The 272,398-nt window shown below is 38.2% G+C and overlaps 23 protein-coding genes, 3 long non-coding RNA genes and 1 pseudogene across 34 annotated transcripts; 11 read left to right on the top strand and 16 right to left on the bottom strand.

The window, feature by feature from the left end:
* The first annotated feature begins 12,280 nt into the window (after positions 1–12,280).
* Positions 12,281–14,297, top strand: LOC134815880 (uncharacterized). The gene is made up of 3 exons (XM_063824470.1): positions 12,281–12,691; positions 12,821–13,194; positions 13,390–14,297. The coding sequence occupies exons 1-3, from the start codon at positions 12,291–12,293 to the stop codon at positions 13,926–13,928; spliced, it is 1,314 nt and encodes a 437-aa protein (XP_063680540.1). The 5' UTR covers positions 12,281–12,290; the 3' UTR covers positions 13,929–14,297.
* A 2,165-nt stretch (positions 14,298–16,462) lies between these two features.
* On the bottom strand, positions 16,463–16,922 carry LOC134814942 (histone H2A). Its single transcript, XM_063823308.1, has one exon. It carries the CDS (start codon positions 16,864–16,866, stop codon positions 16,489–16,491), a length of 378 nt encoding a protein of 125 aa, XP_063679378.1. The 5' UTR covers positions 16,867–16,922; the 3' UTR covers positions 16,463–16,488.
* Positions 16,923–17,128: 206 nt separating this feature from the next.
* Positions 17,129–17,540, top strand: LOC134814943 (late histone H2B.L4). Its single transcript, XM_063823309.1, has one exon. The coding sequence runs from the start codon at positions 17,143–17,145 to the stop codon at positions 17,518–17,520; it is 378 nt and encodes a 125-aa protein (XP_063679379.1). The 5' UTR covers positions 17,129–17,142; the 3' UTR covers positions 17,521–17,540.
* Positions 17,541–17,807: 267 nt separating this feature from the next.
* LOC134816187 (5S ribosomal RNA) lies at positions 17,808–17,931 on the top strand (annotated as a pseudogene).
* Positions 17,932–18,152: 221 nt separating this feature from the next.
* LOC134814946 (histone H1-delta-like) lies at positions 18,153–18,897 on the bottom strand. 2 transcript variants are annotated; one of them, XM_063823314.1, is made up of 2 exons: positions 18,534–18,897; positions 18,153–18,497 (listed from the first exon to the last, which is right to left on the bottom strand). In XM_063823314.1, exons 1-2 carry the CDS (start codon positions 18,843–18,845, stop codon positions 18,237–18,239), a joined length of 573 nt encoding a protein of 190 aa, XP_063679384.1. In that variant the 5' UTR covers positions 18,846–18,897; the 3' UTR covers positions 18,153–18,236. The 2 variants fall into 2 exon arrangements, with proteins under 2 accessions (XP_063679384.1, XP_063679383.1); XM_063823313.1 differs by having other exon boundaries at positions 18,153–18,897.
* A 1,185-nt stretch (positions 18,898–20,082) lies between these two features.
* On the top strand, positions 20,083–20,487 carry LOC134814948 (histone H4). Its single transcript, XM_063823316.1, has one exon. It carries the CDS (start codon positions 20,124–20,126, stop codon positions 20,433–20,435), a length of 312 nt encoding a protein of 103 aa, XP_063679386.1. The 5' UTR covers positions 20,083–20,123; the 3' UTR covers positions 20,436–20,487.
* Positions 20,488–21,671: 1,184 nt separating this feature from the next.
* On the top strand, positions 21,672–22,254 carry LOC134814947 (histone H2A-like). The gene has a single exon (XM_063823315.1). The coding sequence runs from the start codon at positions 21,768–21,770 to the stop codon at positions 22,179–22,181; it is 414 nt and encodes a 137-aa protein (XP_063679385.1). The 5' UTR covers positions 21,672–21,767; the 3' UTR covers positions 22,182–22,254.
* Positions 22,255–22,481: 227 nt separating this feature from the next.
* On the bottom strand, positions 22,482–30,977 carry LOC134814945 (V-type proton ATPase 116 kDa subunit a 1-like). The gene is made up of 18 exons (XM_063823311.1): positions 30,855–30,977; positions 30,692–30,712; positions 30,500–30,578; positions 30,142–30,242; positions 29,915–30,043; positions 29,687–29,810; positions 29,380–29,539; positions 28,188–28,359; positions 27,942–28,076; positions 25,877–26,027; positions 25,346–25,488; positions 25,087–25,232; positions 24,749–24,943; positions 24,401–24,614; positions 23,833–23,937; positions 23,529–23,712; positions 23,050–23,227; positions 22,482–22,701 (listed from the first exon to the last, which is right to left on the bottom strand). The coding sequence occupies exons 1-18, from the start codon at positions 30,960–30,962 to the stop codon at positions 22,590–22,592; spliced, it is 2,457 nt and encodes an 818-aa protein (XP_063679381.1). The 5' UTR covers positions 30,963–30,977; the 3' UTR covers positions 22,482–22,589.
* A 12,687-nt stretch (positions 30,978–43,664) lies between these two features.
* On the bottom strand, positions 43,665–45,030 carry LOC134816030 (uncharacterized). Its single transcript, XR_010160341.1, has 2 exons — positions 44,768–45,030; positions 43,665–43,894 (listed from the first exon to the last, which is right to left on the bottom strand). It is a non-coding gene; the product is annotated as an uncharacterized LOC134816030 (long non-coding RNA).
* Positions 45,031–60,161: 15,131 nt separating this feature from the next.
* On the bottom strand, positions 60,162–70,624 carry LOC134814602 (zinc finger protein 235-like). The gene is made up of 12 exons (XM_063822727.1): positions 70,287–70,624; positions 69,735–69,917; positions 69,403–69,537; positions 68,842–68,938; positions 68,511–68,681; positions 68,242–68,387; positions 68,006–68,102; positions 67,496–67,747; positions 66,900–67,009; positions 62,295–62,510; positions 61,999–62,145; positions 60,162–60,910 (listed from the first exon to the last, which is right to left on the bottom strand). Exons 2-12 carry the CDS (start codon positions 69,906–69,908, stop codon positions 60,884–60,886), a joined length of 1,572 nt encoding a protein of 523 aa, XP_063678797.1. The 5' UTR covers positions 69,909–69,917; positions 70,287–70,624; the 3' UTR covers positions 60,162–60,883.
* Positions 70,625–78,852: 8,228 nt separating this feature from the next.
* LOC134815910 (sperm-associated antigen 6-like) lies at positions 78,853–178,496 on the bottom strand. Of its 2 annotated transcripts, none has more exons than XM_063824516.1 (12): positions 178,493–178,496; positions 83,545–83,581; positions 83,300–83,395; positions 82,808–83,043; positions 82,130–82,370; positions 81,666–81,851; positions 81,257–81,324; positions 80,748–80,954; positions 80,454–80,591; positions 79,880–79,996; positions 79,627–79,772; positions 78,853–79,401 (listed from the first exon to the last, which is right to left on the bottom strand). In XM_063824516.1, the coding sequence occupies exons 2-12, from the start codon at positions 83,567–83,569 to the stop codon at positions 79,329–79,331; spliced, it is 1,533 nt and encodes a 510-aa protein (XP_063680586.1). In that variant the 5' UTR covers positions 83,570–83,581; positions 178,493–178,496; the 3' UTR covers positions 78,853–79,328. The 2 variants fall into 2 exon arrangements, with proteins under 2 accessions (XP_063680586.1, XP_063680584.1); XM_063824514.1 differs by lacking the exon at positions 178,493–178,496 and adding an exon at positions 99,132–99,157.
* On the bottom strand, positions 83,765–86,157 carry LOC134814728 (dynein regulatory complex protein 1-like). The gene is given in 2 exon segments (XM_063822917.1): positions 83,765–85,271; positions 85,273–86,157. Coding segments are annotated over 2 exon segments (2,088 nt in total). The 3' UTR covers positions 83,765–84,068.
* Positions 86,331–88,386, bottom strand: LOC134814729 (cilia- and flagella- associated protein 210-like). The gene has a single exon (XM_063822918.1). The coding sequence runs from the start codon at positions 88,384–88,386 to the stop codon at positions 86,770–86,772; it is 1,617 nt and encodes a 538-aa protein (XP_063678988.1). The 3' UTR covers positions 86,331–86,769.
* LOC134815911 (tubulin beta chain) lies at positions 96,270–98,730 on the bottom strand. Its single transcript, XM_063824517.1, has 4 exons — positions 98,560–98,730; positions 98,237–98,414; positions 97,506–97,706; positions 96,270–97,373 (listed from the first exon to the last, which is right to left on the bottom strand). The coding sequence occupies exons 1-4, from the start codon at positions 98,614–98,616 to the stop codon at positions 96,469–96,471; spliced, it is 1,341 nt and encodes a 446-aa protein (XP_063680587.1). The 5' UTR covers positions 98,617–98,730; the 3' UTR covers positions 96,270–96,468.
* Positions 101,785–103,305, bottom strand: LOC134814811 (uncharacterized). Its single transcript, XM_063823096.1, has one exon. It carries the CDS (start codon positions 103,303–103,305, stop codon positions 101,785–101,787), a length of 1,521 nt encoding a protein of 506 aa, XP_063679166.1.
* On the top strand, positions 105,520–126,511 carry LOC134814899 (centrosomal protein of 290 kDa-like). Of its 2 annotated transcripts, XR_010160200.1 has the most exons (32): positions 105,520–105,710; positions 105,853–106,004; positions 106,332–106,437; positions 106,546–106,657; positions 106,771–106,909; positions 107,038–107,432; positions 107,673–107,939; positions 108,148–108,313; positions 108,423–108,564; positions 108,672–108,768; positions 108,866–109,195; positions 109,326–109,586; positions 109,787–109,909; positions 110,032–110,343; positions 110,539–110,719; positions 111,400–111,550; positions 111,867–112,028; positions 112,214–112,397; positions 112,508–112,596; positions 112,742–112,969; positions 116,084–116,226; positions 116,379–116,623; positions 116,730–116,935; positions 117,067–117,243; positions 118,632–118,807; positions 121,929–122,361; positions 122,465–122,740; positions 122,888–123,094; positions 123,312–123,506; positions 123,677–123,833; positions 124,556–124,698; positions 125,105–125,173. XR_010160200.1 is itself a non-coding variant. In XM_063823234.1 (21 exons), the coding sequence occupies exons 3-21, from the start codon at positions 111,494–111,496 to the stop codon at positions 126,109–126,111; spliced, it is 3,768 nt and encodes a 1,255-aa protein (XP_063679304.1). In that variant the 5' UTR covers positions 110,053–110,343; positions 110,539–110,719; positions 111,400–111,493; the 3' UTR covers positions 126,112–126,511. The 2 variants fall into 2 exon arrangements, 1 of the variants encoding a protein (XP_063679304.1); XM_063823234.1 differs by lacking the exons at positions 105,520–105,710; positions 105,853–106,004; positions 106,332–106,437; ... (8 more) ...; positions 109,326–109,586; positions 109,787–109,909 and adding exons at positions 125,523–125,666; positions 125,821–126,511 and having other exon boundaries at positions 110,053–110,343; positions 125,105–125,359.
* Positions 113,291–115,294, bottom strand: LOC134814900 (uncharacterized). Its single transcript, XM_063823235.1, has 2 exons — positions 115,154–115,294; positions 113,291–113,841 (listed from the first exon to the last, which is right to left on the bottom strand). The coding sequence occupies exons 1-2, from the start codon at positions 115,196–115,198 to the stop codon at positions 113,365–113,367; spliced, it is 522 nt and encodes a 173-aa protein (XP_063679305.1). The 5' UTR covers positions 115,199–115,294; the 3' UTR covers positions 113,291–113,364.
* LOC134814806 (succinate receptor 1-like) lies at positions 133,281–135,511 on the bottom strand. Its single transcript, XM_063823081.1, has 2 exons — positions 134,136–135,511; positions 133,281–133,290 (listed from the first exon to the last, which is right to left on the bottom strand). The coding sequence occupies exons 1-2, from the start codon at positions 135,503–135,505 to the stop codon at positions 133,281–133,283; spliced, it is 1,380 nt and encodes a 459-aa protein (XP_063679151.1). The 5' UTR covers positions 135,506–135,511.
* Positions 152,293–154,005, bottom strand: LOC134814804 (uncharacterized). The gene has a single exon (XM_063823080.1). It carries the CDS (start codon positions 154,003–154,005, stop codon positions 152,293–152,295), a length of 1,713 nt encoding a protein of 570 aa, XP_063679150.1.
* On the bottom strand, positions 156,564–158,261 carry LOC134814803 (uncharacterized). The gene has a single exon (XM_063823079.1). It carries the CDS (start codon positions 158,259–158,261, stop codon positions 156,564–156,566), a length of 1,698 nt encoding a protein of 565 aa, XP_063679149.1.
* Positions 167,132–168,409, top strand: LOC134815969 (uncharacterized). Its single transcript, XR_010160331.1, has 3 exons — positions 167,132–167,241; positions 167,546–167,621; positions 167,746–168,409. It is a non-coding gene; the product is annotated as an uncharacterized LOC134815969 (long non-coding RNA).
* On the top strand, positions 168,642–174,977 carry LOC134816047 (LITAF domain-containing protein-like). Its single transcript, XM_063824763.1, has 5 exons — positions 168,642–168,682; positions 173,570–173,674; positions 173,861–173,932; positions 174,139–174,214; positions 174,609–174,977. The coding sequence occupies exons 1-5, from the start codon at positions 168,677–168,679 to the stop codon at positions 174,707–174,709; spliced, it is 360 nt and encodes a 119-aa protein (XP_063680833.1). The 5' UTR covers positions 168,642–168,676; the 3' UTR covers positions 174,710–174,977.
* Positions 178,497–179,989: 1,493 nt separating the features above from the next.
* Positions 179,990–184,948, top strand: LOC134814926 (lipopolysaccharide-induced tumor necrosis factor-alpha factor homolog). 2 transcript variants are annotated; one of them, XM_063823270.1, is made up of 5 exons: positions 179,990–180,093; positions 180,218–180,247; positions 182,783–182,860; positions 183,795–183,846; positions 184,035–184,948. In XM_063823270.1, exons 1-5 carry the CDS (start codon positions 179,992–179,994, stop codon positions 184,136–184,138), a joined length of 366 nt encoding a protein of 121 aa, XP_063679340.1. In that variant the 5' UTR covers positions 179,990–179,991; the 3' UTR covers positions 184,139–184,948. The 2 variants fall into 2 exon arrangements, with proteins under 2 accessions (XP_063679340.1, XP_063679341.1); XM_063823271.1 differs by lacking the exon at positions 180,218–180,247.
* Positions 184,949–188,095: 3,147 nt separating this feature from the next.
* On the top strand, positions 188,096–189,862 carry LOC134815837 (uncharacterized). Its single transcript, XR_010160311.1, has 3 exons — positions 188,096–188,401; positions 188,583–188,634; positions 189,499–189,862. It is a non-coding gene; the product is annotated as an uncharacterized LOC134815837 (long non-coding RNA).
* A 1,570-nt stretch (positions 189,863–191,432) lies between these two features.
* On the top strand, positions 191,433–200,538 carry LOC134815244 (uncharacterized). The gene is made up of 8 exons (XM_063823758.1): positions 191,433–191,583; positions 196,591–196,686; positions 196,890–197,015; positions 197,371–197,460; positions 197,834–197,955; positions 198,300–198,689; positions 199,599–199,721; positions 199,928–200,538. The coding sequence occupies exons 1-8, from the start codon at positions 191,508–191,510 to the stop codon at positions 200,060–200,062; spliced, it is 1,158 nt and encodes a 385-aa protein (XP_063679828.1). The 5' UTR covers positions 191,433–191,507; the 3' UTR covers positions 200,063–200,538.
* Positions 200,539–228,610: 28,072 nt separating this feature from the next.
* Positions 228,611–234,534, bottom strand: LOC134815784 (uncharacterized). Of its 2 annotated transcripts, XM_063824375.1 has the most exons (6): positions 234,394–234,534; positions 232,504–232,545; positions 230,972–230,998; positions 229,581–229,745; positions 229,297–229,444; positions 228,611–229,181 (listed from the first exon to the last, which is right to left on the bottom strand). In XM_063824375.1, the coding sequence occupies exons 1-5, from the start codon at positions 234,400–234,402 to the stop codon at positions 229,298–229,300; spliced, it is 390 nt and encodes a 129-aa protein (XP_063680445.1). In that variant the 5' UTR covers positions 234,403–234,534; the 3' UTR covers positions 228,611–229,181; position 229,297. The 2 variants fall into 2 exon arrangements, with proteins under 2 accessions (XP_063680445.1, XP_063680444.1); XM_063824374.1 differs by lacking the exons at positions 232,504–232,545; positions 234,394–234,534 and adding an exon at positions 231,342–231,390 and having other exon boundaries at positions 230,972–231,046.
* A 7,346-nt stretch (positions 234,535–241,880) lies between these two features.
* Positions 241,881–263,571, bottom strand: LOC134815583 (serine/threonine-protein kinase DCLK3-like). 4 transcript variants are annotated; one of them, XM_063824126.1, is made up of 16 exons: positions 263,449–263,571; positions 261,968–262,126; positions 254,284–254,386; positions 247,759–247,947; positions 247,394–247,495; positions 247,122–247,270; positions 246,848–246,960; positions 246,492–246,551; positions 245,933–246,102; positions 245,626–245,768; positions 244,628–245,014; positions 244,080–244,229; positions 243,515–243,838; positions 243,071–243,402; positions 242,722–242,896; positions 242,394–242,568 (listed from the first exon to the last, which is right to left on the bottom strand). In XM_063824126.1, exons 1-16 carry the CDS (start codon positions 263,491–263,493, stop codon positions 242,473–242,475), a joined length of 2,697 nt encoding a protein of 898 aa, XP_063680196.1. In that variant the 5' UTR covers positions 263,494–263,571; the 3' UTR covers positions 242,394–242,472. The 4 variants fall into 4 exon arrangements, with proteins under 4 accessions (XP_063680199.1, XP_063680196.1, XP_063680197.1 ...); XM_063824127.1 differs by having other exon boundaries at positions 247,394–247,483; XM_063824128.1 differs by lacking the exon at positions 247,759–247,947 and having other exon boundaries at positions 247,394–247,483.
* Positions 263,572–272,398: the final 8,827 nt, after the last annotated feature.

Below are 272,398 nucleotides of genomic sequence, written 5' to 3'. Positions count from 1 at the left end.
AATAGCATTGTTATGCTATTGTATGTCAACCAAACCCCCACTGGAAAGGACAGACATTTTTTATGAATGAATAAAACCGGTGTCAGTATGACTCACTAGCCTTTCAGCATTATTGTGTTCGCAATGCCACTTTATTTCTGTCAAAATATAGTTTTTCGATATCTTTTCATCAGTTCAGGTGGGATTAAAACCCACCACAAGAAAAGTTGAGCATACCTTATAGGGAGCCATCAATTGCTATTTCGTATCTGCAATTAGAACACCACATAACATATACAAAAACCATACTCTATCAACCAATCACAGTTTATGGATCGTACTGTGAATCTTTTTTATTTAGGAAGGTGGGATTCTTAATATAATGATGATGTTTTTGTCATTATTATTTGATTTGATAAGTAAGATGATAAAATTATTGGTTATGTCTCTAAAGAATTGAACTGGAACTCCCTCCCACATAAAAAAGAAGATTTAGGCATCAACACAAAGAACTTTCCTTAACTGATAATCATCGGCTCGCAATATTCCAATGAATAGCAATTTCTTTACTTGACATTAAAGTGATATGGATTTCTCGATGTAGGAGAATGTTAAGTTCTTAAACAAGTTCTTACACAGTTCAAATAAAAAATGAGAGCTCAAGTCAATTTAGTTATCACATCTTTAAATTCTGTTGACGGATGTTACTCGTCTAAATTTCTTCGAAGTAGCGCGGTCCATGCAGTTGTATACCATTTAAATGCAAAATTTCCCAATTCAATTTATACAGGAATTGTATGATTTATGAAGTTAAAAAACAGAAGCTCGAAAGCAAGAGCGTAGTCAGAGTAGAGGGGGGCCGGGGGCAAAGGGGTGTACACCCTCTGTCAACACAAAGCTTATAAATCTCATATAATTCTGAGTTCAAAAATATCTTGTCATACATCATATTTATTATAACTGTAAACATACTGAAACAATAAGTTTTGGCACAGCAAGTTTTATTTTTGATTTTACATTCCCTTTCACTCATTATCAGTGATCAGGACAAAAGTCATTCGATATAGCCGCGCACTCGTGCGCGGCGGGCCTACAACGTGAGGCAATGTTAATGGACTTAATTGTCGATGTCAATTCATCGCAGCTCGGCGAGGCACAGTAACGCATTTTGCCGATCTAGCTGTGAGAAGCCTCATTGAGTGCGTGGCGCGGCACAGTAACGCATCGCGCTACAATAATTATTGACGGATAATACTCGTTTATGGTTTAAATTTCTTCGAAGTAGTGCATACCATTTTCTCCTCGAAATATTACATATTAGTGCACGCCGAGTTGCTCTATCCAGAGCCCTTTCGCTTGCAGTAGCGCGCGCCCGCCCGCCTTTCTTGACTTGTGAAACAAGCGCGCCCGAAGTGGCGCGAAAGCACATGGTTAGGTGAACACGCCGAGTCAGTCCATTTATTACAATATGCAAAGCAATAATAACGTTTGTCTAAAACTTGAAACTGATCTTAATCTATTTAGTAATTTTATCCAAATTTCCGGTCTATTTTTAATGTTTAATGACTAAGCCACCATCAATGATATAAAAAATAAAACCAAATTACTTGTAGCGCGATGCACTACTGGGTCGCGCGCGCATCAAATAATGCTTCTCGCAACCACAACTTCGGTAGATCGGCGAGATGCACCACTGTGCCTCACCGAGCTGCGAAGGATTGACATCGTGAATCAAGTGACGTCATAGTCACGTGACCTCATAGGCTCATAATCACGTGACCTCAGACCCAATCAATTAGGTTCGGGCATGGTCAGAGTAGTGTAAGAGGATTTTTTCGAGCTCCGTTTACCCCTAAAATTGAGGCACATTTAGCTTTAGCACAGTTGACTAATCTGCCACATTTTAGCCAGAGGTTACAAGTTCGAATCCCAGTCGGAGTCGTTCTCCAATGTGATTATATTATTATGGTACACATTTTAACCTAGTTTAACCCATATTCAAGCAATCTAACCCTACATAATACATTCATCACACAGCAGAAGTCGTTAAATGTATAGTGTACACGTTCACGTACAATTACATCAGTTGTCTATCGACATTATTAACATCTGGCACGCGGCGACCTTTTATTTGTAAAGTGTGCTGATAAAGTGAGATAATGAATAATGTGCTTTCTAAATTTAACTAGGGACAGAGTGTACCGTTTCAGGACAACACCTGCAACTTTGCTTACACTATCATTCAGCGTTCAGCGGTGTGTTGCGTAAATTTTGACTCTGATTCAGCTTTAATTGTTATTATCTTTAACTTTAAGGTTAAGTTTTTAATTCTTTTACCGTAGTCGGTCACGTAACACTGACTGTTTGATATGAACTCTAATTTATAAAGAGCACTTTCAGGATGCAGATGGTTACTCTACAGCAGCTCAAGAATACTACGTCATTGTATAGCCATAAGCCTTGTACAGCATAGTTACAGTAACATCTGTGCAATGTATTTGACACAAATCTCTTGTCAAGAACTGCTGGTCTAGATATTTTCTACTTTCTAAAATTATATCATATGAATGAATACTGAATGATAATTATAATGTATTATTTAAATAAGTTATAATGTAGACAAGGAAACACACGTTTAGATTTTTGAAGATAACTTAAACAAAACTATATTCAATAACTCTATATCATATATATTATATATGTCCAAATACTTATCAATAGTTAACAACGTTTTGGTTATAAAGTTCATGAATCTTCCTAACGATATTTTTGTTCTCGTTCATTAGTTTGTTGACATCAGATAGACTAGTAGTCATGATAACTGCATCCAATAGAGCTCGCGCTTCAATACTTAAAATTGTGGTGATATCTTGTCCACAGTCAACGAGAAGCTGCTCCAATGTCTCAAAAATTTCAGTTTTCATTATGTAAGAGAATAAAAAGTCGAAACATGTGTCTTCCTCTTTACATAATTTTCTTTGTAACAGGACGTCTAGAGTTTTGAGTAATTTCGACATCTTCACCTTTTTATTTATTTGCTTGATTACTTCACCTTTTCGCTTGCCTTTGCGTTGTCGAACAATACTAGATTCTGTTTTTGACTCATCATCACCGCTTGTTTCCTCAGAGTTAGAACCGTCTTGATGAGATCTTTCAGATATTGTTGTATCAGTATCTGAATATGTGGCAGCAGGATAATCCATTTCAACATCAGACACATCCGAGTTAGCTTTTGACACGATAGAGCTTGTGTCTGACTGTACGTTCTCTCGATGAAACCGACTTTTGTGTGAGGACAGACTTCGCTTGTTAGCGAATTGTTTATCACAGAGCGGGCAGAACACTGACATCACTGATTGAAATGAACTGTTCCCGACAGTCTTCTCCTTATATAGGCGACTGCTCACAAATTTACGCAAATATCGCTTAATTTTACTTAAATGTTATTCAATGCTTCAATACTCAATGTTGTTAATTTTTTGGTCCTATATTATTCGATGTTGCCCAAATGTTGCTTAGTGTTGCTTAATGACCAATGTTGATTAATGTTGTTCGATGTTGCTAGATGTTTCTCAATATTGTTCATTTGGTCGTATATTATTCAATGTTGCTCAAATGTTGATCAAATGTTGCTAAAATGCTGCTTAAATGCTGCTTAAATGTTGCTTAAATGTTGCTCAAATTAAATGTTGTTTAAATGTTGCTTAAATTTTGCTTAAATGTTTCCTAATATTGTTAAATGTTGCCTAAATGTTGTTAAACATTGCTGAATATTGCTGAGTGTTGTTCAAATGTTGCCCAAATGTTGCTTAGTGTTGCTTAATGACCAATGTTGATTAATGTTGTTCGATGTTGCTAGATGTTTCTCAATATTGTTCATTTGGTCGTATATTATTCAATGTTGTTCAAATGTTGTTCAAATGTTGCTAAAATGCTGCTTAAATGCTGCTTAAATGTTGCTTAAATGTTGCTCAAATTAAATGTTGTTTAAATGTTGCTTAAATGTTGCTTAAATATTTCCTAATATTGTTAAATGTTGCCTAAATGTTGTGAAACATTGCTGAATATTGCTGAGTGTTGTTCAAATGTTGCCCAAATATTGCTTAGTGTTGCTTAATGACCAATGTTGATTAATGTTGTTCGATGTTGCTAGATGTTTCTCAATATTGTTCATTTGGTCGTATATTATTCAATGTTGCTCAAATGTTGATCAAATGTTGCTAAAATGCTGCTTAAATGCTGCTTAAATGTTGCTTAAATGTTGCTCAAATTAAATGTTGTTTAAATGTTGCTTAAATTTTGCTTAAATGTTTCCTAATATTGTTAAATGTTGCCTAAATGTTGTTAAACATTGCTGAATATTGCTGAGTGTTGTTCAAATGTTGCCCAAATGTTGCTTAGTGTTGCTTAATGACCAATGTTGATTAATGTTGTTCGATGTTGCTAGATGTTTCTCAATATTGTTCATTTGGTCGTATATTATTCAATGTTGTTCAAATGTTGTTCAAATGTTGCTAAAATGCTGCTTAAATGCTGCTTAAATGTTGCTTAAATGTTGCTCAAATTAAATGTTGTTTAAATGTTGCTTAAATGTTGCTTAAATATTTCCTAATATTGTTAAATGTTGCCTAAATGTTGTGAAACATTGCTGAATATTGCTGAGTGTTGTTCAAATGTTGCCCAAATATTGCTTAGTGTTGCTTAATGACCAATGTTGATTAATGCTGTTCGATGTTGCTAGATGTTTCTCAATATTGTTCATTTGGTCGTATATTATTCAATGTTGCTCAAAAGGCTAAAATTTTGACTCTATCCAGCGCAAATACACCCATTTTTCAGTGCTTTAATCTATTTTTAGTAACACTATTATAGATGTCTACTCAAGTTACGACATCAACTCAGTGCTTTAACACCTAATAACATCCGCGGTAATTTCTTAACTTACAGCACAAGAATTCTTAGTTGCAGACGTATTTGAAACAGGTGTGCAGTTTGCACTGAGTTGATGTCGTAACTTGAGTAGACATCTATAATAGTGTTACTAAAAATAGATTAAAGCACTGAAAAATGGGTGTATTTGCGCTGGATAGAGTCAAAATTTTAGCCTTTTGAGCAACATTGAATAATATACGACCAAATGAACAATATTGAGAAACATCTAGCAACATCGAACAGCATTAATCAACATTGGTCATTAAGCAACACTAAGCAATATTTGGGCAACATTTGAACAACACTCAGCAATATTCAGCAATGTTTCACAACATTTAGGCAACATTTAACAATATTAGGAAATATTTAAGCAACATTTAAGCAACATTTAAACAACATTTAATTTGAGCAACATTTAAGCAACATTTAAGCAGCATTTAAGCAGCATTTTAGCAACATTTGAACAACATTTGAACAACATTGAATAATATACGACCAAATGAACAATATTGAGAAACATCTAGCAACATCGAACAACATTAATCAACATTGGTCATTAAGCAACACTAAGCAACATTTGGGCAACATTTGAACAACACTCAGCAATATTCAGCAATGTTTAACAACATTTAGGCAACATTTAACAATATTAGGAAACATTTAAGCAAAATTTAAGCAACATTTAAACAACATTTAATTTGAGCAACATTTAAGCAACATTTAAGCAGCATTTAAGCAGCATTTTAGCAACATTTGATCAACATTTGAGCAACATTGAATAATATACGACCAAATGAACAATATTGAGAAACATCTAGCAACATCGAACAACATTAATCAACATTGGTCATTAAGCAACACTAAGCAACATTTGGGCAACATCGAATAATATAGGACCAAAAAAATTAACAACATTGAGTATTGAAGCATTGAATAACATTTAAGTAAAATTAAGCGATATTTGCGTAAATTTGTGAGCAGTCGCCTATATAAGGAGAAGACTGTCGGGAACAGTTCATTTCAATCAGTGATGTCAGTGTTCTGCCCGCTCTGTGATAAACAATTCGCTAACAAGCGAAGTCTGTCCTCACACAAAAGTCGGTTTCATCGAGAGAACGTACAGTCAGACACAAGCTCTATCGTGTCAAAAGCTAACTCGGATGTGTCTGATGTTGAAATGGATTATCCTGCTGCCACATATTCAGATACTGATACAACAATATCTGAAAGATCTCATCAAGACGGTTCTAACTCTGAGGAAACAAGCGGTGATGATGAGTCAAAAACAGAATCTAGTATTGTTCGACAACGCAAAGGCAAGCGAAAAGGTGAAGTAATCAAGCAAATAAATAAAAAGGTGAAGATGTCGAAATTACTCAAAACTCTAGACGTCCTGTTACAAAGAAAATTATGTAAAGAGGAAGACACATGTTTCGACTTTTTATTCTCTTACATAATGAAAACTGAAATTTTTGAGACATTGGAGCAGCTTCTCGTTGACTGTGGACAAGATATCACCACAATTTTAAGTATTGAAGCGCGAGCTCTATTGGATGCAGTTATCATGACTACTAGTCTATCTGATGTCAACAAACTAATGAACGAGAACAAAAATATCGTTAGGAAGATTCATGAACTTTATAACCAAAACGTTGTTAACTATTGATAAGTATTTGGACATATATAATATATATGATATAGAGTTATTGAATATAGTTTTGTTTAAGTTATCTTCAAAAATCTAAACGTGTGTTTCCTTGTCTACATTATAACTTATTTAAATAATACATTATAATTATCATTCAGTATTCATTCATATGATATAATTTTAGAAAGTAGAAAATATCTAGACCAGCAGTTCTTGACAAGAGATTTGTGTCAAATACATTGCACAGATGTTACTGTAACTATGCTGTACAAGGCTTATGGCTATACAATGACGTAGTATTCTTGAGCTGCTGTAGAGTAACCATCTGCATCCTGAAAGTGCTCTTTATAAATTAGAGTTCATATCAAACAGTCAGTGTTACGTGACCGACTACGGTAAAAGAATTAAAAACTTAACCTTAAAGTTAAAGATAATAACAATTAAAGCTGAATCAGAGTCAAAATTTACGCAACACACCGCTGAACGCTGAATGATAGTGTAAGCAAAGTTGCAGGTGTTGTCCTGAAACGGTACACTCTGTCCCTAGTTAAATTTAGAAAGCACATTATTCATTATCTCACTTTATCAGCACACTTTACAAATAAAAGGTCGCCGCGTGCCAGATGTTAATAATGTCGATAGACAACTGATGTAATTGTACGTGAACGTGTACACTATACATTTAACGACTTCTGCTGTGTGATGAATGTATTATGTAGGGTTAGATTGCTTGAATATGGGTTAAACTAGGTTAAAATGTGTACCATAATAATATAATCACATTGGAGAACGACTCCGACTGGGATTCGAACTTGTAACCTCTGGCTAAAATGTGGCAGATTAGTCAACTGTGCTAAAGCTAAATGTGCCTCAATTTTAGGGGTAAACGGAGCTCGAAAAAATCCTCTTACACTACTGGTCAGCTCCCCCTGTCACCCGATCTTGAGGTGGGTGCCGTGAGGCGGGCGCGCGCTACTGCGCGCTACTGCAAGCGCAAGGGCTCTGGATAGAGCAACCCATGCACTTACGTTGTGTGTTTCCAGCGTCGTATTCAAAAGCATTATATGTATTATTTAAGTATGAACACCGCGCGCGTTGTGAACTTTTGGTTCGTCATTCCACATTCGCGAACGTGACTGATCTTCGAATTTGTTTGATTAACTTTTCAGGCGTGCCTGTCTTTGGCTTTATTACTTATGCACGTTACCTGGGGACCTCAGGCTATTATGTAGAGATTCGGCGGAATGACAGGCTGAGCGCGGCCCAGTAATTACGCACGGCGCTCTTTTCGAGATCCTCCTGCATTATACGTGAGAGGAGCGAGCAATAGACTAGCAGCAAGCAAGGTAAACGCGCGCGGGATGGCCTTGCCTAGGAACCCCAAGCCTATTGTTTATACATTATAACAATTTGAAGGTTTATAACCTACTAAAACGCGCGCCGATTTGGACTCGTCGACTGTCGACACTCGACGGTCTGATACTGGAATGTGGAACAAATATTTTAGGAGTATCACACTATCACCCGTTAAATGACACCGAATGAACAATTTCAAGACTTAACGTGTATTTTTCCAACATCTTAGCGTAGCATTTTAGGGCATATAATAGTGTACGACATTTAGTACAGCAGGGTAGTGCAGAGAGTTCGTTTTAACACCTCCGTTTTGGGGAGCAGAGAGTTATCATTTTAACATTTCTGTTTTGATTATCAGAGGGTTTATTTTAACACCTTTATGGTGGCCGAGGAGGGCCATTTTTAAAAATAAAATAAAAAACCATACACCTCTGTTTTGGTTACAAGGATGATAGTTTAGGAATTGTTTAGAGATTGCTAGTGAGAGTGGGAGATTGTTTATACAGGGTGAGCCAAAAGTTAGTACCCATACGTTGGCCTTTATAGCTCAGTCACTGAGTGCCCAATTGAAATAATTCTTTCTGGTATGACTTAGTACCACCACTGGTTCGAGGAATTTGTCAACGCAAAAATATTCGTGTTAATTTTTTCAAATGAAGGTTTATTTTTTCACATGAAGGTTCATTTTCGCATTTATTTGATAGTTTGGATAGTCGGATCGAGCTAAATTTTATTGAATTGTGTTTGGCCATTCGAATTAAGGTTGTCCTGAAAAATTAGAGTTGTAGCTTCTCAGATGACCGAGATACGAAGCATAACGAGTTTATTCATTACGTGTGATCAGGTGATTGGCTTACCTAATCACGTGATAAGGTGACCCCGTTAACCACCCCGTTCAACATTATGGGAATCGTTAAGGCTGCCCAATTAAGGTGTCACATTAACACCCAATCAATTTTTCTAACGAGGTACACAAAATGCTTGATAATTTCGTCATTCCTAATCCGTTTCACATCATTTTTTCAGATCAGATGCAACATTAATAATCTACCGTCTCTGAAAAAAATTAGGCATCCAGCATGTTCAGAGAAAACAATATAGATGTTTTACTATTGAATGGGCGTGGTCTATAATATTCGAATTTTCAAATTTTGGCGACGGAATCTCGAACAAGTAGGTACAGTATGCCATCTGCAAAGCAACAACTCTCAAATATAAAACACTGCGGAGGTATAAGACCCAACGTATGCCCACTGACTTTTGGCCCACCCTGTACTATCTGGGGATACTTAAGAGTGGGCCTGTTGGTTACCTTTTTTGGTTTTAGTACAGTTGGAGTTTCTGTTTATAGTTGGAGAACTAGCAAATCTGAATTTATTGGAGATTATATTGAGGAACATTGAGACATTGTAATTGCAATTCTTAATCACGTATACAAATTAAAGCACTTTCACTAATCACCTTCCTGAACCAAATTGTAAGGAAAAAACCGTTTTATCAAGTAGGCTCGTTTAAATAATATTTATTTAGTACTAGTAGGCCCTAGTAGTAGTAATAAAGGCATAGTATTAGTTGGTTCGTGCGTACATTTTTCGGGAAAGGTGCGTAAAGTGCATCATGGTTTGTTAGTGCGTTAAAGTACGTTTGCCTTAGTTTTACATATTGCAGGCAATCCTAGGTTTGAATACACAATTAACACGAGCTTTATTATATAATATTTTTAAGACTTAACTTTAACGTGTCATCAGTCATGTACTACTATTACTTTATAACATACTATATAGTACTGTATCTTGGGCAAAATTTGTATTGATCCCGTTTGTTGCGACAAGGAAAAGGCTCTTATCAGGAAAGGAATTATTCGACGTATCAATGTAACAACATCTTATTCATGATCTCTAATTATTTGTTATATAGTTGAAAGTATTTAATACTATAACTCCACTTTTGACCTATTTGACGGCCACTTATTATTTTCATAATTGCACCGGTTTTTTCCAGGGAGTACGATTACAAAACTAATTGCACTGTTTTGGGAGCAACCGAAAACATTAATATCTTTCAGAGGTGATTTAATGGATGATACTTGGGTGGTCTGAAAATCCACAGCAGGCAAGCAAAACGTTCAATATTATTTAATATTTTCAAAATTTTCTCAGGTTGAATTATCAAACAGCGTAGTATATATTTATAACATTGCCTTACACGATTGTTTTTGTTCACACGACGCGCGACAATTATTATTAGGTAACTTGTTACCTACCTACCATAGATAGGTAGGTAACAAGGTGTCTTATGTAATGTCTTAAACTGAGTTTCATGATAATGCAAAATGTACAGGGGGGGGGGGCAAAAGTCAGTGTACATACGTTGGGTCTTATATTAACGCCGTGTTTCATATTTGAGACTTGCTGCTTTGCAGATGACATATAATACTGTACCTACTCATTCGAGGATTCTGTCGCCAAAATTTGAAAATTGGCGAAAATGTAACTTTTAATTTAAATTTTCTCCACAATTTGTAAAAGGCTATCTGCAGAAATGGGTAGCACGGTTAATGACCATGGTCCTTTCTCAAACTTTCAATCCTCAGTTAGGTACAATAACAAAGAATAATCTACACATTTTTTAATTACATACAAAGGGATGGAATCACTTTATTTATGAAAAATATCGTGTAACAACTTTTCCATAGTATTGGAGAATACTAAACACAAAATTCTTGAGCACATTTTGAGTCAGTAACAGAAACATGTCAATATGTTACAGACTGAAATGCGTTTAAACACATTTCAGTAATATATATCTTACTATATATAAAGCGAGACGATATATATATATATATCCGTGCCATTTTACTGACACCACGGCATTAAGTATAAATATAAATTAAATGAATAAATCCTTTTAGTTTTTATATCTTAATCAATATTTATACCGTATAACAGAGACTGAAAGTGGTGTCGGGGTAAGCAAAACACATAGTGTATAATACAATAGGTTATACTGTGTCCTGCGGTTACAACATACTACTGGTTAAAGCCACCCTTGGGTAACAGTTTGTGGTATGTGATTGGAACTTGCCATCGCACTAATTGAACCGGACCATTAACCGGCTCCAACATCAGATCACGTCAAACAGGGGTACAAAACAGTGACGATTAATCGAGGATTTCAGTTGACTTAGAAATGGTTTTAAAGAGTCAGGGTAGAGTTCACATGACAGAGGTCCTCGCAGATTATTTAGCAGTCCCTCGCTCGATCCACAGAGCTGCAACCTTCGGATCTGCACTATGACTTTGATGGCAAAGCTGCAAAATTTTACAGTTTTGTTGTTCCCCTTTGTTTGTGAATCTCAATCGATACTCTGTAGATTTATTGGCAACATCTTCTATTGTTTCAACTGGCACTTGTTAAATAGTTGCAGATCAGAGGAGACTTGAGGACAGCAGTCTCACACAAACATACGTGCTCAAAACGTACCAGCTAATGGACAAACAATGATATGACAAAACTAGTTTCGATAGGGTTCAGTTATCGGTCACCCCAAATTACTGAAATACCAACAGTTGTTAACATTAAGAACAATAGTCTTCCATAGACCGTACCTTCTTGATGATCAACCCCTTAGTGCTAGTTTGCTCTTCTTGATAATGTTTTTGATGTTATTTAATAATTATATTGTCCTTGCCGGAGATCATAGTATACACTTTGATAATAACCACAGGGTTGATACAATTCGATACAATCCAATACGAAACGATGCAATTCAATACAAATCGTTAGGGAACATAATATCACATTTATTCATTCACGGGCGCAATTACAGAAGAAACGTATTTTATTGGTTGATGTAACGGTCTAGCTCATAAATAAATCAAATTTACCAAGCTCCAGAAGGAGAGGAACGGGGTCTAAAATTACCAAAAAGGTTCGAGCAAAATGTCAACGGTCCATTACAGTAAAGAATTTCGGAGAGTATCATTAATAGTCAGCAATGTTAATCAAAGTTGCACATATCTGCCTCCATTTCATGACTTGCAATTGGAATAAAGGATTGTACTTCAACCAATAATTAATATAATACGAACCTCAAATTTATTTATAATTGATTTATCGACTGAATTTTACAAATACTGATAACTGATAAGCATGAGTCTAATCGGTGTAGAAAAGAGGCATCTAAATGTTATTTCCATAACTTTTTTGTCCATTTTTGTCCGCCCTATTTTTTGTCCGTCTTGGAAATATAGGGTACCGCACGGACAAAACGGACATTACATGAGCCCAAAACATAAGTTTGCCATGTACATATGATTCTAACTTTGAACTTTTACTTTGAATTCTCAAACCCACTTAATTCAGCAAAGAAAAAATGTCTCCGTCTGCAAAATACTATTTCCAACTTATACTTTGTTTTCTCGGAGGCCATGCTACTAGTGTCGTGTCTTTCTCATACGGCATCCTACAAGTGTACTTATACTCCTATCTGTACCAATACAACCCTGCTCTCACAATGAAACAGATGCACCTGCAACTCCCCGTTCTATATCTAGCATGCACTAGCTGTGGTTGGTTACAAGGGTACTTGTCCCGCTGGATCAGCACTAGGATCCTCCATTTAGTCAACATGTTGAGCATGTGCGGATGGTGCGTAGTATTGTTCTGGATCTGTCAGAATTTCGTTGCAGCGACGATAGCCTTGGCTGGAATTGGTCTGAGTAACGGGATGCTGCACGTATACTTCGTATCTACATCAGTTAACAAAGCTAAAAGGTAACGTTATTGATTAATTCCTCTATCAGCTCTCAAACCTTTATACTCACTGACACTAGAATTTAGAGAGAGGAGTGACATATTTTCGTCAATAACAAATAACAATTTTAATTACTATATACTATACAGGCACCCCTCGCTGGTGAGTGGGATTTACGGTATTTTCCAAGGTACCTCAGGAATCTGGGGAAATATCATCGGTAGCACATTCATGAACCCCTGGTCACTGGAAAAGCAGAACATAGAATCTAGTTCACGAGACTATATTTTCACCGATGAAAGAGTTCTTAGTCGAGTCCCGTACATGTGGTTGATATTGGCTGCAATACTATTCATCCTGCTCCTCCCTGGTTTGATATTCATTGATAATGATGTCACAGAGGACTATTTAGCAGTGGAACTACAAGTACAAGAAAATTCTCCTTTAAGGGAAACGAACAAAGAAAATTTGAGTACAGAAAATTGTTTGAATGAAAAAGACCGCGTTTCAAAGCCTATCCTAGGTAAACTAATTTTTTTTCGCTGTATTTGACTTTATTATTGTTAATGAGTAGATAACATGCCGTATATATACGGCATGCCGTATATATACGGCATGTTATTATGTTTTTATTTTATTTATTGTAAATTGAGTATATATACTAAATTCACAATAAATAAAGTAAAACTAATAAACTGACACGATCCTAATATTTCAGGAACTCTGATGTTCCTAACTGCTATCACGATAGGAATAAACCACCTATGCGTGTTTGACCTCTTCAAAGATTTCGCTCTAAAACTGAAACAGTACGACAACAGCGACATGTTCCTTAACAATTTCGGTGTTGCGCTAGTGATAGCAGGAGCAGCAGGAAGGTTGGTGTGGGGATTTGCAGGAGATCACGTTCCAACGTGGTTACTACTCGTAGTGGGAAACGGAGCTTCAGCAGTCCTCCAGATCCTGATGTACTACGGTCGGAGGGATAAGATCTGGTACCTGATTGTGTGCACCCTCCTCGCCACTACAACTGGAATGATGAGCATCATGCCTTCTATTATCAAGCGACACATTGGACAAGAGAACTTGGCACGGAATTTTGGGCTACTGTTGGTTGGAGAGACACTGGGTACTGTTTGGTACCTGGTGTTTGTGACCCTGGTAGGAAACATTCCGGACCTGACTATGGTTTGGGCTCTGTCAGTTCCCGCTCTGTTATCCCTGGTCGGTGATATCATCATGATAGGGAAATACTAGCCACTACCAAATTAGGCGCTATATTGGTATTAATATGGTACGAAAGTTCAAAGATATTTTACACGGTTTTCTCTGCCCAAAACAACTGCGTTTCAGGCAGGGTAAATCCCGAGCCACGATGTGAGATAAGATAACTGCGCTGAACAAATATCTGGGTTCTGTATCTGATCTGATTTGTTATACGTCATATGACAGGTGTTTGCAGCACAGATAATGTGCAAGGTTTTTCTAAATTTTTTAGCTGTTATACACCAGGCCTAGAGAAGAGTTTTTTATAGTCTTCTCTCCATTGTAATTGTATGACATGGTAATACATTTTCTTTTGTTGAATCTTCACAATTTCTGATATTTATGTTCTTGCAGTAACAGAAAACACTAGTATGAATGCGACTCATAAATAACGTTGCTATCCCGAAATCGCATATACTCATTGAACTTTAAAGACAAATGTCTTCATATCGTATCAAAACAATTTAAGTCAACATTTTCGATTTGCCTTGAGAATTTTACGTCAATATTGTAAAAACTGAATGTGTCGGATCAATATGATCAAGTTTCGTAAAAGATACAACAATTTAACAATAGATTTCGGTTCGGCCAACATGTAACAATAACGCCTAAAGTAAAATTTTAGATACATATACTGTTATTAATATTATGATATGCAGAAATGAGAAAGTTGAAGGTATTACTATTAGGACACACAAAAAATAGCGTTTTTGATATTAGTGGCATAATTTTGGTAAGTATTGGGAGATGAGGTTAATAATGTCATATTGGGGGGGGGGGGGGTGTCACGTCCGTCTATGTCCGCCTATGTCCTGTCCTTTTTGGATTCTATGAGACAACGGACGTGTTTTTTCATTTTTGGGACATTGGCGGACTCGGACGGACATTGGAGGACTCGGACGGACATTTGCGGACCCGGACGGACATTGGCGGACTCGGACGGACATTGGTGGACATCAGCGGACATTGGTGGACATTAGCGGACAAACATTTTGAGAATTTTTCGCAACTTCTATGTATTATAATTTTGTACAAAGCAAACGACTTATTAATCACGCTAAAGCTCGATTCCAAAATTGTATATCGAAGGGTAGGTGCGGACTTTGAAAAGCGAAAAAAATATTTTTGGCTCATAATATTAATGATCAGGGTAGCTTGAAACATGAACTGAAATAGTTTCCAGAAAAAGTTTGAAAATTTTTGACTTGGAAAATTTTCAGTCCGAGTCGATCTCGATACGAACCTTAGTGCTTAGAAGTTAGAAGGCAGAGCTCCCGCTTCCGAGCTCGTGTTACAAAGGGGAAGCTTGCCTTCCGAGATCGCATAACAAAGGGGAACCCTCGATTCCAAAATTGTATATCGAAGGGCCGGGTAGGTGCGGCCGGACTTTGAAAACCGAAAAAATATTTTTGGCTCATAATAATCAGGGTAGCTTAAAACATGAATAGAAATAGTTTCCAGAAAAAGTTTGAAAATTTTGGACTTGGAAAATTTTCAGTCCGAGTCGATCTCGATACGAACCTTGGAAGGCAAAGCTCCCGCTTGCGAGCTTGTGTTACAAAGGGGAGGCCTGCCTTTCGAGATTGCATAATAAAGGGGAACCCTCGAGTCCTAAATTATATTATCTAAATTATATATCGAACGGTAGGTGCGGACTAAAAACCGAAAAAATATTTTTGGCTCATAATGATCAGGGTAGCTTAAAACATGAATAGAAATAGTTTCCAGAAAAAGTTTGAAAATTTTTGACTTGGAAAATTTGAAACAGTTACACAGGGTACACAATAGGCACAGTACCTATTTAACGAAATATAGGGAATATAACAGCAAAAATTGAACATTTTATTTAGCAATTTAGGTGTCCATTTATGTCCGCTCATGTCCGCCAAAGTCCGTATATGTCCGTCTATGTCCGTCAATGTCCGTCTATTCTATGTCCGTCTATGTCCGTTTATGTCCGCCTATGTCCGCCTATGTCCTGTCCTGTCCTGTCCTGTCCAGTCCTTTTTGGATTCTATGAGACAAGCGGACATAGACGGACGTGACACCCCCCCCCCCCCCCCCCCCCCCCCATATTATATTGAATTTTGGGTGAATCTTCGACTGTTTACCTTTTTGTACTGTAAATTGAGGCAAATGAAAATGTCGTTTATGCTATTTGGTCAATTTCTACGAGTGTTGAAAAACATACTCGCGTGCCTGCTACATTTTATTCTCCCTAATTTCTACAAAATAAGAGAACGTACGTTCGTGCCTCAATCGTCCAATAAGTAAAAGTGACTTTAGAAGTAAAAGTGAGTTTAGAAGGAAAAGAATCATGTTGGAATATTGTTCAGTGACCCCAGCTGACAGTAAGTTGAACAAAATACATGGTCAGCAAAACCTACATCTGAGTAGGTGGATTGAAAAAATATGTTTGAATTGTACGAAGGTAGTTTTTCTTTTTGATATGTGAAGTGGCGCTGATAAACGCCGTTTGGGCCAAGCTGGGGCTTCCTGCGTGTTGCAGAGAGAGACAGCTGAGGGCAGGGTGAGAAGTTGCACACACAGCTTATTTCTTGCTGCTGGCGGACTTCTTGGGCAGAAGGACTGCCTGGATGTTGGGCAGAACACCACCTTGGGCGATGGTGACACCGGCGAGAAGCTTGTTGAGCTCCTCATCGTTCCTCACAGCAAGTTGAAGATGACGGGGGATAATCCTGGTTTTCTTGTTGTCACGGGCAGCGTTGCCGGCCAACTCGAGGATCTCAGCTGCGAGGTACTCCATGACGGCAGCCAGGTAGACTGGTGCTCCGGCACCGACTCGTTCGGCATAGTTTCCTTTGCGGAGGAGTCTGTGGACTCGACCGACGGGGAACTGAAGACCCGCACGGGATGAACGGGATTTAGGCTTGGATCGAGCTTTTCCTCCTTTGCCACGGCCAGACATGATTACTTGTTTTCGTAAAGTGAAAAAATAAACTTGGTCTTCTGAAGATTATCGTTGAGTTATTTTGAAAGTTCGTGAGGCCCCGTATGTATAGTAGGAACAGCCCGACTCATCGGATACTTCGCAGCCAATCAGCGGCCAGCAAGTTTGGCGCGTTCTTATTGGTCCACACGTTTTGTCTAAGATATCAGTTGTATATAAATAGCGAACTTTACATTATTATTTAATTCTCTCTCAAACAAAGTCTCTCTCTATTCCGACCAATCTTTATCGAAGATGCCTCCAGTTGCTGGAAAGAAAGCCGAAAAGAAGGCAGGCAAGAAAGCCGGACGTCCTGCCGGTGATGGTAAGAAACGCAGGAAGAAAAGGAAGGAATCTTACTCCATCTACATCTACAAGGTCCTGAAGCAGGTGCACCCCGACACCGGAATCAGCTCCAAGGGAATGTCTATCATGAACTCGTTCGTGAACGACATCTTCGAGAGGATCGCTGGAGAGGCTTCTCGCCTAGGACACTACAACAAGCGTAAGACCATCTCTTCCAGAGAGGTCCAGACCGCTGTCCGTCTCCTCCTCCCCGGTGAATTGGCCAAGCATGCTGTCTCCGAAGGCACCAAGGCCGTCACCAAATACACTTCATCTTCTACCAAGTAAGATGGATGTACTCCTTGGGAGAGTTGTCCGGCCTCTCGGTTGGTCGCGATCTCTCTAACTAAAAGGCTTTTCTTAAAGCCACACACACTTATCAATAAAGAAAACACTAACTAACTACCTACCTTGTACTGTGAGCATGTAAATTATCCCATTATGATTTCCATCAAAAACTCTGGAACATAAATCTAGATACCCAACTTACATAATTCTGCAGTGGTGGCGAACTTGTGGTGCATTTTGTGTGCCTCAATCAAATTGTTGATATACGTCCAAATTTCAGTGTGGTTGGATACGGCCATACTCTGTTGTATACACCCCATCTCGTTCTATCTGGAAAGTTAAACAATACAACTGCAGGCCGGTTTAGTACTTGGATGGGTGACCGCCTGGGAATTCCCGGTGCCATATTCTTTTGCTTTGCATACTATACTTCGAGAGCTAGTACTGATTCAATAGGCCCCTCTCCACCCACGATAAGCCCTGCTTCAAGAGTGGGATTTTGAATCTCAATTTCGGGGTACCGATAAATCAATTGAGCGGCTCGGTGACTAGATTCGTGCGCGGAGCCTAGAACTAACCAGTGTTGACTGAATGTATATACGAAGAGTTTTTTTTTGATAAATGGGGGCTTTTATGAAAGCCGTTAGGGGTAAAACCTCGTACCGGGACATCGGGTCCCCGAGGCCTTGGGAAAGCAAAAAAGCGGGGCGAGGCGCTTATTTGGCTTTCTTTGCTACCTTCTTGGCAGCAGGCTTCTTCTTCTTGGGGGCAGGCTTCTTCTTGGGGGTTACTTTGGCTTTCTTCTTTGGTGCAACCTTCTTCTTGGGAGTGGCAGCCTTCTTCTTTGGGGCTACCTTCTTCTTGGGGGCGACCTTCTTCTTGGGGGTGACGGGCTTCTTCTTCTTGGGGGCAGGATTCTTCTTGGGGGTTACTTTGGCTTTCTTCTTTGGTGCAACCTTCTTCTTTGGAGTGGCAGCCTTCTTTTTGGGAGTTGCAGCCTTCTTGGGGGCTACCTTCTTCTTGGGGGCTACCTTCTTCTTGGGGGCGACTTTCTTCTTTGGGGTGACGGGCTTCTTCTTCTTGGGTGCAGCCTTTTTGGGTGCAGTAACAGGTTTGGCCAGCTTGAATGAACCAGAACAGCCGAGTCCGGTCTTTTTGACCAGAGCTCCCGAAGCGAGCCCTCGGAGAAGGGCAGTCTTGAGGTGAGAATCAATCTTGTCACCGACGTTGTAGTTGCTGACGATGTACTTGGAGATGGCAAGCTTTGAGCTTCCTCCCTTGTTCTTGAGTTCCGAGATGGCAGAGGCAATCATGTCCTTGTACATTGGGTGGGCAGCGGGCTTCTTGGGTGCAGCTTTCTTATTGGGTGCGGCGGGCATCTTGTTTGATGGTTGATTTACAATAACGCTCGGGGTTGATTTGTAGATTCTAAAGAGTTAAATTTTTCAAAGGTAAAATAGGGGTATATCAAAACGTCTAATTTCGCTTCACCGGATCGACGTGTTTTACTGCCTCTTCCTCGCTCCATAACTCCTGGAGCTGACGGTTACGGTACCAAACTTTGAAATGCCCGTGTTTCCAAAAATATTATCTGTGGAGCGAGAAGCTTACGACACATGATACAAAATCTCTTCATCTTACCTATTGATCGTTCATCAGGTTAAACAGATGGTCCACCAGTACCTGGGAGCCAGTTCAATTCGAGATAACTGATTTCAGGGTCAAATTTTTTAAATGAGGACCTCCTCAGTAAGGCTTAAACAGTCCTTGTACACCCAGATTGTACCGCATGGATTAATTTAAACCTTTTCCCGTAACTCACGATGGTCGGTGGGTACAATGACCAATTCCTCCAAGTGTTGTGGGGCGGCAAAAAAATATGACCCAGACACATGGTGGCGCCCCGAGTTTGTTGTTGGGACTTGGTTGGTCGATGCTCACTTTGTGAACTGCCTCTTTTGCCAAACACTTGAGATCCAGTCAACCACGGCATCCTTTAAGGAAGGTCCCCTGAACATTTATATCGACCACATCACTTAAAAGAGTCGGCTAGAGCTCTCTGAGTTTGACGGCCCCCAACAAAAATCGCATAAAATTGGGAAGATTAATATGTGAGGTAGCATCGGAGCAAAAAGCTATCCGAATCGAACCAAAATTTAGGAGGTAAACGGATATTATGACTGCAGTGCCTTAGCTGGAGCTTTGATAGTGCTATAGAGGCAGGCTGCCACGAGAGGGGGAGGTTGATGAGGGTGGTATTTAATGTTGTGTGATAAAGTGAGTTGAGGTGTAGCCAGCGGGGAGAAGGTGGTGGAGGAGAGTGGAGTGGAGTGATGAGGTAAGATGAGATTGTAAAGTTATGTTTAGCCCGAATTGGGAACGGAGATCTAAAGCCTAATGAAGGTAGCAGTGGATTTAGTGAAGGGGGGCACCGTCGCCGAGAGAAAGGGCCGCAGGATTGGCAAAGTGATGTGCTCCGTCGCAAAGTTATATTTGAAGGCGCTGGTGGGGTATATATTACAACGCGCTTTTGTGGTAACATACTTTTCGAATTTCACAACACTTCGTACGAATCTCTCTCGTTAAATCTCTCTACATTCAACATGTCTGGACGCGGTAAAGGAGGAAAAGGATTGGGAAAGGGAGGTGCCAAGCGTCATCGAAAGATCTTACGTGATAACATCCAGGGTATCACCAAGCCCGCCATCAGACGTCTTGCACGACGAGGTGGAGTCAAGAGGATCAGTGGACTGATCTACGAAGAGACCAGGGGAGTCCTGAAGGTCTTCCTGGAGAACGTGATCCGTGATGCAGTTACCTACTGCGAGCACGCCAAGCGAAAGACCGTCACCGCCATGGACGTTGTCTACGCTCTGAAGCGACAAGGTCGTACCCTGTACGGTTTCGGAGGATAAGCAGCCTGCTGCTTTCCACCTACCTGATCTCGAGCCTGCTCGATTTCAAACAACGGCTTTTCTCAAAGCCCCACAAAAATCAAAAAAGAAAACTTGTCTAACTGTGTACTATGTTACAGTACAACAATATTATTCAAATTGTCCAAGTTTAGTATTTGTCTTTCCAACTTATTATTTGTAGGTCTGGTCAGCCAAGTTTTAGTATACTTTTTACTAAACTACAGAATTAAGTTCCAAAACACACATTTATGCTATGTGGCCAATTTCTACGAGTGTTGAAAAACGTACTCGCGTGCCTGCTACATTTTATTCTCCCTAATTTCTACAAAATAAGAGAACGTACGTTCGTGCCTCAATCGTCCACAGAGGACGGTATGATAACGGCCATTCTATATAATTATGAATTTGATTCAGAATTAAAGATATTTTTTGCATATAAAACTACTCCATTATATGTACAAACCTTCGAAAAGCTGTTATGTCCATGTATGACGATGAGATGTAGCCGTCTCGTTAATTTCTACACGTGTATTAATGAGTACTCTCGTGCCTAGGTAACTCGTATCTACAAATATCTACAATATTAGTAAATAAACGTTCGTGCCTCACACATCGGATTAATAGTATCGTTTAACTTCATTGCAAGAAATGCACTTTTAAATTTCTAAATAACGGTGCTTGACAAATTTCCAGTGAGTGAAGGATCAATTCAAACTATCATACGACTGTCTTTTGAAACTGTAACAGAGAATAGTAGCCGTTTGATACAGCCATAGTCTTAATTTGACAAGGAAATGTATGTGATGCCAAAAATCTAAATTTATCACCTCCAAAAAGGCATTGATCCTCAAGCATATCAGTCTTATTGAAGAGGGAGTGAGAAGTTTTATATTTTGATATGATTATGTCTCGCAAAAGACCTTATATCTTAAAATGAGGTACACAGGACGTCTCAAATTTAAAGGCACGACCGTTCATATTTAGAATTTGTAGAAATAAGGACGACCGGACAGTTTGTATACTACTATCCAATAATCCAGTGCACCTTTGCATGGATATATCAGCCAATTTTTAGAGACTACCTGGGTATATCTTAGGACAAAACAACTATATAATGATACAAAGGAAGTAATAAGGTTCAAATCACGTTAGATTATAACATTTCTTGCCTCCAAAATACTCGCGGCAGTGAAATTTTACTTATCCGCTAAAATAACACGTCGATCCAGGAAAGTGAAGAAGCACTTTTGTGTACTGGCCCTTAAAATCCTGCCCGACGTATTCTCTCGCTCATTCTACGATTTCAAAGACTCAAATACTCTAACTCTCATCATGACTGGACGTGGTAAAGGTGGACAAGCCAAAGCTAAATCTAGGACAAGGTCCTCAAGAGCTGGACTTCAGTTCCCCGTAGGTCGTGTCCACAGACTCCTCCGTAAGGGAAACTATGGTGAACGAATCGGTGCCGGAGCACCAGTTTACCTGGCTGCCGTCATGGAGTACCTCGCAGCTGAGATCCTCGAGTTGGCCGGCAACGCTGCCCGTGACAACAAGAAAACCAGGATTATCCCCCGTCATCTTCAACTTGCTGTGAGGAACGATGAGGAGCTCAACAAGCTTCTCGCCGGTGTAACCATTGCCCAAGGTGGTGTCCTGCCCAACATCCAGGCAGTCCTTCTGCCCAAGAAGTCCGGTAGCACCAAAGCCGGCAAGGGAAAATCCAGCTCACAGAGCCAGGAATTTTAAGCAGCTCCCACTGCAACATTAAACGGCCTTTATAAGGGCCCCAACCTTCAAAAAAGAAAACTTCTTATGTGACAATGTTGTGTGGTACATAACACTCTTTGACCCTTTGGATATCATGCCTCAAAGTCTAAGACTGATTTCCGTTCAAATGGGTATAGAATTGTGCACCCTGGTTAATTTCCAGATCAGGAGTAGCGGAAACGCTCGTGCCTCCTTTCCCGCGTAAACTAGTTTGAACTGTCCACTTACGTAATATGGTGTGTTTGACCTAGTATCGATAATGTCTATGAACAGGATTTTAATACCCCAAAGCATGATCATTGAAAATTAGTTAATTGCAGATCAATATATTTACAGAAAATAACGACTGTTGTTTCAATTACTGTCCTACTGTACGATCAGTCCAGTTTATATCGCTGATATCTCTTCCAGGTTTTCCTCATTTTCCAGGATAAGGGCAAATGAGAACGGTAGAAACTTGTAGCCGTTACCATCGTAAAACTTATTCTGGAATTCGACCCTGAAAATCGGGTTAATAGTCTTCGATATTCGTGTGTCGTGACCCGAATTTACTTTAGGTCGGGCTAAGAAAGCCACAGGGTGTAAACTGTTCACATTGGCTTCGTTCAATTAATTATGCTCTGAAATATTCAATCCAATTGTTCAGAATATCAGTTTGTAGTGAATCTTGGGAACAAGACTACTGTCTTGATTTCGAAACATAATCCCTATCTTCATTTCTTACTTACTAGCAGCAGAAGTGATTTAAAGTTTTAGAATCAAAAGTTTGGGTTGTGTCTCACAAATACTCTATTGTATCAATAACCATAATTCTCTTAAAGAAGCTATGTGACAACAGACAACCTACCAATGTAAACGGAGTGCATGAAGGAAGGCTGATAGTCCCTCCATACAAAGAAGAATGGACACAGTTAAAGCGGCCCATGCAGCAAAAATAAATATCAGTAAAACACAGCCCCCTTCATCCCAGTCCAGCCAGTAGAATGCATAGTACATTGTCATGTCCCAAAGTACCTCCGATAACTCTGAAATTCAGAACCAAGAACGATTATTCTTCCAACTATGGGATAATATGAAAGATTCACAAGCTCGATCGGCACAGCAGTGTATTTAGTAAAACAAAATTAATAAGCGCGCGATCATAAAATGTTAATGTCTCAGCGCACAATGAAGCATTTTATTATACAAATATATTCGCGCTCAACGTTTACACAGAAAAATAATGTGACAATTTTAAAGTAAAAGTCTCCATTTGATAGAAAACATCTGGATTGTTTCTAAAAACAGTCGATATCTCGCAACCTTCTCCGAGATAAGTAACTGTACCTGAGTGAGCTAGAGAAAGAGCCCAAAGTCGGAGATAAGAAGCTGTGTTAGAGATAACACCAAGACAGAACTCTATCGTGTGGATTCCTTGATTGACCCACATGTCGATTTCAGCCGCTTCCTCTGCTCTATCTCGCTCCTCCAAATCCTCGTCGTCACTGTCAGACGACAATGCTTCGTACTCCTGGTTTAAGATAGTTTATTATTAATATATGGCGTGTAAAACCGTGTGCCCACCCCTTTTAACGTATTCCAATATGGTTTTGTACCAATCTTATTTATCAAAGAGGTATTTTGTACTCACAGCAACATCTTTATGCCTCTGATACCTCTCAATTAAGGGTTTTGCTGCTAACATCGTAGGGACCATGCAAAGCGCCAGAATAACTAAACAAAGCTGCACCAGTTCCTGAAATACACCAAATTATTATCACTAATATCTGAAGAAATGTTAGTGTGGTAAAGGGAGACACTTTATTGCATATTTATTAGGTAGGTTTGAGAACAATCTGGTTAAGTAAAGGAGACAAAGACAGTAAGCTGTAAGAGTATCGAGTAACGAAGTTTAATGATAAGGTTTTTTGAGAGGATGCAATCGTATTTGAATCGAATTTTCCTTTATTTTTGTTTTGCAATATGTATTAAACCAAGTTTAATGTAACTGCAAGCGTTTTCTTGCGTTACTAGCTCACGTCAAACCCCGTGCAGCATTACGGAAATGAAACTGCTGAAACGAATAATGAGACAAGCAAATATGCTTCAGACTACGATGTGTATATCCCAATTTGTTTATTCAGTAGCCACACTGAAAACAGATTAGCAATTATATCGGATTAGGAATAGGATATCGGATTATGATTCCGAGAAATTACCTGGCCTTCATAAAACTTGTCGTCAGAATCGATTCCAGATCCAACAGATAAAAACATGTCAATCATTGTTATCAAGATAGAAGGGTTGGATTTTCCAGCATCCACAAAGAACCACTTATAGAAAATCAAGAAGCACATGTAACCAATGATACACATAAGAAATATGAGCCGTGGTATGAATGTAAACCAAATATCTAAAACTTTTCCAAAGTACCTGGGGAATGATTTCTTATTATTTTCAAGATATTTTTCTCATGAATATTTCACAAATGTACATGCAACGGTTATCTCATTTTTAAAATTTAATTTTTCTTTGAATTAACGGATAATTCTGATATTTTGAAATACCTATAGTTTAAAAGGCTGATAAAAAGTCCAAATGTCATTTGACTAAGTCCAAGGATAACTGATAGCTTCATTTTGTAAGAATTAAGGAAAGTCAGTTTATTTTCTGACATGATCCACATTGGATCAATTCCGTAGTAGTAGGGTGAACCATAGTCGTATTGAGGGTCGAGAGTTGCATCGTCACTCGATGTATACCTGATTTAAAGAATATTGTTAGTTTTACATTTTATGTCAGTGAAGTTTATATATTTAGCGAAATTTATATATTATTGAAAGTATTAATTTTGGGATCTTATTTATATTTTGACTTAGCCGCTTTAAGTAACAAATTTTCTCACGTTATGTCGTCGTTTGGCATTCTCCAGCTGGACCCGAAGATATCAAATCCTTTGGAGTATATCTCGTTGTAGAGAAAACCACTGTAAGAAGCGAATATCCCCATCATCATTATTATGTATCTCCCATAGTACAACATTGCAATGATCTGAGTATAAGGTGGTCATGAATATTATTTACGGAATTATTAGGTCATGAACGATTGAAGAAGTCTCCCATTATAATTATCGTAAAATTCATTACTTTAAAAACATTGCTTACTTCGTCCAATAAGTGTTTTCTTTTATCAAAATAAGATTCCTTATAGATAAACCAGGCGCCGAATAAAAAGAGGAAAAGTCCGTGTGCCATGTCTCCAAACATAATTCCAAACAGGAACGGGAATGTAATGACCGTGTAGACGGCTGAAACGTTTATTTGTTACTAATTTTAATAGTCAGAGAGAAAGTAACAAATCGTGATTTTGATCAGGTTATCTCAGAGGAAATGGGAAAGCACATCTTAGCACCATTTATAAATACATATTTGTTGGTGATTTTATGCACACTACTAGTCCCAAAACACTGCCGACACAGGAAACTATTATCGCAATCAGCGGTCCAACAGACCTAACATAAAAAGTCAGAATTGTGAGCCTGCCCTCGTTAAATGGCACCAACTTCCTCCTCTGGCAAATCTCAAAGTATTGCAACTGAAGTCGGGTAAAACAATATGAGGGGGCATCATTACAATTCAATTTAATGCCTCAAATAACTAAATACATTTAACGACTCCTCCGGAGAAAACACTGACCAGGGTTCATTTCTTGATAAGTAGCGACACCGTACGCGTCTATAATAACTTGGTAACCCTTAGTAAGTTTAATGGAGGGGTGGTAGGTAGGAGGTGTTAGATTGGTTCCAACTGTGTTCAGTATCGGCATAACCACACTACCTGCTGAAGTCTGAGGGAACCAGGGTTAGGTTATATAAATGTTCTTTGTACGGAACCAGGGTTAGGTTATATAAATGTTCTTTGTACGGAACCAGGGTTAGGTTATATAAATGTTCTTTTTACGGAACCAGGGTTAGGTTATATAAATGTTCTTTGTACGGAACCAGGGTTAGGTTATATAAATGTTCTTTGTACGGAACCAGGGTTAGGTTATATAAATGTTCTTTGTACGGAACCAGGGTTAGGTTATATAAATGTTCTTTGTACGGAACCAGGGTTAGGTTATATAAATGGTCTTTGTACGGAACCAGGGTTAGGTTATATAAATGTTCTTTGTACGGAACCAGGGTTAGGTTATATAAATGTTCTTTGTACGGAACCAGGGTTAGGTTATATAAATGTTCTTTGTACGGAACCAGGGTTAGGTTATATAAATGTTCTTTGTACGGAACCAGGGTTAGGTTATATAAATGTTCTTTGTACGGAACCAGGGTTAGGTTATATAAATAGTCTTTGTACGGAACCAGGGTTAGGTTATATAAATGTTCTTTGTACGGAACCAGGGTTAGGTTATATAAATGTTCTTTGTACGGAACCAGGGTTAGGTTATATAAATGTTCTTTGTACGGACCCAGGGTTAGGTTATATAATAAATGTTCTTTCTACTTATCTGGCCCACTGGATTTTTAATTGGAATTTTCCCCGATGTATGGTTGCTATGGTGGCCACTGGTTATGGCAACCTCTAAAACTTAGAATCCACCATTAACTTAAGAACTTATACACAACAATTTTTGTATTGATATAAATTATCTTTTTATCACTCTTTTAAATCACCCTGTAGAATACGATCGACTTAAATTAGTGAGGTGTTGTTTTGATACGTGTCAGATACGTGATACGATGGCTTCAAGGATCATATGACGGCATTCATGCTTTCCTTGCCGGATAAACCGCCTTTCCGGGGCTTCACATCACCGAACTCCAATTCTATACTGGACTGGCGTAACGATCGAGAGGCATCTGCCCTCTGGGGTGGTCAGCAACTCTGATGGCCTGTCGAGTTTCGACGAAGCAGATCAAAGGTATCAAAGGTAAAGGTAATAATGTGACATTTGTAATTGGAACGATCTTAACAAAAAATTCGTACCATGGAGTCTATTTATATTGCCAAGGCCAGCTTACACTTTTTATAATGTTACACTACAGTCTACACACAACAACCTGTATGTTTCCTGGTTCAGTGAAACCTCTCTATACCGGGCATTTCGGGGGAAACGAAAAGCGCACGGTATAGAAGAAAAAACTCAGTGTAGAGAGGTTCACATAATCCCAATCCCAGTATCTGCAGCCTCTAAAATAACCTATAATTTACCCCATTAGGGCCTTATATCGAGGTACCAGATATACAGAGGCACGGTATATAATAAAAGTTTGACTGTACCAATACAAAGATACATCTTATCATCTGTTATCACTGTACATGTCATTCCATCACACGATCACAATCACGTACTTGCTGTTTAGTGGATGTTTTAAGTTTATTGAATAGCAGATCGAGTAGTGGTGTATATATATAGATTTTGATTCTAATTTTAGTCGAGTATTTGAACAATTTGTTGTCGTTTAGCCATTTTTGATCAATAAATTTTATGAGACAGTTTTCTCACATATTTACCAATTTTGTCAGCATGAATAAGAAGTTGTTACTTTGAAACGTCGTTTATCCTAACAGTGCAATATCATTTGTCGCAAATCAGAATAATCAGAAACTATTTGGAAAACCCAAAAACTGTCTAATACAAAGATATAAAGGTGACGAAAAAAGAAATTGAACCTAACTGAAACATTATAGCACTAAAACTCTTCAATTATCACACCCAAAAATGAAAAAACTCAAAAGAAAATCAAGAACTAAAACTTACAGCCCCCTTTTTTAGAGCTTGTCTGACACTTTCAAGATCTGAAGTTTTGACCCAGCCCTCTGCAATGAAGCCTGTCCTCGTATCGTTAACATTAAACTTACTCATCGTGTAATATATTGACCTCCACTTCTTAACCTTGATATTGAGTAGCGTTAAACATGGTTTTGAGCGAACGAGTAGAGTATAATGAGTCAAAAAGGACGGAGAATACAATTAAGATAGAACGCATACAAATGTAGATTTAACCTTAACAATCCAGCTTCTAATGTCAACAGCAATGTCTCTGAGTTGCTGAGTTCTGTACTCTGTTGTCTGTAAGATCACGTCCTCCATCTCGTCCAGTCTAGTTGTTACTTGGTCTCTAACTTCGTGTCTTTTGGACGCTTTTTCGCTACACGGGTAAACTCTGCACAACATACTGCAGAAATTGTAATTTAATTCAGATTGAGCAGAAAGGATTTTGCTTGCCTAGTACAGGTGCAAAACTAGTGACCGACCATTAAGAACCCTCTGATCTAACTTTCACAGAGATCAGTTCACGTTTGATCCATGGATTTCGATAGATTTACGAAGAAATGTGCTTTAGAGTTTGAGTAGAGTTCACATATAACTCAGTACATTTGCTGGCAAAGCTACAAAATGTAATATTTTTGTTGCCCTCTTTTGTTTGAGAAGCTTATTAATCTGTGGACCATGAGTGAGGATTAATGGACTGCAGATTTACTGGTAAACGCTATTATTGTTATATTGTTTCTACTTGTTTCTACTATCGATTTTCTCCTTTTATAACTGGGTTTATTTAGAAGCATTCAATTCTGTATAATTATGTATTGTTTGAAAAGATTTAGATAAAAACTTGCCTTTGCTAAATAATTGCAGATATAGGAGACTTGAGGAATTGAGGGGAAGCAGTCTTACACAAATATACGTACTTTACACCAGGTCATAAAAAATTATCTAACTAATTCCTGAAATACCAACATTCCTGAAATACCAACAGCTATCAAGTTTTAGAACGATAGTCTTCTGTAGACCGTACGCTCTTGAACCCGCGTCCCGCACCCACTAAATTGCTCGGCCCATTAAAAAGAGCTCTGATGGTATGAATAGGTGCATTTTTGTACACTGATTACGAGTCAACTCATGACACACCTATGGAGTATGGAGGAGTTATGGACAATAATTGTTTTGTTCACGTGGCAGACTTATGAATCACAAATTTGATTATTTAAGGTTCCCAAGGTTATATTTGAGATTGTTGATAGGGTTATGCTAGTTTTGGGGCAAGGATTGGGGTTTGGCTTAATATTAGATATTATCGTTTCGTTCGGCTGCAAATAATGGTTATATTGGCGGGTTCTTAATGGTCTTAATTGGTAGCTGCGAATATATTATGATGACGGTGCAGTAACAACACTATTCCAGTAATCATACTGACCCGTCACAAATCTTTTTGACCCTTAGTTCGAGCTGTGATCCCTGAAAGAAGCAGATAAAAACATTCTTCTCAATTTGTTCATTAGTTTCTGGATCTGTCATCGTATCTTTTATCTCCACCGTCCTTACGAACACATTACCTCGACACGACCTCCAAATCACTGAAATTGTATGCCACATTAAGAACATTCTGATTCAGCCAGTGCTTATATTTTATAAGTGTTGCAATATCGTGAAAACGAGTCACTAACTGTTAAAATAATAAACATTTCAGTGATTTGAAAAGATAAAACCATTACAAGATAAACCTCTTTCAAAGATGGCTACTTTATTTCTATCAATAACACCAGTAATAAACTGAAGATGTCGTCCTTCTTCCCCTTCTTCCAACGAGTAATTGTTAGTTGGGCTGCTCCACAAAGATCCTGAACCCTGGAAATAAAGAGTCAGGAAACCAATCACATTCCGAGGTTTAAACACAATTGAAAGACGCTCGAAATTAATCAGTTTTCTGTACTTGATACCCAATAACTAACCTTCCGAAAGAAGGTATCTGCAGCTAGAAGGGTTTGTTTGAGCTCCATCAAATCAACAAAGCTACTTCTGAGAGACGTTAAATTCGTCTTCACCTCTTTTAACTCATCTTCGAAGTTGGCGACCACCGTCTGAATAGTAACGTCTCAATTAAAACATTTTATTATTTCTATGGGAAATGTTTTCTGAAGTATAAATAGCTTTTACGGAATGAAATCAAGTTTCTTACCTCCAAATCGTTTTCTGTAGCGGTGCTGTTTGGGGCGGGTGGTATTTCGTATTCTATTGGTACCTGGATACCTTCAGAGTTTATCTCGGCTGCTATGTATCCTGACAGAATACCAAAACATGTAACCAGAATATGGAGGGTACTGTAAAATATCAAATTTCTGATAAATATTTGATAGTCCTATGGAAGTATGGAGTACATGTGAGTGCTAAATATTTAGCAACTGAAACATCAAAATTATCCGTTCTCGTACAGTTTAGGGTAAGTGTAACAGGTTAGTGATAAGGACGGGATTGGTTTTAAAGAAAGTGATGAGTCCACATAATTCCAAAAAATAAAGAATAAGATGATAACTAACTGAGTCGGCGCTCCATTTCATCTGCTCTCTTCAGTTCGGGCACGAAACTTCTTTGAAACAAATTTGTCCCTTTCACCAACTAAATAGAATTCACTCGTTAAAAAAATCCTTCTATTAGATAATGCATTTACAGCCATTTTTTGGAAAGGCTCACAAAATTAAAAAATATATAATCTGAAAATTTCAACTCACGTCAACAAACTGCACAATTCCCTGTAATATTTTATGTTACACCCTCGCACATTGTATTGAGATAATCAACAGTGTTTTTATGTTATTTTCTTATAAGTAAAATATTCGTCAATTGCCTTTAAATCAAATTATTCAAAAATTTTGTTGGCATATAAAAACTGACCAGTTCACCCAGTTCCTTGACACACTCATATGCACATTCTTGACTCAGGAACATTTCAACCATTTTCATTTCCGTGGCACGAAAGAAGTAATTCTCCTTTTCCGCCATCGATCTCTATAGCCTGAATTGTAAATTCTTAAACAGAACATATCTTTATTGTCTCAAAAATTAGAGGATGATTACAAGTGTTGTTGAGTGTAGGGGAAATCTTGTTGAATTTCAAACATTATTGAAATGCTAAAGGATTGGAAGTTGTATACAATGCTACAAAAGTGGTATTTACATTATCGAATATATATAGTAGGAATCTTAAAATAATTTAAGTTAAACTCAATTCCAATTATTTACAGATATGTAGGAATAAACAACAAAAATCTTCAAAAATCTCTTCTTCTATTGTTATGATTTTCCGTTTATCAAAGCTTTCTTTTGGGAATAAAACTTTGAGTACCTCAATCGTGTCTTGTGCCATTTTCAGTGATCTTGTAAGATGGTCATTCAAGAAAAATTCAGTCAAAACAGTGAAATTTGGGTCGCGGAAAGCTGAAATTTGAATATGTCCTACCGCTAGGACATCCAGTACCTTGATGGCGACTTGTGTCACTTTCACTGACCTCACTGATTGGTTACTGGTCAAAATTTCAGTCAAAAGCATGAAATTTCGGTCAAGGGGACGGCAGAAAAGCTTCTTTTCAAAAAATCTTCCAAAACAGTATTTATAATTATTAATTTTGGTGGGAAAATATTTATATTTTTTGTATTAATAAGCCTTATATATAATAAGCCTATACTATTTATAATAGTGTGATGATACCCACATGATGTATAGATGTGGGCTCTTACTAATTTGCTTGCCTTAAAATTATCACGTGACTTGGTTTTTATGGTTTTGCAGCCAAACAAAACAGGTTTTACTATTTACATAAACCCTAATCACAACCCTAACCCTAACTCGAGCCCTAAACAATCGAATTAGTGTTTAACTAGCATGTCAAGTGACCAAACAGTTGTTTTCTCATAACTCTCCAGGGAAGCATTTTTACCCTACATCATGGGAGTGATTCGGTTTAAGGTTTTAGCATATGCTAGAGTAAGGGATTGATAAGGGTTTAAATTGGGGTCAGTGTAGAGGGTTTGGGTTTCGAATATTACTGGGCCGCGCTCAGCCTGTCATTCCGCCAAATCTATATATATTATATGTTAACGAACATAATAGCCTGGGGTCCTCAGGTAATTCGAATAGTGATTCAGGGTTATCTAGAGATGTAGAGAACGTGTTAAAAAGTCACGTGACAGTTGAGTGTAAAGTGATTAACATTATCCAATTTACTGTAGGACAGCATCGGTCACTTCGCCTTGGTTATTATATTATATAAATAATTAAACTTAATTGCTGATATTTTCAGGTAAATATTGTTTTGAGGAACTTCGTTAAATTTCTTGAAATTATTGTTTTCTTCTGTGCCGCGCTATCATGCAATGCTTGACATACGTTGCATGCCACTTTTCGCGCGCGAAGCGCGCGCCGCCGAAGGCGGAAAAAGGCCGCCGAAGGCGGAAAAAGCATATATATCTCTGATATTTGGGATACGTAACATGTATCAATGCAATGCCTGCTTCGATTTAAATAGTTGGTGGTACTATAACTTTGTAAATAATTTAATATCATAAACTCTCCGTTGTGAATATTTGACATTGTCCACCAAACAAAACAACAAAATTAATTTACTTTAACTGTAATAAAATTGAATGAATAATGAATTGTGAATCGAATCAACACTTGTGCAATAAATTATTAAATAGAATAAAGTAAAATTTGTTACATCACTGATCACATCATCACACATGTTTATAAAATATCATCGCACTATGTAAATATATAACAAATATTTCCCCACTATGCACTACGCACCAACATTAATTATGTATCAAATACAATATAAAAATTGTATCAAAACTATTATGTATTATTTTATTTCAAAAACCTAATTAAACTTCCCAGTGGAACAAAAATTTATAAAACGCTTCTTTGCCATCTGAGGATGAAACCATGTATTAAATATTTTTGTATCGTAAAACCCTGTTTTAAGTTTTTATTTTGCGCGCGCAAGGAAATTGCAAATCAAAAATGAAGTGACTGTAAAAGAAAAACTATTAGATACAACTCAAAATGAAACTCATGTTTCATTAATAGATAAAATTCATAAAACTTTGTTCTTTCAATAAAAAGTTAAGTTACTGAATCATGAACCAATATAAATGATAAACAATAAATGTGAGTATTTATACGGAGTGCGCGTCTTTAATAACAATATAAAATACAACTCGCAGGAGTCAAGCTTTCAAAATCGATAAATAGAATCGAGCGCTGAATCTCACTATATTGGTCGATCTCTTCATTATTTGTAGGCGATTCTTCTACGTGAGCGTAACTATGAGTAATGTTTGAGACTGCTTACCTGGTTGCGAACTGTTGTTCTAAATTTAAATGTGGATGGAATCCGACTATCACTTTTCGGGTTCGTTATCAAATCCATCATAACCCTTATCTTATAATTTAAGTTTGCCTCTGTACTCTGTGGTCTGTTATCTCTTGCCCCTCAATAACTTTGACCTCAATTTACTGTGAGAGGTATCTTGCTCCAAGTAGACGTTTGGTAATAGTTTCAACCATCTGATCTTAGCGAATCGGGAGGCATATTTTTGCCTATTATTAGGTCAAGACTCCAATTTCTACAGCCAATTCCTGTCAACCCGGTTAAGATGTTAGTATATTCGATACACCCTCCACTTCAATAAGATCGTTAGCTATCCTGAGAAATTAATGTCTTTCTACACTAAACTTCCAACACACAGCACTCATGATCTGCATTTGTTGTGTAAATCCATGTTTCAGTGGTGTAAGTGGTAGAGTTCGTATAATCTTGAGACTCGAGACTGCATGTGTCCTAGACAGACTTGAACTGTTTCGTGATCCCGTTTTGAGCTAGCTATTATACAACAAATTCTGTGAGGTATTGTAATTTTCTTGTTTGACAATTGACTATGAATGAGGGACTGAACGTGCTCCCTTTAAACCCTTTAAATTACCTGAACAACATGATGCGATGAGTGGCTACTTAGTTTGAATCTTGTGTTCCATTTGTTGGCTACACATTTACTAATACTTGATTATGTCAACTCTTCGCTGAATCAATTTTATTGCTTCTTCTCTACGCCTTTCAACGAGTACAAATAGACGTGAGTTTTAGGCAATGAAATCATATGCGTGGTCAGTTTCAATGGGCATTTATTGTTACATTTAGTAAAATACAGTGAAGTTTACACATTTTCATATTCTATTAAGTCTCACTTAGAGGGCGAACCACTGAAGACAATTCAACGAATCAGATGGATTCGTGGTGAAAGTTCGCAACCTGATTTCTTTGATTCCGTACCCGACATGTTTCAAGGGCTCTTGTTTCAGCTCTAAACTTTTAAACTATGGAAATATGCTCTCCGTATTCTTCTAATTAAGTTAAGAAACTCTTTGTTGTGTTAGGATACTTCAACTTTTCCGAATTCGAAGCAACCCTTAATTTAACATATTGTGTGTTCAGTAAGTTTAGGACCCACTTAATCCGATTTTTAAATTGTGTCCGAACAAATTTTATGTTCGGACACAATTTAACTACCTAATTAAACTTATTAATAAGTTTTATATTAATTAAATTATTTTCTTCTCGGTTGTGCCGAGTTGCACTTTTTGTTTTGTACGTATATTATATAGTTTGGACTTAAAACAACCTGAATTATATCAGGTTCCATCAACCCCAAGTTACTTGCTGACTTCATAACACCATCAATACTCATTATCACATGTCTAATCTTTTGTTGCACCATTCACTTATGACTTATCTCTTGCAAGTTCACTCAAACACGTTACAACCATTATCAGCAATCTTATCTCTCAGATCATATTTACATCAGCACATTAACAATGAACAGTATTGCTGATGTAGTGACTTCACCCCAAGCCATTTGGTATATTATAACATCCAAACTTGACTGGTACAGCAATTAAGATAGGTTACCGTTCGTCGGCACGTGCTTAACCATGACCTGCTTACTTTGATAATTAAATGAGGCTTACCCACAGTCTTGTATGAAATCAATCCCATAGCATGATATCAAATCATACGATAATTATCAAACCCTGCTGTAGCTACGTTCATAATATTCTATCATTCGTACCTCGTTCTACAGCCAAGATACGTTTTTGTTCTATATGGTTCAATTGATGATTTGAAAATATTAATCTAAACTTAGTTTATAATAATAACTCTTTATAATAATAGTTTGTAATAAACTTTATCATGATAAAGCTCCCTAAAAAATTCCAGATATATACTGTTCGGCCGGAACTTCACTTTCAATAGACAATCTTGCCACACTAATGCATTGTAATGAAGTAAAGTTCATTTCGCTGCAGATTTGGTGCTGCTGATGTAGTTAGATCTTAATAGAATTACAAGCGGAAAACCTCCATAACTTATAACTTTAATCTTAGATTTTTGCCCAAACCTTAAACCTACGGAATGTTTAAAACAGCCCACATTCAGATACAAAATCAGGTGGTGCCTCTGCGGGTCTTTTTTCAGATTTCTCTAGCTGGGGGTGACTAGATATTCTAAAAATATTCAGATACATCTACAGATTAACAGTAAAAAGCAAATATTATAATATCTAATTTCGTATTTCTTTAATCACTTTATCAGCTTCTCAGTTTATATGAGGTTTCTTATCTGTTATTAAGTATGAGATCACAGTTAATTATGGTATGCAGGTATGCGCTCATTGTATTTAATTCTTTGTTTGAATTTGATCACGTGACGTGACTCACGTCTCACATTTCACAACAATAATCAGGACTTTTTAATTGTATCAAGCATATGAACAGTTTTCGTCAACTGTTTTCCGGGCTTTCAATGATTCTCTTACTGGAACCGGAAATGAATTTGTATCTATATTTAAATCTTCAACATGTTCATAACGGCCCATCATATTTAGTATTACATCATTGCCTATTTTAATATGGTAGTGATTAATTTTAGAAATCATAATTTACAAAAAATTAGTTTACACAATTAAACCTAGTCATGTCAATATTGTCAAACTGTCACATCACTCGAAAGTGTCCTAACAATGCGAATATTCTGAATATTGCGAAAGAGGCATGACGCTCGTGATATTCTATACACGCACAACAACGCCCTTACACACTCTAATACGATAATCTAAATATCATTAGCGAGCCAGAGCCTCCTGGTAGCTAGAATTGTGATTAAAGAGGCCGCCCTATTGGCTTATTAGATCACGTGTGAGTGCGAGTTATTGGCTCACTCCGGTCACGTGACTGAGCACATGGCACGTGCTCTGAGTTATTAACTGCTCTGTCAGGTGACATCTCCACAACACCACGTGGTATCGCCACAGCACCACGTGCACTGAAAGCAGCGAGAGTATTGGCTGTCACGTGGTGTGGTGGGGAGTCACGTGCTAGCAATGACTTATTTCCTAGCAGCTGTATCACGAGCATGTGTATTGTGTAGTGTGGCTCTCATATTTTATAGTGGTTACATTCCTATGGAAGAGAGTTTTAGTTTTCCTTAACTTTTTTTGCTTAAGTAGCTCAAGCATATATACACTTAAAATATACACGGTTTCTTTTTACCTTATCAGAATTCAAAACCGTATCATGTAAGAGTTTTCCTTAGATTGCGAATTTTAATTAGACGTCAGATTTCTGTCCGTGTTGTGAATCATTGCTTTGTTCTCATTCCATGATTCTTCAATTCCTAAATACTGCCACTGCCACTAAAATATATAACCCCCTTACCTGGGATTCATCAGTAGCCATTAGACGGACCAACTCAAAGTCAGTAACGTGGCAAAATGACCACATGTAGCACACCTCGCGGTGCTTACAGCAGGCTTTAGTGTTGTCAATTGAAATTGGTCCATGGGAGTATTAGATGATGTTATTATCGTGACATCAGGGACATTAGACCACATTGTAAAGTACTGGTTCATAGATTCTGTGATGGTAAGATAAGTTTGTTAGCCAGATTGAGTTATTGACATTTAGTTAAACATGGTTCAATTAGTTTAATGAGGTTAGTTTGTGAGATATAGGGTATATATATAATAGGGTCTGTAATTAACAATATATCACAGTTATTTAATTGGGGAGCGGTTAACTTGTTCTTGAGACCCCAGGGCCCAGATGGTGAAACACTCCAGTCAGCGGATTACAATCTGGCTGGGTGTTTGTGTTAGTTCGTAAGTCAGGGTTAGTTCGTAAGCCAGGTTTAGTTCGTAAGCCAGGGTTAGTTCGTAAGTCAGGGATAGTTCGTGAGGTCTTCGCATTTTAATACTCGTAATAATATCACTCCAAATTACAACATGAACTGTTGATTATGACAGTACAGTACACTGTCACCATATAAATGAAATCCCCACTTCTAGCTAATCATACTAGCTAATCATACTAGCTAATCATACTAGCTAATCATACTAAGAACGTCGCCAAACTAAAGGGAGTGAGTGGGACGAGTTTATTGCAGACTGCCGTGTGTTCCTGCGTACAGTTTAAAATAATGGAAGATCTGTGTTCGAAATTTTGCACTTTTATTCCGAACAATCTCCACATTCGGAGATGACAACCCCCCGATTAATAAAAAAGGTAGACAACTGTGGCCTATAAATAATTAAAAACCGTAAACCCACTTAGTTTGTCTTCTTGTGCATATTGGCTCAGGCTGCGAGCTCTGTGGCACGGTCATATGCTTGAGTATTTCATTAGCTACTTCTCTACAGAGTGTATCCACTATCCAGTAGTGGAGCTCAAAACTTCAAAGAACTTTAAGCAAAGGCGTTTCAAAAAGAGTGACTTGCAACATTCATGCATTTAAGGTCTCTCAGAAATGTATCCTGATGTTTATATTGTTTGTTTATGGTTCTTCTTGTTGACTAGTTAAGTTATAACTAAATTTTGTTGACTAAGATAATATAGTTGCCATAAAACTATAAAATAATTCGAACCATCCGTTATGTCACTTTCAATGATATGAAATTGAGCTCTTTTTTACAATGTTCATTATTGTGCACTGAACAAGGATGTCTTAGATTATATGAGACCGCTACAGGAATGTGTCGTCACTACCGCTACAGGAATGTGTCGTCACTACCGTGTCGTCACTGCTGTCATATTTTAGCTTCACTGCCGTTACACTGTTCCGTCACTACTGCACGTCACTACTGCACGACACTACTGCACGTCACTACTGCACGTCACTACTGCACGTCACTGCTGCACGTCACTGCTTCGGAGCTGTGACGTCACTTCTGTAACGTTGATCCGTCTTAGTAAGGCTTACATATTACTATAAATATACAGGGTGGGCCAAAAGTCAGTACCCATACGTTAGCCTTAATAGCTCCGCCGTGTTTTATATTTGAGAGCTGTTGCTTTGCAGATGGCATACTGTACTTACTGGTTCGAGGATTCCGTCGTCAAAATTTGAAAATTCGAATATTTTAGACCACGCCCATGTACAAACAATATATCTCTATTCTCTATCTTTATTTCATAGCCCTGAGATACTTTTGATTGTTTATAATTGTCTAAGCAATACGAAACTTATTGGGAATTTTCGATACTTTTTTTCTTGCGAAACTCTCATCGGTTTTTGCGACTTTTTAATCTTATTATGTACCTCTTGATTCATCTGCATGTACCTCGAGCCTAGCTTACTTTGAGATTAACTTGGGTTTATTGTAACATGTATAAGGTTTACGCTATGAGGATTAAGCTACCGGTTTATTTTTACAACTCTTGTTGCACAATTCATTTCCTTGTCCTGCAATTGGGCCTTATCTTTTATTCTATTTTTGTGCAATAACGGCTTATGCTGTGTTCACCTGACACCTCTCGAATGCAACTGTAGATCGTTCTGTTGCTCTCAGACTCACTATGTGCTATCAGTTGATACTTGTATACCAGATTACGAGTCAGTCACACGAGTATCCAAATTATAATCGAATACTCGTGACTGGGAACTTCCTGAATCTGGTTCTTCAGAAAAGAGTTTGTCTTTGTTACCATCTCAGCGTACATGTAGTCCGCTAAATCTCCTGGACTACTAGCAGCCGAATTGGATTGATATGTGCGAACCCCTGAGTTTCTCTGCGCGCAAGATTCAATTACGCAGCATTCGTTTGCGCGTGTCCTAAATATAGAAACTCAGTTAACAGGGAGTTGCTGGTTTACGCCTTTGTCGTCACTGGCCCGCAGTAATCGTTTTGCCCGTATATAGTTCTTTTGGAGCTCCTCTTGGTTCATTTCTCGCATTAACTCTTTTATTGGACATTGCTTTCCCCTCGTACAACACATTTGACATCTAACTGCCGTTGGATGGAAGCTAGTTAACTTCTAATTTCCTCTAATTAGTCTCTTATGTTACACTTGCACAGAAAACCAGTTATTGATTGGTTGTAATTCTCACTAATGAGCCCCTAGAGGTCTGGCTTGTGCATCCGACTTATTAAGGCATGCCAATGAGGATTCGATGTCAAGTCATGTGACCAATCATACTAATTAGGTGTCATGACAGAAAATCGTTATATGAGATTGAAATTTTCTACACCTTACGAAAGATATATAAACTTGAGTATGTGACCACTCTCAGTTAAAGTTAGTTCGTTTGTGGCTCTATTTTTCGTTGACATGTCTTTTCCTCGTCTTGAAATACCGTTGCATAGTAACATTCCCCAGTTTATTAACCCTTCAAACGTTGTAACTTTTATCCGATATGCCTATTTGGAACATGATCTTCATGTCAATTTTCTGTAACTTAGAACTTATTTGTCTTCATAATTTGAACGTTTGAATGTTTAACTTTTACTTTATGAGTAAACTTGGTTCTTACAAATGAATGAAACTTTGCAATGATCTTTCAATTCCTATTCTAATCAAATTTATTCATTTAGCGTTACGCTCTCCGAAGATTACCCTTCCTACGATGAACCCTCGAAAAAAGTTCAAGCCCAGGAACTCTAACTCCAATTCCAACTCCGAAAATGAAGTTCCCTCTGTTTTGCAAGGACAATTAGTTTCAAACGATCGACATTTATCATCGGGCAAATCGAGCCCCGGTCGACAAAGTCCACCCAAGCAAAGACAGAACAATTGCACCAAAAATTCACCCAGTAAAAGCAATAATTCACAAAGAGGTTCACCCCAGAAAGAGCAGCCGTCCCCCCACACTGTGAAGCGACAGTTACATTACAACAGTAACCTCTTACCAGAATCCAAGGCAACCCCCTCAGAAAGGGGCAACAACAAGACGAAAAGATCGCCCCGCAAGAATACCCCCCCTGTGTGTCAAAAGCAAGCTCAAGATTTTGCCAGCCCCAAGTTATCATTCAGCAGTCCCAATGCTGCGGACGTGCCACTTCCCCCTACACACTGGTTCTCAGGGTGCGCTAGAGAAGTTCAGAATGAATATAACATCTCTAATCAGCTTAAATTCCTGTTGAACGTTATGTAGCCCGACACACACCAAGCCAGCTGACATGTTTTCGTACCGACAGCCACAGAGCAATGAGCTTGTGGCATCTCGGTTCCTGTTGTTGTAGTAGACACTACGACAACCAACTTTTAACACCACCGCAACGAACACTTGATATGACATTCACTCTGTTTAACTCCCGCTGTGTAAGAGATTTTAGTATGGACGTTTGAATATCACTCTCTTTCTCACGTTAATTGATTAATTAATTAATTAAGGCATTCTGTTTAGGATATGTTTTACGCCCAAGTGATCTGATTTTTATAATTTTAACGAAATAGCGTGTGCCATGCTCGGTATTGATGCTTCATCGCACAAGTGGAAGAAGTAATTGCTAAATGCTATTATTAAATTTAGGTAAGATTTGGGATGAATTGTACAGATGTGATCAGATTATTTTGTTTTAAACCTCGTTCGGATTCCGTATTTTTGTGGCACGAGGGTCACAATTTTGTGAATGGTGGAGGGTTTGACTAAATAGTTGCCGTGGTGGTCAGTAAAATGAAATATAACTGGCTGCTATGGCAACTGTGTCATTAAAATGCGGTTTCCACAGGTTTCAAGAAATATGTACATTCGTAGAATGTTAATTACTTTCTCGGTAATTAATGACTTTTCCGGACAAAGTTCTCTCAAATTCCGAAAAATAAATTTAACTTTTGCTTAAAAGTTATTTTTATGCCTTAATTTGTTTTAAAGAGAGAACTTTGTCTCATTTTTGTTTGTATGTATTAAATGAAGCCACTTTTTATTGTCTAATAAATGCTTGACAGTCTCCCTACTTATATAAAAGCCTCACCGATCTCGTTAAATCAGCTGAACTATGCTAAGACTTGATTTTTTTGTATAATGAAGTTTTTTATAGTTTAGTATTTATTATTTTGTGCTCTTTGTTGCTATGGTAACTTGTGCGATACTTTTTGACAAAAATTGCTCGACATTCTATTGATTTATGCCCTTATAAATATGCAAGTTACCAAAGCAACTGCAAGGAATATTTCCGTGAAACAATGTCGGATTCCAATTTTCATTCAGGCACTTAAACATTTCATAATAGATACTTAAAATGTCTTAGTTTCCAATATATTGGCGATGCGTAGGAACACGGTATTTATGATATATCATGTGTTCACATTTCTTTTTGTCGCTTTGTAATAGAAAATTGTTAATCATATTGCACCTCCTGTACCCATTGATTAATCCAAGTTGTACTTTTTACCATAGCAACACGGAGTTGCCATGGTAACTACCATACATGTATGGTATATATACAGGCCCTGATTTTTAAGCAATATATGTACACGTGCAAGTATTTGGATATCAGTGTGTATTGATATATCTGGTGCTCCCGGTGCGGGGAGTAGCACGAGTTGTGGTGTCACGTTTGATACTAGTGGCGTCACAACGTTATATCGTGTTTCCACCCTAAACGGCAGGCCAGGTCTTGTTCGCATGTATTATGATGTTTCCAGATACTGGGGTATCCTCGAACCGTCTTTGTTGATCAGATGACGGTTCTGTTTGCCCCTCTTAAAAGGTGCTCTCTCCTCGCATTCCACTGTAAACCGGCTGTTAATTCAGTTAGGCTGGTTCACTTCGTGGAATTGCTGCTTACATTTAGACGTCCGTACAAATTTTATTACTTCCCTTTATTTTAATGAGGAGCACCTTTGGAAGGGATGTGTAGATGTATTTGCTTTATATTAATTGGGTTATTTTATTGTTTTGTCTAGAAAGCGCTAAAGTGCTTTTTTGTTGCATGTTTTTATATTGCACGATCGTTGATCCCACGAGCTGAAGATTCAACAATTGATGATGGAATATTTTCAAATGTGAGCGTGAGAGTAAATTGACTGATGAACAGAAGTGATTATTTGAGATGTGGATTTTAATGTCCGTTTGTCGCAAAAGGGGAGAGCGATTATTTAATGCTATGTTATTATACATGACTAATTTCAGAAATTTGACTTAACTTTATTTTTAGGATTTCTGGGTTGTTGTGTATTTTGCATTTAACTACGTACCAAATTACTTGATGTATTGGAATTTAAGCCAAATCTGATGGAATTGACGACTAGATTTTGATATCGTTAGTTGTAAATATGTTTCTATGACGTCAGTAAATGTTGTCATGGTTTTCAGAATTGTGATATTACCATGACGACAAACAGATGACGATTTGTTTTAAAGACCATTTACGTTGAGAAAGAGTGAATGTCAAAACTATGACAGTGTTACGTTGCGTCCGAGATTTGCGGACAATTGTCAGCTTTATTTAACTTAACTTACTTGTTTCCTTTGTCCAATCGGGATCCAATTCTAAACAAAATTGCTTGTTGAATCGTGGCGAAATATCAAAATTGGCCAATATGAAGGAATACGTATTATGATAGATGATCATTGATCACAATGATATACTTGTAGGTTTATAACCTACGAGGACGCGCGCAGAGTTGGACTCGTCGACGGTCCAATGGAACAAATATTTTACGAGTATCACCCGTTAATGATATACGTTTTAGGGGTCGCGTCGTTCAAATGAAATGACGATGAGGATCACGACTAGTCGGCCGGGTGGTGTAGTCAGTAGTGGTATTGGTAACACGATCACCTCCCAAGCAGAAGACCCGGGTTCAAATCCGGTCGGATGCAAGTCGGCCAGTTACCAAGCTGTGATTTGGTACAGCTTCGGCTGGTGATACACACTCTCTGGCTCGTAGGACTAACCCCCTACAGCTAGTATAGTGCCTCGGCACAGAGTGGCTTAGGGTTACTGAAAAGGAGATAAGCACCTCAGGCCATCCCAACGTTCGGGAGAGACCTGCCCTTGTATCTTGCTGTGTGTTGGACCCAAATTGCATAATTTTGACAGAATTTCTGTCCAGTGACCAATAACCAGCTCATCATGAGCTAGTTATTACTTATTGGTCACTGGACAGAAAACATGAGCCTCTTGATAGTGATACGCCCACTTAAGACCCAGTCTCACATACTGTAACTGACTCCCTTACCATTCTTCCTAGTAGATCTCATATCTACTTATTTTAGGGTTGTAATGTGAATTAAAGGAGACAATGAAACACTATAAATTATTCGCCAAAATATGCTTCTAAAATCGATATCCAAAAATCTATTAAATTAACAAATGTAAAGCAACAATCTCGAAAAATCATCTAAAACTTTCTATAATTATATAATATTAATATTATAATTCTATCGCATATTCACAAGGGGTCCAAATCCAGGTCTAAAACCACTACACAATATGATTTTAGATCGTGCACAGACTACCTATTGCACAGTTGTTATTCCTGACTTTGTGACAATCTGAGTCCTTTGAGCAACTCTCCTTAAGACCGCGGTGTCCCGTCAAGTAACACCATTCCGCACTCCACGAGCAAGTATCCGTGGTGAAGTTTATAGCGATTCCTGAAAGTAAATTAAGCTAAAAATTACAAAAAACGTATGATTTTTTGAAGGTCAGTAATACTAGTTACATTTTTTAAAGGCCTAAATAACAAAAATTTCGCCGCGGTAACACCACGCACGATCAAATTTCCCTACTTTGTATGGTAATTGTTTTACTTTTATTGTATCCCAGAGTGGTGTTTGGCGCACGTGATAATCTGTAATCGTGCTTCACGTGTTTCACCAGAATAACACTTATATTGACGATTGATCCGCTCAGATGACTAATACTAATAGTATAAATACGCTATATTAATGAATTAGGGTAAATCATGTAACCCGATGGAAATCTGTGTAACAGTCGTCAAGCACAAATAACTGGTAGTGGTTGCTATGCCTGTAATTAATTAACAGTGTCAGTAACACATAACTGGCGTCGCGCGCGCAAAATAGACTCCTTTTATACACATAATTAATAATTATGGGGGAGTGGTATATTGCGATCAAGGAGCAGACTTTTGTCGTCAATGCAGGACCGCGTCGGGCCACCTCATATATCCAAACCCGATTACTTATTCCCTACGATGTTTTTGCCTTCGGCAAGTTAAGAGTAGGGAAAAAATTTAGATCAATAACATAATGCAATTATTGCTCAAATATTTACATATTAATATTATAATCGAGCTGTTAATCATAAAGAATATGTAGTTTAGATTTACGTTTCACTCAAAGTTTGGGCATCAGTACCACTAGACTATCCATCACAATTTCGGTCATGGGCTACTAGTTTGTTGGTCACTTGCACTTACTATCTCAAAGTCAAGTTTCGCAAAAATTCAGAATAAACCCCACCCTCCCAGTCCCTTGGAGAAACTGAAAAAATAAAAAACTTACCGTTACACGAGCTCCAGCATTGACCATGATAGCAGCCCCACGAACATCCGGATACAGTATTACACGGATAGTCAGCGCCCCAGTAGCAACTTCTTTTAGATTCCACTACCAGGCCAACTGCGAAAAGGAAAATAATGCTCCGAACGAACATCATGAAGTTGATTTGTTATTTGTAAAATTATTCAAATCAGAATGGTGCAGTGATATTTTAACAAGCTGTTTTATAGCGAACTTTGGTTTTTCACCAAACTGAGCCACCCTTGCCCTCCTGTAAACATGTCTGTTTATGTTTTCAATCGCTAAAGCTAGACTCCACCTGTTTTTAACTATATTTAGCTCCTGCGTTAGTCAACTTACCCATTACCATAATCCCAGCATCCTCAATATATGGAGCTGTATTTAAAACCTCATGTGATTTGTAATTAACACCCAACATTGCAGATAAAAATAAAGTCTGAATATTTCAGTACCCTCACAGACGCGTTTACAACTACAAGAGGGGAAGTAAACCTGACTGCTTCTGTTTCCAATTACTGGGCGGCGCTTAGCCTGTCATTCCGCCGAATCTTTATTCGGCGGAATCTTTATTCGGCATGTTTATGAACATGATAGCCTGTGGTCCCAGGTAAGTTTCCAATCGCTACTCGCTAGCTGGACTCCACCTGGTCTCTTTTGGTCTTGTTATTAGTCTATTTAGTATTTAACCATCACCATAATGCCAGCATCCCGAAGTTTTCACAGCCTCATGACTCACGAGAGATTTATGTGGAAAATTCGAACAGACTTTCTAAGTAATCATTAATCAATTGCACTTAAAAGTAATGTGATATCTTAAAAGTAATATATAATATAATGTGATATTTTCTCATTTTAAATGCTTTTTTACGAATTGGCAAATTTGAAATTCGATAGTTTACAAATTCGAGTTTAAAAATTCGCAGTGGTTATAGTTAGTATGATCATTAATCCTGACGTTACTATTCCGAGACAAATTTGTATAGCATACTCATAGCCTCATAGAAATAAAGCTGAAAAATATCGAACGGTTTTTGTTGGCACAACCTGCAAACATTTGTTAACAAAATTAATAATTTTACGATAACTGCCATTTTGTGGAAGGTCAAATGATGTGGATAGGTACAGGGTTATTCAAATAAAAAAAGGCCACAATTAAAAAAAAAACGCAAAAAACGCCGGTTCTCAAAAAAACGAAAAAAACTTTTTTCCCAACCCTGATTAAAATTTCATCCAATCTGTCAAATGTGTGTTCAGGAATTTTCACATCTGAAAATGGGACAGAGTTTTGAAAATACAACTTTTCGTTTTTTAAAGCTTTCTGCTGTGAGCTTCCTCCGACCCGAATCAAACTTCCAGCACCTCAATCGTGTCATTTGGCATCTATAGTTGACTGACTAATTGGTTGCAGGTCAGAAATTCGGCCAAAACTATAAAATTTAGGCCCTGGAAATTTTAACTTCAAAAACTGAAAATGGGACAGTATGATTTTCCAATTTTTTTCGAGATTTTGACTTCCAGTACCCTTATTTGGTTTCATACCATCATCAATTAACTGACTTATTTGTTTGTGGGCAAAAATTTCATCCAATCTGTCAAATGTGTGTTCAGAAATTTTCACATATGAAAATGGGACTGAGTTCTGAAAATACAACTTTTCGTTTTGTTAAGATTTCTGCTGTGAGCTTCCTCCGACCCGAATCAAACTTCCAGCACCTCAATCGTGTCATTTGGCATCTATAGTTGACAGAAATTCGGCCAAAACTATAAAATTTCGGCCCTGGAAATTTTAAGTTCAAAAACTGAAAATGGGACAGAGTATGGGACAGTATGATTTTCCAATTTATTTCGAGATTTTGACTTCCAGTACCCTTATTTGGTTTCATACTATCATCAATTAACTGACTAATTGGTTTGTGAGCAAAAATTTCATCCAATCTGTCAAATGTGTGTTCAGAAATTTTCACATCTGAAAATGGGACTGAGTTCTGAAAATACAACTTTTCGTTTTGTTAAGATTTTTGCTGTGAGCTTCTTCCGACCCGAATCAAACTTCCAGCACCTCAATCGTGTCATTTGGCATCTGTAGTTGACTGACTAATTGGTTGCAGGTCAGAAATTCGGCCAAAACTATAAAATTTCGGCCCTGGAAATTTTAAGTTCAAAAACTGAAAATGGGACAGAGTATGGGACAGTATGATTTTCCAATTTATTTCGAGATTTTGACTTCCAGTACCCTTATTTGGTTTCATACTATCATCAATTAACTGACTAATTGGTTTGTGAGCAAAAATTTCATCCAATCTGTCAAATGTGTGTTCAGAAATTTTCACATCTGAAAATGGGACTGAGTTCTGAAAATACAACTTTTCGTTTTGTTAAGATTTTTGCTGTGAGCTTCCTCCGACCCGAATCAAACTTCCAGCACCTCAATCGTGTCATTTGGCATCTGTAGTTGACTGACTAATTGGTTGCAGGTCAGAAATTCGGCCAAAACTATAAAATTTCGGCCCTGGAAATTTTAAGTTCAAAAACTGAAAATGGGACAGAGTATGGGACAGTATGATTTTCCAATTTTTTTCGAGATTTTGACTTCCAGTACCCTTATTTGGTTTCATACCATCATCAATTAACTGACTTATTGGTTTGTGGGCAAAAATTTCATCCAATCTGTCAAATGTGTGTTCAGAAATTTTCACATCTGAAAATGGGACTGAGTTCTGAAAATACAACTTTTCGTTTTGTTAAGATTTTTGCTGTGAGCTTCTTCCGACCCGAATCAAACTTCCAGCACCTCAATCGTGTCATTTGGCATCTGTAGTTGACTGACTAATTGGTTGCAGGTCAGAAATTCGGCCAAAACTATAAAATTTCGGCCCTGGAAATTTTAAGTTCAAAAACTGAAAATGGGACAGAGTATGGGACAGTATGATTTTCCAATTTATTTCGAGATTTTGACTTCCAGTACCCTTATTTGGTTTCATACTATCATCAATTAACTGACTAATTGGTTTGTGAGCAAAAATTTCATCCAATCTGTCAAATGTGTGTTCACATCTGAAAATGGGACTGAGTTCTGAAAATACAACTTTTCGTTTTGTTAAGATTTTTGCTGTGAGCTTCTTCCGACCCGAATCAAACTTCCAGCACCTCAATCGTGTCATTTGGCATCTGTAGTTGACTGACTAATTGGTTGCAGGTCAGAAATTCGGCCAAAACTATAAAATTTCGGCCCTGGAAATTTTAACTTCAAAAACTGAAAATGGGACAGAGTATGGGACAGTATGATTTTCCAATTTATTTCGAGATTTTGACTTCCAGTACCCTTATTTGGTTTCATACCATCATCAATTAACTGACTTATTGGTTTGTGGGCAAAAATTTCATCCAATCTGTCAAATGTGTGTTCAGAAATTTTCACATATGAAAATGGGACAGAGTTTTGAAAATACAACTTTTTGTTTTGTTAATATTTCTGCTGTGAGCTTCCTCCGACCCGAATCAAACTTCCAGCACCTCAATCGTGTCATTTGGCATCTATAGTTGACAGAAATTCGGCCAAAACTATAAAATTTCGGCCCAGGAAATTTTAAGTTCAAAAACTGAAAATGGGACAGAGTATGGGACAGTATGATTTTCCAATTTATTTCGAGATTTTGACTTCCAGTACCCTTATTTGGTTTCATACCATCATCAATTAACTGACTTATTGGTTTGTGGGCAAAAATTTCATCCAATCTGTCAAATGTGTGTTCAGAAATTTGCACATATGAAAATGGGACAAGGTTTTGAAAATACAACTTTTCGTTTTGTTAAGATTTTTGCTGTGAGCTTCCTCCGACTCGAATCAAACTTCCAGCACCTCAATCGTGTCATTTGGCATCTATAGTTGACTGACTAATTGGTTGCAGGTAAGAAATTTGGCCAAAACTGTAAAATGTCGGCCCTGGAAATTTCAACTTTAAAAACTGAAAATGGGACAGAGTATGGGACAGTATGATTTTCCAATTTTTTTCGAGATTTTGACTTCCAGTACCCCTATTTGGTTTCATACTATCATCAAATAACTGACTAATTGGTTTGTGGGCAAAAATTTCATCCAATCTGTCAAATGTTTGTTCAGAATTTTCACATCTGAAAATGGGACTGAGTTCTGAAAATACAACTTTTCGTTTTGTTAAGATTTTTGCTGTGAGCTTCTTCCGACCCGAATCAAACTTCCAGCACCTCAATCGTCTCATTTGGCATCTATAGTTGACAGAAATTCGGCCAAAACTATAAAATTTCGGCCCTGGAAATTTTAAGTTCAAAAACTGAAAATGGGACAGAGTATGGGACAGTATGATTTTCCAATTTTTTTCGAGATTTTGACTTCCAGTACCCTTATTCGGTTTCATACCATCATCAATTAACTGACTTATTGGTTTGTGGGCAAAAATTTCATCCAATCTGTCAAATGTGTGTTCAGAAATTTTCACATATGAAAATGGGACAGAGTTTTGAAAATACAACTTTTCGTTTTGTTAAGATTTTTGCTGTGAGCTTCCTCCGACTCGAATCAAACTTCCAGCACCTCAATCGTGTCATTTGGCATCTATAGTTGACAGAAATTCGGCCAAAACTATAAAATTTCGGCCCTGGAAATTTTAAGTTCAAAACTGAAAATGGGACAGAGTATGGGACAGTATGATTTTCCAATTTATTTCGAGATTTTGACTTCCAGTACCCTTATTTGGTTTCAAACCATCATCAATTAACTGACTAATTGGTTTGTGGGCAAAAATTTCATCCAATCTGTCAAATGTGTGTTCAGAAATAAGAAATTTTCACATATGAAAATGGGACTGAGTTTTGAAAATACAACTTTTCGTTTTGTTAAGATTTTTGCTGTGAGCTTCCTCCGACTAGAATCAAACATCCAGCACCTCAATCGTGTCATTTGGCATCTATAGTTGACTGACTAATTGGTTGCAGGTCAGAAATTCGGCCAAAACTGTAAAATTTCGGACCTGGAAATTTCAACTTTAAAAACTGAAAATGGGACAGAGTATGGGCAATGGGACAGTATGATTTTCCAATTTTTTTCGAGATTTTGACTTCCAGTACCCTTATTTGGTTTCATACTATTATCAATTAACTGACGTATTGGTTTGTGGGCAAAAATTTTATCCAATCTGTCAAATGTGTGTTCAGAAATTTTCACATCTGAAAATGGGACTGAGTTCTGAAAATACAACTTTTCGTTTTGTTAAGATTTTTGCTGTGAGCTTCCTCCGACCCGAATCAAACTTCCAGCACCTCAATCGTGTCATTTGGCATCTATAGTTGACTGACTAACAGAGTTACTCCATCCACACTGTCATCGATAAGAAGTGCATCCCTTTGGTGTTCGCTCTACTTTCTGACAAGACGGAGAAGACGTATATATACGTCTATATATACGTCTATATATACGGCTATATATACGTCTATATATACGTCTATATATACGTATATATACGTCTATATATATGTCTATATATAAAAAATATATATACGTCTATATATACAAAAATATATATATTTGTTGAATATTATAAAGAGTGCTGTTTTATAATATTGATGATGGTATCATAATGATTGATAAGTGCTTTGGACACGATGTTACTGCTTAAGCAGAAATATTATGATGACTTTGTGTGAGATTTTAAGTAACAATTATTATATATTTACAATTACCTATTAAATTATAAAATTAATGAAATATTGTCTCTGTTTTATCTCCGAAATTATAGCACTATAAACCAGGCAGCAGCTAATCTAGAGCGGTGTTTGGAAACCTGTTCAACTGTGATTTTTTGTGACGATTGGGTTCAGTTGTTGTTTCAAAGTTAATTAGGTAGACTGATTGGGTTTACAATTATTTTCCCAAGCTACCCTGTCTAGGAAAAGTCCAAATTGGGTTCAGTTGTCCGGTAGCCTGCCAACCCAATCTCCTGATCACACGTAAATATAATGAATAACCTCGTCGCGTTATGCTTCATATCTTGAAGCTGAAACTTTAAAAAAAAATTGGCTCGATCCGATTATCCAAACTATCAAATAAATACGAAAATGAACCTTCATTTGAAAAAAATGAACACGAATATCAAATTCCTCGAACTAGTGGTGGTAGTAAATCATACCATTAGGCATTACCAGAAAGAATTATTTCAATTGGGCACTCAAAGACTGAGATATTAAATTTAAGGTCAACGTATGGGTACTGACTTTTGCCCCCCCCCCCTCCTGACCCTGTCATGTATTTGGCCAATAATTCCAGAGGCAAGCTTGAGAGTGAGACAACTACAAACTGATGACAGTGGATGGTGGAGTTTACCTACCTTAGTCGGTAATATCATTTGGGGTCTAATTTGGTCCTTTTCGGGCCAAAGAACCATATTTATAACAGTCCATATTTTTACCCCCCATATGGACTGTTATAAATATGGTTCCCCCGAGTAAAATGTTGGTGTTCCTTTTGGTATATCAGTCATAATATTGATATGCTTAACCATTAATGTTTCTTTCATAAGTATGCTTACGATATTGTTTGCTGAATTGAAGCTACCAGAGATCTGAAACTTTCTACGATTTTATTTCTATTTTCGATCGCATTTTGTGATAAACATTGATTCAACTTTAACACCTGATAGGGATCGGATATCTAATGAAAAAATCAGTGGGAAACTTTGGGTAAGGAAACTGATTCGGCCCCCAAGAAGGGTCAGATCACGTCACGTATAATTAGTGATGTGATCCATGGATTGAATATAATTGACCTAGAAATGGGCTAGATCTGGGTTAGTGTTCATACGACAACTCTGTACATAGAAGCTATAAATTAAGAAGTGAACATGATCTCTCTGCTCGATTTACAGATCACATAAGGGACGGGAACCTTGCTAAAGACTAGGGGGTTCTCGTATCAAGGGATGTGAGACGTGCGTGTCAAAGGCATGCAAGGGGAGTACCGATCAGGTGTTAATACGTCGCTAGATCTTAGGTATAAATATTGGATGATAGAAGGTAGTAGTATCGCATTCTATCAACAGTCATGCCTACTGCGTTGCACGAAGATCAAATCTCTTAAATGTCCCTGCCACCTTCTACATCCAATTTAACTATCCTGAGTTAATGGTTGTAGTGAATTATTTCGAGAAACCCTACTTAGGGTCAGCCATTGTAGACAGCGAGATGAGGGTTCCTCCCACATATTCTCTAGAGTTCCCTCGGACCTTTAACATGGTCGAAGGGTTTCACAGAGGTTTCAAAACCCGAGTGAATCGCCCAAAACCCTCTTATCTGTTCAACTTCAAGAATATTTCGTTCTATAAAGGAACAACAAGTTATATAATAACAGACTATCATCTGGACCGTCTGACTGTTGGAAAGACTCCTTCCAAGAAGAAGAGGATTTCCAGCGGTTACTATTTCTCAGGTGGTTCTTACATAGGCTAATTGATTGGTTCCCCAATGTCAGCTTCTCTAATTTCCCACGGTGCTTCAAGCTTGCATGTTAATTATTTGGTGACGTATATGGTGGTCGTATCACTCTGGCAGCCGAAAAAATTATTAAATTTGGTGTGAAAGCGGCAATGTGGTTATAATTGCGAAAAAAATGTGATCAGTATAGTCGCAGTTAAAATTGTGGGGGGGGGGGGGGGGGGGGGGGGGTCAAATTTGGTTCTTTTCGGGCCAAAGAACCATATCTATAACAGTCCATATTTTTAACACCCATAATCCCCCCCCATAATATTACCGACTTTAGGTAACTTGCAAGTCTCGGGCTCGGTTGATGTAATAAAATTAAATATAATGTCTATAATGGGAAATTGGAATGCGCTTTATCATTTATTTCAGATAAGAAGTCTGTGGTCGTCATTATATTTATAACATTAAACATTAAAGGATTTTAAGTTTTTAAGCAAGGTCTCTACATTTTAAATTTAACTGCTCGTTTTCCGAGAAAATTTGAGTTCCGTTTCAGATGATATAAAAGAGAAACCTGACAGATATATTATTTTATTTTACTGTTTTCAATTTAATTTGACAGTACCGTTGTGACTTTTATTCTTCATAAAAGTTGAGAACTGATTGTGTAATTCTTTAATAATTAATATATACCACTTTAACGGCCAGGTAGCTCAGTTGGTTAGAACGCAGTTCTTAGAACGCCAGCAATCGTGAGGTTGCTAGTTCAATACCGGCTGTCTACCTAGTCGTGGGGTGAGCGTCGTCGACGTTCTGCTAAGGATCCCATAGGATTTATGCAGCCTCCCGGTCCACCCAGCCGAATGCTCGAGAAATCGTGTGTGAGGGTTAAATGGGGAGCTGTGCAATATAGTACAGCGAAAAAGCAAAAACTCAATGGATGGTTACCGTAATGGGTGCCACATGCCTAGCATGAAATATTTATCTACTTACTTGCACTTGTGTAGGTCTGTAGAAGCATTAGAATCGGGCGTTGCCTGCCACAGGCTATCCCGAATTTAGAAGCTTGCTTTCATCATATATACCACTTGACTGAGGGGTGTGGACAGATTGCGGCGCAAGATTGCAAATAACCATCCGTAATTTAACCTAAGCATCCACGAAGCAGTGATCGCGGATATTATATTTGTAAATCGGTTGTATAACGAATTATCACTTATCAGTTATCATGACGAGTGTTAATCCAATAATTAGAACACCGTGTATTGTTCGACACGTAACTGCGTTAGCCGTTATGATATTGGTATTTGATATTGAATTTCGCTCATCGTCAACTGCCGGGCAACTTCCTTTAGCTTCTTCTCAGTCTCTCCCTTCGTTAATTTGTATTACCAGCTCATGCTGTTACAGCTTCGTTTGCATTATTCTTCTTGTATTGTTTTAGCCTGTAGGTACACTGTACAGTGTACACTGTACATACAAAAACCTAAGTGCTTAATTGTAGAGTTGTATTTTGTACCTACAATGAATATGATTAGATTTTTCTGCCAGCTTTGTTTAAAACTTCTGAGTTTGAATTCTGAAAATTGTGCTGTTATCAAATTACAGTGCGTGGCCAATAATTAGAGTGGAAGTTCAAACATCCATACACCATAGAAATACTAAGACTAAAACTAGCAATAAGAAATAGTACAACTGTGAATCGTGTGAACAGTAAGCTATGAAAGCCGGAGGGAGGAGCCGAAATGAATATTTTACGTGCAGTATAATCAGATTGCATACGAAAATGTGTGCTGTCGAGACGCTCAATCAGGAAAGTCCTTCCTTCACAAATCTTGTTTTTACCGACTTACTTGTTATTTGTGTCGTATATTGAGGAAGTTATCAAGGTTCTTTTTGTCTGGAAAAGATATTTTCGCAGCTCATTGGTATGACTTGTTACACTACATAATATAACACTGCATAGCACAGTAATTTGTCATAATGATGGCATATTATGTAGTTACATAATCATGCAAATATGCTGATATGTAATTACACTGACACTAAGCTACACTTGGTGGCAATTTGTTTCGTTTTATCAGAGTTTCCTTATTTGTGGCATTTGTATAAAGTTAAAAGTATTTAGTTAATGACTCCTGGACAGCTATGAAGGTTTTAGTCGCATGTTGTTACTATTTACAACCAGGTGAAAACACGTTTGACCGTTGTGGCTATTTGAATTCGTCAGATATTTTCCGATGTACATTGTACATAATTCAAAGTATTACCTGGACCGTATATTTTACCCCTCGACATTGCCCCCTGTCAGTGCCATGTTGCACAAGATGTTTAGGATTAGAGTTTGGAATAGTGTGTGAGCTTTAGCCAGGCTCACGGTTGAGGATACATTAGGGTTATAGTAAACTACTCCTAGTACTACCACTGCCATTAATATTAAGTCGGAACTTCGCAAGATTTTTTTTCTCTATACACTCTTATCCCGCACCTAAGCTCACAGTTTCGTACAAGGGCATGTTTAAAGGCTTAGTATTCAGGGTCGGAGGTCCTGAGATGAAATGTAGGGGATCAAATTTCTAACTGAAAGCTAAGCTTTGGAAAATTAACGAGTCAATACTTCATTATGCATAGTAAATAGTTGTTATAGTCTCACGACTAGTTGCAGAAATTTTAAGTTAAATTTGTCTGAGTTCTTTTCTATATTTGGCACGAATAGAGAAATGGGTCCCGAGGTTCGAGAGAACGAACAAATTCTAAAATTAGATCATGCATAACGAACATTTGTTCAGTGACAGCAAGGCAGCGGCCTTAGTGAAGGAGACGACACCAACTATAATGCAGGTTCATGAATATTATGCGTAATATCAAAGACGGCCTGTGTTTGTTGATATTAGGATTGACAATAATATTTGGAAAAGACACAACTTTTACAGGTTATATTTTCTTATTATTTTCCTCGTCGAATCGGGCTGCCGTTTAACCGTTTCGTGTTTAAAATAAAGGTTCATAGATCCATCATCATTCATCATCCGTTAAGGTCGATAATGATTATATGTATATCCATGGCAACCATTAGATCAAATTGCAGCGAATATTTAAGATTATATTATGTATAATACTACTAAACATTTTAGGCCAATCTCAAAATAAAAGTTTTAATAAGTCTTGCCGGATTTTGTAACGGAAAATTATATTTCAGGTCCGTGCAAGGTGGATAAAAAGAACCTAAATATCACCTGTTATTTTACACCAGAGAAACGAACTAAAAACTCTATTACAGCGCACATTTCTCTCAAAAAATATAAACATAATCCTATCAGAGTTATTCAACAAATGATTTTTAATGTTGATTCAGAAACATCTGACTGCAATACTAATTTAACCTATAGTATAGGTTACGGCAGCACTATCACTGGAACATGCTCTAAAGACTATTCCAGACTACATCCTGGTCCGTGTTCGTGTTCCTTTTGGCCATTTTCTCGAAACAAGTGTATTTTTCTTGTGGACTGTTCTGATCTTATGAGGAATCTCTCTGTTTCTAACCTTTGGGAGGGTAGAACTGTGGAATCAATTCATTTAGAAGTGAGTCTATATGAGGGGAAATTGAAATATCTTCGTTATTTCCAAACAAACTTCAAATGCTCATATGAGCATGACAATAGCAAGATCTGTCAGAATCTAATAGCAGATACAACTCAAATGACTTGTGACAACTCACGAATTACCCTGTACGCTTGTAACTGCATTAACCCAATTCAACAGACTCGGCTAGTTCTGGACGATGAAGCATCTGATTCTAATCGAGATTTATCTTGGCTAACATCGCCAACCTTATTTGTGAGGCGTATTTATGAACGTCTAGCTTCAGAAAACCTTGGACACAGAAAAAGTTATCATTTCTTCATTTTAAACCCTTCTTTTCGCGAACCTATTTCTTATATAAAAACTGGAGATGTTATTTTTGACGCCACGCATGAGAAACAAGAGTTTAAAGACAGTATTATTAAATATGTTATGGGCGATGTTTGTCCTACTAATGATAAGAAGTTCGATTTCATTATCGCAAATCTATTCATGTTACCTTTCAATGCTTTAATTGATCCACATTAGCAAATCTATGCATGTTACCTTTCAATGCTTTAATTGATCCACATTAGCAAATCTATTCATGCCACCTTTCAATGCTTTATTTTTAATTTATCCACATTAGCAAAGCTACTCATGCTACCTTTCAATGCTTTAATTGATCCACATTAGCAAATCTATTCATGCCACCTTTCTATGCTTTAATTTATCCACATTAGCAAATCTATTCATGCTACCTTTCAATGCTTTAATTGATCCACATTAATATTAATATTATCAAAACCTCGGCAAATATATCAAGACTTTCAACCTATCGTCATTGGTGCCACTTATCCAATAAACACCCGGATAATCATTAAATGTATTGATAACCAATGCATTCTAACGGCTTATCTCATGGTCATGGTTCAGTATCGCCATTTACGAGAATCCATGGAGTCCAAATATGACACCAAAATTGGCATCATCATTGAACCCGGGCATCGCCAATAGTTATCAATTTTATTCATAAAATAGGGGCAGTGCATTCATTAAAGTTACATTCGTCATCACCAGTGGATTCATTGGCACCAATTTATCTCCATTGGCATAACTCATGTTCAAATTCATCAAAAAACCCTCATGGATGGTCAAAGATATAATTTCAAGAAAAAAAGATTTAATATTTTCGAGCCGTATAAAAGGCATTTCTAATATTTTTTGACTTATAAGGAATCTCGTTATCATTTTTTGTGATGGTTGATTTTCAATTTCTCTGATTTTTGATGATTTATAAGTTCACTTAAAGTTCCTGATAACCTGATTTTATACAATTATTTTAGACAAACAACACATCATTTATTAGGTATCTTAGATTTAGACCATAGAAGATATAAAAATATTTTATGCTTTTGTGCGTTTTTAGAGTTTAGATGTTTTACTACAATGTAGTTCTAAATCTACTCCTAGATTTGGTGAGGCTAATAAACACGTGACATTTCACCGAAAGTTTCTTCAATTTGATTGTAAATGGCTTCAAATTAGGCAGCGAATATGTGAAATCATTTTTATTTGATTTATTATCATTATCATGTAAGTTAATTTTTTATCAGTTGATATACATGATAATAATTCAATGAATATGTGTCAAGTGATTCATAATTTTTGATGTTTTTCAAGTGGAGACGTCTAAAATGAAATAGATAACATTTTTAACATTTTTAACCCTTATTTAATATTTATAACGCTGACTTGCTCTCAAATTGTTGCTTCAATTTTACATTCCTCATTTTAACTCAAATTGTTTATTTGTTCTAAAAGCGCAGTAAAAATCGATCTGAACAGTGTACAAATTTAGAAACCATTAAACAATGAATAAAATCGTCAAAAAAGTCCTCACAGATCAGCATAATTGTCCTTACGATAGGCATCATTAAATGACTTCATCTAATTAGCTAATTGAACCACGTCGTTTATTCAGTTATACTTTTTAAGGGCGCTGAGAGTGAGACCACATGGATATTATAAACCAAATATTCGCCATCATGGAGGTTCTGTAAAAAGGTAGTAAAGTGTTTATCTCAGAAGGTGTGGCGAGGATAATATAATGCGATATTGTTTTCATAAACAGATAAATAATCTTTATCCCTGGGCGTTGAATTTGAAACATTAATGATACGAAATTAGTAGTCAAGGAGGCACTGTGTCGTAAAAAAGGTTCGTGTTTTGTCAGAATTTATACAATTTTAAAATGTAAAAGTTTTGTTATAGGTTCTGTTCCTGTTTTGAGTGTACAGACGGCAGTTCTGATGACAATTTACATTAAACTAAAATAAAAACATAGCAATGTTCAAATTCATTACATATTAACCCATTAGGGACGATAGGGTCGTTTTTATGACCCAACTTTTCTAGACGAAAAACCAAATTACTAAACGCTATAACGAATCTATAGCATATATACTCAAAATTTATTGGGCTTCATTATATGTAGCCCAATAAATTTTGAGCATTTTTCGTCTAGAAAAGGTGGGTCATAAAAACGACCCTATCGTCCCTAATGGGTTAACCTCCTGCGGACATTATGTCTCCTGGCCCGGTGCTAGGGTGCTTGAGTGTGAAAACTATAGCAGTGTGATTATCATCATCCTTAATTGGACACTGGAGGCCCTTATAGCGTTCATTTTAATGTCCGTTCAAATAAAGTCCGACAAGGTAGTTAAATTAAATACATTAAATAAATGCCTTCAAGTGTTCATTTTAATGTCCGTTCAAAATGATGTCCGGTCAAATAACATCCGATATTCGGTAAAGAAACCATAAAAATCACCATAATTAGGTTCCCAAACAACCCGTGCTGTCCGCGTCCGTGCAGCCGGGCACCTAGTCCTAATCAGTTAATTACTCAGCTAATTAATCAGTTAATTAATCAGCTTTAACTTTTGTTTATAATCGTCAACCTACTTCAAATCGTGTAAATTATTTGTTAATAATTTTAGTTATTGCATCTTTTAATCAGCGATATCATAATCATATCGTGGTTATGCATCTTTTTCATTGCCAGTCATCACCAAGAATTCGTTGAGGTGGACATGGAACTACCTTATCGGACCTTAATTGACCGGACATTAAATGAACGGACATAATTATGAACGGACGTTAAAATGAACGCTCGAAGGCATTCAAAACCATCAAAATCCAAATTTGTCCATCTTTTTTTGGCGTTTAAAAAAATTTTAACTGCAGATTATTTGTAAATCAATTTTTACAGTCGTTAAGCAGTAAAAATGTCAAAATATCTATCATATATCAGTGTCTATGATTATGAAAGTTGTTTAAAAACAACAGGTACGAAATATGACCGGATTTGATGAGCATATCAAAGGTCATTTTCGTCAAATGGGTTAATGCTTAAAGCATCAGTGATACCCGCTTTTTGGAAACCATTTTTTTGTTAGACCACCTCGGTCCTGCATTTTAGTGTAAATTTAGTAATTCCGAAGAAGTGAACGAGGAAGCCGAAGATCAAGAAAGTGATCATGCCATAATGCGATACTAAGAATATTTAAATTTGATAATAACTTGTTTTTCATTGATCCAATGATATAATTTATTCCAATGACAGAAATTAAAATTGACTGATATTAAAAAGTTATATTTATAATATCCTAGATAAGACATGAGTTCGCAGTGGAATAATTTTGGAAAAAAATTCAACGGACTTTAACTTGGACGGACCTCAAACGGACGGACTTTATTTGAACGGACATTAAGATGAACGCAAGGACCCCCAGCGTTCAATTAATGTCCGTTGTTCAAATAAGGTCCGATAAAGTAAATAATAAAATACCTTATCGGACTTTATTTTAACGGACATTAATTGGACGCAAGAGGCCCTAGCGTTCATTTTAATGTCCGCTCGAACTCGAAGTTTGTACATTTACGCTTCGTCCAACTCCAAATTAAAGTCCGTTGAAATTTTTCCTCAAAAGTATTCCTCTACGAAATTATTGACTTTCAAATTCAATTTTTATCATCAGACTAAATCATATCAACATTTTTAATGTTTAACGACTGCATTTCTTGCTTACTATATAAAAAATCGATTTACAAATCTGCTGAAATTGTTTAAAAAATTCGAATTTTTAATGGTTTTGAATGCCCAAGACTTAAAAGCGTTTATTTTAAATTTCCGTTCAAAATTATGTCTGTTCAATCAATTTCCGGTCAAATAACGTCCAATAAGGTACTTTTATCCCCAGCATCAGTCTTACTTTGTCCCTTAAGCATTAAATTGTCTACGTTTCACAACTTGCATTAACACCAACCGATTAGAGGCTTTTAGTTTTAAATATATATATTATAGAAGTAAAACAATCTCATCAAATAAAGATTAAATAAAACTAAATCTGAAAATCATCTCAAGAGCTAAATCAGTAGGAATCTGAAAAACTCAATATCTAGAATGAAAGTTCTGTGTAACCATTTACTAATACTATTTTATTACTTATAGATTAAGCGGTCGCAATACGAAAATGATAGTATCTGAAATCCATGCTGCTATCACATTACATTATTGATTAGTTTTAAAATTATTTCTAATTGGCAAATATTCTTCCGTGGAAATATTTCAATAATGTTAGCAGAAAATAAAGTGTTTAATTAATTCGGCCTCTGTTGTCTGTCTGTGTGAAATATTATTATTTAAGAATAGTTTGGGATATAAATAATTCACTTAATGTGTCCATGTCAATGGTATCACATGGGTCAAATGATTATTTAACTAATGATAAAACAAACCACATCGAAACAATACACAAAATGGCTTTTTACATTTTATCAAACTTTACCATTCAAATTCAAATATTTAATTATTTTAGCTGACTTAATCTAGTTGAATTAGAAACTTGCTCCTAAAGAAAACAACTATCATTCATTTGCTCTGAAAAGTTTCTGCAGTTTAACTTAAACCGTACAGACTACGTCAAAATGGCTGTATTTATCATTGTGTCGCTAGATTCCAATTTGTCATCGTCTATGGATTTATTTCACGGTTGAATAACCTTCTGTGTCTGAGTAACCTTACTGGACAGTAGCAGTGCACATTGGCTGAAAAAGATTCATCAGTATTATAAATTATTCAAATTTACATGCAACTAGATACTACTACCTTATCGGACCTTATTTGGACGGACATTACTTGAACGCTGGAGGCCCTAGCGTTCATCTTAATGTCCGTTCAAATAAAGTCCGTTCAATTAATGTCCGTCCAAGTTAAAGTCCGTTGAAATTTTTTCAAAAATTTTTCCATTTCGAACTTTTTGTCCAGAATATGACAACTTTGAGAACTTTATTGTGCCGTAAGTTAACGACGGAAAGGTTCTCCTTGGTCTGCCGGAGGCACAGAAAACTCTACTACTACTACTACTAGTATATGATGTTTTCAAGGGTCACTTGGCGGAAAAAGTCAACGAAATTATGGCACTCAACAACATAGTTCATGAACTAGTCCCCGCCAACATGACAAACTTGTTCCAGCCTCTAGATATTACGGTAAATCGTGTTGCCAAGGACATTGTCCGACGTTTTTATAGTTCATATTACTCGGGGCGGTAATGAACAGTGCTAGGAAAGCTCCAGTGGAGCTCCACGTGATGTTAAGGTTAACCTTAAGTTGTCTAAGATAAAACCACTTCACGCTGAATGGCTTGTAAAAGTTAACACTGAAATGCAGGACCCGGGTAGTTTGATAAAAAAGGTTTCCATAAAGCTAGAAATCACTGATGCTTTAAGCATGGACTATTTCATGCACGAAAACCCATTTGATGAAGATGATATGTGATATTAGACACTAGACTGATCATGTACACATTTTTAAACATTTTTATTGCTTATATTAATGACTGCTTTTCTTACTTACTGTATAAAAAATGGATTTAAAAGTCATTTGCTGAAATTTAAAAAACGTAAAAAAAACGTTTAAAAAAATTCGGATTTTTGATGGTTTTGAATGCCTTCGAGCGTTCATATTAATGTCCGTTCATAATTATGTCCGTTCATGTAATGTCCGTCCAAATAAGGTCCGATAAGGTATACTAGATATGAGATGTAACTCATGTAGATCTAATAATTACAACTTACAGTACCACTTAATAGTTCAAACTACGTCTTAACGAAAAGAATCAGATATATCTCACCTTTGAGAAGGCTGAGGATGACTTCTGAGTCTCCTCAGGACTGAGAATAAAAGGAGCAAGAGGACTGAAAGCACTGACGGAGGAGCGGTGAAGACCTTGGTATTGCTGTAGGACTTTAATCATCGTCTCCATAGGATAATCTGGGGCCTGAAATTATGATCTGGGTTATAAATCGTATGCTATCCCTGAATTTTGGGTTTAGAACTAAATAATTGTATCCAATAAACAAGGTTCAGTTCAAATATCTATGCAACATTTAACACTGTTTAAACCCGAGAATTAGAAAACAAGCCGACCTCATGCGTGTTTGTGCTGGACACAAGCCGAGAGGTTCGCTGAGAATGTTGTTGGGCTGCAGTGTCGTATTTAGCATGTGTCCTCATGTGCTCCTTCAGAATACTACCCCGCGCAAAAGCTTTGCCACACTGCTTACAAGCGTGTGGTTTCTCGTTAGTGTGAGTCTGAATGTGGCGCCGTAAGTTGGATCCGTCCGCAAATCTCATACTGCAATGCTGAAAGAGAAGAGATGAAGTTAGTATGGATTATGGAACAAAGTAAAAATTGTCATTAATCTAAAATTTATTTAATACTGGTAATGGTTAGTTATTTGGAATAAAGTTTTTGACTTTGTGGTCATTGCTCTGAAATGGAGTTGGAGTAACAAGTGTACCACTGTCCACTATTCCCCGACAAATTAAAACGGGGGTTTTAATGAGGGTGTGCACACTGTGCCTCAATTTCCTTGAAACTATAAAAAAAATCATAGTCAATGAATCACTGACACGACAGATTGACGTTTTAAATATTTTACAATGAGTTGTGACAATGTTGTTAGAGCATTCAGAAAAATATGATGAAATAATCTGTCCGGGATCACGCAAGGGGTCGTTCACATATTACGTAATAATTTTTTGGAACATTTTTGATGAAATTGTGATAACTCGGTGCAGAATGAAGGGCTGAGAGAAATTGACGAATTTGATGTGATAGCCAGCTCATGAGTCATTGGTATATTTTATTAGAGTTGAAACCACCAAGTGGACACCATTAGATAACAGATGGTACATCTTCAAACTAGAACTTCAACGGCTGGTGAGTGGATTGGCGAAGATTGTTAGATGATATTTAATATTGAAGCTGCGAGTATACCGTACCAAAATCATTGGTTATTATCTATAATGGGCCGTAGTTCGACAATTGATAATGTTACGGTTATAATGAGCAAGTTAATGATTATAACGAAGAGCAGCATATGTTACAGTAATGAGCAAGATGTTGATGAGAAGCGGAAAGTGAGCCGCCGCCTCATGGAGCAACTATAATGGTAACCAGCGCGCTGTGATAATCAGTAAGTGTACACATATTTCCACATGACCTTTATATGTTTGTCTGATAGGGTATATATGTAGTAGTATTAAAATGTATTAAGTTTAGGTGTTTATTCATAGGAGGAGATATTATATTAGTCTTCAATTATATTAGTCTACAGTTATATCAGTCATCAGCATGTTTATAATTTTTGGATGATGTGCTGTAAAGTTTCCGAAATCGTTTGTTCAATTCTTTCGTTTTTAAATCTGTACCTCAATATTTTAGTGACTTTTTATAAATTTCGAAATGAGATGTAGAAGCAGTAGCAATTGTAAATTTTTAATCGTTGGAGTTGAAAATTAAAGCTGACAAGAGAAACTGACTCCTAGTTGTAACTAGATGGAATATAGAAATTTAAATAATATCTGTAAATACAGATACAAATTCTGCGTATAAATTTATCTGAAACGAAAGTAATATTTGATTCTAACCCAGGATGCTCCTCACTATACTCTTACTGAGGCCGTGTGAGGGTCCTATTAGAACAATTACAGACAATAAGCGTGTGGAATGTGCCGTCTAATTGATGTCTGGAAAGCATAAAAGAAGTTTGTTTTGTACACAATCCTGAGCATCATTGAGAAGAGTTTATCACCTGTATTAAGTATTTGCCCAAAACTATTTGTGTAGTTGTATTTCATAACATTTAACTGATGATGATCATCAGGCGAAACTTTTAATTTGCCGTAATACCAAAGTTATATTTGTAATAAAGCTCAATTTTGATTGCCAAATTTTAACTTACTGTGGACCATTATTCAATCGACGATTCTGTCTGTATAATTTCAGCATGTGTAAATTGGTGAAGAGAGCATGATATATAGCGATTTGATGGCAGAAGTTCAACAGAATTAGTCGAATTTCATCGGAAGGTTGATTGGTTGATCGAAAAAAATCATTTTGGTGACTTCATCAAAATTTTCCTTATGGTTTTTATAGTCTCAATCAGACTTGTAGTGCGAGGTTGTCTGACTGATCGATATTTTCTACTGAAAGTAATTAAATGTTGACAATATTCACAACCTCATCACTTCATATCAGTAAAACTGAGGCTACATCATGGAAAGTGGTTAAGTACAATTGTACTTTTAGTTTATTGTCTGTAAGTACGTAACTAATTACCTACAGTTTTAATCATTTAGAATCATCGTGCTATTTATTACCCGAGATGCTGAATATTGTACGAATTTGTATGAATATTGTGAAAAACCTCCACGATTTGATTTTTTTGCTTTGTACCGTATGTAGTTCAAAGATCAAACTGCCCACACGCAACACTTTAATAACTCACGTCATTCGTGTCAGAATTGCAACAAATTTTAGAAATTATAAAAATGGGTCAAACTTACAGTTTTTGAAATATCTCAGTATTCTAGTCCAAATCCCATCATTCTCATTTTCAAGATTATATTAATCATTCCGTACCTTTGATATTTTCATTTCACTTTTTGGCTGTCCAGCAGTTAACCGGTTATTATGCAAAAGCCCAAATAAGGGAAACGATTGATCTTTAAATGCCAATGAAGCTTTAAAGCTTGAATACAGCTCAAGCTCCTCCACTTTTCCATCCCTGCCCCCTGGCAACAGAGCACAGATGAGATTAGATATCTCTAGCCTTCAATTGATAAGCAGGTGGTATAAACTACCTTAAACATGTCACATGCTACCACATGATCATGGCAGAATAGACCAGTGAAAAAACGGCTGTCACGTGGTGCGATTCAATTGCTTAATGAAGTATACAGTTATGTTTCTTCCATGAGTTCTGTATAATTTCTAATTATCTGTTATGAACTTAGCTATTAACAAAATTGGCTTCCGGCGAGTTTGATGTAAAATGACAACTTCAAGATTTGACTGTTTGACAGGATCTAATAAATTGATCACCATATAGCTTTAGGAACATGTTCCACTACAATAGTGTGACTAGCCCGAGTTACCGATCCAAGAAAGTTCTTAATATCATTTTACTATTTTACTATTTTAGGGTAGTTGAACTCAAAGTTGGAGCTTGATCGCCATCATCCCAAGAGCTTATGATCAGCGACTTAGAACACGTCTGGTTATTTGCAGGACTGACTCCGAGCGCCAGTTATTGTACAGTTGTCATGACCTTCTGATATGATCCTTTCCTACTGTTTTCTGCTTCTTGCCTCATCCCCACTCGCCTTCTCTGATGGACTGGACCTTGAGAAAAGGTACGCCTCAGTTTCTCTGTTCCAATGCCGTGCTCCACTCTACTACAACTGCGGCCAGACTGTCAACTGTATTCACAGTCTGTACGTCTGTGATGGAGAGGTAGATTGCCCTTTGTTGGGTGATGATGAGAGGGATTGTATTGATTACCCCTGTCCGGAGAATACACTCAAGTGCAGTGACACAGGACAGTGTATTAGACACTCTCTCGTGTGTAACGGCTGTATGGATTGCCCTAACGGAGATGATGAGCGAGAATGTCCGAGTAGGGAGATGAAGTGTACCGGAAATCAGTTCCACTGCAGATCCCAAAACATGTGTATGCCTGTTGTGTGGGCTTGTGATGGCCTGAAGGGCCAATGTGACGGTGATGCTGACGAAAATTGCGACATTTCTGAGACAGAGGAAATATTTCTTTCCCCAGAATCTCCTGAAACATTTGTTACTTTCAATATGACAAAACCAGAAGGGACTACCACAGCGGATGAACTCCCGATATTGCTCAGATCATGGAAAGTGACAGCTTCAAAAGGCTTCTATCTCTACGCTAAACCCGTGTCAGTGGGCTTGGGGTCAGTTTGTGGACCCTCTATTGTAGAGATCTCCGAAGGAGGACAAAAAGCAGCTCATCTGTGCGGTGATTCCTTCCCTCCCTGGCGAACTGGACATATCGCAGCTCATGATCGTGAAAATGGCTCCTATCTCATCCAGCTCAAGTTGTTTAACGATTTTGGTGCTGAAGAATATAGAAGTCTTAGCCTACATCTTTGGCAAAGCCTTCTTTAGGCATGCTTCGAATGATTCTGAATTGCGCTAATGCTAAAAAGTTAGAATTAGAATTGAGTTGTATTTTGAAAATTTAAAACATCCTGAAATTTTGATCATTTATTGATTAAATGTTAAAAGGAATTGCTCTGATAAATTGGTTTTAGTGTATTCACTAAATTAATCTACCACACGAAAAGAAAATGTCCTCAAATTTAAGGACAAACTTACAGCCTAAAATCTCTACTTTTTTGAACCTTTGAATAGTTAAAATATAATTTGGAACATTACAATAATGTTATTCAAATCTCAAACAGAAAAAATATATTTCAAAGCTATCGACAGTAGTATTTTAATAAGCTTCTACTCGACTTTGGTTCACATAAAATTATCACATGCCTAATACCTATTAAATTATCAGTCACCAAGGCTAGATTAGGTTTATTTCGGTCGCTTTATACTTTTATATAATGTCTGTATTTTATTACTAGGCGTTGGCAAATGAGTTGCGGTAAAATACAGTGTTTCATGCAGTGTGGTCATTGTTCCTATAAATATTCAAAACTCACCTGGCATTTGAAAGGTTTCACTCCTGTGTGAGTACTGTTGATGTGAACTTTAAGAGAAGACATGTGAGCGAAGGCTTTCGGGCAATGCTTGCACTTGAAGGGCTTCTCCCCTGAAAAGAATATGTCAGAATATTCGGTTTAATTATATTTATATAATATTTGTACATGATTTGCAAAACAGTATGTTTCAGTGGAAAATTACGTCAACAATTTTTTGTGTGCCTAAACAGGAAACTAGATTAGGAAACCGCTCGAAACCGAAGCCATGAATAAATTTAAAATTTGTTATCGCTTATCAGATTGCATAAGTCTCAACTAGTTGAACTGCATCAGTTTGTGGAAACACGGGAAGTTCAGGTACCATATCACAGTTGATAAACGGATTATTCATGAATTAAACAGCTGACGAACTGGCGGTTTTCGTGGCAACACAGACCAGACAGAGACCTTGCAATACTTCCTAGAAAACAGAACAAACAGTCAAACAGTCAAACAGGATGAACTCTTATACAGACGCATGTCTATGTTTACATTAGGAGAATTTGTCTGTCTGTGTGTTGGCAACCTCCACCAGAATCACAGACACATCCGCTCACCTGTATGTATTCTCATGTGAGTCTGTAGAGCCTGGGCCACACCGAACCCTTTCCCACACTCCACACATTTGAAGGGTCTGTCGCTGTGTCCGGCGTGATTCCGGGCGTGGGCGACCAGCGAGTCAGGTCTGGCGAATGATCTGCCACATTTTCCACATGTGAAGGGCTTTGTGTGTGTTCTTACGTGGGCTTGTAGAGAGTCCCTCCTTGCAAATGTTTTGGAGCACGCGTCACATTTGAATGGCTTTTCTCCTGGGATTAGAAGTTTGTTGTTAGGTTTGTCTGCTTTTAGTCTGAGATCCACTGCTGATGATAAAGCGATCATTTAACAAGCACCTTAACTATGAGCAGATTGGGACTGACGAGATTCTTGTTAAAGACATGATGATCCGGTCAGAACTCCCACGATCCTAAATGATTTGACATGTTTATCTAACTAACTGCTTAGTTCCATTGAAAGGTTATTAGAAATAATAGAGGGCGTGCTCCCTCAACAAGCATGCTAGTTACCTGTGTGCATTCTCTGGTGAACTCTGAGAGAGCTATGGTGGGAGAAGGGCTTGTTGCAGTGGTCACACCGGAATGGCCATACTTGCTCTCCAAAAGCCTGAGGGAATAGTAAACAATAAAGGTCTAAGTTAAAAATTAGTTGTGGATTTTAAATCAAAGCAATTATAACAGTAACACTGCACGAATAGAACATGTTATCTGGCGTAAATTAGTGCTAAATCCTCCCTATATCGCACCTGTAGATTTTCTTTAAAGGTCTGAAAAGGTAGAAATCCAGGCAAGAAGTGAGAAGGAAACGATACTGGAGACAGTTTGATAGGACTTGGTGCCTCAACCTTCAATAAATTTTCAGCATCAAATGGTCTTGTAGTTGTCTTCCTCTCTGAAAGTAAAAATTGAAAAGTGTTGATCGATTATCCTCATCTATTTCAAGGATTGTAATTTTAGAAAGTTTAATTATTTGATTCAACTTTGTACGTGGCTGCAGATGATAATTGAATCAAACCTGCAATGTGTTCGAGTATGTGATTTCTAAGAGTTTCAACAAGTGCGAAAATTTGGCCACAGTCATCACACCACAGGAAACTTTCCGTTCCACAGTAATACAGCTTGTGAATACTCAGAGAGAGTGGATGGTTAAACAGTTTAGGACAGCAGCCACAGTCATAAACACTCCCTGAAATCACATTATATGTTTAAAACAATTTCCGAGAAATGTTATTTACAACTTGATAAGCGAAATAAGAAGTAAGAAAGCAGTTCTTGTAGATATTGATAATCGGAATACTAATTTATATGGGAAACGAAATTGTTTCGTCTTCAATTACATGACTGACCTATTGCAGCTATGTCATCGGGAACTCCCATGGCTGTCCTGTAAGACTCACTCAGTTTCATCAGCAGTTCTTGTTTGGAGTCCAAATCCTTCAAAACCTGTTTTCAGAATTATTAGGGCTAAATAAAAAAATAAAAATAAAAGCTAATGATCTGACCAAGTTCTTGAATCTTGTCTGTACGTGATAACTACATATGGGGCCTCAGAAGTTCTTATTCTTATTCAGTACTGTGCTGGAAAGTAATCAGACGGTGTACAAAGCCTGACTAGCTCATTGAAATTTGTCAAGCGAACCAATTAGAAAATCCTGCATAATATTGTTTTCATTGGTCTGAATAATCAAGCTAAATAGTTGCTTACAGATAATGGTTGTGGTATATTTAATGTCACTGTTAATGTCACTTCATGTACAAACAAACATAAAACAATAGCAAGCCTGAGAGTAAATGTGGAAAAATCACTTTGGGAGGTTGAATCATGTCTCCCCTCTCCTCCAGCCCCAAATAAATCAGTATAAAACGTAAACAAAATGTCCATAAAGTAAAATTGCACCATGACTTACAGTAAAACTCAGTCTGTTTTGTTGATCAAGTCCTATTTCAACTGAAGCTTCGGACTCATTTCGAGCAAATTGTACCAGGCGCAACCATGTACCTCGTGTGTCCACATAACCTTTAACCACTCCTCCTTCAAACAACTGGAAAATTTATTGTTGTTTTTTGGAAATCTATCATTTATCTAAGAAGAATAATCAACTCAAAACTAGATGTTAAACTTAAAGTGATGTTTTAATGAAAATTATAAAACTCAGGTTTTAAAGAGATTAAAGAAGTGGTGATTATGAAAATAATAAAAGTCAGATTAACTGTTACATAAATTACATGAATCAGTTACCTCCCAAATGTGAAGACCCCTTTTAGTGGTCTGAGTTACGATGTACTCAAATTCCAGGACGAGTCCTTGCTTCACGTTCTGCCGAGTCCATACTCCCATGCCGTAACCAGGGACTTGTGAAGGTCTCGACTCGAAGATTGCTGGCATATCCTTGGGCTCATTTAAAATTCCCATCCTGATTAACTGGAATATAAAGTGTAAGGACGACAAGAATTCAAATCAGGATTTTAAATCGTTCCTAACTGGATTTATATAAAATTAAACTTGGAAGTAAATGACCCGACTCAAATTATTAGGTATGCATCTACAATATATTATATGTTAGTACTTAAGTAAGAACCAAGTTACAGATTAGAAATGTCCAGTTAAATTATCCCTGAGAGATCCCTTAAAAATAGGTCTGCAACTATTGGCGGAAGCAAATTTCTCATTACTAATACCATATCTGATTAAAAATGGACAACGCATTAAATTGTTAAGGAAAGGACACTGATTCAGATCAAGGGAAGGATGGTTAGAGAGCCCGAATGAGCGTCGTCAACAGCATCATGCCTAGCTAGGTTCGACCAATCACGCGCAGCGTTGGAAGAGGCGCGTTAAAGATGAAGGCTATGTGGAAGAGGCGGTTTAGGATCCTGTGACCAATCAGATCGGTGCGTCAAAATATCAAAGATCGATGAGACTTTGTAAAATCTGAGAAGTATGCTAGAAGTTCGCAACCCTAAAACATAGAACTCCTTCAGTTCAGGGAGGTCCTGGGGAACAATGGCGTCTTACTAAAAGGGTTTTTGAAACATCCTGCTTTTCAATTGTTAACCGTGGGCAAATTTATAAACAACTGTGTAAGGACCAACGAGTAACAGGCAAATTGTATCAAAAAATAAAGGACTGTTCAATAAATTTATGGCTGTTTTCAGACAAAAGGACGCTAAAACAACATCCCCCCTGTTACTTCCGCCCCTCACTTTGTCACATTTGGTGGCTGAACAAATAATGTGTAGGGTGAACGGAAAGAGGTGAAGGTTCATCCGTAAACTAGTCTGAATTTAAAACAAACACAGACAATTGTTTTTTGAGATATTTAGCAGTTCCCATTCTAGACTTTCTTACTGGAGAGACTCATTAGCCTGGACGAACTCTAGTATTCCACCAATCATGAAAACTTAATTAATATCGGCTTTTGAGTGCCGATCCACGGAAGATTTCCACTAGTTACAGAGAAAGACTAAATTTGTCATTAATAAGTGTTATTCAATTTCAAGGCTTTAAGCAAGCATAAAACCTTCCTAGTTCAGACTATGAAGGTTCTGACGGTAAATAACAATTTTCCAACCAAAGATTTATCGGATTTTGAGTACTATTTACAGAACAGTCTTTTGTATGTTCTGTCAGACACATAATATAAGAATTAGGGCAATTTGTGGAAATCCCTGATCCCTAAATTGGAAGGAGTAACTTCACAAATCCTAACTTATATGTAGAGTTTCAACTTAAAATTATGAGCAGTCCATGATTTAGTATGGTAACAGTTACTCAGCTGTCCTTCGCAGAATTATGGACCGTTCAGTCAGACTAAAGGAGAGATAGTCGTGGTATCCAGGGCCTCAAATTCGCAGACTCTAACTGAAAAAAGTGCCACAAAATCACAAATCTAATCGATCTATAGGCGAATTAAGAGTCATGGTGGTCGAAGATTAGCTGTACCGTAACCGAAATAGCAATAAAACGTGAAACAGGTAGTATAGGTCAGACTATGTCATCGTACGCAATATCAAGTGAACGTGATATCAAGTGTAAATTGTAATAAACCAAAGACTAGACACTGACAATGAACGAAGTCTTCAAAAAATAAAACTATATCGGGATAATATTCAACTTTAAAATATGCTCAATTTTGAATGGATTAAAATTTATAACAGACATAACTTTTTCGAAAAAATGAATTTTATTTCCATTTGAAACTCTTAAAATTCTTCGATCATCAGTATGTATCATACCGGATGTTTTGAGTGCTGCTAACATAGGTCCCCGAGCACTGATAAACATTGACTCGGCAATCTGCATGATAATGAAGATAGGATAAAGATGGGCCCAAAGTGCTCCTTCCAAGTGGCTTCATTCCCAAGCTAGTTAGAATACTAAACGTCGGTAATAGAAAGTTACAAGTCCCTAATGGACCTGTAAATTGCCAGTTTAATGCCATTAGCAAAGGGTGGGACCGACTTTGCCTGAACAATGCAATTGTAAAGTTGAAGTGATCAAATTCACCTAGCCTTGATTTCTGAAGATGTAGGCGCTTAATTAGATCTGCTAGAAGAAGCAAGGATTATTCAGTATCCTGACGTGATATCTCTGAGAAAATGTTTCTTAGATGAACCCTTGCGTTGCTGATTGCTAATTTTAAATTTCATTACTAAATTAAATTGTAAAAATATCACTTTATCGCAATAGAAAAGAGGACTAAAGAGACTAGTCATGGATAATTATAATGAAGAAAGACGGATGATAAAACTACGGAGCATTCTATATAAGTGATTTCACCCGAACTTTGATGAATACATGAAAAGTCATGCGCAAACTTAAACCATCATAAAAATGACAATGAAATTTCACGTCTACTGCTTCAGAAGAGCCCAATCATGATTAGAAGTGATTCTTTAATTAACTAAGTATCAGCTAGTAAAATCGCAGATATGATGAAGTGTGATATCAGATGGTTTACGCCACCGATTGGGATCTAGCAGTTTTTATAGGTTACTGATATTGATAACTAGATTTAGCTTATCCTATAGATACCAATTGTAGAATTTTCAACAGAAAGCAGATCCAAAAGAGGGCCAATGAAAAGCCCCTCTATTCATAGAAAACCAATGGGCTTGCTCGGAGAAGGGCACATGTAAGAATGGTTCTCTACCAGTCTACCGAGGATTTCTAACTAGATTTGCACCCGGAACTTAGATTATCATTAACACTCAAGTTAAACAAGAACCAGAAGTGCAAGTACCGGTACAAGATATGAATTTTCAGGGTTCACGCCGAGTCTAGTAGTCTATGAGGTCAACATTGTTTTGAAAAAAAAAACATGTTCTATTGAGTTAAGAGGCTGAGCATGCCTTCATGCCAAGTTGCCAGGTATGGACAATGGTTCAAGGTTCAACGATAGTAAGTTTTATTTCCATTTAAAAATTAAATGAAGTCATTACTACTTGCCCTACTACTCGACTGATATGATGAATGGTATTACTCATTCTCAGCAAGATTATCACCCCACATATGATAACGATTTCTTATATCACTGGTGTCTGGTCGCTACAATTGGATATTTAATATTATTACAAAATACAAGCTTGCTATCAATAATGGACCCCTGGGAAATTTATCGACAGAGCTTTCTGCGGTATGTTATTTTTGTAAAATAAATGAAATTTATGTGATCAGTCATCGAGAGGTATTTTGACAGGAATCATTTATTTAATTTATAAAGATCTACTGAGGAATTTTGATGAGGATGATAGTCAAGAAGGCTGAAGCTCTGACACGTGGCTGCATGCGGGGCATACGCTGGCTATTATGCATATGGACCTAATGAACTACCCCTCAAAAGAGGGATTATGTTCAATTTAACCAACCATAAGGAGTGTCCGCACCACGTGACACAGCAAACTCCAGTAACTGTTGTGAATGCCAGAGGGTTGATGTTGTTATCCCCTTGAGGAGGGTTGACTGTAAGCTGTCCTCAAATCAGATTAAAAATGTCATAAGAGTTTAACAAGTTCATAAATTGAGTTATCCAACTTCAGAGGGCCACTTTAAACGTTGAGTGGTGGGGTTAGAACAGCTATTTACTGCTTACTGACTAGAGTTTGATGTGGCGAAGAAACGTTTCTGGGGTTCCTACATCAACTCTTCAAACAAACACGATAAATATTTACTCTGAATCACCGAGGAAGTCAGAATAGTACCACTGGATAAAAAAGTTTCGATTTATACGGAAATTATGTCTCAATCTTAACACAGCGTACTCTTCTTGGACAAGATTGCAAATTACATGAATTGTACAATGTATGATTCAACATACAAGCTTTTTAGCAGCCCCATGGACAGATAACTTTCATAGCTGGAGACTCAACGATTTGCTCGAACGTTTTGTAGTTATGTGGCTGCTGGCAAAATCAAGCAATTCTTGTAGATCCTTCGTTCAGTCTTAATTTGCACAAAGGATATGACCAACAATCCTTCCATGTATCATATGATTATATAAAGGCAAATTCTTTCAGATTGGATGAGTTTTATTCGGCTTCATCGACGCAAAGGAAACAACTTACTTAAAACTGACAGTAATTTGACAATATTTGAACTCATAGCTCTCATTTGTGCCTCAAATCATGTTTAATCGACGATTCTGTTAATAATTGACACTTCAAAGCTAAAGTAATGCATTTTAACTTTAAACGTTGTTTTAAGGCAGTCTAACTTTGTATCAATATTTCTCTATAATTTTGATAAGATGTGCTACATAAACTATTTGAATTTAAATTGACGTTTATTGTTTCAAATGAATTGCCCCCTAACTCTTTGAGAGATCGCTTACATTATAATTACGTGACTATTGTAAGTGGGAAGAGGTTTTACAATTATGATTTCACACTCATATTTTATTAAATTTGCTGTATTACCGTATACCAAAAGCACAAAACAGTCTGTTCGTGCTTTAAAAATACAATTTTGTTCGTGCGCAACATTGAAAAAATGTAAACTTCAATTGCGCTGCCACCTGAATTTATATGTTTATTCTACTTTTTAAAATCTATATTTCCTTTTCCCGGCGTGTTTACGGCAGCAAATTTGGCTTAATTGAGGTTTGCTGCTTGTAAAATGTAAATGTAACCGTTTCCATGAATTTGTAGATCTTAGATTATCAAACCAATAAATATAACCAATAAAAGACAAGTGCATAATTCAGATTTCTTGAGGATCGATTGAACATGACGATATGCACGATTCTGGGAATGATGGCCGAATATTCAAATAGTCTCACTTTAGTTTACTGTGGGAAACATTGCACTTTTTCGAAGTAATATGAGCAAGAGTATGAGAAATACCAAAATATAAAATCGATGTGGCAAGTTTTTCTCCGAAATGAGGATTGGATGTGGTCTGGAAAATGCTGATGTAATTACGGAGGGAGAGGTGCTGTTCACAACCAAGAAGGGGGAGGGGTCCGGGGGCTTAAACGGGCCAAAATTGATGACGTTCTCGTTATGACTGAACAGAACAGTCCCTAATAAAAATGGGTAATAAGTTTATTGTTGATCTTTTAGACACTCAATCGCAAAATTAATTATGTTGCTGAACATAATTGTTATTGGTTATGTCACCAGATTGTTATTACAACTAAGAACAATCTTTAATGGCCATTTTCTATCAGTGGGTCATTTTGAGGACTTATCATTAATCAAATCTTTATCTTTTAACTTTGCTCACAGTTGCCAATCAGCAACAATAACTTTTTGATTTTGGTCATACACATAGGATAGCGTTAACGGTAACACGACTACTGTCCGACAGCGACATCTGTCCGACAGCGAAATTTGTCCGACTCAGGGGTAATCGTACTGTAGTGCGACACGTACTCTAGTGCGACACGTACTCTAGTGCGACACGTACTCTAGTGCGAAGTCCGACAAAAACGCCTTCTGTCGCACTACAGTACGTGTCGCACTACGATCCAGGTAGCGTACTCTAGTGCGACAAAATATCCTGACTTATTTCCAAGTTCAGGTCACATCCTATCCTTCTTATGGACCATTAAGTAATTCGTCACTTATTTCGAAGTGATCTTGCGAATATGATTCGTCGGTTCACATCACGTGTTTCGAAGTAATCCACTGATCATAATTCCTTCGTTGTCAGATGATTCTACCGAAGCATCGAACAACATCAACAATCACCCTCATTCCTGGACGCACTACTGGTTCAAGAAACGTTATCCAGGACGGATACCGCTACTGCCTGGATAATAAGCGCGACGACAAGCCCTACTGGCGATGCACTGATCAGACCTGCTTCGGACGCCTCAGTCTGACGAACGACACTACTGTGACCAGTTTGAAGACCCATTCCCACCCTACCACTCCTGCAGCAAACTCTGTCTACACAGCAAAGCAGAGCATGAAACGGAAAGCTTCCGATACTGACCTCCCTACGAAACACCTAATTGGCAATTGCTGACGCTGTTGGCAATTGCCTGACGTCCTGAAGAAGGAGCAGGATCTAACAGTAACCCAATGGAAGATCAACCAGATAATGCTCAGACAACCACCTCCTCGCCGACTGAAGAAGTGGACCGATAACGACCGTCGCTTGAACGCTGTGATTGGTAGCTACGATGATTATGACAGAATGGATTATTTGAAGTGTGTCGGAATTACAATGATTTGAATTGAATCTTTGATTTTATATTTAACCCCATTACTCATACACGACTACACTCTTGTCATTACATTTAAAACTTAAAAATGGAAAGTCAAACTTTTATTCAATGTGTAAAGTGTTTTGTCGCACTTTAGTTCGTGTCGCACTACAGTCCAGGTAGTACGACTGTAGTGTGACAGTGTCGGCCTTGAAAATTCTCTGTCGCACTAGGGTATGTGTCGCACTACGATCCAGGTAGCGTACTTTAGTGTGACAGTGTCAATCTTGGAGGTTTCGCACTAGGGTACGTGTCGCACTACAGTACGTGAACCGACTCAGGGTACCAGAAAAAAACGACATCTGTCCGAAATTGTGATCTGATTTCAATACGACACATTTCCAATTAGAGAAATGATCTGAACTGTTACTTGCTATGTTGTATACGTAACATTTCCAATTTAAGATATGATCTGAGCCATAGTTTACTACCATAGCTTATTTTCATTTGATGTCGATAAATGAATGAATCACGTATCGATGGATCAGATCTCAATGGATCACATCAGCGATAGAACAATGGGAGCAATGTCACGAGATTACCAGTGAGCTTGTGAAATACGAATGTGAACCGAAATTACAATATGATCCGAAATTCGGACAGATGTCGCCAAAAACGACTCCTGTCCGACAGCGACATCTGTCCAAAATCCCTAATTCGGCTGTCGGACAGATGTCGCTGTCGGACAGATGTCGCCCAATCAGCGTTAACAGTTAAAAAAGTATATATTTTAAATATCTCTTCAATATAACTTATTTCCAGAGCACTGCTCAAATTTTTTCATTCTGTGAATCACGCAATTTGACTAAGATCGACTTCTAAAAGCAAAAAGACTCTAAGGCCATTTTATTGAACTGGAAGGTTTTAAAGCGACCCCTTCCCCAAAGTGCTCTTAATCGTTATCAATGAAACGGACGGGACTGCTTGTGATCATTTCATATAAAAAACGAGCCTTTCAGTCAGAAGATTGTGCTGGTCAGTTCAACCTTGTCAGTTTCAGCGTACGTGTAAGATAACAAGTTGTTTCGTTCTATCATGATTGTGATAGGCATGTTCATTGTTCAATTACCGATGAATCTTATACAGTTTCACAGGGTGCCTGGTTATTTAGTTGTACTAAAGGTAAATGAATATTAAAACCGGTCCCTTGGTGCAAAGTCTGTTCAATACCATTATTAAAGTGATAGTCGTGCTACTCGCGCTCATTGCTATCTCCTTCAGCCGACCTGCTGATTAACTTTCTATTTCGTCACATACTGGCATTATGGTACCCATGTAAAATTAGCAACTTGAGTCGTGGTGTTGATTTTTCAATTTTGACTTTTTTGTTATGCTTAATGTTTGTTGCTTAATATAGCTAAAGTGCTGCTAAATTATATGCTCATTATTCAAAAATCTACTTCAATGCCCAACGTAATTTATGTCTAAAACAGCTGCGCTTTGTTTCTTATTGCTATTGACTGAGACAATCCAAAACATATGAATAAGTCAATGATACAGAATTCACGTATAAGATAATGAGTTGGTATACTTTTATTACTAATTGATAACGAGAATGCAGACATTACACTATCACATGGTTCTAATATACACAATTAAGTCTCATTCTACTATATTTCATTGACAGCACGTTTCCTCTTTTCAACAAATGATTGTAATATATTTATAAACTTTTAATGCTTTTCAAACAGGATACATATGAGAGGAATGAACTCTCACCAAGACATGAACAAATATACAGGACTCGTTATTTTTACCATTTTTGGAATGATCACCCTAATAACGGCTCTGTTTTGCGTGTGCAGGAATCTAATGAACCAACAGTCAAATCTTGCTCAAGTGGGCATTAACTCCAGTTCTACATGTACTGGGAATAACAAGATCAGAAGTGGGGGTGTCATAAGTAGTGAGAGAGTTTAAAAAACAGACGGTACTGTTAGTACTCGAGACAAGAAACTTGAAGACATTTTTCATGCGGGATTGTTATAAACACTGCTTTCAAAGTCTACGATAATGCTTATTTATGAGCTCTGGTTTTTAAAAATGATAGAAATTGATCAAATAAGATTTTAGATTTCATAACAAGAGACGGTGGGGACAACTATGAACTAAAGATAAAAAAGTGAAGCTAAATTTAACCACATCTCGATCGTGGTTTAAGGAATGCTTGTTAAGTCTGGTAAATTGACAAAGACTAGAAACTTGCAACGAAGGCACCTTGTTAGGTCCTGTTATAATTTTGGTAGCACAATACAGTGCAGCATCCTTTTGAATTGGAACGTTTGGGGTACAAGGAATTTATACTACTTTCATTGTCATCGGCTGAAAGTAACAAGTTGTACCTATCTTTTAAGAGTAATTCTGAGAAAAAGCTTTCGCCTTTCCATGTATCGAGCAATAAAGGATATCTTGTGATGTCACCTCAGTAGCGGTTGATGCAATTATAAAATTGAACCAGAGGAATTATTTTTGTCTTAATTATATTTCTTAAACTTGTCGATGTAGGGAATTGCGATAACAGATAAACGTTTAAACTTTATGCGAAACTTGTAATTTAGATCTTGTACCATAATGATTATACCTCATTCGACTTAAAACTAGTGTTTTCGTGTTTTCTGGCATTTATACAATTACATCCGATTGCTCTCAACAAATCTAGATAAAATCGCAATTTATAAAAGAATATTTAAATAAAAATCTTTTAACATATTCTTTTACTCGTAAAGTTTTGTACTCCCTGATATCAAGAACCAGGCTAATCAAAATAATAAATTACATTATACTGATAGCCCAGACCATGTAAAGAGACCGATCAACAGAATAGATATAAACAAAAATTGAGCATTTTAAGTGCAACGTGCTCAAAAGTAAACAATACCGCACCCGGTCCACAGGCCCATTTTCCATCAGTTCAGTTCACTGAGATTTCATGATTTTGGCCTTGGGATGAAATGTAAACGTATAAACAGTGGTGTTTTTACAATCTGTTACATACATTGACTGTGAGTCAACAAATTTCATCCTATCTTAATGAGGCATAGCTCAACACAGTTTATAAGATAGTTGAACTCAACATATTTACAAATAAAAAATAAAGTCTGTTTATTGCTGGCTAAGACTAACTATTGCGTCATTATTGGCATATGGTTATCGATTCTTTCGAGGAGTCTCTCAGAGTAGCCGGGAGAGTAATACCTGTGGGGAATAGTTGTATTACAATGGGGTGTACTGTGTACTGTGTACTGTGTACTGTGTACTGTGTACTGTGTACTGTGTACTGTGTAATGTGTACTGTGTACTGTTTAAAAGAATATATACAAATTTTGACAGCATTCATTTTTAAATTCTGAACTACAGTTGAAATAATGAAATTCTAATGAAATACTCAAAAAATTACTTGGTAAATTTAAATGGACTAACCTGACGATTTCCTCTGGATAGCAGCCGTTAATAACGTTGATGTATTCCATAAGCGCTGATCCAGGCTCAGCCTTGATCTCTTGTACCTTTTTCAAACCACCAGATGTAACAAACAGTCGTCTTGCTTTGGGGTCGTGAGGTAACACCTGTTACAAACATTGAAGTTACATTTTAGTAAATACTGAAACTGATCAATGATCGTTGTCTCCAGTGAACACTTCATCCGAATTTCCATGTGGGGAAATTAACTTACTTTGGAGAATTGAGCTACAACGTGTTTCAGTATATTTGGAGGGGCATCATGAAGAAGTGGTTCCAGTGCTGGGAGGTGAACACATTTTTGAAGAATGTTCTTTAGAGCTTTCTTCGCCTGAATAAGAATTATATTTATGATGAAATAGTGCATTGTATGGCTGAATTGTTATTAAATACCACTTCTAACCTATTTGTCACGCAGTTGGGTCCTCACTAACTCAACATCGTTATTAAATAAAGGAGCATATGTTCATTTTTCTCCTTTGCGACACGGGAGCCTTAAGATATAGTTTTATCAGATTAAATTGGCCTCCAACTTGCCTCGTGCCTTTGTTTTCAATCAATCAGTGACCAATCAAATGCAGAAGCAGCTGTCACGTGTTAATGCACGATTTCACGTGTTAAGGCAGAGGTACAATGTTTCCGAAAAACTCAGGTTAGTAATGCCTCAACTTAAACTGACAATACTAAAACATCGTACCTAGGCCTACTCGCAACCAAACATGTAACCTGATCCATCATTATCCACTTTTAATACACGAAAAAAGAAACGGTTGAGAAAGTTCCAATACCTTAGTCTGAAGATCCTCTGAACTTCCAGCTCTCAAATAACATTGTAGCAAGGTAGGGAGAACGTTTGCTTGTGCTACAGCTTTAGCGTGCTCGGGAGTGTGTCTGCCAGCTTGGCCAAGTGCCCAGGCCGCTGCTGCCTGCAACAAAAACACTATTTGCCAGAAAATAGGAGAAAATATGGAATCATATTATTCATATATTATCCATCATACAAAACATAGGAATCAAATAGGAATTAAATTACAATCTACAATTTCTGTTGAATAACAGTTCTAAAGGAGCGTTCTATTCACCTGTATATGATCTTCTTGTTCTTCCTGTAGAGCAATTGCCAGCTGTACGACACCTTTAGACACAATAACTGCCATAGCCAAGTTCTCGGAGTGAGCAGCCACGTAACCCAACATCATAATACCTGGCAGTCTAACATTTCCGCAACTATCACCCACATAGTCTATAACTGCTGCAACACCTCCAGCATTCACTATCAACTGTGCGAGCTGGAAAGTAAGGTATTTTAGTGAAGTCCTTCAAATCGGTCACAAAATGTGACCAGAGTAAATAATCCGACTGCACTGTTTTGATTTTACAGCGTTGTCATGGAAACGGCCGTAATTGCGCTCGGCGCGCTAGAAAATTTGTGCTTTCAACAATTTTCAGAGTGACAAAATGCTGACAACCTACAGTAGACCTAGTATACTCGAGAGCCGCGCGTGTCCAGGCTACGAATTATGGACGGTAATATAGGAAATTACACTCAGATCATTTCGCTGGCCAAAAGTGAGTAGACTAAAGTCCTTACCTCTGGCGTATGTTTGGCGATTTCTCTAATCAGTGTGGCACAGTTCTTCTTGACGTACTCATCGGAATCTGATAAAAATTAGGTCATTCATGGCGTCAGTATATTATATACAATCATGTTGGTACTTGGGAACTTAAAATAGGATACTTAGGATAGAAAAAAATTGTTTTCAAATGAAACCGTTCAGAAACAGTATGATTTTATCACCATTTCTCACTCAGCAAGATGGCTTGTAAAAATCAGTTACAGTATAATGACTTGATGATAATAAATCTGATTATCTTACACAGAGAAAAGGTGAAAACAGAACACTCAAACATTTGTTAACCTGAATCCTTATTCTTAACTTGATATCATTAATCATTGCCTTCGAAAAGATTGAGCGGGAAAAAATATGAAGGATGTTTACCTTTGAGGCAGGTCAGAATATTAGGGAAGATTTCAGCCTCCACGACCATTTCAGCCAACTCAACCGAATGTTTACTGATCTGTGAAAGTGCAGAGAAGACTTGACGTTTCAGTTTAGCATCGGGATTTAGAGTCAACTGAGCGAGATGAGCAATAGCTCCTGCATCAACAACAGTCTGAGCCAACTCTGAAGGGATTTGGAGATCAAATTTTAAAAGTTTGAACAGAAAGTGTCCAAATTTAATTAGGATGATTAGATACAAAGACTTAAACTGTGTTTCTAGATCTATCCTAATTTGTCGCGTTTCTGAGAATGTAAGAATATTATATATATTGCGAATATGAGCATTTTTTAATCAAACCACTAATATGCCATGCATGCGTATGCTACTGACCAAGCATATTGCATGCTTGCACTACATAAAACTACGATTTCAGACCAAGACAGATCAATTAGATATTTACCAGGAGAATGTTTGGAAATATCAGAGAGAGCTGAAGCTGCGATGCGTTTCAAAGAAAGCTCAGGTTCCTGGATACAAAGCACAAGCAGAGGAACAGCACCAGAGTCCACTACAGATTGGGCCAACTCAGCGTTGTGACGAGCGATGTAACCAAGGGCCCAGGCAGCTCCTTCCTTTACACCGGGGTCGAATTCTTCAAGACAGATCGCCAGAGCGTCCAGTGCCCCAGAGTCAACAACAGCCTGAATATGCGTTTACAATTATAATACTGACGGTGGAAACAGAAGAGTTATGAATACAAGAACCTTAATATGATCCTCAGAAAAGTTCCCATCAAATTGTACTCCGCCCAAAAATGTATTTATACATATTTTAGCTCTTCATCAAGCAATACCATAATGAAGGGTTTTTCAGACAAATGAATTAGTAACAGTGTCTGAAAAGGAAGACATGTCAGGTCCTTGCAATGCTAAGGATGTTCCTCTGAGATTAGATTAACCGGATAGTCATGTCAAAGTAACTTCGGTGACATGGTCACACACGAAGAACTTGTCACTGGTACTTGTGGTACAGTGTACAGAGAGAAACCTGTGTCCTGTTTTGAAAATAAGACACTGCAAGACTGTAAATACAGCTAAATTTAAAATATTCCCTCTAGAGTGTATTATAGTATCCCAACCTGAGCCAGTGGTGGCGAATGTTTTGCAACAGCGCGCAGTACGAACGCAGCAGCTTTCTTGTAGAACCGGTTTTGTTCAGCGAGCGAGTAAACGAGTTGGGGTAGGATGTCTCCCTTTACCACTGCCTCAGCCAAGTCATCACTGTAGTTAGCTAAGCGCCCCAAAGCGAGGGCTGCTGTTTGTTGTACAGAGGGAACGATGTCAAGAAGTAGAGGACGCAACAACGACATGACGCCTGAGTGAAATGGCATTCATATCAAATGCGTGCGTGGGATAAAAAATATCTAAGATATTTTAGCTACTATCGCTTAAGGATACCTAAATTTGGGCAAAACAAATATCTATAGTTATACATTGACGGTACCAGAAGTTCATACGATTCTCATTAAGAACCACGTCATGAGATTCAGATAATTGACGTAAGCTCAAAAAAATAGGCATATCTAAAATCTAATTCCAAATTGCAATATAAATCGCAATATTAAAGCTACCTGCATTTTGAAGAGTTTCGATGTTCTGAGGACGTGTTGACAAATCGGCTACAGCTTGGACAAATGCTGTCCTTGCCTTTTGGTACTGCTCAAATACTGAAAAAAGCCTCATTTTAGCAAAAGCTTGATATCATGCTGTTCATTCAATAGCTAAATATTTATTAATAAAATCCCAGGTTTCAATCGCAGATCCTACAAATGGCTTTCTTGTAAATAAAAGTAACATAAGGAAATATGAAACTCACCATTCAATATCTGCCTTGTAGTCATCTTGACTTTCCTATAAAATGTTTACGTTTAGGATGATTATAACAACATGAACAATGCTTGGTTAAATCATATGTTTAATTGAAATAATGTTAAAAAAGGAATACTATTTGACTTATTTAAATCAAATTGAGAGCAAAAAGAGTTTTATAATGGATGGATGTCAGAAATATACAGATTTAAAATCACACACGTTGCTAATTATCAAATAAGAATAAAATTATTTTAGAATTTGTATAAAACATCAAATATACAAGCATTTTCGCTATGCAATTTCTACACAAATATTACACAGCAGCAGATGATCTAAAAAGTTCATTAGATGAAATGAGATAAAATGTCCGCAATGTGTTAGAGATCTTCAAAACTTGTTGGCGATTTTCCAACTCTCAATCATTTTCATTATTAAAGCATGTCTTCTCTTGCTATTTATATCATAAAGTTCTCAAACAACTCATTTAACTTAAGTTTCTAAAACCCAAAGTTTCGAAAGATCAGTAAGTTATGAATCGATCGCATAATCTCTGAGCATCTCAGTTGGGATTGTATGAGTGGGAGGAATCTGAAGGTCCTGATTAACACGTGACCCAATATATTGCTGTAACAACATTCTCAATTCAGAGTTCTGGTTCTGTAACTTATCTGTCTCCTCGATGAGCTTGGAACGATGAGTCAACACGTTGTGATACTTCTGAATTCCCGTTAGAAGAGCATCCCACTTTCTTTCGTGGGTCTTGGGCAGAATTTGTGCAAGACGCTGCCAATAGTTGGCATCATTACCACTGTCTCTTTCTGCTGCAGTTTCGTCAAATTCGACCGTTTGTTTCTGGGTCAATACTCTGTTGGGAGACGCCCCTTCGCTTACAAATAATCTAATCGCTTTCAGAACTTGATTTGGGTGAATTAGTGAGGTACTTTCATGAGCTTCATCCCCTTTTACAATGAAATATTCAGTCAGCCGATTGATGTCTTCTTCAGTATCTACACCGATAGCTTTGAAGATAGAGTCTAATTTCATCAAAAGCCGTTCGTCGTGTTCGAGTGGAGTCAGTAAATGGACAAGCTTCTTCTCGACCAAAAAATCAGCTTCGGCACAGAGTAATTCCAAAACAGACTTAATGAGGACAGGATTGTAGACATGTCCCTTATCAGTACCGAATGTTGATCTAGACTGTTCTAGGTTTCCGCTTCCTGCCTCAGAGGCAGCTCTGATAATATCGTCAGCTGCCGCTTTAGCTGATTTCAAAGATGAAGTAGAGGTCACTTTAGCAGGTTCCCCAGCAAGCAAAGGTCTCCCTTCTCCTTCCAAAACTTTGGAGGTTTCTGGCATTCCCCAATCTAATCCGATCTGCTGAGTGAATATAATTCGATCCTCATCAAGAACCTTGCGTGCTAGATCGGTAGCTTCCTCTTCATTCATAACCCACACATCTATGAACTTTTTGGTGTCTGTTGCTTGGAAATGTTTTGATTTCTTCTGGAGTTCTTTAAATTGGTCAGTGATGCGTTTATACACATCGGCAAGTTGCTGATTCTCTTCTCTGAAACTGGATTCCTGCTTTGCAAACTTACCTTTCAGATTGTTGAGGGTGTCCTGTAATCGGGTGATCTTTCGTTTTTGTTGTGACTTTGTGATCGTGTTTTCTTCGTCTCGCTTCTTCAGCACCTGGAAATTGTAGTCAAGTTTTTCAGAGTTGAGCTGGTAAGGTAGCTCGCATGGCTTGCAATTGCTGCTCGAGAACTTGAACATCAGTCTCCAACTTTATCTTGACCATGTTGTACTCTTCAGCGTCTTGCACTCGGAGATGTTGAAGTTGTGATGAGAAATCTTCAACACGCTGCTCAGCTTCCTTTAAATAATCGATCTCCTTGTTTGATCTCTGCTGCATATGATTTTCCCACTCTTGTCGTTGTTTGTCGAGAAGTTCTATTCTCTCACTTTCGAAAGCTTGATCTATTTTAGTCAACTCTTCTCTGTAAGCTTTCTGTAGATTCTTAATTTGTGCGTTCATACGCTCAATAATCAGATCAATATCTTCTGCCTGTTTTTTCAGATCCTTGACATACTGATCATCCTTTGCTTTGAGCTCTAACTGAAAAGTTTGTATTATCTTCTCTTTCTCCGCAATCATGCTGTTAATCAGTTCTCTCTGATTAGTCATCATGTCATCTAGTGCCTGAGGAACCTTCACTGCATGAGCACTATCCCAGCGCTTAGTAATCTCCTCAAATCGTTCCATGCTTGCTTTCACCTCTGCTTCCAACTTTTCCCTCCGTTCCTTGTTTGATTTCTCCTCATCAACCTTTCGTGCATCTTCCCGGGCCATCGCAGCAACTCCCACATTTGTCACAAGTTCGGATCCATCGTAACGTAACTTTTCTATCCGCTGGTTACTAACCGTTATCTGTTTCCTGCTCTTACCAGTTTTCTTGTCTTCACATGATTCGTCTTTAACCTGATTTACAGAAGAACCCTCATGTTTGGCATTTTTGTTCCGTTTGATGATACGTTCTCTGCGAGCTAAAACACGTTCATCCTTCTTCTTCGAGTCAACTGAGGGCCCTGTGCTTTCCTCTGGGGGTGAACTCATAGCCCTAAAATATAGTCAGTTGTTAGGAACAAAATACTGCACATCAAATATATATTGAAATTGCGGGCATTGAAAATGAGAAAATTTTGGAAGATATGAACGCTCAAATAGACACAAATAAGTCAGGAATGGAAACAAGCGGTCGACCAAACAAATACAATGAAACGATGAAATAAATAAATGAATTTCAATTTGGTATAAAATACAGACAAGTTCACACATCTTAGTCGAATGTTAACTAAGTAATAAGTATGTATCTGCAATTAACAAAAGACTTTATCAAATCTTGATACTATAAAATCAATGCGCTGAAATGGAAAAGATATTTTGACAAATCAAATACTCGATATCATTTGGATTCAATTTTTAGGATCGTTTCAGAAATAATTTAAGGGAAAAACACTCAAAATATGCCCAATATGAGTGTTTGTAAACGAAAAACAGCACATTCAATTACACTATTTACATTCAAAGCTCTACAGTTTAAAGCTATTCACATTTAAAAGGAAGGGATATATCTGTCTGTTCTTTCTTAGCAGTGTTCCAATTTCTTACCCCTGCTCATGCTCAATGCCATCACAAACTATCTGAAAATGTCAAGCTGCTCAAAATTTACCAGACGAAACCTAGTCTTTTACTGGTGTCTGAAGACTCATTGATTTTCTTAGCAGTACCAGTTGCAAATCGAGGCAGCTGGTTACCATGCGCATCATTCGCTTGATAACTGGGTCGTAGGTTGCTCTTTCCTTCAAATATAGGACCACTGCCACCTCCAGCACCGGCATTTTTGGCTTTGATAAGTGGTCCGACGGGTCGCCCACGTTGCTTGGCCAAATCGATAACAGCATCAGCGTACCTCTGAAACTCGTCCTCCTCTTCCTTAACCATCTGAGCAGAACGTTTGTCAGCTTCCAGTTCGTTATGTTTCTCAACCTGGAACTTGCTGGACCGCTCTACTCCTTGTTTTACAAGAATGCTCTGGACTTCGTCCTCTTCAACTTTCTTACTAGCCAGTCTCTGTTCTTGTTCTTGGAAGTAAGTCTGGTCCTCAGTGATTCTCCTTTGCAGATCAAGAGATTGGTCCTTCTTAGTTTCGTTTGACTTCTGATCGTTGAGAGTCATGGTCTCCAGGCGATGTTTGAGTATATCCTTTTGCATTGATATTCGCTTCTTTTTGCCATCTTCCTCTTCAGCTTGACGTTTGGAATCCCGCTCTGCAACTGCCTTTGCTATGCGACTATCTTCATCGTCCACTTGTTCCTTTATTAATGTAGCCAGATGGTCCACCATTGCTTGCTGATGATTTTGGAAAGATTGGAAAAGTTCACCTTCTCGTTTTTTCCTAAGACCAGCCATTTTCCTCTTTGCATTCGCATAGAGTCTGATTTCTTGATCATTCTGTTTGTCAGCAATCTTCTGTTGGTCAACAATCTTGGATTCCAGTTCAAGATGTTGGTCGTAATTTTTCTTTAGCATTATAGCCTTCTGTTCCCTTTCTTTCGCTTTCTTCGTGTTTTCTTGATGGAACAAATCAACATCTTTCTGTATGGACTTCCCCTCCTCAATATCTTGAACCTTCACGGCGATCGAAAGTTTTCTTTTCTCTCCAGCTTGCTCGAACTGTGTCTTTCTTAATAACGCAGCTTCCCGTTGACGAACTTCAGCTTTTTCTTTCTCTACACGAGCGGCTTCTTTGAGCTGATTCCTTTCCCATTGAAGAAGATGGTCATCAGCATTTTTCATTGCATTGTCGATTTCTTTCTTCAACTCGATCTGAGCTTCACGTTCCTTGATAACCTCCGATAACAACAACGCTCCGTGAAAGCCCTTCACACGATCAGTTTGATAGTATTGGAGTTTCTTGGCGTGTTCAATAGCAGCACGACGCTCGGCAGCTTTGATTTCTGCTTCTTCTATGTCCAGTTTCTGTCTTTCTATCTCTTCTTCTTCCTCGCGTATACGTCTAGCATTCAGACGTTTGTTGCGCTTACCAACAATGGTATTACCCCATGAACTGACTTGCTCAACTGATTGTTGATGTTTTTCTTGACGATCTTTCTGCATATCTAAAGACAACTGAATGGTAGCAGGGAGAGCTTTGTTTTTACGATCTTGGATGGCTTGCCACTCTTTCGAAGACAAAATGAGGAGCTTCTCTTTTGACTTTTCAGGACCAGGCGCCTCGGCTTTAGGCGTGCCCTTTCTTCGTCCATGTTGGACGGTGGCCATTTACAATACTATCGACTATCACACACAAATGGAAACAGTCAACTGCAGTGTAACACTAACGATAGAATCACAGATAAGCGGGACAACCATTACGCATGGTTGCTATGCTGTTGCTCCTTTATCAAATATTTTGCGGAGAGTAAGATACATAGTGAAAGAATCAATATGTAGTGCGCGGCGCACCTTCCTGGATCGAGCCTGCGTTTTTTTGCTTCCAAAAATAAAAATTGCTTGCCCAAATTATCAAATTTGCTTAAATTTATTTTTTTAAAACCTTGGCTCACACTTATTTCTAAAAATATTAATTGTGATTCAATTTTTAGCATTTAAATTGAATTGAAATTTGTTGGTGCCCCTCTTTCTGTCTTTGCATTTATTGTTGTCCCCAAGATATTTTGCCGGGTATAACTGTAACTTTGGTCATCGGTGATGTATGCAGATATAAGAGACTGTTGCACTTCTATAGCATATAGTATAGCGTTGTAATTGCGAAGATGAAACTTGAAAGATGCCCTTAACGGGTGATAGACTCGTAAAATATTTGTTCCAAATATTATTAGGACCGTCGACGAGTCCTAGGTTATAAACCTACAAAGATGCCCCAGCATTCAGCATGGGCTTATTGCAAGCGGTACACCGCGGTAAAATAATATACGTCAACAGTATACTTGTTATTTATAACCCAAAAATAAAATGCCAAACATTGCTGGTCAAATAATTAGATTCAACGATATAAATTTTCACATTACTATGTCATTTGTCAGCAATATATTATGTCATATGTACGATAACGATTACAGGTTAAATTACAGGTACAAATCGTACCGTACAGAATTGAAAATAGTACCGACTATGGACTACCGTACAGAAATTCATACAGAATGCTGAATACATTATACACATGCAAAATTATCATGAACAATGAAGTTGCAGAGATGAGAGAGTAAATATACGTTTTAAATTATCCCTGACACAGAACACCTGAACAGCGAGACCATTTAATTGCTGTTTGACGTCTTTTTATTTCCGTATAATTCTCAGTTTTTGAATGAACTACTTGGAAGTTGGGGGTACAAGTACATGGTGCTAAATGTATGTGGTGAATGATGCCTGTTACAAGTGTTTATTTTAGAGGATTTTGCTTGTTTTTACTGGGATGTGTCTGTATTCTGCAAATAATAATGAACGAAATAATTGCTTTTAACATTGAACATCGAATATAAAGCTTTAGTTGTGCGCGGCTAGATAAATGTGCGCTGCCTGCTCGACCGAGAGAAGAAAATGACGTTTGTATCAGAAAATATTTGAGCGCCGGCTGACAAGTTACGAATTTAATATTAGTGTGACCGAAAATGGCAATTCGGCGCGAAAAACTGTTTCGTCTGATGTTAGACTAATTATCCCTTTCTTAGAGGGTCCCGATCAATCATACCACCTTAACACATTCCTTCAAGGGTTTTAAATTTAGGCGGGATTCATCCTCATTAATCTTGAGACAATACTTGCGACTTTTTCAATGTGCATTTGTGGCATGATGCCAAGAATGTCAGATACATTGGTTAGATTCAGAAGCACAGTTGTAAGTCTAGTGAACAAATTTTCCCTTAATATGATGAGTCGAGTAAATATTCTACGGGTTTTTCACCGAGAGAGAATTAAATCAAAGATCAAGTAAGTTATCATAATCTCCTTCTTGCTACAACGTAATGTGTGATGAGTAAATACATTTTTATGATAAATGGACGTCCATGGAACAGGTTTGCCAAATTATAAACAATAAAACTGCCAATAGAGAGAGGCCCGTTTGAGTTGGAGAAATTTTACCTACCCAGTGGTTCCAGAAGATCTGTTGTACGTATCGAAGAGGCTGTCTGGATAGGAAACATTTAAAAATTATACTCAGATCGAATTGGATCCGATGGCAAATGCATTCGGTTTTATCTTTTTGCTATACTCCAACGTACATAAACTCGATCCCATATCTATTGAGCTCACACAGACAAAATCCCGCACGGATAATCGGGATAAAGCCCCACAAGATAGCTTACATACACGTATCATACGTGTATGTAAGATATATCTTGTATGGTTTGACTGTGTGGGGTTATCTCCGACGATCAAATCCCTTGTACCTAATATGGATGCTATAATTAAATTCACTGTTGTGGACCCATAGGATACAATCGATATAACCTGAAGCGTTATCCAATGTCTGAGTGCAGTATTTTATAAAACTTTCATGAAGTTCACTAAGCGGACTGCGATGACCTGACATTTTGAACCCCTACCATGTTAAATAAGTTGTTTGGGTTTCTGTTAAGGTTAGGTACCATTGCAAGCAGTGGGACTCGGTGAACAAAGTCACGTGAGATCAGATTTCGTAAACCGTTCCTCTGCAGATACTGTGCCACAATCTCGGCAGTATATGATGTGATCTACACTCTACATATACTGGATATAAAAATACCGACTTTGTCTCAGAATATATGGAAATGTGTGGCAACAACTCACACCCTTATTCCACCCTTATTCCACCTACATTCTCGTTTCTCGATTTTTGTTTGTGAGGAATTTGACTTTGCACGGAATCTTGGACTTTGTGCGCTTCAATAAGATATTATAGCTACAAGTTTGGGTTTGTCTTAGTATTGTAGAGGTACTCTAGTTCAAGGTTATAGCACTGTCGACTGTTCTACTATGGCATAGAGACCCTATTAAACTGTAATTTTGTGCACAGCTGTGCAATATAATGATCATTTTTGCCTATATAAGGAATAATACGCCTTCTGTTCAAAAAAATACAATCAACCTATTGGACATCCAATATTCTTACTCAGAATTGCAAGGTAATAGAGCTGAGTGGTGTTGTTAAGCAGAAAAATGCTCAACACATCCGCATTCTCAGTCAGGTAAACAGTATATTTTTAACGTGTCGTAATCTGGGCATGACTTCAACATTCTGTCAAAAGTTCAGGACAACAGTTGTCTGAGATGAGATGTCAATGACGCTGGCTTGATTGTTAATATATAAAAGTTTTGGTAGGTGGTGACAGGACCTTTAACTCATCCACACCCAGGTCATAAACAAGGAATAACAACTATAAGATCATAGTGTAATGATGAGTTTTATTAATAGATGAGTGTAGAATTCCAGAGTAGTGTTATTGGACCGCGAACCTCATCAATATAATTTGATGATGTGCGATTAGTTAAATTCCAGCAAAGTGGTAGTTTAAATTCCTTCCATTACACACATAACACAGAGTGTGGAGTACAAGTTAGGAGCACTGCATTCCTGGGGAAGTATGTGAACCTGTTTGCTAAGGTGCGGTGAATCAGTATTGACATTTTAGAAGAGACCTTAAAAACTTGACAGCCAGTCTTCAGATCAAACCATAATAAAACGACCGGATAAAATTGCGCAAAACAGGGACGATTTGGAGCCACATGTCAAATTTTGCTGCTTTATTGCTTCAAAATATTGCAGAAATTGGATAACGTATGGTATACCCTGGCCTGGTCAACTCTTAAAGCTTTGTTGTAGATTCAGAATGTGGTCTCAGAAACAAACATTTGTTTCTCTCGTCTCCTAGGTGACACAACATATTAATGATACAGTTAACGGTCCAGAGTTCTCTCCATCGCTTTAGTTCGGTGATCTGGCTACTTTTCTAATTGTTAATATGCCGTTGTCTTAACAACCCATCACAACTCCATTTACTCGGTGAGAATTTACCAGGGGTTGTCATGGTTACGCCACGGAAGATGGCCTGCAATTCAATAAAGGACCACATACCAGGACAGAAGATGGGCACTAAATTTGTCACGTGACACCACTAATGGCAGGGCTAATGGCTTCACTAGCTCGTTCCTATGGTTACCTCCACCATCAATACAAAATAAATCCCCTCTGTAAATCTTACACACACTGTATCATGCAGGCTTGGTCTGTTTAGCTCCTACATGCCAAAGTTACCGTTCATGAGAACTTACGTGTCAAATTTTAAACTTCTTTGTGAGGAAACAAGTTGCCAAACAAATGTTATTTCAAACACTTCTGAAGAAGTGTTTGATTTACCTCAATATGGACTGGAGGGAGTCAAGTTTAGTGACAAGTATTTATTATATTTTATCTGAATGTGATAGAATAGACGGCAAATTTAAGACCTTTAAGATCTAAACAACTCCACTTCTTTTATTTTAGAGATCTAGAAGACTAGTGACCTACTATAACATATAACTACATGAGAATACTCCACAATATTTTCGTTAGTCCGGTCCATGAAATGTACGTAATTTAGCTTCTTGACTCCTCTCAGTTTAGTCTCTAACGATATTTTCAGAGAGTAAAGATCTAACAAGACTGCCTCCACCACCTGCTCTCCTCTTTTCTCCTCATCACTAACAAGCAAGTTTAGCTAATGACTGTTCTCCATGCATATGCTCACAATCAGTCCATCTTGTACAGTTGTCAACGTGGCGGGACACTCACAAAATACTAACATCCCCTCTGAAACTAGAATAATGAACCTCACTATTTAACGGCAGAGTACCGGCCGGTCAATTACTCCTTGTCTTTGCTCGTTAAAGTGGACTGACAGTGAACAGTTTACTGCTATAGAAGAATGGTTAAATAATAACACCAGGCACAGGATGAATTAAACCGACCAATAGGAATATTCTGTATGTATTGAGCATCCTTTTAACCATCGACAATATCCTGGCTCGTGCCTCCGCTACCAATGTCCACAATAGCCTGGTTTACTGAGAATATTATACAGGCCAGTGCGAGCCTCCTAGCACACGTGTCCACATCCTGTCTGATCATCTTGAAAATCACGTGATCAGTGGTCTGAACGCAGATAGGTCGGGTTAATGTACCAATGAGAGGAGAGTTAGAATGTAACAACTTTCCGGGCGAGACCCACGTGTTTGGATACTCTAGAAGTTTCCCTTGAATAATACACGTCACCAACTCTCGCCTTATCTGTAGTTGTTAGGTTACTGTGCAGGCCACATGATGACAGATAACATGGGTTTGGGGCATCACGTGACATAAAGTTGACCCACACGTGACCTAAAGTTGACCCACACGTGACCTCACTGATGTATTATAGCCTGGCGGTCACCTCACCCCTTGTAATTGGATACAGCCTTGACTCGAGTTAATAAAGTCATGGGTTCTAACTTTTAACATTGTTTTTCTCTACTACGAGCAGATTTATTCAGGATTGTTAGCAGCAGTGCATAGGGTCACCGGATATTTTTAAACATAATACAGCCCTCGAGGCGGGTGAGCTAAATCACGCCCAGCTGTGTGTAATTAGATCTACTCATCTACAAGATTGGTAACACTATCAACCCACAACTCAGCGACTACTCTTTATCATAACAATATCCTGATATAGCCATACCATGTCACCACCTCCCCACCTACAGCCCAGCTGGGCAGGTGAACTGTGTAACTATATTATCATACTGAGAGAATCCACCAACTTTCATAAAAGTAACCACAAGACCACATTAGAATAGACCTACATCATTTACAGGGCATTGTTCGAGGAATACAGAGGGACTCTCTCTCGGGAGGACAAAGCAAGCCATTTTAATGTAGATATCGTGTCAGAGTACATTTATTCTAGAACAGTCCACGGTTATTCTAGACATGCAGCTAAACTGTGTTGTTATTGTACAGCCGGCACCAGGAGGTGGAGTCAGTGGGACAGCAGTTCGCAACTCTCGCCAGGAAATTATGTCTAATGAGTTGCTGGTTACTAGACTTAGCGGGAAATGGCCGCTTACTATCTGTGTAACAGTACATTATTACATTGCACTAGCTTTCATCTGTACAGCATAGAACTGTACATTGCTTTAAGAAACCTTAACATTAAAGCGTTCACTGTATAGCAAAGAACAGTGCCCTTCTTCAGAAAAACATTACGGAATTAATAATGTTAATATGTAGATAAGGTTCTCATAACGCAAGGCGTAACGCCATGTTAATTTCAAATTATGTAATTGCAGATAAGAACATATTATACCGTCAAATGCTAAATTTAGGGCTAATTCAATTCAGTTTACATTGGATACCGTGAATCTTCCGTTTTAATTTTATCTACAGTTTCAGGATTGTTCTTACAGAATAGTGTAAACCTTCTAGTGAGTAAGCAAATCAGTTGATACAGCTAGTATAAAAAGAGAGAATGGGTTTCCTAGATGTAACATTTTCCTGATCTTATTATAAGTATTACAACTATTATAACTATACTCCTGTAGAAATGAAATAGAATTACATCCTCATCCGAAAACTCATAGCTATGGATTAACTTACTTGGAGACATTAACTATATTTAAAGTTGTTTAGGTTCTGTTTAGACCAATGAAAACGACTATCAGGCCAATTACGAAATTATTGTGATCGATTAGCCATAAAGACGTATTTGTGTTGGTAGCGACAGCCTTTGTAATGGTTTGAACTATGAATCAATAGTGAGACACGGTTTGAAATGACCAACCAGCAACTTAGCCAAGTCATTATCCGCAACTCTGGTCATCCATTAGGAACAGAAAGAGCCAGATATTATACCTTTCTCAGGCCTTAATTAATGTACGCTAGTAATTACTTCCGGCACTATTTGTAACTGGGACCATTACCACACATGCAGAGGTAGACAGAAAATAAACTTAGCCACAGTTTACGTAGTTATCTAGCTGAAGAGAATGAAACACAACAAGATTCGGTTGGAATGATCTAAATTTGTGGTTGCTAGTACTAAAAGATGTCTTTGCGCGTCTGCGACAGATCACTAAAGTGGCAATAGTTGGATTTCTTTGAAATTTCCGCAGACCTCTAGATTGGCTCTTTTTAAAGTTATGATACCGCTAACCGTATCCTTGGATCCACTCCATTGAGTAGTTTTACAATTTCAGGTATTACTGGGATTTCATACTCTACAAGTTACTAAGAAGTCGCTCACTAAGAGACCATACAAAGAAACCGCATAATATTTAAAATGTTTTGTTTTTATATCCCATCACTAAACATAACTATCATCTGGGGCTTGATTACAGTGCTGTCCGCAAAATCTGCCTGTGAAAGCATGCACGATTGCAAGCATACTCACAACGACTCTTAAACATTGTTGGTAATTCTAGAGTTGCAGCATCAAGTAAATCGCTTCATCAAGTTTCAACTGATGTTTCAACTGAACATAATAGAAGAATTGTTTTTTCCAATGTGGAGGAGCATTAACTAATCAGTGGACTGGTTGTTTCAGAATGTACCATATAATTTCCTTATTAGTACTTCACTTCACAAGATTTAGGCTGGAGAGTACGACCCAACTAAAACTGCCTCATTTTAATCAAGCGGAACTAACGTAGTCCTACATTACTCCTCCGTCCATACAGATTACAGAGCTACCATCAACATTTCTAAAGTTGTTTGTTTACAGCTATTGATAATGCAGGTACCACCCGTATTCACATCAGTGTTGAGTTAGGTCATTTTCCAGTACGAGATCGGGGACGGGGTCTTCAAACAAACGTGCTTCGGCTCTGGTGATAATGATTCAACAAGAATGTACTTGGTTAGAGGTGTAGTTAGGTTATCACTTATCATGATGATTGATGAACATACGTTACATGGCGCCGGTATAGCAGTACTGTAACTAGTCACGGAGAATCAGGCCAGTGTACATGGTTCCAAGAACGTTCATAAATCATGGCGCTGATATTTTCTAGAGTTTGTTTACAAATTCAGGGATTTATTTACTTGGCAATATATTTCAGCTATTGATAGCAATTTTGACATGTGAGGAACCAAATAATACAACTTTATATTGGAAATGAGGAGTCAAATAGGATACAAAATGAACACGGAATTCTAAGAACGAGAATATTCGGGAACAAATCAATGTCAAAATTGTTAGCAATTCGCCTCACATATAACAATATATATACAAAATAAAAATTTCGCGGCTAAAATAGTATATTTACATCGACTGCTTCACAGAACCAGATCCAGCTAGATTTAGGGAAGTTAAAAGAAATAAATTAAAACGTGAATGTTCGTTTTCAAATTTAAGCCTCTTCTCCCTCTTCCTCCTCTTCGTCGAATTCTCCTTCCTCCTCGGCGGTGGCGTCCTGGTACTGTTGGTATTCGGATACGAGATCGTTCATGTTGCTCTCGGCTTCGGTGAACTCCATCTCGTCCATGCCTTCACCAGTGTACCAATGGAGGAAAGCCTTTCGCCTGAACATAGCGGTGAACTGCTCGCTGATCCTCTTGAAGAGCTCCTGGATGGCGGTGCTGTTTCCGATGAAGGTAGCAGACATCTTGAGTCCTCTGGGAGGAATGTCACAGACGGCGGTCTTGACGTTGTTGGGGATCCATTCGACGAAGTAGCTGCTGTTCTTGTTCTGTACGTTCAGCATCTGCTCGTCAACTTCCTTCATGGACATACGTCCTCTGAACATAGCGGCGACTGTGAGGTATCGGCCGTGTCGGGGATCGCAAGCGGCCATCATGTTCTTAGCGTCAAACATCTGTTGGGTGAGTTCTGGAACTGTGAGGGCTCTGTACTGCTGGGAACCTCTGCTTGTGAGTGGGGCGAATCCTGGCATGAAGAAGTGAAGTCTGGGGAAGGGAACCATGTTGACGGCGAGTTTCCTGAGATCAGCGTTGAGCTGTCCAGGGAATCTGAGGCAGGTGGTGACACCAGACATGGTGGCGGAGACGAGATGGTTGAGATCTCCGTATGTGGGGGTGGTGAGTTTGAGGGTTCTGAAGCAGATATCGTACAGGGCTTCGTTGTCGATAGCGAAGGTTTCATCTGTGTTCTCTACGAGCTGATGGACTGAGAGGGTGGCGTTGTAGGGCTCAACGACGGTGTCTGATACTTTTGGGGAGGGTACTACTGAGAAGGTGGTCATGATTCTGTCTGGGTATTCTTCACGGATTTTAGAGATAAGGAGTGTTCCCATTCCTGAAAGAGATTTTGGTTAGAAATTCTGATATTCAGATAAGTATGACAAAAGTATAACTCAAGACGAATAAACCATGAATAAGTCTAAATTTGTAATAATTAATAAAGTTTTGAGTCAGAAGACTAACTTACCAGATCCAGTTCCACCGCCAAGAGAGTGAGTCAGCTGGAATCCCTGAAGACAGTCACAGCTTTCAGCTTCCTTTCGTACTACGTCCAAAACAGAGTCTACAAGTTCAGCTCCCTCGGTGTAATGTCCCTTGGCCCAGTTGTTTCCGGCACCAGATTGTCCGAACACGAAGTTGTCAGGTCTGAAGATCTGACCGAAAGGTCCTGAAAAATACAGCACGTCAATATAATATAACTTAGAAAGAGGACGATATATTTAAGAAGCAACTTTAATGATGTCGAAGAATAAGCCGGCTCAATTCTACAATGCTCAGTGTTGCCTTCACTGTAAATTCTGTTGATATAGAGACTACGATCACAATTTCAGATGAAATCATGTCTCTAAACATTGTTTCGTAGTGGCCTATTGGTAAAATATTGCTAGAAGGATAGATCTTACGTGAAAGGACTTCGGTCAATTTCTTAGGGCAAGATTTCAATATATATGATGTTGTGCTCAATGAACTAGGACGCTGCTAGGATGGCACTGTACACAATAAGGCCGACCTAATGGGCAATGGGCAGTAATGCAAGATTTAAAGTTATAAGACATAATATGCCCGTCGGAATGACTTTAGGTTTTCTCTTTACAAATAAAAATTATTCTAGTTACTAGTTCAATCATGCAGACAGTTTATCCTAACGGTTCACACCACGAGAAATGAAAATGTTCAGAAGACTTTAGAGAAACTGACCTGATCGAACGGAGTCCATGGTTCCTGGTTCCAAGTCAACGAGTACAGCTCTGGGCACGTATTTGCCTCCTGTGGCCTCGTTGTAGTACACGTTGATCCTCTCCAATTGAAGGTCGGAATCTCCGTGGTAGGTTCCAGTTGGGTCAATGCCATGCTCGTCAGAGATGACTTCCCAGAACTGAAAGGGTTTTTCAGTTAAATTCCAGAGTTATTAACGATATGGCAAGAGACAAGAATTTAAAGATCACATCATTTCTTCTAATCGAGGAACTCTATTCAAGAAAGAAGAGCTATGTTTTAAAATGTGGGTGTGAAATTCTCACCTTGGCTCCAATCTGGTTGCCGCATTGGCCAGCTTGTAGATGAACAATTTCTCTCATGTTGACTAAAGTAAGATCGACTAAGTATGCAGACGAATTAAAGTTAAAGTGGTGATTCTGAATTTTTATACAGAGTGGTAGAACCTAACGCGGTGCCGTCATGGAGATTTAAACAAAATAAACAGATTTTGCGTGATTGGGTCAGCAATTCTTTATTTACAACATTTTAGTTCCCAAAAAGTTAATAATTCATTTGGAATATTTAAATGATTACCTCAAATAGTTCTATTTTAATAAAATAATTACTTAATTAGGTCATAATTAGCAATTGAAAAACGTTGCTATAGTATAGGGTACAAGATATTTTGTCAACTTTATCCAACGCGAATTTCAACAGATAAATTTCAGCTTTGACACGGTTGTTTTGTATTCGCGTCGCGCGCTCATTGTCATGCGTTACGTTCAGTATCAAGTATTATTGTCATATATGATACAAAGAAAATTCTATTTACGGAGGTGAGGAGAGTTAGTAATCCTCCATAACATCATTAAATACATTCATTCTGTAACGTTCTCAATAAATGTAATAGATTTGTAGTGTTGTAATTAGTTTAAAATAGTATATATGTATAGCGTATAGTAGCCGTTGGAATTATCATTTATTGAACAAAATTATTCATTCATATTTATATAAGATTTATTGTATTCAGATGACAAATTGCGAATAATTCTTTAAATCAGTGCATTTTAAATCGCTTTTTATTACCATATAAAACAAAAAAAACTTCATTTCCTATTTTATAGCATTTAGAACACAAAAATTTATATTGAAAATATTCTTTATTAAATTGATTCTTTATGTAACGTCCTCCAGCTACCAGCTCCCAGCTCCTATAATTTAATGTAATAAACGTTTGTCATACGTTGTATATGACGTTTGTCATACGTTGTATATGACCCGCCGCGCACGAGTGCGCGGCTCCCCTGTATCGTCGAAACTCTATATAGTGAAGCGACAGTGTGGCCGGGGTCACCACGTGATACAAACAACAAATAAACGTGTAATGTTATAATTAGTTTATAGATTGTTTATCTAACTAGACTTGCTAGTACAGCTTCTTTTGTATTGCTCGATTCTGAGCAAAACAAAAAAGTTAACGCAATAACAAGATCAGAAATTTGAATATTAAAAGGCGTGCTAGATAATTAATAATGTTAAATAACAACATTGAAATCATTTTAAATATTAATCAATAAAATTAGACAATTAAAATAATAATATAAAATAAGTACAACGTATTTTTATGTCAAAAAACTCGATCGATCAGCGCGGCGCTGTATTGGCAAAAATATTAGCCAAAACAAAACTTTTCCTTATATCAAAACAAATAGACATAATTAATTTCTATTGCAATCTTTTGCATTTAAAAAATCGTTGTCAACTTGAATATGTTTGGAAATCAATATTAAATATACTTATAATATAGTAGGACATAATATAATAGGATAATATAGTTGATAGTAAGACAATCTTGTCATGTAACTATGAACTAGCTAAGCGCTGTGCGAATGGTGATTCATGCAAAATCGAGCGTCAGTTAAGTCAACTTTGTGAATACAGAACACTTTTTTGATTGTCGAGGCCATAAGTTTTATTGGTTTCCTGCAATCGTTCTAGAATCATTTGACATAACATAACATAACATAACATAACATAACATTATAAATAATGCCTCTCTGGGCATCTCAAAAAGAAATTCATAGAAAATGAACACTTTACGTTTGAAACCATATAATTACAAACTTTAAAAAAAATTTAACTAAATACCTTTGATATTAACCTTCTTCCTCTTAGCTACCAATGGATTATCTTTCATATAACTTACATAACTATTCCTATTAGACACAGACACATCTATCCTATCAAAGATGTCATATGAAAGTTCCCAGTGATGACCAAGCTTATTAGCTCGATATCCATGAAGCCGAAAGGCATCTAATCCCCTCTTGAAACCAGTAACTGACTCACTAGCTTTCACAAGTGGTGGTAGACTGTTCCAATAGCGCAAGACCCTTTGGGCAAAGAAATCAGTCTCATTTGTGGTGAATCTATGAGTCTTTGATCTAGCAGCAACGGTCCTACCAGAACGACCAAATAAATCGGAACCATAACCCACAAAGCCTTCCTGGATCTTGAACATCTCAATGAGATCTCCACGAACCCTGCGTTCAAGCAGGGTTGTGAGGTTCAGCTTATCCAGTCTCTCTCTGTACGTCATGAGTCCCAATCCATCAATCATACGGGTGAACGATCTTTGAACACCTTCCAATTCAAGAATCAGTGACCAGTTTCCATGCCTAGCCATTGGAGCCCATGCCTGTGAACAATACTCTATATGAGGCTTTACTAAAGACTTATACAAGCCCAGCATAACGCTTTTCTCCCTCGATATAATATTTCTTGTAAGCCAGGCAATGGTACTATTAGCTTTAGCAATGCACTTTCTCACATGACCCTCAAAGTTGAAGCTGGTGTTAAAGACAACTCCAAGGTCCTTCTCGCTTTCAACACATCTCAAAGGCACACCACCAAACAAGTACTGATTCTTAGGATTACAAGAACCAATTTGCATGACCATACACTTATCTACATTAAAATTTAAACACCAACGAGACTCCCAAAGTTCAAGCAACTTCAAATCAGCTGTTAGATTAATAAAAGGATTAACAATCATTTTAACATCATCAGCAAAAAGTTTGATGATAGCTTTGATTCCTTCTGGAAGATCATTTACAAATAAAAGAAAGAGCAATGGTCCCAAAACACTGCCTTGGGGCACTCCTGAAAGTATATACTTAATCTCAGAAAATTCATCTCCTACTTTAACTTTCATAGACCTCCCTACTAAAAAGTTTTCTAAAATACCAATTATCTCCTCAGGAACACCAACATTTCTTAATTTAACTAATAAACGGTGGTGTGGTACGCTATCAAAGGCCTTAGAGAAATCAAAGTATAATATATCAGCACAGCCACCTTCAGCCAGCAAGTCATTGACAGCGTCAATAGACTCCAGTAGGTTAGATAAGCATGACCGACCCTTCATGAAGCCGTGCTGCGTGCTACTAAGCACCTGTTCAACACCATCGAGAATATACTCCCTAAGAAGCTTCTCATAGGCTTTGCATAGTATACAAGTCAGTGACACAGGCCTGTAATTATTAGGACTATGTACTGCCCCCCCTTTTGTGCAAGGCCACAACAGTGGCAGTTTTCCATACCTCAGGAATATACTGCTCAGAAGCACAAGCACTAAACAGCAACACAACCGCATCCACAAAGGAACTGTTCTCACTTAAATACCTCAGGAGTCTAGGATGAACACCATCAGGACCCATAGCTTTACTAATATCTAGTGATCCCAAAATCTTGGCAACACTTTCAGGGTGCACCATAAATTTACTCCAGAAGTAATCATTATTACATTCTGTATAACAATTTTGAGGCAGAGGGCCAAAAGGTTCAGGTTTAAAAACTGACTGGAAAAAATCAGCTAACACTTCTGCCGTTTCAGAAGGAGACTTGGTCTCAGAACCATCATCTATTTTAAGTCTTTCTACAGATTTTCTTAAAACACTTTTAGATTTAAGGTAATTAAAAAGAGGTTTACAATTTAACTTAAACAATTTAGTCACTTTATTCTCATATTTGATCTTTGCCTTAATCTCAGCGTTCTGGTACATCCGCTGCTCGTACTCGGCTGCGTTAAACATCACCATCGTAGGATCCTCGTCAAAATCCTTCCATGCCCGGTCCTTGCACTTTCTTTTCCTAACCAGACTAGAGCAATCCCAGGGTAACCTCTGTAAGATCTCCCCACCTTTAGTTGTTTTAAGGTGGGTGGTTGGAACACGATCTGAAATGACACTAAGTTTTAGGTGTAATTCTTCCCACATCTCTTCGACCTGAAGATCTTCTCTAGAGTACCCCCAGCTGATGTCTGATGACTGTGTGTTAACAAAGTCCTGATCCACCTTATACCAGCTTTTCTTCTTAGATGTAAGGAACTCGACATTGTTTTTGACTTTCAGCTCGACCAGTAGTGATACATGATCGCTTTTACCCAGAGGAGCAAGGATATCAACATTATTTACAAAACAATCATTATTGCAGAAGACCTGATCAAGCAAGGAGCATTGAGTTGTATCACCAACCTTCCTGACACGTGTCGAAGACCCAGTGACATACCACTTCAAACCTTTCCTGGTAAAGACATTCAAGAATTCTGATTCCATCAGCAACCTTCTGTCACATGAGTTTGGTGGGCGCTCGACTAAACTTTTGTCCCAGTTAACATGAGGTAGGTTCACATCGCCAACTATCACCAACTCTTCATCCGCATTAACTGGTAAACGTTCAAGAGCACCTAACAGGCCAGCATTGTCCTTCGTATCAACAAGTGAAGTAGACCGATACAGACAAACAACATTGAACCTAACAGAGTCGATTACAATATTTACCGCAAGTGATTCAAGACCAGTAAACCAATCCAATCGTTCTACCCTCAGTGCTTTGTGGACAAAGATAGCAGATCCCCCAAAACGTGTATCATTAGGTCTGTCTGCACGAAAGAGGTTGAAATTAGGAATAGACACTTCAGCGTCAACAATATCTGAATTTAGCCAGGACTCTGTCACACAAATGATCTGAACGTCGTGAGTCTCTGACAAAACCATGAGTTCCGTCATCTTATTGTACAGGGAATTAGCATTAGTGTACAGCATCCTGATACCCTGTGATTCCTTTACGCAACTCGCTACTCGTTTTTTGACTTCACAGCATTCTGGACAACATCTTCTTTATTATCCGCATGCTCTACATTTGTTACAGAAGCCACATCAGTTGGCAGTTCCTCTTTGGGTGGTTTGTCAGCAGTTACTTTGGTCCTCTTATCAGTTTCCAGTTTAGCATTGCGTGTGTTCCACCGGATATCTCGATCCGCCTTGATCAAGTCAGGATTTATCCATACATCATCACTTTTCTTTTTTCCATGATAAGCAAACCCGCGTCCATGGTTGTGTGTGTAAGTAGCTAACTCTTCACTCTTTAGCTTCGCAATGACCATTCTTCCCCTGTACTTTGTACGGTTGACGTTGCCAAATACACCTATTCTCTTTGCTGATACAATGTCACTCTGGTTAAGATCTGTTGCATGTCGACAGATGATAGCCTTTAGTTGTTCCTGACTCTCATTTTCCTTATCTTCATCAGGTAAGTTTGACAGAACAATGTTATTCTCCCGCTTTTTCCTTTCCTGCATGTTAGCATCAATCTGTTGTGAGATGGTGGTTATTGCAGGGCCTGCTGCGTGCTGACACACTTCAGCTATCAATTTCTTCTGCTGCCCACTGGCTATCTCAGCCCAACTCTTGTGTATCTTCTTATTGGCTTCTGAAACAACATCATTTACAAGAACCTTCTGGATAGATTGTTCCACACTGGCGCTGACAGCAGTCTGTATAACACTTGTCAGTTCTTTAGCAACGTCATCAGTAAGTTTTTCAAATTTGAGTTTCTCAGGCAAAACGAAACAAAAGTGGCAGTTCCACACTGTCAGCTTCTTGACATCTGTAACGGTTAGACCAGCCAAACCGGCACAACTACTATGCCACCAATTCTCACATGTTGAACAACCTAGCCAAACAATCTTCTTTCTCGCAAGTGGTTCATCATACTTCTGACAATAGAAGCATATCTCCTTTCTCTCGTTAGTTTCTGTACTGGCTGGGTCACTATCGATGTGCCCCGTTTGCCCGCCATTGTTAGCCATCCCTGAACTCAATAAATGTAATAGATTTGTAGTGTTGTAATTAGTTTAAAACTTGGATTAAAATGTTTAAAATTTGGATTAAAATGATTAAAGTTTAGAAACTTTTTTGAATATTCTCTTTTTAGGTACAGCCAACGGAAAATCTGCAGATCTGGTACATGTGACAAAACAATGACAAAACAACGTATCCTATTGCATTTTAATTTTCAATCTTAAACTGGTATTTTAAATTTGTTGTATTAGCATCTAGGATAAATCCCTATTTTTCCTTTTAGATGGTCTAACCCTGTGCAAATCAATGACTCAACACCAAGCTATAGTTGCTTTGGAGGAAGTATTTCAGAATATTTGGAAATCTAAGGAATTGTCGGACTTAAGCTTGAAGGTCATTATCAACATCTGTGGTGATTTAAGTGTATCTGCATTAGCGATTATAGACAATAAAGGTATCACGAGAGTCTCATCACCCTCTGGGCGTTCAGTTTTCCAAGTTACTGGCTCCAACAGTAATGTCTACACATGTCTCAAGGACGAACTTTACTGTAACTGCTTGAGTTTTGAGAACAGTGTCATATTGAAAAAGTCTCATGCATTCTGCAAACATTTGCTAGCTGTACACATTGCATCAGCTCTTGGAAAATCAGAGGAGGTTTCAGAAAGTGATGCTTATGTTAAAAAGCTTCTGATGTTTGAAACGGCTCATAAGCATGTTTAATGTTTAGCACTTTTAATATTAATGCTTTTTATTTTGATACCAATTTCGTATATCATCCTGGACGAAATTTCAATTTAGTTTATGGCAATTTTCCGTTTGAAAACAAAATTTGATATTTAAATTTAAACTTGCTATTGACTTATTACTGTTATAACTAATAAACAAGTTTTAAAACTAAAATATTATATAATTATAAGGTGAAAACATTTATATTCTGCACATGAAGGTTTTAAATCATAATCTATCGGAATCTTTAGCAGCTAAGTAATATCATATCTATTTAGTTAGAGCCAACTCCTAAATAAAAACTTTGTATGGATTCGAAACAAACTTGCATAACTTCCCAACCTGTAGTTAAGTTCTTACAGGAAACACTTCTGATACCTATTCAATAAATATCTAACCATGTACCATGACAGTATGTAGCAGAAAGGCTATGCCATGGGAATAGACTGGGAGTTTGTTAACAGTCTTACAGACGCCCAACTCCAGGCAGCAGATGAGGATGATCAGTTTCATCAGGAAATATGTGACATTTTGTTGGGTGATGTCAATGAGGGAGATCTTGCTGACTCAGCGAAAGTCAAACACCTTCTCCATGTTGCTGGGTATTATAAACTTCAGTTATTGTTTTTATTTTTACTTGATCATGTTTTTTTTCTTTCTTGGAAAGTTTTTCTCTCGTCAGGGTAAGTTGCTTGCTAAAACTTGTTCATGTAATATTTAGAAATCAATATTTTGAACCTTTAGGGTGGTGATTCAGCAGAAATCGAATGATTTAATAGAAGTAGAGAGTTACGGTACAGAACTAGTAAATAATGCTGAAGCCAAGATTGTGAAGCTCGAGAGTGAGCTCAAGGCTAAAGAAGCAATGATCAGTGATTTACAGAATGGAGGAACAGGTAACTAAATCTTTCATCTACTCTTTAAATTATCTGACCAACATGATTTGTGTTATTAGTGAATGTTATGGTATTGCTTACTGATCCAACAGTGGTGAGTTAGATAAGTTATACAATCTGTTTATTTTTACTTGGCAGTGGATCGTGATTTGTAATCTTCCCAAATCAAAAGCCTGACCATTGTACATTGAATAAGTCTTAGGCGCACATTTTATTAGTTCCATGATATCCTGATCGTAACCAACATTTATTAATTAAATTGTTAGTTTTCTATCCATTTGTGTTCCGTTCAATTCAGAACAATAACTATTTTAATATTATTTCTAGGTCGAGATGCCCGCTATCTGCGAGACGAGCTCAGGACAATGGAGGCTGAAAATGAAAGACTTAAAAAAGAAGTTAAGGATTTGGGCAAAGAATTTGGATCGTCACGGTATGAATTGGCATTGCCATAATCTTCTTCATTCTATCTTCATGAAAAATGAAAGTCGTAAATGAACTACCCTCCCACTTCTTAATTAATTAAGATCATATCATTCAGGGAAAATGTTGAGAAGATCACAAACGATTACATGGAATGTAAAGCGGTGAACCGTCGTCTTGAGAGCGATAATGATCAACTAAAGAAAGACATTCTTGATCTCAGAAACCAGGTTTTTAACGATTTCGCACCTGTGTTTCTTTAAACTTTTCTGCTGATTTATATATTATATATTCTTGTTAGCCAGTCTGAATATCACTTGATTTCAATGACAAATTATCTCAGATGGAAGCTCAAAGAGAAGCTCTGATGATAAAACGTGATGGTGACGAGGGAAGGATGATGAAGCGGCTCCAGAGTCAAGAACAGACTCGGTTCATGAGCGAGATCCACGAACTTACTGAGGCTAATGAATTCATGAAAGGTTAGATCGTAGATTGTATTCTATTGTTCTTGTTAGTCGAGTAAAAGAATGGTTAAAATCCTTTTCAAGTATACTAAAAGCTGAAAATTGAGCTCGATCAATAAAATCTAATTGTTTTATCGTTTCAGATGAAGTGGAGGAGGTGACCCAGAAGTTGAGCACAGCAACTGCCGAGTTAGTGAAGCTCACCGACGAGTATGCTTCAATGAAGACAGTGATAAACGAAACAGACAAAGCAAACGCAAGGCTCGAAGAAGAGAATAATGGTCTTAAACTCCAGGTACAGGATCTACAAGAACTGCTGATGGAACAGGGGTCTCTTGATAACAATGTCATGACTCATGTCAACTCTGAAGTGGACAAATGGAAAAAATTGTTGTCTGAAACGGAAGAAAAGCTTGTGGACGAGCGGAAGAGAAACCACATTATGGCCCAGCAGCTGGATGCAACCAAGCTGGATGGTGATAAGAAAGTTATGGCCGAGCTTGCTCAAGCTGTCGCTGATAAAGACAAACAGATCGAGGTAAGATTAGGATTAACAACATTCTGAGTTCTGATTGATTATTAATGGCATCATTTCGCAAGCCAGGCTATTATTCTCATTTTGTGTCAGTAAAAATATGATGCTGATCTTTGTTTCGTCAGAGTTCATCAGTAGAATTTGATCAGATCATTACTGTAGATCATGTTTTCAATGTTATTATATCTCACACTGAATCTCATCTTATCCTCTCGACATTTTTACCTAAAATATGTTGTTAAGGAGTTAAAGAAAGAGCTGGATGAAGGATACAAACAAATGCAGCTGATGGGGGAGTTTGCAGAAGAGCTGCAAGCTACCGAGGTGGTCCAGGAGACAAATCACCTAGAGAAACTGCTCCACGATTACAAGAATTCAGCAAAAGCAGAGCGAGAGCGGCTGAGGAAGCTTGAAGCAGACTCAGCTGAGAGAGATAAGCAGCTAGCAGAGGCTCTAACCAGGATAGGACAGTACGAGAACGGAACTTACGGACTGAGGGAGGCAGTGCAGGTTTGTTTATTATTGCTTGTGTTATTCGATATGAAACAGCCTATCATGATACAGAATACTTGTGCATTATCAACACTAGGATGTACAGTTTACAGTTTTCAGAGTAAATTGATCAGAATTGTAATTTCGAAACAATAAATTAGTACATAATGATATGTTCATATTTCGAACAAGTACAAGTAAGTAGTGACAATGGTGGTAATTTCAGGAAATCAAGGATCTAAAAAAACAGATGGGAATACGAGACGGAGAAATAACTGAAACAACAAAACAAATGAACAAGCTGGAAATGAACCTTTGTCAAGCTCTGGATGAAAACGAAGAAATGAGACGCAGGCTCGGTCTGGATCCCAGTGAAAATATCGATTTGTCAGGTTTGTTTCAAAACACATTTCATCACTGTTAAAATTTGCCATCACTCAAATTATTGAAATTACCAGAAGCTTATGAGTTATGGTAATAAAAACATTTTTCTGTTCTCAGAGCTGAAGTTTACGAAGGCTGCAGAGCAGGAACAGTTGCGTGCTATCAACAGACTGCTGTCAGCTGAAGTGGAACGTTTGGAGCGAGAACGAATTGAGATGAAGAAGGTCTTCCGAAAACAAGCTATGCATCGTGGTGTTAGGTAATGATAAGCAGGGAGGTTTCTGATAGTTATCATTATACACAAAATCTCTATGCTCTAAAATTAGAATCTAGTGTTTGACACAACTCAAGATAATTGTATCACAGAGCTGTCGAGTTGGGTTTGAAGACAGAAGATTTGGAAGCAATAGAGGAAGCGGCCGCTGAAGCAGGACTTTCTGCTAACGAATCTTCAATGATTCAGGCAAGGAAACTTACCAATACCGTACAATCCATGAATTTCCATATATTGCAAGATTTCAAGCAAAAAGATATGATCAATCTTACTGTCGTATTTTTAGGAACAAATGATCGCCAAGTTCCAAGAACTAAAGAGTGAAGAAAGAAACACGGCTGTCGAACTCAAGATAGAAGTCAAAGAACTGAAGATGCAGAATAGCAATCTTAATAAAACCGTCGATAATCTGACCCAGAAAAACGCTGAGATAACTGCAAAACATACCAAAGTGGAGAAGGAGAGGGAAAGGTTTGAAGCAGCACTAAAAGAAGCACTCAGAGGGAAAGGCGGTGGAAAGTTGGAGGATCAGCCGGAAATATACAGATTGTTGACACTGCTGGAGGACAGACTTAATCAATCTTATCCTGATCTTACTCAGCATCTGAAGGCTCAGGTGGGGTACAGTTGTGCTGGATCCACCAGATTTCACTTCCTTTTCAGTTATAATCCAACATTTGTATAAGACTAATATCTCTATCAATTGATCAATGATTGTAAAGGCTTTTAAACAGCAAAATATTTAGGTGGCACAATTGAATGGAAGAAATTTGGAACTACGTACGGAACTAGCTCGAACTAAGGAAGAAATGCGGCGATGTGAACGCGAGCGAGCCGGTGCCGTGGCAGATCTCGCCAGATTCGCTCCAAGCAGTGCTCAAGTTTTCCCAGGTCCAGTAATCCAAAGCTCGCAGCCCCTGGCGCATCAGCTGATAATAGCGCTTCAAGAAGTGGAGGAAAAAGAAGAATTGTGTAAGGAGATGGAGAGACAGCTACTTCATACTCAGGTATTAATACGGGTTAATACGTTCTTTGTGAACAGCAGAACTGAAGTTGTATCATAACACATCTTATTCTCTCTCTCTCTGTTTTGGTCAACGGTTTCTTGACCTCAGGTATTAACACATCTTATTCATAAGTTGCTGCTGTCTATGAGAGTTCAAACTATAATAAGAATGTTCTGATTCCTAAAATTCATTTCTCCCAGGACCAACTGTCTCGACTCACAGCACAACAGGGAATGTTGTACGAGGATCACTACAAGCTCAAAACAGATCTGAAAAGCAATGCCACAGCTGAACAAAACATCAATTCTGGGTCTGATCTCCAGGTTTGATACATGCCTTGTCAATCTAGACGGTGCAATTTTGTCTCGATTGACAATTGGTTCGTTGTCTTATCGTCGTCATAAACTTTAAACACCCCAGATAATTTGATGTTATTATATTTCAGGCTTACAAAGAAGAATTGGAAAGGTTGCAAAAAGTTCTGCAACAAAGTGGGAATGAGCAGAAAAAGTCTACTTCTGAGGCATCTCGCAAAATGGTTCTCCTGAAAGTTCACGAGCGCACGATGCGCCGGGAACTGAAATCTCTCTACGAACGTGAAGAAGCAAATGAGCGAGAAATAAAACGATTAAAGATCCTGGATGATTATAGAGTGAAGGAGACAAGACAGAGATTAGCTTGGTTAGAACAGTTCAAGGATTCAGCGTCCTATCACATCCAGCAACTCCGAGATCAGCTCATCAACTGTGTACCCCAGGTCATTACTACATTGTACTACTACAATACTACACTACTACACTGTACTACTCTGCAGTATTTTAGTTTCAGTTGGAGGATTGGTTTAACAGTGATAAATTCTGATAAATACTTTCGAAATTCACCGTATTTTGTTGTAAATCAGTTTTGAGACTCTAAAACTCAGATCGTAAAACAAATTCCCACATTCCTTCAGAAAGATGTAGAAAGATTTTCGACTCGTACACCAACATTACAAACAAGTACAGAAAACTTCTTGAGGAGGAATCTCTTGTCCAGCAATCGACACAAAAAGTACACGAGCTACGGGAAGAACTGACGAAGACACAGACTGAATTGGAGGATGCTCGGAAGAAACTTGCCGTTCAAACCCAACGGTTTGTGAACCAAAGTTTCCTGAAATTAATTAAGATTCTAGGTGCAATAATTATAATTAATTAGGTGCAATAATTATAAGTCACAATTTTAACTCAAAAATCATGCTCATTACTAAATGAGAATGATTTTTGAGTCACTAAAATAACGCTAAATCGCTACTAAATAAATCACTAAAATAACGCTCTCTTTACCACAAATTCCATCACAACTTCTACAACGTATTATATATGGGCTCGCTTAAATTGCCAATACTTTAGGATATTATACCAGGCACAGTGACGTATTTGGTCAAGCCTAATATTGTATTTTCATGGTCACGAACAGTACAAATGATGGTACATGTGCTTTCCCGAGTTGAATCAACTATTACTCGCCGAGTAATTACTCGGCGAATGTTTTATTAACATATCTCTGATCATTGCTGATCATTACATTGCTATCACCCGCATTCTGTCACGTTGATAAGATTAAGTTCTGAAAGCATTTCATCCAAAATGTCACGTTTTGTCGGGGACTACTACTGGACGCAAGATAATAAATTACATATCTTTTATGACGATTGCGTAACTTGATATACTGATTTAACACCCTTGCTGAAGCCATTTAATGTAAACTATAGATTATAGTACATTATATCTTGATAATAAAACTTAAAAGCATGATGAATGGTGCTTTTCAGTTGTGAGAGGTTTGAGGAAAGATTAGCTGCAGTAAACGAGCCTACTAGAGATGGGGAGACGGCTAACTTTGAGGATAAGATCTACAACCTGGAAATGCAGCTTATAAATGAGAAACAGAAAGCTAACCACGCCATTAACAAACATTCTAAGGTGTGTAGGATCAAAGACCCAAAAAAGCAGCTACTAGAATTTTCTTTGATTAGTACAATTTCTTGGGCCAATTCCCAAGGGCCAAGAAACACACGTTTTTATCGCTATCAAGATTAGGAAACGACCGAACCAAGAATATTCCACCGAACTTGTGGATGAATTAAAATTTTTTTAAAAGGCCGAACCCAAACCGGTCTCAAGCAGCCGAAATCGAACCAAACCGAAATTTCGGTCGCTTGCTAATCAAGGTAAACCTATTTTTACTTATTTTTAAAATAATCAATCACGAATCAGCAATAAAATTGAGGTATTTCAGTTATTATCTGTTACACATGAGTTAGAAGAGAGAAACAGTACAGTCGAGGAGAAGTTCACAGATCTAGTTCAGCGTAACAATTCTCTGCAAGAGCGGGAAAAAAGTCTGTCTCAGGACCTTGAGGCTGTCACTAAATACGGAGGCAAAGATTCTAGGACACAGGTCAGTTATAACTTATATTATTACCTCTTTTACAGTCAAACAGTTTCGACCCAAACATGGAGTTGTAGAGGGAGTTATGTGCCTCGCCGGGCTAAAGTATACCTTACAGTACTTAAATAACCCTCTGAATGTTATGGGTGAAGTGCTCTAAGTATTGTGGTGAGGCTAATAACCAACGTCACCAGATTCTAGAGAAGCAAGTAGTGGCTTTACAAGCGGAGGTAAAACGAGTACAGACGTCTGCTGACATCAGTGCGGATCAAACTCGGACACTTCTCGCAAGAAAAGATCAGAAACAGAAGGAAATTGAACAGTATAAGTTAGCTTTGGGGGAAATGGAGAAGCAAACAAATGATAAACTGACGATAGGTTAGTTAATGCTGGATTATATTTTGCTGCTTTAATCTGTTTTAAACGGTTTCTTGTTAAAATGAATTAATTTGTCTTTAACTCACAAGTTATCTATCGTAATTTTTCAGGATTGTTAACTCAGAGGTTGGTTGAGGTACAGAATCGAGACATTGAGTCCAATAAACTGGCGGAGGAATTCAAACTGAAACTGTCTCAGGTTTATATCTTTTATTTCTTTAATTTGAAGTGTTTCGCAACGATTGAAAAAATAGTATAAAACTACTAATTGATGTAAAAAGAGATGGCACTGTAATAGGCTTCGAAGAAGTTTTAATTATGATTTCTATCACCTACTTCTCCAGAATCAAAGCAAGTTGTTAGTGCTGGAGACAAAGCTGGCAGATCAGCTTAAACTGCAAGATTTACAGCACAAGAAGGTTGTGTCGCACGTGCAACTTCTCTCGCGCACGATCTGCTATCTCCGGGGGCAGTACTCGGGTGCAGTGCCGCTGCAGAGACAACAGAGACTAGGGGAGGCAGTAAGGGCTCTTATTCTCGAGAAACAGGATCTCAGCTCAAAACTTGTGCAGGTTTTTATTGCCACATTTTTGGTAAATTTATATCAGATTCTTAAGTTTCCATAATACATTTTCATCGTTAAATTTTCAACAACTTTACTTATTTACAATGGATGTTCTTAGTACCAAGATAAGAAAATTAAAACGCTTTAATAGTGACAAAGTATTGTAACGAATATAATCACGAAGACAGAAAACAAATCGGTCAGAAAAACCAGCGCAACAACTACAATCCCATAATGACAAGTTGAATAATCAATTATTGATAATCATCATGAAAAACACCTGATACGTATTAGCGTTCTGAATTTAACTGTGTTTTTCAAACAAATGAAGACACATATTTTGTACTTTACAAATAGTTCAGCTCAGCAAAAATAAAAGCAATTACTCTGAATTAACAACGTCTAAGATAAGTGAGTTTGAGTGTAGAGTCTGAGAAGTCCAGCGAAGATGAGATAACAGATTATAGCTCCAATCTGCTGTTTGATTCTCTGAATGCAATGTCTGAGTTGAGACTCCGACTTGAGACGCAGTTCTCGCATCCAGTACGACTTGTGCGACACGCGTGACAGGTACGAGAAAGCCATGCTGCCGTCGCACGATATCGCAATCACAGAGCCGTCCTTAGAGGTTCTGATACGCTGCACCTTGCTAAGGGAGGCGGTGCACTGCTGATCCATCTCTTTCTGTGCTAATCCCCAGAAGGGGTTGCTGTGATAAGGGTTGGTAATGTTGTAAACCAATTTATTGTAAGGTGTTTTAGGAATCTGTCTGGCGAGGAAGACGTCTGGTTGCTGAGTAGGCGGCAGGATGGTAGGTGTTGGGGGTGGTGTGAGGCGGTACGAGTTAAGTCGAGGAGTTTGGTAGCGGCGCTGCTGATCCTGAAACATGGTACAAATCAGACAAACAGAGCACTGTTACAATACTACCACTCAGACAAACAGAGCACTGTTACAATACTACCACTCAGACAAACAGAGCACTGTTACAATACTACCACTCAGACAAACAGAGCACTGTTACAATACTACCACTCAGACAAACAGAGCACTGTTACAATACTACCACTCAGACAAACAGAGCACTGTTACAATACTACCACTCAGACAAACAGAGCACTGTTACAATACTACCACTCAGACAAACAGAGCACTGTTACAATACTACCACTCAGACAAACAGAGCACTGTTACAATACTACCACTCAGACAAACAGAGCACTGTTACAATACTACCACTCAGACAAACAGAGCACTGTTACAATACTACCACTCAGACAAACAGAGCACTGTTACAATACTACCACTCAGACAAACAGAGCACTGTTACAATACTACCACTCAGACAAACAGAGCACTGTTACAATACTACCACTCAGACAAACAGAGCACTGTTACAATACTACCACTCAGACAAACAGAGCACTGTTACAATACTACCACTCAGACAAACAGAGCACTGTTACAATACTACCACTCAGACAAACAGAGCACTGTTACAATACTACCACTCAGACAAACAGAGCACTGTTACAATACTACCACTCAGACAAACAGAGCACTGTCACAATACTACCACTCAGACAAACAGAGCACTGTTACAATACTACCACTCAGACAAATAGAGTACTGTTACAATACTACCACTCAGACAAACAGAGCACTGTTACAAATTTACTACCATTATATATCATAATCAACGATAAACAGGGAACTGATAAAGTGTGTACGAGTATTACATGGACCTGGTATCTGTGTGGCTTTACTCGCTTATAATGTAGCATGCAAAACCCTCCGCACTAAATCCAACGATTTAGAGCCACTGAAGCAACCACTTTAATCTCCCCAAATATAAACGTCAAATATGGTCAAATTAAGAACTCTTTATTCACAGTTTATCGACGCAAATCATGGGTTAACCACAAGTCAAGTCAGTGACTCATTCTCAAGCGAGGAAGCTAATCATTATATTAGAGAACGTGGTAGGGTGAGGACTGACCAGCCAGTAGCAGGCCAGTATCTTGTCACGTGATAAGACTGCAATTAATCAGTTATTTTGTCCTTCTGACCCTCGTCAAGCCAATAATAAACTTTCAATCATTGAAGATTGAGTCATAACGTATGACGATTTTCTGTCCGATATGATTCGCTATTAAATAAACTGATGAAGAAGCGTTTTAATGAAACTACTAACCTTGCTACGAGGTAAAGGTGTCGGGGGTAAACTAGAAAATGACATGAGTTGAAGTTGGCAGAAAGCTGTGTTTAGCCGTTAAGTGACCTGAGGGAGGAGCTACAAATGCTCTCAACGATAGAACTGTTGTTGCTTACTCTCTCTCTCCCTTTTCTTGGATCACTGCACTTTTAGGGGATAATCGGCCGTAGCAATCCAATGTGTTTATAGGTGCACTGGGAAAGCAGTTTCTAAGTTACAAAGTTAACAAAGTAAGTGTATTGATTAAAAAAAACTGGAAGGTACCGAACTATGTTGTTACGCATCTGTCTAGCAGAAGTTTGGAACAATGTGGCTGCACCGCTGAATGTAAAGTAGACTCACAGCAAGATTTTGGGGTCCGAATTTCAGGGTCGGAGTATGAGCTGTACTCTCATTGTCTACAAAAGGGCTGCATACAGGTCGGAAATATATATTTCTATTTGACATGGGGCATCAGCTAAGATATACCAAAATCTTCGCTTGCGCCTCTGGGAGAGAATGTAATTATACCTTTGCCGGTTGATTGTCATTGGAAATCGCAACGCTCCAAGATAATATTATTATCAAGTCCTTAAAACGAAGCTAGATATTCAGCACTAAAATCTGCGAATTCAATTAAAATAACTGAGAAATAAATAAACAGTAACTACATCGTTTACACTGCAATGTCAAAAGACTTTGTTTGTCTTTGAACTACGATTTCCTTCTACAATGTGACTACTACAACTTTACACAAGTATTACTAAAATATAACAATGTTTACTCTAATGGTGTGAAATTATCTTATTTTAAAATGGGGTTGAAAATTTTTTATGCGCCTTAGTTAATTTATTAACAAGAGGTAAAATAGGAGGGACTCCTACTAATTAAGTTAAATTAATTATCAATCTTAAAACTTAGAATTCTTAGGCCGAGAAAGAGAAAGGAGAGCGAGAAGTTGAGCTGGAACATCTGAAGTCATCTGGAAGTAAATCTCTTACAAGTGTGAGCAAAGTTAGGCTCTCCGAGATGAGATTGAAACGTGAAGTTACTCAGCTAAAACAGCAGCTTACGTTAGTGATTCTGATCATTTATCTTAGTTATAATTGCGTTTCTGATTATACTAAGTTAAATTGGAAAAGGTCCATACTGTTTTCTAATGTTATCTAGAATCTTAGTGAGCATCATAAAACCAATTTTTAAACTACAAAGTTTATCATTCCAGATATCTAGAGAAACTAGTTAAAGATTACGAACAAACGATTCGGGAGTTAGAGGACGAAAATGCTGGAGTTTACGAACTATTGACAGAGCAGCGTGCTCTGGACACCAGCATTTCCACCGTTCAGCAAACGACTGTTACTGTTTCTAGCACTGCTAAACAGGAGAAACAGCGAGATAACTATGTTTTGTGTTCTAGGTGTAAGGATAAATTGGGGGCTAAAGAAGAGACCAAGCCGTCAAAATTAGGTTAGATTTATTTTATGTTTTAATCTGAATCTTGATCATTAGTTTTTCAATTTAGTTGGCATTTAAATTGTTATACATAATAGGTTAAATTTAATTTATTTTTCAGTTAGCCTCGAAATTGAATATTTGAACAAGCAATTGGCTAAGAAAGAAGAGAAGATAAAATCGCAGAAAGAGGAAGTAGATCTTCTGAAGGGCTCTTTAAGTAATTCTCACAGCAAGATATCGAAGTTAAACAAAGATATTGATAAGATTGAGGAACAGCTTGCTATGAAAAACGGCTCAAATCCAGAGGATTATTCAGCTTTCAAGGTTAGAGAAATTTTCTTGCTATAAGGATGGCTTTTATGTTTTTCGAATTTCCTACATTTAGAACGATTCGGCACTCGATGACTCGAAAGTCTAAAAATTCTTAGTTTCCGTAATTTTGCCAACAATTTCAGAAGTCCCAGGCGTCAGCTCAACAAGCTATTAGTGTTTTAAACGACAGAATCGAGCAAAAAGATGTCGCTATAAAGAAGTACCAAGAAATGCTGAGAGATTTGCGATCCGAAACGAAGTTAGCTCGTGAAAAGCATGAGCGTGAATTGAATAAACTTTCAAAGGAACACAGTTTTAAAGTAAGTCTCTTTCGTAATTATTGTTGTACAAATCTAGGAGCTGAATAGTTTACCCAAAAGTGTTTACTATGTTCAGAAGCTGAGATAAATATGTGTTATACTATACATGAATATAACACGGATGGGCGTAATATAATCAAAAGGATAATTTTCCCAGTCTTAATTTTTGGGCTCGGAATTTGTGTTGGTTCAAAAGACCTTGAAGATTTGGGGAGGCCCTCTACAACGAAATGCAGATCAATGTGCAATGTGCATTGTGCATAAATGACCCGATTAGAAACCAAACAGTTGTATGTATTCCCCCATCGTTTGTCTGAATCTAAGAGTGTGAACCCCCCCCCCCCCGGCCCCCCCCTTTTACTACCCTCTGAATAAACAGGGGAAAAGCTAGGAAAACGATGAAAACCAAGATGAAAAACATATTGTCAAAAATTCTTAAGCATACAAGTTTTTCCAGGAAAACGAAATACGTACTAATACGTGTCACAAAAATTAAACAACTCCGGCTAATCTTGAACCCGTGGAAATCTCAGAAATCGTTGTTTTATGAATCGAATCCAGTGTTTAAGAAGATGAATATTAATAGAACCGCTTGATCTTATAACAAACCCGTGTCTACTCGAATTAGTAACAAGATTAAGTTGAGTAAATAAATGAATAAATAAAATACAGCATAATTATTTTATGAATTCCTTGCCCCATATATTTGATATATTTATGAAAGACGATAGATATTATGAGAGAACTTCCAGTATGCTGTACAATTTACATGATCAAACAATTCAAACTCACGAAATGAGATGTTCACCTGCATTTCATAGAAGAGGGCTGAACATTTTTTGGGGCCTCTCCAAGGTCTTACTATAGAACCAAACAAATTCCGAGCATAAAAATTCAGACTTGGAAAATCAACCTTTTGGCCAAGCCCATTTGTGTACATTTCTATATAGTAATCTCAGCTTCGGGCATGGTAGAGACATTTGGGTCGGCTCAAAATAACCGGCTCAAAATATGACCAAAATTATACACGACTTATGAAGCAACATGTGCCCTAAAATATGCAGTATTTTTACTTATCCTGCATGTGATGTGCATAAATGACCAGACTACAAGTCATTTTCAAACTATTTGTGTTATGCAGATAGCATTTTGACAAGATTCTGGCAAGCGTGTTTTTATTGTTCGAATTCACAACGAACGCGTGCGCTGACAAAGATTGTCATGTAACGCGCGGGCGCCTATCCCCTTACATGTTATGTAAAAACTTCACTGAAAATGATGTGTGTAAAATTTGAACATCTTCAATATTGGTTTGATAATTTTGCTATAAAATAAAGTAAAGGAGGTTCTTTTTCTTATTATTTTGATTAAAGTAAGTTAATATCCAGGAACAAGAATGGTTATCCAAGTATCAGCATCTGTCAACAGAACTACAATCACTACAAGATGTTGGGGCGATGCCAACACCACACAGGCGCGCAGAACTTGAGGAACTTATCTTGGAACAAGACAAGGCCAATGCTATGTTGAGGGATAGTATCTTCAAGCTCAGACAAGAGATAAGGTTTGTGAAACCACATCCAGAGATACCAACCAGTTTCATATATTGATATTTCCCACTAACTGGTTACATCCTTTATTCATTGTACCGCTCATTCCCTTCCTCAATATGAATAAGTCTCCTTGAATCTCCACACTCAATCTATCTTCTTCTGGCCATTTTTTTCTCAAATCTATCATATTTAATCTTACCACCTTTTTTCTCGTAGAATTTTCCTAGCTGGGTGAGAACTTGAAGGATACTGTAAACTTAACCGTAATCCTAATCATTCCCTAGCCCCATTCCAAACCCTATTAGTTATTCGGTCCACCTACTCAGTCTCTGTCATCCTAAGGCACCATTACTGTTAAGACTAACGTAATTCCGTATTAGTCCCGGTCAAAATCAGCCTATATTTGGAATCCCGGTGTCGGACTGGAGATTGTAGTTCAAGATTTCAAGATAGTTCATTGTTCTCAAATTGTATTTAAGAATTATATTTATATCGTCTGTATCCGAATTCCGACTGTAGCCTCATCTTATTATCCCCACAACGTTTTTGGCTGTTGCACGATCACTCGTAACAGGGGAATCCAAGGATTGCGGTTCCTGGGGTTCCAGCTTGTGCTTCAAGTATTTGGTCATATGACCGAACATTTCAAGAACCCCTCTAATCTTGCTACTAAACAGATTATAGGTCACTGCTTTATTAGTGACGAGTAATCGATGATCAGATCAATGGATTTCAGTTGATCGAATTTGAAATTATGGAATCCTCCGCTCAAGAAATTCAGTGAAGCAGAGTCTCCCAAACAAAACTTGTTACAAATTTAATGGCTTTGTGATCTCCCTTCGTTCGAGAAGCTCAATCGATATACCGTCATACCGTGGACCATGAACATTAACAAACTGTAGATTTACTGGCAACCGCTATTGTTTCCTCTTGCCCTTGCTGAATTACTTCAGATCGGAGAAGACTTAAAGAATTTAGGGACAGCATTCTTACTCAAAAATAGGTGCTGAAAACGTACTTCACGTCAACTAATGGACAAACAATGATATGAAAAATTCCTGAAATACCAACAATTGTCAACTTTAAGAACAATAGACTATAGACTGTACCGCGAAGCCCGGTACAGAGATGTTTTACTGTACATGAGAATGTTCAATTAAAAGGCGCAATAGCGCAATATACAGGGGGGGGGGGGGGGGGGGGGGGCAAAAGTCAGTACCCATATGTTGGGTCTTATACCACAGCCATGTTTTATATTTGAGAGTTTTTGCTTTGCAGATGGCATGCTGTACGATACTGTTCGAGGATTCCGTCGCCAAAATTAAAAAATTCGGTTTTAAGGGGGCCACACCCAATCAACATTGTATTGCTTATACTCGTGTTTGCGAACATGCTACAAAATTCATTGTAACATATTGCAATAAGTAATTAAATCCGGAATTTGATCTGAAAATTCCCAGGCCTCCATGTTCTTTATTTCGGGTAATAATCTCACGTTTTACTTTATCGCGTCTGCAGCCCCAAAGAAAATGGAAAATAATCGTGTCAAAAATTCTGATAAAGGAAGCATCCGGTCGAGGGAGAGGATAAACAAGATATGTTAGGGAAAAGAGAAGAGTTTTAATGACTGTGCATTTACCCATGCGCGTCAAATCCCTCTTGTTCCATCGGTTTATCCAAGACCGAACCTTAATCAATTTGTCATTATAATTACTGTTGACAATATCCATCAGTGAGCCATCGTTCTTATAAATTATACCGAGAGCGGTAAAGTTAAGACAGGTTGAGTGTTGGTAAGATACCCGCTACGAGGCGAAGGACTTGCCATACCCAACTCCACGATATCTGTTCTTTCTAATCAACAAAAGTACTATAATATAAAGCTATGATATACAGACTACAGAGTTGACTTGTGAATTCTACCCTGTATCTGGCCCATTTCTAGGTCAGTTAAATTCTACTGATGGATCACATCACTAATTATACGTCACTAATTGGTGACATGATCTGATCTCCGTGGGACCCCTAATATGAGGGGGCCTGGCCGTCGTGCAGCCGAAAAGATGGCGCCAAACGGATTCAAAATGACGAAGTTATCAAGCAATTTGTTTATCTCGTTAGAAAAATTGATTGGGTAATCATGTGATTTCATGCTACGACACCGTAATTGGGGGCTCTCTGCACGATTCCCATAGTGCCAGCCCAATCACCTTATCACACGTTATGAATAACCTCGTTATGCTTCATATCTCGGTCATCTGAGAAGCTAGAACTCTCATTTTTTTCAGGTCAAACGTAATTTAAATGGCCAAACACAATTCAATAAAATTTGGCTCGATCTGACTATCCAAACTATCAAATAATTGCGAGAATGAACCTTCATTTGAAAAAAATGAACACAAATATTTTTCGATTTGACCAATTCCTCGAACCAGTGGTAGTAGTAAGTCATACCAGAAATAATTATTTCAATTGGGCACTCAGTGACTGAGCTATAAAGGCCAACGTATGGGAATTGACTTTGGCCCCCCCCTGTTATATTCTATGGCAAATTAAATCTTTTGAATTATAAATCGCTCCACGGATCATGAGCATAATAGTTCAGTCCCGGTCCCGGCCAAAAAGAGGTCCCAGTCGATCCTTTGACGAGAACATATTTAACCCGAAATTATTGCGAAAATTCAACGTGTTTGAAGATTAAACTTAGATCTAGATATATAAAATCAAACTATTCACCATCTCTCTCCCGACGTCTTTCCTTTTGAGGTACTTTCACTATAATTTGTGATTGGTTTAGAGCGATTTTGTTTTCCTCGCAGGTGAAGCCATTATAAAAACTGCACTTCACAGTTCACACCCCTCCCTCTCTTTCCCCAATTCCATCACAATCTTATGTGCGCATTCTCATATCTCGTTCCATTTCATACTGTATATGTGTATTGAGTTTAATATTAACTATAATTTTAGTATTTATATGTTAATGTAAATAAACATCTCAAAAACCACATAGTAGTAACAGACAGGCCCTAATACCGGCTTGGTAACCCTAATACTAATTAAATTCTGATTACTAAAGATGCTACTTCTCTTACTTGTTTATCTTAACAGTTAACTCACATAATTTAACTTCAGTGACCTAAAAACAGAAAGATTAGCCGTACAGCAGACGTATGAAAAGGAGAAGGAGAAAATTAAAGCTGAAGCCGACAGAAAGTTCAAAAAGCAAAACAACGAGATTGCCGAATTAAACAAGCAAAATGCTACTCTTCTCGGTGACAACAAAGATCTTGCAGATGCAAATAAAAACCTGAGAAAGGCAAAGTCTCCAAGAGGTAAATCAGAAACATCTAAACTCGCAGAAAAAGACGCAGAAATTGCCAAGTTGAAAGAAGCGTTGGTCCTATTGCGACAGGAGATGACCAGTTTGATTGAGGAGAGAATGAGGGAAAATGTGGTCCCTGCCGGGGCAAATGAAGGAGACGCAGTGAAGAAAGAACGGGATGTTGAAAATTTGAGATCAAAGGTTGCTAAACTTCAGAAGGATCGGGATGAAATCTTGAAAGAGGTACGTTGAGTTGAATTCTAAAATTCCTGTGACTCTTGAGTGTTCTTATTATTATGATCAATTTGTTAACAGTTTATTGTTTATTGAAAATATTAATTTCCAGAAGACGATGCTTGCAACGCAGCTTGCTACAAAACAGAACCCGAAGCAAACAGCGGAGATAGAGACTTTAAAGAAGCAGCTGACAATACAGCGAGAGAAGTTTAACAAAATGAAATCAAGTCAAGACACCAGGCCACCAGCGTTATTACAACCCAAAGATACACAGACTAGAATAAAGGAATTGGAGAGAGAACTGGAAGCGGCTAAGAAAGACTCTTCCAAACCTCCGAGTGCGGTGATCGATGCTTGGCTTGACAACAAGAAATGGAATAAAAAGGTTAGATGATATTAACAGTGACTTTGATAGTTTAAGGTGCAAAATGTGGCCTTAAAATGACGGACTAGAAATCTTGTTCACCTCTTCCCTTACAAAACCTGTTTTTTTCGGATCATGTAAATTGTAAATGATCTCGTGTGATTTCAGATCGAGAATCAGAAGAAAACGCTGGAAAAGAAAGACAAAGAAATAGAAACATTGTCAAAGCAAAACACTGGAATGAGAGAGACGATAGAAAGACTAGACAGGGAAAAGTTGCTTCTTAATAACAAACTAAAGAATTCTCTTAAGTTATACTCAAAAGCTAACAATAAGGATCCCAAAGGATATACAGACACGCAAATTTATACTCAGGTTTGAACATGGGACAAAAATGGGAGAATATGATTTTTCCATTTTGTAACGTTTTCTCTAGGATGCTTTCTCCGGTCGTAATCAAACTTCAAGCACCTTAATTGTGCCTATTTCAAAACTTGTGCCTATTTCAAACCTTAATTGTCCCTATTTCAAAACTTTATGTACATAATATAATGATTGAAGTTCTGTGGTGATATTAACCTTCTCACGTTAGGAACTGAAAAGAAGAATTTTTGATTTGGAAGAGGAAAACGCGACAATTAAACACGACATGACACGTGACATGAAAAACCCGATGGAGGAGCGAGATAGCACGATAGTAGTGTTGAGACACACTATATCAGGTCTGGAAAGACAAATTCAGGAGTCTGTCGGAGACAGTGATTCTAAACTAATCCCACTTCAAGAGGTGAGTCTGCTTCTTTTGAATAAATCAGAACATATACATTGAGATGTTTATCATATAAAACCTATTTGGGTTGAGTTGCTTTTAATATAAAATTCATACGCAGTACGCTTCCTTGAGAGGAAGCCTTGTTATTTCAAACTTATCATCTGATTATACATATGATTTTGCAGCTAAGGACTGAGCAAGAGAAGAAAATAATAGAACTAGAGCACGATCTCCTGTCAGCTAAGCTGAAGGCTGAGCACGCCCATCTGGAGCTGCCCAGACTTAGAACTCGTGTTAACGAACTCCAGGCTTACACTGACGTTCTGAAACCTGCCTCAACTGGTAATTCATTAACCACCCAATGAGTCAGTTATTTAACTAGATCACTGTTGATGCAAACTTGTCCGTTTAGTCTATTGTTTAGCTTACAGCAGCGATCAAACACTTGGAGATCCGGAGAGGTTTTCGTGAATACACTTAGTTAATAGTTAACTTATTGATATGCTATTTTATATGTGGTCAATGCGCACAACAACAAGTAACTTATAATACCACAATCGTTGTTTCACATTTTTTGGATTTCAGGATCCGATTGAAAGTTTCCCATCGAATTTCCAATATTTTGTCAAGGCAATAGAATTAGTTGATTCGTAGCTTTAATTAAGAAACTCATATTACTTGATGCTATTTGACTGTATTTATAATATGGTCAATATTATATGTTGCTTTGTTCATTAAGGTTGTAACTTTATCAAGTTGTGGGATATTATAATATTAGTCTGGATTTAACCGTCAAACAACTGTTTAATGTTAATATAAAACCGATGTCGGGAGAATATTTGACAGATTAGCCTGTCACCAGAAATAGATCTATTTATCCTGACTTGTCAGACATAAGTATTCGTATGACATTCTGAAACCGAAATTTATGCCCTCTTAAGGCTTAATTGACAGTCCATTTTACAAAATTGAATGAACATAAACTCCATCAATTTACGAAAGTAAATGCTATAAAAAGCCAAACTTTTCCAACTTCCGAGTGGTTTAACTCTAGACTTTCTCAGGCCGAAGTGCACCTGCGCGACCAGTAGCGGGGAAGTCTGTCGTTGAGTTGGAACGTGTAATAAACGCAATGAAGCGAGTTATCGAGAAATTACAGAAAGAGAATGCTCAGATTAAAAGTCAGATGGATTTGTTGCATAAACAGGTTTGTGTGTGCAACATTCCCCAATGATCAAATACCCACCGCTAAATAACTTACAGTAGGGTTACGGTTACGGTTACGGTTACGGTTACGGTTACGGTTACGGTTACGGTTACGGTTACGGTTACGGTTACGGTTACGGTTACGGTTACGGTTACGGTTACGGTTACGGTTACGGTTACGGTTACGGTTACGGTTACGGTTACGGTTACGGTTACGGTTACGGTTACGGTTACGGTTACGGTTACGGTTACGGTTACGGTTACGGTTACGGTTACGGTTACGCCGTAAGGTTACGGTTACGGTTACGCCGTAAGGGATTTGGTCCGCCACCTGAATTTTTTTCCGGTGTAGGGTCCCACTTTGGTCCCTTCATTTGCAACTGAAGACTTAACTAAACCTGTTTCAGAACCAATCTGAACTTCAAGCGAAACCTAACGACGAATTGGAGGAATTAGTTAAAAATCTCAAACAGTCCAAAGAAAAAGTAAAAGCTATACAAGACGAACTAGACTCGTGTACTGACGAGAAGTTGGTTCTTAAAAAAGAAGTTCGTGAATTGAGGGATTCCCTGAGAGATTTGAACAAGCAGATTGAGGGTCAGATTAGAGATGCAGCGTTGGAAAAGAAACACAGTGATGATACGGTTCATCTTGAACATAAGGTTAGACAGTCAGCAAATTTAGCTGTCCCTACTTAAACTTCACCATGAAATAAAAAATCCATCATCATAAATTACAGTTGCGGAATTGCATCATCGTGAATCTTAATCACGATCTTACTAAATTTGAAAGCCTGTAATCTAAATATTAATCACATTATTTCAGCTGTCTGAAGAGCAAGCAGTTGTAACACAACTCCGAGAGAATCTGGCTAAACTGGAGGAGGACAATAGACGGAAGAACACACTCCTTTCTGAGATCAGAAGACGACTGACAGGGGTGGCTGAGAGAGAAGGAGATCTTGAAGAAGTAAGATGCCATTTTTTTGGAGAGTTTTACTCTTAGCTGTAATTTGTTGTTTGAGTTTTTGTTTGGCAAACAACTTGATTTTGCTAGTTGGAATGTCATATAATTCACTTAAATTTTGCAGATCGATATAACCATTAACCATATTTTACTTCAGGAAATAAGGTTGCTGCACGAATGTAAGATGCCTAATGGTGCAAAAGAAATCGCCAAAGAGGCGGTGAGGCTGAAAAGACAGAACGAGAAACTGACGGAGCAGCTGCAAAATCTAACGAAGAGCACAGCCCCTGGGCTGGACCCAGTCTTCTTTGAAAAGTTGGAGGAGATAAAATCGGACAACGAGGTGATGGTTAGAAAAATAGTCCTCTACAAGAAACAGTTGAGCGACTTAAAACTGAGGCACCCCGACGAAGAAATCATCATTGACTTTCAGGGGACTGTGGAGTGATAATTATGTAATATAATTAATGATGTACTATGCATTGGATAAGTAGGTTATTGATTTTTGTAATTGTATTTATTTTTGAGGGTGGTTATTTTGGTAACGAGATATTTGGTATTTGTTCACAGAAGGAGAACTATAAATATTAAATATGTTAGTTGTGACTCCCTTGAACCTGAGCAGTGTTTTAAGAATTTAAGACATATGATGCGACCTTCTTTTTATAATTTTCTTGACATTAACGACATACACCATTTATCAGTATTTTATTTTATCCACGAAGGAAGTTTATTGAGAAGTTTAGGTGATTCATGTGCATGAGTCAGACACTTGCCTTTTTTGTATATTTTGTATCTATCAGGTGTGCTGTAAATATTACATCTAATCATTATTTTCAGATCTTATCAATTATTTCTTTTCGTTGTTATCACAGAATAAATAGTACAAATATAGATCAGATAAAAATATAAAGAATAAGATACAGTATAAATAATTCACTGCAAACCGAGATAAGCTAAAATTGTAAGATTAAAACAATAATTTAGTCAAATGCCAAATCAGGTAACGTTCATTGGGAGAGTCAGCTGATCTCATATGTTTTTAGAGAATGGTATTGGTTTTCTTTCAGAAGTAAGGAGCCTGGTTCACTCTCCGACATCGCTACACTTGAATTTCCCGTTGCTCCGGCATTGACACAACCTATTTGCTGCTACCTAAATGAGAAAATTTTGAAATAGCGACATATGTTTGTAAACTTTACGGTGTAGTAAAAAGTAAAGATGTGCACGCGCTTTATTATTTATGCATCTGAAGATACACCTGTTACTTTTGATTAATAACATCAAAAAAGAAAAAGCACCAAAGAGTAAAACCAAATTCATCACACACCATCCCAAAAAGCAATCCATGCGGCTATAACAAGACAACAACACTTGAAAATGACACACCAAATTACCTAACATCGCTCATGCGAACAGTGGAATTTACCACTGGTCATACACTGGCATATGTGGCACTCAACCTAATGTTAGTGCGTTATAATTGATTAATTGATTAATTTATTCATTGATCAATTAAGATTAAATGGGGTTTCAGAAGGTTTTCAACCATGAATTTCTGGACAATTTTAGTATTTCTTGAAACTTTGAGTCATTGGGTGTTTTGAAGCTTCTCTAGTTACCTGAACGACTGAGTGGACTTTGTATTCTTTGCCTCCATCGAACAGACGACAAGTACCTCTTGTCTCCAAGTTCAGCAGTTCTTCTAGCAGTTCACTGTAAATAATAGTTCATTTTATAACGTCTAGCATGATATTTACTAAAACTTTACTAAAGATTTGTTAATTTCCGGCTTGGTCGGCAATAAAATTACCCTGCGCCGAAATCATGTCATTTTGACAAGTTTGGTCTAGTCATATCACTGATAATGGTATTTAGCCATATGCTCTGACATGGACAGTTGCAACGACAGTTAATGATTATGTTGACAAAACGATCAAGAGCTACTTTATTGCTGGATACATTTTCGAAGGATCTGGATCAGAAGATCTCGGACATATTTATAATAAAGAAATGGACATTCAGATAAACGTTTACCATTGATCGGGTTATAGTTATAGTTATGTAACAAATCTAATATTATCATTTGAGGGGAAACTTTCTGTAGTTTTAACAAAATCAAAACTTAGTGATAAGACTAAGAGGGACGCTGTGATTTGCTATTGATTCCTAAGTGATCTTATGGCCTGAAATTAATGCGATAAGTAAAATTAGATCCTGGACAATGACACCATACATTTACGACTGATTTGCATTATATTATATTATATTATATTATATTTATTTTAGTTATTACAAGTTAACGTTAATTAAATTGATATTGATAGTCTTACAGTCACGATAGTAGATTCTCAGAATTTTTGCACTTTCCCATAAATATAATAAATATTATAGGATATAGTAGAAGAAAGGTATTTTAAACGAAGCGAATCTAGATTGCAGAATATTATTTACTGCCTGTCACCTTGACGATAAAATGGAGTGACCGGACGGGAATCTGTGAATGTTCGTCTTAATAATATTTGTCTAAAGAATAACCGTCTAAAATATCCCTTATATAGGGAATATATTCGACCTATCAATATTGTTGATATTAGAAGATACAACAAATCTCGTAAGTTTATGACATACCTGTCCAATTGATCATCCATTTCAAGTTCCACTTCACGTTTAACACGACCAGCTGGATGTGCCACGCAGTAAGACAGCACCATCAGACTAAGAACTATTTTAAACATTGTTGACGAAATCCTTGGTGTTGAGCAAAACTATGAGGGCGACTCAGATCTCGCCCCTACTAACCCCAAATTTGTGACCCCGGAAAGCAGCACGTGCAAACTTTGGTCCGGAACTGACCTGAGCCACGCTCTCACTCGACAATGGAGCAGAGTTCTCGGCGAACAATCATTACTTCCGCTGGCTGGGGCAGGACTTTTGTTGTATTGGAGTAGCTTTATTGTTAAAATTCAAAATCAATGCAACTTCAGTTCACATCTTTATCATTCCGGATGTTGGCTTCAGAACAAATAGCGAGTTCTAGAAAGTTCAAGCTTTATTTGGATTAATTACACGTTCATTTCATATAACGAGTAACGATTGGGAAATTTAGATGGATAATAGATCGACCAAACAATATTATGTTTATGTGAATTTGATATTTCACGTGCCAAACTCCATACAGTACATAGTGATAAATAAAAATGCACTTTCTCGCCTGACTAGGAAATTAATTGAACTGAGTATGAAACATTTTACCATTTTACTGGTTTCCTAAAGCAAATAAAAATATTTTATTTTAAACCACACTGATCAGTAATAATAAATACCGTTAAAGAGCATAAAACACAAAATTATTAGCAACAGGGTTCAGAAAAAAATCCACGCTGTCCCACTTAAACGAGAGCTGTTATTCAAATTAAAAGCTAAACCATATTAAAAATGTAAGGAGGGAGTTGTGCAATACTCGGTCAGCTTTTGCTTATGCCATCTATGGAGTTGTCAACTACTAATTAAAATGCAATCCAAATATGTTACATTTACTGAAGATTTATATGACTTCTTAAATGGCACAAGCCGACGATGACTGAGTGTTGTTCAACCCCTGAAAATCTACATCACTATTCAGTATTCACTATGGTGTTATGAGACCTTTCTTTTCTAGTTTCAGTTCCTCTTCAACACCGTTCCCTTTTCTACTCTTCATAACATATTTGGTAGTAAAAAACAACTTAATAATTTCACAAACAAACGTATACACCAGCAACACTAAGATGAGTTCCTCCATGGGTAAGGAGGCTATCGAAATCTGTTTAATCAAAGTGAAAATGTACTTTAAAGAGAATTCAACTCCCGCATACCTGCCTCTATCAGCCACAAGAACAGACTCCTGGATTAGTTGGTTGGAGAAGAGGGTATCGATCTGAGAAAACATTGCCAGGAGAACTGAACTACCCATTATGACCCATGTCATTACAGCCGTGTCCTCAGGGATGTAGTCTTCTATCGCTATGAAGATGGAATCATGTGTTATTATAACCAATTCTTCCTCGAAATCCGCTGTGTAACTTTGTCTGAAGACCACGAAGAGAAAGACTGCGGCAAAGACGATTTTTCCAATGGAGCAGACAGTGATAACATATCCACCTTTGAAGAGGCGTCTTATGGCCGGGAAGAAGAGAGCACTGATCACTGCAGCCCCAGCCTGGAGACTAATCAGAACACTGATGGTGTAGGGAGTGACTCCTTTGTTTGCAAGAAACAGTCTCATGAACAGTCCGAACGAAATGAGGCCTACACTCTCCACATCCAGACCCATAGACAACTCCCAGGCGGACTGTTTGAAGAAGTAACCTATGTTGGAGATGGGAGGTAGAGTTTCATACTCTGGTTCTTGATCCAAGTTGCTTCGTATGGACCCAATGATGAAGATGATGCCAGCCAGAGCTACTAGTTGAAGTAAGATGGCTGTGCAACCGAGGGTGAGGACGATTCCTGTAGAAGTTACAGTGTTAACTTATTACAAATATAATTTAATAAGTTAAAGAAATTCAGAACCCGAGTTAGTGTTAGAAAGAGAGGGTTTTTAGTCTATCAGTGGTTATCGCTATTGTTGGAGTAGAATTAAATATAGGGTATATTGTCTTAAAATCAGGCCAACAACAATTTTGGCTCAGTTATGTCTATTTTTTGAAAGGTATTCCTTTGTGGTAAATATAAAAGAATTAGAGTTAACATATTGGCTAGTAGGTTGTTTGTTGACGTATGTCAAAATCGTATGTCACTTACCTAATTGTTCTCCAGATATCCTAACCCTGACAACAAATCCTCACAATAAAATAGAAACGGAGCCTTTTCCTTATATGGAAATGTCGTGCGATTATAAAACAATTTAGGGAACAATTTTTACTTCTGTGGAGTGAATGGGAATATTCGATTCGATACGATTGACAACGATGGAATGTGATTTGAATTTTGAATTAAACAGTTGTTTTTGTATTTCTTAGAATTATTCGCAACATAATTTCTTAGAACTATTATGAACTTTATACATTCATATCGCTGTCATATCTGATATCATGGCGGGTTAAATTATGACCGTTGAAAATATTGACCGTGAAAAATATGGCAGGATGCCTGAAAAACTGCCACATTTAACGGTTATGATTTTGACTGCAACTACCCCTTCCTTGGAAATCTTCGATTACCAGGAGAAAATTGCTGATGTTTTGAATATTTATATTTTTGGCTCCATCAAATGACATTTTAATGCAGCAGTGATTGATTTATGTGGCAAACTAACGTAGAAATGAACGTCAAAGAATGAACAGCATATTAGATCATCAACTAATGTCGTGAATCAAAGTAATTTGCACTTGCAGGAGCAAAATGTTACATTTTATCTAGGACTAGCCTGTATTAGCCAAATAACTACTTGTACATGTACCGACCGTTAAAGATATGACGGGATGGACCAAAAACACAAATTTGTAACCTTCATAATACTAAACAGTAAGGTAATTTCAGTAGACCCTTTTAAGCTTGTCTATGATAATAATAAGCCCTATTACCAGTGATGCTTAGCCCCATATCAAAGAGATGATTTCCACCAAGAGTCATTAGTCCGGGTATGGAAACGGCCAGAATGTTGTACCACGTGTTGCTTGTCATCAACATATCATTGTCGTTATCTGATATCTGGGAGCAGGATTAATGGGTCAGACGTCAAAATAAGGTATTCTTCTTGACCATTAGGTATTAACGACCGTTCTCCGATCTTTAAAAGAACTAAGGTAATCGTTTTCGCTGTTTACAAGTAAATATCAACATTGTTGGGATTCCAATCGTGACATACCTCAATAATCCAATCCCTGATGGTCGCCACTTGAAAAAACTCCATAGTTATCCTCATGATCACCTCAGAAAAGATGGCGAGAACCAGCCACATTCCGTCGATCGACTGGTTGGTCTGGTCTACAACAGTTGCTCCGATGACGAGGCATAAAAACACTCCCGTGTGTGTGCCGACCAAAACTGCAGCTATCTTGTCTCGTCTGGTGGAATTTAGTTTTACGTCTTTAATGGTCAGAATTCCTTAAATCGAAGTTTCTTGAGCAACCATCTAATTTTAGAGTGACATATTAAGAATTATAAAAGGGGTGAATTCCTCGTGAAACTCATCAATAGATGACAACAAATACAACAGTTTTAACCCGTACCTGACTTTGTTGTATATGATGAAGAAGAAGTGCGCTGAGATTGCACAAAATACCCACTGCGTGATGGCCCCTGCTGAAATGTAAAGGGCAGTCTTTTGTCCAGCTAGTCTGTTAACGATGACTATATAGCAGTAGGAGAGAAGATAAGATAGTCCTGTGATGCTGGCACAACACACTATGAAGATATATTGACGAACGCCCATTTTTATGGGAGATAATCGTAACTTCAACAAGAAATGTGGCAAAAAATGGAGCTGATTTTACAGGAACAGCTATATTTTCCTACACAGTGTAGGTGTAAGCTTAGTACAGACAGATTTGCATACTACGTGTACCTTTATAGTTTCACTGAGTAATACGAAGTATCAACAAAAAGAGCATCCACTTTGCATACAGAACGGGCATGGATTATTAAATTTAAAGTCATATCTTTGGCCTTCAATCTGACAAAATGGGAACCAGGGAATATTTTTAAGTTGTAAAGTTAGAAGATACCCATGAATTTAATTTTTGAAACATTTCAGCTGGTGAAACACAACATTTCAGTGTTGCACCGACTGTTTTCTAATTTACTTTTTGAGTCCTGGTGAATCCCCAATTACAGAATCCATTATTATAAAGTTAATGTGAATGTTCAAAAATAAGCATCAGTCAAGTGTTAACCATTTTCCTGGCCAGATTTAGGATACAATGGATGCTATCAGTATCATAGATTTATACAATTATAACTTAGATTCTCGGATTTAAAAAATCTTTGTATTGTATGTAGTAACTTATAGAGGTAAGCACTAGTAGGTACTTGGTCCTATGCGTCAATATTTACCATGGAATCTAAGCGGTGTACTAAGGCCGATGTTAGCCTGTTCCACTATGATCCAACACCAATTAAATTATTCCTTCGACGGCCAGCTTTTCAAACCTTGTAGGGTTTCTTAAATTTACTCTTTTGCAGCCAGATAGTTCCCGCCCGAAAGACAGCTTATCCTTTCGTATAACTTTACTACTACTAGGTTAGGAGATGTGTTAATGAGAGGCCAACAAGGACAGCGGCATGAAATTCACGTACTGTTTATACACGGCCTGTCATCAAACATAGTTCAGAGAGTTCTATCTGACCTCATCTTTATAAATTGCAGACCTAAATATAGGACAATTTCCACAAGACTTCGTCCGGAAACTGGAGTTTAACAAAACTTCAGACGAGATTTTATCGACTAAAGTTGAGATGTGGAACTTGTCCAGTTCCTAATCTGCTGAACAGTCCTGCAATGTCTTGACACATTCTTCAGGTTTCCCAATGTACTACCTTCAGTCTAGACAACAATCAAATTAAACTTCGCCGTACCGGTTACATTTCTGAGTGGAAAACTGAAGCGAATGCCATTTTGATAATAGTATTACGCTACTGTAATCTGTCAAAGATACACAGTTTAATCAGTCAAAGATTGTGAATCTAATCCGTCAAGGATGTCTATTAATGATTTGATAATGAAGAAGTTCATGATTCATTACAGCTGCAGAGACTTATTAATGATATCAAAATGCAGTATCAGATAGTTCTAGCATTTGCAATTTATGCTGTCGTAAGGGCAAGTTTGACTTTAAGTATGTATTTATAAGAAATGATATTGCTCTTTAACTGTTTAAAGTAGTTGGTTTAACTTAAATATTACGACCAGAGTACATTATTGTGAAATGACATATCAAACCTTGCAACTTAAATCTGGGATAAAATGCTTATATACTATTATATGCTATCAAACAAGTAAGTAAAATTTAATCTGACGAGTTAATTTCTGAGGATGATCTCTCAACAGCTTTAATGTCTTTCCTAATACAATGTAGCTCAATGAGTGCCCCAAAAGCTGAAAAATTATTTTCTACTCCCTTATGATTATGTTCATCCACTACTACAAAAGGTAATCCATTCAATTTTGAAGTGTTACTTTGATCTACCAAATAGGATATCGGGAGAGACTTAAGTCTTTTTTGCGTCGTTCCTTTTTCTCTACAATCTGATTTTAGATTCCTGTTCCCAACGCAAGGGTCACTAATTTGTCTCCTTATCGATAGGTTATCATTTGGGTCGAGAGAAACGTTAGAAATAAACAATTCCCCGGTCGAGATTATACTTGGTCTGAGAGAAGAACGCGCAGTGTTCATGTCGCTATAGGAGGAGGAGGAGGCACTTTTATTGTTCATTAGCGGCGAAGAAAAACTTAGTCTGTTATTCGAACTGATTATTTCAGAAGCGCACCTTAGTTGGGATGTGTCTTGGTGATTGAAAAATGACATGGTTTCATCCTCTTCAAGATTTGGCATGATACTGCAAGTGGAACTTATCTTTCGAGCCCGTCTGTCTGCAATCCCAAGACCTGGACTGCACCATTTTCCTGAAGGTGCCATGGGCTGGTCGTATTCTGAACGCCGTCTTTGTGTCTTCGTCTTAGAAACGGCGAGAGATGCACGAGAAATAGAGTTTTGTCGTGAACTACGATTACTTACCGAAGGATTAAACGCCGAATTTTTTCTTGTAGCCGTCGAAAAAAATTTGCTGATGGTCTCATTGAAAACATTTTCTGCTGAAGATTCTGGGCTTTGTCGTTTGGTGGCCCCAGCATGACTGTTCATACTTTTACACTTCAGCAGGCTCATCACATAACGTCTAAATCTCATGTTTGATAAAGTATAGACTATCGGATTAGAGAGTACATTTAGAGATAATAGTTCTATGGTGAGGAATCTCAACCAGTGCGGCTCAGACGATTCTATAATCTGTGTTCCTCCTTGAGCTATGATAACAAATACCGGCGAGTATGATATGACAAAGAAAATGCAAATGAAGCAAATTGTGATGTAAGTTGATGGGTTGATTTTTCTTACACGAGAGCTGACAGATTTCCTCATCGTTCCTGGATTTATGGCATTCTTGAGACCCGAGAATAATCCTATGGTGGGTCGCATTTTGATTCTGATCACTTTGTAGAGGATGACTAGATTCGAGAAGATCACTATCCCACTGGGCACAACCAAGAAGGCCAGTGAAACGTAACCCCAAACAATTGCTGTCTCAGGGACAGTGCATGACATATATCCCGGCTCAAATCTAACTTTAGAGTCCCCCAAAAATGTTGTTAGAAGTGGGAACAAAGGTAGAGTCAGCATGACCATCACGATTAGAATTAGTCGTATAAAAATAAGTCTGTTTCTTTTCCGTCGAGGACCCCGTTTAACCGGTCTGCTCTTTCTCACCATCACCAAACTAAGTCTGTAAAGGGAAATGTAAGAGATGACCATGAGCTCAGTTAGATAAAGGTACCTCCTCGCTGCAGCATTAGCTACACACAAACTCGCCCCCAGAATCCACCTTCCTGAGTAAGATACAATGGTAAGGGGCACCACGCTGAACACTGTGATCAGCAGATCCAAAACAGTGAGAAACTCTAGGAGGAGAACTGTTGTATGGTCAGACTTTAGAGCTTGTCTGTTTACAGCTCCGTACAGAACGACAGAGTTGAAGAGGAGAGAGGTGAGGGTTAGGAGAAGGTTCCCGGTGAAGAAGATGGTCTGATGTGATCCTTTGAGGATGAGCACGTCCTCCAATGTTTCATTGTCAGCCTCAAACATAATCTGTGTACTAGAAAAATAGTTAGTTGTCGTAATTAAATGGAATTAATCAATTAATAATCGTTTCGTTAAATCACTGTCCTCTACAAAATATTGGACAAAAAAATCGGTTAACAATTACTTGTAAACACTAGATGCTATCTCACAAATATCAATCGCATTATATTTATAACACGTAAAAGCGATGACACCCTATTTTTATCATTTCGAGACACTAAATATTAGAATAATGCAGATCACAAATTCAAGATGACACTCACTAAACGGCTACCATCGTGGTCTCGCTGAAGTCGGTACTAAATTAAGCACACGACCCAGACACAAGATATCACACTTTATGGCAATTGGCGGAGGAATTTGTCGGAAAATCGTTTGTGTACGTACGACGTAATAGTACGTGTTAAGTGAAATTTTATCAGCTGGGTGCGCCAAAGTGGTACCAATCTTTCCCTTGAACGGAAAATCTAGCTAGTGTTATAGCTACATGTCTGAAAGTGCATACCGAAGCTGTTCAGTGGAACAATGAAAGAAGAATGGAATTGCGGGGAAAACAAAGTCTTTCGGGGAAAGATTAAAGAAGAATGTTACAATGTTGTCACGCTCGACAAGCACGGATAGGTTATAGTTTGGTTACTTTGTAAGTTTCCAACTTTGCAAACTAATCGGAAATGTAGGATATCGGAATGTTGATTGCCGTATGGTATACCCTGATATATGGGCGCAACCAAATAATCACTAATTATTGATTACAATTACACAAATTGAGCTCTAACCACTCGCTCTGTCAAATGGTGCCAGAAAAGTTCTTACTTTAATTATTTGATAATTGATATTGATAAGACTCGGCTATTAAATGGATTGCCAGCAACACTGGCCCTTGGGAGACTACATGGTAGGAGTTGCAGTGACTTTATATGGTGTCAGCGTACGTTAGGATCAGTAGAACCGCTACTGAAAGTTTTAGAAGATGGGAATAGACATGATTTCAGCATATGATACTATCAGCAGAAAAACAGTGTTTAACCTAATAAATAACCTATCAGCAGATGCAGGATATGTAGAGAAGATGAAGTTGGAATGGTGCGCCAACTTTTATCAACTACCAAGCTTCATATTATTATTAGCAATTCGACATCTGCAGCGTTTATAATTCTACTTTGAGCTAATTCAAGAAAACCAGCCGCTGTTTATCTTGACCTTTGGTGGTTCACTCATTCATCTAATAATAGTTATTTTGAAGTATCCACAACCTAGCATCAGTAACTAGTGCTTGTTCTATTTTTAGCAAAGTTTGGCTTGATGAGAGACGTATTTATTTAAACTGTACAGCTATATTTTCAGTTCGATATGTGTCGTATTCGGATCAGATCTCAAATTCGGACAAGAGTCGTTTTTTCGGCCACTCGATTCGGACAAGAGTCGCTGTCAGACAAAAGTCGTGTTACCATACGAAGCACAAGTACATAAATTGTATAATTATTGTATATGCGAAACACAACAGACGTATCTATAGATCGTTAATCAGGTGGCCTCATATTATATCGGACGATATGAGGCAGTGTTTGGGCATGTTCTAAGGCTGCCTGAAAATAGCAGTTCTTGACTAAACATATTCTTCAGTTAAATATCGGAGACATTAACTTAATTTGTCACAGTGAAGTCTGACCTAAAAGTTGAAGTCTTGGTTTATATAATTTGGTTGGCTTTTTCGTTAAAAGATGTTGCTAAGGACAAAGATAATAAATGGAAGGGAATATTTGACGATGATTATTTTTCTGATAAGATCAATCGAGTAAGATGAATCGACTGAGGATAAAAGTTTTTGTCGGGTACCTAATACTTACGCAAGTAAGAGCGGCACCGTCATGATTGATTAACTTCTAGCCTCTAGGAATCATTACATCAACTAACTATTCCTTGTGCTAAGTGACATTCCATAGTCTTGAATTTATCGAGGACTTACTTTGCGTCATTTGACAAAAAGCACTATGATACATGGACATTGGAATTTGGAATAAAAGCATACAATACAAAGCTGTAATCAATGAAATTCCAACTGAAATTTAAATTTTTACCCAACAAACATGTTGTGTACTAATAAACTTCACCACAGTTTAGAGTCGCACATAATTTGATATCTCAATTACAAATTAGTTAAAAGTCGAAATTTCACATCGTCAATTCTTATTGGTTCATCCAGTCACCACCTTTAGTGTTATACTGAGTGTTGATTGGTCTACCTGGCCGAGTTTTGAACAATGCTTTCATGGTAATCTAATTATAGTTTCTAGCGAAAAATATTTTAGATGGACCTGAACACATCCAATTTCCTAAATTTTAATGTAATTCTTGAAATAAAACAACGATCTTTAGATTATTTTAAACATTCCTCATTTCTTGAGTTAAGGCACTAACTTTATCTCAGTTTTGGTACGTTTCATTCAATGTCAAGACTGGAAATGAAAATACGACATTATAATTTAAAACTAAAAGGGAATAAATATAAAGGAAAAGAGTACAACCAGTTGAATGCAACATTGATGAATACCGCTTCATCAATTTACATCGATATGACAGGACGTAGCTTGAATAATGAATCGCCAATTCACAATTGGTCATCAAATTTCACCAATAATTATGTGGCTGAGAGCGACTGAAGTATTTACACCGAAAATGAGTGGCCACTATGCCGCTTCAATCTCCAAAAATACCGGGGGTGGGAGAGGGGGGAGCGTTATTTCATTGCATGGGCAGGGCATTGAGAGAACCAGCACTGATAGTTTCTAATAACTGCTACACCAAACGCCCGTTACTCAAAATTACATTAGAAAATAACGAAGCAATTCTCATTGGCCTCTATTTAAAAATAACTATAAGATTCTTCTTTTTTGCAAAAAAAACCCTTCAGTACTTTATCTTCTAAGGTCATTAATCACCGAACTTGAAGGCCATCCCCTGACAGAAAGCATTCGCATTAACAAATGTTGGAATAACTAATAAGAATACTTGATAATCAGTGGGCACAGGAAAATCCTCACGCGACGATTTGTAACATAGTAATATGATGTTGAGTTCCTTTTAAGTTAGTACCAACTATTATGTTGCGACTTAATTACGAATCAACTGTAATTTGCCGCTGACAGATATCCTGAGATCTGGAGAATAAAATCATGCCAAATAATAGAGAGACAATAAAAGATTGCAACATAGTTATTAGTTGGTACACTGATTGTTTGGTGCTAAACACATGTTGTTTCTTTTTAAAAGTTCTCGACAAATGAATTTTATTTGCGACGGTGGAACATCACACGAAATGCGATACTTCAACACCACTAAGCACCCAATTTGTCGGAGATGGGTTAACATTAAGTGCAGACAAGTAGCTAAAATCATACATTATAGCTTTAGTTCAGATTTGATGGAGTATTGGTGAAGTCAGATCACAATATCCGGCACATATGAGTTGGATTTAGCAATCTGCGGTGATTTAAATTGAGAATCTCGAGAGATCCATCTCCTCGGAAATTATAATTTTATCATATCAAAAATACCACAACAAATAAAGTTGGCGGAGAAGTTACACAGACTCTTTGAATGATAATTTGGACCTACTATACTAGAATTCCGATTACTATTTAACTCAATAACTGAGTCAAATTTAGTTATACCGCTCATATCTAAGGCAGAATAAAGCCTAAATTTAAGCTGATTTTAAGATTCAGCTATCACAATTCAGTTGCAGTTTTTTTCAACATACTATTTTTGCTACTGTCCTGTGTTAAAATTGAAATTTAGGAATGATAATTCTTTGTATATGAATGTGATAAGCTTTTTGGTCGGTACTGCAAAATGATTGGTCAATAGCTGTATTTCTTGATGTATCTTGATGACAAACTTTCTGTGCTAGCCGATAATTATTTTATAAAGTCTCAAGCTTGGTTTGGTCAGAAGTTGGAAAGTAAGCAAGCTAAAGTCTATAAGATTATCAACGGTTACAAACTATTACTTCTAGTCTGTGAGCCGGTCGTTTAAAACACAGTACATTACAACTATCGCTAAGAGCGACTGACAAGCTATTTGTAAACAAGTTCAGTGTCGGTAATAAGCTATGACAACCAAACAAATGACCATCTATGATCTACCAAGTCCCACATTAGCACACGAAAAATGAGACATTTTTCCGCGATGTCACAAATAATGCCGATTAACCCGCCCAAAAGCTCCCAACGCTAAAATTCAAAAAATTTTACATTTTCCTACGCAAGAGACTCAAAATGTTCCAAATTTTGACAAGTTTTCATTAACAAAATTATGCAAATGTATGTGGCAGTTGTGGCTGAGCAAAATTATTCGGAATTAAAGTTATGCGGTCAATTTCAGTTATGCAGACAATTTCAGATTGTGCGAAATTAGATTTTAATGATGGACACTTTCTAGGCTTCAGTAATGCTACTGATAAAGGCTATAAGTTCCCGGTGTCATTTCCTTGCCCCGGCAACATTCATCAACATAACATCTTATTCCCAGTCAGGAATTTAATCCCGGTCGACTGTTGAACATATCTTATCAGATGTAATTTTCTCGCACTTTATTGGCAAGTGTATAGACTTAGAGGAATAACATCTCACACAACCTTTCTCCATGTTCACTGTTCAGCTGGACAAATAGCCTTGAAGGATGAAAAGGGTGTTTGTGGGTGATCGATGGAAAATTCTAGGTAAATGCAGTTTGGAGTTTCATTTTTGGAGGAAGTAAGGTCTCCATTCCCAAAAAAGAAATAAAAACTCATTACTGAGTTTCAGACTTCCAAGTCTGATCTGGTTATCGAGAGTTTGAAAATAGTATAACAACTTGGAATGTATCAAAGCACGTACAACTGACAGGTGACAGCCCAGGAAATGGATGAATAAAGACTAATGTTTCTAGGCTCCGTCAAGAAACATATTATTATATAGTCATACATCAACATCATGTTAAACTTTATAGGCCCAATTTTCGTGAACTATTTACTGATTAGACCTAGAAGTCCAGGAGGCTGAAAAACATAATTATCATTCCTTAATCCGGAACATCACGGTTTCTTTGTGCCAGAGTTAAGTTTTTTCTTCAAAGGACCTCCTTGGCATATTCAGGACGTTGATAAACGATTTTTGATTTTATTGTTAAATTTCACCCGCATCATAATTTCATGATATGAATAAAAAATAACATTTCAATGCAAAATCAAATCACTTAACATAGTTTACAGCGATTTTGTGTTGGCTTGAGAAGTTAACTCCCTGAAACAGAAAATTGTTTACAATTTATTAGGTATGTGACCCCGTGGACACTGTCCAGCGGTAACTTTCTTGTTTTGAAATAAAGCCCTGAAGCGGTCTTACAAACGCAAATTTATATTATACTGGCTAATTACAGAAATTTGACCTGAAATCAAGACCTGAAAGTGAAACTCGTCACTGTTAGAACTTTAAGTCGAGAGAGAAACGGCCAGAAACGAACTGTGCAAACATTACAACCCTACAAGTTTTGAGTCATTTTTGACAAGTTATTACTATTAGTCGACAGCTGTCAATTAAATATAATGCACGTTGCAAAATTAAAATATTCGTATTTATAGTTGGGGAAGAAAAAAAGTCCCCTTTGTTTAAGTTGTCATAACAAATACGTCTTTATTTATTTTCAAATTTTGTACATAAACTAATTAATTAAATTAGTAATACCTCTGGAAACCTACTACTTTATAACACTGTATTACCTCATGTACATAAACTATAAATAAATATGCTGCACAATTTTTTCCACATATATGTTTATGCAAGATTTCGCACAAACTTCTAGGTCTGAATCACGATCAATTAGTTTTAATAAACGCACATTATTAAAACATGCTATTTTAAAACGACTGAATTTAAAGAATCGAAGGCTGCAGAGCTGACAGATTTGAGTGAGCGAATGTCAACCTTATACCCGCGTACCAGTCGTGCTTGAGATGGTATTAAAGTATTTAGTCAACGTCTAGACTTTGCAGATTTGAACTGTTCTTCGAATTTGATTAGAGAAGCTTTACTTTAATTTAATGATCGGGCAAAGTATAAAATCTCCGTCACGGAAATGTGACAACAGGCATTTAGTTTCAACATAAGCTAATATTTGATTTAACTAAAATACGATCCGTCATAAAAAGTAAAATATTGCACCAGACATGGCTAGATACTGAAATTAAAATAATTCTTACACTTTAATAAATCAAAAGCCACCTGGCTTCGACAATTCGTCATGCACAAAAATTAATTTGTCTAGGTAGGAGAATTTAACAGACTGGTGATGGAACAGGATTGGATAGAATTGGACAGGATTAAGGATGGGACAAGATTGGACAGCATTTGACAGGATTGAGCATGCAATTTTGTGATAGTGACATCATCATGTGATGGTCAAGTAGTTGAAATGGTAGATGGTGGGCTACTATATGGGAATTAGGTTCGCGGTTGCACGCTTCAACAACGTATCGTGCTAGCAAGCTCACTTCTGGGTACTTTATAAATAAAGTTCCGGTTCCACTCATTGAAAGTATGCTTTATTTGGTCAAATTGATAATTTTGACAGGTTGACAAGGTTTTAACCGCCCTGTGAGGCTGATTAAATTGTGTAACCATTTGCGGCAGCCTCCATTCGCAAAATTCTCCGAAATAAATTGGAGTTTCGGGTTTCCCAATCGAATATAAACAGGCAAAATGGTTTTAGAACAGTTGAGAAGCATCGCCACTACTACTAGCATCAAGGGATTAATCAGAGTTCACCCAAATCAGTCCATTTAGTGAGTGGTACAATCCTACCCTTTAACTAGATGTATACTATTACTACCTGTTTAACTAGATGTGTCCATCCTGTTTAACTAGATGTGTCCATCAGCGAGTAGATTTAAAATGACCTAAAAAGTTATGGTGTCTCCGCAATATTTTATTTCAAATTGAATCCAATACGAGTCACTATGGAACTCCGCCGAAGAGCCGAAGAGGGCATACGCAAATATTACAGTTGCAAATGAATAGAGAAAGAGAAGAAAAGGACGGCGACCCTCACCAAAGGCCTGCACGTGTGATGTAGTTGTACTGTTACTAAAGTACTAATTGGCTTGCTTGCAGGAGAACAGCTACTATTATGGACATCACTAGGTGTATGCATGACGGAGAATCAACGATCATGTGAAAATTGTACATGCGCACAAATACTGCTAAATAATAAAATTGTAAGCCGTAGAATGGAAATAAGACGTAATGAATGATCTGCCCAACACTGATTTTCACAGTTAGAAATGTCTACTAATCATGTCCCAGGTTGAAACTGACTCTATTTTCTTTGAAATTCGAGAAGAACTGCTTCAAGTTCGCGGAAAATAAATATACGTGGTACCGCAACTGCGGACAACTTGCTATTGCTAATGTATGCGTCAACGTAAAATTAGTGAATAGTCTGCCGTGCTGCTTGCGCCATTTTTCTCAAGTATCTGAATGTATTTAATTTCTTTTTAGACTTAGAAGATCCTTATCAAAAGATAACATTTGTTTTAGTAATCTGATGGTTATGCAATACCTATGTTTCACTCGAAAATCGACATACGTAGTCACTATCAGTATTAGTGATTAGGACGATTATTCAATTTCATTACTTGACGCTCGCTGTCACCTTATTAACTAAATTGTATATTAATGTAGGTGGCTCTGACGGAAACCCAAATCCATAAAAACGTTACAACATTATCTTAAGTCTAACACCTAACACTTGGCCGAACATAACTCCTAAGCAAAACACCTCCCAAAACCGCAGTGAAATGCTTTTCTCGGCAATGAAATCCTTCATTTGGCGTATTAAGAATATTTTCTGGGAACTAGATAATAGTTCCCAGAACTATTTTCTGGGAACTATTTTCTAGTTTTTGGTCTAATTTCTCGTTAGGGTTAGGGTTTCAGTATGGCTTTAATTAGGGATTGGGTTAGGGGTAGGGTTGGAATCAGATTAGAGGGTTAACTGTTAAGGTTTCGAATAGTCATTCAGGGTCACTTAGAGAACGTGTTAAAAAACCACGAGACAGTCTTGTGTAGAGTGATTAATCATCATCATAACTAATTTATATATATAAAACTTATGAAGAAATGACCTAAAGCATTCAATTTTCGAATTATTAATGTTAGCAAAAAATATTAGCTTAATTTTTAACCTACCTGTATTTTTTATCAATCCACGAAGCCAAACTTAAAAATGATCACTCCAATGATGGTGACACTATTATTAAGTTAAGGGAATCAAATAAAATTAATTATATACTCATTGATGAATTTAGCACTTTAAAAAGTCGTAGCCAAAAACAAAGAGGGTTTTTTCTTTTACCATAAATCTCACTAAACATGTATCAGCTAACATTAATAGCGCTATAAATAAATATCCTTGTTATAAATAAATATAGAGCGTTCTAAATCAATCTACACTGAAATGTTGAGATTTTCTATAATGGTCCCCGGCAGTTGAACCCAACGTAGAACAATGTATTTTTGAACGCTGATTAGTCAAATTTCTCGTTAGGGTTAGGGTTTAGCAAATGCCTGAGTTCTCAGTTAGGGATCGGGTTAGGGTTAGTGTTGGGGTCAGGGTAAGGGGTTTGAAATGTCCATCTAGGGAACGTGTTAAACTTAGTCACCTGATAGTCCAGTGTAGAGTGATATGTATTAATTATAATAATCATCCATAAATATGCTTAATATTAGACAGGTGAAATGGTCAATTAGAATAGACCTGTTGCCGTTGGAGAGCTAGTGAATTCTTATAAATATACTAAATTGCTGCAACTCTGTGATAATCAGACTGATATATCTTGAGTGATTCTTCACCCTGTCTATATATTATTAGTATAACAAACTAAGATTTTCATTCCCTGCAGATATGTCATTAGCCATCAGAAAAAAATGCGAAGAATGTATAAGCTAATATTTTATACACCATAACTAGAAAATCGTAGTTTCTTCTGTCATTTCGTTAACTAATTTTGGTTTTGATTATGTGTATTTCAGTACTTAAACAAGTCAAAACGTTGATAAAGATAAATTTATGAAGCCTCCCAAAATATTGATATGTATTCAAGTCGGGAAGCTGTTGACTACGAAAAGTGTAAATTGATTACAACGGCAGTTATATTTTCAATTTTTACGTTAGGACAATTTAACATGAATGACGTAACGGTTGATTGTAGTCTAATTAACAGATTGAATGTTGACTGAGTCATCAGAGACGGGGAAGACACAGCACACAGGTTATGAAAGAAACGAAATGTCCAAATCATTATCAAGTACTCAATGTATGACAAACCTTGAAACTCAGATTTAATGAGCTCTACCTGTGTCCTGTGTGGCATTGTGATTCGTCGTGGGTGGATGTCATGAATTTTAACCAATCAAGCAGCCAATACTGCTGTTGATTTAGTGGTCGCATTATCATCATGATTATGATCACGTAGATTCTTAGAAACGGGAAATTCGTCTTGAAGAGATCCATCCTTACTTGGAACTGGGCATCAAAGTCATTCTGGATTTATTTCATAGATTATATAATATTTTTTGAAGGTTAAATGTATTAGTAACACTATTACTAGTAAATGCGTGGTCTCAGAGATTACCTTTAACTTTAAGCTTGATTTTTCATAATTACATGAATTTTAATTTTAGGAGCAGCCAGGTACTTAGATCATTAAATACAGCCGGCACCGGGTACGTCACCCCAAATAGGGATCCGTTGCCATCGCTGGGAAGAATCCAATGTTTTGAGGCCTGATGATCTAGGGGTAGAAAGTTTGTGTACGATATTCAAGATTTAGGGCACGAATTTCAAAGTTCCTTAAAGTATTAAAAGTATACGACCCAACAAAGAAAAATCATATTTGTCCAGATTTGTCCTTGTAATTTCAGCGATTTCGAGTGACTTTTGATTTTACTGATTCTCAGTCCTAGATACATATTACTAAATTATTGGAAGCCCAAGACAAGGGTCAGGAATTTCTAGTCGTTACATTGTAACATTTTTGGGTGGGCCCATGCTTTGGGTGGGCCCAACGATCATAAACACGCGCGCGGTAGCCAGCGCGCGCGTCATATTACAGTGAGGGTTGAAAAATTAAACTTATCGTAAACATAAATCAGCGCGTCACAAAAATTATTTTACATCCTACACTGTAACAAGAATAGAAGGGGATTTGCAATAAAAAGCGAAAGTTTTGGATGAGTAACACGAACACTCATAATAATAGAATACAGTGCACTGTGCAGCCACTTCAGGAAATTACCGATGGACGGAATGAGAACGAATATAAATGTACAGCACTGTACATTCATGATTTAACGCTGATCTTATGTTGGATATTTCCGACCATATTCTACTCGTGACGTGTTTTCTATGGTGCAGTCACATAAAAACTATGTTATATTTGCTAGATTACTACGTACTGGGATGAAAACATGAAGTGGAAACGCCATTTCAAGACCGAAAGTTGAATAAAGTTAGATCAAGATTCAAGAACTCAAAACATTTAAAATGCATGTAATTGAAATTGAAGAGGTGGATCCAGTTTGTTTTGATACGTGACAGCGATTAACCAAATATCGAACGAATCACCTTCCCTTGATTCCCCATTGATCAAATCTGAATGTTCATAAAAATTAGCGAAAACTTGATCTCTAATAAAACTTGATCAAAATTAAAAGCATCAACTCTCAAGAAAACGTTTTGGTAGCAGCCTTGGTAATGATTTACTGACACAATTGGTTAACAAATGTCGAACTGAATTCCTTGCCGTCTTAAAACCAATTAATAACGAGTATCATGATTAACTGGTCGAGCGCATCTTAGCGGCGATTCATTATATTTAATCAATGCACCGTCTGTAAAGAGTCATGACTATCCAAGATTACCAACGTTTCATGCAGTTACGCTAAATTCTTAAATTAGTTTATCTCACAATGATGATTCTGCAAGACTTCAGCGCATCTTAGCGGCGATTCATTATATTTCATCAATGTACCGTCTGTAAAGAGTCATGACTATCCAAGATTACCAACGTTTCATGCAATTACGCTAAATTCTTAAATTAGTTTATCTCACAATGATGATTCTGCAAGACTTCAGCGCATCTTAGCGGTGATTCATTATATTTAATCAATGTACCGTCTGTAATGTGTCATGACTATCCAAGATTATGTAAAATCCGGATTGGAGTATTGTTTATGAGTCGCAAAGACATTGAAGGCTAGACTGGCACCGCTTTTTTGGCCGGGACTGGGACTGGAAAAAAGTGCCGGGACCAGAATTAAGACCGGGACCGGGATTTTGGCCAAGAAAAGTTTTACTTAATACTATAATATAATGTATATATAATATTATAGTAAATACATCTAACACCATTACATTATAGTATATATACTATAATGTAATGGTGTTAGATTATATTATAGTATATATACTATAATGTAATGGTGTTAGATGTATTTAAAAAGTATGCTATGTCAGCATGAGCAAGTTGATCAGTGTATCAAATTTCTAGAATATTTTATATTTCGATTTTTATTTTAGCGTAAAACATGCTTAACATTATATTTGGTTGTCCGCAATTATTAGAGTCTGAGTAGCCAATCTGTGATTTATCAGTGCGACTACTTTACCTATTACGCATACATTACTAATTGAAATTACTGCTCAACCAATCAGCATTGATAACAGCATCTAAAAATCAAAACCTATAAAATCGCTGGCTGAGCCATCGCTAGACAAAGTATTCATTATATAGGGCGCTCAGTTATAAAGAGTTGAAATCTTAAAAATAAGTCAAATCATGATTCAGTCAGATTGATTGACATTGCATTAAAATTTCTATTCTTGTTTGTTTATCTTCTTATTTTTGTAAGTCAACGCAATGATACAGCAGAAATAAAAAAAAAAGGTTCAAATTCAATCTTCAAAATCTTCATAATCAATCCAATCCAATTGTTATTACAACACAATCAACAAATCTATTTAAAGCTTTAAAAATAAATATTAAGGTTCTAATTTAATCATAAAAATTACATTAGTCAATCTAATCTAATCTAATTAAATCAGTCAATCTATCGAGATTGTTTTTACATTTCATTTAATAACTCCATTTTTACATTAAAAACTCAAATTAAATACTAAGGAATGATGAAGTCTGAAAATCTCAAGTTATTAGGTAATAGCTAGATTTTACTCTCCGCATAGAGTGATCATTGACAGTATAAACTAAGATAATATATGTGGATAAGAATTAAAGAGAATTCATGGTTATGGTCTCTATACTCTTAATATTTTTTTTACTGATCCTCATAAATAGGCTCATCGTCATCATCAGAATATTCGCAACCCTCCCCATCAATATACAACTCGTCATCCTCATCTTCATGCAATGGCTGTTTACTCGGCTGGGCCTCTTCGGCTGGGTTCTCATTCACTGAAAGATCCAAAGTATCATGTGAGTCATCTGATGGTTTCTTCTTACTTTTCTTGAATATTCCAAAGAGTCCACCCTTTTGTTTCTGTTTGGTGGCAGGAGCAGGAGGCGGTGGAGCAGACACAGGAAGTTGAGGAGGAGGTGGAAGAGATGGAGGAGGAACTAACGAGGGAGGACCAGAGTTCTGACGAGCAACCATGGGTGAGGGCTGGGCTCTCACTGGAGTTGGAGATTCAAATCCAGGCACATTGCAGCTTCCAATATCATCATATATATCCTCGCATTCCTCAAGTTCTGGATTGTATTCACCAACTATACAGGATTCCTGAATCAATGGGAACTCTGCATCCTCGTAGATATCCTCTTCGTCTTCCTCATTATTGTCGTACTGTGTAACTGGAGGTCGTGGTGGCTCAACTTCTTTCAAATGTGAAACTTGTTTGAATGCTGGGTAGTCGCAAACTTCATCAGTATAAAATGCCTCATCATCGTCTTCAATATGTTCTTCTGTAGAGCATACTATTTGTTGATCGGGTGGACGAGGAAAACGTAGTGTTTTAGGAGCATCATAAAGAGGTGATAGTGATGGTGATGTTGGAGGTGGTAAGTCGTCTTCAGTGAACATTTCATCGCAATCCCCACCAGGATACGTATCTTCAGGGAACGGTAAGTCATTCTCGGTGTACATTTCCTCACAATCTCCATCAGGATACGCATCTTCAGGGAACGGTAAGTCATTCTCAGTGTACATTTCCTCGCAATCTCCATCAGGATACACATCTTCAGGGAACGGTAAGTCATTCTCAGTGTACATTTCCTCACAATCTCCATCAGGATATGCATTTTCAGGCAATGGTAAGTCATTCTCGGTGTACATTTCTTCACAATCTTGATCAAGATACGCATCTTCAGGGAACGGTAAGTCATTCTCAGTGTACATTTCCTCACAATCTCCATCAGGATACGCATCTTCAGGAATATAGTCTGGAAAAGTATCTGCCTTTATGCTAATATTCACTGGGAACGTACTGAGAGGTATTACTGGTGCCTTTGAAGGCTTTTGTAGAAGTCGCCGTTTTGGATGAGGAATCACGACCTCATCTCTGACTAGAGGAGGGTCCGGAAATATTTCTGGTAATTCGTCCGGTGGATTGGAAGATTCTGCAGAATTAGCTTCATTTTGAGGTTTTTCAATTTGTAGTGGATCATTTTCAGACTGAGAACTTGACGAACCATTATTTGGAGTAGGCACTGGCACTGGCACTGGCCTTCTACGGATGGAAAGTTTTGAACTTCTCTTAGGAACTGGGGGTGATTTTATATCCGGCTGTTCATTGCTGATCTCTTCATTGTTATCCAGGCCAGAAGGAAGTGGTGGAAGTAAATCTGTGTCGCTGGTTACAGAACTCCTATTTTCAGCGTCAGTTTTGATAGGGGACGCTACTGCTTTCAGATGTGCTCTGAAATCTATCACTGGGCTCTCCACCTTTTCATTAAAAGAGTCGGCTTCTCTCCTTGGAATTGTTGTTTTTCTAAGTTCCGATGGTCTGGTGAGGCCACCTTTGAAAAGATCTCCTATCTGTTGATTTGCAGTGACTGGAATAGCTGGTCGAGGTTTCTCTGCTTTACTTCCTGGTTGTGGAGCTGGTTTTTTTCCAAATAATCTCTTCTTTTCATTTAACTTTTTTGGAGGTTTATTCTGCTTTTGGGTTTGTAAGAACACATTAGACTGTGGATTGCAATAAAGATCCTCGTTGTCTGACATGACCTGCGCATTTACTAAAATTAATAAATGTGGTTTAATGTTATTATCGTTATAATCATTAATTAATCAATCAAATGTGGTTTAATGTTATTATCATTTATCATTATGTCCAAGTAAAGAAAAAAATAAATCTTGTATTATATTACTGCTAACTGAGTTTATTATAAGATGTAATAAAAGAAGTGGACTCGTATTCTGCCCCACAACAAGCAGGCTACCCCAAATCTAAAGTAAATTCAGATAATTATCTGGAAGAGGTTGTTCAAAAACATATAAGTGATACGAACAAGGGCATAACCAGGATGTTTGGCAGGGGGTGCGCTATAGTTTCGGGGGTTAATAGTTTTACATTAATTTTAGACTCGGAGAGCCCCTGTAAATGGCAAAAAGTCAAAGTGTCAATCAGGGAGTAAAAATGAACAGCAAGCTGATTTTTAGGTCCAATTAGAAATTAGAATCACTATCATTATCACTAGTAAGTAGTTACTGTAAGAAGCTAGGCAGTAAGCTACAGCCAAACGTCCAAAATTTAACCAGAAAGAAGATGTCATCACTGAAAGATGTCGACTGCGGCCCCGCGCTTAGCGCTGAACTTTTTCAGGGGGGGGGGGGGGGGGGGGGGGTTTACACCCCCTTTTGGATACAAAATGTTTATCAAGCAGGAGCTTTTAAAATGCATGTTTAATGTTTAAATCGTCTTCAGCTGATAAGTGATAAGTAGACAAATATGTAATGTCCCAGTTCAACCTAAAATAAGTGCCTCAATTTATTGAAAAATAGCGTCCACACCCAGGCTTGCTTCAGACTGATGGAATACAGCCTGCCACAAGGCACTTTATGAGGATTGTGGTCAAAGTCAGTATACATAATACATATGTGAGTATTATGACGGAGCCATGCTTCATATTTGAGACCTGTAAATTTACAGATGGTATACTGTAACTACTCATTCGAGGATTCCGTTGCCAAAATTTGAAAATTCGGTTTTTGGAGGCTACACCCAGTCAACATTGAATGGCTTATGTTTGCTAACATGATTGAAATATAGGTCATTAATGTGAAATATGATCTGAAAAGATTATGCAAAACAGATTTAAAATGACGAAGTTATCAATTATAAAGAATTGTGAATTGTGGATGATCGATGGTCATTAATTAATTTACGATCTTTTTGTGACGAACAATTAAAACTATTTAGTTAGCAAGATTAGTTACATTTTTGAACAAGTGACAGAGTTTTTATACCTCCTACCTTATACCTTATACCTATGTCACCTATGTTGAGATACGTTAAGCTTTAACAGGGCCATTGCATTGTGTGACCACCCCACAGAGAGGAGATCTCTCTGTCATTCCTCCAGCAAACTTAGCATTAAAGTTTTATTATTATTATTTATTGTCAAAAATAAATATTTATGATGACGTGTTATGATGTTTGTGTCATTATTATTTGATTTGATTCACATTATTAACATTTTATGTAGCGTTCGTTATCTTTTTAATCGACAGCAGTGTATTTTTGTAATAACGCAATGAAACAGCAGAGATTTGAGAAAAGACAATTTCTTGAGAAAAGACAATTTTACTATTTATCACCAATTCAATACACAAACAATCAATAAATATATATCCGAATAATGATTTCAAAGTAAATGATACAAGCAGTCAAGTATGCCAGCAGCTAGATCTGACCACACCGCCACTCATATTACCACAGCTGGTGAAAGGACCCAGGCGCTATTAAGCTTTTATGAGCCCTGGTTGACTGCTGAGAGTGGCGACGGGTCTGACATTAATTTTGTTTTCCCTATATTCCAGTAAAATTTAAGTTTTAAGTTATATGATTGTCATGCGATATTTAAGTCACAGCTGCTCGCAATACATCATTGATTATAAAATTGTTAAATATGCTCGCTATACACTTTTAGATACCGCATGTATATGTACACATTATTTAAAAAAATTAAGGTCAAAATCAAATAAATCAAATAGTTATTACAAGGCATTCAACAAATCTATTATTTCAAGGTTAAAACAAATATCAAGGTTCTAATTTAGTCATTAAAATCAAATCAATGAATCTCAAGTTATTAGGTATCAATTAATCTAACTAGAGAACTAGCAGATAAGTGGAAATGCTATAGCTAGATTTACTCTCCGCATAGAGTGATCAATGAGATTATAAAATACAATAATATCTTGGCTGTTGAGTGCTACGGGCGATAATGCCAAGGTATGATTGGAAGATGTGTAATGTGATACGTGCACATGATAGAGTATAGTGTGTAATATATAGAGCGCAACTGTTATTTGTTTTGAAACGTCCTGCCAGACAGTCTGAGGTGACTCGCAGTCTGTCCTCATAATACTCTGACAACCCTTATGGAAAATTATCGGTTACCAGTGTCCACGACTTTTCGGGGAAATAATTCCCGGAAAATATTATACTAAGATAATATATGTACATAAGAATTAAAGAGAATTCATGGTTATGGTCTCTATACTCTTAATATGTTTTTACTGATCCTCATAAATAGGCTCATCGTCATCATCAGAATATTCACAACCCTCCCCATCAATATACAACTCGTCATCCTCATATTCATGCAATGGCTGTTTACTCGGCTGGGCCTCTTCGGCTGGGTTCTCATTCACTGAAAGATCCAAAGTATCGTGTGAGTCATCTGATGGTTTCTTCTTACTTTTCTTGAATATTCCAAAGAATCCACCCTTTTGTTTCTGTTTGGTGGCAGGAGCAGGAGGCGGTGGAGCAGACACAGGAAGTTGAGGAGGAGGTGGAAGAGATGGAGGAGGAACTAACGAGGGAGGACCAGAGTTCTGACGAGCAACCATGGGTGAGGGCTGGGCTCTCACTGGAGTTGGAGATTCAAATCTAGGCACATTGCAGCTTCCAATATCATCATATATATCTTCACATTCCTCAAGTTCAGGATTGTAATCACCAACTGGACAGGATTCCTGAATCAATGGGAACTCTGCATCCTCGTAGATATCCTCTTCGTCTTCCTCATTATTGTCGTACTGTGGAACTGGAGGTCGTGGTGGCTCAACTTCTTTCAAATGTGAAACTTGTTTGAATGCTGGGTAGTCGCAAACTTCATCAGTATAAAATGCCTCATCATCGTCTTCAATATGTTCTTCTGTAGAGCATAATATTTGTTGATCGGGTGGACGAGGAAAAAGTAGTGTTTTAGGAGCATCATAAAGAGGTGATAGTGATGGTGATGTTGGAGGTGGTAAGTCGTCTTCAGTGAACATTTCATCGCAATCTCCATCAGGATACACATCTTCAGGGAACGGTATGTCATTCTCGGTGTACATTTCCTCACAATCTCCATCAGGATATGCATCTTCAGGGAACGGTAAGTCATTCTCAGTGTACATTTCCTCGCAATCTCCATCAGGATACGCATCTTCAGGAATATAGTCTGGAAAAGTATCTGCCTTTATGCTAATATTCACTGGGAACGTACTGAGAGGTATTACTGGCGCCTTTGAAGGCTTTTGTAGAAGTCTACGTTTTGGACGAGGAATCACAACCTCATCTCTGACTAGAGGAGGGTCCGGAAATATTTCTGGAAATTCGTCCGGTGGATTGGAAGATTCTGCAGAATTAGCTTCATTTTGTGGTTTTTCAATTTGTAGAGGATCATTTTCAGACTGAGAACTTGACAAACAATTATTTGGAGTAGGCACTGGCACTGGCACTGGCCTATTACGGATGGAAAGTTTTGAACTTCTCTTAGGAACTGGGGGTGATTTTATATCCGGCTGTTCATTGCTGATCTCTTCATTGTTATCCAGGCCAGAAGGAAGTGGTGGAAGTAAATCTGTGTCGCTGGTTACAGAACTCCTATTTTCAGCGTCAGTTTTGATAGGGGACGCTACTGCTTTCAGATGTGCTCTGAAATCTATCACTGGGCTCTCCACCTTTTCATTAAAAGAGTCGGCTTCTCTCCTTGGAATTGTTGTTTTTCTAAGTTCCGATGGTCTGGTGAGGCCACCTTTGAAAAGATCTCCTAGCTGTTGATTTGCAGAGACTGGAATAGCTGGTCGAGGTTTCTCTGCTTTACTTCCTGGTTGTGGAGCTGGTTTTTTTCCAAATAATCTCTTCTTTTCATTTAACTTTTTTGGAGGTTTATTTTGCTTTTGGGTTTGTAAGAACACATTAGACTGTGGATTGCAATAAAGATCCTCGTTGTCTGACATGACCTGCGCATTTACTAAAATTAATAAATGTGGTTTAATGTTATTATCGTTATAATCATTAATTAATCAATCAAATGTGGTTTAATGTTATTATCATTTATCATTATGTCCAAGTAAAGAAAAAATAAATATTGTATTATATTACTGCTAACTGAGTTTATTATAAGATGTAATAAAAGAAGTGGACTCGTATTCTGCCCCACAACAAGCAGGCTACCCCAAATCTAAAGTAAATTCAGATAATTATCTGGAAGAGGTTGTTCAAAAACATATAAGTGATACGAACAAGGGCATAACCAGGATGTTTGGCAGGGGGTGCGCTATAGTTTCGGGGGTTAATAGTTTTACATTAATTTTAGACTCGGAGAGCCCCTGTAAATGGCAAAAAGTCAAAGTGTCAATCAGGGAGTAAAAATGAACAGCAAGCTGATTTTTAGGTCCAATTAGAAATTAGAATCACTATCATTATCACTAGTAAGTAGTTACTGTAAGAAGCTAGGCAGTAAGCTACAGCCAAACGTCCAAAATTTAACCAGAAAGAAGATGTCATCACTGAAAGATGTCGACTGCGGCCCCGCGCTTAGCGCTGAACTTTTTCAGGGGGGGGGGGGGGGGGGGGGGGGGGGGGGGGGGGGGGGGTTTACACCCCCTTTTGGATACAAAATGTTTATCAAGCAGGAGCTTTTAAAATGCATGTTTAAAGTTTAAATCGTCTTCAGCTGATAAGTGATAAGTAGACAAATATGTAATGTCCCAGCTCAACCTAAAATAAGTGCCTCAATTTATTGAAAAATAGCGTCCACACCCAGGCTTGCTTCAGACTGATGGAATACAGCCTGCCACAAGGCACTTTATGAGGATTGTGGTCAAAGTCAGTATACATAATACATATGTGAGTATTATGACGGAGCCATGCTTCATATTTGAGACCTGTAAATTTACAGATGGTATACTGTAACTACTCATTCGAGGATTCCGTAGCCAAAATTTGAAAATTCGGTTTTTGGAGGCTACACCCAGTCAACATTGAATGGCTTATGTTTGCTAACATGATTGAAATATAGGTCATTAATGTGAAATATGATCTGAAAAGATTATGCAAAACAGATTTAAAATGACGAAGTTATCAAGTATAAAGACCCATTGTGAATTAACAATTTCGATTTTGGAAATAGTGGATGATCAATGGTCATTAATTAATTTACGATCTTTTTGTGATGAACAATTTAAACTATTTAGTTAGCAAGATTAGTTACATTTTTGAACAAGTGACAGAGTTTTTATACCTCCTACCTTATACCTTATACCTATGTCACCTATGTTGAGATACGTTAAGCTTTAACAGGGCCATTGCATTGTGTGACCACCCCACAGAGAGGAGATCTCTCTGTCATTCCTCCAGCAAACTTAGCATTAAAGTTTTATTATTATTATTTATTGTCAAAAATAAATATTTATGATGACGTGTTATGATGTTTGTGTCATTATTATTTGATTTGATTCACATTATTAACATTTTATGTAGCGTTCGTTATCTTTCTAATCGACAGCAGTGTATTTTTGTAATAACGCAATGAAACAGCAGAGATTTGAGAAAAGACAATTTCTTGAGAAAAGACAATTTTACTATTTATCACCAATTCAATACACAAACAATCAATAAATATATATCCGAATAATGATTTCAAAGTAAATGATACAAGCAGTCAAGTATGCCAGCAGCTAGATCTGACCACACCGCCACTCATATTACCACAGCTGGTGAAAGGACCCAGGCGCTATTAAGCTTTTATGAGCCCTGGTTGACTGCTGAGAGTGGCGACGGGTCTGACATTAATTTTGTTTTCCCTATATTCCAGTAAAATTTAAGTTTTAAGTTATATGATTGTCATGCGATATTTAAGTCACAGCTGCTCGCAATACATCATTGATTATAAAATTGTTAAATATGCTCGCTATACACTTTTAGATACCGCATGTATATGTACATATTATTTAAAAAAATTAAGGTCAAAATCAAATAAATCAAATAGTTATTACAAGGCATTCAACAAATCTATTATTTCAAGGTTAAAACAAATATCAAGGTTCTAATTTAGTCATTAAAATCAAATCAATGAATCTCAAGTTATTAGGTATCAATTAATCTAACTAGAGAACTAGCAGATAAGTGGAAATGCTATAGCTAGATTTACTCTCCGCATAGAGTGATCAATGAGATTATAAAATACAATAATATCTTGGCTGTTGAGTGCTACGGGCGATAATGCCAAGGTATGATTGGAAGATGTGTAATGTGATACGTGGACATGATAGAGTATAGTGTGTAATATATAGAGCGCAACTGTTATTTGTTTTGAAACGTCCTGCCAGACAGTCTGAGGTGACTCGCAGTCTGTCCTCATAATACTCTGACAACCCTTATGGAAAATTATCGGTTACCAGTGTCCACGACTTTTCGGGGAAATAATTCCCGGAAAATATTATACTAAGATAATATATGTACATAAGAATTAAAGAGAATTCATGGTTATGGTCTCTATACTCTTAATATGTTTTTACTGATCCTCATAAATAGGCTCATCGTCATCATCAGAATATTCACAACCCTCCCCATCAATATACAACTCGTCATCCTCATCTTCATGCAATGGCTGTTTACTCGGCTGGGCCTCTTCGGCTGGGTTCTCATTCACTGAAAGATCCAAAGTATCGTGTGAGTCATCTGATGGTTTCTTCTTACTTTTCTTGAATATTCCAAAGAGTCCACCCTTTTGTTTCTGTTTGGTGGCAGGAGCAGGAGGCGGTGGAGCAGACACAGGAAGTTGAGGAGGAGGTGGAAGAGATGGAGGAGGAACTAACGAGGGAGGACCAGAGTTCTGACGAGCAACCATGGGTGAGGGCTGGGCTCTCACTGGAGTTGGAGATTCAAATCCAGGCACATTGCAGCTTCCAATATCATCATATATATCCTCACATTCCTCAAGTTCAGGATTGTATTCACCAACTGGACAGGATTCCTGGATCAATGGGAACTCTGCATCCTCGTAGATATCCTCTTCGTCTTCCTCATTATTGTCGTACTGTGTAACTGGAGGTCGTGGTGGCTCAACTTCTTTCAAATGTGGAACTTGTTTGAATGCTGGGTAGTCGCAAACTTCATCAGTATAAAATGCCTCATCATCGTCTTCAATATGTTCTGTAGAGCATACAATTTGTTGATCGGGTGGACGAGGAAAAAGTAGTGTTTTAGGAGCATCATAAAGAGGTGATAGTGATGGTGATGTTGGAGGTGGTAAGTCGTCTTCAGTGAACATTTCATTGCAATCTCCACCAGGATACGTATCTTCAGGGAACGGTATGTCATTCTCGGTGTACATTTCCTCACAATCTCCATCAGGATATGCATCTTCAGGGAATGGTAAGTCATTCTCAGTGTACATTTCCTCGCAATCTCCATCAGGATACGCATCTTCAGGAATATAGTCTGGAAAAGTATCTGCCTTTATGCTAATAATCACTGGGAACGTACTGAGAGGTATTACTGGCGCCTTTGAAGGCTTTTGTAGAAGTCGTCGTTTTGGACGAGGAATCACAACCTCATCTCTGACTAGAGGAGGGTCCGGAAATATTTCTGGTAATTCGTCCGGTGGATTGGAAGATTCTGCAGCTTCATTTTGAGGTTTTTCAATTTGTAGTGGATCATTTTCAGACTGAGAACTTGACGAACCATTATTTGGAGTAGGCACTGGCACTGGCCTTCTACGGATGGAAAGTTTTGAACTTCTCTTAGGAACTGGGGGTGATTTTATATCCGGCTGTTCATTGCTGATCTCTTCATTGTTATCCAGGCCAGAAGGAAGTGGTGGAAGTATATCTGTGTCGCTGGTTACAGAACTCCTATTTTCAGCGTCAGTTTTGATAGGGGACGCTACTGCTTTCAGATGTGCTCTGAAATCTATCACTGGGCTCTCCACCTTTTCATTAAAAGAGTCGGCTTCTCTCCTTGGAATTGTTGTTTTTCTAAGTTCCGATGGTCTGGTGATGCCACCTTTGAAAAGATCTCCTAGCTGTTGATTTGCAGAGACTGGAATAGCTGGTCGAGGTTTCTCTGCTTTACTTCCTGGTTGTGGAGCTGGTTTTTTTCCAAATAATCTCTTCTTTTCATTTAACTTTTTTGGAGGTTTATTTTGCTTTTGGGTTTGTAAGAACACATTAGACTGTGGATTGCAATAAAGATCCTCGTTGTCTGACATGACCTGCGCATTTACTAAAATTAATAAATGTGGTTTAATGTTATTATCGTTATAATCATTAATTAATCAATCAAATGTGGTTTAATGTTATTATCATTTATCATTATGTCCAAGTAAAGAAAAAATAAATCTTGTATTATATTACTGCTAACCGAGTTTATAAGATGTAATAAAAGAAGTGGACTCGTATTCTGCCCCACAACAAGCAGGCTACCCCAAATCTAAAGTAAATTCAGATAATTATCTGGAAGAGGTTGTTCAAAAACGTATAAGTGATACGAACAAGGGCATAACCAGGATGTTTGGCAGGGGGTGCGCTATAGTTTCGGGGGTTAATAGTTTTACATTAATTTTAGACTCGGAGAGCCCCTGTAAATGGCAAAAAGTCAAAGTGTCAATCAGGGAGTAAAAATGAACAGCAAGCTGATTTTTAGGTCCAATTAGAAATTAGAATCACTATCATTATCACTAGTAAGTAGTTACTGTAAGAAGCTAGGCAGTAAGCTACAGCCAAACGTCCAAAATTTAACCAGAAAGAAGATGTCATCACTGAAAGATGTCGACTGCGGCCCCGCGCTTAGCGCTGAACTTTTTCAGGGGGGGGGGGGGGGGGGGGGTTTACACCCCCTTTTGGATACAAAATGTTTATCAAGCAGGAGCTTTTAAAATGCATGTTTAAAGTTTAAATCGTCTTCAGCTGATAAGTGATAAGTAGACAAATATGTAATGTCCCAGCTCAACCTAAAATAAGTGCCTCAATTTATTGAAAAATAGCGTCCACACCCAGGCTTGCTTCAGACTGATGGAATACAGCCTGCCACAAGGCACTTTATGAGGATTGTGGTCAAAGTCAGTATACATAATACATATGTGAGTATTATGACGGAGCCATGCTTCATATTTGAGACCTGTAAATTTACAGATGGTATACTGTAACTACTCATTCGAGGATTCCGTTGCCAAAATTTGAAAATTCGGTTTTTGGAGGCTACACCCAGTCAACATTGAATGGCTTATGTTTGCTAACATGATTGAAATATAGGTCATTAATGTGAAATATGATCTGAAAAGATTATGCAAAACAGATTTAAAATGACGAAGTTATCAAGTATAAAGACCCATTGTGAATTAACAATTTCGATTTTGGAAATAGTGTATGATCGATGGTCATTAATTAATTTACGATCTTTTTGTGACTAAAAGACTAAAACTATTTAGTTAGCAAGATTAGTTACATTTTTGAACAAGTGACAGAGTTTTTATACCTCCTACCTTATACCTTATACCTATGTCACCTATGTTGAGATACGTTAAGCTTTAACAGGGCCATTGCATTGTGTGACCACCCCACAGAGAGGAGATCTCTCTGTCATTCCTCCAGCAAACTTAGCATTAAAGTTTTATTATTATTATTTATTGTCAAAAATAAATATTTATGATGACGTGTTATGATGTTTGTGTCATTATTATTTGATTTGATTCACATTATTAACATTTTATGTAGCGTTCGTTATCTGTTTAATCGACAGCAGTGTATTTTTGTAATAACGCAATGAAACAGCAGAGATTTGAGAAAAGACAATTTCTTGAGAAAAGACAATTTTACTATTTATCACCAATTCAATACACAAACAATCAATAAATATATATCCGAATAATGATTTCAAAGTAAATGATACAAGCAGTCAAGTATGCCAGCAGCTAGATCTGACCACACCGCCACTCATATTACCACAGCTGGTGAAAGGACCCAGGCGCTATTAAGCTTTTATGAGCCCTGGTTGACTGCTGAGAGTGGCGACGGGTCTGACATTAATTTTGTTTTCCCTATATTCCAGTAAAATTTAAGTTTTAAGTTATATGATTGTCATGCGATATTTAAGTCACAGCTGCTCGCAATACATCATTGATTATAAAATTGTTAAATATGCTCGCTATACACTTTTAGATACCGCATGTATATGTACATATTATTTAAAAAAATTAAGGTCAAAATCAAATAAATCAAATAGTTATTACAAGGCATTCAACAATTAATCTATTATTTCAAGGTTAAAACAAATATCAATGTTCTAATTTAGTCATTAAAATCAAATCAATGAATCTCAAGTTATTAGGTATCAATTAATCTAACTAGAGAACTAGCAGATAAGTGGAAATGCTATAGCTAGATTTACTCTCCGCATAGAGTGATCAATGAGATTATAAAATACAATAATATCTTGGCTGTTGAGTGCTACGGGCGATAATGCCAAGGTATGATTGGAAGATGTGTAATGTGATACGTGCACATGATAGAGTATAGTGTGTAATATATAGAGCGCAACTGTTATTTGTTTTGAAACGTCCTGCCAGACAGTCTGAGGTGACTCGCAGTCTGTCCTCATAATACTCTGACAACCCTTATGGAAAATTATCGGTTACCAGTGTCCACGACTTTTCGGGGAAATAATTCCCGGAAAATATTATACTAAGATAATATATGTACATAAGAATTAAAGAGAATTCATGGTTATGGTCTCTATACTCTTAATAAGTTTTTACTGATCCTCATAAATAGGCTCATCGTCATCATCAGAATATTCACAACCCTCCCCATCAATATACAACTCGTCATCCTCATCTTCATGCAATGGCTGTTTACTCGGCTGGGCCTCTTCGGCTGGGTTCTCATTCACTGAAAGATCCAAAGTATCGTGTGAGTCATCTGATGGTTTCTTCTTACTTTTCTTGAATATTCCAAAGAATCCACCCTTTTGTTTCTGTTTGGTGGCAGGAGCAGGAGGCGGTGGAGCAGACACAGGAAGTTGAGGAGGAGGTGGAAGAGATGGAGGAGGAACTAACGAGGGAGGACCAGAGTTCTGACGAGCAACCATGGGTGAGGGCTGGGCTCTCACTGGAGTTGGAGATTCAAATCTAGGCACATTGCAGCTTCCAATATCATCATATATATCCTCACATTCCTCAAGTTCAGGATTGTAATCACCAACTGGACAGGATTCCTGATCAATGGGAACTCTGCATCCTCGTAGATATCCTCTTCGTCTTCCTCATTATTGTCGTACTGTGGAACTGGAGGTCGTGGTGGCTCAACTTCTTTCAAATGTGAAACTTGTTTGAATGCTGGGTAGTCGCAAACTTCATCAGTGTAAAATCCTTCATCATCGTCTTCAATATGTTCTGTAGAGCATACTATTTGTTGATCGGGTGGACGAGGAAAAAGTGGTCGTTTTTGAGCATCATTAAGAGATGGTCGTGATGGTAATGTTGGAGGTGGTATGTCATTTTCGGTGTTCATTTTATCGCAATTTTCTTCAGAGAATGGTAAGTCATTTTCGGTGTACATTTCTTCACAATCTTGATCAGGATACGCATCTTCAGGGAACGGTAAGTCATTCTCAGTGTACATTTCCTCACAATCTCCATCAGGATATGCATCTTCAGGAAGTGGTAATTCATTCTCGGTGTACAGTTCCTCACAATCTCCATCAGGATATGCATTTTCAGGCAATGGTAAGTCATTCTCGGTGTACATTTCTTCACAATCTTGATCAAGATACGCATCTTCAGGGAACGGTAAGTCATTCTCAGTGTACATTTCCTCACAATCTCCATCAGGATACGTATCTTCAGCAATAAAGTCTGGAAAAGTATCTGCCTTTATGCTAATAATCACTGGGAAAGTGTTGAGAGGTATTATTGGTGCCTTTGAAGGCTCTTGTAGAAGTCGTCGTTTTGGACGAGGAATCACAACCTCATCTCTGACTAGAGGAGGGTCCGGAAATATTTCTGGAAATTCGTCCGGTGGATCAGAAGATTCTGCTGAATTAGCTTTATTTTGTGGTTTTTCAATTTGTAGTGGATCATTTTCAGACTGAGAATTTGACAAACCATTATTTGGAGTAGGCACTGGCACTGGCACTTGCACTGGCCTATTACGGATGGAAAGTTTTGAACTTCTCTCAGGAACTGGGGGTGAGTTTATATCCGGCTGTTCATTGCTGATCTCTTCATTGTTATCCAGGCCAGAAGGAAGTGGTGGAAGTATATCTATTTCGTTGGTTATAGAAAGCCTCCTATTTTCAGCGTCAGTTTTGATAGGGGACGCAACTGCTTTCAGATGTGCTCTGAAATCTATCACTGGGCTCTCCACCTTTTCATTAAAAGAGTCGGCTTCTCTCTTTGGAATTGTTGTTTTTCTAAGTTCCGATGGTCTGGTGAGGCCACCTTTGAAAAGATCTCCTATCTGTTGATTTGCAGAGACTGGAATAGCTGGTCGAGGTTTCTCTGCTTTACTTCCTGGTTGTGGCGCTGGTTTTTTTCCAAACAATTTCTTCTTTTCATTTAACTTTTTTGGAGGTTTATTTTGCTTTCGAGCTTGTAAGAACACATTAGACTGTGGATTGCAATAAATATCCTCGTTGTCTGACATGACCTGCACAATTAAAATATTAGACATATCCAAATCATTAAATTAACAGATAGAAAACAGGGGGTCTGTTAATATTTATGTAAGGCATTAGTACTGAAACAAATCGTTATCCCGACAGTTAACACGACATAAAATAACAACAAAACCGATAAAATTTTGATCCTAATCTTTGCACGTGAACGTTTGCGTTACTAACCAACATGCAATGAGAAACTTTCGAATTAGTGAAACAAAGAATTGGTAAAAGGAGAATGAGTAAAACAAAGATTTAAATTTGGGTTTCATTTATATTCAAATAATATCAAAAATAAATATAAAAGCCCTCGGTGACGGGCAGCTTCGGTTCAGTAGCGAAATCCAGAGCGCTGTGCACTATAAGTTAGATAATGGTGTTGAGTGTATTCAAATAGTATGCTATGTCAGCAACTTGGTTGATCAGTGTATTAAATTTCCAAAATATTCTGTATTTTGATTTTAGATTTTAGCAGAAAACATACTCATCACGCTATTTGGTTATAGGTATCTAGTAGAGTGGTTTGTCAGTGCAACTGTAAAGTTTTGAATATTTATAGATTATTATAACCACTGATACAAAGCCCATAATCTTTCGCCAGGCCTCCAGTAGATAATATTCACATTCAAATTGCATTTTACAGGGTGTACCACAGAAAGTGTGACTTTTTGAGAAATGATACAAAATATTATGAAGGAGCACTGAGCAGTTGCTAAAAACTCTTCATCACATGGTGTCAATATGTGTCGAATTTATGTATACCAAGTTTCAAGTCCCTACCAATTTTTGATTTCTCACAAATTGCTATTCTGTTATGGTGCTACATCAGGAACTTAAGCTTGCTGTAATTAAGGGTTCTCAAGAAAAAAATGTTTATCCTTGAACAACATAAATTTGAGCATACTATAGTGTAGACTTTTCATTTCAGCATACCGTGTCGTAGCACGTTTATATCGTTCTCTCCTGCGTCAGAGACACCCGTTCTTTCAGCATACCTTGTCGTATCACGTTTATGGTTTATATTGTCTCTCCTTCTTCAGAGACTCTCGTTTTTCAGCATTCCGTGTCGTATAACGTTTATAACGTGTCTCCTTCTTCAGAGACAATCATTCATTCACATACGGTGTCGTATCACGTTTTTATCTTCTCTACTTCTTCAGAGACACTCGTTCTTTCAGCATACTGTGTCGTATTACGTTTATAGCGTGTCTCCTTCTTCAGAGACAGTCATTCATTCACATACGGTGTTGTATCACGTTTTTATCGTTTCTCCTTCTTCAGAGACACTCATTCTTTCACCATACCGTGTCGTATCACGTTTCTATCGTCTCTCCTCCTCCAGAAAAGGGTTTACATATGCAACCTGCCAAAACAAATGGTGCCCCTTCAGAATCTTTCAACTCGCATTACGAGAGTCCCCCTATGGTGTAAAAGGAGGCCAGAATTTGAGCACACCAAGCTCTAACATCGCTATTTGTTGACCATTTGCCTCCACTAAGGTACGTTTTTAGGAAGTGGAGGCCGAAAGTCAACTTGGGATGTAGGGCCAAGTGGGACACAACTTTCAGGCCCCTTCCACATGGGCCATGTTGGTTTTGGCAGATACCGTATTAAAATAACATGAAGTGAACTGAGTGAAGTGAAGTGAGTGAAGAGGGTGTATTAAAGGAGAAAGTTATAGAATAGTTGTAGTAAAAAGCAGGAGGCTGGACCTGGTAGTAATATACGATCGTTACAACAACCAATAAGTAATATAGATTAATAGATGATGAACTTGTTTCTTAAATAAAACTTAAGAGTAATAAACTACGAAATATATCAGCTCAAGTCATAACCTAATAGTTACGGTGTTCCAGCAAGTCTGAACTATATACTGAACAGAGACTATATACTGATGACAACTCAGCTTCAGATGACGTGAGCATGATTACTGAGTCCGATGAAGAGGACTCCAAACAATTTTCAATTGTAGTAATCTAATTGCAGCGGCTCACACTTATTAAGTTACATACTAATGATTATATTTCGGGCTGGAAAGCCCTCAGATCGATTTTTTGTTTTTGGTATTTTTAAATATTTGATGTAACTCTTCAACTATTAAATCTTAATTTCTAAATTTTATCTTTCATCAGATAAAATTTGTATTTGGTATTTTATTTAATGGTTTATTTGATATTGATATCGCTAAATGAAGCTAACTTCTGAGATGAATCCAAATTAAGTTTTTCAGGGATTTGAAGTATAAAGTATAACCGATCAAGTTCGAATTAATTAAATATCTATTTAATAAATAATTCAATTAGATACTTTGAAGAAATTTAGACGAGTATTAACATCCGTCAACCTAAACGATTATTCAAAACCCGTAACCCTCTAATCTGATTTCAACCTTATATTATACCCTAACCTAACCTAATCCAGCCTAACAAAACCATATACTGAAACCCTAACCGGCCTAACGAAAAATTATACTAACTTCCTTATATAATACAATTACGATTTTTACCGGGATTAAGATCCGGGATTCAGGTCAAATCTTGCATATGTAACTTATTGACAGTCAATTTTAAATATTTGGAACAAATATTTTTCGGGTATCACCTGTTATTGTAGCACGATGCACTACTGGGCCGCGCCGCGCATCTTCTCGCTGTAGATCCGCGGCGAGATGCACCACTTAAAATAAAATTGTCCTTTTCTTGAAATTGTTGTTTTCTTGACATGGACAATCAATGCACTGGCCCTATATTTATATCTAAATCTGCTATTTTAACTGTACTACCACTTTTCATTCCTCGTTCTCCTCTAAGAGCAATAATTGTTGTTCTCAATAAATAAAATCTTATTCTTTTCCTGATAAATGTCATCACCTCACTGTATCTTTGATTTGATTTTTTAGATAGTTTATCAGCTAACTTCTTGCATGTTGCAAGTATTAGCTTCTCTTCCCATTTAATTCCACCTGTTGTTGATAGGACTATTGGTGTAAATGTTTCATGTTCCACTTCAATGATCCTTTTGTTGTATGCGCTTTTATTCTGTCTCTCGTGGCTAGTGTACATACTCGTTGGAGATCCGAAACCTTATTGGAAGGAGCTTGAGCATGAAATACTCTTACATCTAAAAATGCCCTTTCCAATGGGTTCCAAATACTCCTAGCGCTTACATCTAATCTAGCTTCATTTGCTTTGTTGATCCCTGCAGGAAATTCTGTCCTGTTGACAGAAATAAGGTTCAGTGGTAACATCTTTATGCTTTACATCCAGCAGTTTCTAAGAGCTCTGCTATCACATCTATCAATGAATTGTGGCGAAGTGATACATATCCACCCCTTTTGCATATAAATGAGTGCCGAGTGGTTAATGGAGTTGTCACTTCCCCACACACATTTTCTTGCGGCGTCTTTTATTCCAAAATTTTATCTGAGGGTAAGGGCGTCATTGAATGCTTGCTGATGTTTACCTGGGGACCTCAGGCTATTATGTTCATAAACAAAGCTAAGAATAGAGATTAGGCGGAATGACAGGCTGAGCGCGGCCCAGTAAGCTGATGTACAATTGTGCTGGACATCAACTGAGAAAAATATTTGCAAAGTACGTTACAAAACAAATTTTGAAATTTAACCAATGCAAAAATGCTTGTTACAAGTTACATTTTTTGTTATCAAATTTCATAGTTATGTTGAGCATTCTCACCTACAAATGTGGTAATTCCCACAGTGAAAGACCCTGAATTGATCAATCTAAACATACGACTAATACAATTAACAGTTAAATGGACTTGAATTTGCCGGGCCAGTATTGACCAATCGAAATCCAATAATGGCCTTAACATATTATTTATATATATTTCAGACAAATTCATTCATTAGTAATTCTAACCAGGACCACAATTATTAGATAAACATATTATCATATTATGTGTTTCAAATGAGAGTGGTCATAAACCAGAATTCTGTAATGGTTCAGCTGAAAATAACCACAATCCTATTTTGAAACCTGCCTATTATGTATGTCTGTTACTGTTTCCATACTCAGAACATTAATGGATCCTCTACAACCAGGGGCATGAGGTTATCAGAATAAGAACTAGAAGTAGAAGCTTAATTACAATTTTGAATGGGAGTTAGGGGTCGTTCACATATTACATATTAATTTGTTGGCCAATTTTTACCCCCCCTCCATAATCAGTGACAGTTTTACACATAGCTATTGTTATAAAATTGCACTAGCGTAATAATTTGGAAACGCCCCCTCTCAGTGATTACGTAATATGTGAATGCAAATGACCACTTGGGAAGGGGTTCAACTAAAATTGAGCTTCATGTCAATTATTGAACAAATCTGTTTTTCAGTGTATCTCTGAAAATTGTGTTAGAGTTACCAAGTTTATTATTTTTCTTTTAGAATTGAATGTCTGCTGAAATGAGTTCGCCAGCTGCCCAAGACACTCCTCAACCACTTGGGCCATCCCTTCCCAACTTTGTTGTTATTGGACGCGAGCCTGTTCAACTGACATGTCCTCAATGCCAACAGGTATATCTTACTTTTAGATCATTGAAGCAAGGGACCTCCCTTTTCACACTAATTCACATATTACGACAATCGTCATCTCTGTTAATCTATTCTTTGGCCCGTCATTTAGTCATTATCTCAATGTCATCATAATTTTTTTTCTGTGTAGAATGTAGATTTATTTAACTTGACTCATACAAAGGAGAAGATCATGCTAACTATTTGTAATGTTTCTCATCATTAAAAGTTTAACTTGCTTTAATTTTTGCTTTAAAGCTGTTAAATCTTTTGTTGGGTCATGTTAAAACTAAATCAAACATCACAGGTGGTTAAGAGCAAAGTAAAACATGAAGTGGGCGTGGGGACATATTTGATTGCTGCTGCAATAGCCTTCGTTACTGGTAATGTCATAAAAGTCAAATTTTTAAAGTAATCATCTTGAAAATTGTTCAATTTCATAGTAATAGTATAGCTGTTATGTATTGAGTGAGGCTTTTCCCCTTTTTATGCAAGCCAACATTTCAGGTTGTCTATGTTGCTGGATTGCATGTGTGACAAATGCATGTAAAGATGTGGTTCACTCTTGCCCATCATGTAAATACGTCATCTGCAGAAGACTCTTCATGTAGGGGGCTGTGATAAATCTTCTCAAACAGTTTTTATCAATATCACGGCATTCATACCAATCGAAGTGAAAATGAGATTTTCCTTGATGATTAGCATAATCAGTATTCAACAACCTGAACAGACCATCGACACAAGGCAAAACAGTTCACAATGTAAAGTTCTTCAAAGTTCTTTATTCTGAAAGATCTTCACCTGAGGGATAATTGCTTAAGGTTGACATTCCATTCATTTTACATGAAGTAGAATACAGAACTTATGGAAACTAGAAAGTGGTGTATATTTTATTGATTTTGACTTTGCTTTCATAACTGCATGGGTTTTCAGTTAATGATGTATTATGTATTTATTTATTGGTATAGCTGTTGTTGTATTGTTTTTATTTCATATTATATTGCTGATTAATCAATGTACTAATTGACTTCTTATGTCGAACGAACGTTTTTATCATAATTTTTACGGTTATAATTTATCATTAAAATTGTGTTAAATTTATTTGTTATTGAAATTTTATAATGTTTGACACTTTATTATTGTTCATTTTATGTGCTGCTGTATTTTGTTTTGTAGGTAATTGATGTATTTTTGAATATAATTTGATATGTTTGAATGTTTTTCCTGTTTGCCAATATTTTGTTCTACAGAAACATATAAATGGTTTTACTCTGAGTTCATTTACAAATGCACCAAACAATCTAAATCATTCAAATTTGTTTAATGATCATGTTAAACTAGATTGAGTAAACACATAATTTACGTATTTAAAAGTATCAATTATTTTCAAGAAAATGTCCGATTTTTTTCAGAATAGACTCAGTGAGGACAATGATCAATGAAGGTGATTAATAGATAAATTACGTATCGACATTACTACACCATACCCATATTCTGAAACTGTGTTAAATTACAACTATCAGTTGCTGTGTCATAATGACGGCCCCACCCTAAATTCTCACTGCCACACTAATAGGTACTTATCATGTTGAGTGACTATATCTCTCTAAATACTGCTGGTTCAAAACGTAATATACGCTGGAGATATTCTTCGTTTTCTGGACCTTCCTGTGATTATGTTATGTATTCTGCTACATCTCAAACCTTTTTCCTCGTAGTTGTACAATGTACATAATCTGTTAGTTTAGGCACAATCGCCCATTAATATGAAACGTTACCCGGTGCTCTTACATATGAGTGTGTCAGAGTTGTCGCTGGGAGACAGATAAATATCATTCTGTTTCTACGAGATTACCTCTGTTAAATATAGATTTCAGGTTATTGGGAGTAAATACACTATTAATCTAATAGTCCCTGCTTTAAAGGGGGGGGTGTCACGTCCGTCTATGTCCGCTTGTCTCATAGAATCCAAAAAGGACAGGACATAGGCGGACATAGGCGGACATAGGCGGACAAAGACGGACATAGGCGGACATAGGCGGACATAGACGGACATAGACGGACATAGGCGGACATAGGCGGACATTAATGGACACCTAAATTGCTAAATAAAATGTTCAATTTTTGCTGTTATAGGGGGATCATGTTTTTTGTCCGTTCGGTACCCTATATTTTCAAAACGGACAAAAAATAGAGCGGACAAAAACGGACAAAAATGGACAAAAACGGACAAAAATGGAAATAACATTTAGATGCTTCCTCCTCCTACTCTTCCTCCTCCTCCCCCTGGGTCTTCCTGATCTTCCTCAGTCCTCTTCCTCCTCCCCTCCTCAGTCCTCCTCCTACTCCTCGTCCTCAGTCCTCCTCAACAGTCCTTCTCCTCCCCAGTCCTCCTCCTCCTCCTGAGTCATCCTCCTGGGTCCTCCTCCTGGGTCCTCCTCCTCCTCTTCATCCTCCTCCTCTAACCTCTTCCTCCTCAGTCCTCAGTCCTTCTCCTCATCCTTCTCCTCAGTCCTCCATCCTCCTCCTCAGTCCTCCCCCAGTCCCCCTCCTCCTCCTCCTATTCAGTCCTCCTCCTCCTCCTCCTCCTTCTCAGTCCTCCTCCTCCTCCTGAGTCCTCCTCCTCCTCCTGAGTCCTCCTCCTCCTCCTCCTCCTCTTCCCTCTCAGTCATCCTCCTCAGCCATCCTCCTCAGTCCTCCTCAGTCCTCCTCCTCAGTCCTCCTCCTCCTGGGTCCTCCTCCTCCTCTTCATCCTCCTCCTCTTCCTCCTCGGTCCTCAGTCCTCCTCCTCCTGGGTCCTCCTCCTCATCCTTCTCATCAGTCCTCCTCCTCCCCAGTCCTCTCCCAGTCCCCCTCCTTCTCCTCCTCCTATTCAGTCCTCCTCCTCCTCCTCCTCCTCAGTTCTCCTCAGTCCTCCTTCTCATTTTCTCCCTTCCTGAGTCCTCCTGAGTCCTCCTCCTCTTCCTTCTGAGTCCTCCTCCTGAGTCCTCCTCCTCCTCCCTCTCAGTCATCCTCCTCAGTCATCCTCCTCAGCCATCCTCCCCAGCCATCCTCCTCAGCCATCCTCCTCAGTACTCCTCAGTCCTCCTCCTTCTCAGTCATCGTCAGTCCTCCTCCTCAGTCCTCCTCAGTCCTCCTCCTCCTCCTGGGTCCTCCTCCTCCTCCTCCTCCTGGGTCCTCCTGGGTCTTCCTGATCCTCCCCAGTCCTCTTCCTCCTCCCCTCCTCAGTCCTCCTCCTACTCCTCCTCCTCGTCCTCAGTCCTCCTCATCAGTCCTCAACAGTTCTCCTCCTCCCCAGTCCTCCTCCTCCTCCTGGGGCCTTTTCCTGGGTCCTCCTCCTGGGTCCTCCTCCTCCTGGGTCCTCCTCCTCCTGGGTCCTCCTTCTCCTCCTCAGTCCTTCTCCTCCTCCTCCTCAGTCCTCTTCCTCCTCTTCCTCCTCCTCCTCCCTCTCAGTCATCCTCCTCAGCCATCCTCCTCAGCCATCCTCCTCAGTCCTCCTCCTTCTCAGTCCTCCTCAGTCCTCCTCCTGAGTCCTCCTCCTCCTGAGTCATCCTCCTCAGTCATCCTCCTCAGTTCTCCTCCTCCTCCTAGGTCCTCCTTCTGGGTCCTCCTCCTCCTGGGTCTTCCTGATCCTTCTCCTCCCTCTCAGTCATCCTCCTCAGTCCTCCTCCTCCTCCTGGGTCCTCCTCCTCCTCCTCCTCCTGGGTCCTCCTGGGTCTTCCTGATCCTCCCCAGTCCTCTTCCTCCTCCCCTCCTCAGTCCTCCTCCTACTCCTCCTCCTCGTCCTCAGTCCTCCTCATCAGTCCTCAACAGTTCTCCTCCTCCCCAGTCCTCCTCCTCCTCCTGGGGCCTTTTCCTGGGTCCTCCTCCTGGGTCCTCCTCCTCCTGGGTCCTCCTCCTCCTTGGTCCTCCTTCTCCTCCTCAGTCCTTCTCCTCCTCCTCCTCAGTCCTCTTCCTCCTCTTCCTCCTCCTCCTCCCTCTCAGTCATCCTCCTCAGCCATCCTCCTCAGCCATCCTCCTCAGTCCTCCTCCTTCTCAGTCCTCCTCAGTCCTCCTCCTGAGTCCTCCTCCTCCTGAGTCATCCTCCTCAGTCATCCTCCTCAGTTCTCCTCCTCCTCCTAGGTCCTCCTTCTGGGTCCTCCTCCTCCTGGGTCTTCCTGATCCTTCTCCTCCCTCTCAGTCATCCTCCTCAGTCATCCTCCTCAGTCATCCTCCTCAGCCATCCTCCTCAGCCATCCTTCTCAGCCATCCTCCTCAGTACTCTTCAGTACTCTTCAGTCCTCAAAATTTTTGTCCGCTAATGTCCATGAATGTCCGCTAATGTCCACCAATGTCCATCCAAGTCCGCCAATGTCCGTCCGGGTCCGCCAATGTCCGTCCGAGTCCGCCAATGTCCGTCCGAGTCCGCCAATGTCCGTCCGAGTCCGCCAATGTCCGTCCGAGTCCGCCAATGTCCGTCCGTGTCCGCCAATGTCCCAAAAAACACGTCCGTTGTCTCATAGAATCCAAAAAGGACAGGACATAGGCGGACATAGACGGACATGACACCCCCCCCTTTAAAAGTGGTGATGTAGTAAAATTGCTGTGATTTAGGAAACGTGCCCTCTAAATTTATAGCTTTTAGTATATTTGTATTATATTCTCGAGCTTTTAGTGGCTTTAGCGGCTGTGGTATAATGGAAACGGTCGTTTACTTGTTACTTACGCATCATCTAGGCTATGGATACAATCGATAATAATTGTAATTTGTAAGTTTTGTGTGCGTTATTCTGGTGTCTTAAGTAATTATTGATTTGGGTGAGCCATACTGGGGCTTACGCGATCCAATATTGCTGATAATTGGTGTCGGTTTGACATTAGGGGTCGTTCACATATTACGTAATCAATATTTTAGCAAATTTTACCCCCTCCCCCCTCCGTAATCAACCGTAATCAAGACCCAACCCCCTCCAAACAGCAATATTACGTAATTGCCCGGCCCTGCCTCCCTTGACTTTTTTCCCTGGAAAATACTTTTCTCTACGTTTCATGCTACCCTGATCATGTTATCATGATGAGCCGAAATCATTGTTATGATATCCGGCCAAGCACATTTAGTGCTTGGCCCATCTAAACTACTAGCCGGATATTCTATCAATTTCTAAATTTTGTCACTATCATAGTGAAATTGAGTGGAATTTGAATTAAAATGTTGTCAAATTGTTGTTATTCTACAGGGTAAAAAAGAAAATTTTGATAACGTAATGAACGACCAACCCCCCCCCCCCCCCCGGTAATGAACCGTAAGCATTTGTAAACCCCCCCTCGGCTGATTACGTAATATGTGAACGACCACTTATTAAGAGGTACAGTTTTATTGGTGTAGACAATATTACAGCTCAGATAACGACTGGTATTATTGCATTGGTAACTAACCAGTAACCATTGGTAACCATACTCACTAACCAGTAACTAACCAGTAACCATTGGTAACTATTGGTAACTAACCAGTAACCAGTAACCATACTAACTAACCAGTAACCATAAGTCGAACTGATTTCTTCACAAACGGGATTAGAGTTGAGACACTACCCAGTAATCAGAGTTCTATGTCTTATATATAGTGATCACAATCCTACAATCCTATATATTATATTTATTTATTACTGTTTTTCAAGGTCAAAACTTTTCTTTTGTCTGATAATCAATGATCGTGGTTTTTTAGTATACAAATTTTAAACATACGATTGTTAAATTGCTGAACTTTTTAATTTGTACACCTCATTGTTTGTTTAGTTAGTGATCAACATCCGGTATATACACGTATCAATGGCAGTTGCTGATTTTTCTCAGTCGTTACATCTTATCAACTATTAAGTAGGTGGGTTTTAATCTGAGATATTAACATTTCATTGTTTCCTATTTATTGTGGAACTTTCTGTAATTAAGCCATGTTTATTGTTGAGGTCATAGTGATTCCTACGATAAGATTTTCCTGTAAATCATGTTTTATAACAACCATGTTCGAGGTCCGCTTGCTCGATTATAGTTATTCAGTATACGCAGACGCATACTGTTTCGAAAATAAATACCTTGTTTTAATTGTATAGTATTCGTTGAGAGAATTGTACAGTTCAAAGTAAAGTGCTTGAGTACTAGTACAAGAGTGGATACGCAGATCAAGTTTAAACTATTCCTTTACCTCTGTGTACTAGATATAGTCAGTCGAGCAGTGATAAAATGCGATACTCAGGAAACTATCGAGCTAATGTCTGCCTCTCCGGTGTACCCAGATCAGCCACCTTACCCTGAGGCACAATCCTACCAACCAACTTACCAACCTCAACCACAGCCTCAACAGCAAGCTTACCCTCCTCAACAACAGCAAGATTACCCCCCTGCCCCTGATTATAACGCTCAGCCAGCTCCCACTCCTCCTTACCATGCTGGAAATACTGTGAGTCTAAACGTTCATAGTACTAGTAGAAATTCAACTCTATATTTTTGAACTAAAATTTTCCATAATCTTAAGAAAATGGTAGTTTAGTTTTCGTAGAACTGTTATTGTTAATTGTGTTAAGCGTAAAGGTGTTAATTCGTGCTATTATAACCATTGTTAACTCTGTCAAAATATATATTTTAGACCGTAGTGGTGACGGCTCCAGTCTTCTATGGCTCCTTCCCAATTACAACAGTTTGTAACAATTGTCACGAGGTAACTAGCTCGAGTTTCACTTGAATTATAAAATATACGAAATACACACCCTAAATTGTTGGTTTAGAACATGCAGGACTTCTTCACATAATATTGCGCACCATTATAAATTATAATGGTTAGACAATGTATTATAACAAAGCGTTATAAGGTCAACAGTACAACTACTGTACAACAGCTTATTGTTTAATGATACTCTATACCAGAACGTAACCACGGTTGTGACCCACGAAATTGGCAGTGGATCTTGGCTACTCTGTTTAGTTCTCTTTCTATTTACTGGTAAAATAATCATGCTCTAAGAAAGTTTACAAATAACAGTGAGAAGTCACTGGATATACCGGTTTCATCGACCAAACGTGTTAGAAATAAGGCAAGGAGTCTTGATTTGAATATACCTCGAGATAGATAACTGTGACTGTTTTCTCCACCCTCTTTACATATTTAAAGATGTATCTTTATATAGAGGATACATACAAATTTTGTTTGGGTTCATCCTTATGTTGCAAAGAAGCGCTCTATAAATTTTTATTCCGCTGGGAAGTATGAATAGGTTTTTAAAATTTAATGTTTTTGATAATATTTGATAAAATGGTTGATAAATGTTTGTGGGGAAACAACTTTATATATTTTTCAAAATATTGTGATGATAATGTTTACTTTACTCTACTCTCAGGGATGTGCTGCTTTCTCCCCTTCTGTATCTCCTCTATGCAGGATCATGTCCATACCTGCCCTAAGTGTCAGCATACCATTGCTACTAAACGACTCATGTAAAAGACCCTCTATCACACTGAATATTTTGATAAGCACGATGTGGAAATTAATGTGTTGAGGCCGCAGCAGGTGGAATCGTATACTACATATTATGAATGTATTATACTGCTTACATGACGCTGTGTGTTCACTCTGCACTGACTAAAGGATTTGAGTTGAGAGTTTATCACATTACGCAATGTTTGTGTTCTTTGTCTATTATGTAATATGTAGTTCTCACAATCCTATGTTTCAAGGGTCTTTTATTTGTCTGATAATTGACCGTGTTTTTTATTACACAGATTCGAGTTCTTGATACCTGATAAGAGATTATTGTCTGTGTATAAAATGCATGTATTTTGTTTTAATTTGTTTCACCGAGGAACCAGAATTAATTTGTATTGCTAAGAACACATCACACCATCGTGTGATCCAGATTCTACCTTATCTCGTCATTCGTCATGTATCGAGTTAAAAAGTTCAGTTGGTAGAAAGTTAGAAGATTAAATTTCAAGGAATTAAAATAAAAAGTCTCCCCAATCCCCGGCCCCTCATGAATAAGGCCCTACAACTCTAATTGCTAATACCCCTCACCCTTACTGTCTCCGACTCTCCACTACATTTACTGTATACACAACATTTAGGACAAGGATCGTCCTCGAATTACTACCGTTTAGTAAGATGGACTGTAAATATTGTGGTTCATAAAATGATGATCTAATACGCCCGATACACCTGGTTACTACTTCTGCTGCAATATTCTCACTGAGACGTTTTGAAACCTGATATGAAGCTCAGCTGAATGTCACTAGCATTCCAGGGAGCACAGGTGACCTTCAGCTCAGCTTCAGACTTCATATCGAGTTTCTGCATTCTGGCACTCCAGGGGTTTCTTGTTAGGCTTCATAGATGTAAATTATTCGTTGTTTTGTCCCGTTGCTATGTGACCTTGAACGATGAGCATACCATTTTGCGCTTCTCTTCTTACATTTCACCAGATTGATGCCTCTATATTTACGTCACAATTTACATGTGCGTGTATTGTAAACGTTTTCATTGGTCTACGAAATCTCGACAAGGCGAGGAGAATTACTTTTGCTTCCTGTTTTACAAATAGTGATCTAAGCATTGCAATTTTTTCCAGGATTCAGATTGTATTTGGGTGACTTAATTAGTTGAGGTCACACATTCCCAGCCTTACATTCCGTGTACGAAATTCATTAAATCTTACTCTAGTATTATATCTGATGTAATTCTGATGTGCTAGCTCCAGTTTTATTGTTAATCGTTTAACTTTAGCTGCTGTGTGGTAATGACCCAGTGTACAATGTAGTTAACCAGCGCCGAGCTTGTAATGTACAGTGAGACTACAGATCTGTATAGCTTATTAAACTTTGTGTTGTTGTTAATGTGACGTCAAGTATCGTAGGTTCTTTTGTTTTAGTTTTCAAAGTTGAGAGTTCGGAAAACAAACTGACAATTTGGATCTTCATATAAAGTATAATTGATTGCAGTTGTGCTCTGTGCTGCTCATCACTCATTTGGTTATATTCGAACATCAATCCCAGTTTCTTTTTTATTGACCGTTCCGGTTACCTTTTATAAAATCTTTTCGAAATTCTGGCATTATGAAACCTTGAAGCCAGATAAATATTGTCTTGAATCTTTTCAGCATGCTTAGCTTCATGCTTACAAAAATCTTCTAAATTGACTTACCAAATTCGCAGTCGTGTTGATAAGTTTATGACATGGCATGGCATGGGCCATTGCCCGTATACAATATACATAGTAACTCAGTCTTGAGTTACGAATTTATTGCATGTAGACTGTACATGTTCTGATGCACCGGTATAACTCTTGGTGGAAGGAAATTAGGATCTGGACTGTTGATTTAATACTAAACACATACTAAACACATGTATGTAAATCGATTTTATATTGAGGGAAGAAAGAACCTTCCAAATGATCGAGGATCACGGTTGATCCCCGATTTACCGTGCCACCAGGTGGATTGGGCACGTTAATTTGTTAAATTGGGGGTTCACTACAAATGTACAGGTAAATGGAAGGACTAAGGAAGTAACGGATCAATGACAGGTCATTAGAGTACATTTTATTGTTCAGCAATGTTAGCGTTATACCCATTTCCTTGTACCTGTAGCTTGGGGCTGTATGTGTGCAGTGTTCTTGTATATCAGTTCAATATAATGACAATATTATATCTAGCCACATTTTATTGTATTTAATTAATTTTCATTGTCCCCTGACAAAAACTAGTACCGGTATAACCCCCAGAGATCCAATTATTATCTACATGATATCTCAGACTCTACAAATATTTTATCCGTTCGTTTACTTTTTAAAAGTTAAACAAATGAGTAATTACCTATGTCTGTACGAGAGGTAAATACGTCATACCAACTATTAAGAATAGGATGTAAATCGTTGGAATGTGAGAATAAGCTCACTCCGGTTCGGTCCAGTTTCTCATGCTCTATTTGTTTCTCATGCTCTATTTGTTAGGTGTGTTGTAAGGTTGGCTTTTGTGTTTGCTTTTAGGGCGTAACAAAACAGTATAGCTTCTTTAGCGTTTATGTGAGACCATGTTCCATTTAGCTGAGATATATATAGTATTATGTGTTTATAACAAGTAACAACCTGTAGATTGTAGAATGTAGATGAAGTAATGCGATAGACGCTTCTTGAAGGACTCGTTTTTAAAAGATGTTGATTGTTGAAATTGTGTTTTATTGTACAATATATAAAATATACAATATACATAGCTTATTCTGTATTTTGTAAGTTTTGCTCAAGTTATACTAAAACTGTTTGTATAAGCAGAAAGGTCTGTTTTTATACGAGAGATGCTTGCAAACAAATTCTATCAGTAATCAAGCAATGTATTTGTGTACATTGTAGACAAGTCCACAACATGGCTGTGGAAAGCATGTTTTTTTTCTGTATCATTTCGTATGCTTGAACTATTACTCTTGTTTTTGTATTATCGCTTTTAACGCTAATTGAGGAAGATCTATAAAACTATGTACAATTTCTTTCAGTCGAGTTAATCATAACAGATTTTATATGGAGTTACGACAAGATTAAAGACCTCCAGTGCATTGTGGTAACTGTGGCCATGGTAACGATAATTGAGCATTTATAACCGGTTGTATAGGAATATAATTAACCACAATATAATTATACATGTATTATCACAGTGTTGTGATATGACAAACAAACTAGTAGCTTTTGCTTGCATCTTGCTAGATCTCTTTACTGTCAGTGTTGGTCAATACTCTAAACTCTACCTGATCGAAGTGATTGGATTTGATTCCTTGGTTACATTATTCAGTAATATGATTAAATCGTGTTACACTATCAAATATCAATATTTAATATTAAAGTTGAGGCACTAGCTGTACATTCCGAACCTCAAATAAGCCACTTATCGTGTGCCTCCTGTTCACTTATGACTTATGTGTTGCACAGTCCACTGTTGCCATGGTGACCAAACATAATATTTGTTGCTCGCTATAATATGTAGTATTGTGGCTTTCTTGAACGATTCGTTTACTTTATCTGTGAAACGTTATGTGAAGATTTGAGGACGAGTATAGAATTACACAGCAACACGGCAATTATGGATCTTACCTGGCTCTTACCTGGCTCTTACCTGGCTCTTACATTTAGTGCTGCAGTGTGTTGGACCTGTACGGCTGTACCAGTCACAGAAGCAAGAACACCTGAGCCATGGTGTAATTACCATCACACCTGGCTGCATTCTTCTATTCTTGGAACTACAGTCAAATTATTTATTTATTTGTTGCACTGCCGTATTCTGTCCATACGTAGCGCTTTAACTTGTAGACGGTGATTTTATTACGGACTTGTAGGATTGCCAAATTCTTCCAATTCCAGACCGATTTTGAGAATTTGTTTGCGAATGTACACAAGTATATTGGACAATTCAATTTGTCTTACTTTGTAACACAAGCCCCATGTTATTACAGGATGTATACACTCTGCTGTTGTTTGTTATACTGTGTTAGTCTACCTGTGGGATGAGTAATTATCCGCTTACTTCAGTCTATGTTATTGTTATCAGGTCATGTTTGTATCAACGTATTATGTATAATGTACTCACTATTCTTATTAAGCTTATCTTGTCTTATCTTGGCTTTCTTATCCTTTGTTCGTTAAAGCAACTTACAGCTGCTGCCTTTTAATTCCTTTAGGATAGGAAGTTTGGATAGTTAAACAAATTTTGTGCTTCTTATAAATGATCGATTTCCATTGATTTTTAAACACACATTTCAAAATGACTCCGATGCGAGAGCCATCTTCTATATTCTAGGTATTTGGTATGTCAAGAATGTCAAGAATTCTGGAGCTTGAGACAAATAACAAAGCTTGTTCTCTGAAACGTTACCCCTTGACATCCGGAGAAATAAGGATTCATTTTTGTGACAAGAGAAACTTCTGTCAATCTGCCAATTTCGGTGTTGAGCAGTTGTCCACGAAGTCTGCTAAACATAAACAGTCGAGCTTGGAAAATTTTCGAATTTCGATATGTTCGACCTTAAACTGGTTCAATTATTGAAGTTTAATTAAATCTTCTAACTATAAACATCGTTGATTCAAACTGTTGAGTACTGGGATCGCTATTTAATAAATAATTAAGCAGTTTTAAATCTATATTCAAAACTCCTTCGCTGTTAATCTGCTTCTAATCCAAGTGTGCAGGTTTCCTGTTTCCTGTTTGCTATTAACCAAGCATATCAGTCGTCCACGAATTGTCGAACAATTTATTCTTGCATTATTAAGGCCAAATTAAAGATTAAATGGCTTCAAGAGGAGATATTTGTCTAAATGTTTCTTACAATATTTGGTCCACCCTGTAATTAAATTATAAAACTTGGCCTGTAGGCTGTGATTAAAACTGACACAGTCCATACTTGTTGTCATTCTAAATATAAAATATGTTTTAAAAATACCCTTTTATGAGGCTGGTTCTATACAGTTCACATATTATAATGTATAATGTGTAATGTATAATGTGTAATGTATAATTTGTAATGTATTATGTGTAATGTGTAATGTACAATTATTATGTATAATTTATTATTTATTATGTATTATGTATTGTGTACTATGTATTATGTATTACATATTATGTATTACATATTATGTATTATGTATTATATATGCATAATGATATTGTGACAGAATTAACCGTATATCATGACTTAACCATATAAATATAATATAATGACTTAACCGTATATTTGAAAATCTAGGAAATAATGGCTGCACCACCACCACCATACGCTGAGAAAGGGGGACCACCCCCTCCCCCGGGTGATTATCCTCCCCAAGGACAACCTGCTTACCCTCCTCCTCAACAGGTTATAAACTAATTTAATAACCTTTTTCATTGCCACATTCGTTTTCAACCATTCATTCGTTTTCATCCGATTTATTTAGTATTAGCTTAGTAATCAATTATCTGATAACATTTCACACAATCAGGCGTATCCTCCGCAATATCCGCCGCAACAGGTATTTTGTGTGATCCTAGCTTTATTATATATCCAAGTTTTGGAATAATCATCGCCATTTTTACCACTCATCCCAGAAATTCAAAACTTTTGATTTTTACCATCGATACCAAAAATATCAAAAAATGGATGGTGAAATGGTGATTATGGCGATGACCGCCCCCTCTGCTATAATTACTTATTGGTTTCTTATTAGTGATCTGTGTTCAATGAGCCAAGCTCGAGTATAATATCACGGCGTGTTCTGTCTCATATTTGTGGTTTTATGTACGCTGATACTCTCTCTGCTTATACCACACAGGCCACAGCAAATAATTCTTTAAAATATACTTCTTTAAAAACGAACGTTTGTGAAAACTTGATTAAACGTTTTGTAGGAGTATCGCTATAAATCCATTTCTTCGGGAAAACCACCTTTTACTATAATACTCTGTATATTTAAAATTATTTTGGCAACACTGACCACCCCATTTTAATTAATCATTAATTTGTTAAATTTAGCAATTTCTACCAGAAAGCATGTTTTTGCAAGATGCATTTTGCAATGCGTGATGCCAACTTTGTAGGAAGGGTTATTCGATGCTTTGTAATTTACAAATTTGACCAAAACCCATAATTGGGTAGAGTGGACCGCTGCCAGTGTCTCTCTTTCCAAATCAAAAGTAAATGGTATTAATTTGAATGATCGTCCGTAAATGCAAAATGAAATCGGGCTCGCTTTTCCCCCGAGTACAGCTGCTTTCGGGTAGTTCTTCTTAATCTATTACAATTGTAAATGAATGGGAAAAGCGAGCGACTGATTTATTCTCGATATCATTTTGCATTTACGGACGGTCATTCAAATTAATATCATTTCCTTTTGATTGGGAAAGAGAGACACTGGCAGCGGTCCACTCCACCCAATTATGGGTTTTGATCAAATATCATCTCTTTTTGATTAACATTTAATGTCAGGGTCTACAAAGTGAGGGTCTACAAAGTCGAAATGTTAAACTTCATTTATAAAAAGGAGGTAATTTCAACGATTTAGAAATTTTGCCTTGTGTTTAGGTAAGCATACCTGTCGATCACTGACTGAATATGCAGAATCTAATCGAAATCACGAATGAGCAAAATGCTCACCTTCTCGCACGTGCAAACTTTGAGCGGACGTTGCATGCAGATCCAATATTGATCTCAATAACTCAATTTTAACATGGTTTTTAAGGAACCTGAACAGTGAATATGGCGATTTTGGGTTTTTTACCGAATTTCGTATAACAGTGCTGGCGTGTATTTTGCGCAAATTTCTTAAAAACCTCCACATTACTATTTCTTATTCCTGTCATCTTTGACATTGAATTATAATTTTTTCCCTACTCTTGCCGAAGGCAAAAAGATCGTCGGGAATAAGTAATTGGGTTTGGATATATGAGGTGGCCCGACGGCCCTACGTTGATGACAAAAGTCTGCTCCTTCGCAATATAGACCACTCCCATATAATTATGTGTATAGGAAGTGTCCTATGCTGCGGACGACGTTCGCCATGTGTTAATTAATAACAGTGAAGTTCCTCTTTCGCAAAGTTATTTGGATTCATTTACATTGGTCAAATAAATCTTCAATTTTTTCCCGATCCATGACTCAAAGTGCCGAAGGCACAAAAGAGTCAAGGACAAGGGTTAGCGATCGAGGTTTTTTTTTATATGGTAGCTTTGCGACCGTGTGTGCGAGTGTGCGACCGTACGTGCCTGCGAGCACTGTTATCGCCCACGTGACTACCTGCGCAAAGTTATTTTGCGTGACAATCTGAATTATATAATTGTTGGCGCGCGGCGCTGAACCAACCAAGTACATTATTAATTTCATCATGTACGTATCCCACTAGGCACTAATTAATAGCATATTATTATTATTTTGAGTTAGTATTACTATTTTGCACAGATCCGTGTCAGGTTGCATAAACAATAAACATATGGTTACATAGAAGTATACACGATTTTCAAATTCAATATAGAATTATATTAACTGGGCGGCGCTCGGCAGTCGGCATGTCACTTCGCCATATTTGCATGTTTATATAAACAGTAAAGACTGGGCCGTCCCCAGGTTGTATGGAATATGATAAATACGCCATCACAGATCGGGAAATTGAGCGGCCATCCACAAAAGAAAAGCGGCCGCATTTCTTGTTACCATGCGCGAATCCCGCTCATTTATTAAAAACATAGGTCTGATCTATGACTTTCGATTTTGACCAAAAACAATCAAAATGATGCCCATTTACTCTCCCCCCGCCACTTTGAATTCTTGTTCTGTGAAAATTATCAACAGCGAAAAATAATCACTATAACATAAAGAGATGTCAGCGCTAAGGTTATTTTATAACTTGTCTCGCCACCATGTACATGGGTACAATGCACTGCATTCCTTTATACACAAACGTCTAGAATAACTTTGCGTAGCGAAGCACCTATGCAGTATGCATGCCATTATAATTCACATATTATATAAATAAATTGTTGTTCAAGCTTTTAACCAAGATTCTGTGTCCCAGGCACCAGGAGTTGTGGTCGTCCAGAACATTCACTATGATCGGTACCCAGTTCAAGTGAATTGTCCAAACTGCCGACAGGTATTTCTTAATATTATTATATTATATTGTATGTTTTTCAATGTGCTTGACGTATCTTGAAATACTTACGATAATTATTACATACATAAATGACTTTCTGAATCGATAAAGCCTGTTCACATAAAATTAAACAATAACTGCAATTCTAAAACGTTGAAAGGCTTTCTCACGTTGCTGTTATTGTTTACTATAAAAAGAAATGCACATCGTATAAAGTGTCTGGCTTATTATACTGACAGGTTACTTAAAGTTAATTCTACCAGAAACATGTTTTATTTCACGTCAATAAATTGCATTTTTATAAATGGTGTGGCAAATTCATTTAATATTCGCACGGCACCTTCAAGAAACACCTTCAATCCAGAACTGAATTCCACAACCAAGAGTCATAATTAGTCTGGTTACTCTAAATGTGTTTAATAATTTAATATGACATATTATATGCCTGAAAAAAAAATGGTGTATTGCCCATTGGAGACTATAAAATCGTTTTTTGTCGTTCGGTAAAGCCGATAAATTTTGACTTACGAATTCTCCCATTTGATCCCTTTTTTTCTGGTTCAAATTGAAATATCTGGGCGTGCCTTGTAATTCTCCAGAACGTTTAAAGACTGAAAAGTTATGTGATTGAACTGGTATTTGACGTACGAAGATTAGGTTTATTGGGCTGCATTTCTGAGTTTATAAAAAGTCTGATGGTTAAATTACGAGGTACAGTAAAACCCCGATTTACCGCGCCCCGATTTACCGCAAACCTCGATTTACCGCAAACCTCGATTTACTGCAAACCCCGATTTACTGCAAACCTCGATTTACCGCAAACCTCGATTTACCGCGGCTGTTAATCCACGGTTTATCGAGGTTTTACTGTAATAATTGTATTATGTATTTGAAATGGTAAATTATTTTAACAACTTGATTAATTATTTCTCAGTTAGTTCAATCAAGGGTCGATTACGAGACTGGCACTGGAACCTGGCTAATAGGTGAGCATTACACAATTCAGTAATTTTTACGATTTTAGTCAATCAGTCACTCTTCCGGCACTCTTTTTTCAAAACCCACCTAAATACATTTATTTTGTTGGCACGGGGTTAAAGTTCGAGTTCTGAAATGTCCGTTATCAATAAATTTAATCAGATATTTTATCAAACAATAATAATGATATTTTCAGGGTGCTTCATCTGTATATGTGCGTTTTGTATTGACGCTTGTAAAGATGCTGTCCATGTGTGCCCAAGCTGCGCTCACATTCTCGGAAGAAAAAACCTTATCTAAATCAGCAAATGACTAATTTTCTGTCGGAGTTCCTTTTTAATGAACGATGAACAGTGATAGTATCTAGACTTACAAAATGATGCACATTCTTAGTTAAATTAATCAGCTATAGCTTTGCTTAATTAGCTCGTTGTTATGGTGAGTTGCATTTAAATCAAATAATCTTGTAGAAAAGGATTTTATAAATATTAGTCAAGTGAAATAAGCAGATATCATAATCTTTAAATATGTTACATGCTGGTTTGCAAATTGGTTTAAATCGAAAGATACTTGACGGAGAATGTTTCTTGTCCTTATTTAAAATGAAAGTTTGTATTATAACAACAATTATTGAATTTCAAGAAAATATCGCACTATTAAAAGATTGGATCGGTTATCCTCTAGATATGTGCAGATTACATTTTAAGAGTTTTATTTTGGCAATTTTTGAAGTCAACATAAAGTGGATCTTAACGAAAACCGACATTTTACGAAAATCCTCTTACCCTGTGGCTAATTAGAATATTTTAAAATATTTCTTATTTCCCCCTTTTCAAAGGGAAAATTTACAGTTAAAAAATCAGTAAAGTTTTAAACCTTTACAATGCAAATGCTATCAATATCAGTGGTTTACCTAAAAGCAAATTATACAAAGTTTTTAAATTAATATTTGGAAGTTAATTGCAGTTTTTCAAGTCAGCTGATGCATTTCTTGTTGGTTTTTCTGGTGAAAGCTTTTATATTACCGTTTTGATTGAATCTGTTACAGTGTACGTTTTTTAATTTCTGCATATATTACATAGATAATATTCTAGTTTCCCTATTATAAAAGATTATTATTTGTTTACACAGAGTTATAACTATTGGTTTAACTGATCGGTCAGGTTTTCTGGTTAACAGCTACTCAAACTCTGCGGAAATGAGTATAAATAAAATCGATACGAACCTAAAAAGTCTAATTAATAATTCTTTCATAAACGAGACCCTGATATCAAGCAGAGAGAGAGAGAGAGATAGATAGATAGATAGATAGATAAAGAGAGAGAGAGAGAGAGAGAGAGAGAGAGAGAGAGAGAGAGAGAGAGAGAGAGAGAGAGAGAGAGAGAGAGAGAGAGAGAGAGAGAGAGAGAGAGAGAGAGAGAGAGAGAGAGAGAGAGAGAGAGAGAGAGAGAGAGAGAGAGAGAGAGAGAGAGAGAGAGAGAGAGAGAGAGAGAGAGAGAGAGAGAGAGAGAGAGAGAGAGAGAGAGAGAGAGAGAGAGAGAGAGAGAGAGAGGGAGAGAGAGAGAGAGAGAGAGAGAGAGAGAGAGAGAGAGAGAGTGTTTAGAGGATGTGATCCAACTGGGAATCAAAAGTCAAAACCCGAAACCCGATTTACCAGACACCCTAATTTACTCCGATTCCCCTTTTCTCCAAACTGTACGAATAATCGGGGTTTGACTGTATTTTACACACGTAAACACTTAATTAATGACTAGTTTTTAATAAAATAAATCGGTTCTGAAGATCATCGGTTATCTTACTATATATAAAGCGAGACGATATATATATATATATATATATATACAATGAAAACAACGATTCTACAAACTCAGAGTTTCATGCAAATGCAATCATCAGTGCTGACACTGATGATTGCATTTGCATGAAACTCTGAGTTTGTAGAATCGTTGTTTTCATTGTACAATGCTCCCCTCCCGGGTAGAGCACTCTTGAAACTGGATTTCTCCAAAAGAAACATCATATATATATATATATATATATATAAATAGTTGTTGTTTGGTTTCCCAAAGAGAGTGCTCGACTGCAGTTAAGCAGGAGCATTATAATTCGAACAATTGAAACAAATCAAATTGGCGGGCAAACGATCCGTTTCATGATATGTATAAAAACAATACCAATCATCAGTGCCAAATAGAATAATGAATTGTAGCGCTATGACATGTTGCTCCTTTATAAAATAATTTTTATCGATCATGAAACATTTTCAAAATTATCAAAATTTCCAAAATTTCCAAAAAAACACAAAGCCAAAGATATCTTACTACCTTACTTCATAGACAATTTTAAAATTGGGACGGACACAATAAACTGTTTTTTTGGAAATTTTGGAAATTTTGATAATTTTGAAAATGTTTCATGATCGATAAAAATTATTTTATAAAGGAGCAACATGTCATAGCGCTACAATTCATTATTCTATTTGGCACTGATGATTGGTATTGTTTTTATACATATCATGAAACGGATCGTTTGCCCGCCAATTTGATTTGTTTCAATTGTTCGAATTATAATGCTCCTGCTTAACTGCAGTCGAGCACTCTCTTTGGGAAACCAAACAACAACTATTTATTAGTTATGCTCCTTCGACTCGTCGTTGTTGAGCACTCTCGTTTGATAACCAGAATCAACAATTAACTCTCAAATACGGATCCTAATTCTACCAGCTTCACGGAACTCAGTAAAGAATTTTCCTCTACCACTACACGAAGGCCAACGCAGTTTACAACTTTAAAAGCCAAGGATATCTTACTACCTTACTTCATAGACAATTTTAAAATTGGGACGGACACAATAAACTGTTTTTTTGGAAATTTTGGAAATTTTGATAATTTTGAAAATGTTTCATGATCGATAAAAATTATTTTATAAAGGAGCAACATGTCATAGCGCTACAATTCATTATTCTATTTGGCACTGATGATTGGTATTGTTTTTATGCATATCATGAAACGGATCGTTTGCCCGCCAATTTGATTTGTTTCAATTGTTCGAATTATATATATATATGATGCAAAGACTTATTTCGAAGATCTAATCAACACCGACTTTTAATGGTGTAGGAGTACAGCTACAAAATATATATATATATATTTTTTTTTTTTTTTTTTTTTTTTTCTTGCATATTTTATTTTCTCACCTCTACCACTCATTTGGGATTTCCACCAACCATAACTTGAATTGCTGAGTTACATAAATTTCTAAATTTTAAATTTCTTTTATTTGATTGATTGATATTTTGAATAAATTTACTAACATGTCTTTATATCAGGATGACTGTAAAGGTACATTTTACCGACATTTGAAGTCAAGGCGTTGTTTTACTGATAGTTGTGGCTGACTAATAATATATATTTATCTGTGCCATTTTACTGACACCACGGCATCAACTTTAACGCGAATTTCTGCAAAAACCGTCAAAGATATACAACTGAATCTTTTTTGACTGGGTCAAATGCTTTAATGGCCTCCAAATCAGCATGAAAAAATTAAAAAATTGGCCAAGAAATAGGAGTTTTAGAGCCCAAAATTTGGTACCCCAAGTGGTGTCAAAAACGCGAATTAAATAGGTAATAATTGTTTTAGTCTCTTGAGTCTTGACACCATTTTAGGGTTAGACGGGTTCCTGCTAGTATGTATAAATAGAGGTGCGCTTAGATAAAGAATAGCCGGTAAAAATAGGATTGTAAGAAGTAAAAACAAAATTCGGTTAAGTCATGAATCAGAGGAATGTTATCGCCGGTATTATATTACCTCATGCTGAGATACCAAATGGAGATAGTTCTTTTTTACTACTCATGTGACCGTTACCATCTCACATTTCGAATTTTGATGCTCTTTAATATTGCAATAGGTCAGCCTATGTGTTGTATGTTTTATACATCGTTTCAGTTTCCAAATCGATGCCTGTTGCTGGGTTACCCAAACGTGTGCACATCGATCGACTAGTAAAAAGTCGAAATTCTGGATTGATTTAGAATGTCTATAATTCATGCAGTAGTTTATAGGTTTCTAGTTGAGAAGTTGACAGAAGCAACAAATTTCTATAAGGATTTTAAAGACAATTTGTATAATATAAGGATTTTAAAGACAAGCTTACTTGTGCTTTTTTCTATCAGAGCTTCACTTTAACTTCTATCGATCCCGTTTCTGCACACTTTGATAAATAGCGAAATAGTAATTCTATTCAAATGAAGTTTTGAAGGTTGAAGGATGGATCCACCGCCCTACCAAGGAGGCCCAGGCATCGCACCTGCTGGTACAGCACAATATGGCGGCGCACAATACGTACCGCAACAAGGGTACCCAGGCTATGAGCCGCAGCCTGGCTTAAACGGTGCAGGATATGCGCCGCAGCCTGGCTCAAACGGTGCAGGATATGGGCCGCAGCCTGTCTCAGCGTACCCAGGGGCAGACGGTGCAGGATACGCGCCTACAACAGTTATCATACAACCGGTACAGTTTGGGAGGTTTCCAGTAGCTATGGTCTGTCCTCACTGCCAGCAAGTGAGTGTCTAATTTACCACATGTGCTAATTGCAACATTTGCTCGGTGTTCTCATGCTTTGCTCTTTGCACGAACCATTTAATTTCAATGTGTTTCACAACAAAATTAGTCATAAAACTTGCAACAGTTCGTTTTCTACTGTAAATGTAATTTCTCATTAAATTTGAAATATTTTGCTCAGCAAATCCAGACAAGATTAACATACGAGATTGGACTTCTGACATGGATTATAGGTAAAGCAATAATTATAAGAATTATTCTAGAGAAAATGTATTTAAGATTTCCTTGAGCGTTCCTAAAACGCTTATATATAATAAATAATATATCCTAAGATGGCGTTTCTCTTGTCGCATTATATATGCTACAACCAACCTCCTAAATCCGGTGGGGACTGGGGGGGGGGGGGGGGGGGGGGGGGGTAATTGTGGAATTTTTCAAAAGACCCACCCACCCCCTTCGCTGTTCTAACTGTTTTTTCGGGTAAAAAGACACTCACGCACCCCTTTTGCTGGTTTTTGCGGTACGAACTGTTGAGAAATCACGGTACTAACAGTGTCATGGTATATAAAATAAGATACCCACCCAGAAATTGCTTTAAACAGCTCATTAAACATTGGGAAATGGGTAAATTATACCCACTATTTAGTAGGGATTTTGTTTTCAATGTAGTCGAATTAGATAAAAAGTTACAAAATGAGAAATGAAAACCCAAAAAAAACCCATTCCCAAAATTGAAATTTGAGGTAAAATGGGTTTTTTGGGGTTGGACACCCCCCCCCCCCCTTAGTACCATGTATTAACTTTTTTTGGGGTTGGACACCCCCCCTCCCTTAGTATCATGTACTAACTTTTTTCTGGGCAATGAGCAGCAGACCCACCACTTAGTACAAAAGTACTAACTGTGTTTTGGAAGAAAATATAACCCACCACCCCAACGTCACGTCCAATACTGAGTGTATGATCCCCCGCTCCCCCCCCCCCCCTAAATCCAATATTCAATATTGAATTGTGAACAACACCGAAAATTCTCGCAAATTACCAGTCAACAAAATATATTGATTTTAATTTATGAATATAATTACGGCCTTTGTTTTCAGGCTGTTTCTTCTGTTTCCTGGCGTTCTGCATTGACGCTTGTAAAGACGTGTCACATTCCTGTCCCGCTTGTAACGCATTCCTCGGACGCAAAGCAGCTCTATAATATAATCAAATAGAAAACTGTGTTCAGTTTACTGTTTCCAGTTTGACAGATCAGACTTTGACTGAGGCCAACATCGGAGACTTTTATATCCAGAATCCTCGATATCACCTCAGATCTCCTTAATGAAGAATTAAAATCAACAGCTCCGTTTTTTACACTCAGTTTTTAATATAAAAATTAGACTTGCATGTTTTAAAAATTGTTTTAATACTGGATATTTATTGATTGTTGATAAATAATGATTATCAATCTACATATTATATTCGCTTTGTCGGTATCTATTGATTGCATACTACTTAAACTCTGTGAAAATAAACTAATATATACTGCTAGTATATATTATATATACTAGCAGGAACCAGTATAACCCTAAAGTGGTGTCAAGACTCGAGAGACTAAAATAATTATTACCTATTTAATTCGCGTTTTTGATACCACTTGGGAGTCCACATTTTGGGCTCTAAAATGATTATCCCTTGGCCAATTGTTTATTTTTTCATGCTGATTTGAAGGCCATTAAAGCATTTGACCCAGTCAAAAAAGTTTCAGTTGTATATCTTTTACCGTGGTTTTTGCGGAAAGTCGCTTTAAAAGTGATGCCGTGGTGTCAGTAAAATCGCACGGTTCCATATATATATATTGTCTCGCTTTATATGATCAACCTCCACGTAATAAACTATCTTGCATTAAATTTCAATCACGTTAAATGATATACGCAAGATACGCACGGCTGTTACGTGGGTGGCTAATATAGTGAGTGGGTTTTCTAAATGCAGATCCCTTTTAAGAACTCGGCCTTTTACCTGTGTCATTGTCTAAATATAGATCAGCAAGAGATCTATCTCTTGTAAAAAGAGACGTTGCAAGCCCTGTCTCTTGTAAAAACAACCACTTTTGTAGATACACACAGTCTCTACGTTTGATGCCTAGGCAGCTGCAGTCGATACCTCTTATTCAGAGACCCGATATAATAATGCTTCGAATTGGTATCAAAATGTACATGGTATTGTATATTTTATTGTGGTTTTAGGAAGTAGATTGTAGAATTAGTACACAACAATTGAGTATAATATTACCATCTACAGGCACCGCATCTGATACCCTCAATTCGGTACTCAAGGAGCAAGTTCAGCAAACCATACATTCCTGGACATTATTTTTCCCTCCGCAGTTGTTTTCGACTTCTGAATCCAACAGGGGTTTCTGTTGCATCTTCTCTATATTTTTATGCTCAGTAAAAGCAGGGCAGTTGTTTTTGTTTAGTACCGTGAGTTGAAAGTCGTTAGGGGCTGTTCACATATTACGTAATCAATATTTTAGAAATTTTCACCCCATCTCCTCCTCCTTAATCAACCGTAATCAATACCCAACCCCCCTCCTGACAGCAATCTTACGTAATCATGGCCTAACCACCCCCCCCCTTCATTTTGACTTTTTTCCCTGGAAACACTGTTCTTTACGTTTGATGCTACTCTGAATTCTCTGATCATAGCGAGCCGAAATTATCATTGTTATCATATCCGGCCAAACACCTTCTAAACTACTTTCCATAATAGTCTGATATCCGATCAATTTCAAAATTTCAATTTAAATATTGTCAAATTGCTATTATTTTAGAGGGTAAAAAATAAAATGTTGATTACGTAATCAACAACCCCCCCCCCCATAATCAACCGTAAGCATTTGGAAACCCCCTCCCCCTCGGCTGATTACGTAATATGTGAACGATCCCTTAATGTAATCACTGTAGGTCTGTACTATGAAACTTGATACTTCAATATTTTGATCATAGTACGCATATTAGTGTTCACTGGCCATGTCATTGTTAAATCGAGTGATAATATTTCGTATCATTTCGACTTTTGTGCATTTCGTTGAATACTAAATTTCACGAGTAACGCTATAATGACTTTTCAGTCATACATAAGTTCGAGGAAAATGTCAAACTTCAGCTTCATAGAACTTGAACAGTTTTACAACGGTAATTGTGCTTTAAATAAATATCACCGTTCCAAAGTTATTACATATTAGAAATTTAATGTATATGAGTTACATGATTGAAGGTGCGGCCGAAGAGAGGTTAGTATCGTGAGAATATAATTATAAACAGGGACAATCATGGCTCAGTTTAAGATGCAGTAAACTCCTGATTTCTGCAGAATTGATACAGGGTGGGCCAGAACGTACAACTCTTAAATAACGTATTTCTCTTCAGAATAGCACAAAAACTTCAGGAGGTAACGATTTGGGTATACTTTAGTGGATGTGGTTTGTCACTCCCTCTTTTTTCCCTGTTTCACAATTCACGGTGACAGGCCTCACCCACTGTGATGTGTGATTTGCAAACTTTCTGGGAATCTAATCCTATATGGGCCCATGTCTATAACCGCTTAAAATGTTGTGCAATTCTGACATGAAATAGGAGTTATTCAAGAGTTGCGCATTATATATATATGGGAACTGGGAAGTTAATTATGGCCTACCATGTAATTGCTCTCTGATTTGATGTTGAGTGTTATCGGCTCTCAAGATAATAAGAGTACCACTTAAATGCATTAGATAAATATCAGCGAGACAAGTCACGTTCGTCACCAAACCTCTACCCGACAGTTACCAGTCGTTACAAGAAGTCAGTACGCGAGTGAAGTAGCTATATCAATATCTGATATTATATTAGTGTCTGCAAATTTAATATCTTCACGATTCACGAAGCTGACGATAAGAGGTGTGCTCTGACGATAAGTTGATTTGTGATACCGACAATAATAAATTAGTATCAGTAGATTACATTTTAAAACCAAATTTAATAAATATTTATAGGTGTTCTCAAGAATCTGTATCAATTGGGGGGGGGGGGGGGGGGGGGGGGGGTCCAACCCGATGTCCGATATGAGGGTTGATGAGGCCAAAATCGGAATCGGAAAAATCGGAAAATTGAGAAATTTTAGAGAATCGATCTCTAAAACCTCTCAGAAGTGATATAATTCAACCAGAACCCCTACATATGCTATATTGTTATGAGAAAACGAACTAATTGGACATTCCAATAGTATGTTTTATGTGTTTTTCCACTGCAGGGGCTAGTATGCTCACTACTAGTTGGAGTTGTCATGTACTCCCAGACCCGAGTGCTTTGGCCTCTTGACGTGAGATCGATTGTTTCTGCTCATTAATTTTATCCCTGTTACTTGTTATTATGTATTAATACAACACTAGGTACCGGGTTATATTTTGTGGTCCGGTCTTTAAACATACCATAAAATCACTAGTACACTGCACCTGAAATGTATAGTCAAGTACATTTGTATCGTAACACATGCTTGGCTGGGGGATCATGTTTTGTGTCCGTTCGGTACCCTGTATTTTCAAAACGGACAAAAAGTAGGGCGGACAAAAACGGACAAAAACAGACAAAACATTTAGATGTCCTCCTCCTCCTCCTCATAAGTCTTCCTCCTCCTGAGTCCTTCTCCTCCTCAGTCCTCTTCAGTCCTCTTCCTGACTCCTCGTCCTCGTCCTTCTCCTCAGTCCTCCTCACCTTCCTCCTCAATCCCCTTCTCCTCCTCAGTCCTACTCCCAGTCCTCCTCCTTCTCCTTCTCCTTCTTCTTCTCTTCCTCCTCCTCCTCATCCTCATTTCTCCTCCTGATCCTCCTTCTCCTCCCCATCAGTCCTCCTCATAGTCGTCCTCCTCCTCCTGAGTCCTTCTCATCCTCCTCCACCTCCTGAGTCCACCTCCTGAGTCCTCCTCCTGAGTCCTCATCCTCCTCCTCAGTCATCATCCTCTTCCTCCTGAGTCCTCCCCAGTCCTCCTCCTCCTTCTCCTCCTCATCCTCCTCCTCATCAGTCCTCATCCTCTGTCCTCCTCATAATCGTCCTCGTCCTCGTCCTTAGTCCTCCTCCTCCTTATCCTCCTCCTCAGTCCTCCCCCAGTCCTCATCCTCCTCCTTCTCCTCCTCCTCCTCCTCCTCCTCCTCCTTCTCCTTTTTCTTCTCCTAATCATTCCTCCTCCTCAGTCGTCGTCCTCCTCCTCCTCGTCCTTAGTCCTCGTCCTCTTCAGTATTCCTCCTCATTCCCCTCCTTATCCTCCTCCTCTTCAGTCCTCCTCATCCTCCTCCTCATTCTCCTCCTTATCCTCCTCCTCCGCAGTCCTTCTCCTCAGTCCTCCTCCTCCGCAGTCCTTCTCCTCCTCGTCAGTCTTCCTCCTCGCCAGTCCTCCTTCTCCTTCTTCTCCTCCTACTCCTAAGTCCTCCCCCTCCTCCTCCTCAGTCCTCCTCCTCCCTCTCATCCTTTTCCTCCTTCTCCTCCTTCTCCTCCTACTCCTAAGTAATCCTCCTGCTCCTCAGTCCTCCCCCAGTCCTTCCCAGTCCTCCTTCTCCTCCTCCTCATCCTCAGTCCTCCTCCTCATCATCCTCCTCAGTCCTCCTCCTCCTCAGTCCTCCCTAAGTCCTCCTTCTCCTCCTCCTCATCCCCTCAGTCCTCCTCCTCAGTCCTCCTCGTCCTTAGTCCTCCCCCAGTCCTCCTTCTCCTCATCCTCAGTCCTCCTCCTCAGTCCTCGTCCTTCTCCTTTTTAACAGTCTTCCTCCTCGTCCTCGCTCTCGTCCTCCTCCTTCTCGTCTTCCTCCACCAATCCTGCTCCTCTTCCTCAGTCCTCCCTCTCCTCTTCAGTCCTCTTCCTCCTCAGTCCTTCTCGGTCCTCCTCTTTCTCCTCAGTCTTCCTCCTTCTCCTCCTCCTCCTCAGTTCTCTTCCTCATCCTCCTCCTTCTTCTCTTCCTTCTCCTCCTAATCAGTCCTCCTCCTAATCAGTCCTCCTCCTCAGTCGTCCTCCTCCTCGTCCTTAGTCCTCGTCCTCATCGTCCTTAGTCCTCGTCCTCATCCTCCTAGTCCTCGTCCTTAGTCCTCGTCCTCATCCTCCTAGTGCTCGTCCTGGTCCTCCTCAGTCTTCCTCATCTGTCCTCCTCAGTCCTCCTTCTCCTCAGTCCTCCTCCTCCTCATCAGTTTACACAATTTATTGTTACTAAAATGTTTTTAAACGCATTTGAGTCTGTAACATATTGACATGTTACTGTTACTGACTCAAAATGTGCTCGAGAATTTTTTTGTTTAATAGAGTTTTACTCTCCAGTACTATGGAAAAGTTGTTACATAATAAATAAAGATTTTGATAAATAAAGTGATTTTCATCCCTTTTAATGTTATTGAAAATTGTGTAGACTATTCTTTGTATCTAACTGAGGATTGGAAGTTTGAGAAAGGACCAGTCATTAACCGTGCTACCCATTTCTGCAGATAGCCTGTTACAAATTGTGGAGACAAATTGTGGAGACAATTTAAATCAAAAGTTACTAAAGCGTTCGCTATTTGTTACGATTGTTATTACCAACCGTACCTCTTTCAATTGTGGACCGGGGTGGATGTTACTGTCAAACAAGAGTTGATTCGACATTGTGTTGTTTTTCGGACGAAACGATTCTTGTTTGGAACAAGATACCATTTTGGAGTTCTGGGACCACCACCAATCGATTTCTTGTCATATTTAAGTACAGAAATAGCTACCTATATCGCCTAGAAACCTCAGAGGGAAGATTTAAATTTTCCCGATTTTTCCGATATGAGGGTTGATGAGGCCAAAATCGGGATCGGAATGATCGGAATTGATCGGGTTGGACCCCCCCCCCCCATCAATTGTAACCAACCGCCCTTCCTAATAATGCCTAATCAAATAATTGTATTACATAAATCTGTGGTTTCTGGTATTCGTACTCGTTATTCCAATTTGGGGTTTAAATACTTGACGAGGTTAACCCTTATATATAGGAAATTGGAGTTTTGTCACCGGTTACACGAAGTAGCGAACTTGCTTAAAACATGACAGGAGACTCCCATAACTTTCTGGACATATTATATATATGATAGCTATATGATAGCTGTATAATAGCTATATGATAGCTGTATAATAGCTATATGATAGCTGTATAATAGCTGTATGATAGCTGTATAATAGCTGTATGATAGCTGTATGATAGCTGTATGAGTGATGGACAAGTTATTTTTTATAATATTACAATTTTGTCGATCTTCATCTCATAAAATGTAGTCGGTGCTCAATGTTTCGTAGTTTCTTCAGATTGTTAAACAAACTTTCTTATAGAAGTGTCATCAAATTTTACATATTTATTATATTTTGTTCTCCTTAAATTTATAAAAAGGATCAGAATTCGAGTTCTGCTGATTATTTAATAAGGCGAGACATCCTGTCATGCCATACATTTTTTGGATCGCATTTTTAGGGATATATCCAACAAATGCTTCCAGAAACCACGAGAGCAATTAGAATTTAGATCAGACCTCTTAAACAAGTTAACCACTACAGTACCACTATGATTAAAGATAGAATATCATATGCTTTGCCACACCGTTCATGCTCGAAAATACTGCTGAGCTCTTTAAATTTAGACGCACACGCTCCGCACTTCACCTGACAGGTTGATGTCCTAACAGCTGTTCTGTTCTGACAAATCAGCCAACTCTCGACCCACAAGTTTACTGAGGACAGGAAACTTCAAGAAATTAAGATCGCCATAAACTAATGGCTGTACACTGCACTGGACAGTCAATTTTGTAATCAACAGCCCGTTGCATTTGTGACAGTGTTCCAATTTCTATAAATCTGGATTGCTCCTGCAAGTTTCACATAAGGAAAGTGCCGAATATCTAGATTTCACTGAGTGTGTTACAAATTTAAACGTTTGCAAGTATAAAATCAAACAAACTGAAGTATTGCGTGATAGTGCAGTTGAACTGTCTTACCCACGTTTTAGTAACTTTTTCACAATTGCTCAACTAATTTTCACCGTTCACAAACAGGTCCCTCTATTTATAGATATACAAGTGTAACCATAGTGATTGTATCTTGTAGTTAGAGGTGTATACAGTACAATGGTTAATGGACCGGGGTATGAATATTTATTTGAGTGACTACGATTTCAGAGGCGACCCTGCTGTTTGGAGAGCTCCGGGATAAGAAACTACTTAAGAAACTTCCCGATGATATATCCAGTAGAATTGTTGGACTACTCGACCAATGTGAGTTATATACTATTCTGTCCGTACAATTTAATAAATAACGAGTTCTTCAATTTATAAGTTTGACAAATTTATCTGTTTTAAATGAGCGTCATTAAAATTTTAATGGAGAGTAAAGCTGTCAGACACGATCGGGTAAATTGTTTTGGCTGAGACTCCTCGATTATACTGCGTGTAGTTGTTACCCTGAAATAATATATCAGACGTTATAGCCGAGAAAGAAGCTTCTTCTCCTGAAGGATGTTTGGAATTCGACTCGAGGCGTGATGGGGAGGTGGTTCCGGCCAACTGTTACTCCAGCAACGATATAACTGACTTCATATGGAGAGGTACCTTTTTCTAAATTAAATTCAGAGCCCATTTAGAGTCAAAATTTAAATTACAGGACAACCTATTTTCAATTTCGTTACCCGGACCTGGTAACCTGGTAACCTGGTAAGTAGCAACCTGGTAACCTGGTAACCTGGTTCCCTGTACTAATCTGGAAACATATAAGGTTGTCAGATTGCGACCACAAACGACTGCAGGAAAGTTACTTTGGCTACCTTATTTCAATAAGCTCGAACGAGCTTTCGTCAAATTTATACAATTTTGTCTCATAAATGATTTCATAACCGCGATCTGTCACCAAATCTTGCTCAAAGCACTTCCATCAAAATCCCCTCATACAATGTCCCTTTACAGGGAATGTTGAGGTCAAAGGACTGATCAAAGGACAAAAGCTTCTCAAGAACTTCTGTATTGCGCACGGCAATCGGCTGTCATTATTTGCAGGTTTATTACACATTTAAACTTAGATTCTTTGAATTAGATTCGTAAGTTACGTACTTAATTTTACTTTTATAATTTAATAAGGTTTTACAGTGAATGCACCCTTTGGAGCCGAGCTTGCTTATTGAACAGTGAATTGAAGATGGTGTACACTGTACAGTCACAGTACTACACATCTATAAGTTGCCTCCCCACTATTATACACATAATTAATATTATGTACGTCACCTAATCAGTGTAGTTTTATCTATATTTTATATAACGAAGAATAAAGGAGAAAATGCGATAAGCCTGGACCAAAAATGTATGACTCAAATATTGTTAATTATTGATTATTAATTAAATAACAATATTGACTAGCCTTGAATATTCTCAGGTTCCAAGAAAAAGCCCCTTAAAGCTCAGATGGTTCTGACAAATGCTGCTCATGTCGAAATGATTCCAGATGGGAAGAAGCATGGCAACCTTTACTCCATCACTGAACTCGCCTATCCAGTGGTACATGCCTACTTTTCTTTATTTATTGATCCAGAATCTGGAGTTTATCGGATAATGTTGAAAAAAAGTGGGGAAAATTACTTTATAATTAGCTGTGTGACCTAAATCCATTGTAGCATTGTATAGTGTATACTACCATGTATCATTGTATACAGTATACATGGTATACATGGTATATATGGTATACATGGTATGCATGGTATACATGGTATACATGTTATACAGTATATGTATTTAATTTTAGATCTCTTTTATGCATAATAGTTCATACTTCATTTGTCTCTCCTTTTTTAAAGGAAAAATCATTCCTAAGATTTGTTCAATAAAGTTCTGACCACATTCAGGTTACGGTAAAATTTCCTTCGGTGGACGAAGGACAACAGTGGTTTGAAGCTTACAAAGCAAGCCAACTTTCTACCGTCTCGAAGGATAACGAATTAGTTTTGTCTTACGCCGAAGAAGAAGAAGACGATGAGATGCTGTATGAGGCGCTTGAAGATATCGACGATTCTACGCAAAGCGCAGGGTCGTTTGCCACAAGTCACAGTACTGGAGAGTTGTCAAAAAGCGTCTCGTTCGCTAGTCAAGACCTGTTACAGAGCGAGGGTGGGAGTGTGACACATTCGGACAGCAGACAGAGTCAACTGTCACTAAACAGGACTGACAGTCAACTGAGTCACGTGTCTGAAAAAAGGAACGAGGCTCCTTCTCCGGAATTCAGCGAGATAATCAAGGTACCTTCTTACCTTCTACCATAAAGGTAGACAATTTAATTCGTCTGCCATAATATATGTTCATTATATATGCAAGCCTCTTGATTTATAAGTAACCGTAATGTTTAAAGCTCTAATTTACAAAAACAATACATTCTCAAGAGGTACTGATTCTGGGACAGGGATAATATGTGGAGAGTGGTATATGTCGTTAATCAAACTGAGTTGAGAACTAATAGAGGTGGTGGTAGTAGTTATTGTTGAGAACTAATAGAGGTGGTGGTAGAAGTTATTGTTGAAAACTAATAGTAGTTATTGTTGTTGTCCGATCAAAATACTATAAGTACATTTTTAGTGGGATAACCCTGGTGTCGCATACCTTTCTTAGTCAAATTCTGATCTCACAGTACAATGCGGCCATGGCTCAGCTCTTGTTTTATTAAATGTGACGACCTGTCACTAATATAACCATATTAGGGTCCTCAATTTAGAACTTATGTGTCGTTATAATGTACAAGAAACCCGCTAGTCGAAAGCTGTTTATACTAACTGCTAAGTAACGTCGCAGTAAAACTTACCTGAAGCTGCACTCTTATTCTAACGTATAGTTTCCCTCACTTCCGACGTTATTTAAAAACTTTACTTCAATGAAAATTCTAAAAATGCTGTAACCCTGCTAAAAATCGCGAGTTTCAGCCCCATTAGCGAGCGGAAATATTCTTCAGCGAAGGGTCACTTTTTGGTAAATTTGTTGTGTTTTTATTCTGTTGCCGGGGAGACTAAGTCAAGTTTAAAAGTAGTTTCAGAAATGTTTACCGTTGGACCAAAAAAATCACATACAGTAGTCTGAGATTGCAATTTAGTATTATCTTTGAAAAAAATGTAAACAGTAACATTTTGACTGCTAAAATTAATGCTAAACTTCGCCAGGAGGAAGATATGATGAAGGTGCTTGAAGAAGATGTGCCAAGTTGCTGGGGCGAGTTTAGCTACCAGCAGGTGTACCAGACTGAATGGAGCTTCAACCTCAGCCAAACAGTTCTTCCGGGCAAAGTGAGCCATATTTTAGCCAACAATTTATTGCGACAAATTTCATTTCACATTACATGCGTCGAAGTATAATTGGGATATAAATCTGATATGCAACAATACACGTGTAGTTATGTAGTAGTAGTAGTGATCTGACACGTGACCTGACACGTGACCTGACACGTGTAGTAGTAGTGACCTGACACGATACAATACTCCTCCATCCTCAGAATCTGTTAAGTTTGAAAAGAGGACAGATGGTGCTGATAAAAGAGCAGGTTAATTCTGACTGGTGGGAAGCTGTGGATTGTCGAGGAAAAGAGGGTTTTGTAGCTTCTTGCTTTCTGTCACTCGCTTTCGAGTAGCAAATGTTACACGCCACATACGAATTACGATCATTTAATGGCATGCAGTTAGTTTAAATATCTTCCCAGAAATGCTCAGTTATCAACCATAAAATTGGTTACTTTTCAGGAATTTTGTACGAGTTCTTCGAATTTGACATTTTATGGCCAGACTTTTAATAAGCTGTTTTAATAAATTTCAATATCTTGGGATCTTTTTTGCTATATCATGATACTTTAACTGTATAAGTCAATAGAACTCTTTAGCGAAAACTGTCAATGTTGTTATAGCGATTTTAACCTGATCGTTTAAAATGCGGCCACCACATTTTGCCTGTCAAATTAAATGATTTCATATGTTATTGCTTTCAACAGTTATATTGCAATTAATCAAATTTCCCACAACGAGAGTTTCTGGCTTCTGCACGATTGCATAGAAAATTTATGAACTTGCCGACTATTTAAATACAAAACCTATCCAATATTGATTATGAGATATTTTTTCGTTATATAATAGCTGTCTCTTACTCTGTTCAATATAAATGGTTTAATTGGATTCGCGCTGGACCCCCCCCGGCCCCCCTCTCGCTGGACCCCCCCCCCTATTGCTGCTTGTAAGAGCTCGTTATTATGCAGCTGCTTCTGTTTTTTATAAATCTTCTATCAATTAAGGTGCTTGTGCAGTAAATAGAGTGAAGAAATCAACTTTAAAAAAATAATTTTACCCAGCAAGTTTAAAACACACCGGATCATAAGTTGTCTCATAGTACAATTATAGACTCTGAATAATAGCTTGATGGATTCTTGCAAAAACACCCCCACCCCTGAAAAACAGTTACCCACAAGAACAAGTTAGTATAATCTCTCGACGTAGATATTAGCGTTCAACCAATTCTGTTAAAATTCTGATTGCACCCTGATTGCTGACCTACAATGTTTTCTGGATCAAGCTGAATACAATTGATATGTCAGAGTGGGGTATTATAAGTTATTTTGTAGTTTCCCTGTTATTATTAAATCCTATTGGGAATGAAAAGCGACAGCGAGATAAATCTACCAGTCAAACCCCAGTTTCTTGATCAGTGGGTTGAAGAGACCCCGTCATTACCAACGTTCTCGATATCATATTTACTTCTCTAGTGGTTTAAGAACTCTTTACAAAACACGGGATTTGCTCAAAATTTAAAAATATTATGTCTCAACTATCATTCTTATATCACGAGATGCTGTAGTATAGGGTTCACTTGAGTTAAGTCTATAATGACTAATGAGTCTATAATGAGTCTATAATGAGCCTATAATGAGTCTATAATGAGCCTATAATGAGTCTATAATGAGCCTATAATGAGCCTATAATGAGTCTATAATGAGCCTATAATGAGCCTATAATGAGCCTATAATGAGCCTATAATGAGTCTATAATGAGCCTATAATGAGCCTATAATGAGCCTATAATGAGCCTATAATGAGCCTATAATGAGCCTATAATGAGCCTATAATGAGCCTATAATGAGCCTATAATGAGTCTATAATGAGCCTATAATGAGCCTATAATGAGCCTATAATGAGCCTATAATGAGCCTATAATGAGCCTATAATGAGCCTATAATGAGTTCGTCTGGCCGTGCCATAGAGGAAATTGTAAGTATGTCGGGGGAGGTTTATTCTCAGAATTGTAATTATGTCGCGAACAAATTGGATCCAATCCAAGGTCTTGTCCGGAGAAGGCCTCGTTCACACAGAGACATGTTAAATAGTAAACGGAGTTATCTGGAAATGTTTGTTTTGTTAAATTAATACAAGGTTCCTGTAAACCGGATAACAGATGAAATCAAATGATTACACATATTGATTGAAAGTTTACCTTAAATAAACTGGTAACAAACAGTGCATTATTAAGGTGCCCTACTGATCACTGTAGTTAAGTAATTTATAATTGCCAAAAAAAACATCCGCCGACAGGTTTCAAACACAATCCCGGGTAAGTGCTAAGCTCTACCACTACGAGAGACCTAATAAGCTAATAGCAATATTCAAATCTATATACTCGTAATAAAGTGGCTTGTTCTCTGAGTTTTAGACATTGTCGTGGGATGGTTCATGGACTCCGAACTTCTTGATTGGGTGATCTGCGAAAGGATTCCCAGACGAGAAGCTGATCACTGATGGGTCAAAAGTTCGTCATGTCTGGCGAGATGACGGATGCTCTAAAGTGTCAATACACTTTGGCGTTAGTTGGCCGCTCTGTCCAGTTTATGTTCAGTGCCATCCTCAGCATTTTTGTATAACAACCATTTATACGCTTTGCGAGGGTCTGGCTGATAGTCCATGGTTCAGAGCCACATAGAAGGATGGACTCGACTGTAGCCTGGAATAATACCTTGAGATCTCTACCATTACCGGACTTCCATATCATCTTCTTCTTGTGGCATGACGCCCAAGCCTAATAATGATACATATTATGCACTATGTCAGTATATCCTGAGCGATGAGGCTCTATCAGAGGCTGTATTGGTAAACCTTCTCTCAATAAAACACAGTTCGTTACCTGTTTAGGTAAACTTACCTGTTTATTGAAGGTAAATTTCCAATTCAATGTGTGATCATTCCAGCTGATAACTAGGTTTTAGGAACCATAAACAATATACAATACAAGGCCTTCTCTGGGTAGTCTTCTCCGAACAGTATTATTTATCGATGAAATTCCGGAACTTTTGCGATATTTTGGATCAAATTTGCCATAATTCAAATTTCTGTGTTTGTAACGCGCTTAGGCTCATATATGATCATCATTTGTTTAAGATCCCGCGCGCGCTGCATTGCCAGTCGCGTCTAGTCGATCGGTCGATCTGGCCCGGCCCCACGTTCGTGTGTCGTGGTTTGTGGTTCGGCACTAGGGTTGGCCCAATGCAACGGGTCCATACTTGCCTACCGATAATTTACCCAAAATCGTTATCGATTATCGCGATAATTTTCAAGAATTATCGCGATAATCAACCAATTTTTATTAGGGGAAAATAGCCAAAATTTAACATATTTTTCTAATAGTAATCACGATTGAATGGACTCTTGATTGTGGATTGATTGTATGAATATTTGAAGATCAGCTGCAGATCGAAAGGGATGGAGAAATGTTACTAGCCTGTATGATAAAAAGTGATGACGCAGTACAGTACCTACTAAGATAAAAATAACTAAAATACATTGATTAAGATTGTAATGATATAACTATAAGGCTAAATATCAACGATGTTATCAGATCAATTCAATTAAAGTAAAAATCTCTTTGTTATTGTTCAAGTAGTTCAACAGTGAAATGTGGAGCTGTTAGCTGCAACCAGCTCAACGGAGACCGTTTTGTCAAAGAACTTGTCCCCTCAAAGCAGATCCCAGCGGCTGAACCCTGTTCCGTCCCCCTGCTCACATTCACATTTCTCTGTACTGTTTGTTTCTTCTCCTCCATTTTCCTCCGTTGGTTCTTCTCCATTTTCTTCTGTTAGTTCCGGGGTGCAACCTACGTCAATCTCACTAACGTTACCTGACTTCTCCTCGAGTAACAAGTATTCCCATTTCAGGTATCTACTTCGTCCATACTTTTCCTCTACGTCAGAACATTTTCCGGCGTCCGTCATTTTCTTAACTTCAGCTGCTTTGAGTTCTTTGTCAAATACATTTACCTTAAAGAGCTCTCCACCAAAAGCATTTCTATCTTCAAACCCACCCCCATAAGAGTCGAACTCGTTCTCCAGAACCATATACCCGTCCAACCTAAGCTTCTTACCAGAGGGGGTTATGATGATCCGAGAAGGATGCCATCAAAGTACACACTAGCTGCTCTGGTAGTGGGACTCCACGTGTAGCAAACGTGTCTCCATATCCCTAGTTGTTCAGTTACCTTATTTCCCAACAGTGCCAAACGTCCCGAGATATCCGTCATCGTCTGAATAGATCTCCTCGACATAACTAGAGGTTCCGTAAGCAAACCACCACTTACTACTACCATGCCGTACCTTCTTCACCCATCCACATACCGAGAAGGACTCATCTAGGGGTTCCATTCTTGGCTTTAACAGAACGTAGTCTTGAGCAGTTGCTCCAAACTTTAGTCCTCTGTAGCGTCTTTCTACCAGTCTTTGTCCAGCATCGTGCGAGGTAGAGTCTGCGGTGGTGGTGGCAAGGGTTCCGAGTAGGAGGAGGAGAGATAAGGTGAGCAACATGTGAGCTCTCCTACAAATACTCTGGTTTATAAACACGATCACATTGTCAGACGATATAAGTTTCCGGGTTTTGACTTTTGACTTTATTAGAAACATTCCGGATATGATTGGGTCGTTATTCTAAAAAAAATTGTCAAGAAGTGTGGCTCACCGGTCACTTAACGTCACTTAGAGCTCAATTATGGCGACCAAGGTCTGCGACTGGCTGCAACAGGTGCATATGATCTGTGACACGAGATATCCTTGTGTTTGGCTTGTACTAACTCTAATTGGGTATTTCGTCACAAGTCATCCCCTTACCAGAGGGGGTTATGATGATCCGAGAAGGATGCCATCAAAGTACACACTAGCTGCTCTGGTAGTGGGACTCCACGTGTAGCAAACGTGTCTCCATATCCCTAGTTGTTCAGTTACCTTATTTCCCAACAGTGCCAAACGTCCCGAGATATCCGTCATCGTCTGAATAGATCTCCTCGACATAACTAGAGGTTCCGTAAGCAAACCACCACTTACTACTACCATGCCGTACCTTCTTCACCCATCCACATACCGAGAAGGACTCATCTAGGGGTTCCATTCTTGGCTTTAACAGAACGTAGTCTTGAGCAGTTGCTCCAAACTTTAGTCCTCTGTAGCGTCTTTCTACCAGTCTTTGTCCAGCATCGTGCGAGGTAGAGTCTGCGGTGGTGGTGGCAAGGGTTCCGAGTAGGAGGAGGAGAGATAAGGTGAGCAACATGTGAGCTCTCCTACAAATACTCTGGTTTATAAACACGATCACATTGTCAGACGATATAAGTTTCCGGGTTTTGACTTTTGACTTTATTAGAAACATTCCGGATATGATTGGGTCGTTATTCTAAAAAAATTGTCAAGAAGTGTGGCTCACCGGTCACTTAACGTCACTTAGAGCTCAATTATGGCGACCAAGGTCTGCGACTGGCTGCAACAGGTGCATATGATCTGTGACACGAGATATCCTTGTGTTTGGCTTGTACTAACTCTAATTGGGTATTTCGTCACAAGTCATCCCCTTACCAGAGGGGGTTATGATGATCCGAGAAGGATGCCATCAAAGTACACACTAGCTGCTCTGGTAGTGGGACTCCACGTGTAGCAAACGTGTCTCCATATCCCTAGTTGTTCAGTTACCTTATTTCCCAACAGTGCCAAACGTCCCGAGATATCCGTCATCGTCTGAATAGATCTCCTCGACATAACTAGAGGTTCCGTAAGCAAACCACCACTTACTACTACCATGCCGTACCTTCTTCACCCATCCACATACCGAGAAGGACTCATCTAGGGGTTCCATTCTTGGCTTTAACAGAACGTAGTCTTGAGCAGTTGCTCCAAACTTTAGTCCTCTGTAGCGTCTTTCTACCAGTCTTTGTCCAGCATCGTGCGAGGTAGAGTCTGCGGTGGTGGTGGCAAGGGTTCCGAGTAGGAGGAGGAGAGATAAGGTGAGCAACATGTGAGCTCTCCTACAAATACTCTGGTTTATAAACACGATCACATTGTCAGACGATATAAGTTTCCGGGTTTTGACTTTTGACTTTATTAGAAACATTCCGGATATGATTGGGTCGTTATTCTAAAAAAAATTGTCAAGAAGTGTGGCTCACCGGTCACTTAACGTCACTTAGAGCTCAATTATGGCGACCAAGGTCTGCGACTGGCTGCAACAGGTGCATATGATCTGTGACACGAGATATCCTTGTGTTTGGCTTGTACTAACTCTAATTGGGTATTTCGTCACAAGTCATCCCCTTACCAGAGGGGGTTATGATGATCCGAGAAGGATGCCATCAAAGTACACACTAGCTGCTCTGGTAGTGGGACTCCACGTGTAGCAAACGTGTCTCCATATCCCTAGTTGTTCAGTTACCTTATTTCCCAACAGTGCCAAACGTCCCGAGATATCCGTCATCGTCTGAATAGATCTCCTCGACATAACTAGAGGTTCCGTAAGCAAACCACCACTTACTACTACCATGCCGTACCTTCTTCACCCATCCACATACCGAGAAGGACTCATCTAGGGGTTCCATTCTTGGCTTTAACAGAACGTAGTCTTGAGCAGTTGCTCCAAACTTTAGTCCTCTGTAGCGTCTTTCTACCAGTCTTTGTCCAGCATCGTGCGAGGTAGAGTCTGCGGTGGTGGTGGCAAGGGTTCCGAGTAGGAGGAGGAGAGATAAGGTGAGCAACATGTGAGCTCTCCTACAAATACTCTGGTTTATAAACACGATCACATTGTCAGACGATATAAGTTTCCGGGTTTTGACTTTTGACTTTATTAGAAACATTCCGGATATGATTGGGTCGTTATTCTAAAAAAAATTGTCAAGAAGTGTGGCTCACCGGTCACTTAACGTCACTTAGAGCTCAATTATGGCGACCAAGGTCTGCGACTGGCTGCAACAGGTGCATATGATCTGTGACACGAGATATCCTTGTGTTTGGCTTGTACTAACTCTAATTGGGTATTTCGTCACAAGTCATCCCCTTACCAGAGGGGGTTATGATGATCCGAGAAGGATGCCATCAAAGTACACACTAGCTGCTCTGGTAGTGGGACTCCACGTGTAGCAAACGTGTCTCCATATCCCTAGTTGTTCAGTTACCTTATTTCCCAACAGTGCCAAACGTCCCGAGATATCCGTCATCGTCTGAATAGATCTCCTCGACATAACTAGAGGTTCCGTAAGCAAACCACCACTTACTACTACCATGCCGTACCTTCTTCACCCATCCACATACCGAGAAGGACTCATCTAGGGGTTCCATTCTTGGCTTTAACAGAACGTAGTCTTGAGCAGTTGCTCCAAACTTTAGTCCTCTGTAGCGTCTTTCTACCAGTCTTTGTCCAGCATCGTGCGAGGTAGAGTCTGCGGTGGTGGTGGCAAGGGTTCCGAGTAGGAGGAGGAGAGATAAGGTGAGCAACATGTGAGCTCTCCTACAAATACTCTGGTTTATAAACACGATCACATTGTCAGACGATATAAGTTTCCGGGTTTTGACTTTTGACTTTATTAGAAACATTCCGGATATGATTGGGTCGTTATTCTAAAAAAAATTGTCAAGAAGTGTGGCTCACCGGTCACTTAACGTCACTTAGAGCTCAATTATGGCGACCAAGGTCTGCGACTGGCTGCAACAGGTGCATATGATCTGTGACACGAGATATCCTTGTGTTTGGCTTGTACTAACTCTAATTGGGTATTTCGTCACAAGTCATCCCCTTACCAGAGGGGGTTATGATGATCCGAGAAGGATGCCATCAAAGTACACACTAGCTGCTCTGGTAGTGGGACTCCACGTGTAGCAAACGTGTCTCCATATCCCTAGTTGTTCAGTTACCTTATTTCCCAACAGTGCCAAACGTCCCGAGATATCCGTCATCGTCTGAATAGATCTCCTCGACATAACTAGAGGTTCCGTAAGCAAACCACCACTTACTACTACCATGCCGTACCTTCTTCACCCATCCACATACCGAGAAGGACTCATCTAGGGGTTCCATTCTTGGCTTTAACAGAACGTAGTCTTGAGCAGTTGCTCCAAACTTTAGTCCTCTGTAGCGTCTTTCTACCAGTCTTTGTCCAGCATCGTGCGAGGTAGAGTCTGCGGTGGTGGTGGCAAGGGTTCCGAGTAGGAGGAGGAGAGATAAGGTGAGCAACATGTGAGCTCTCCTACAAATACTCTGGTTTATAAACACGATCACATTGTCAGACGATATAAGTTTCCGGGTTTTGACTTTTGACTTTATTAGAAACATTCCGGATATGATTGGGTCGTTATTCTAAAAAAAATTGTCAAGAAGTGTGGCTCACCGGTCACTTAACGTCACTTAGAGCTCAATTATGGCGACCAAGGTCTGCGACTGGCTGCAACAGGTGCATATGATCTGTGACACGAGATATCCTTGTGTTTGGCTTGTACTAACTCTAATTGGGTATTTCGTCACAAGTCATCCCCTTACCAGAGGGGGTTATGATGATCCGAGAAGGATGCCATCAAAGTACACACTAGCTGCTCTGGTAGTGGGACTCCACGTGTAGCAAACGTGTCTCCATATCCCTAGTTGTTCAGTTACCTTATTTCCCAACAGTGCCAAACGTCCCGAGATATCCGTCATCGTCTGAATAGATCTCCTCGACATAACTAGAGGTTCCGTAAGCAAACCACCACTTACTACTACCATGCCGTACCTTCTTCACCCATCCACATACCGAGAAGGACTCATCTAGGGGTTCCATTCTTGGCTTTAACAGAACGTAGTCTTGAGCAGTTGCTCCAAACTTTAGTCCTCTGTAGCGTCTTTCTACCAGTCTTTGTCCAGCATCGTGCGAGGTAGAGTCTGCGGTGGTGGTGGCAAGGGTTCCGAGTAGGAGGAGGAGAGATAAGGTGAGCAACATGTGAGCTCTCCTACAAATACTCTGGTTTATAAACACGATCACATTGTCAGACGATATAAGTTTCCGGGTTTTGACTTTTGACTTTATTAGAAACATTCCGGATATGATTGGGTCGTTATTCTAAAAAAAATTGTCAAGAAGTGTGGCTCACCGGTCACTTAACGTCACTTAGAGCTCAATTATGGCGACCAAGGTCTGCGACTGGCTGCAACAGGTGCATATGATCTGTGACACGAGATATCCTTGTGTTTGGCTTGTACTAACTCTAATTGGGTATTTCGTCACAAGTCATCCCCTTACCAGAGGGGGTTATGATGATCCGAGAAGGATGCCATCAAAGTACACACTAGCTGCTCTGGTAGTGGGACTCCACGTGTAGCAAACGTGTCTCCATATCCCTAGTTGTTCAGTTACCTTATTTCCCAACAGTGCCAAACGTCCCGAGATATCCGTCATCGTCTGAATAGATCTCCTCGACATAACTAGAGGTTCCGTAAGCAAACCACCACTTACTACTACCATGCCGTACCTTCTTCACCCATCCACATACCGAGAAGGACTCATCTAGGGGTTCCATTCTTGGCTTTAACAGAACGTAGTCTTGAGCAGTTGCTCCAAACTTTAGTCCTCTGTAGCGTCTTTCTACCAGTCTTTGTCCAGCATCGTGCGAGGTAGAGTCTGCGGTGGTGGTGGCAAGGGTTCCGAGTAGGAGGAGGAGAGATAAGGTGAGCAACATGTGAGCTCTCCTACAAATACTCTGGTTTATAAACACGATCACATTGTCAGACGATATAAGTTTCCGGGTTTTGACTTTTGACTTTATTAGAAACATTCCGGATATGATTGGGTCGTTATTCTAAAAAAAATTGTCAAGAAGTGTGGCTCACCGGTCACTTAACGTCACTTAGAGCTCAATTATGGCGACCAAGGTCTGCGACTGGCTGCAACAGGTGCATATGATCTGTGACACGAGATATCCTTGTGTTTGGCTTGTACTAACTCTAATTGGGTATTTCGTCACAAGTCATCCCCTTACCAGAGGGGGTTATGATGATCCGAGAAGGATGCCATCAAAGTACACACTAGCTGCTCTGGTAGTGGGACTCCACGTGTAGCAAACGTGTCTCCATATCCCTAGTTGTTCAGTTACCTTATTTCCCAACAGTGCCAAACGTCCCGAGATATCCGTCATCGTCTGAATAGATCTCCTCGACATAACTAGAGGTTCCGTAAGCAAACCACCACTTACTACTACCATGCCGTACCTTCTTCACCCATCCACATACCGAGAAGGACTCATCTAGGGGTTCCATTCTTGGCTTTAACCGAACGTAGTCTTGAGCAGTTGCTCCAAACTTAGTCCTCTGTAGCTCTTTCTACCAGTCTTTGGTCCAGCATCGTGCGAGGTAGGTCTCGGGGGGGGGGGGGGGGGGGGGGGGGGGGGGGGGGGGGGGGGGGGGGGGGGGGGGGGGGGGGGGGGGGGGGGGGGGGGGGGGGGGGGGGGGGGGGGGGGGGGGGGGGGGGGGGGGGGGGGGGGGGGGGGGGGGGGGGGGGGGGGGGGGGGGGGGGGGGGGGGGGGGGGGGGGGGGGGGGGGGGGGGGGGGGGGGGGGGGGGGGGGGGGGGGGGGGGGGGGGGGGGGGGGGGGGGGGGGGGGGGGGGGGGGGGGGGGGGGGGGGGGGGGGGGGGGGGGGGGGGGGGGGGGGGGGGGGGGGGGGGGGGGGGGGGGGGGGGGGGGGGGGGGGGGGGGGGGGGGGGGGGGGGGGGGGGGGGGGGGGGGGGGGGGGGGGGGGGGGGGGGGGGGGGGGGGGGGGGGGGGGGGGGGGGGGGGGGGGGGGGGGGGGGGGGGGGGGGGGGGGGGGGGGGGGGGGGGGGGGGGGGGGGGGGGGGGGGGGGGGGGGGGGGGGGGGGGGGGGGGGGGGGGGGGGGGGGGGGGGGGGGGGGGGGGGGGGGGGGGGGGGGGGGGGGGGGGGGGGGGGGGGGGGGGGGGGGGGGGGGGGGGGGGGGGGGGGGGGGGGGGGGGGGGGGGGGGGGGGGGGGGGGGGGGGGGGGGGGGGGGGGGGGGGGGGGGGGGGGGGGGGGGGGGGGGGGGGGGGGGGGGGGGGGGGGGGGGGGGGGGGGGGGGGGGGGGGGGGGGGGGGGGGGGGGGGGGGGGGGGGGGGGGGGGGGGGGGGGGGGGGGGGGGGGGGGGGGGGGGGGGGGGGGGGGGGGGGGGGGGGGGGGGGGGGGGGGGGGGGGGGGGGGGGGGGGGGGGGGGGGGGGGGGGGGGGGGGGGGGGGGGGGGGGGGGGGGGGGGGGGGGGGGGGGGGGGGGGGGGGGGGGGGGGGGGGGGGGGGGGGGGGGGGGGGGGGGGGGGGGGGGGGGGGGGGGGGGGGGGGGGGGGGGGGGGGGGGGGGGGGGGGGGGGGGGGGGGGGGGGGGGGGGGGGGGGGGGGGGGGGGGGGGGGGGGGGGGGGGGGGGGGGGGGGGGGGGGGGGGGGGGGGGGGGGGGGGGAAAAAAAAAAAAAAAAAAAAAAAAAAAAAAAAAAAAAAAAAAAAAAAAAAAAAAAAAAAAAAAAAAAAAAAAAAAAAAAAAAAAAAAAAAAAAAAAAAAAAAAAAAAAAAAAAAAAAAAAAAAAAAAAAAAAAAAAAAAAAAAAAAAAAAAAAAAAAAAAAAAAAAAAAAAAAAAAAAAAAAAAAAAAAAAAAAAAAAAAAAAAAAAAAAAAAAAAAAAAAAAAAAAAAAAAAAAAAAAAAAAAAAAAAAAAAAAAAAAAAAAAAAAAAAAAAAAAAAAAAAAAAAAAAAAAAAAAAAAAAAAAAAAAAAAAAAAAAAAAAAAAAAAAAAAAAAAAAAAAAAAAAAAAAAAAAAAAAAAAAAAAAAAAAAAAAAAAAAAAAAAAAAAAAAAAAAAAAAAAAAAAAAAAAAAAAAAAAAAAAAAAAAAAAAAAAAAAAAAAAAAAAAAAAAAAAAAAAAAAAAAAAAAAAAAAAAAAAAAAAAAAAAAAAAAAAAAAAAAAAAAAAAAAAAAAAAAAAAAAAAAAAAAAAAAAAAAAAAAAAAAAAAAAAAAAAAAAAAAAAAAAAAAAAAAAAAAAAAAAAAAAAAAAAAAAAAAAAAAAAAAAAAAAAAAAAAAAAAAAAAAAAAAAAAAAAAAAAAAAAAAAAAAAAAAAAAAAAAAAAAAAAAAAAAAAAAAAAAAAAAAAAAAAAAAAAAAAAAAAAAAAAAAAAAAAAAAAAAAAAAAAAAAAAAAAAAAAAAAAAAAAAAAAAAAAAAAAAAAAAAAAAAAAAAAAAAAAAAAAAAAAAAAAAAAAAAAAAAAAAAAAAAAAAAAAAAAAAAAAAAAAAAAAAAAAAAAAAAAAAAAAAAAAAAAAAAAAAAAAAAAAAAAAAAAAAAAAAAAAAAAAAAAAAAAAAAAAAAAAAAAAAAAAAAAAAAAAAAAAAAAAAAAAAAAAAAAAAAAAAAAAAAAAAAAAAAAAAAAAAAAAAAAAAAAAAAAAAAAAAAAAAAAAAAAAAAAAAAAAAAAAAAAAAAAAAAAAAAAAAAAAAAAAAAAAAAAAAAAAAAAAAAAAAAAAAAAAAAAAAAAAAAAAAAAAAAAAAAAAAAAAAAAAAAAAAAAAAAAAAAAAAAAAAAAAAAAAAAAAAAAAAAAAAAAAAAAAAAAAAAAAAAAAAAAAAAAAAAAAAAAAAAAAAAAAAAAAAAAAAAAAAAAAAAAAAAAAAAAAAAAAAAAAAAAAAAAAAAAAAAAAAAAAAAAAAAAAAAAAAAAAAAAAAAAAAAAAAAAAAAAAAAAAAAAAAAAAAAAAAAAAAAAAAAAAAAAAAAAAAAAAAAAAAAAAAAAAAAAAAAAAAAAAAAAAAAAAAAAAAAAAAAAAAAAAAAAAAAAAAAAAAAAAAAAAAAAAAAAAAAAAAAAAAAAAAAAAAAAAAAAAAAAAAAAAAAAAAAAAAAAAAAAAAAAAAAAAAAAAAAAAAAAAAAAAAAAAAAAAAAAAAAAAAAAAAAAAAAAAAAAAAAAAAAAAAAAAAAAAAAAAAAAAAAAAAAAAAAAAAAAAAAAAAAAAAAAAAAAAAAAAAAAAAAAAAAAAAAAAAAAAAAAAAAAAAAAAAAAAAAAAAAAAAAAAAAAAAAAAAAAAAAAAAAAAAAAAAAAAAAAAAAAAAAAAAAAAAAAAAAAAAAAAAAAAAAAAAAAAAAAAAAAAAAAAAAAAAAAAAAAAAAAAAAAAAAAAAAAAAAAAAAAAAAAAAAAAAAAAAAAAAAAAAAAAAAAAAAAAAAAAAAAAAAAAAAAAAAAAAAAAAAAAAAGATATAATTTCCGGTTTTTTACTTTTGACTTTATTAGAAACATTCCCGGGAATATGGGTCGTTATTCTAAAAAAAAATTTCAAAATGTGGGTCACCGTCCCAACGTCACTTAACTCAATTATGGCGACCAAGGTCTGCGACTGGCTGCAACAGGTGCATATGATCAGTGACACGAGATATCCTTGTGTTTGGCTTGTACTAACTCTAATTGGGTATTCGTCACATGTCATCCCCTTACCAGAGGGGGGTTATGATGATCCGAGAAGGATGCCATCAAAGTACACACTAGCTGCTCTGGTAGTGGGACTCCACGTGTAGCAAACGTGTCTCCATATCCCTAGTTGTTCAGTTACCTTATTTCCCAACGTGCCAAACGTCCCGAGATATCCGTCATCGTCTGAATAGATCTCCTCGACATAACTAGAGGTTCCGTAAGCAAACCACCTACTTACTACTACCATGCCGTACCTTCTTCACCCATCCACATACCGAGAAGGACTCATCTAGGGGTTCCATTCTTGGCTTTAACAGAACGTAGTCTTGAGCAGTTGCTCCAAACTTTAGTCCTCTGTAGCGTCTTTCTACCAGTCTTTGTCCAGCATCGTGCGAGGTAGAGTCTGCGGTGGGTGTGGCAAGGGTTCCGAGTAGGAGGAGGAGAGATAAGGTGAGCAACATGTGAGCTCTCCTACAAATACTCTGGTTTATAAACACGATCACATTGTCAGACGATATAAGTTTCCGGGGTTTTGACTTTTGACTTTATTAGAAACATTCCGGATATGATTGGGTCGTTATTCTAAAAAAAATTGTCAAGAAGTGTGGCTCACCGGTCACTTACGTCACTTAGAGCTCAATTATGGCCGACCAAGGTCTGCGACTGGCTGCAACAGGTGCATATGATCTGTGACACGAGATATCCTTGTGTTTGGCTTGTACTAACTCTAATTGGGTATTTCGTCACAAGTCATCCCCTTACCAGAGGGGGGTTATGATGATCCGAGAAGGATGCCATCAAAGTACACACTAGCTGCTCTGGTAGTGGGACTCCACGTGTAGCAAACGTGTCTCCATATCCCCTAGTTGTTCAGTTACCTTATTTCCCAACAGTGCCAAACGTCCCGAGATATCCGTCATCGTCTGAATAGATCTCCTCGACATAACTAGAGGTTTCCGTAAGCAAACCACCACTTACTACTACCATGCCGGACCTTCTTCACCCATCCACATACCGAGAAGGACTCATCTAGGGGTTCCATTCTTGGCTTTAACAGAACGTAGTCTTGAGCAGGTTGCTCCAAACTTTAGTCCTCTGTAGCGTCTTTCTACCAGTCTTTGTCCAGCATCGTGCGAGGTAGAGTCTGCGGTGGTGGTGGCAAGGGTTCCGAGTAGGAGGAGGAGAGATAGGTGAGCAACATGTGAGCTCTCCTACAAATACTCTGGTTTATAAACACGATCACATTGTCAGACGATATAAGTTTCCGGGTTTTGACTTTTGACTTTATTAGAAACATTCCGGATTGATTGGGTCGTATATTCTAAAAAAAATTGTCAAGAAGTGTGGCTCACCGGTCACTTAACGTCACTTAGAGCTCAATTATGGCGACCAAGGTCTGCGACTGGCTGCAACAGGTGCATATGATCTGTGACACGAGATATCCTTGTGTTTGGCTTGTACTAACTCTAATTGGGTATTTCGTCACAAGTCATCCCCTTACCAGAGGGGGTTATGATGATCCGAGAAGGATGCCATCAAAGTACACACTAGCTGCTCTGGTAGTGGGACTCCACGTGTAGCAAACGTGTCTCCATATCCCTAGTTGTTCAGTTACCTTATTTCCCAACAGTGCCAAACGTCCCGAGATATCCGTCATCGTCTGAATAGATCTCCTCGACATAACTAGAGGTTCCGTAAGCAAACCACCACTTACTACTACCATGCCGTACCTTCTTCACCCATCCACATACCGAGAAGGACTCATCTAGGGGTTCCATTCTTGGCTTTAACAGAACGTAGTCTTGAGCAGTTGCTCCAAACTTTAGTCCTCTGTAGCGTCTTTCTACCAGTCTTTGTCCAGCATCGTGCGAGGTAGAGTCTGCGGTGGTGGTGGCAAGGGTTCCGAGTAGGAGGAGGAGAGATAAGGTGAGCAACATGTGAGCTCTCCTACAAATACTCTGGTTTATAAACACGATCACATTGTCAGACGATATAAGTTTCCGGGTTTTGACTTTTGACTTTATTAGAAACATTCCGGATATGATTGGGTCGTTATTCTAAAAAAAATTGTCAAGAAGTGTGGCTCACCGGTCACTTAACGTCACTTAGAGCTCAATTATGGCGACCAAGGTCTGCGACTGGCTGCAACAGGTGCATATGATCTGTGACACGAGATATCCTTGTGTTTGGCTTGTACTAACTCTAATTGGGTATTTCGTCACAAGTCATCCCCTTACCAGAGGGGGTTATGATGATCCGAGAAGGATGCCATCAAAGTACACACTAGCTGCTCTGGTAGTGGACTCCACGTGTAGCAAACGTGTCTCCATATCCCTAGTTGTTCAGTTACCTTATTTCCCAACAGTGCCAAACGTCCCGAGATATCCGTCATCGTCTGAATAGATCTCCTCGACATAACTAGAGGTTCCGTAAGCAAACCACCACTTACTACTACCATGCCGTACCTTCTTCACCCATCCACATACCGAGAAGGACTCATCTAGGGGTTCCATTCTTGGCTTTAACAGAACGTAGTCTTGAGCAGTTGCTCCAAACTTTAGTCCTCTGTAGCGTCTTTCTACCAGTCTTTGTCCAGCATCGTGCGAGGTAGAGTCTGCGGTGGTGGTGGCAAGGGTTCCGAGTAGGAGGAGGAGAGATAAGGTGAGCAACATGTGAGCTCTCCTACAAATACTCTGGTTTATAAACACGATCACATTGTCAGACGATATAAGTTTCCGGGTTTTGACTTTTGACTTTATTAGAAACATTCCGGATATGATTGGGTCGTTATTCTAAAAAAAATTGTCAAGAAGTGTGGCTCACCGGTCACTTAACGTCACTTAGAGCTCAATTATGGCGACCAAGGTCTGCGACTGGCTGCAACAGGTGCATATGATCTGTGACACGAGATATCCTTGTGTTTGGCTTGTACTAACTCTAATTGGGTATTTCGTCACAAGTCATCCCCTTACCAGAGGGGGTTATGATGATCCGAGAAGGATGCCATCAAAGTACACACTAGCTGCTCTGGTAGTGGGACTCCACGTGTAGCAAACGTGTCTCCATATCCCTAGTTGTTCAGTTACCTTATTTCCCAACAGTGCCAAACGTCCCGAGATATCCGTCATCGTCTGAATAGATCTCCTCGACATAACTAGAGGTTCCGTAAGCAAACCACCACTTACTACTACCATGCCGTACCTTCTTCACCCATCCACATACCGAGAAGGACTCATCTAGGGGTTCCATTCTTGGCTTTAACAGAACGTAGTCTTGAGCAGTTGCTCCAAACTTTAGTCCTCTGTAGCGTCTTTCTACCAGTCTTTGTCCAGCATCGTGCGAGGTAGAGTCTGCGGTGGTGGTGGCAAGGGTTCCGAGTAGGAGGAGGAGAGATAAGGTGAGCAACATGTGAGCTCTCCTACAAATACTCTGGTTTATAAACACGATCACATTGTCAGACGATATAAGTTTCCGGGTTTTTGACTTTTGACTTTATTAGAAACATTCCGGATATGATTGGGTCGTTATTCTAAAAAAAATTGTCAAGAAGTGTGGCTCACCGGTCACTTAACGTCACTTAGAGCTCAATTATGGCGACCAAGGTCTGCGACTGGCTGCAACAGGTGCATATGATCTGTGACACGAGATATCCTTGTGTTTGGCTTGTACTAACTCTAATTGGGTATTTCGTCACAAGTCATCCCCTTACCAGAGGGGGTTATGATGATCCGAGAAGGATGCCATCAAAGTACACACTAGCTGCTCTGGTAGTGGGACTCCACGTGTAGCAAACGTGTCTCCATATCCCTAGTTGTTCAGTTACCTTATTTCCCAACAGTGCCAAACGTCCCGAGATATCCGTCATCGTCTGAATAGATCTCCTCGACATAACTAGAGGTTCCGTAAGCAAACCACCACTTACTACTACCATGCCGTACCTTCTTCACCCATCCACATACCGAGAAGGACTCATCTAGGGGTTCCATTCTTGGCTTTAACAGAACGTAGTCTTGAGCAGTTGCTCCAAACTTTAGTCCTCTGTAGCGTCTTTCTACCAGTCTTTGTCCAGCATCGTCCGAGGTAGAGTCTGCGGTGGTGTGGCAAGGGTTCCGAGTAGGAGGAGGAAAGATAAGGTGAGCAACATGTGAGCTCTCCTACAAATACTCTGGTTTATAAACACGATCACATTGTCAGACGATATAAGTTTCCGGGTTTTGACTTTTGACTTTATTAGAAACATTCCGGATATGATTGGGTCGTTATTCTAAAAAAAATTGTCAAGAAGTGTGGCTCACCGGTCACTTAACGTCACTTAGAGCTCAATTATGGCGACCAAGGTCTGCGACTGGCTGCAACAGGTGCATATGATCTGTGACACGAGATATCCTTGTGTTTGGCTTGTACTAACTCTAATTGGGTATTTCGTCACAAGTCATCCCCTTACCAGAGGGGGTTATGATGATCCGAGAAGGATGCCATCAAAGTACACACTAGCTGCTCTGGTAGTGGGACTCCACGTGTAGCAAACGTGTCTCCATATCCCTAGTTGTTCAGTTACCTTATTTCCCAACAGTGCCAAACGTCCCGAGATATCCGTCATCGTCTGAATAGATCTCCTCGACATAACTAGAGGTTCCGTAAGCAAACCACCACTTACTACTACCATGCCGTACCTTCTTCACCCATCCACATACCGAGAAGGACTCATCTAGGGGTTCCATTCTTGGCTTTAACAGAACGTAGTCTTGAGCAGTTGCTCCAAACTTTAGTCCTCTGTAGCGTCTTTCTACCAGTCTTTGTCCAGCATCGTGCGAGGTAGAGTCTGCGGTGGTGGTGGCAAGGGTTCCGAGTAGGAGGAGGAGAGATAAGGTGAGCAACATGTGAGCTCTCCTACAAATACTCTGGTTTATAAACACGATCACATTGTCAGACGATATAAGTTTCCGGGTTTTGACTTTTGACTTTATTAGAAACATTCCGGATATGATTGGGTCGTTATTCTAAAAAAAATTGTCAAGAAGTGTGGCTCACCGGTCACTTAACGTCACTTAGAGCTCAATTATGGCGACCAAGGTCTGCGACTGGCTGCAACAGGTGCATATGATCTGTGACACGAGATATCCTTGTGTTTGGCTTGTACTAACTCTAATTGGGTATTTCGTCACAAGTCATCCCCTTACCAGAGGGGGTTATGATGATCCGAGAAGGATGCCATCAAAGTACACACTAGCTGCTCTGGTAGTGGGACTCCACGTGTAGCAAACGTGTCTCCATATCCCTAGTTGTTCAGTTACCTTATTTCCCAACAGTGCCAAACGTCCCGAGATATCCGTCATCGTCTGAATAGATCTCCTCGACATAACTAGAGGTTCCGTAAGCAAACCACCACTTACTACTACCATGCCGTACCTTCTTCACCCATCCACATACCGAGAAGGACTCATCTAGGGGTTCCATTCTTGGCTTTAACAGAACGTAGTCTTGAGCAGTTGCTCCAAACTTTAGTCCTCTGTAGCGTCTTTCTACCAGTCTTTGTCCAGCATCGTGCGAGGTAGAGTCTGCGGTGGTGGTGGCAAGGGTTCCGAGTAGGAGGAGGAGAGATAAGGTGAGCAACATGTGAGCTCTCCTACAAATACTCTGGTTTATAAACACGATCACATTGTCAGACGATATAAGTTTCCGGGTTTTGACTTTTGACTTTATTAGAAACATTCCGGATATGATTGGGTCGTTATTCTAAAAAAAATTGTCAAGAAGTGTGGCTCACCGGTCACTTAACGTCACTTAGAGCTCAATTATGGCGACCAAGGTCTGCGACTGGCTGCAACAGGTGCATATGATCTGTGACACGAGATATCCTTGTGTTTGGCTTGTACTAACTCTAATTGGGTATTTCGTCACAAGTCATCCCCTTACCAGAGGGGGTTATGATGATCCGAGAAGGATGCCATCAAAGTACACACTAGCTGCTCTGGTAGTGGGACTCCACGTGTAGCAAACGTGTCTCCATATCCCTAGTTGTTCAGTTACCTTATTTCCCAACAGTGCCAAACGTCCCGAGATATCCGTCATCGTCTGAATAGATCTCCTCGACATAACTAGAGGTTCCGTAAGCAAACCACCACTTACTACTACCATGCCGTACCTTCTTCACCCATCCACATACCGAGAAGGACTCATCTAGGGGTTCCATTCTTGGCTTTAACAGAACGTAGTCTTGAGCAGTTGCTCCCAAACTTTAGTCTCTGTAGCGTCTTTCTACCAGTCTTTGTCCAGCATCGTGCGAGGTAGAGTCTGCGGTGGTGGTGGCAAGGGTTCCGAGTAGGAGGAGGAGAGATAAGGTGAGCAACATGTGAGCTCTCCTACAAATACTCTGGTTATAAACACGATCACATTGTCAGACGATATAAGTTTCCGGGTTTTGACTTTTGACTTTATTAGAAACATTCCGGATATGATTGGGTCGTTATTCTAAAAAAAATTGTCAAGAAGTGTGGCTCACCGGTCACTTAACGTCACTTAGAGCTCAATTATGGCGACCAAGGTCTGCGACTGGCTGCAACAGGTGCATATGATCTGTGACACGAGATATCCTTGTGTTTGGCTTGTACTAACTCTAATTGGGTATTTCGTCACAAGTCATCCCCTTACCAGAGGGGGTTATGATGATCCGAGAAGGATGCCATCAAAGTACACACTAGCTGCTCTGGTAGTGGGACTCCACGTGTAGCAAACGTGTCTCCATATCCCTAGTTTGTTCAGTTACCTTATTTCCCAACAGTGCCAAACGTCCCGAGATATCCGTCATCGTCTGAATAGATCTCCTCGACATAACTAGAGGTTCCGTAAGCAAACCACCACTTACTACTACCATGCCGTACCTTCTTCACCCATCCACATACCGAGAAGGACTCATCTAGGGGTTCCATTCTTGGCTTTAACAGAACGTAGTCTTGAGCAGTTGCTCCAAACTTTAGTCCTCTGTAGCGTCTTTCTACCAGTCTTTGTCCAGCATCGTGCGAGGTAGAGTCTGCGGTGGTGGGTGGCAAGGGTTCCGAGTAGGAGGAGGAGAGATAAGGTGAGCAACATGTGAGCTCTCCTACAAATACTCTGGTTTATAAACACGATCACATTGTCAGACGATATAAGTTTCCGGGTTTTGACTTTTGACTTTATTAGAAACATTCCGGATATGATTGGGTCGTTATTCTAAAAAAAATTGTCAAGAAGTGTGGCTCACCGGTCACTTAACGTCACTTAGAGCTCAATTATGGCGACCAAGGTCTGCGACTGGCTGCAACAGGTGCATATGATCTGTGACACGAGATATCCTTGTGTTTGGCTTGTACTAACTCTAATTGGGTATTTCGTCACAAGTCATCCCCTTACCAGAGGGGGTTATGATGATCCGAGAAGGATGCCATCAAAGTACACACTAGCTGCTCTGGTAGTGGGACTCCACGTGTAGCAAACGTGTCTCCATATCCCTAGTTGTTCAGTTACCTTATTTCCCAACAGTGCCAAACGTCCCGAGATATCCGTCATCGTCTGAATAGATCTCCTCGACATAACTAGAGGTTCCGTAAGCAAACCACCACTTTACTACTACCATGCCGTACCTTCTTCACCCATCCACATACCGAGAAGGACTCATCTAGGGGTTCCATTCTTGGCTTTAACAGAACGTAGTCTTGAGCAGTTGCTCCAAACTTTAGTCCTCTGTAGCGTCTTTCTACCAGTCTTTGTCCAGCATCGTGCGAGGTAGAGTCTGCGGTGGTGGTGGCAAGGGTTCCGAGTAGGAGGAGGAGAGATAAGGTGAGCAACATGTGAGCTCTCCTACAAATACTCTGGTTTATAAACACGATCACATTGTCAGACGATATAAGTTTCCGGGTTTTGACTTTTGACTTTATTAGAAACATTCCGGATATGATTGGGTCGTTATTCTAAAAAAAATTGTCAAGAAGTGTGGCTCACCGGTCACTTAACGTCACTTAGAGCTCAATTATGGCGACCAAGGTCTGCGACTGGCTGCAACAGGTGCATATGATCTGTGACACGAGATATCCTTGTGTTTGGCTTGTACTAACTCTAATTGGGTATTTCGTCACAAGTCATCCCCTTACCAGAGGGGGTTATGATGATCCGAGAAGGATGCCATCAAAGTACACACTAGCTGCTCTGGTAGTGGGACTCCACGTGTAGCAAACGTGTCTCCATATCCCTAGTTGTTCAGTTACCTTATTTCCCAACAGTGCCAAACGTCCCGAGATATCCGTCATCGTCTGAATAGATCTCCTCGACATAACTAGAGGTTCCGTAAGCAAACCACCACTTACTACTACCATGCCGTACCTTCTTCACCCCATCCACATACCGAGAAGGACTCATCTAGGGGTTCCATTCTTGGCTTTAACAGAACGTAGTCTTGAGCAGTTGCTCCAAACTTTAGTCCTCTGTAGCGTCTTTCTACCAGTCTTTGTCCAGCATCGTGCGAGGTAGAGTCTGCGGTGGTGGTGGCAAGGGTTCCGAGTAGGAGGAGGAGAGATAAGGTGAGCAACATGTGAGCTCTCCTACAAATACTCTGGTTTATAAACACGATCACATTGTCAGACGATATAAGTTTCCGGGTTTTGACTTTTGACTTTATTAGAAACATTCCGGATATGATTGGGTCGTTATTCTAAAAAAAATTGTCAAGAAGTGTGGCTCACCGGTCACTTAACGTCACTTAGAGCTCAATTATGGCGACCAAGGTCTGCGACTGGCTGCAACAGGTGCATATGATCTGTGACACGAGATATCCTTGTGTTTGGCTTGTACTAACTCTAATTGGGTATTTCGTCACAAGTCATCCCCTTACCAGAGGGGGTTATGATGATCCGAGAAGGATGCCATCAAAGTACACACTAGCTGCTCTGGTAGTGGGACTCCACGTGTAGCAAACGTGTCTCCATATCCCTAGTTGTTCAGTTACCTTATTTCCCAACAGTGCCAAACGTCCCGAGATATCCGTCATCGTCTGAATAGATCTCCTCGACATAACTAGAGGTTCCGTAAGCAAACCACCACTTACTACTACCATGCCGTACCTTCTTCACCCATCCACATACCGAGAAGGACTCATCTAGGGGTTCCATTCTTGGCTTTAACAGAACGTAGTCTTGAGCAGTTGCTCCAAACTTTAGTCCTCTGTAGCGTCTTTCTACCAGTCTTTGTCCAGCATCGTGCGAGGTAGAGTCTGCGGTGGTGGTGGCAAGGGTTCCGAGTAGGAGGAGGAGAGATAAGGTGAGCAACATGTGAGCTCTCCTACAAATACTCTGGTTTATAAACACGATCACATTGTCAGACGATATAAGTTTCCGGGTTTTGACTTTTGACTTTATTAGAAACATTCCGGATATGATTGGGTCGTTATTCTAAAAAAAATTGTCAAGAAGTGTGGCTCACCGGTCACTTAACGTCACTTAGAGCTCAATTATGGCGACCAAGGTCTGCGACTGGCTGCAACAGGTGCATATGATCTGTGACACGAGATATCCTTGTGTTTGGCTTGTACTAACTCTAATTGGGTATTTCGTCACAAGTCATCCCCTTACCAGAGGGGGTTATGATGATCCGAGAAGGATGCCATCAAAGTACACACTAGCTGCTCTGGTAGTGGGACTCCACGTGTAGCAAACGTGTCTCCATATCCCTAGTTGTTCAGTTACCTTATTTCCCAACAGTGCCAAACGTCCCGAGATATCCGTCATCGTCTGAATAGATCTCCTCGACATAACTAGAGGTTCCGTAAGCAAACCACCACTTACTACTACCATGCCGTACCTTCTTCACCCATCCACATACCGAGAAGGACTCATCTAGGGGTTCCATTCTTGGCTTTAACAGAACGTAGTCTTGAGCAGTTGCTCCAAACTTTAGTCCTCTGTAGCGTCTTTCTACCAGTCTTTGTCCAGCATCGTGCGAGGTAGAGTCTGCGGTGGTGGTGGCAAGGGTTCCGAGTAGGAGGAGGAGAGATAAGGTGAGCAACATGTGAGCTCTCCTACAAATACTCTGGTTTATAAACACGATCACATTGTCAGACGATATAAGTTTCCGGGTTTTGACTTTTGACTTTATTAGAAACATTCCGGATATGATTGGGTCGTTATTCTAAAAAAAATTGTCAAGAAGTGTGGCTCACCGGTCACTTAACGTCACTTAGAGCTCAATTATGGCGACCAAGGTCTGCGACTGGCTGCAACAGGTGCATATGATCTGTGACACGAGATATCCTTGTGTTTGGCTTGTACTAACTCTAATTGGGTATTTCGTCACAAGTCATCCCCTTACCAGAGGGGGTTATGATGATCCGAGAAGGATGCCATCAAAGTACACACTAGCTGCTCTGGTAGTGGGACTCCACGTGTAGCAAACGTGTCTCCATATCCCTAGTTGTTCAGTTACCTTATTTCCCAACAGTGCCAAACGTCCCGAGATATCCGTCATCGTCTGAATAGATCTCCTCGACATAACTAGAGGTTCCGTAAGCAAACCACCACTTACTACTACCATGCCGTACCTTCTTCACCCATCCACATACCGAGAAGGACTCATCTAGGGGTTCCATTCTTGGCTTTAACAGAACGTAGTCTTGAGCAGTTGCTCCAAACTTTAGTCCTCTGTAGCGTCTTTCTACCAGTCTTTGTCCAGCATCGTGCGAGGTAGAGTCTGCGGTGGTGGTGGCAAGGGTTCCGAGTAGGAGGAGGAGAGATAAGGTGAGCAACATGTGAGCTCTCCTACAAATACTCTGGTTTATAAACACGATCACATTGTCAGACGATATAAGTTTCCGGGTTTTGACTTTTGACTTTATTAGAAACATTCCGGATATGATTGGGTCGTTATTCTAAAAAAAATTGTCAAGAAGTGTGGCTCACCGGTCACTTAACGTCACTTAGAGCTCAATTATGGCGACCAAGGTCTGCGACTGGCTGCAACAGGTGCATATGATCTGTGACACGAGATATCCTTGTGTTTGGCTTGTACTAACTCTAATTGGGTATTTCGTCACAAGTCATCCCCTTACCAGAGGGGGTTATGATGATCCGAGAAGGATGCCATCAAAGTACACACTAGCTGCTCTGGTAGTGGGACTCCACGTGTAGCAAACGTGTCTCCATATCCCTAGTTGTTCAGTTACCTTATTTCCCAACAGTGCCAAACGTCCCGAGATATCCGTCATCGTCTGAATAGATCTCCTCGACATAACTAGAGGTTCCGTAAGCAAACCACCACTTACTACTACCATGCCGTACCTTCTTCACCCATCCACATACCGAGAAGGACTCATCTAGGGGTTCCATTCTTGGCTTTAACAGAACGTAGTCTTGAGCAGTTGCTCCAAACTTTAGTCCTCTGTAGCGTCTTTCTACCAGTCTTTGTCCAGCATCGTGCGAGGTAGAGTCTGCGGTGGTGGTGGCAAGGGTTCCGAGTAGGAGGAGGAGAGATAAGGTGAGCAACATGTGAGCTCTCCTACAAATACTCTGGTTTATAAACACGATCACATTGTCAGACGATATAAGTTTCCGGGTTTTGACTTTTGACTTTATTAGAAACATTCCGGATATGATTGGGTCGTTATTCTAAAAAAAATTGTCAAGAAGTGTGGCTCACCGGTCACTTAACGTCACTTAGAGCTCAATTATGGCGACCAAGGTCTGCGACTGGCTGCAACAGGTGCATATGATCTGTGACACGAGATATCCTTGTGTTTGGCTTGTACTAACTCTAATTGGGTATTTCGTCACAAGTCATCCCCTTACCAGAGGGGGTTATGATGATCCGAGAAGGATGCCATCAAAGTACACACTAGCTGCTCTGGTAGTGGGACTCCACGTGTAGCAAACGTGTCTCCATATCCCTAGTTGTTCAGTTACCTTATTTCCCAACAGTGCCAAACGTCCCGAGATATCCGTCATCGTCTGAATAGATCTCCTCGACATAACTAGAGGTTCCGTAAGCAAACCACCACTTACTACTACCATGCCGTACCTTCTTCACCCATCCACATACCGAGAAGGACTCATCTAGGGGTTCCATTCTTGGCTTTAACAGAACGTAGTCTTGAGCAGTTGCTCCAAACTTTAGTCCTCTGTAGCGTCTTTCTACCAGTCTTTGTCCAGCATCGTGCGAGGTAGAGTCTGCGGTGGTGGTGGCAAGGGTTCCGAGTAGGAGGAGGAGAGATAAGGTGAGCAACATGTGAGCTCTCCTACAAATACTCTGGTTTATAAACACGATCACATTGTCAGACGATATAAGTTTCCGGGTTTTGACTTTTGACTTTATTAGAAACATTCCGGATATGATTGGGTCGTTATTCTAAAAAAAATTGTCAAGAAGTGTGGCTCACCGGTCACTTAACGTCACTTAGAGCTCAATTATGGCGACCAAGGTCTGCGACTGGCTGCAACAGGTGCATATGATCTGTGACACGAGATATCCTTGTGTTTGGCTTGTACTAACTCTAATTGGGTATTTCGTCACAAGTCATCCCCTTACCAGAGGGGGTTATGATGATCCGAGAAGGATGCCATCAAAGTACACACTAGCTGCTCTGGTAGTGGGACTCCACGTGTAGCAAACGTGTCTCCATATCCCTAGTTGTTCAGTTACCTTATTTCCCAACAGTGCCAAACGTCCCGAGATATCCGTCATCGTCTGAATAGATCTCCTCGACATAACTAGAGGTTCCGTAAGCAAACCACCACTTACTACTACCATGCCGTACCTTCTTCACCCATCCACATACCGAGAAGGACTCATCTAGGGGTTCCATTCTTGGCTTTAACAGAACGTAGTCTTGAGCAGTTGCTCCAAACTTTAGTCCTCTGTAGCGTCTTTCTACCAGTCTTTGTCCAGCATCGTGCGAGGTAGAGTCTGCGGTGGTGGTGGCAAGGGTTCCGAGTAGGAGGAGGAGAGATAAGGTGAGCAACATGTGAGCTCTCCTACAAATACTCTGGTTTATAAACACGATCACATTGTCAGACGATATAAGTTTCCGGGTTTTGACTTTTGACTTTATTAGAAACATTCCGGATATGATTGGGTCGTTATTCTAAAAAAAATTGTCAAGAAGTGTGGCTCACCGGTCACTTAACGTCACTTAGAGCTCAATTATGGCGACCAAGGTCTGCGACTGGCTGCAACAGGTGCATATGATCTGTGACACGAGATATCCTTGTGTTTGGCTTGTACTAACTCTAATTGGGTATTTCGTCACAAGTCATCCCCTTACCAGAGGGGGTTATGATGATCCGAGAAGGATGCCATCAAAGTACACACTAGCTGCTCTGGTAGTGGGACTCCACGTGTAGCAAACGTGTCTCCATATCCCTAGTTGTTCAGTTACCTTATTTCCCAACAGTGCCAAACGTCCCGAGATATCCGTCATCGTCTGAATAGATCTCCTCGACATAACTAGAGGTTCCGTAAGCAAACCACCACTTACTACTACCATGCCGTACCTTCTTCACCCATCCACATACCGAGAAGGACTCATCTAGGGGTTCCATTCTTGGCTTTAACAGAACGTAGTCTTGAGCAGTTGCTCCAAACTTTAGTCCTCTGTAGCGTCTTTCTACCAGTCTTTGTCCAGCATCGTGCGAGGTAGAGTCTGCGGTGGTGGTGGCAAGGGTTCCGAGTAGGAGGAGGAGAGATACTGATAAGGTGAGCAACATGTGAGCTCTCCTACAAATACTCTGGTTTATAAACACGATCACATTGTCAGACGATATAAGTTTCCGCGTTTTGACTTTTGACTTTATTGGAAACATTCCGGATAGGTGCTGAGGAACTGCTACTCATGGCAATGTTTCATCATACCAAGCACTTTTATCTCCTAATACGGTTATAAAATACCTTGTTGGTTAGATAATCTTATCTCCCCAATCTCTCACGGTTATACTTATACGGAGGAATGTCACGTGTTACTGCAGTGATAAGTACCAAAATACTAGGTTGATCATGAATGAATATCATATAGATATCATGAAACCTCATGAGAAGTTCCATGTATCGTCATTACAAACGTAAAACGCTAAATATACTGTGTATTTGTCTGACTAAATATACCTGCCTAGCTTCCATGAATTTTCGCCCCACATTGACCACTATTACCTGAGAACTGAAAGTAATCGTTATAATTGTTGATTTAGTTGACAGCCTTATATCCCGACTACTGCTGCATTATTGTGTACGGTAGTTAACAGTAGTACAGACACAGTAAACTAGCACAGTACGTTGATATGAACAAATGGTACAGCACGCACCTGTAATTTGAAAACCATGCAGACGCAGTAATTATGGGCTAGGGTGGTCAGAATAAAGTTATATAATATAATTATAGAAAAGCGAGTTCTCTGGGGTTTAGTGTATACTATTCAAGCTCTGGTCACGTAACACGAACGGTAGGGCGTATCGAAAAGATAAAAAGGAAACAAGTATATTAAAAGGAGAAGCTAATTAATAAAAGGGTAATACAATGTGAACAACAAACGAGAAATACTTCTTAGTCCGCTCCAAACAGTTTGGCGTGAATGTAGACGGGTGAATCTAAATCACGATAGGATTTATCACTGGTCTTTCAAAATTTAGAAACAGCTCAAGAAGTCCCGACTTTTCTCCCGTGCATCGGGTATACTCTCAAACAAACCTGCCACGCAATAATGCGTGACGGGACAACGCATCTGCTTGTCCCACGTGACTAGCAGTCTCGCCAATGAACACTCCGCTAGTCAGTCACCCTGCAGTCGCAAGAACAAACCACAGGCCACTCTGCCAGTTAAGTGCAAACATGAGCGGACAGCTCTTATCTAGATAATAGATAAGCTCGCTTAAACCGATATTTACAACAAAACGCGTGTAAATAGAGATAAGCTAAAATAAAACTTTACCCGCGGAAATCCTTATCATTAAATTTAACTAGCCTAATACCAAATACTAATATAAATGCTAAATTAAAAGAAATAAGAACACGTACCTGACTAATACAAGATGCGCTGATTAACAAATTTAAACTTGGAGAAATCTGCTGATTCTCCCTTTCAACATAATAATAATATATTTTCTTTTCCATTTGTCTTCAGACACCTGGGCTTTCATTTTTTCCGCACTCCATTTTATGTCTTGATCTCAACCTTTCTAGGATCTGTTTCTTTTTGGTTGATTATGTAACTGTACTAACCTTTGTCATACCTACATAATATATTGTATGGTTAAACAATAAAAGATGTTTTAATTTTGTCTTTGCCTTATAATGAGTTATACTTTTGAGTTTTTTTTCACATTTACACATTTTCTCACATCAGTCACAGTCAGCCGCTCTGACATGGTTTACTTTTTTTTGGTGTTGTTGGTAAATCACATGAGCGGGATATAAATACTTCATTTCATTTTATTACAAATAAATGTGAAAAATAATTATTTTGCTACAAGTACAAAGATTGAATTATTACAAAGAATCGTTTCAGTGAAAATAAGAAACTCAGAATATCGGGAAATTGTTTTCATCACAACGATCAGGATTTAAATCAAATTACGGTTTCGACATTACCAATTACAAAGTTTCGGCAAATTATCAGATTATCGCGTTACTAAATAGCTACAAAAGAAAATCAATCTTTCAGTTCAGACTCAGAGAAGAAAAAAATGCACATAGATAGTTTATGAATTCAAGGTGAATGTTGCTGTTAGTGTAATATTAGATAGATCATAGATGTGCTTATTTGAGTTGCCATACATCTACACTCTACATTAACATAATAGCTTTAACAGCATTTTTATAATCAACCAAAATTACTTTACGCGGTCATAACATTTTAACGTTACTCCACATATAATCTAATCTATATCTACAGAGATCTGTTTTACGATCTATGTTCTAAGAATCAGCAATCCAAAGTCCGCTCAAAGACTAGATGTGATTTTGACGGTTGTAAGGAGTTTAGTTAGGATGGCTAACGTTAAGATATCTGATAATCTGGGTGTTCACCTGAAAACGGAAACAAATCACACGAGAGGGAGCATTCACCAATTCAATTAACCATATCAAAGTAATACTCTAAAATATCATAATAATAAAATAAAAATATCTATTTCGCACTTACCCTATGAATATGATGAATATGATGATGAATATGATGATGAAACTTGAGCAGCTGTACCGAATAAGATATTCAAAACAGAGCCGATTACAGAGACAATTCCTAGAACTACTCCTGTGATGATCGCTCCTTTAGCACATTTCTTAGCCGCCTGGGAAGTGATTTATGAGAAGGTTTGCGCACCAATCGTTCTACAGTAAAATACGTTTGTGTTCATGGAAAGCAATAATTCATCGTAGCAGAAGGAGCTAAATTAAGATTCAAATGTCAAATAGGTAAGTGAGCACCTCTCCATATATTTTTCCCCCTTGAAAATCTCCTCTTCCAATACACGCGTTTGCCTCGTTAGCTCTTAACACAGCAAAAATTCCAATCGGACAGCAGAACAGAAGCGATATATAGGCCATGATGGAGTTTGTTTCTGGGGCAACTCCTTGGTTTCCTTGTTGTACCTAGGTTATGTTACGGTTAAGTTAGAAAATAAGATATTATTTAGTTTATTGTCAAGTCGCTACTATACAGTATACACGGTACTCAATACAATTTACAATACAATTTTTTTAAAATTAGTGTATAATTAGTGTTTTTAAGATGATACCATTAGTGTATTAAAGAATAATAACACCACTTTTATAATACTATTAAGATAAAAACTAACACTCAGCAGTCAGCAGTATTTACTGTAGTGCAATATCATATTAAAACGAGACTGTAAATCATTAAGTCCCCTTAAAACAATTATTATTTAGCTTACAGTTACACTCATTATATTGTCAGTCGTATTACCTGTCTTACATCTTACTATGATGGTAGTAATTAACTAATTGACGTAATAATACTATTACTATCTTAGTAAGTTACATAATCAATCATGTCAATTTAAAAGTGATCATATTTACAGCTTTATAGCTTATGATTAATTGTTGCTTGGTTTCCCAAAGAGAGTGCTCAACTACAGTTAAGCAGGAGCATTATAATTCGAACAAATTGAAACAATCAAGATGGCGAGCAAACGATCCGTTTCATGATATGTACAAAACAATACCAATCCTCAGTGCTTTATAGCTTATGTATTTATCACTGTTTAATATTTATGCTCCAGCTCCAGCAGCAGCAGAAACTAAATATGAAACACGCTCAAACGAATATTATATCACGTGATCACAACGAACAAGAAGCTCATATTACACGGTTACATGAAGGTCTCACTTTCTTGAGGGATTAGCAACAGTAGGTATAAACTCGTACTGTTATGTGTTAGGGTTTTAGCATTTGCTTCAGATAGGGATTGGGTTAGGGTTAGGGTTCGGGTCAGTGTAGACTGTAGGGGCCAGGGTTAAGGTTTCGAATAGTCCTTCAGGGCCACCTAGAGAACGTATTAAAAAGTCACGTGACAGTTGAGTGTAGAGTGGTTAATAATCATCCAACTTTTACAGTTCAGTTACAGACCATAAATAGCTCAGGAGATCAGTAACATTATATGTACATTGTACACCGCCTATAGTTGTACTGTGTTCATCAGGCACCTCAAATTATCTTACAGTTATGTACAAATGGAGTGCCTTTGTGCTACTGCAATTGTAACAATATTATGTAATTTTCACTATCTAACTTATTCAGCGTTTAAAACATGTTAAAACAGGAGAAATAAAAAAACTTTCCAAAAATATATATTTACCACAACAACTTGTGGTTGAACTTGAGCCTGAGCCTGGGGATTCTGTTGAAGAGGATAACCGGGCTGACCTGAAGCCTGAGGAAAGTGAAGTTTAATATTTCAATATTTTAAAATAAATTATTCAAATATTTAATATTTAAAATTTTAAGAATATTTTAATATTGTGAAACAATTAGTTCAAATTCAATCGAATTTTTAATAAATTAGTATCTTGAAGTTGATACCATATTATATTTATAGTTAGCGTAGCGGTATAAGACACTTTTTATTTCATGACCATTGCGTGAAGATAAACCAACATTGGTAGGATTTAATATAAGAGAGCGAAATGATAGGAAACGTTTTAGAGAATAGTTTAGTATAGAATTACATTCGCCATTTTTCAAAGTCCATCGCAGAAAAACCTGTTCTTAACACCTTTTAGATTAAAAAGATCTAATATCCGCTAATCGGTGAATATTAGATTTATTCTTTTTAATCTAAAGGCTTAAATCTGAGCTTAAAATTGTATAAGGATTGAAATATGTTATAACTTATTTGACCAAACCCAGAATTGGGTACTGGGTAGATAAGAAAGGACCGCTTCCAGTGTCTTTCTTTCCCAAACAAAAGTAAATGATATTAATCTGAATGACCGTCTGTAAATGCAAAATGATACCGAGAATAAACTAATATTGAATGTACAAAACAATACCAATCCTCAGTGCTTTATAGCTTATGTTTATCATAGTTTAATGTTTATGTTGCAGCTCCAGCAGCAGCAGAAACTAAATATATGAAACACGCTCAAACGAATATTAATATTATATCACGTGATCACAACGAACAAGGAGCTCATATTACACGGTTACATGAAGGTCGCACTTTCTTGAGGGATTAGCAACAGTTATACTTATATAACAGTAAGGTATAACAGTAAGTAGGTAAGTAGGTATAGACTCGTATAGAATTAGAGTTACTGTGGGATTCTGGCCAGGTAATATCTTTTAAGCGAGTGATTTCTGATCGCTTTTAAGGTAGGAAATGAGGAATAAAAATAATGTGTATATTTTCTCGTTACTGTTATGTGTTAGGGTTTTAGCATTTGCTTCAGTTAGGGATTGGGTTAGGGTTACTGTTAGGGTTCGGGTCAGTGTAGAATGTAGATGCCAGGGTTAAGGTTTCGAATAGTCCTTCAGGGCCATCTAGAGAATGTATTAAAAATGTCACGCGACAGTAGAGTGTAGAGTGATTAATAATCATCCAACTTTTACAGTTCAGTTACAGACCATAAATAGCTCAGGAGATCAGTAACATTATATGTGCATTGTACACCGCCTATAGTTGTACTGTGTTCATCAGGCACCTCAAATTATCTTACAGTTATGTACAAATGGAGTGCCTTTGTGCTACTGCAATTGTAACAATATTATGTAATTTTCACTATCTAACTTATTCAGCGTTTAAAACATGTTAAAACAGGAGAAATAAAAAAAAACTTTCAAAAAATACATATTTACCACAACAACTTGTGGTTGAACTTGAGCCTGAGCCTGAGGATATTGTTGAAGAGGATAACCGGGCTGACCTGGAGCCTGAGGAAAGTGAAGTTTAATATTTAAATACTCTAAAAAACTATTCAAATATTTAATATCTAAAATTTTAAGAATATTTTAATATCATGAAACATTAACAATTAGTTCAAATTTGATCGAATTTTTATCAAATTAGTATGATATTCTCAAGAATTTGAATACTAGAAAAGCTATGGGACCGGATAAAATCCATGGTGAAGTTCTTAAAAAATGTGCCTTTACGTTAGCCCCAGCACTGGAGATTCTTTTCACAAAGTGCTATGTATCCGGCTTCCTACCTTCAAATTGGAAATATGCAATTGTTGTTCCAGTACACAAGAAAGGCTCCAAGAATGACATTAAGAATTATAGGCCAATATCTTTGACTAGCTTAGTTATGAAAGTCATGGAAAGAATTATTCGAGATGAACTTTTGAGTAGATGTTATGATAAAATTGATCCTCGTCAACATGGTTTCCTGCCTCACAAATCTTGTGCAACTCAGATGGTTGAATTCTGCGATAGCCTATCCCTCTCTCTTAACAAGAACATTAGATCTGATATTGTTTACTTCGATTTTGCCAAAGCATTCGATTCCGTTAACCACGACTTAATACTATACAAGCTAAAATTTTATTATAACATCGATGGAATGCTTCTCCAATTTATGAAAAGTTACCTCTCCGGACGTCAGCAATGTGTATTAATGGGGCTATCATTTGGCGACCAGCGTCCAGTAGCACTATCAATAGGCTTGAAGGATTGCAGAAAAGGGCCCTCAAATGGATTCGTAATGATTACGGTGTAAGCTATAGTGTAGAGGGAATCTATAATGCCCATTGTAAACAGTTAAATATTCTGCCCCTAAAGTACAGGTTTGATTACCATGATCTCAAGTTCTTTCATTCCCTAGTGCATCAATACCACCCATGCACCACTCTGCCTCAGTACCTTACTTTCTTCTCCGGGTCAAGCCGACTGAGAAGCTCACATCTTGATCACTTATCAGTAATATCTTCAATTCCACCTGGCTCAGCTATATCTAAATCTTACTTTTATCGAGCTCATCTCACTTGGAACCGACTTCCTCTTTCCCTTCGAGAGATTATCAGACCAGGTGTGTTTAAAACAGAACTTATTAAACACATCTGGAAGGAACATGTTTGTACTGCATCTGTAGATATTGACCCTAGTTCAGATCCTGACAATTCTTTTTCTCCAGACTACGGGTAGTGTATTTCTCTATTATTTTTGTTTTAATTTTTTTTGAGGTACTCATCACGCATTTTTGCTTTATTCGGATACAATTTTGATTTAGTCTTTTATATTCAATTATTTAAATTTTATCGTTAAAACTTCATTCCATTGGAAATATTACAAATCAGCCAATTGTAATTGAGAATTTTTGGGTTGTGGCAATTATTCTTAAAAACCTAGAAATGCCTCCTAAGTTCACAGCTCATATTATTTCAATTTGCCCATTTTTCTCCTTCTGCACTTGGGGCCCAATGTAATTGCTCGACTTTTCATCAGGTCTCTCGAGGCCTTTTGTTTGGTTATTTGGGTGTATTGGTGTCCCCTGATTGTTATCATCGCTGTACACTTGTCAAGGCATTTTTTGGTTTCTCTAGTCCATTTTTAGAAATTCTATACAACATTGATATTGTAATAAATTCTGATGATAATAATTGAAAGATTTCAATAAAAAAAAAATCATGATACCATATTATAGTTAGCGTAGTGGTTATTGCGGTATAAGACACTTTTGATTTCATGACCATTGTGAAGATAAACCAACATTGGTAGGAATTGATATAAGAGAGCGAAATGATAGAAAAAGTTTTAGAGAATAGTTTGGTATAGACTTACATCTGCCATTTTTCGAAGTCCGTCGCAGGAAAACCTGTTCTTAACACCTTTTAGATTAATAAGATCTAATATTCGCTAATTGGTGAATATTAGATCTAATCTTTTTAATCTAAAAGCTTAAAATCTAAGCTTAAAATTTTATAAGGATTAAAATAAGTTATAACTTATAATTATAGCGATTATGATCATGATAAAAATGTTAATTTTGTTTAGATATCAGTGATAATTTGAAGAATAGAGCAGCAACATACCTTAGATGGCAAGTACGTACGGTACAGGGCTTTAAGTACGTACGGTACAGCTACTTAACTTTTAAAGGTACGTACCGTACAGGCACTGTAAGGTACAATTTTTTTCAAATTTTTAGAATCAACTTCAGTGAATTACTTGCAATTTCTGATTAGTATTATCATCATAATTTTTGAGATAGAAGTCGAAAATTAACAAAGTGGTTAAAACAATAAAAGATTTAAAAGGAAAATTTGTGTACTGGATCGCTCTTAACCGGTACTACACTACTATTACTTGTAATTATCGATAAACTCAAAGCTTCATCCTTTTGTTGCAGTATACGAACACCAGCTTTTCAGCTAGCTCAGGTCGCAACCTTAATCTACGCTTGTCCATAATATACTCGTAATCTCTAAAATTGGTCTCACAAATTGACGAAAACACTGAATACTATTTGGGCCAACTGTTTAAGCAGAAAAAGTTCTCCTCCAAAATATTTCCAGTATATTGACGGATTAATAAGCTTCATAGGTTCTGATTCCGCATCAGTGTAGGGTTTTACCCCTTCTCTGTCGCACGTACCGTCTAGTTTTTGTTTCCATTGCTATCAACTGGATTCAACCTTTCAGCCTACTTTATTAAGTACGTACCGTACAGCTAATTTAAAGGTACGTACCGTACGAACTTACCATCTTAGCAACAAACCACAAAGTATCTTAAAATTAAACGGGAGAAGCAACTTTATAGGATACTAACTGTAAGTCTAGAGATATTGCTCAGAAAATTTAAAGGTGGCGTTAGTTTGTGGGCTATATTTGTAGTTCAAACTAATAACATCAAACGTATTGTTCGCCAAAAAAGCAAAAATGGCGCACATGAACAAAGTGCAAATTGTTAAACGGTCATGCGCTTAACAATTTGGAATATAGTCCCAACACAATACAAATGAAGTGCGAGTTATGAGCTGAACGTACCGTATTGAATTTGAATTATTGAAAGAAATGTGGCGCAGTATTTTCTTCCGCAAAGTTATTGAATAAGCGCACGATCATACCACATACGATGTACAGGATAGAAAATTTATAATTGGCCTGTATATCATATATGTTATACGCGCGCGCAATACATCAATGATCAAATGTTATTAAAATTGTCCATTATAATTAATATTGACGATGTCAATTCTTCGCAGCTCGGCGAGACCCAGTACTCATTAGCGCATCTCGACGATTTTTATTAGAAATAGAATCTTTATTAGAAACATTCCGGATAGGTGCTGAGGAACTGCTACTCGTTTTGCAGACTATATAATGATATATAGAATAAAGCTTATTTTGACGGGGAAAAGTATGAAATTTTAAAAGTCGATTTTGAGGGTGAAGATCGCGTTTTTACTACCCTATTTAGTGAGCCCCTTTTGTGTTGAAAAAATTCTGAAGTTTCTTTTGCCTTTGGTATTTTAAAATTGAAATTTGTCTTATTTTATGGTGATTTATACTTTGTCAATAAGTGGAAGCTTTTAAAAATGAAAGCGAAAGTCTTTAAACTGCGTGTTGGTTTTATGGCCCAGGAAACCTTACTGGTAGGGGCCGAAAAGTAAGGAAAAGTCGATATAAGATAAACTTGTCACTATATAGTGTTGTCATTATATAGTACGTTTTGCAGACTATATAATGACAAAGATCAGCTGTCATTATAAAGTGCTTGTCATTATATAGTGTTGTCATTATATAGTGTGATTACCGTAGGGGCCTTACTTTGAAAATAAAAGAAATAGAAACGTCTGGTTTTCAACAAAATATTCGCCTTGTAAAAATAACGTTTCCTCCCCAGGAGGAAATTTTAAAACAACGTCGATTCTGAACTATCGCGAGAAATCTTATTTTGGGCCTTATAAAAGTGCGCAGCTTTAACTTTGCGGATTCTTGTTCTCTGATTGCCCGAATCGTATCACGCGACGTGGTACGTGTTGCAATTGCATGCTTGGAATAATTGAAGAGTGCAAATGCAATGACCTAACGAGCGCGTTTTTACTACCCCGGCCATCCAGGGAGCCCCTTTTGTGTTGACAAAATTCTTTAGTTTCTTTTGGTATTTTAAAATTGAAATTTGACTTATTTGGTGGTGATTTATGCTTTGTCAAAGTGGAAGCGTTTAAAAATGAAAGCGAAAGTCTTTATTAAACTGCGCGTTGGTTTTATGTACGCGCACCTAGTTGGACTCGTTGGACTTGGACTCGACGGTTTTGTCAAATTAGTAGGGCCGCGGTGCACGATAATAATAAACTTGCTCGGATTTTCAAAATTTTTGTACCATTCTTTTCTAGAGACTGTGAGAATTTGTCAAAAATAAATTGATTACGTAATATGTGATTGACGCGGATGTTACTCGTCTAAATTTCTTCGAAGTAGAAATTCTATCGTGTTGATAGTTTTGCATTTTCTGTCCCAGATGATATCTAAATCATTCCCCTCTGCTAGAGACAACAGATCATTTGTAAAAGCTTGCAGATAACCCGGTATGTCTCTAGCAGTGTAGGCCAGGAGATCATCGACTACCAGTACCAGGTTCCAAAGGAAAGGGGGAAGGATGCCTCCTTATGGGCACCCTCTCCGGATCCGAACTCTTCTCGACTTATCCTTATGATATAGTGTGATGAATTAGTTACCATGTTGATGATCCATTGTGCTATGGCCAGATCCACTTTCGTGGTCTTGATAATGATAGCGTAAGAAATAGCCTTGAAAGAGACATTATCAAAGGCTCCCTCTATATCTAGAAAGATTCCTAAGACGTATCCTTTCTTAGCTATCCTGCGCTCAATGGTGTGAGTTACTTTATGAAGGGATGCTTCAGTCATCAGTGTTCAGTCGAACATCCCTTCTTAAAGCCGAATTGTCGTTTGTTGATGTCGTTAGCGATATTAAGGTCATGTTGCATATGCCACAGTATCACCTTCTCCTGTAATTTTAACATCACGGGAGAACTGCATGTCGTTCGGAGCTAGTCCATTCATCATCTTCCATATATGGACACGTTAAAAAAAAGGTGGCACTAGAGATTGATTTTTAAAAATGCGTTTTAAAAATAGTCATTGTTCTTTGTTGGTTGATATATCTATCTATACCTTTAGAAATTCGATTAAATTTCATGATCCTGAAATCACGGAGTCTCTAGTGCTTATATCACAGGAGTTATCGTTATTTGTGTGCCAATGATTCAAATATCACACAATTAGAAATGCAAGATGAATCAACACTAGATAATCTGAAAAGTACTATTCACAAAGACGCCAAAATTGATATGGTGATTATAATGCATGTAAGGAATGGAATGTCTTATCTGAAATTGTTATTGGTGCCAAAATGATTCAAAAATCACAACTTAAACGTTGGAAATGAGCCTATTTTGAGCAGTGAATATTGAATCATCTTACGTTTTTATTGGCTTTCTATCATTTTTTAGGGTACAAAATAGTATTAAATAGTATTAAAACCAGTTAATATGATTCAAAAATCACATTTTCGTTAAAGGTGCGCTATTAAGTCACAGGGACAAAAGGATTTCGCGATTATTTTGGCCAAAAATCGCGGTACCGCGAAATTTAACAGGCTATACATTAAACTATACATAAAATTTGTCGCGGAGAATGGGAAATTTCGCGATTTCGTACATGCCGCGAAATCCTTTTGTCCCTGTTAAGTCACACTATAGTAAGCCTTAAATTAAGTGCATGATATGACAATTTATATCCATTCTATGATTCTTATTATGTGATTTTTGAATCCATGTCTAAGCTTATACCATATTGAAGGTCTTTGAGCGATAATTTTTGATCTCGGTGCTTAAATGATTCAAAAATCACACAACTCTGGCTACCAAATATGTAATTTCCTTTAAAGTGTGATAATTGAATCATACGTAATGTTCAAGTTGTAATGACATTTTGAAAGTAAAGGTAATGAATCGATAATCACATTTCAAAAATCCGATTAAGTATTATATGTTACTGATATGATTCATTTGTCACATTATGGCGACAAAATTATCATGGCTTGAGTAGTAAAAGTACTTGCCTAGTTAACTCAGTTTAAAATCAGTGTTTTGTGATTATTGATTCCACTATTACTCTAATAACGAACTTCTCCATGACCATAAACAAGTGTCACAACAAATTACTACAGATTTACTATGAATACCAACCTGATATAGAGCCAAAAAGTGATACATTCCCCTGATACAGCATAATTTCAATACATGCTCATTTATGTGATTTTTGACTCATTATGGCACTTTAAACCATCTAAATTCTCTAAATATTAGTGAGCATGATATAATTGTGATTGATAGAGTTCATTGTTACAATCATTCCGTTGATATTCATATCACATTCATCATTATAAAACACTTAGTCAGAATTAACCCTGTGTGTGATAATTGCATCGTAACTCCACATTTAACCGGTGATACTTTGCACTTTTAACACTCAACTATCTCAAAAAGGTTCAATAATCACATTGAGAAGCAGGACACACTCACAGAATGTAAATTCATCATTAGAGGTGCAAGAAATGAATATTTTGTGATTTCTGGCTCATATCTGCACAATTAACAGATATAAAGAGATGAATGACTTAATTATGTGATATTTGAATCTTTTTGGACCACATATTAAAATTTGGTTAACTTTCATAGCATACTCCTTGAGATACAAGTATTTTAAAATGCTTCACACAATTTTGGCAGTGAAAAATCAATCTCTAGTGCCACCTTTTTATGAACGTGTCCATATGGGTTATGATGTATCGTTCTCTGTGTCTATGTAATGAAAGAAGAGTCAGGTTTTGCAGGCTTTCCCAGTAATCAAGATTCTGGCAGCCACTGATTCGACGAGTGTACTGTCGTTGGATGCTTTCAATAGCTTCCATATCGCTGCTTTTGTCAGGATTCCACACCGGGCAGGAGTATTCGAGTTTGCTTCTCACCATGGTCTCAGGTCTTGTAAAGGGTGAGCATGAGGAAGCGTGACCTATCTCTGAATACGCTAAGGACCCATGACGTCATCGTCCTTGCTGTTTTAGCCATCTGTTGTATTTGACTGTGAGAAGACTAGCAGCAGTCATTTGACAGGAGAACCCCTAGGTCCCTCACAGTTTTGGCTGGGTCAATAGTTCTTCTGATCTATCGATCCAGGCCCAGCCAAAACTGAAAGGGAATCATTCATGGGGGCCAATTGTCGCGATACCATTGTAGCGTAGTATATTGCTCAATAAGATAAATTATTACGATATTTTATGGTATATTAGGTCGTGGTAACACGACATCTCACCGCTGATTGAAATTCGCGTGCGGTAATGTGAACCAATCGTGCTTGCAATGATGTGAACCCTGCTTGATTCAGTGTCAAGGGGTTCACATCATCGCAAGCAACTAAGCAAGTCTGTGTACTATTATTATGGAGTCATATGATCTGGTAACCACCATGTCATAAGTGTTGACGAACACCTGTTCGCGAACAGGGGTCGGGCTATCTGGATACTGCCCAAATTTTTACTTCTATCCAAAATTTATTGTGGAGAATTTATAGAAGGCAAAAAAAAAACAATACTTCACGGACTTCCAATCTGTTGAATTTTGTAGTTTAATCATAAAAATCTACAATATCTACAAATCAGTACAAATTCTACATCAAAACTACATTTTATATATTGCTACAGCCTGTTGAATGTATAGCTGTTGCCGTTTCGGGAATGGTAAACTCCCAACTGCTCAGGTGGATTTCTGTAGCTGTCCAATCAGGAGACAGGATCCAACAAGTTGCAACCAAACTGTACAAATATAATACCAATAACTTACTCGTCAATAAATGCTGTCTAAAAGAATTCATGTTTTATCTGAGAAATACACATCACGAATATTACATCAATATTATTATAACTTAAACTATGTAATATAATGTGTGATCTGAACCAGATGATTGAGAGGGAAAATGCAAAAACCAAATTAAACTCCAAAGTGATGCACAAGCTGATTGATGATAATACAGGGTGGCCCAAAAGTAACTACCCACACGCAACCGTTTAATAACTGACGTAATTTGTGTTAGAATTTCACACAAATTTCAGAGAATATAGATATGGGTCAAACTTAGAATTCTGAAAGTTTCGCAAATTTCATTGATTACAGAGGGTGTGGCACGCCACTCCCTCTTTTTCACTATTGCCGCCATAATGTAAGAAAACTTTGAGCTAGGAACTCCAAAGTTTCTAAACACATTCGTTCAGATAATTCAAGTGATTTCCCAAAATTTCATGTTGATTGAACACAATTTAGCCGAGTTATGACCACTCAAGAATTAAAGATCTTGCAGATACGTGATCTCGGCACTTAATCAGTGATTTCGTCACCCTATTTTTGTGAAATTCTGACACGAATGAAGTGAGTTATTAAAGGGTTGCGTGTGGGTAGTTACTTTTGGGCCACCCAAACGGTTTTCGTTCTTCGCCCATAAAGCTATGAAAATTTAAAAGATAACTTAGGGCACTCTTATTTTGTTAACACAATATTACAGATATAAGGGGTACTTACTCTTTTAAAGAATCGAAATTAATTAATGACTAAAATAATAAGCAAAGTGTAAGGGAAAGACTAATTTAGGGCTTTACCTACCAAATGAGCGGAGTTTTGCTTTGCACTTATAGCTTGGATTTTGTCTTTCACAAAATGGTTTCACATTTTTACCATACAGCCTACACAGTAATACTATAATCTTAGTTTGCCAAATACGGCAGCTATACCGAAAAAGTAGCAAAATATCTGAATATTTTATTAAATATCATTTACTGCACATTTGACTTACTTATGATTATTTTAATGTTAAATTATTATCTTTCTCGATAGTGAAATACGCTCTTTGATTCTGCACAACAATGCCAACCAACTTCGACGAATCGCATCATAGCAAAATTTCATCAAAAATGGGGGGGGGGGGGGGGGGGGGGGGGGGGGGGGGGGGCACGATATTCCCCAATTCCAATATTATTGGATATCACTTAAAGTTGAGACAACTGTGATCGTTCACATATTACGTAAGCTAGTCTAAGGAGGAGGATGTTTGGAAAAGTTTACTGAAATTTCTAGACATTAGCTCCTAACTCTTTTCTTCAATAAAAAGGTCTCTCGTCAACAAAGCAGGTTTTTGCCGGATTAGTTGGCCTTTAAGTATAGGGTTCATGCAGTCAGAGATAATGGTTTATCTCAATAATCATCATGATTACTTGTAAAGTATTTAAAATATAAGGCTTAAAACTAATATCCATATTACATAATATAGTATTATATATAACTTACATTTACTGTCAAATATTATGTACAACTAGCTGATAAACTACTGTTACACCTAGATAAAACATTACTTTTACAAAATTACAATTAATTTCGCAAATTCTACTGATTGATTTGCCGTCATAGTTCATGCACTAATGGTTCAGTTATACACATCACATGTTAAAAGTAATTAAGTAATTAATTAATTAAATGTAATCCTCGCCCATATCTGATTACTTCTTTAGAACAGCATTTTCTTTCAAACACACCACCATGATGGAACATTCTCAATTCTTTCAGAGCACCAAAAGTGTCTTCACACTTCACAGGCGCTGAACGCGGTGGTAATCAGGAGTAATCCGTGTGTCAGGAGTAATCCGTGTGTCAGGAGTAATCCGTGTGTCAGGAGTAATCCGTGTGTCAGGAGTAATCCGTGTGTCAGGAGTTATCCTATCCGTGTGTCAGGAGTAATCCGTGTGTCAGGAGTCGTGATACAAATCACACATTCAGATCGGTGGCATCTTATTCTTCAGACAGTTTTAGCCATCTGTGATTCAGCACTTGTTTTGCAGATATTCGATCATCGGGCACGACTTGCAACAACTTGGATATCAAATCCTGAGAAAAAGTTTTTTAATTCATAATATATTGACAATTAGCTTGAGATTTGAGACAGATAATTTATTATTTGTTGTTCTTTCGGTCGCTTTCAAATTTAAAGTTGTGATAATCGTCTTTAAAGCTTGTGTTAACCTGTGTTAATAATCTAACCTTGGCTCCATGGCTTATCTTATCCCAGTATGGGCTGATAAATCTGAATTCGCCAGCCATGATCAGTGAGAAGAGTTCCTCTTGGTCCTTATTTTTACTTCTGAAGGGAGGGAAGCCGCATAACAGGATGTAGTTTATCACTCCGACTGCCCACATATCAATCTCTAACCCATATCTGGAAATTTTAAAATGTGTAATCCTGATTCTACTTCAAGAGCCATATCAATCAAGATCGGCTTTTTATACCACCAAAGTGTTTAGTAACAAAAATGTACATTATATTTTATATTTGAGTCAAGCTATTTTGTAGAACATTGAATATATTTAAGGAGTATCATGAAGTACTTACCCGCATTCGACAAGGATCTCTGGTGCAATATATGTAGGTGTACCACAAATTGTGAATATCGGCTCCTTGACCACCATTGACAATCCAAAATCTCCCAATTTTAATCGAAACCTCTCCGAAATACGATTAACTAATATATTCTCTGGTTTTATGTCCCGATGAACTATACTCCGAGAGTGCATGTATTCCAGGGCAGATACCATGTCCAACATCATCCCTCTCACTACATGCTCCGCGAAACATCGATTTTTTACGATGCAGTCGAAGAGGTCACCATCCTTCACAAGCTCGGTAACCAGATAAATGTGAGGCTCACTCTCGTATATATCGTACTGGGGGAATCTACGGTCAAAGATATGAACAGTATTGAATATGTGAGATAAGATATTCTATTTACAGTTAATGTGTAAAAAGGAATTGATAAGTTCCATTCGTCCAACTTACTAGTTTGACACAATGATCATGATCTAACTTTCTCATGATCCTTATCTCATTTATCATCATTCCCTCTTTTCCTTTCAATTTTTCTTTGTCGATTATCTTTATTGCGACTCCATTCTTTGTCGCTTTATTGATAGCTGTTTTCACGATAGCAAAGTTTCCGTCCCCAAGAGTTTGACCCAAAAAGAAGGTATTGTTGAAAAGGTTTTCCGACTTTGGTTTGAATATTTCCAGCATTGGCTTGAATTTGAACTCCTCGACTGCAAGAGGAGATTCAATTTCTGTTTCCTCAGTGACAGGGTCGAGTTTGTTTACTACACTTGGTTCCTGTCAATTGAGTATATCAGTAACATAAACCGTGTTGAAATTACTGTGCGGCGTTCAGCCTGTCATTCCGCCGAATCTCTATTCGGCGGAACATTATAGCCTGGGATCCCCAGGTAATGTTGAAACCATACAAATAGAAAAGTAGAATTCGTTATAAAAGTGTAGTCATGAAACTACTTTCTTTCAGTTTGCTTACGAGGGAACGATTTTTACTTTCTTAATATTATGAGAGTTAACATACCCTTTCTTGTTCGGCGACGGGTTCCGGAGATGTTGCTCTAATGTCAGGAGTGACACTTTGTCGTCGGCTCTCAGTTGAGTCCGGCTCGATACTATCTGCCAACCCACTATCTCTCTGAGTTAACTTGGCTGGTCTGATATCGTCGTCAGCCTGGACAGAGAAGATAAGATCATTGTTACAAAGAAATGTCTCGAAGTAGCACTATGTAGCTGGACGTAACCCCACTCAAACAAAAACCCATACGGAATAAATTCCTCGACAAATTTAACCGATTCTAAAACCTAAACCAAACACTAAATATACTTCACTCTAATACTGTCACATAATTAACCATAATGTCGGGTATGTTGCGGGATATATGTTTACAATACCAACTGTTTATACGCTCGTTGTAATAATCATTTCTCGAAACGAAAAATGCAAGTAAGCTATAGCACAGTACATAGACAGTACTCGTTCAAAAACGATATAATTACAAATTTTAAATCAACCTAGGTAAGTCAACTTAGTACCGCAACAGAGTTAAACAAATTTGGTGTTACTCTTACCTCGTACGAAGACAGTTTCGGGTGTTTTGAAGTAGGCTTAGGACTGTCATATCCCAAATCTTCATTTGCTTGAGGGGTATGGACCCTCTGCATAGTATCATCTTCTGGTTTATCCTCGGCTTCTTCCGTCAAACTTTCAATTCCAGAAGTAACCGAAACTTTACTCGAACTTGTAGTCGTTGGCTTGGCGATCGGAGTTGAAGGTCGCTTTGCTGGAGTTGAAAAAGGTCCCTTGATGACTTCAACGGGAGGTGCTAAAGGAGGAGCTGATTCTCTTATGTAAACAGATTCTATGAGATCTGGAGTCGCTGTGTGTACAGATGAAGCGGGGTGAAGGGAGGAGGCCACTGACAAGTGTGACCGCGGAGTGTTTGAACCACCGTCAACCTAAGAACATGCACAGTCAGGTGATTATAATGTTGATAAAATCATATCGATAAGCTGAGCTGATCAGATGCTACGATATAACTTATTCACAGTTCGTTTCGGATTCTATGCTTGTCTACACTGATATCGGAAAAACTATGGCGCTGTGGATCTCACTTGTAGTTTAAAGTTAATATCTAACTTGACGTGCAACTATCAGTTATAAACTGTGGTAATCGTTATATTTCGAATAATTTTATAATTTTATTGACGTCATCGACAGTTTGGAACGTTATTTATTGAAATGTATACAGAGTGAAACTATTTTTGGGCACGTTGCTATGACGACCCCGCCAAAGGTCCTTGCGCGCAACTTTTCATACAAATTTATATTAAGCGCCAGACGTCCGATTGATGGTAAACCGATTTCAGTTATTCAATATTCATAATTTTGTACGGAAGGTAGGTGCCAGTTAAATTTGACGTGAGTGGGAAAAGGGGTCCCTACACTAAGGATCAGTACATGCACAATGCACATTCCACATAGAAATAGAGCATTACACATACAAACAACTGCACTGCTGTTCGTTTAGGAGACGCTTTTATAAAAACAAAAACAATGGGAACAATACCTCTCGGATGATTTCAGGTTGTAGTTTAGCTTTAGGCTTATTTATAGAAGGAATTGGTGCTCTCACTGGTATTTGGGAAACTTTCGAAGATTCTTCTCGTTTTCGTTTTGGTTGCTGGTCTTGCCGTGATTTGGTCTTAGAATCTGAGACAATGGAATGTTGATTATAAGTTACATTGTTACCAATCTTAGTTATAAAAAGTCCATTATAATATTGTGGTGAAATACAAAGGGAATGTCTCATGTGATGATACAGTACACACTGTTTATAAAATTTGAAAAGACAATGGTAAATCTTGTTAGCTTACAAGTTGGGATCATGCTTGGTTTCTCTTGTTTCTTGTCCTTTCTGACACTTGGCAGAACAGAGTGTTGATTGAGGGAATTGGGCAGTTTACTACGAGGAGTAGTAAACAGGTTCACCACATTCTGATGGTATTCTGAGCCCTGTGGTCTCCCAACCCTTACTTTGTCGTGCCTATTGAAAAGAGGTGTTAAAATTTGATAGCCAGTCATTATTGGATTTGATTTGTAATTTGATTAAATTCTAAGCTGACGACTGTGGCTAAAACATGAGAAGTCAACACAATAGAATTAAAGAATATGATCAATAGAAAAAATTGCTAAATTTTCTCTGATTTTATAATCATCAGTTATAGCTATGACAATGTTATTCAATACTCGAAGATTCCGGTAACCATCATTTAGCCTCACCACAGAAAATCGAATAAAAAAGGACACGATTATTGAATTTTCTGTGCCCTGTTTGCAATCGCGTGAATGCGGAATCCGTACTCGAAACTACATTACTTGATTACATGTGTCCTGAAAACTAATAATAAAACATATAGAGTAGTATCTACTTACAATTTCTTTGGAAATCGCTTTTCTGACCGCAATTTCTCAGCTGGTTTATAAGCTTGGTGCCTGAAATTTAACCATATTATTGACGCTTACAGAAAGCGCCTATAGTAAACTCTCTAATCAGTGCAAGTATCAAGTTCAGAGCATGCTTCAGTTTATTACTTCCATTCTGGGCATAATGGCTACGTTCAATTATTATATATACCTCTAACAGACTATGCCAAAGAAATTTTCACACTTTCTAATAAAACTACTTTTTATTGACTGCCTGAATAGCAAAATTGTTATTGAAAGCAGTTTGATGGGACTAAATTGTAACGAAGTATTGTTATAAATCCTAAAGTTAATTGAGTGCTTACAATCTTTGCTCCTGGTCCTGGAGGTGCTTTAAAGCAAGTTTCTGTCTACGTTCCAAACGAATCTGATGATCGGCCCTTCTCTGTCGGTCGTGGGAGTAAAGTATGTCAGATACCTGAAATGTTTGTCATTTGAGCCGTTGTTTACAAGGCAGCATGTACCGAAATGATGTAACTTATTTTGTGGAATGCTTTATATCTGTGGTTTCTAATACAATTGAATAAAAAGCTCAGTTTGAAAGCAAACAAGGAAGCAAACAAGGAAAAGATCTCAAACCTCCATCGCTGACTCGTCAGTCAGCTTATTCATTCGGTTTGAGTGTCTGGCGTTGTATTCTCGTTTCATCTGACGCTCGTAACCAACCCGGCGTTGCATAATATCTGACCCGCTGCTCCTGCCGTCCGAGCTATTGTCCCAACCACCACCTGCAGATTAAGAGAGATTAGTAAATATTTAAATTAAAAGTAAATATCGATTAATAAACTGCGCAGATAATCGTGAATCCATGTAAATAATATGAAAATATCATGATAAAGTTGGTGACGCACCAGATATCGGAGGTAGTCGAGTAGTTGAACTCTTTGACATAGCAGGAAGTCGGAGTGAAGGTGGCGGAATCCGCTGATAAGCCCCCTTAGCTGCGGTTGAACCTGGTTAGAAAACAAATCACAATTTAGGAATTTATTGGCAATCGGAATGAAATAAAGTGACGTTATCCAAAAATCTACAATTCTAACTTTGTCCTATCAGTAAGACAAATGTTCCAGGCTTAGGACCGAAAGGGTGTGTCTGGACGAAAACATTTTCAAAATATTGAAAGTTAAAACTACAAAGTAAGAAAGACACAATGTAATTTTATATCCTGTATGTATGATAGGTCAAATTACTGTTTTTACTTGGAACCCAAACTCACGTGACAGCCGCTTTTTAGAGCGTTTCTTTCTATGATGTCTGGTATGGGTGATTTGAAAGGAGACATGTAAATGATTGCGAGTAGGAGAAGATCTGAGAGAAGATTTAAGAGGTTGGATGAGTGGTATATGAGTGAGTTGAGGTAAGTCAGATTGATGATGTGAACATTCAACTGTTTCCTCTTCGTAACCTAGTGGATAATAACTAGTTGGCTAACCTATTCGGATAACTAACAACTACACAGGAATACGAGTAAATATATGAGTTTATTTTACCTGTGAACTTGTCGGGTATAACCCTAAAAGGGTGGGCAGAGTCAATTCTAAACGTTGGTCTAGAAGGCATGTCAACACAAAAAACAGCACAAATCTACTGACGCAGTAAAAAACGTTCCGTCGTAAAACATTACAGTAAAAATTCATTTCCACTTAGTAACATGACATGTCTTGCAGTTGGTCAGTAAGGGTCACGTGGCAGCACCATACCTTATCTGATTGATTGAATTTAAAGCTAAATAGCATTTAGTAGGTCGCTGGGATTACAATCCCAGCACATCTTACTGTGAGAACGAATCAGAGAGCGAGGTCCGTGTCACGTGACATGCCTGAGACGAATGATGACCATTCCTGCAGGCAAGGTGTCCCGAATGCAGGTACAATCACGACAAGCATGCCCAATATATCTATCACATATTACATTGCCGGCTGAGCACGAGTGCGTCCTCTGTTTCATAGATCTCTTATCATTTCTAGATATTAAGACTCATCTCTTGGCAGAGTGCCAAACAACCACGTTCTAATATAATATATTAATTTTCTCTTTTTTCGCTATCTTGAAGAGGAAAGTCAACTAATTATGCCCTTATTTGCACATATTCCGCAACACAGCAGTGCTGGAATAAAAGATGCTGGATTTCATTTTTAGAAACCTTTTTGTTCCTTATTAAAGTCAGCTGGAGCTCTAATCACTTAATAGAGCGATCAAACTAAGCGCACTGCGCAGTCATCCAAATTAGGCTTGATAAAGATGTGACACCAGGTCACATATAAATCATACTGGTTGATGAAAATCGAGAATTCAATTCATTGACGTCATGAAATGAATAAAGATTGTGTGTTACCATGACAATTACAGGTTTTATTATCGGCCATCAAAATATCAAACGTCACACAATAAACAAAACATTGTATGAACTACGCAACATTATGTGGGTTTATGGTATTAACAGCACAAAACAGAAACCAAGAATAATCAAAAACTTCAAAACCTAGATAACACATTATTACCGTGCCTGCTTTTTTGTCGTTTGCTTTCTAGCCAGAGTTCCAGTTTGCCATACATCAAGGTCAACAACATGCCACCAAAACTAAACTGTCTGCAAAGTTAACAACTTTTTCAGAACAGCTACTCAACTATGAACAACACTTAACTATGAAACACTCAACTATGTACAACACTAATCACACAACAGTTTAATAACAAGTTACCGGTAATGTTGTATTAGTATTGCTCTATAGTAACAAGCACAACAAAACAGATACGAAACGTAATAACTAAACTCCAGCTAACACCTGAATACTGATTGAACAATTCACGAGATATTTTTTTTTTTTTTTTTTTTAAAGAGAGGCTGGGCCTGGTTGGCCCACGAGAGGATAGCATATGGATGCTTTGCCTACCTCTGGGGTATGGCAGTCCTGTGGGAGGATGCCAGCGGAATCAAGATGTGTAATCACGGATGATGGTAAGTGTTGTGGGGTGTGTTATAGATAAACGGTTAGGTGGTGGTTGAGTGTGGAAGAGAAGGGCGAAACAAGACGGCGTTAAAGTAGTCGCTATGTTACACCTGTCTGGTCCAACTCCTCCGGCACCACTAAGCGTTTAGTGTGGTTTGTAAAGTTGACAATGGTGGAGATGTGTTGGTTGTCGAATATGTCATTGACAGAGAGGTAGTAGTCCCGGAAATATTGACCTCTTATTTGGGCAATAGCCGGGCACTGTCCGAGAAAGTGTGAGACAGTCTCCTCTCCGTCGCCGCATTTTGGACAAGCACTTGTGTCTGATTTGTGGATGGTGTGTAGGTGTTTGTTGAGGCCACAATGTCCCGTGATGAGGTGCACTGCAGTTCTGTAATTTTGTCTGTTGTTGCTGAGTGTAGTGTTGAGATTTTTGATGATGTTGATGTTTTTATGTCCAAGTGTCAGTTTAGTGTGTCTGGGACCATTAGTAATCCATGATTCTTGATTAAGTTTTGTGACTTTGTCGTTGATCAGGCGTTTGATGTAAGATTGTGGAATTGGGCAATTCAAAGTGGATTCACTGGTTGTGCCATTTTTGGCCAGCTCGTCTGCTTTTTCATTACCCCACAATCCGATGTGTGCTGCTATCCATCTGATCTCTAAGGTGTTAGTGGATCCGAGTGTATTGAGGGTGTCGTAGCAGTCTCTAGTGGTTCTACTCCTCGTTGAAGGTGAGGATATAGCTTGAATAGAGGAGAGACTGTCTGACCATATGATGATATGTGTGTTTGTGTAAGTTGATAGATATTTACAAGCTTCGATGATGGCAGTGAGTTCAGTTTGATAAACGGTGCAATAATCAGGAAGCTTGAATGATCTTTCATCTAGTGTAGTGTTGTTGTTGTCTGTGGTGATAATATAACCAGCCCCGCTACCTGAGTCTGTGCGTGACCCGTCTGTGTAGCAGGTGATGGTTTCACTGGGGATGTTGTCGATGGTGTTTTGGAGTGAGCCTCTATATTCAATGTTGTCAGCTCCAGGAGTGGTGACCGTGAAGCGTCGTTCAAGCATCATGGTTGGTATAGATAGGTCTCTCTCTGCTTTGGGTGGTATGTTGAGGTCTACCATGAATTGTTTGTTGATAGTGGTGTGAGTTGTGATGGTACCTTTTCTGGGGGCGATAGTTTCGAGGGTTAGGCTTCCATATGCTTGAAGCCTGGCTGTGCCCTTTGCTGCTTCACCTCTCAGGAAAAGTATGATATCTGGAGTGTTAGTGAGGTGGTTCAGTGCGATGAAGGGAGTACTAGGCATGGCACCAGACATCATTCTCAATGCCAATGCCTGAACTCGTTTGAACTTCCTCGCGTTGGTGTCTGTTTGGGTTGCCCTAATCCATATACTACAGCAGTATGATAGAATAGGTCTGATGACAGCGGTGTACATCCATTTGCATGTTTTAGGGCTCATACCCCAAGTGGGGCCGACAGCTCTTCTACATTGCATAAGGGATGCCGTAGCTTTTTTGGTGGTATTGGTGATATGTTCATTGAAATTGAGCTTGCTGTCGAGGGTCACTCCTAGGAATTTGGCAGATTTGGATAGACCTATAGTGGTGTTACCCACCACCACAGGTCTAAGTGTCCATTTCTTATTCCAGGTAAACATGACTATTTGTGTTTTGAGTGCGCTTATGGATAGATCTTTGGTTTGGCACCATTTTTCTATTGTGTTGATGGTTTTGCGTGTTCTGTTCCAGATGATGTCTAAATCATTCCCCTCCGCTAGAGAAAGCAGATCATCTGCAAAAGCTTGCAGATAACCTGGTATGTCTCTTGCGGTGTAGGCCAGGAGATCATCGACTACCAGGTTCCAAAGGAAAGGGGAAAGGATGCCACCTTGGGGGCACCCTCTCCGGATCCGAACCCTTTTCGACTTATCCTTATGATTTAATGTGATGAATCTGTTAGTTACCATGTTGATGATCCATTGTGCTGTGGCCGGGTCCACTTTCGTGGTCTTGATAGCGTCAGAAATAGCCTTGAAAGAGACATTATCAAAAGCTCCCTCTATATCTAGAAAGACTCCTAAGACATATCCCTTCTTAGCTATCCTGCGCTCGATGGTGTGAGTAACTTTATGAAGGGCTGCTTCGGTTGAACATCCCTTTTTAAAGCCAAATTGTCGTTTGTTGATGTCTTTAGCGATATTAAGGTCGTGTTGCATATGCCACAGTATCACCTTCTCCTGTAGTTTTAACATCACTGGAGAAAGGGTGATAGTGCGAAATGATTTTGGTTGGTTGTAGTCAGTTTTTCCAGGCTTTGGGAGAAAGATTCCAAGGGATTCTTTCCACAAAGTTGGAATGTGTTGGGTTTCATGATTTTTTGTCATAATGGTTCTGGTGATGTCTTTGATGTGTGTCCAAGCTTTCTGTATGATGATAGGTTTGAGGGTGTCGGGTCCAGCAGCTTTTAACGGATCAAAGGATTTAAGAGCCTCCTCGATTCTGTCTGGGCTGTAGATGGTATTGAGTAAGGTGGTGGTGATTGGTAGAGGTCCAGGTGGAGGCACTGGCGGGTCAGTGACACTATCCTTGAAGTGGGTTTGTGTCATGACCTCCAGTGTCTCCTCTGCATTTTTGGTGATGTCTCCGTTTGGTTTGTAAACGGCTTCTAGTGTGTGCTTGTTGTCGTTGCAGGATTTCAGAATCTTGTTCATCCTTCCGGATTCCTTAACAGACTCTGTTTCCTGACAAAAAGTTCTCCAGGCATTACGCTGGGAGTTGGATATAAGTCTGTTGTATTGTTTGTTGCTCTCTCTAAGAGCGAGCCACAGGGCATCAGTTTTCTTTTTTCGGGCTGTAATCAGTTTTTGTCTTATTCCCCTCTGTGCTTCCTCTACTTCTCGAGTTAGCCAGGGGGGTTTGCGGACGGAACTTGAGATGTAAGTAATGGGGCATGCCTCCTCGAAGGCTTCCTTAAGTGCAGTATTGATGATGTCTATATTGTGATCAATTTCGGTCGTAGTGTTGATTTGTGTGTTGTTAAGGTTGGGGTTATTCGATAGGATCTCATCAAATCTGTCCCAGTCAGTGTTTTTGACTAGTCGGATCTGTTTGGGTTCCTTCTTTGGCCCTGTAGTTATGTCGAACATAATATAGCGATGGTCAGAGTTGGAGTAGAGGTCACTAACATGCCAATTGCTAATGAGGTCTCCTCCCAACTGGTTTGTTATTGTAAGATCGATAATTGAATTGTGGCCTCGAGAGTTGAGGAAGGTTGGGGATGATCCTTTGTTGGCACATGACAGCCCTAGGGAGGAGAGAAAGTCAAGTAGCTCCTCTCCCCTCGTATTGCATGTCTTGTTCCCCCAAAGGGTGTGATGGGAATTCGTGTCCGACCCTATAATGAGCGGGATGTTGTTATCATTGGCATATTTCGCTAGAGGTGATGTTTCTTGTGGCGGTACCGGTCCGTTTATATCCATGTATGAAGCTGCCAGAATGAGTTCTGTCGAGCTGAGTTGGATTTTAACGGCCACTTGATCGGGTGTTGTGAATTGTGTAAGTTCCCAACATTTAGCTGTCAGGTTTTTGTGCAGTACAATTGCGGCACGGGGTCTTTTATCCCCGATTTTGTAGTAGAAGTTGGACAGATCTTTATTTATAGGTGGTATGATATTTTTGTTATTCGAGTACGGTTCAGTAGCAAGAATGACTGGATTTTTCCTGCCATGTATGTTGGCTAGGAGGGTTTTCCATGCATTAAACTTGCGTTTGAGGTTAATCTGAGTAATAGAATAAGAATCCAAGCAATTCTTACCATTTTTGTGAGTAGTCTTTTGACACAGTCTGCCCCTCTGTGTCTTATTGTGTCGTTTTTTGTTTTTGTTTTTGTTGTTGTTAGTGTTGTTGTTGTTGTTGTTTTGTTGAGTGTTGATGTTTGTGTTGCTATGGGTGGTGTTATTAGGGGGGATATTGTTGGTCTGGGGAACAGTAGTTGAAGCGACTGATACTCCTCCATCATGCAAGGTCCTAGGACCTGTTACGACGGAAGGTGCGGTTGCGGGGGGCCTCCCTATCACGAGATATATAAACTTTTAAAACAATATCTCCCGAGTCAATACTTGTCAACGGATAACTTTGAGTGGTTACGAAACAAAAGGGCTCTAACAAAGACTCCGCATCGTGACTACAATTTAACAAATCAATTCCCTTTGATTATCGGCCAAAACCATGTGGATCGTGTGAATGCGAACATTTCAGTTTCAATCAATCAGAAGATCAATACTTCCAGATAATTCTAAGGTAGCACAAAACAATGTGGATGCGTTTCTTAAACATGTCATCAAATTAACGATGTCGTGGTTTGGAGCGATCTATATTTGAATTAAAATGTAAGAATGCTGAATAGTCAAAAGAATTGTTAAACGTTAATCAATCAGTCAATCAATCAATGGGTCTTGATCTTCAGTGGTCGCTTTCATGATTGATCGGCATTTCTTAAAATCTTAAAAATCTTCATCGGTATCGTATGCATGAATCCATTTGAACGTTAACTTTAAACATTGTATCAAAATTATATTGTCTCGACTTGTTGTGTCGACCAACTGATCATGGTCTTTTGAAAAATTTGAACATTATTCCAGAATATGCAACCCAACTTTTAACAATTCACTAATGACCAATTTGGTGTGGATTTTACAACAAATGAAGATAATTGTGGAAAGAAACAGATTAATACACAATTTCTAAAATAATTTAAATTGAAAATGGAAATCTTACTCACGCTGGGTCCGACGTTGAGAGTATACTTTCTTATCAAACTCTCCAGGAAAACTAGCGATTATAATGTTGTTCTTGTCCGTGAGAATATCATACACCGACCGTACCTAATGGTGGTTCAACTTAATTAAATAGTGAATGAATTTAAATTGTAGTTTCATAAAGCTAACTAAGTCATAATAGAGTTAGCTGTAAATATGGTTCTGAAACTGAAATCAGTAACTTGTCTTTTAGTTTTACCACAATCGGTAAGTTTTATTGATTTCAAGATAACCTCAAGTTAAACGACCGTATTCTGATTTAATTTCAAGTGTCAACCATGGTTCGATTTACCAGGAATATCGATTAGTTGAAAATTTCCTAATTCTATTTATTTCTAGGTAATCAGTTCACTGAATCATTGACATTATACTTTACTGTCATTTCGCATTTTCAAACTTGATATGTTCTGAGAAAACTTGTTTACACGTAAGATCTCAGGATGTAAAATGTAAATCGTAAAAGTGAGCTTTTAACTTATTATAGTAAGGAAATGTTAACTGTTAACTGTTATCTGCACAACTAACCACCATTAACCACCGCAACTGTGCGACAACAAAGTGAGGTTGGTGGGATATTAATATAGGCTTCATGAAACTTTTATAAAACTAAATAAGTCTCAAGGACACTTTTAATGAACAATTTGGTGGCCCCGCCCAAAAATTGGACAAGAAGTGAGAAAAACAAAAAAAAACGAAGAGAATATCGGAGCTTACTAGCATGCACACAACGGCAAATAGCATGTCCAAATAGCATTGTCCCGCAGTACTTAAATGTGAATCGATGAAATTTAAGCGGGTGTTTTTAAACTACCATTACAAAGTACATCAAGTATGAACGAAAACAACAAGTACAAAATCTGCGCATATTTTTGCATAATCAGAGAATGGTTATATCGTTACACTGTCATAAATAATCATGATATCGGAGGATCAATCAGTATACTGCAGTACGGTGGCAGTTTTAAATATAACATTTTTGATTTGAAATGAAAGAACGGATTTTTAACCGATAGCTCGCTGAAATCTTACGGAAACTTAAAATGTCAATCTTGAAAATGCAAAATGTTTGAAGCTAGCTTGCTTCCCCTGGATCAAGATTGGATCTAACGGAGTAAAGTCACGCCAGCATGTCAACAACACACCGATAGAGTGAGATGGTTTGTGGTGACTAGTATTAAAACCATCATTGGTTCAGAAGGGTGTAAAATTGTCACGAACTCAGAAGTGCATGATATGTTTCACGATTATAGCGGAGTCAAACGGAATGAAGCAGTAAGCTCACTACAGTGGTTTTTGTTCATGATAAAACGACGGAGGCACATTTCTGTTCACATCAAAAGGAACTATTATCTAAATTTATAACTATATGATAATTTTATCAAGGTGAAAGGTTGCTAGATAAGTTGGCGGCAGAAGAATACACTTATTATTGATTCTGGTAACAACTTGCATAGTCGCACTTACCGAGAAATAGTTTTTTTTCTGTATTAACAGTTCTACTGCATCTCAATCTATCGTCAATTTTTCAGGGATGTTAAAAATAGCAAGTGAAGTTTTGTTGGTAGGCGCCAGAATGCCTCATTATATGACGGGATCGATCACTCTTCACTCGCTAAACTAGGTTAGTTAAAACAGTGGCCTCACTTTCAAACTAATACAACAAAGGAAAAAACAAAGGATACTCAATGTAAGTCAAACTTATAAAGGTTACAATACATCAAGTCGCAACAATTCAATAAAACTTTTATCACAATTATCATCATTCAGTGATTAAGGCTGATCACAGTGCAGAAGTCAAACTTCAAGACTAATCTGTTGTTTAAATATTGAAAACAATGAATGAAACGCTTGGGTGCATCTTACTTTTTTATATCTTGAAAATTAACAATAGGACAGATCGTCGGGGAATAAGGAACATTTAAAGATTGGCAATTTTTCCGATCTATTATCGGAAAAGATCTACTGGTACAATGAAAACGTAAAACAAACTGGTTTTGTGCATGAATAGTAGATTACATGGAGTGTGTATATGGAGCCACTCGTCCTGCGGCTATTTGAAAATTATGCTCTCAACTAGCGAGTTAAACTTGTAATGAAAGATGTGGCTGTTGCAATCAGTATCAATATCTTGATCCTCAAGCCACTTAATTAACACTGTAACACTAAAATACGAAGTATCTTCTTGAAAATCACTGTCTAAAAAAGAACCAAACGTTACAATACAATAAAATATGGGTTGTTAATATCATTTTCTTGGCTGCGTAAATCCCAGGTATATGGTGAACATGAGCTATCAAACTATGATGTTAAATATCAACGATAACGTAACTAGTCAGCTAGGCAGCTAACCCTTTCGAGACACTGACAGAGCGTTATGAAGCAACGCTAGTCATAGATGTTAGTATATAGATATTTTCCTTAGAGTTATAGATTTTCCTAAGAGTTAAAGATGCTGCCCAAGAACTATATTATATGTAGTCTTAAATAGTTACAGTTGTTGTCTAGTACTTGTTAAGTTGCCTAATTGGTAAAGACTTTTCCTAGCAGCGAACAGGCATCAACTGTTGCATATAGTAATAAATGTCGCCCATTATTATTAAGAAATTATAAATTTGCCTGATAAGATAGCTCAGAGTACAAATAAAGTAGCTCCCTGTACCGTGAGAAAGCACCGTTTCAATAATCAGGTAATGAAAAGAATGAGTGTCAGGAAGTACGATGACGTCACAGTTTAACGACGGGTCGATCTTCTAAAACATCATAATGTCTACTCTGTAAATTGGCTGGCAACAGGTTGCCGTGGAAACCAATAATAACTAACCGATAACGTCGTCAATGGCCAATTAGGAAGGTGAGTAGCCCAATTATAAGTAAACATTCTTGCTCTAAACAGAAATAACAAACGCAGTATTGTAGTTAACATGACGTCTTGATAATGAACTTCACGATCGTGCCCAATTACAGCGGCAAACTTTGTCACCGACTAAGTTTCTAAACTTCATAATTATCTCCCCTAAGGCAGCGGTTAGAAATATATGCACAAAGTTCAGTAATTTTATGATTCAGATAACCTAAATATGCTTGATGGGGGTGGTCCAAAATACAAAGAATGCGCTTTAAAAGCTTTATTATAGCTATATAAAGACCTGACAATTTAACAGAAGTGACGATGGAAATTCAGTACAGCGTCTCCAGAGCGAATACCTCAATTAGTAAACGTGGTTGCCGAGACCAATAATTTGATATTCGCTATTTTATATTTCCTCTCTGACAACTGTACTAATTACCCCCTGGTTATTTGATCGGTTCCACCTCCGTGGAGCCCCCGCCTAAATACCACACACTATTTTACTTCTAATCAAGAACAGCACGGTCTCCCCCACGAAACCTAATTTACAATACCATCTGACCGTACGAGTTACCATGGCAACCTTGACAAAACATTGACAATTATCCCCACTCTACAGCGTAACAGTGGTCTAAAGTTTCAAAATATCATTAGCTGGGAAATTGTGCGCCAACACGATATCAGTTTGTAGACAATTGGTTGAAGACAATGTTGCTCTACCGCAGTATGTATACTATATATTATAAACGTATATATTATATATCCTAGTACTAGAGAAAAATTAAATTATGTATAATTTAATTTCTCATGCAATAAAAAAGTGCTTTCAAATATTTCCTAATCAAAATACGAAGCTTATTGCTTATAATCGGCAGATTGAAATGTTGAAGCATATTAAAACGCTGCACGACAGACGAAACCACCCAAAAATGCGGTATAAAATGCGGTATAAAATGCGGTATAAAATGCGGTATAAAATGCGGTATAAAATGCGGCTGAAGAACCAGCTGGCTGAGAACTAACTGGTAGACAGAATAATCAGAATACTGTCCTAATATGATGGTTGACTATACGGGAACATATCCGTCTCAAAGAGGGTAAGAAAATATGTCAATGAATCATGTCCCTAATAAAAAGGGCATAATCTTGTCACGGGGATCCTAATTGAGTGTTTAAAAGGATATTATCTTACGATCAAAATGTGCATGTGAACGATTATAACTGTTGTCAAATAACGCAATATTATAATTCAATTTCAGGATATTCATCAAGATCAATATAAGACAGAACGAATCAACGTCCATGCTAAATGTAAAATAAATGAAATGACAGTTTTTATCCCACGGTTAAAACTGATTTAAAAGATATGCCATGCAAATAAACCGACCGTCAAGGAGATACAATCTAAAATATAGAAAAACAAGTTAGACAAAACAGCTAAAAACCATCGTTCTATCGATAAATTAACTCATAAAAGGATTTTCACGCAATGAATGGAGTTGGTCCGATATAAAACCAAGTTTTAAACAACATTTCGAACAAAGGGGGCGGTGATAAAGACGCGTGATTTCTGTAATATTTAGCTAGGAACGTTAGTGGCTCTTTCCTCCGCCTCCAATCAGTATTGTTAATTTCAATATGGTGATTGACCGGGATTCTATCGTCTTTTACTGACGTCATGCCCGCCGAGAGTCTTGACTCTGATCTTGGCTAACCCACCAACTATTCAAAGACGTTGCAAGTCGAAGTTTTGGATCGTTAAAACAGAGGAAACTCATATATTTTTAATACTTTCAACACTACTATATAACAAATAATTTGAGTGCTATGTAACCAGGCGGCAAATTTGAAATGGGTTATGATGGGGTCCGTAGTCCCCACACATAGTATCATGTCCTTGTTTTACTGACTACTTCAATGAAGAACGTACATAATAAACATATATAATGTCAAGATGGTCAGATTTTGAAAAGAGTGGGAAACCTTCGCTATAAAGTATGAATCACCACAGTTTAAAAGTGGGCGACAAGGAAGTCAGCACAGTGATCAAGCTCAGGGACAAAAATCATGAGATTAATAACAAGGGTTGGATGAGAGAGTGAAATATTGCTATTATTATATAAAAAGTAGAAGATATTTGAGATATCCAAAACAGCAAACTTTGTAATAAAGTGCGGTTATGTCTTGCTGACTTTGTAATATAGAAACGTACGTGATTGGGAACACACGCCCTAAATGGAGGCTAACAGAGAAAAGAGTCGAACGATAATAGTTAATCGAGTACATTAATATAGGCATGCAAGATTCCCCGACCTTGTGACAAGACTTTTAACCAATAGGATCACAAAGAATTTCTCCTATCAGCAAAGCATTTAGATGGAACATTGGAACAGCCGCGTGGTGGGAGATATTTAAGTACCGCTTTTAAACATTGTTTTAAATTAGATTGCTTAAGAGTGGATTTAAAGCAATTTGTCGGTCGAATAACACCTGGAACGGTTAAGTAGTAAATGCGAATAACAAGCGGATTCAGGAAACAATGGGCAGAAATTTAAACGCCAAGTACTGAGACAATGAGTATGATAGTAGAGGTAACAAGCTTACTTTCTATATTTCATTCATTAAATTAAAACATTAAGCTCATCTGGTTATTCATTACTTCATTAATTCGTTCATCAGTCGGCATGCGCACTGATGTTTATCCGATCAAAAACGAGTGACCAGAATTTGGTGATCAGAACAATTTATAACAATACATCGGATCAGCACAATAGGTCTAATAACAACATATTTGGCCGGTGGCATAGTATCGTCGACCTCGTGCGTAAATTCCTCTGGTTGTGGATTAATGAAACCTACTCACATTAAATTTAGATTCCCAGAGAATTGATACATCTTAAAACACTTTTTATATTTTATTGGGAACATAAAACGGCGACCTGCTTTATCTGGGGGAGGCTTTAAAAAAGGTAATGAGATAAAGATTAATCCAGTAACCACGAGAAGACTATAGATACATTTATACTGTAAGTGTTCAGGATACTTTTTTAGATGAATTTTTGTTATCTGCCTTCATTGGCGATGCGTTAATAATAATGCTACTTAATCAATAATATAATTCGAAAGTTTCTAAATTTTTTAATGCAATACAATTTTTCAAAGAATACTATTGCCTTCCTACCTGTGACCACGGGCTTTCTAGTACTTTATAATATGATCATTAAAATAATTAAAAACAGTGACCCTACGTCTGATAAAAATTGGGCCGACCACAAACAATGCCTGTGGTCCTTGGTTATACTATCACCTTAAAATTTATTAAATCAGTAGGATGAGTCAGAATGAATTCAAGATGAAAGAATTGCACATGAATTATAATTGTATGCGTTTATTTAAGAATGCAAATTTCTCGGCTGAAGAAGGGCAAACATTTGCTTAGCATTGTTGTTAATCTATGCTAATAGTAATATATGCTATGATATCATCTACTCTTAAACTTTAGTTCATTATTCTGGCATCCAATCGTTAATTCGAAAAATTTACAAAGAGTGATCTCAATTTGTCCTAAATTTAGCTCCCAAATGCTCAAATGGACAATTGGAGTTGGGCAAAGTTTTTAAAAGATGATAGAAAAGGAGTGGTATTCACTATTCAGCAACTGTGATTTCTAAGATTTCTTTTAGGCCTTTACTTACGGGGAAAAACCAGGTGTCCCTTTGTCCAACTCAATATAATTAAATAAACTATTAAATACTAAATACATTATCGAGTAAAATATGTATCAATTTTCACGTCGAGGAAATACCTACTTTAATTCAATGCTGTTAAATTCTCACTAAACAATTAAAATTAAATTCGCGTACGATTTTTTTTCTGAAAATTGCCGCACTTTAAAAAAATACGGGAACAGGAAATCAACGTGCCCATATCAAAATGTTTATGAAAGTTGGCTTTGTATGGTGGAATATTGCCAAAACATGTGCTTCCCGCAACACGTGCGTGGTTACTGGTTAGTGACTAGCGTGGGTGCTGACCAAGATCGCAAGGGGTTAAATTTAGGTCATACCCGAAGACGTTATGCAATGGAGTAAACTAACTTCTCTTAATATACTTGAAATCACTTTATTTCCTCTACAGTCTACAGTCTAGTCTATTTGTCGAGATTTGTAAGTTTGAGATTTGAAGTATAACTATAACGTCACAATTCACATATTCAACTAAATTATAGACTCGCGAATGCTGCACGTTCCCACTGCCGCATTTTTACCGAATTTTCCGCGCATTTTTTGGCGAATTTAGCAGCCCTAAAAATTAAAACTTGAAATTGTAAATTGGCGAATTATTCGCGTACTTTCTGAGAACTTTAAATACGCCGTACTTTTTGACGAAAATTTGGCGAATTTAACAGCCTGGCTTTAATTTAAATTTTAAGTATTGGTGACTCTAAATCGTTTTAGAAAGCAAATTTAATAGGTATTTGATTGAATTTGAACAAATTGTAAGAAAAGGGAGTAACATCATTATTGTTTGCATGAGAATGACGTGAAACATCTTCATGATTTAAATTAGTTAATACAAAGCAATGCACGTCAGGATCTCGTGTGCGACTGTCAGTCTATCCTGATCACATGATTGAATTCAAGAAACACTGAAATAGGGCTGAACACGACCATGGTCCTCTCAGATATCCCGATCTCAGCGACTGATAAATAAGCCAAAACTTTTGAACACTGACTAATATCCCCCGCCCCTCCCCCGTATAATAATAAAAGTACTTAATGATAGCCTAGTGTAATTACCTCGCCTCCACCCATGGTGTTGAGAATGACATTTTCCTGAGTAGCAATCCCCAAACCGTCCGTTATTTCCATCTTGACTTGGTCCAGAGAGGTGTGCCCAGCAACTAAAACCCGACACATCTTCCTGGGCTTTGGACCGTGCTTGAAAACTGTGATAACCTGAAAAAAGGTATATGTTGTCTTTGTATTGACCACCTCAAAATTGAAACTTTTGTGGGTTGAAAACAGTTTACATACGCTATTAAGATGTTATACAGTTTACATTTTCAACTTCACAATTTATTTTAGATTTTAACTTCAAGAAATTATTTGAATCTTGATTTAAAGTTCAGTGCCACGTGAATAAGTTGAAATTGATCGCATCTTTACCAGTTGAGACGCTCCCTCGATCATGTGACTGCAATTTTTTCAAACGTTATGATAAGAAAACTTAACCGCTCAAAGAACTTCAGCGCATTTTGATAAGCAATGTCTAAAATTTTAAAAGTGATAGCTTGCAAAAATTCGCTTCACAAGGGGCCAAAATAGCTAGAAACAAAAATTTTATGCGTGAGATTCAAATTTGTAACTTTATCCCGGCCGTAAAGATTGATTGTGGGTCTATAGGTAAATTTGCGTTGATGGCATACCAACATTTTTCTCTAAACTTCACTTCTTGTAAATTTGACCTAGTTTAATCCTGGCAATGTGTTTGTGAGCAAAAGTCACACGGAATTCGTCACGTTTTACAGCTAGCCGTTTGAACGTGAATTATAAATCAAGCATAATATAAAACATCCAATTTTTCTCAATCTTCTCCACCTGGCTCACCAGGAAGACTAATGCACGCGAATGTGTAGCTTAAGTGATAAAATATTCTAGAATATTTCTAAAATTCGGAATTTTAATCTTGGTATGTACTGTGTTTATGTACATACGTACATAATTTATTAATTTATTGTATCATATCACTTGGACTGAACCGAGGGAGGGAATAATGAGAAGATTCATTGTTGCGACGTAAAGTTTTAGCTGTTTTTAGTTGATGCCTATGCCGATTTGACCAAAATTGGGGAATAAATGGGCATGTGGTTCAGGGGTTGCCCCCTCCCCCCTAATTAAGGCAACTCAAAACTTTACAGTGAAGAGTTATTTTATAATGATCTTAATTTGATTTTGACATCATATTATATATTAACATAGGTAGTATAGTATATTTCTTTTAGATCTTATAGCAAACATCTCAATATTTCCGCCTATTTGTCACTAAAGTTGGATATTTGAAACGCCAAATCGGACAAAAAATATTTGTAAATTTATTAATTTTCTAAAGACACTGCATCGACGGAAATGGGTGGAAAACTGAATTTTAGAATCTGCTTTCGTTGAACTAACAGCCCGACTATACGAGACACGAGTACGACTATCACTAAGAGCAAACAATTATTTATCACAACAACTACTGAAATATTTTACAAGAAAAAAATTGTTTGAAAATGTACCTGTTGCTTTTGAGGCTTCATATTGGGCTTCTGTAAGAGTCGCATGTTTTCCTGATTTCCTTTTAACCATAAAATCACCTTAAAGGAAAGTACTTAGTTTAAAGTCGATTTCTCAGAAAACGTATTGACAAGAGGAATTAAATGGTCAAAAATCATATTTTAGACAAGTGAGCTATTATTTCCCATGGCTCATTGCCAAGTTATACACCTAATGTTACTCCAACTAAGGCCACAAATATCACATTAAATTAGCAGGTTTAAAATAAAATATATCAAGTGCACAGAACACTGTACCCGAGATCAGAGTAGAGTATTTTTCTACTCTCTTAGATAAAAGAATTTAAGTTATTGCATATAACAATTAACATTAAAACTGTTATATCGACCAATTGAAAATGTTGATGTACGAAAAAAAGTCCTGCTTTTTGGTCCTAATTTTCAACTTGTCCAGATTTGGACCAGGACTCACGAAATCTTTAGATCAGAATCAATACCTGAAACCACGATGTCGTTCAAAAGGTTGATTTGTTCACTTTTAACAGACTGATAACATATCTTTCACATAATATATATATATAAGTCTCAATTGCCGATCAAATTGACGCCAAGGATGCACTATGATACAATCCGATTTAGTTCTTTTAAACATTCAATAGAAAAGATTCGGTAATTATAACAAAAATTAACGTTCAATTATTGAAATTTCGAATTCAAAATTCACTATTTTTCAAAAAATGTTTTAATCCAGCTAACGTGGATAATTTGGTTTACAAAACGATTTGGTCGGCGAAAGTAAGCGATAATAACGTCCAATAAAGAGTTATGTTAGCATTAAGTAATGTAACACACGCGAGTAACAAATGCTGTTCAACCGGAAAACATGGCTCTACAACTATCCGGAGTTCCAGATGAGAGATGAGCCTTAAAAACACCAACATCCAGAAAGTTTTAAATTTCTTCGCAGATCAATGTTAATAGTTAATGTTTCCACTCTACCAACTTTTTTATGCCAAAAAAGAGAAAAGAGAAACGTCAGGTCTTCTACCAAATTTCGTCCAAAACTCAAAAGTTCCTCTCAGAATATCTGCCGTCTTTCTGGGTGTGGGTGAAAACGATCAAACTATAATTGACTTTACTTTAATGAAGGAAGTGAATAACTTGAACAGAAATGTATCAAGGTTGTGTAAAGTACGTGGGTCTACAGTGTCATGTGTAGACTCTACACTGGCACATGACAACGACCTTCATCTGGCAACACACGAACGAGTCTATATCGATAACAAAAGCTGCATGATAACCGCGCATCACTCACATGTACGTTTTAAAAAATCACAACAAATAATGGTAATTCAACATGCATGGAATAGTTCATTTTCTGATAGATACTCACATTGACCAATTTCGATAGAAAAAAGTTCCCGCGACTTACAACTGCATCACATCTGCAAGCGGTAAATTGAAAAAGCTGAAAAAGCTGAAAAAGCTGAGCTGTTTCTTCAATGTCAACCATGTCTGCTAAAAAATGAATTAATTTGCTGACACCGTCATATTGAAGAAAAAGAATCGCTCAGGTACCTACAAATATGACAAATTTACTACAGCACATGATTGCATGCAGATAATACTTCAATAACGTTTGCCTGGTTTGAGGACAGGTATCTGCCTGGTTTGAGGACAGGTATCTGCCTGGTTTGAGGACAGGTATCTGATCCCGTACCATCTGATAGCTTACCGTTTTAAAATGGGGTTTAGGGATGAAGAACGGTCACGGTCTGGATAATGGCAAACGGGAGATCTAGATGGTAATGATAAATGTTAGAGATACGTAAGTATAATGTTTGGGTAGGTCTATGTGTACGGCTACGTCTTAGTTTTTAGATGAGAAGAGGTCAAACGACAGACGAAATATAAATATAGTGATGTAAAAAGTTGCGCAACACTCTTATTCATACGGACAGCCTTTATCGTCTATTGTACGTGCTTGTTTTCTCTGAACGTGCAATCAGACAAAACGGGAAAAGCTAAAATTAACTGATGTGTTTTAGTATGTAAACAGAGAGGATTTAAAGAACATTGGTCGTTAAGAGACGGGATATGGCTAATAGTAAGTATCACGCGTTAGTAAGTATCACGCGTTAGTAAGTATCACGCGTTAGAGAATGATATTGTTGGCAAATACAGTATACAGTAACATTGAAGGGGAGGGGATAGCTAATGTGAGACGATACAATACATACTCTCACTATCATATACTATATAGTACATACATTTCCATCAACACTACTTGTTAACCTTAAGATTACGTTGATTAACTTAAATAATAAATAAGAGTAAGACTACCCAGTTAAATATATAAGAGTAACAGACTGGCACACCATCTACTGCCCTTCTCACCTAGTAGTCTAAAAGCTTTTTTTGTCTGTTTTTACGCGCCCAGGGTTAAGTAAGCTTGGGTTGACAATAATTAAAAGGACAGCGTTCAAGGTATGTATCCAAAGCATGCAGCTAACAGTAATAATAGAAATACTTTCATTCAAATTTCTGATTGTTTTTTAATAGACTCAGTTTTAATGCATGAGGGCCAAAAGTCAGTATAAGTTGGCCATCATTTTCGCATTTATTAGATAGTTTGGATAGTCGGATCGAGCCAAATTTTATTGAATGGTGTTTGGCCATTTGAATTACGTTTGTCCTGAAAAAATGAGAGTTCTAGCTTCTCAGATGACCGAGATATGAAGCATAACGAGTTTGTTCATTACGTGTGATCACGTGATTGGGTTGAGGCTAGATCCGCATTACGGGAATCGTGCAGAGAGCCCAATTACGGTGTCGTAATTGGGTAATCATTGAGTACCCAATCAATTTTGCTAACGAGATAAACAAATTGCGTGGTAACTTCGTCATTTTAAATCCGTTTCGCACCATCTTTTCAGATTATATTTCGGATTAAATTACCTATTTCAATATGTTACAATGGAGTCTCTAACATGTTCACAAACACCAGAATAAGCAATTCAATGTTGATTGGGTGTGGCCCCCAAAAATCGAATTTTCAAATTTTGGTGACGGAATCCTTGAACAAGTAGGTACAGTATGCTTTTGGTCCACCCCCCCCCCCCCCCCCCCCCCCCCTGTACTTTCAACACTACTTAAAACACTATAAATGTCGATACGTTATTCAACTATCTATTTCCATTAGAATATGTCTTCACTGAGTCTATTTAGAAACAATCAGAAATTCGAATGAAAGAAACATCAAATCATGAGACTCAATAATAATACACGACTCAATCAAATCAGATAATTATAGCTGATTGCTGAATATCTTTTTCAACTGAGTTTAACCTTCATCTCAAAGATCTATCTCAATCGGCACCCAGTGTGCAAACATTTGCACTCTGTTTTGTGGCCCTCTGTATAAATTTATTGCTTATGGATGTAAGAACTTAGTTTCTTGCTTTTCATGCATACTGTTCGTTTCAAAGTAGGTCAATTTTAAATGTGGGCAGAGCTTCCACATGAGGCTGTTCCAATAATGTTGAAAGAATTCAGTTCTCTAGGAAGCCCTGACTGGAGTTACAACTCTGCACTAACGCATTAAAGTTGATTGACATTGTTGCTCTTTTACAGAAATCCTACGAAGAGCAAACAAAACAACTGTTATGACGTTGAGTTTCTTGTTTCATTTGAACTTGTGATATAACCATTATAGACCTTCCGGAGAGAGTATAATTTCCGGTTTGAGTTGAAGCTTCAAACATTTTTGTCAGCTATCTGACCTTAGGAAAACAGATTATAAGCCGGAGATAACAATGTATTGATATTATGAACCTCCCTGATAATACTCACATTGTTTAGTGAGTATTATACAATTTGTACTTTGAAGTATATAACGTATCTAGTGTGTATAAGTTTATCATTGGGGTAAAATAGGGTATATATATATATATATATATAGTATATATATAGTACATATAGGGTATATATAGTATATATATATATACTGTATGATCTGCCATTTTATGTAGTTTTGATCTTGTGGTATCCCATTTGAGGGTATAATAGGAACTGTACATCATAGTCTGAGTGTAGTAGACTAGTAGTCTGATAGTAGCAGACTAGTAGCATTTTAGACTACTAGGTGAGAAGGGCAGTAGATGGTGTGCCAGTCTGTTACTCTTATATATTTAACTGGGTAGTCTTACTCTTATTTATTATTTAAGTTAATCAACGTAATCTTAAGGTTAACAAGTAGTGTTGATGGAAATGTATGTACTATATAGTATATAATGATAGTGAGAGTATGTATTGTATCGTCTCACATTAGCTATCCCCTCCCCTTCAATGTTACTGTATACTGTATAGTGTATAAATTGCCAACAATATCATTCTCTAACGCGTGATAGCTAACGCGTGATACTTACTATTAGCCATATCCCGTCTCTTAACGACCAATGTTCTTTAAATCCTCTCTGTTTACATACTAAAACACATCAGTTAATTTTAGCTTTTCCCGTTTTGTCTGATTGCACGTTCAGAGAAAACAAGCACGTACAATAGACGATAAAGGCTGTCCGTATGAATAAGAGTGTTGCGCAACTTTTTACATCACTATATTTATATTTCGTCTGTCGTTTGACCTCTTCTCATCTAAAAACTAAGACGTAGCCGTACACATAGACCTACCCAAACATTATACTTACGTATCTCTAACATTTATCATTACCATCTAGATCTCCCGTTTGCCATTATCCAGACCGTGACCGTTCTTCATCCCTAAACCCCATTTTAAAACGGTAAGCTATCAGATGGTACGGGATCAGATACCTGTCCTCAAACCAGGCAGATACCTGTCCTCAAACCAGGCAGATACCTGTCCTCAAACCAGGCAAACGTTATTGAAGTATTATCTGCATGCAATCATGTGCTGTAGTAAATTTGTCATATTTGTAGGTACCTGAGCGATTCTTTTTCTTCAATATGACGGTGTCAGCAAATTAATTCATTTTTTAGCAGACATGGTTGACATTGAAGAAACAGCTCAGCTTTTTCAGCTTTTTCAATTTACCGCTTGCAGATGTGATGCAGTTGTAAGTCGCGGGAACTTTTTTCTATCGAAATTGGTCAATGTGAGTATCTATCAGAAAATGAACTATTCCATGCATGTTGAATTACCATTATTTGTTGTGATTTTTTAAAACGTACATGTGAGTGATGCGAGATTATCATGCAGCTTTTGTTATCGATATAGACTCGTTCGTGTGTTGCCAGATGAAGGTCGTTGTCATGTGCCAGTGTAGAGTCTACACTGGCACATGACACTGTAGACCCACGTACTTTGCACAACCTTGATAAATTTCTGTTCAAGTTATTCACTTCCTTCATTAAAGTAAAGTCAATTATAGTTTGATCGTTTTCACCCACATCCAGAAAGACGGCAGATATTCTGAGAGGAACTTTTGAGTTTTGGACGAAATTTGGTAGAAGACCTGACGTTTCTCTTTTCTCTTTTTTGGCATAAAAAAATTTGTAGAGTGGAAACATTAACTATTAACATTGATCTGCGAAGAAATTTTAAACTTTCTGGATGTTGGTGTTTTTAAGGCTCGTCTCTCATCTGGAACTCCGGATAGTTGTAGAGCCATGTTTTCCGGTTGAACAGCATTTGTTACTCGCGTGTGTTACATTACTTAATGCTGGATGGGCGTGGTCTAAAATATTCGAGTTTTCAAATTTTGACGACGGAATCCTCGAACCAGTAAGTACAGTATGCCATCTGCAAAGCAACAGCTCTCAAATATAAAACACGGCGGAGGTATAAGACCCAACGTTTGCACACTGACTTTTGGCCCACCCTGTAGATTTAACGGTTAAATTATTTTTAAAGGGGGGACCCTTAACCCATGTAGCTATGACACCTCACAGCAAGTAGACCAAAGTGGCTCTTGCTTGTGAACAGTGCATCAACTACCCGCCGAGGTGGTGGGTTGGGAGTCCCCCCTGCACTGGGATCATTTCGTCTGTAAAATTGTATACAGTACAAACACTATGGTAAACTATCTACAAAATTTACATAAACAAATCTAGGAGACCCTAGGATATCTGATCTTAAGTTCGTGCTAGTTATATATATGAAATATATTTTTGTCTGCTTTAATTGATACTATTAATAAAATTGTTGTTTTCTTGAGATTGTTGTTATCTTGATTACAAAATAGTCGACCACACTGCTTCCATTGTATTTGTGACAGATCATTTTTCCAGTGGTGTCCCCGAGGGTACGTCCATTACGGTGTGTGCAAAAGCTTCCAGGCACGCGCACTCCTTGCCCCGTTAGTTACCTGTCCTTCCAAAACCAAACTAGCAGTCAAGGACAAAAAGTCATACACCAAATGGGCATTATATGTTATGAATTTTTTTACATCTTTTTATTCTGTAAAAATGTGCTAAAATTAAATTTCTTGTTTCATTGAGGATATAGTCTGGGAGTTTTCCAGTTCTTGCATTTGCATCGCCACACATGATAACTTCTCCCTTATGACGTAGTCTAATACAGAGGGTGTCAAGAGCATATCCTCTAAAATCATCTAATTTGTTTAATTTTAACTAAAAGGGAGGGGGCACCAACAAGAGGGCGCTTTTTTGGCGGGGGGGGGGGGGGCTCCAACAAATATTTTAGACCACGCCCATTCAATATTAAAACACCTATATTGTTTTCTCTGAACATGCTGAACGCCTAATTTTTTCAGAGACGGTAGATTATCAAATGTTGCATATGATCCGAAAACATGAGGCAAAACGGATTAGAAATGACGAAGTTATCAAGCATTTTGTGTATCTCGTTAACAAAATTGACTGGGTGATTATGTGACACCGTGACACGACACCTTAATTGGGCACCCTTAACAATTCCCATAATGTTTAACGGGGTAGTTAACGGGGTCACCTTATCACGTGATTAGGTAAACCAATCACCTGATCACACGTAATGAATAAACTCGTTATGCTTCGTATCTCGGTCATCCGAGAAGCTACAGTTCTAATTCTTTCAGGACAAACGTAATTCGAATGGCCAAACACAATTCAATAACATTTAGCTTGATCCGACTATCCAAACTGTCAAATAAATGTGAAAATGAACCTCCATTTGAAAAAAATGAACGCGAATATTTTTCGAGTTGACAAATTCCTCGAACCAGTGGTGGTACTAAGTCATACTAGAAGGAAGTTTTTCAATTGGGCACTCAGTGACTGAGCTATTAAGGCCAACGTTTGCACACTGACTTTTGGCCCACCCTGTAGTTTCAAATTCTTTTAGCTGAGTAGGCTGCATTAATCCAATAAAATTTCCAACCCACCCATGGTAATAATTTCATGACTAAGTTTGAACTGAAACCTTTTCCGATTTCTAATTTTAGAATACAACCAGCACAGCCCTCTTGTTCATGTTCGCTGATAAGGTTGCTGTTCAGTATATTGTCTGTACAGTTTTTTTTTTTGATTGGGAACTGGGTTTTACTACCCCAGTTAATGTTTACTAAAAATAGATATTGAACAGCAATTTAAAATTGTAAATATACATATAAAAGTATGTATAAAGGCTGCACCAGCTGACTAAGAGTAATGAAACAGCGATCTCTGAACAAGATTCGCCTAAAACCTGATTAATCCCTTGAAAACTATACAGTTTTGTATAAGTGAAATAAAATGGTTAGATCCTTCGACAAAAACTAAGCACACAGAAGACAAATACTCATAGAGCTAAACTTTTTGATTTGCTCACAACACGAAAAATATTTAGAAACTCATTTTTGCCTCTCAAGGCTACAAATCTTCCCTTCACGAATGAAGAGTTTTTTGTCCTTCTCAATACCAGCTCTTCTTTTTAGCTCTAAGACAAGTTCTTTACGCTGAGCTCTCTCTTCTGCTGTACGATCTGGAGCTAGGAACACCCTCTTAAATCTCTCTGTTCCACACAGTTTACTCGACTTCTTCAGTATTTGTTGCACAATCGAAGAACTGGAAAAGGAAACTTTAACCGGTCTTGCAGCTGACGGTGATTTCTTGCCGATTCTACAAGCCTCAACTCGGGGTTTCTCTCCCAATGATTCCAATACTTCAGCGACTTTTGTATTGATCTCCTCATTGACCTCCTCGCATAGCCCAAAGACCATGATGTTCCTACCCAACTCCTCCTCCAAAGCAATTTGCTTGGCAACTGATTTAATGGATTCTGTAGAAATCGCAGCTGAGTTCTCGATACTACCGGATTTCACCACATCGCTAAAACTTTGTTTAACTGAACTGACTTCTTTCTGAACACCCTCAAAAAACTCAGTCTTGAGATGTTCGTTAAACTCTATCGCCTTAGAAAGTCCTTCTTTTGCAGATAATAGTTGCTCCTGTAGTTTTATAACTTGGTCCTGCAGCTGTATCATACCAGACTGATACTGACTAACGTGTACCCTCTGATTTATGATCATGTTATGCTGTCTCTCAATGAGCTGCATGGCTTGCAAAAACTTTGCCGCTAAATCCCCCTTGTTACCAATTTTGTTCACGCTCTCATGATTTAGTTCTTGAACACAATCGACTTTACACTGTTTCACGGTATCAAGTAGGAACTTTTGTCCATCGGTCTCTACTAAGTCAAATTTGAAACGTTCTGCTACTGTCGGCATATCGTTGATCAGTTATACACAGTGTATAGTATCCGTAAAACAAGCTGTAGCTGCGAGTATGAGATAGTTGTTGAGATGATAAGCGCTGCTGATAACAGAGGCACAAATTAGCAACGAAATAAAAGCGTGTATAACTGCACTGTGAAATAAAAGCGTGTATAACTGCACTGTGAAAGCGTGTATAACTGCACTGTGAAAGCGTGTATAACTGCACTGTGAAGCGTGTAAGTGTGGCATCCAGAATTTGTGTAGAACATAAAAGTGCACCT

Source organism: Bolinopsis microptera, chromosome 5 (assembly GCF_026151205.1).
Source record: "Bolinopsis microptera isolate Bmic1 chromosome 5, MBARI_Bmic_1.0, whole genome shotgun sequence".
Lineage (NCBI taxonomy): Eukaryota > Metazoa > Ctenophora > Tentaculata > Lobata > Bolinopsidae > Bolinopsis > Bolinopsis microptera.
Note: the sequence above shows the minus strand (reverse complement) of the source record. Positions and strands in the feature narration are given on the sequence as shown.

Coding starts and splice junctions, on each gene's coding strand:
- LOC134815880 (XM_063824470.1), top strand. CDS start 12,291: ATGTCTCCGTCTGCAAAATACTATTTCCAACTTATACTTTGTTTTCTC. Junction 12,692..12,820: donor TCAGTTAACAAAGCTAAAAG/GTAACGTTATTG, acceptor TATACTATACAG/GCACCCCTCGCTGGTGAGTG. Junction 13,195..13,389: donor CGTTTCAAAGCCTATCCTAG/GTAAACTAATTT, acceptor CTAATATTTCAG/GAACTCTGATGTTCCTAACT.
- LOC134814942 (XM_063823308.1), bottom strand. CDS start 16,866: ATGTCTGGCCGTGGCAAAGGAGGAAAAGCTCGATCCAAGCCTAAATCC.
- LOC134814943 (XM_063823309.1), top strand. CDS start 17,143: ATGCCTCCAGTTGCTGGAAAGAAAGCCGAAAAGAAGGCAGGCAAGAAA.
- LOC134814946 (XM_063823313.1), bottom strand. CDS start 18,845: ATGTACAAGGACATGATTGCCTCTGCCATCTCGGAACTCAAGAACAAG.
- LOC134814948 (XM_063823316.1), top strand. CDS start 20,124: ATGTCTGGACGCGGTAAAGGAGGAAAAGGATTGGGAAAGGGAGGTGCC.
- LOC134814947 (XM_063823315.1), top strand. CDS start 21,768: ATGACTGGACGTGGTAAAGGTGGACAAGCCAAAGCTAAATCTAGGACA.
- LOC134814945 (XM_063823311.1), bottom strand. CDS start 30,962: ATGGCGGAAAAGGAGAATTACTTCTTTCGTGCCACGGAAATGAAAATG. Junction 26,028..27,941: donor AAGCTCTAAAAAAGGGGGCT/GTAAGTTTTAGT, acceptor TGGTTCCCTCAG/ACTTCAGCAGGTAGTGTGGT. Junction 22,702..23,049: donor CATGCACTCCGTTTACATTG/GTAGGTTGTCTG, acceptor CCCGATTTTCAG/GGTCGAATTCCAGAATAAGT.
- LOC134814602 (XM_063822727.1), bottom strand. CDS start 69,908: ATGGGAATTTTAAATGAGCCCAAGGATATGCCAGCAATCTTCGAGTCG. Junction 69,538..69,734: donor GGGGTCTTCACATTTGGGAG/GTAACTGATTCA, acceptor TAAATTTTCCAG/TTGTTTGAAGGAGGAGTGGT. Junction 67,010..67,495: donor TCACATGAGAATACATACAG/GTGAGCGGATGT, acceptor TATTCTTTTCAG/GGGAGAAGCCCTTCAAGTGC.
- LOC134815910 (XM_063824516.1), bottom strand. CDS start 83,569: ATGACTACAAGGCAGATATTGAATG. Junction 80,955..81,256: donor TCGCCAAACATACGCCAGAG/GTAAGGACTTTA, acceptor CTTACTTTCCAG/CTCGCACAGTTGATAGTGAA. Junction 79,773..79,879: donor TTGTAGCTCAATTCTCCAAA/GTAAGTTAATTT, acceptor TGTTTGTAACAG/GTGTTACCTCACGACCCCAA.
- LOC134814729 (XM_063822918.1), bottom strand. CDS start 88,386: ATGGCCACCGTCCAACATGGACGAAGAAAGGGCACGCCTAAAGCCGAG.
- LOC134815911 (XM_063824517.1), bottom strand. CDS start 98,616: ATGAGAGAAATTGTTCATCTACAAGCTGGCCAATGCGGCAACCAGATT. Junction 98,415..98,559: donor GCAACCAGATTGGAGCCAAG/GTGAGAATTTCA, acceptor AAACCCTTTCAG/TTCTGGGAAGTCATCTCTGA. Junction 97,707..98,236: donor CATGGACTCCGTTCGATCAG/GTCAGTTTCTCT, acceptor TGTATTTTTCAG/GACCTTTCGGTCAGATCTTC.
- LOC134814811 (XM_063823096.1), bottom strand. CDS start 103,305: ATGACGGAACTCATGGTTTTGTCAGAGACTCACGACGTTCAGATCATT.
- LOC134814899 (XM_063823234.1), top strand. CDS start 111,494: ATGCAGCTTATAAATGAGAAACAGAAAGCTAACCACGCCATTAACAAA. Junction 111,551..111,866: donor CCATTAACAAACATTCTAAG/GTGTGTAGGATC, acceptor GAGGTATTTCAG/TTATTATCTGTTACACATGA. Junction 116,227..116,378: donor CAGCTAAAACAGCAGCTTAC/GTTAGTGATTCT, acceptor TTATCATTCCAG/ATATCTAGAGAAACTAGTTA.
- LOC134814900 (XM_063823235.1), bottom strand. CDS start 115,198: ATGTCATTTTCTAGTTTACCCCCGACACCTTTACCTCGTAGCAAG. Junction 113,842..115,153: donor CACCTTTACCTCGTAGCAAG/GTTAGTAGTTTC, acceptor ACCATGTTTCAG/GATCAGCAGCGCCGCTACCA.
- LOC134814806 (XM_063823081.1), bottom strand. CDS start 135,505: ATGTTTGAGGCTGACAATGAAACATTGGAGGACGTGCTCATCCTCAAA.
- LOC134814804 (XM_063823080.1), bottom strand. CDS start 154,005: ATGTCAGACAACGAGGATCTTTATTGCAATCCACAGTCTAATGTGTTC.
- LOC134814803 (XM_063823079.1), bottom strand. CDS start 158,261: ATGTCAGACAACGAGGATCTTTATTGCAATCCACAGTCTAATGTGTTC.
- LOC134816047 (XM_063824763.1), top strand. Junction 173,675..173,860: donor CTTACCATGCTGGAAATACT/GTGAGTCTAAAC, acceptor TATATATTTTAG/ACCGTAGTGGTGACGGCTCC. Junction 174,215..174,608: donor AGTTCTCTTTCTATTTACTG/GTAAAATAATCA, acceptor CTCTACTCTCAG/GGATGTGCTGCTTTCTCCCC.
- LOC134814926 (XM_063823270.1), top strand. CDS start 179,992: ATGGCTGCACCACCACCACCATACGCTGAGAAAGGGGGACCACCCCCT. Junction 180,094..180,217: donor CTTACCCTCCTCCTCAACAG/GTTATAAACTAA, acceptor TCACACAATCAG/GCGTATCCTCCGCAATATCC. Junction 183,847..184,034: donor CACTGGAACCTGGCTAATAG/GTGAGCATTACA, acceptor TGATATTTTCAG/GGTGCTTCATCTGTATATGT.
- LOC134815244 (XM_063823758.1), top strand. CDS start 191,508: ATGACTTTTCAGTCATACATAAGTTCGAGGAAAATGTCAAACTTCAGC. Junction 191,584..196,590: donor ACTTGAACAGTTTTACAACG/GTAATTGTGCTT, acceptor CTACGATTTCAG/AGGCGACCCTGCTGTTTGGA. Junction 197,016..197,370: donor AACTGACTTCATATGGAGAG/GTACCTTTTTCT, acceptor GTCCCTTTACAG/GGAATGTTGAGGTCAAAGGA.
- LOC134815784 (XM_063824374.1), bottom strand. Junction 229,746..230,971: donor TTCAACCACAAGTTGTTGTG/GTAAATATATAT, acceptor AACATAACCTAG/GTACAACAAGGAAACCAAGG. Junction 229,445..229,580: donor GGGGAAAAATATATGGAGAG/GTGCTCACTTAC, acceptor ATCACTTCCCAG/GCGGCTAAGAAATGTGCTAA.
- LOC134815583 (XM_063824126.1), bottom strand. CDS start 263,493: ATGCGACTCTTACAGAAGCCCAATATGAAGCCTCAAAAGCAACAG. Junction 244,230..244,627: donor CGAAACTGTCTTCGTACGAG/GTAAGAGTAACA, acceptor TTCTCTGTCCAG/GCTGACGACGATATCAGACC. Junction 243,839..244,079: donor CCGTCGCCGAACAAGAAAGG/GTATGTTAACTC, acceptor CTCAATTGACAG/GAACCAAGTGTAGTAAACAA.